At 43.5% G+C, this 214298-nt stretch overlaps 4 protein-coding genes and 2 long non-coding RNA genes across 13 annotated transcripts; 5 read left to right on the top strand and 1 right to left on the bottom strand.

Moving 5' to 3' along the window:
• Positions 1–259: 259 nt before the first annotated feature.
• LOC149870617 (uncharacterized) lies at positions 260–29060 on the top strand. The gene is made up of 3 exons (XR_016440794.1): positions 260–366; positions 2385–2565; positions 27817–29060. It is a non-coding gene; the product is annotated as an uncharacterized LOC149870617 (long non-coding RNA).
• Positions 29061–30127: 1067 nt separating this feature from the next.
• TRPC3 (transient receptor potential cation channel subfamily C member 3) lies at positions 30128–107631 on the top strand. 2 transcript variants are annotated; one of them, XM_090036585.1, is made up of 12 exons: positions 30128–30462; positions 43234–44005; positions 67389–67574; positions 76428–76592; positions 79837–80053; positions 85280–85513; positions 88825–89089; positions 89474–89669; positions 92484–92693; positions 94892–94975; positions 104148–104223; positions 106288–107631. In XM_090036585.1, the coding sequence occupies exons 1-12, from the start codon at positions 30218–30220 to the stop codon at positions 106428–106430; spliced, it is 2793 nt and encodes a 930-aa protein (XP_089892711.1). In that variant the 5' UTR covers positions 30128–30217; the 3' UTR covers positions 106431–107631. The 2 variants fall into 2 exon arrangements, with proteins under 2 accessions (XP_089892711.1, XP_089892712.1); XM_090036586.1 differs by lacking the exon at positions 94892–94975.
• A 1278-nt stretch (positions 107632–108909) lies between these two features.
• BBS7 (Bardet-Biedl syndrome 7) lies at positions 108910–160741 on the top strand. 4 transcript variants are annotated; one of them, XM_090036578.1, is made up of 19 exons: positions 108910–109194; positions 111957–112022; positions 112738–112800; positions 113742–113917; positions 116445–116631; positions 117426–117498; positions 119555–119671; positions 120813–120943; positions 122008–122092; positions 123352–123454; positions 130757–130949; positions 132186–132260; positions 135103–135168; positions 138400–138539; positions 139376–139540; positions 144119–144228; positions 144333–144436; positions 155409–155532; positions 157547–160741. In XM_090036578.1, the coding sequence occupies exons 1-19, from the start codon at positions 109078–109080 to the stop codon at positions 157681–157683; spliced, it is 2232 nt and encodes a 743-aa protein (XP_089892704.1). In that variant the 5' UTR covers positions 108910–109077; the 3' UTR covers positions 157684–160741. The 4 variants fall into 4 exon arrangements, with proteins under 4 accessions (XP_089892704.1, XP_089892705.1, XP_089892706.1 ...); XM_090036579.1 differs by having other exon boundaries at positions 109115–110606; positions 157547–160740; XM_090036580.1 differs by lacking the exon at positions 108910–109194 and adding an exon at positions 109462–109552 and having other exon boundaries at positions 157547–160740.
• Positions 160742–163229: 2488 nt separating this feature from the next.
• On the top strand, positions 163230–171847 carry CCNA2 (cyclin A2). Its single transcript, XM_090036583.1, has 8 exons — positions 163230–163832; positions 163910–164129; positions 166234–166346; positions 166751–166974; positions 167566–167770; positions 168865–168978; positions 169267–169400; positions 170501–171847. Exons 1-8 carry the CDS (start codon positions 163704–163706, stop codon positions 170550–170552), a joined length of 1191 nt encoding a protein of 396 aa, XP_089892709.1. The 5' UTR covers positions 163230–163703; the 3' UTR covers positions 170553–171847.
• A 2464-nt stretch (positions 171848–174311) lies between these two features.
• On the bottom strand, positions 174312–191773 carry EXOSC9 (exosome component 9). Of its 2 annotated transcripts, XM_090036582.1 has the most exons (12): positions 185093–188568; positions 184916–185010; positions 182396–182515; positions 182174–182276; positions 181286–181423; positions 178570–178652; positions 178154–178286; positions 177239–177327; positions 176580–176726; positions 175753–175937; positions 175343–175421; positions 174312–174549 (listed from the first exon to the last, which is right to left on the bottom strand). In XM_090036582.1, the coding sequence occupies exons 1-12, from the start codon at positions 185156–185158 to the stop codon at positions 174468–174470; spliced, it is 1320 nt and encodes a 439-aa protein (XP_089892708.1). In that variant the 5' UTR covers positions 185159–188568; the 3' UTR covers positions 174312–174467. The 2 variants fall into 2 exon arrangements, 1 of the variants encoding a protein (XP_089892708.1); XR_016440790.1 differs by lacking the exon at positions 174312–174549 and having other exon boundaries at positions 176567–176726; positions 185093–191773.
• LOC149870612 (uncharacterized) lies at positions 182522–203119 on the top strand. 3 transcript variants are annotated; one of them, XR_016440792.1, is made up of 4 exons: positions 182522–184781; positions 195898–196355; positions 197219–198424; positions 199040–203119. It is a non-coding gene; the product is annotated as an uncharacterized LOC149870612 (long non-coding RNA). The 3 variants fall into 3 exon arrangements; XR_016440793.1 differs by lacking the exon at positions 182522–184781 and having other exon boundaries at positions 191870–196355; positions 197219–197953; positions 198342–198424; XR_016440791.1 differs by lacking the exon at positions 182522–184781 and having other exon boundaries at positions 191870–196355.
• The last annotated feature ends 11179 nt before the right edge of the window (positions 203120–214298 follow it).

Below are 214298 nucleotides of genomic sequence, written 5' to 3'. Positions count from 1 at the left end.
CTGTCTATTTAGGTAACCTGAGCTGGCTGCATTCCTGAGGGAGGGGGGAAACCTGCTCCCTCTGCCTAGTGACTTGCATCAATTACCTGGGTGAGGGGCATCTACCTGGGGAGCTGGAATCTGCCTGGTAACAGGTGATGTATTTCAAATTGGTTGGCTGACAGCCAACTGGGGCTGACTTCCACTGGACCAGGTGAATGAGGTCACAGGGGCTATATAGGTTGCGGGGGGAGGAGGCTCGCTCTCTTCGGCCATGATGTGAAGAAGCAGCAAAGCAGGGGAGACAGAGAAGCCTTACTATTGGGACCTAGCTCTCTCTCACCCCAAGACTCCAGAAGGGAAACTGGAGAACTCTGGAAGATGCTGGTGAGTAAGCTGGTCAATCGGATTAGATATCTAGCTGGCAGTAACACAGATGCGTGATCAAAAGGCTACCTCAGCCACACTGTTTGCTCTTTAGGATTTCTAGGATATTGCTCAATCCTGTACCCTAGTTTACCCTACCCCTTGTAATCAATAAAGTTCTCCTTTTTGACTGGTGTGGAGACTTATTGAGGGGTGGGTCTAAATTATGCCTAAGAGACCCCTTAAGTCTGTGGACTAAGGGAGACTTTACTTTTTGCCCCCTTGACTTGGGGAAGTGCCCCAAGTGCCTGTACTGGGTCGAGTACCCGTCGGACTATTAGGCCTGTGTTTCCCTGAGGACACAGGGCCGAGTCAGTCCCTTCTCGGGGTGGTGGCGGCGATGTTACCCCCAGACTAGCGAGTGTGCTCTGGGAGAGGGGTCGGCCAAGCATAAGGTGCCCCTAGGGAGGCATTCGGAGCCTGGAAGGTGGTCGAGCGCAGGGAGGTGGGCGGCTCAACGCAGGAGCGCCCCCTACTGGCCCGCCACAAGGAGCTCCCTGCTGGTAAGGGCTGGGGAGTCTGATCTAATCTAATCTCAGATCAAAAGCATGTGTAGACACACCCACAATGAAAATGGTAGCAAATGCCAGAGATGAGAGAGCAACAGCATTATGGCATTCTCCTCCATACATTCCAGGTACACCAAAACCACTCCTGGCCATAGCGGCCCTGAATCTCTGAAGTAGTTAACAATATCCTGGACTGAAGCTTTTAATAGTCTGGAATGAGTGAAAAATGTAGAGGTGGTTATTTTAATCCAGTGGTTCTCAGCCATTTTTGGACTCAAGGCACCCCTCCATAATTTTTGTGAACTATATGGCACCCAATTTCCAAAACTAATTGAAATATTACAGTGCCTATATCCTTGCAGAAGGTGCCCCTAAGTACTTAATATTACTGTGAATCCAGGCAAGAGTGTAACAGGTTATCCTGTTATTAGAGAAGCTGGAGAAGGAGAGAGATTCAGAGCCAGGAAGGGCAGTAGGGGGTAACAGTCCAGGTGGACTGGGACTGAGACTAATAAGGTCAGGCAGCTAATGAAGCATTTTAGCTGCACTTAGCCACTGGCTGCAGAAGACCAGGTCACATGACCAGAAGAAAATTGGGCTTGGGGGATATAAACCTAGTCTCTGACCATGCAGGGACAGCCCTTGCCTGCAGCAGGGAAAGGAGATCTTGGGAGAGAGGGGCTGCTGGAGATGGACACCCATGGGAGCTGGAGAAGGAGACTCCATGGAAGTAGGACCTGTAGGCAGTATTTATCTTGAGGAAGGATACTATTTTGTTATGAAGCAGCTGGCTTGTGTTTTTGTTTTGTTTGTACCGGAAGACCGAGTTGCAGCTATAGGGGCAGAGGAGACTATGAATAGGGGTCCCTGGGTGGCATTCCCCTGCTCCTTGTACCAGGTGCTAGCTTTGAGCTAAAAGGGGTGGTGGTTGGCATTAAGATTGAAAGCCCAGTAAGGGCTAACACCAAAAGAGAGCCAATACCTGAGGGCTGAGTTTTTAAACAGTAGACCAAGGCTGAGAAAAATGCAGTTAGAGAAAAATGGGGCCATAGCTACAACAGCTGAGGCTCCAACAAGTCCAAAGAAGCTTATAGGAGCACTCACTTAAGGGGAGGACAGGCCCCAGGCAAATCAACCAGCAAACTTAGTCCCAGTCCCAGCAACCCTTCCCTCAACAACAAACAGAATAGCATCAAAGGCATGGCAGATGAAAGACTGGAGGTGAGGTGGGGTCAGGGTTAGGGGAAAGCCTGATATCTGGGTAGCAGCAACCCCCCTCCCCACTGGAAGTCCATCAAAGATGTAGATGAAATGAAATTTTTTGTATGTTTTCCAAAGGCAAGAAAATCCATGGTCCTAAAAGCTATACTTATAACAGTGACTGAACTGGAAGCATCAGGGGGAATAGCTGCATTCTCTTATCTTTGCTACTGCCTCTTTTTGTGTACAGTCTTCTTTTTTTGTTTTCAGAAGAAAAAGAAGGTCACTTCAACAACAAAACAGAAAAGCTACAAGCTAAAATTGAATTACTTTTTTTCCCAACAAGGACATTTGATACCATCTGAGAAGCTGTCAGGAAAAGGTTTTCCTTTTAAGAAACTGTACAGAACCATATATACAGAGAAAGAGAGAGAAATTAGACAAAATCAAGGTATACCTGAATAATGAGTTTTAAATATTTTATTATTTTTTCTCTTTATCCTTAATGAAGGTTGAAAAAAATGTTTGGTAGTCTATAACAAATTAAATCAAGCTTCTAGAAACCAAACTCTGAGCCCTAAAGATTGTTTTATGCTTTAGCTCCTGTTTTCCTTCTGTGTCATTCTTTCTTTTAGTTTTTACTATGACATGAGAGGGCCAATGTATAATTATAAAAGCAGTATGTAATAGATGCAAATGCAATCAGAAATGTTATTTTAGTTTGTCATGTCACAGCCATTTTAAATCATATTAATGCATCCACGTGACACCAAATGTTAGCATATTCCTTCTGTTTTGTAGCTATGAATTGTTTTCTCTTTCAGCACTATGTGTGACATTTATTTCAACACTTCTCATGTGTTCCATTTCAATTTTCTGAGTATTTATATATTTTACAAGCATGAGATCTGTAAGTACCCATTAAAGTGTCTCTACTCGATGACTGCATTTAGAGAGAGAGAGAGAGAGCTCTTCAGATTCAGAACTGTGGAAAAAGCTTTACACAAATTACTTTAGTATTTTTTGTAATTTGTCATGGGGAAAAAAATTATTGAAGGCAAATAGGCTGAAGTGTGTGGTGTCTCCAGCTTTTACCTGTACGACACAAGGTATTGAGAACTACTGTGCTGGGACTCGCTAGACCTGGTTTCTGTTCCCAGTTCTGACCTATGGCATGGCCTTTGGCAAGTTACTTTCTTCTCTCTGTGTTTCAGTTTCCCAGCTTGTAAACTACACTGGCCTCAGTTGTAAAGAACTTTATGATCCATGGCTGGAAACACGTGGGTGTCATTATTATTTTCACTTGTGTTGTACTTATCTAGTGTACTGTAAATCTCAAGAATCTGTTCTGGAAAAATCATTGTGATAAAGAACTAGCTGAATTTCTGGTACTTTGCTGTATTTCCTCCCAATTTTCTTTTACTAACAAGATCACTAACTCAGTTTTCCACTTACCTTTTATGCCTTATGGCAGTGGACAGGGAGAGAGTCCCTTGTTTGTATCGGTACACATCCTCTATTACTGAACTTCTTAACAACATCTACTGGTGACATTTAGTGTACATTCCTATGTACCCTTTAAATCATGGGTGACTAGTGCCTCCTGAGTCTGGGGGGGGGGGGCACCAGCAGCTGATCACCAATTGGGGGGGGGGAGGGGCAGCAGCCAACTGGCGGCAAAACCAGAAGTGCCAGTACAAAGCCAGAAGTGCCGCCAGTGCTTCTGTTGGCGCTAGCCAGGGAGTGGGGATACCAATCTCAGGGGAGGACTGGCCAGCACTTCTGTCAGCACCCCTAATCCCTGGCTGGGGAGGGCCAATCTCAGGGGGGCACATACCCACCCCCATGCCCTCCCTATGCATCGCCCATGCCTTAAATGAAAGTAGTTTCTCTGTTCTATTTCTTGCTTCTAGTTGACTTTTATAATCCCCTTTCAAGTGGATTGTATACCTCCTGGCTAGGGACAGACATTACACATAAACCAGTTTTAAGTGATCAGAAACTGGTTTAAACGTGTAACAGAACCATTGTTCAGTTTGAAAATGGCTGAAACCAGTTTGAGATAAACCTGGTTGAATGTAGTATCAAACTTAACTGATTTGGCTCAAACCAGTTTATGCAATGTCTGTCCCATACCCCTTGCTGGTTTAAGTTAAATCAGAGTCCCCCAGCATCCCAGTATGCTCTCTGGGCTGGGAGGGCTCTGTGCTTTACAGCAGAGCTGGCCCCTCCCCTCTGTTCCCTGGCTGGAGCTTGGCATGGACTTGCAAGCACAGCAGGGTCTCCTGGCTTCCCCATGCCTCCCTCTCTCCCCATATCACCACTTGCTGCTTAAGCAGAGATCCCTTCCTCCACTCTGCCATGGCAGAGTGATGTACTAGCTAATGCCGAGAGGTGTCTGTGTGTCCCTCTCCTATTTCACTGGGATAGGCAGACAGAACAGTGACCGTTTAGGGCTTTTGGAGCTAATCAACAGGTCAGCCAGTAAGCTGTTTAAGAAGTTTGAAGTAATGTGGAGAGATGCTATTGTTTTGCTAATGGGGTGATAAAGACTGTAAGACTCTTATCAGCACCCTCCCCTGCCCCCCTGCTGCGTGGCTTGCTCACCTGTCAGTTTGCTTCAGACAGTATGACAAAGCAAGGAGGGAGATTGAAACGCTCTGTATCATCAACAGATGCATGCACTGCACACTTGCCTTGGAGTGCTAGCCCAAGACTGGGGGCTGGCAACACTCCTGCCCCTTGAGCAGCCAGCGGGGAAAAGCCTGGGACTGTGCAGGCAGACCTCCCTAATGAGAGAGTCCTGCTGAAGTCTGGCCACATCCCCCTCAGCTCAGCTCCCTGCAGAAAGGAAGGGAGGGCTACTCTAGTGCCCCTGGCTTCTAGCCAATTCACAAAAGGTATAAAGGTGTGCCATAAGCCCAGTGAGGGGTGCCTTGAGTCCAAAAAGGTTGAGAACCAATGGCTCAGTGTGAGTAATGTTCCTGGTAATCCAAAGCTTCCCAACTGAGAAAACTGAACCCCAGAAACCAAATGCACATTTCCTGCAAGGATGCTATGTTTTGCAAAAAGCTTCCACCTCTTTATCATTTCCCTTCTATGGCCCTCCTACAAACAATATTTGGAAAACGATGAGTTAAAAACTGAGTGATGTGATACTGCTGCGCCTTGAATGTCTAATGAACAATAGAATAATTAACAATTTTGACATTCAAATTAATACTGGCATTTGAGTTAGCACATAGTGAACTGAATAGGGCAGTTCACACCTCTCAGATTTACTGTTTAAACCTTTCTTCAAATCCAGGGAGTTATCTCTGCATGGTTTTTTTGGTTTTGAAGATTTTCTTGTTTTTTAAAAAAAAATTAATAGAAGCTGAACCTCTGAAGAACAGCTGAGAGGTTTCCCCATGTCCTTCCTCACATAGTCCTTTGTTGCCCACAAGAGTTGTGCTCAACATTTTGGGATCTACTGCACTAAGATAAGTAGTCTAACTGGGGGTTTCCTGTAAAGTTTCCTTAGGGGATTGAAGCTCTCCACATTCAGAGTGTTATTCTAAGGAGAGCCACCACACATTTTAAATTCTGCTTCTGAAACCTCCCAAAGGTTCCAGCAGATCCATGTCTCTTCCAGATGGCTGAGGTGGAGAGGGTGATCTTAGGGTAAAATGATACTGCAATATAATACAACACAGCGTGGGCAACTGGTGCTACCTTAGTCACGGGGCCATGTGTCTCCCTAGTGACCAATCAGTGACTGGGGGGCGGGGAGAGGGAGAGGGGACCCACGGCCAATCTCGCCAACTGGTGGGGGCATCCCCCTGCAGCCACTCCCGCTGACCAGGAAGTGGCTACAGCACTCCCACTCCCCGGCTGGTGGTGGCAGTGGAAGCACCAGCACTCCTGCCTGGCCCCCCTGCCCATTGCCTGAGTGGGGAGCACAGCCTTTCAGGAGGTGCACAGTGCTCTCTGGGGGTGGACATGCACCCCCGTGCACCCCCTCTGTCACCACTGTAACATAGTGTTATGAAAGATAAATCACACTAGAGTAGCCTGATTATCTTTCTTCAGTAAGGTTTTTTTTTTTTTTTTAGACAATGGAAATGCAGATCTAACCTATCTTCAGACAAGTATTTGATTAGGTACCACATGGAAAATTATTATTTACGCTAGAGAAGGTGAAAATTAGAACAACAGCTGTTAGGTGAGTAAGGAATTTGCTAAAAGGGAAATAACAGCAAGTTCTACTGAAAGGAGAAATGTGACTTTAGTGGGAAAAGCATTTGGCAGTATAAATTGGCCTGTGCTGAACCTCAGGTTGCCATGGTCAAATTGCTACCGGTAGCTGAGATATACAAAGTAGCATTAAGTTAACTATTTCAATAATACTCTGCAGTCACTTCTATGACAGAGATAATCTAAAAAAATTTAGCAAAACAAAGGCTGAGAGGGGGCATACTTTCTCTCCCAAAATATATTAGGGAGGTACATAACATGGCAAAAGAAGAACTACTTAAAATAAAGTTAATATAGGCAAAAAATCAGTTAAGTATGAATTGGTCATTAACCTCGAAATCTGAAAAAGTGTCGTAACTAGAGCAGGACAATTCTCTCTCAGAGAATGGCAAATTTACTGGAAAATCTATTTTTGGTCATTCACAAACTGTTTAAAAATGTAGGTTTGGTTGAATTGTTTTGGCTTGAAAAAATTTCAGGAATAATTTATAAAACTGGCAGTGGTAACAGATAGGAAATGATTCTATCTCTTTGATCTCTGTCTATGTGAATATTTAAGTACTTCTATAGGGAGGAACAGCTTTAACAAGAGGACTTGGAAGACCCCTACACTAAAGCGTTCTTTTTGGGACACTCCCCCTGGAAGTAAGGAAGATCCTTCTAATTCCTGCTCTGACTCAGAGACTGGATTTGAATTTGACTGTCTCACTTCTCCAGTAACCATCTTAACCAGCTAAAACTTTAACTGAGACAAAGGAGAATGCCCTTCTGGCCTGGTTGTTGGGACACTTGGGGCTTCTATACATGTGCAGGAAGGCTGCTCCAATGTGCTGCAATTACCGCACTCCAGCAGAATCCAGCTTCATGTTTACCAGTGTCCTTGTGCTGAAAAATGGTGGCTGGGCACTGTGAACTAAAGTTCATTTGTTGAGCTTTAGTTCACAGCACCCCACTGCCATTTTTCAGCTCAGGGACACTAATAAACATGATGCTCTGGCCACGTCTAGCTCGAGGACACTAATAAATGTGATGCTCCATGCAGTAATTAAGGCCCACCTTCCAGAAGCACATCTATAAACACCCTTCGGTTCCAATCTCTGCTCCAGCAAACTTCCAATTACATATGCAAAGTGGAAATGCGCCAACAGGTGGGATTGAGAATGTTCCCCTGCCAGCCCAACTTCTCAGTCTACCCTTTATCCTGCTGGTAAGGATACCTTGAAAAACTGAGATACATAGATTTGAATCCGTTCAGGTCCAGGAGGAAATTGGACTCAGTTCTCTGAATCTTTGGTGAAAACTCTAATTATTAAGCTGTTTGAAAAATATTAATGACTTTTATCCACACAGCCTGAAAAGCAGCCCCATGCTAATGTCGCTATACCACTTCCAATTGTGGAGCTGACATGTACAGAATTAGCTTATGGTACTGCCTTGTGCCATGTAGACTCTGGTACACACATTAGTATGTTCACAGATAGTTTGGGATTTTGGCAAAACACGACCTTGCATTGTACAGACATACTCTTCCAGTCCTGTGTTCTACAGTGTGTAGTGCCCTCAGAAAGATGGAATAGCAGAGTAACAGCTAATCCAGCTGAGATCTTAGCTGTGCATAGAATTCAGCCTTGCTTTTTACCTTTAAGTAGGTTTAAAGAGTTTTTCTCATCTATTAGATTAATGGTGAGGACTGCTATGCATGGGATTGTAATATTATATTTGTTGAAAGATAATAAAAGAGGTGACAGCTGAGATTTCCTTTGACCATTCCTCTCCTTTTATCTGGAAGTATTTCTGATCTCAGAGAGAAACCCAAGCAGTTGTCAGCCAAATAGATCTTAACACCATACTTGCTGTTTACATTTAGAAAAACAGACTATTTATATAATCGTAGACCTCACCAAAACAAGCTAGAATCCTGACTTAGATAAAGTAATTAATCAGCATCATCAGTTCTTTCTAGCATTTAAAACAACAGTATTTTCTCCTATTCAATATCATTAATACATTTGAGTTACACTAAGATTACTTCTAAATTACAGAGTGCATCACAAAAAAATCAAGTTACAAGACCACAAAATTAACATATACAAATTGAGGCCTAGCTGCCCTGTAATTTTAGATACAGGAAGGCTCAGAGGGACATATAAATTTACTTTTAATTTTAATATAGTGTTTGGAAAAATGTCCTCCTTCGAAGTTTTAATAGGAACATGGGATCTGTCATGCTGCATCAAACCAGTGATTCATCAAGTCTTGTATTTTCCCTTCTTCACTGACTAATGCAAGATGCAACACGGGAAGGCAAAAAACCCATCATACACTGAGCTGGTTTGGCAATTTGAATAGTCCATTCTACAAAAACTATCCCATTCCTCATGTCACCCCTCTCTAAATTGGTTATGACTTTTCTGTCACTGGACTTTCTGTTCAGTGACAGGAATGACCCGATACACAAGTTTATACATAGAGTTACATTTATGGTCACTAAAGGGTGACTCTTTAGGCAAGCACTCCCATGTTTTTCTTAATCTCATTGTCTTTAATCTGTAATGTTCTCTGCTATCACTCTCATTACTCCTCTAATATATAGTATATTTCTGCTTAAAAACAAGCTAGTCATCAATATTAAAAAAACAACCATGATTTCTAAATCATTATTAAGGACTGCACCCATCAGCTGGCCACTTGATATGAAAAATAACATACAGTACTCATAGATTTATGTGTGTATTCACCAAAGTTCACCAAATTATATGCTTTTGTTTTATGCCTTGAACCTCTGAATTTCTGAGATGGATACAGATCTGAATACCTTGTGCTTCTGAGCCATTTCCAATAGATACAAATGAATGTTGTCTACAGGTATATGTGGTATTTAAAAAGCATGAAGGGATAAAATATTTTATTGCTTACTTTATTGTGATACTACTTATTTTATATATATAGTATTCTCCTTAGGCATTTTATCAGGGCTTCATTTCCTGTTTTATTTCATAGGTTTCATAGACATTAGGGCTGGAAGGGACCTCGGGAGATCATCGAGTCCAGCCCCCTGCCCAAAGGGCAGGAAGTCAGCTGGGGTCATAGGATCCCAGCAAGATAAGCATCCAATTTGCTCTTGAAGGTGTTCCATGTAGGTGCTTGAACCACCTCCGCTGGCAGACTGTTCCAGACCTTGGGGGCTCGGACAGTAAAGAAATTCTTCCTTATGTCCAGCCTGAAACGGTCTTGCAGGAGTTTGTGACCGTTCGACCTCGTCATCCCTTGGGGCGCTCTGGTGAACAAACGTTCCCCCAGATCCTGGTGGTCACCCCTGATAAACTTATAGGTGGCCATCAGATCACCCCTGAGCCTATGCTTTTCCAGGCTAAAGAGTCCCATGGCTCTCAGCCTGTCATCGTAAGATCTGTTTTACTGACCTCTGATCATGTGCGTGGCTCTCCTCTGGACTCTCTCAAGCTTCTCCACATCCTTTTTGAATTGTGAAGCCCAAAACTGGACGCAGTACTCCAGCTGCGGCCTCACCAAGGCCGAGTACAAGGGGAGAATGACGTCCCGGGATTTGCTCGAGAAGCATCTATGGATGCAAGCCAGCGTTTTGGTCGCTTTACTAGCCGCAGCATCGCATTGCAGGCTCATGTTCATCTTGTGGTCAATGATGACCCCCAAGTCTCTTTCTTCTGTAGTGCTATCCAACGTAGCACTGCCGAGCCTATAAGGATGCTGCAGGTTTTTCCTCCCAAGGTGGAGAACCTTGCATTTTTCCGTGTTAAACACCATGAGGTTCTCGTCTGCCCATTTGCTGAGCTTGTCCAGGTCAGCCTGGATCACCCGCCTATCTTCTGGCGTGGATGCTTTGCCCCAAAGTTTGGTGTCATTGGCGAACTTGGCCAGTCCACTCCTGACTCCAGTGTCCACATCATTAATGAAGATGTTGGACAGTATGTGTCCAAGGACAGAGCCTTGAGGGACCCCACTGGTCACAGGGCACCACAATGAGTGACTGCCATCAATTACAACCCTCTGGGTCCGACCACAAAGCCAATTTCCCAGCCAGCAGATCGTGGTGGAGCCAAGGCCACAACTGGCCAGTTTGGCCAAGAGGTGATCATGGGATACCAGATCAAAAGCTTTTTTGAAGTCAAGATATATGACATCAATCTCTTCTCCCTAATCCAGGCGATAGGTCACCTGGTCATAGAAGGAAATGAGATTGGTCAAACAAGACCTACCCGCAACAAACCCGTGCTGGCTGTCCCTTAGAATGTTAGCCTGGGCCAGTCCCTCAAGGATGGCCTCCTTAATAAACTTTTCTAAGATCTTCCCCAGGATAGAAGTCAGGCTAATGGGCCTGTAGTTAGCCGGATCCACTCTCTTCCCTTTCTTGAAGATCAGCACCACATTGGCCTTCTTCCAGTCTTCGGGCACTACACCAGAGCACCAGGAGTTTTCAAAGATCCGTGCCAGGGGCTGGGCTATGACGCTTGCCAGCTCCTTGAGTACCCTGGGGTGCAGATTGTCAGGGCCGGCTGACTTGAAAGTATCCAGCTTCTCAAGGTGTTCCTTCACGAGGTCAGCATTTATGGAGGGTAGGGGATCCCCATCACCCAGATCTCCCTGTCCCATAGCAGGTATGGGCGTCCCATGGGACTGATGAAAGACTGATGCAAAGTACCTACTTAATAGGTTGGCTTTTTCCTGGGCGTCAGTTGTCAGTTGCCCCATCTGGTTTAGCAGGGGTCCAACATTGTCCTTGCTTTTCCTCCGGCTCCCCACATATCTGAAAAAGGACTTTTTGTTGTCCTTGATGCTTGAAGCTAGTTGGAGTTCAGTTGCAACCTGCTTTTGTTTTTGTCTTCTTTTTGCTTCCTTAATTCAGGTCCATTTGGCTACATTTAAGTTCTTTCTTCCTCTCTGCCACTTTGCATACTGATTATCATTTAAGTATGCAGAGTTTGTCAAACTGCATCAGACTATTGGTCCATCAGGTCCAGTATCCTGCCTTAAGTATGTCTTGTATTTGAGATTTAAAAGTCTAGTAAAGGGAACACAGAAGGTAAGGCTACTAGAGAGGGTGAGACCACAGATGCCATTGCTCTAATTGAATGTACTTATCATCTTATTTATTTATTATCTGTATTGTATTATCTGTGTTATTTACTTATTTATTACCTATATTGTTTATTATCTGCCTGACAGTCCTGTTACGGTATGGGGGTCCTATTATGCAGGCACTGAATATATATTATGAGAAGATACAGACACCTTACAATATAAATATCTAACTAGAGACAACAAGTGGGTACAACAAATATGGAACACACATTTAATTTCTAAGTGATGGTAGGTGAAGGTCAGCTGTTTCAATGACTTTCAAGGTTATGAGAAGACATTGTTGTGGAAGGTGATCCTTCTTTCAGCTCTGTCCTGGATTGACTTAATCAGACTGAATTCAATACTGTGTTAGTTTTGCAACTAATTTCCATGTATTTTCTACATGGAAAATGAATGAGAGTCACCAGACTCGTGCTCCTCCCTGTCATGTTATTCCCCTACCTCTTCTCAGATTGTTCTGGCTCCCTTCTGTTGGACAGGCAGTGGAAGGTAGCCAGTAAAAGCTCCCTTTCTATATGGCCTTCTCAAAATATCCTATATCTGCCCATGTACATCACTGTTTCTGGTACGTTTGATTTATCATTGTTTGACTTCTGGTTGTTTCTAGTCAATTTGACTATTTTAGCATATCATTTTCACCATTCCTTTTTTTTAATGCAAATGTGTGCCATTGTGGGTGCCTTTTATCTCATACAAATATCTTCATTACAAGCTGTCTAGAGGAAGGAATAGGGAAGCTAAGATGAACATTCCTATCACCAAATTTATAACTGAGATAACATTATTATCAGATAAAAGGTACCCATAGTCATATTCGTTTGCAATTAATCCTTTCAGTTTCAAAGTGTCAAACAGACTGGATGATATAGCAACTTTACTCTCCCTAAAAGGCTTGATACAAAATTTATTATATTAAGTATTTACTGGCTGCGTCTATACGAGACACTGACTGCTCAGTCAGTCCTGCATAGTCATTTAGTACTTGTATAAACAAGTACTAAATGACTGTGCAGTAACTGGAGTTCCAGCACAGTCGCAGCAAGCCATAATGACTGCTCAGTAGCATTGTATCACGTTTTCTGCAACATGACACTACTGCGCAGGAGTCACAGGCTACTACACAGTCAAAATCTTGTATAGATGCAGTCCCTATGTCTGAAAAAGGGCTGTATGGAAACCAAACTAATGATTCTATAATGATAAAAAATGAAAGCTTTAGTGATTTACAGTTTTAAAATAATAAGCTTAAATTTGGACATCTTATTAAAATATTGTATTTGATATTAGAGCTTAGTTAGTTAAGAAAAATTTACACATACTTGGATCTCTAAAATTTCGTTTTTCATAATAATAATCTTTTTGGAAAAAAATACGATTATCTTTGAAGACTAAGTTAATGACCAGACATTTTTTTTCAATTTTTTAAAAATCATCATCCTGAAAATATTTGTTTTGATCAGTTTCACACAGATTAATTTTTGTCAGCTTTCTGAATTATTCGTCAGGTTGGGTCTGACTGTCATCTTCATACCAACATCCTTAATGCTCAGAATCTTGATATTACAAAAGATGTGGCCTGTCAGTTTTTCCCCATCTGTTAGGAGTTGTACTTTGACAGGGAATTGTTTTTCCTCAACAATTTATTTTAGGAAGCTAGTGCAACCCATTGCAAGATACCATTCTAATAGATTGTGGAGCCACTTGACCTATATGAACACCACTTTCTGTCAGCATTTTGGCCTTATGTTCAAACTCTCAGCCCAAAGCCTAGTTATAGTGATTTTTCAAACTACATTTAAAATTACTTTTAATAGTATATTGACATAAAAAAATCTGAAAAAATTAAGGATCTGTGGCTGTAGGAGAGCTTAAGGAGAAATTAAATATAGTTTCATAGTTTCATAGTAGCTAGAGTCGGAAGGGACCTAGGTAGATCATCTAGTCCGACCCCCTGCCTTGGCAGGAAAGAGCACCGGGGTCAGATGATCCCGGCAAGGTGCTCATCTAACTTCCTTTTAAAAATCCCTCTTCTATATAGCTATACAAATAATGATATAGTCACTCTTGCATTTTGCTATTATAAAAAATACTGGTAAGTAAGGAAGTCTAATCCTGACTCTCAATGTGAAGGTTTTCAAAGTTAATTATACCTGTGCTTAAGAAGACCTAATTTTATTTGAACCTCTCCTACCATCTGAGCCCTTTATTACCATCAAATTCCATTTTTCCATATCTGGCAGTTTGTCCACTGTAACACTGCTCTCCCCAAATAAACATTCCTATATGCTGTATGCCACACATACACTGTGCTCTTGCAGTGAGATCCTCAGTTTGACTAATAAGTATCTGAATTTCTAGACATACAAATGTTTTGCCTACAAGAAGATTCTCTTTGTCTTGGTTCTCAAGTCACTGAAGAATGTTTTACATCATGCTGGTCTCATGTTGGGTAGGTATGCATGGCTTCATTTTCAAAGTTCCAGTAGGAACTATGTTACTCTTCACATCTAAATGGACCAGAAGTCTTAAAAATTAACCCAAATAATAAGGATACCCTGAGATTGTCTCCTTGTCTCAGCTACATGACTGGCATGTTTTGGCAGTGTGCTGAAGCCTAGGGGAAAGGTTTCTTTTCTTTTCTTGTCTTCTGAGAGGGTAGTCTTCTGCTTGTATTAATGGCAGTGGTTCAAATCCTAGCCTCACTGAAGTGAATTGACAAACTTCCCCTGACTTCAATGGGAAAAGAATTAACTGTTTTTTGTTTTTTTTTTAGAGGGATTTTTCTGTTTTTTGTTTTAAGAAGAGAAGGTGTGGCCCTCTATATGAAAGAGCAGTAGCCCTCACTGCAGGTCATGTTTGACAGCAAGAAAGGGTCCCTTAAGACCCTCTGGGTCAGGATTCAAGGGAGATCAGGAGAGGGAGACCTGATGATGGGAGTCTACTGTAGCCCTCCCTCTCAAGAAGAAGAGAGTTGATGAGGCATTCTTCAGAGAACTGACTGAGGCAGCTAGCACCAGAGTCACGATTGTGATGGGTGCCTTTAACTACCCTGACATCTGTCAGAAGGATAATGCGGCCACCTCCAGTAGGTCAGCCAACTTCTTGGCAACAATAGATGACCTATTTCTGACAAAGATTGCAGATGGTCCTACTAGGGGTAAGGTCACTCTGGATTTAGTGCTGGCTAAAGGGGATTACATCATAGGTGAACTAAGGATTGGTGGCACTCAGAGAGACATGACCTGGTTAGGTTCACCATCCACCATAAGACTGGGAAATCATCAGCAGAACAGAAGTCCTGGATTTCAAGAAGGCAGATTTTGGCAAACTCAAGAGGCTAGCTGGAGAGGACCTCTGCAACTAGCACTGGATGACTTGGGAGTTCAGGAACGGTAGTGCTTCCTTAAGAAGGCAATTCTCATGGCCAAAAACCAGGTCATCCCCACACAGGCAAAAAGCAGGAAAGGAGCCAATAGACCTGCTTGGCTCAACAGGGATATTAGAAAGCTATTGAAAAGAAAAGAAAAAAAAGCATATAAGCAATGGAAGAATGGCTTGGCAACCAGAGAGGAATACTTCTGTATCACCAGGGCCTGCAGATACGAGACACAGAAAGCCAAGGCAGGAATGGAGATCAAGCTGGCAACCAGAAAAAAACACAACAAAAAGTCCTTCTACAGATAAGCAGGGAGCAAGAAAAAATCAGACTTCACTGTGGGTTCCCTACTGAATACTCAGAGGCAGCCCAAAGTTGATGCCTGTGAAAAAGCTGAACTCCTAAATATATACTTTCCGTCAGTATTCCTGAAACCAAAAGGGGGCTGTTCCCCTGACCAGAGGCCCAGGAAATATGGGGAAGACAACAGGCTACACAAAATCAGTCCTGAACAGGCGAGGAATCGGCTGCAACACCTGGATGTTTTCAAGTCTGCTGACCCCAACAACCTGCACCCAAGAGTCCTGAAGGAGCTGGCTGAGTCTATAGCAGTGCCGCAGGCCAAGCTGTTTGAAGAGCTGTGGAACTCAGGAGTGGTTCTGGATGACTGGAAGAGGGCCAATGTGATGCCCATCTTAAGAAAGGGAAGAGGGATGACCCTGCAAACTACAGACTGGTCAGTCTGACTTCGGTCTCCTGGGTTGTTTTGATCATTTAAAAAAATTATTAAGGAGTCCATCAATTGCAAGCTGGTAATTCATGGGGTGTTAAGAAGCAACCAGCACGGCTTTGTCAAAGGTAGATCGTGCCTGGTGAACCTTGTGTCCATCTATGACCAGGTGACCTCCATCTAACCGAGGAGGTACACAGCCCCACCAGGGGAGATGCCTTGTTGGACTTGGTGCTGGCCATGGGTGATGACCTGGTGAGGGGGCTGCGGGTGCTCGACCACCGGATGACAGCTGGAATTCACCATCCAGCGCAAGGTGGCAAAGGCCTGCAGCAAGACAGCAGCCCTAGATTTCAGGAGGGCAGACTTCAATGAGCTAAGGAGAATCATCGGGGAAGCACTGAGGTCCCAGAGGGGAGGGAAGCCAGGTGTCCAAGAAGAGTGGTTGCCCCCCAAGGAGACAATCCTCCAAGCACAAAGGGTGGTAATCCCAACAAGGATCAAAGGGAGCAGGAGGGCACAAAAATCTCCATGGCTCACCAAAGCATCCAGGAGTGTCACCTAGCTAAAAGTGAGGCGCACACCCAATGGAAGGGAGGGGCCATCACCAGAGAGGACTATATTGCGGTTGCTTGGGGATGCAGGGAGGTAGTCAGGAAGGCCAGAGCAGAGATGGAACTGGAACTAGCTTCCCGGATCAAGGAAAACAAGAAGTCCTTTTTTAAATACATAGGGGGCAAAAAGAACATGGGGACCCTGCAAGACACACTAGGAAATTTGGTCACACCAGACAACAAAGCTAACCTACTTAATGAATTCTTTGCCTCCATTTTCCTAAGTAGGGACCAGATTAGCACCCCCACTGGGCCCTCCTCAGGTCCCAGGAGAGGCACACATAAGCCAAGGGTCAGTGAGGATCTAATCAGGGAGCTTCTGGAGGGACTGGATGTATTTAAATCAGCTGGTCTGGACGATCTCCACCCCAGAGTGCTGAGGGAATTAGCTGAGGTCATTGCGGGACCCCTGGCATGGCTCTACGAGCACTCGTGGTGCTCTGCTGTGGTGCCAGAGGACTGGAAAAGGGCCAATGTGGTTCCCATCTCCAAACAAGGGAGGAAGGAGGACCCGGGGAACTATAGGTCAGTTAGTCTTACCTCGATCCTGGGTAATCTTTTTGAGAGAATTATTCTGGCACATGTCCATAAGGGGCCAGCAGGGGAGATTATGCTTAGGGGCAACCAACACGGGTTCATTAGTGGCAGGTCCTGTCAGACCATCCTGGTGACCTTCTACAATCAGGTTTCTGTGAATGCTGCACTCTTCTGCTCATGCAAGTGAATCAGCAAACAAGCTATAGTTTCTCAATAAATGGTTATCCACTGAGTCGTTGTAGTCCAGGATGGAAGAGGTTTTTTCTAATTAGCTGAGCTGCCACCCCACCTCTGGTCAGCTTGATTCCTGTATATGCACTCCTTTTACAAATTAAATCCCTTGGGCCTTGTCACACCACTTTTATTTGATTTGTCCTTCTTGTGGACCCAATCCTTTGTTCAGGAACTGCTAAATTGAAAGGTTGGCCCTTCGGGACACACTCTTTTAACCAACTACCAAATGAGAGGAACTGCAGAACATATTGATTCTTTGAACTGTAATAAGTAGGACCCAATGGTATTTGTCTAAGAGTTCTGAAGGAATTTAAAAATGAAGTCTTGAACTACTCACAAAAATACGTAATCTATTATGAAAATTGTGGCAGATGTTGTAGTGGAGGCCTGTGGTCAGAAGGATAGATTTTCATTCTTCTCTAAGGTCTGTTTACTTAGCCATGTTGCCTTTTATTTCTGAGAGCCTGTGTATTTGATTTAATTTGCTAAGGTGCCCAGAGGGCTTTTGGGAATGTGTGGCCATAAATTAAATTATATTCTGATTATAGTTTTGCAAAACAACAGGAAAAATCTGGTTGTGTCTGAAATTAAAAATGATTGTGAATTGGTTTACTTGCCTATATAACAAGTTTGCCTGTATTATTATTTATGTACTAATTTGTCCTGGCCCCTCCAGCAACTCAGATTCTGATCTCCAAAATACAGAGTGAGTAAGCCCTTTACAGAGTCATTCAGATCTAATGACTTGTACTGGACAAAAATAATTTCTAATTTGCTAAAATGTCTTCTGCTTTGGACTCCATTCATCCATTGTGTTTCCAAATCCCATTTGTAATTTACAATATTATTATGCTTATGGAACAGATTAGGTAGCTCAAGGAATTAGTAATAAAATATACAGCCTTTTTGCTGGAGGTTGCTGGCTTATATATGGCTCAGACCAGCAGTGACCAAAAGTTGTTACCATTGAATGGTTTTGGGTGTTATGTATTAAATGGGCAGCACCAAATCCTTATGTCTAGTTCCTGTAAACGGGTGCTCATCCACAATAACAAACATGAATTGATACCATGGTTGGCAATGTAGCATAGGCCAACAACACCCAAATAGTGCTCAAATATGCAAATAGGAGGTAAGCTTCCAATCCCAACAACTCCCAAAGTGGGGTGCTTACTGAGCTTTTTACCTTTGAAAATCTCCCTCAGGATTCATATAGTAGTAGAATAACCTGTTCACAGTTTAGGATGGTTCCTTCTGGGTGAGGCTGAATCTTATTGGCATGTCAAAATGGGAAAGGTGATACTGCTGGTTTCTGCATGGAACCTGTTCTGTGATGGAGATCTTCAGTTTTTGAGTTTTATCAGAAATACACTTGCTAGAAGGAAAGAGATATAACTGTGATTTTTTCCAGAGCAAGCTTTTTCATTCTTACAAAAACTCTAAAGGTAGGATGATAAACAAGAACAAAAACCTAATGTGACAGAATCATCAGCATCTCAACTTCATCCTGCTAGGGCTCAAACATGAAAGGTGTTGAGCATTCTGACCTTGATCCAGTGAAGCCCGTGCTTGCACAGCTGTTTAAATTTAAGCACAGAGGCAACCTCATGGCATTTAATGGAACTAATCACGTTCTTAAAGTTAAACACTTGATTAACATCATTGCCGGACAGAATAATCAGTAAGAATGCAGCTCTAAACCCTTATGCCTGTGGCATTGATGTTTGCCTCCTATTTTGTATTCATCCATTATCAATGGAGGAAGACGGATGTGGCTTGATACACAGCAGAATTGCTAGAATAGAGCATCTCCTTCTGAGCTCACTACAAATGAAAGATACCCAGAAGCAAAAGATTATCTTCTAGAAATATGTTTCCGTTCTAAATGGAAGGCTTGAGTTTGTAGCACTTTACCTTTTTGTAAAGGCTCCATTGACGTCTTATTTCACATAAATTGTAAAACATGATAACATTTTTAAAAAGGAGTTAGAGCCCCAAAAGAGGTCACTCTTCCACAACTGGTTTAGAGGGTCTTGTGGTATTGTATCAGAATATACAAAGCAAAAAAGTAGAATGTATTCAAATAAAGTTATATCTTGAATTCTTCCCCTATTCCCAAAAGAACTAAAATTTTGGTTGTAATGACTTTTTAAAAAATCACAGTCCTGATCTTACCACCCTTAATCATGCAGGCTAGGGACTGACATTACACATAAACCGGTTTAAGGGATCAGAAACTGGTTTAAACCTATAACAGAACAGACATTCAGTGCAAATAAAACAGCTTGGAAATGGCTGAAACCAGTTTGAGATAGTATCAGACTTAACTGATTTGGGTCAAACCAGTTTATGGAATGTCTGTCCCAGAGCCCCTCCAGGTTTAAGTTAAACTAGACTCCCCCAGCATCCTGGCATTCTCTCTGGGCTGGGTGGGGCTCTCTGCTCTAGGAAGCTGAGCTGGCCCCTCTCCTCTTCTCCCTCACTGGAGCTTTGGCAGAGACTTGCAGGCACAGAGCAACTGCTTGGCTCCCTCCTGCTCCCTCCCCCTTCACTGCTGCACAGCTCAAGCAGAGATCTCCCCTTCCTCCCTCCCACAGCATGGATGGTACCCGGTATGTGGTATGCTGGCTCAGGGGTTCACAACCTTTTTATGCTGTGGACCAGCAAACTGTGGACTGAAAGTGACCACGGACCAGAAGTGGCCATGGACCAGCAAACTGTGGACCAGCAGTGACCAGCATACTGTGGGCAAGCAGTCAACCTTTTTTAATATTCAATATAAAAATAGTTGGCTGCCAGACCAGAAGTACCAGGCTGCAACCCAGAAGTTGGGAACCCCTGTGCTAGCTAATGCTGAGAGATGTCTGTGTAAGGCAGACAGGACAGTGTCTTTAGGGCTTTTTGGAGCTAATCAACATGTAGCTCCAAATGAACATGTCCCTCCTTGGAATGTTCCCTTCCTTGCAAAACTTTAAGAAGAGCTTGAACTAATGAGAGGGGCTTTGTTTTCTGATGGGGTGTTATATGCTGAAAACAGAGCTGATAAATGCCCTGTTATCAAGGAGTGGGGGAGGATCCTTCCCTAATCAGAGTATCCTGCTGGGCCTGGCCACGCCCCACTTCAGTTCAGCACTATGGAAGGGAAGGGAGAGCTACTCTAGCACCTCCCTCTCCCAGCTTCTAGCCTGAGCCACTGTAGGCATGTTCCTGAATTTGCTCAGTCCAGAGAGGATGCCTGTGCAGTTACAAATTGGTTCAGCCTACCCAGGTTAGACTAACCTGCAAAGATTGAATCAATTCAGGCTTAAGCTTTTTGGATGTTTGTCCCTAGCCACAGAGTCCCAATGAAAGTCATTCATAAAAGGTTTTCAGGATCAGACATATGAACTGGGTTAAACTCCCCAGTTTTTTTTCAAATTGGTATTTTGTTGACTTTGATTTGTGTGGATTCATCTTCCATGAGGTTTGAGTACTACCTAACCCAAAAATGCAAAGGATTCTCAATAAAACCAGCTATCTATCATACAGCATTGAGGTGATAAAAATATGACCCAGGTTCACTTAGTGCTAATTCCCTTTGCTAAACCTAGGTTCTGTTTTAAGTTTGTAATAAAACTGGAAAGCCAAGCAAGCTTTGTTGATTTAGAGTTATAAATACTTTCCTTGGCTACAATCAGTGGCATTACTAGAAGTGGGTGATTGGGGTAACTGCCCTAGGTGCTGAACTGGCAGGGATGGTGAGGAGAAAAAGCAGCAGCTGCTGCTAGCAGCCCACTTGTTTCTGATTGTGAATCAGAAGTCAGCCACTTTGCCCTGGGCAACCATCTGTGTCCCTACACTGCTGACTCTAATTATAGCTCATAGTCCCAATATTAGAAAAGTTAACCAGCATCTCAGCTGTTCACCTGAAGAGACCTTCTAGAAGTCACTCAGCCCTTTTGGCCTTTGGCCACCCTGTTATGGCACAAGTTGCTGTGCTGTACTGGTTCTTCAAAACAAACAAAATTTTCTAAGCTCTAGTCTTAGACCACTGACTTACAAATATAATTCCAAAGTAGAACAAGCTTATTTTCTACGCATTTAAGTTGAGGAAGATACAGTGGCAGTGAAGGAATTAGAAGTTTTACTCACGTAACTCATGCAGAACTGTCAAGACTATGGAAACTTTAAGATTGTGCTGTTTTGGACCAGTTGTTTGGACAATGCTGCATTATGGACAATGCTGGCTTTTTTGATGGCTATGTATATTATCCTTACTCCTTATGTTACTAAATTCATACAAAATTGGAGAAAAATAAATTACATTTCTGAATGCTCTTATATAATATAGCTGTTGTATCCATTGGCACAGATTCACTACTGTACATTCCATTCATCTCTCCTGATTTGAAGCACTGTCAGTAAGAAACAAATGTCAGGGAAAGTTGTCTGTTGACAAAAAATTTAATCACCAGACAGTTGCTAGTTTCTACATGGCAAAAAGATAGGCAACAGGGTTTCCTTAAATGAAATTTAAGGAAGTATCACAGGGCAAGTTATCATCATCAAATATTTTTTGGAACTTGCTGTTGCTCAATGCTGAGCTTTTATCTCCCGGGAAATAGATTCTATTTTTAACTGGATGGTCTGAATCCATTATCAAATTAATTCTTAAACACAACAAATGGAAAATCCCATATCATATGAATTAAAAACTCTGTTGCTTCACCAGCGTACACCCTCTCATTGACTTCCACAGTCACTTTCGTGATTCATGCTAAAGACCAGTTAGCTTGGAGGTATTTTGTTGTTATTGAAATAGCTTTAGTCTAAAATTTGAAGTGAGTTTGTTGATATTCTTGTACATGTGGTGCTAGACTGTGCTATCTGTTTTGTAATTCAGGTCTTTTCTCCTTTAATTTATCTACCTTACAGAAGCTGAAAAGAGAAACCTATGAATAGATAAGATTGGGATTCTTGTTTTTGACTGCAGTTCAAGGAAGGTTATTATTATAGTTTCTTTAGGTACTTTACTCCATTTTAGATTTGCCATTTGATCATCTCATCCGGAGATATGGTCAGTGGAACTATTTTTATCTAAATTGTGTGCTTCCTTTAATTTTGAGGATAGAAAATTTTCAACAGAGACTAGTGGGTTTGAATCCCCTTTTTCAATCTAATTCCACCAAAATATCTTTGTCTTGATAAAGCCATTCTTTTGATAAAAGTGAGAGATTGCTTTCAGTCCGCTGTTCTAGCTGAGGTTTAAAATAGTTATGGCATGATATCTACTTGGTAAACAGACACAAATGTGAAGATTAGTCTAACAAATAACACCTGAGGTAATAGATCATTGCATTTGCTGTGCTTTATTTACTCTAAGTGTCTTAGTCTTTCCTATTCAGCCTGTGCCCTTATAAAAACATATCTTGTTTCATTCACTTCTTTCTAAATGTTGAAAGCTAAGCAAATGCTGGTGTAAGCAGGCTGGGATGCAAGTAAAGTAGGAAGGGAAGGAAGAGGAAGAGCCTTAGCAGTAGTCCTTATGCTAAATGTGCATTAATATCATGCATGTAACCTGTCTGGCTTTGGGATGTTATGATGAGGCAGAGGAAGGAATGTAGCTGATTTATATGACCCTTTTCAAAAGCACTTGGAAGGAATACTGACCTCAATGGCTCAATTTAGAAAAAAACATGAAAAAGCAGAACATTCACTGTGGTTATCTTCAAGAGAGGTATGGATGAAGGCACAGGGAGGCATAACTCATCAAAGGACCACATTGCCAGGAAAGGCTATAAAATAATGGGGTTGCTCTTCCATTCAGATATTCTGTTCTTATATTCTTATTCTTATATGGGACAACTCTTCCATTCAGAATATTCAGATATTCTTGCACACATGGCTGAAGATCTATGGGGCTTTTTTGTAGATCCCACAACATGTGTGTGATTTGAAGGACATGGCCATGTGTGACAGGAGTCCTACCTTCAAAGCCCCTCTGGACATGTGGCTCAGCCCTCCTGCAATGGGCCAACAGCCTGCTTACTCTCCTGCCACACCTTGATCTTACTTGTGATTAATAGATGATTGGAATCAGCGGGAGGCTGCCCATTTTTATGCACCCCAATGACGGGGGGTGCTGTGTTTTCCTCCCCTACACCACAGACAAGCCTCACAGATGGTGCTGGTATGATCTAACTTGGGCCGTGTAATTATGTCTCGGTCCTTCGTTTGCTCTCGGGGCTCCTCGTTGCCCCCTGTTTCTCTAGGGCTTCTCGCTGCCCCCGTAGCTCCGGGGCTCCCTGCTGCCCCCTCTCACTCCAGGGCTCCCTGCTGCCCCCTCTCACTCCAGGGCTTCTCCCTACTGCCCCCCTCTCGCTCTGGGGCTTCTGGGCTGGAGCCAATGTGTCCCCTAACAATGCTGTGCCCTCTCCGGTGCCAGGAGACCCCACGCTACCATGAAGCTCCCATGAGGCCTCCTCCACCCCTAATAGCCTCGCCCGGTCCTCTGGTAAAACAGAAAACGCATAGCCCCCAGGCTACAACATAAAAGCTAGACCATTCTGGTCAAGATGCGAATCTCTCCCTACCAGAGAGAGAGAGAGAGAGAGAGAGAGAGCACGCATCAACCACCAGCAGGAACCAGGTGATGTTCCGACTGTCAGAGTTCTCCCCTTTGTTCTGGCTGAGTTCCTCCTCCCTCGGCTGCTGGAGGGGAACTGCCCTCCTGGCCTTGTGCCTGGGCTTAAGAAGGGCTAAGCTCCACCCCTTCCTGGCTCTAGGTTTCCTTGGTTGCTAGGGCAACCAGCACCTGTGCAGTCCTGGTGACTGGCAGCTGCTCCTCCCCCTTCCCGCCACTAAGGGTCTCTCCCAAGCTGTTTCTGCTCTGTCACAGGGCACCTGAGAGCTCTGTGACACCATGACTCTGTTAACTCTCAAAGAACAGCTCCCTCTATTTCATACTGTGCTGTGGCACTAAAGTCACTGAGTAGTCTGAATATATTTTCCCTTTCCATAGTGGTCTTTTTTCCATAAGAGGTTTTCTAATGGGTCTGGATGTAAGCCATCAGATAATCTCAGTTGTTAGAACTGTACGATCTGTGAGAAAAGTATCAAGGTTCACAATGTTTTTTAATTAGATATAATATTGGATATTGTAATAATATCCAAGGATAACCACCAAACAAAGCTCTCAAGGTACAAGAAATTGCATATACAAAAATACTAACACAACTGTTATTGTTAGAAAGAAAAATGAATCTTCTTAAAGAAATTAACTAAAACTTTGTTATGCTCCTTCTAGATTTGATTAAATCAATCTCACATTTCATACAATCTCACTAGGTCATACACTGAAGAAACAAGTTCTGATTTTGGCTACTCCTACATCCCCACTTTACATGTCAGCACTTTGGGGCTTCAGAACAATTCATAGCTGTCCAAGTAAGGATGCTTAAAATTAGAACCATTCTAAGGTTGGTGCCAGAGGTGGTTCTGCTGCTGGTAGGGGGCAAAATTTAGGAAACCCACACACTGGAGGGTTCATTCCTTGTAAGCTGTTGAGCCAAACTCTCTGCACACTATCACTCTTGTGAAAATTTGGCTAAGAAAAGACAGCTGATGAATCCATTGCTATGCAGAGGTTCAGGCAGTTCTAACATAGTCTCCTACTAGCAATGGCTGAATGGCAATTCTGCCACTCCACAGCACAAGAAGGGGAGTTCCTCCCTTCCTAGCTCTTTTTGAAGAGTTAATCAAGAAATAACCTGTCTGCTCCAGGTATCTACTGTGGTAAGATTTAAGGATACACACATTTTGGTAAGAGTCCACTGCTCTGGTTTCCTCTTGTCCTTCAATCACAGAGGGTGTGTCCACACATGCAAGCATGTGCACTTGCAGCACCTCAATTAGAAGTGGTGCAAATTTGAGCCGGGGCTTTTTGCCTCAGCGCATGTGCTCAGACATGCACTTTGTTGTGGAGCAAATTGTGCCACTTGGGGCAAAATAACCTTGCCTGGCTCCTCCTGGATCTTCAGCCGGGGGGGAACTAGAGCCCAGGGTCAGCACCTGTGCTGTCCCCAGCAGTATAAAAAGCTGCCTTGACCTGGTCCCAGCAGTATAAAAGCCACCCTGGCAAGTAGCTATGTGCTACTAGCTCTCAGGAACTTCTGGGACCCAGCCAATTGGTACCTGTGGACACTACCCCTTGTGTCAGCTAGACTGGTGAAGCAGCCCTGAGAGTTTCCTGCACCCTCTATCCACTGCAGCAGTCTGGCAGTGAGGGCTTCTGCCTGGATGTGAGGCCAGCTGCCAGTAGACTGTGGTTGCAGGGTTGGCCTCTGTGTAGCACTACTGCCATTTGTGCCCCTGCCCAGCCATGTGGGCAGCTATCACCCGGAAGATGATCCGGGTGTGGTGGCCTGCTTTGAACTGTCAAAGCATGTCTTCCTGGCCCCATTTGGCTAGGAGGTCAGCCACAGCCAGATGGGTCCAGGGTGCCAGCTCTGAGCAGGCAGGGTCCTGTCACTGGCCCCACTAGGAGGAATTCTGGTGTTCCATATTGGAAAACTGAAAAATCCCTGATAAAAAAAAAATCCCAAAATCACTCTCTAAAATACCCCCAAATCCATGTTTCTCCACAAGTAAAGCAAAAGACCACTATAAAGAGAGAGAGAGAGTGAGAGAGAGACAGTGGTCAGTTGGACAATGTTTTATTGATATATCTACAGTGTTAAAGCAAGTCTCTTATCATAATAATAAAGTGAACTCTAAATACAGGTTTCATAAATTCATGAATACATATTTTGCTGCCCTCCCACAGGCCAATGGCCCCCACACAAGGGGTTGGTCTCCCACATAAGGGCTACAGCCCCCCAACAGGGGAGTCAGCCCCAACACCAGCTGCTGCAGTCCCCGCAATGCCTGCCCTGCCCAGCCCCACTCCCCACTCCCCCAGACCCCCCCAATGGCTTTCCCACCCAGCCCCACTGCCCCAACTTGCACCCCCAGACCCCTAAGGCCACCCCCACAATCCCAGGCACCATCACTTAAAAAAACAAAACAAAAAAAGAACAGGAAAAAAATGGGGAAAAAAGCATCTGCTTACCTGAGAAGCAGGGGTGAGGGGGCTCCGGGGCCTCCTGGCAGAGGCCCCCGGGGAGCATAGGACAGCACAGGGGCAGGAAGGCTCAGCCTGGGGCCGCTGGGGCTGTCAGCCTGCCCCGCACTGTGTGGGCAGAGCCCCAGGCAGCTGGATGGCAGTTGGAGCTGCAGGTAGGTGCCAGGTTTGTTTGTTTTTTAAAGTATGGGGTGGGAGGGCAGGGATGGGGCCGGACAGGGCAGGGATTCGGGGGCTGGTGGGGGAGATGCCGGCCATGGCAGGGGTCGCGGGGCTGGCAGGGGCTGGCAGGGGGAGGGGCCAGCCCCGGCAAGGATCGGGGGGCTGGGGGCGGGGGAGGGACCAGTCCTGGCAGGGGTTGGGGCCTGGGGGGGCTGGTGGGAGCTGGCGGAGTGGGCGGGGCCATTGGGAGTCCCCCCCACAGTCCCTTCCCCCCTTCTCCAGCCCCCCGACCCCTTACTCACCAACACTGGAGCCCTGGTGCTGAAACACGCGGCCTAGCCGGCTGCATGTTTCAGCACCAGGGCAAGGGGCAACCACAGAGATGCTCTGGCAGGCAGAGCGTTGCTATGGAGGATCCTGCCTCCAGTTGCCTCAGGCCCTGCCCCACTTTTTTTAGACCCCTGGATATCCAAGGGTCTAATTTTCGCAGCTCAGGGAACATTTTTTTGGTCCCCCATGCACCTGTTGTCCCGCCTCAAGGGGATTTGAGGCGGGGCAAGAGGCACGTGCGGCGGGCTCGTGTGGACATGTCCAGAAGCTTTGAATGAATGGAGACCATGTTGCACTGTCTCTCTGGTGAAGTTTCACATAGAAAAGCAAAGGTTCACACATGAGTTTAAAATATTGCTTCTTAAGGATGTAGGTAAAGGGAGGGATCTAAATATTAATGTCAATCACCTTTTTCCAAGGCTGTTTATTATGAAGGGATACTGCCATTTTAAAACATAATTACTTTATGAAATCAGGACACCATTCATCTTTGCATTGTTTAATTAGAATATATCTCCCCACTAACTTAAATTTTCAGCCAAATATTCTTGTCATGTCACAGATAAATGATGTTTTTACTTGACTCTCAAAACTCCAGTTGTTAGCAGTTTCCCTGAGTTATAGCCAATATATAAAGAACGACAATACACTTTTCAGCTGGCTTGATTAGCTAGGTGAGAGTATATTATGTATCACTTGGGATATATGATTTCAGGTCATCAGAACCTTTTTTCCAAGGTATACAGGTAACATTCAATTTAATCAGTAATCTGTTTCTCAATCACACAAATTAGAAACTGTATCTATTGAAATGTTAATACATTTCCAAATATTATGGCAATATCTGCTTATGGTACATATCTTCATTCTAAGCTCTTAACTCTTCATGTCACACAGCTACATGCAAAAATCATTTGTATTGTTCTTGTGGAAATTGTAGAGGCAATAGTAGAGGTGATTCATAGATTCACAGATGCTAGGGTCAGAAGGGACCTCAACAGATCATCAAGTCTGACCCCACCTGCCTAGGCAGGAAAGAGTGCTGGGGTCAGATAAGATCTGCTATCCCATCCTAGATAGCATCTGATGGAAACTTGGAGGCATATACACTAACAAAGAATCAGGTTTTTTTTAAAGTAAATATAAGCATTTTAAGAATAATGACTATATTATTCCTGTAAAAAAGAATGACATTTGAAACCCTTACTCTATTCACATCTTTGAGAAGCACTTTCTAAACCTTTATATCTTCTTCTTGTTTGCAGGTGCAGTTCTATAGCTGAGGTATAAGGTTTGGACCTGTAGTCCACTGACTAGAATGTGAATCTTTCCTGGATAAGGAATGCAAAAGGAGATGCTGAGCTGGTAAAGTCAGTGGGTATCTTCATGGATGCTGAGTTCTGAGCCAACAGATTGCACTGGTTGACTGGACTCTGATAAAGTATATATCAATTGGCTTTAATGTTTTTATGTTTTCTATGAATAATGCTATGTGGTTCTAAACTACTGCAGTTATCTTATCAATATTCTATGAATGTGTTATGTATATACCCAAGATTGAGCCAAATTCTGCTCTACAATAAATGTAATCTCACTGAAGCCAACAGCAAACATAAACAATTTAAATAGCTAAAAAAAATAATTAAACTGACAAAGAAAAAATGGATTAATTTGACAAAGTGCTAGCAGTACTAGATTAACTTTATTTTAGCTGGTTCTGCCTACACATTCTATAAATCACATTTTATGTATTAAAAAGAAGCAAATCACAATATCTACCCCTACTGAAAACAAAGCATGCAATAGGGGCTGATGAGGAATCTTGCATGCTCTGAAGTTGGAAGTGACTGGTGTAGCCCAATCGTAATAATTTTGTCTAAGGGGGGAATAATGTTTTGAACTAGAAACTGCTGTCACTGAAATAAATAGTAAAATTCTCATTAATTTCAGTGGCAGTGGATCTGAACTTTTGGGCTTTCTCATTTCTCATATTGTTTGCTACAGTAGGCCTTGAAGAACTTAAAAGCAAGAAAAAATATACTGTCTGCAGCATGGAAAAATGGAGATAGGGTAGGGAATGGGTAGATGGTAATGAACATAAATAGATGACTGTACAGGCTGTACAGACTGTACAGGAAAACTTTTAGGAAGTTGCAACAGTGCCAACCTTCATGGGGTTGCTTGATTGTACAGAAATAATCTGGCCTATATGATAACTTCATAAGAGCAAAAGGAAGTGTAACGTTGTATTCTCCTTATAAATGGTCTTCATACAAGAGGCTCTATACAAATAAACATAATTAGCATCCATTACACTTACGAGGCATTTAACATCCTCACGATGTTTCTAGTTCTATCCCTGTCATTTTTAGTGTGTTTAAAATAATGTGGTAAGCCAGACTGTAATTGTATTCTCATCAGTGAAAACATCCATCTCTCTTTATTTTAACATGTATTGAAACAAATTTTCCACAGCAGGAGGAGGGAAAAAAAGAAAATAAAATATAGCTCAGGCATCAGTGCACAAGATTTTTGTTTTGTCACTGGATTGCTTTGAAACTTATTGCCAACATTCTTGTGGGAATTACAGTAGCATCACAGCAGCCTAGAAAATTTGGGTTGAAAGGGACCTCAGGAGGTCATCTAATCCAATCCCCTGCAAAAGCAGGACCATCCCCAACTCCATCATTGCTTGGGGGTCACACAGAACCTCATGGATACAGACATGTAATATTTACCCTGGCCATTTAGGCTGGGCATTGACTGATAGAAGGTTTTAAATTCTCGGTGTCAATGGGCTTAAAAAATTATGTGTGTGTGTGTGTTGGTGGGGGGTGTCAAGTACATGAAGGCTGCTTAGGGTGGAGAGACAAGGTTCTGTGGGTAAATCCGGTACCATTTTATTACACCAACTCAAATAGTTGGAAAAATTCTTCTTAGCAAGCTTTCAGGGACAAACACCCTTCGTCAGGCTGAGAAAACATCTGCAGACCCTCATGCTTAGGATGGGGATCCTGCATTGCTTAGGACGCAGATGCTCAGGATGGGGGGAGGGGGGGCACTGAGAGCCCTACAGCCTAGTGGCTTGTCCTTCCTCCAGCAAGAATTTGTGCTCCTGGATTCCCTGCGGGGATGAAGGCGGCTCTCATCTCCTCCTCTCCGAGCAGCCAGGAACAGAAGCAGAGTCCTGGAGGAGCAGGGCGGGCAGGGACCCCAGAGGGCATCCCCCAGCAGGTGCAGGACCAGCCCTCTCCCAAACCATCCCATACACACCCGCCGTCTCCTGGAGGAGCAGGGCTGGCAGGGACCCCAGAGGGCACTTGGGGGCGGGGGCGTGAGGCAGGACCACGCTGTCCACGGCGCCCCACGCAGCCCCTCATCTCGAGTCTCGGCAAGTTGGGCAGCGGACGGAGAGGGCGGGGCGCGGCGTCCCCTCCTCTGCCCGCTGCTCCCCGCGGGGCCGCCGCCGGCGGGAGGAGAGGAGAGGAGAGGAGAGGAGCGGGGCAGAGCTGCTGCAGCTGCCCGGACTCCCCCCTCCTCCTTCTCCTGCGGCTCTCTCCTTCTGCCGAGCCGGGGAGGAGCAGGAGGGGAGGGGAGGGCTGCCCGCCGCACACAGCCGCCTGGCAGGGGCAGCGCCGGCAGCGCCCGGCTCAGCGCAGCCTCGCCATGTCCGGCAAGGGCAGGCGGGGCAAGGAGCAGGGGCGAGTGACCTTCCCCCAGGAGGGGGACGAGGAGGGCGCCGAGGAAGAGGAGCAGCAGCAGCAGCAGCAGCAGCGCCGCCGCCGGGGCTGGAGAGGCGTCAATGGGGGGCTGGAGCCGGCGCAGCTGCCGCAGCCGCAGCTGCCGCGGGCGGTGAAAACCCAGCGGGAGCCCTACGGCTGCTACCCGCCGTCGCCGCTGCCCTGCACCGGGTAAGCAGCGCCGGGCAAGGGGTGCTGCCCCCGGCGCCCTCTCGCGCCCGGGCCGCCGCCCGCTCCCGCGCCGGCCCTGGAGGGCTGGGGGCCCGCGCAGCTTTGCCCTCTGGTGGTGGTGGTGGTGGTGGTGGTGGTGGGTTGGGGGGGGACTTCCAGAGGCCGTGCAGATCCTCCCCCGCCACCCAAGCCAGGGCCAGGGGACGCTCTGCGAAACTTCGTGCTTGAGGAAAGCTCTGGGAAACTTGATCGCGGCTCTTCCGAGAGGCCGGCTTGCTACTCCCCACCAGGGCTTCATGCCTCGCCTCTGAACCGACCTGAGACGGGCTGGCAGGGACCTCCAGGGGGGCTCTTCAGTCTGCCAGGATCAGGCCTCTCCCAGCTGTCCCCTGCAGACCACACTTCCATTTCATAGTTTCATTAGGGGCTGGAAAGGACCTCTCCAGATCAAAACAGCCCCGCCCCTGCGCTTGGGAGTCACTCGCCCACCCTGCATGGCGATGATTGTGTTGTTTATCAAAAAGGCAGGCAACTCCTGGCCGGCTGAGAGGGTGGGTGGGTGAGTGGGGATAACTCCTTGCTGGAGGGTTGGACAAAGCTGTCCCCCCTGCCCGTTCCTTCCAGCCTTTTTGTGTGGTAAAAATCTCTCTTAGCTATTGGTGGTCCCAAGACCATAGAGGGTACAGTAACAAATCTAGGAGACCCTGGGCAGAGGAACATCCATGTTGTGAGGCACATTTTGTGAGTTTATGGGATGCTGTGTTTGGTCTTTGGGAGGTCCCAGTGGCAGTGTGGTTTTTAAAAGCACATTCACAAATGGAAAGGTTGTCAGGAACTGCTAGGAATAAACCAGGGATGCTCAACCTCTGGCTTGAGGGCCAGATGCAGCCTGCAGAGCCTTGGTATGTGGTCTGCAGGGCTCTCCATGGGTTGGGAAATGTAGCGGCAGGGGAGCAGTGACAATTAATACTGTCACCCCTCCCTGCTGCCGAATTCCCAAGTTCTGTGCAAGCAGGTTGGAACCACACCACACTCCTTCCCTGACAGGCTGTGCCTGCTTCTCCCTGTGGGTCTGTCTGGGTCATGCCCCTTCCCTTGCTCAGCTGGTTTGGGCTGGGCCATACTCCATCCGCCTGTAGATGCCCCTTTCCCCCATGCAGCTGAATTGGGGCTGGGCTGCACCCCTCTCTCCACGGCTGGATGGGGCCAGCCCACAGACAGACCTGGCACTGCCCATCTGGCTCACTGGACAAAAAAGACTGAGCACCATTGAAATAAACAGAAATTTAGTACACAACTGAAGTACATTTATTTTTGTTTTGTGGAGAAGCTAACTTTCTTGGCTCTGATTTACAGAATTACTAGAATGCATGCACATGAGAGCGAATATGTTCTCTTTCAGGGAGGCCAGGGACCAAGGCGAGATTGGCTTACTTATAGTTGTGCACGCTTCCCAAGAATTATTTGGTCATTTGATAATATGTTGCAGTTTAGCCTAACATTTTGATATTTTGTTTTCTGAGGGTCACTCAAGTATTTAATAGTTTCAGGACAGAATTGGATTCTCAGTTACAATTTTTCATTCCTATGAGACAAACACTTTATTCTGAGTTATAACATACTATAACAGAACATGTTCTGCATTTATAGAAGAATGCTTAATTAAGATTGCATTAGAAAAGACTCTAAAATACAACAATAATTAGAGTAGCACTTAGAAGGTGATCATCACAATTATCTGTGGATTCTACTACAGGAGTTTTATTCTGTTTCAGTGGCTGAGGTACCAAGAGACCTAAATGTCTGGACTTTTAGGATAATAATAATATCATCACTAAGCCACTGATATACTCCCTTCCCTAAGGAATGAGTGTTATGTCAACCTGGGCTGATGCTTGAGTGTAGGTTATTCAGCCATAAGCTTTTTTACCTATGGTGAGCCCCATCTGTTGAAGTCACTTATCAGAACACAGCTCTTGCACTCCTGTCCTAGAAATCTCTTGTCATAGCAGCAGTTGCAAGTTACTGTCCGCTGGGCTGATGAAGTGTTCCATTAATCAACTTAACACAGCATCCTGAAGTGACAGAGCAATAGGGGACCACGGGACAAAGAACTGTTAACTCTGTGCCCAACTTGGACATCTGCTTCTAACCTAACATTTCATAGTCAGAGAGTCAACTCCTGGTACATCAGCCAAACATTTCCTCTGGACTATTATTGTATGTTTAATTTTTTAAAAACTAAAACATATAGTGAACATTTTACATATATTCACATGAATAAGAAATGGAAATAAAGTATGAATACTACTATTATTATTACTAATAATAATTTAGATATTGGTATGATAGACAGTGTACCTGTACAGGACAGGCCAAGGGTGGGAGTGGAAGCAGGCCAAAAGGGGTAAGTTACTTGCCAAAGGTTATACATCAAGTCAGCACTTGAATCAATATTAGAACCCAGTTCTCTTGGCCCCGAAATTAATACCCTATCCAAGTTCTGTATTGACAAAGGCTTAGATTGCAACATTTATATATGTATGGTCACAGTTCTATTCATTATAGACTTGTAAACAAGACAGGAAATGAATGAGGCAAGTCTGTGTAAAATGTCAGAAACAAGGAAGAAAACATTAGTAGAATGAACCCTGATCATTAAGTAATTTAAGGGTGACAAACTGATCAGCTGCTGATCAGACATTTTTCCCCTTCAAGGTATCATTGGCACAGTCTGAATGTTTGTTTGGACACACTTGACTAGCCAGACAGAAGTCACACCTTATCTTAGAGATAACCATTTAACTCACCCTGCTTTAGCTTCTGCCTGACTTCAGACTAACACAACTAACTGCCTCTGACTTTTCTAAACTGTTTCCTAGACTTTTTCTAGGTCACTGGAAAAGTAATTTTCCTAAGATATGCACTAAAATCTCATATTTTATTTATGACCTTGATTTCAAAAGATATTAATAATCTCCATATTGAAAGCAAAAATATTATGAGATATGGCTTTTCAGAGAAATCTTAAGGGGTTAGGCACCCTTTCTCATTCATATTAAATGGGAATTGAGAACCCAATTTCTTTAGGCTCCTTTGAATATCGCAGCCCTGATCTTTGGGTGGACTGAAAGCCTGGAGTCTAAATTGCAGGGGTGACTGCAAGGAGGGCTTAAAGTTCTCCTTTCTGCTTCTTCTTTACCCTGGCCCTTTTCTAAGTAGGTTCCTTTCCCTTTGCTGTGTTTGAACAGATCTGGCCTTCAGATCAGATCTAGATTTCTTAATTTCTTGTTCCTGTAAATTATGGCTTGTGTTTCCCTTTGAAGGTCTTTGTTCTGAAATGGACAATGACAACAGGTAAAAGACTTAAAGATGTGTGTGGAGGGGACTGCGATGCTGCTATAAGTTAATATCTTGTCCCCGGAGATGTCACTGTGTCCTGTCCTTGCTGCTATGGTGTGACTGTGGCCTTCAAAACCCTGATCCAGCACTTCTATGAGCAACTTTCCTGGCCACTTTAGATAAAAGCATTACTTCTGAACAAGGTACTACTGTGGGTTGGGGGATACATCTCTCAGCTGTTCTGGATTATGCCCCATGTTTCAGGTGAATGACCAGTGATTAGTTTGTTTCAGGTGAATGACCAGTGATTAGTTTACAGATGAGAGAAAGAAGCTCTCATGCTATGCTTTTTGCCTTTAGGGAAAGTATGCTGAGCTGAAGGGCTGTGAGTTAAAGTTCACCTCTTCTATTGACAGGTATTTATAGGTGTATGGACTTGAAATGCTGTTGGAAGTAAATGAAGTATCACTTACTCCATTTTAAAAGTAGGTTAACTGAGAGGATGCGCAAGGTTACTTTGGTAGAACTAGAACAGAACATTGGTCTCTTGTAAAGCAGACTCAACCTCCTCCATGCTATTTTTTACGACAAGTGGAATAGATTGATTTTACTGCCTGTAGCAACTAGACCACATCCCTTTCTCAGCAGCAGGAATAGAATTATGTTTCCCAGCATTCTGCTGCTGTCTAGCAACTGTATCAACCACTGCATAGGTGCCACTTCTCCCTTTACTGACTAATTGAGAGGGGACACCAATTATTTCTTTAGGTCATACATAGAAATCTGTGCTGGGAATCTAAGGGCCAGATCTAAGGGCCAGAATTTTGCCCTTCCAGCTGACAGGGAGTCCCTATGGCTGAACATAAATTTCTGTTCCTTCGTTTTTCATTTTTCTTAATGGTGTATTATCCTCAGTGGTTGACACAGTAAAAAATCAAACTGAAAAGCAAGTTAAAACACTAAAATCTGCCAGCGATGACCAAACGATCAATAAAACACACGTCCCACAATTTTGTCATTTTTCATGCATTTTGATTTATTTCTGTCACAGCTGGGCAAGTCTGAAGGTGAAAAGGTACAGCTGAAGTGCTGAAGGGGTGGACACCTGTCACTGAAACATTCTATTGTGAAAGTAGAGGAATCAACTGATTAATCTCTTCAGCCCTGTGTTATGCTTGTTACTACTAAATAAAATGAAATTTCTAGCTTAGTGCATAGCAGTAGCACTATACCCATGTAAAGAGAAAATTCAACTTCAGTAGCAGACTTGATCATTCAGGTGTGAGGTAGCAGACTCTTAATGCCATGGTAAATGTTAGGCATGCAGATAGATCACAAGGCAGAAAAGACCTTGAGAGTGTTTGCCTAGAAAAAGGGGATTTATTTAGCGTGTTTTATTTTTACATGTTTCAAAGATGATGAATTTTGTAAAAAAATGGTTATAAAGTAGGATATTTTTATTCGTTTATTTTATGACATTGATTGGTATATAGTGAATCAGGCAGATTACACAAAAATAATCATCATTGCTTCTGAATTTTCTAGTGTATCTCATTAGGATTAGTGTCTTGAAAAAGTATGCTTTTCTCTCTGTTTTCTTACACCATGGCTGTAAGACATGACACAAAGGAAAGGTGGAGATGTCCTGTCCCCAGTTTGCATTATTTCAGGAAAACATCACCATGGATTATGTCATGAAATTGGAGATTCATACTCTCCGTAAATAATATTTCAATCACAACCTGACTCTTAGAAGCTAATAAGTGTTTTGGTGAGGTAGGTGTTATAAAAATTGGAGACTGGGGCTTGCTTGAGTAATATTATTTATGCTTAGGTTAACTCTTAATAATTTAAGGTCTGCTTCTGCATTTCTTATTCTTTTAAGCTGTCATGTTATTAAGGAGTTTGTCTGTCTAAAGAGTACAGGACTGGACCTGTGCTAGCAACCAACTACTTAAAGTAATATGAAAAAATAAATTCTTCTTAGCCAGTTATTTCAAGCAACAGAAATACATTACTTTTATTTTGCACAAAAGCAGTTATTGTCTCTTGCCGTTATCCAAAAACCTGTGTATTAGAAACTCTGAGTCAAATTTTGCACTAAGTTTAACTTATGCAGCCTTATTGAAATTCCTCCTGTCTGTCAATGAAGTTTATACATTGCTTAAGCCATGGACCTAAATGGCTTTGCACTTAGAGACAAGTCTAGATTTCCAACTGTAGTGCATTTCAAATGCAGCAAAATCAATATTTTACTGCTAATCAGGGTGGGTTTGGGAGTCCAGGCACCTCTGTATAGAGCAGAGCCACAGAGGTTTGGAGAGTGAGGAAGAGGGGTGAGGCTCCATATATACAATGATGCCCTTTTCTCGACATGGGGCTGGTGTGTAATGGTACTGTAAAATGCTACTGTTCTTTAACACGAGGAGCTGGAGAAAGGTTCAGCAGCTGTCTTGAATCTCTGGATGGGGGTCAGGTTCTATCCTGTCTACTCTTTCTGCCTCTGAATCTGCATATTGAACAATGTGGTTACTAAAGCACTGTGCTAGGACTAGTCCTTACTAGCAGTACACCCCTGTTCATGACTTCCTTCACGTAATGATAGGATATTTTTTACATAGACCATATTAGGACTGTATTGCCAACCCTTGCAATTTTTATTATTTTTTACAATATTTCATGTTTTTTACAGCTCCTGGACTCACGTGATAGCATAGATTGAGAATCCTATGTAGTTTTAACTTAAATGGTTGTAGAGAAGCTTGAAAATGTGAATTTTAAAGGCTTAAAAAGAAGGTGCATTAAAGAAGAATGAAAATTAAAATCTCATGTTTAACCTAGTCTCATGTTTTTCTGGAGATCTGATTCCAGTATATGAAAAATGTGTGTTGACAATACCTAATGGGATATAAGTATAATGCTATCAAAAATGCAAAACTAAAACATTAACATTTCAAAATTTATATTACAAAATTTTAGTTAAAAAATCCTTGGAATTCCCTTAAAAATGTGGTAGTTTAAATATAAAAGTGGAAGAAAAGAAAATGGAATAGGAGACACACTATGTATGTATATCTGTACCTTATTCTGACAAAATATCCACTGTCTTTAAGAAGTTCTTTGAAACTGATGCAAGATTTGTCTGGATCTGGCCATTTAGCAATGTATTCAGGTAATATTGCACCAAGCAAAAATTCTTGCTCTTGATTTTTCAGAAATCCCGAGAATATTCTAGTCAAAAAAATACAGTTTTCATCTTGATTTTTAAAAGACATCTCAGTCGCATCAAATATATCCATTTATTACAAGATTTATTACTGAGTATCTTTCTTATTGACAAAATGTATTTCCATAGTGTGCCTTTTGGAGGAAGCATCTCCTACATAAACAAAACGAGTCTTCTCATGCAGACAGTGAGTTTTGAAAGAATGATCTATAGAATGGAAACCAAAAGTGCCGCATTTAACAGTGTATTGAAAACTGTACTGAATGTATGCGATGCTGCGGCTAGTAAAGCGACCAAAACGCTGGCTTGCATCCATAGATGCTTCTCGAGCGAATCCCGGGACGTCATTCTCCCCTTGTACTCGGCCTTGGTGAGGCCGCAGCTGGAGTACTGCGTCCAGTTTTGGGCTCCACAATTCAAAAAGGATGTGGAGAAGCTTGAGAGAGTCCAGAGGAGAGCCACGCGCATGATCAGAGGTCAGGAAAACAGATCTTACGATGACAGGCTGAGAGCCATGGGACTCTTTAGCCTGGAAAAGCGTAGGCTCAGGGGTGATCTGATGGCCACCTATAAGTTTATCAGGGGTGACCACCAGGATCTGGGGGAACGTTTGTTCACCAGAGCGCCCCAAGGGATGACGAGGTCAAACGGTCACAAACTCCTGCAAGACCGTTTCAGGCTGGACATAAGGAAGAATTTCTTTACTGTCCGAGCCCCCAAGGTCTGGAACAGTCTGCCAGCGAAGGTGGTTCAAGCAGCTACATTGAACACCTTCAAGAGTAAATTGGATGCTTATCTTGCTGGGATCCTATGACCCCAGCTGACTTCCTGCCCTTTGGGCAGGGGGCTGGACTCGATGATCTCCCGAGGTCCCTTCCAGCCCTAATGTCTATGAATGTGTTTTTATGAGTTTTTGTAAAAAATACATGGGTTGCAGGGTAAATTGTTAGAAACTCTTCGGAACAAAGATTCAAAATAAGCTAATTAATCTCTATGTTATTTGTCATTTAAAGGTACTGACAAAGTATTTTTTTATATACATGTATAGAATATATATCTGTATATATGTGATATACATAATGGAATCATGTTTATCATTATATACACACACATACATACACACACAATGATAGACATATTATAGTCATTTGTATAAAAATATAGCCTGTGTAACATCATGTTCTGGGAGGGAAGAAAGGAAGGGTGGAAACATAATCCCTTAACAATTAAGATCTTGTTTAAGTAGTAAATACGGAACAGCCATTTTCCAATTTTTTGTGATTTCAGTGTAATAGGGTGATAATTTACTGCAACTGTTCACCACATATTCTCCAGAATCAAAACTCTTGTACTTGAAATGCCTTCACATGTGAAGTATGCCTGAGCTATAGGTTATAAATCAGTTCTGATCTTAACATCCATAGTCACAAATCCTCTCTGTAAGGCAGCCTTTTTTAATAGACATAAGCAAAGAGATTCAGGAATGAATAAGAATGGTTCTGTCATGTTTGGCATTGCAATTGTGACACATTTTACAAAAGGTAAATATGAGTTTTAGCAAAGCGTACTGTGCAATGCCACACAAGTTACTGTGGTAGTCCAAAAATACTAATCACGCTTGAAAATTTATATAAGATCAAATTATTTTGTCCCAAGAGCAGCCTGCCCTTGGTAATGAATACTGTAAACTCATCATTTGCATTGCAATGGAACAGCAAATTTGTGTTAACTAAAATGTACATGGGGTAGACTAGCTTTTATTATGCTTATAGCTTTGATGAAGTTATAAAGATTTTATGTTTTGCTAAATATAATGCAGCGAAGGCAGCTGGTACACCAGCCTGAATTTCTACATCATGAATGGAATTATTTTTGTAGAACTAAGTCATTAGATCTGAATGAACTGCTGCTGCTTGAGGGAACTCCCATTAATATCAAAAGGAGTTCTTTGCACATTGGCAGTACAGTTGAACCAATACGTATATATGTATAAACTGTGTTGAAAAGAATGTTATTAAGGTTGTGAAGTCAAGCACAATTAAGGTTGCCATTAGAAACCTATTATGACCCTGTGTACATATTTATTATGATAGTTTTTAAGTATATGATCATATTCAGTTTTTTCCACACTAATCCTTACTAGTCAGAGCACAAAATATGCAGTGCTCACTTCAGTAGGAGCTGCCTAGTCTATATTTTGTTTTCTCCTTAGTGTTCAGTATGCAACTCTGTGCCTTTTTTACTGCACAGTATTTAAACCTTACTTGGAAGACAGAAATATCCATTTCTTCATTACCTTTTTTAGGATGGTGATGACAGTCAGTGGTTTCAAAGTGCTTCATGGGCATTAAGGTTCTTACTGTAGTAACATCAATGTGAAATGAGGAGGTGTTATTTTCTTCTTTTTACAGAGAGTGTAAAGAGGCACAGTGATCAGTGTCCACTAGCTTTGAGTGTCCAGTATGAGATGCCTAAGATCTGATTTTCTCAGAGTACTTTGGATTGCATAGCACTTTGTACATTCAGAGTGTAACTGCCATTGACTTTAGTTACAACTGGTAGTGGTGATTCTTTTTTGCAAATTAGACCGCCTGGTCTCAACCCAGATGCCCAGAAAATAAGGAACTTGTTTGAGGGACCAGCTGTGAGAGCCTGTTTAAATGATTGGTCCAGCATCACACAGGAATTCTGTGGCAGAAGCTGGGCTTGTTCTCCAGGGCCTTAACCAAGGAAAAACCATCCTTTTTCTTTTTGTGACCCCTTCCCTTTATTCACTGTACTTCCCTTATTCTCTCCTTCCAACTGCTGCAACAAGTGAGGCAGCTATCCTACAGACACCAGTCCCTTTCACTACATATCTTTGACTCATCCCAGAGCACGTACATGGTATGCACTGAATAAGACAGGGGTCCTAGGAAAAAATGGTTGTGCTTATGTAATTAAAGAAACTATACACATAAGGGAAACAAATTAATTTGTTACCTTTCTTATCTTTTGAGTATTTGACTTTGTACCTTCATATAATCTTAATGTAAAATGTTGGGGTATAATGTTCTAGCTGTTTTTTTAAAACTGAAAAACCCCCCCAGAAATTCCAACCTGTGGCAACATATGGATACCCACATGAGTCATCATCAGGTCGAGTCTATGCATTACCACACAGACCTCTGGGACTTGAGCTCACAGAGAAACTGGGAGCAATAGCTGGCTGTCATCCTATATGGGCCTAGATCATAGAGGGGTGGGATGTGCTGCCACAGTGTCACTGATGTATTTGCTGGCTGTAAAGGAAGGGTGAGACTTAGGAACTTTGCATTCCGATCTGGGCTCTGGAGCGCGTGTGTTCTACTGGGCACACATTATTATTCTGTCCTCTTCTTCTCCTGAGTAGTGCTTTCTGTCCTATCTCTTTAACTTGCCCCAGTATCGGTCCCAGTTCTGTCTCATTTCTGACTCCTCATCCCAGTCCATTTTCCTCACCTAGGCAATCCTGCTGTCTACTCCTCAGGCTCCTAATCCCAGTCTCAGACCCCTTACTCAGCCAGTCTGCATTCTTCCTTCCTAGCCTGTCATCTCCCTTGTCTTTCTTTTGTACCTGGGCCTCTAGTGATTCACCATGCTCAGGCTTCTTAACCTCACTGGCTCACAGTCCCAATCTCCCTTCCTCATCCAGTCTCTGTATACTTGACACCTCCCTGTCTCACTTTCTTTGTTTAGCAGTCTCTGTTTTCCCATCACACCTCAAATGAATATGAGATCTGTTTCCTCTCTCCTTTCATCTTGATCTTTACCCTACATGCTCTGTCTCAACTTCCTGCACAGAAAATCTCGCATTCTTTCCTGGCTCCCAGTCACAGTTTCCTGGCTCACTCTTTTCCTATCCTACTCTCTATCGCTGCAAGCTTCGAATACCAGTTTACTGCCCTGCACCTGCTTGTCCATATTTGTTTTCCCCACTTCACTTTTTAAGACTGCCCTCTGCTTACTCAAATCAGGCAACTTATTTGTGCTCTCTGGGAGGGATGGGTAGGGAAGGGGTCACTGAGAGCAGAAGAAAGAGCGTTTCCCTTGCTCTCAGTTCAGAGGCCCAGAACCAGATTGAGCACAGTTGGCAGGAGCCCAGAGCTGCAGTGGTGCCCAGGAGACCAGGCTGGTGTATGACTAGTGCCAGTGCAATGTTTTGGGAATGTACCTGCTATAATCTAAGAAGTTTCCACCAGAGGTGTAACTAGTGAGTTTTGTACCCTGAGCAGAGCTGTGTGGCGGGGTGTTGTGTCAAGCAACTGAGAGCAAGGTGGGATGGCATGGTGTTGTGAAAGGGGACAAGCACAGGAGAGTTTTATTTGACAGTGGCTGCTGCTGCTCTCAGGCCTGGCTTCCTGCATACTGCCTCCCTGGAGTCAGGCCTGGGGTTGGTACTGTGCACTCTGCCTCACTGCAGCTAGCAGTGTACCTCCTCCAAACTGGCACCCTCCCTTGCCCTTCCCTGCTTATGCTATTGGTCTCCACTGATTGAATATGAATTGAGGATTTTTTAACACTTGTCAGGGGAAATGAAATACCATGACCACCAAGGTGATTTTCTTGAATATGGCAGGAGGTAATCCTTAGTTAGCCCACTTCCACTTACAGTGGAAAGACCTCAGCTACATGCCAACTTTATGGAAAATTGGAGACTCCTTCCTAGCTTGCTTCTGCGGCCATATGACTAAGGGCAAGTGAAACTCGGGAGCAGTCAATCCCCAAGCCTCCGGGCTTGTGCCTGCACGTAGGATACCCACCAAAGGATCTGGAGCCCAGGCAGGAGTGAAGGATGCTTGCCAGTGGTGTGCCAGTGGCATGCCAATGGGGGAGGTGGGAGTGGGCCATGCCCCTGCGTGCTGGTTGGGCTCGGTCCCTTGCAGCACTTCTGGTTTCGCCACTGGTGTTTCCGGGCTCAGCAGTCAGCTGCTGTGGGACCCCCCTCTCCCCAACTCGGCAATCAGCCATGGATGGAGAGGTATGCCATTTCTGGTTGCAGGGCCACATATAGTTCTTGAATGACTTGCGGATTTGGAATTGATTTGTCTGATTTTAAACACTTGGAACTTGACTAAATCTTGGTGAATTTTCATGAGGAACATCCATGATAAAAAGGCCCCCCAAAGCCAAATTTCAGGTCCCTATTTCAAAACAAAGGGGCACTAGAACATTTCCAAGAAAAGATTGCCAGAATTTAACACATCAAAAGATATTTCCCCTTAGGTTCATTCTCAGAAGTGTTTTTTCTATTTTGGCTGAAATTAAAAAAAAAGGGTGGGGGGAAATCAGACAGCATGTAAAATTTCAGACCAATGGTTAAATGTCAGCAAAATCTTAAGTAACTAGGCACAGGGACTTATACTGGAAAGTGTTAGTCGACCTTAATAATAACAGCCACCATAATGATAAAAACATGGTTTGTTATTAAATATTTTTTCTATTAGTAAATCATATCAACTGTCACTCAGTAAAATGTTATTGCAGGTGTTTCTGTGACCAGTCACCACAATACCACAAAGCAAATCCAGAGTCCTTGCTTGTTTTCTTGACTCAGTCTTTACCTAACCATACTCAGATTGAAGTTAGAAAATATTGAGTAAAATCTTCCAGATTTGGCCACACATGTATAGCATTTCATGCTAAAAGATGTGTAATCAGTCTTTTCCATGTAAAGTGGTCAGGAAGTAGGAAGGTTCTTCTCATCCTCATTTAAACCATTTTGCATTTTGCAAGGTACAAGATGATTTGTTTGAGTTTTGCTTTCTAAACCATCAGGTTTAGGCCACTGTTGTGGGTAGGATAAAGAACTTGATTATCAGAGGTCTGATTTAGTATGGCAAATTCTATTTTCCTTGTATACATACTGGAGTATGCTTTAACAATATTTCTGAAAGGAGGTGGTGTTGCACATAAAACAAAATACCATAGTCATGGATGAGAAATGGGTCTCTAGAAAAGGAGCCAGTGAATACTTTTCATCTGTGTGCTAGTCTGGTAGTTTGTAACCCCTCCTGCACCAGCCAGCCTTCTCTGTGACCACAACAGAGAGAGATATAGGCAGACAGATGGGCAAATGACACAAGACAGAGGAGATAGGTCATGAGTCCTGGTACCTGCAGGGGAAGAACATGCCCACAAAAGGACTGCTATTCTGCAAATAATGTATCTTTTGTTCCCACTAGATATGTTGAAGGAAGTCCATCTCTGAGGCGTATGACAATGATGAGAGAGAAGGGAAGGCGGCAAGCTATTAGAGGCCCAGCTTTCATGTTCAACAACAGGGGCACAAGCCTCACTGCTGAAGAAGAGCGTTTTTTGGATGCAGCAGAGTATGGGAACATTCCTGTAGTGCGCAAAATGTTGGAGGAGTCAAAAACACTGAATGTCAACTGTGTTGACTACATGGGCCAAAATGCCTTGCAGCTTGCTGTGGGGAATGAGCATTTGGAAGTGACAGAACTTCTATTAAAAAAAGAGAACTTGGCACGAATTGGAGATGCCTTGCTGCTTGCAATCAGCAAGGGGTATATCAGGATAGTAGAAGCAATTTTGAATCATCCTGGTTTTGCAGCAAATAAGCGACTGACTCTAAGCCCCTGTGAGCAGGAGCTCCAGGATGATGATTTTTATTCCTATGATGAAGACGGCACCCGCTTTTCTCCTGATATCACCCCAATCATTTTAGCTGCTCACTGCCAGAAATACGAGGTTGTACACATGTTGTTACTGAAAGGAGCAAGGATAGAGAGACCTCATGACTATTTCTGCAAATGCAATGACTGCACTGAAAAGCAAAAGCATGATTCTTTTAGTCACTCCAGGTCAAGGATAAATGCCTATAAAGGGCTGGCTAGTCCTGCCTACCTGTCCCTCTCCAGTGAAGATCCAGTTCTCACCGCTCTAGAACTCAGCAATGAGCTTGCTAAATTGGCCAACATTGAAAAAGAATTCAAGGTAAATATTTTTTTTGCTTCTGTGTTTATTTTATTTTTGACTTATAATTTCTTCAGATACTTGAGTTTTTTCCCTGTATTTTACTTTTCCAGTTACAGATGCTTAAGTTATATTGTTTCTCTTGTTCTTGGTTTTGAATGCTCAGTGAATAAGTCACTAAAAGGCAGATTTACTTGAAATAAAAGTGTGTGTACCTAAAATGTATTGAGAGCAATATAAAAGTACCAATGTGAACACTACTAACCTTGTAATGAATGGGAAACAATTGCGTTCACTTTAGCAGATAATTATTGTTTTTACTGAAGTTCACTTGGGGTAATACAATCTGAGCATCAAGCAGAAAAATTACACTTTTATTTGACTTTCTACAATAATGACTTGATTTTAATTTTTCACTTTGAATGAAGTTGTCTACAAATTATAAAGACTACACTGGGGGTTTTTTTTCATTTACCTTTTAGGATTTTACTTTTCTATTCAGTGGCAGCTGTAAAAATCTGTAAGATGCATTCCCTTTTATTCTTTTTTTGGCTATATCTATTTTAATATCAATATATACTAATTGTTTTTTATAGTCCAACTTCTCCATTAGGTAATTCATGATTAGACCATGGCAAGGATTACCATTGCTTATGTTTCTTGTGTGAAGTTCCGCTTAGTATCTTGGAAGGTACACCAACAAAAGAGCAACTGTACAGCATGCTGTATATAAGAGAAGCCTGAATCAAGGAATAACAGATTTTACACAGCAAGCAGTTCTGCAAATGGCATCGGATCTAGTTGTAGCAAAAATTTTAATGGGGGTCCTGAGGGTCAGTATTGCATACTGCTTGTTTAATTAACATCTTCATAAATGATCTGAAGAAGGCAAAAGACTCATTAATCATGCAGACAGCAGCATGGTACAATGCATTCAAAATAGTGGAGGACTAAGAAGAAATACAACTAGATTTATTAAGGGCAGAAAACAGGATGGAATGACTAAAATGCTTAATATGGTAGGGTGCTGGGTATAAACTTACTTATACTCCTAGACAAGAATGCTTCTAGCGCTACCAGTCAAAGGAAAGTTTTAATATTGAGAGGGATCTGAATGTGATTAAATGAGAACTTGGATTTGTGTTGCACTAGTGGTCTGTACCCTCAAAAGAGTGTCCTGCCAGAGCAGAGATACAGATTGTGGGTCTCATTCTTTGTTTATACAGAATTCACATCAACTCTTTGGCCCTGACTTCCATTCACAACTGTAACTCTCACTAAGATACATCTCTGTCATAAGGCCTGCAGGATGAAGCCCTATAAATCTCTACCCAGCTTATGTATCCTACAGTTCTTTCCACCACTACCCATCTCTCATCTTCATAATTTGCTGAAGAAATCTGACCTTAGAGAAATGATATACCAGGTACTGTATTTTTCACATACAACAGATTCCTTTTCTCCCAAATCCCTCCCACCATCACTACCAAAATTGGATCATATATATCAAGTGAAAAAATTGGTTTTCTGCCTGGGATAGAAGAACCCTACTTTGATTCCTCTTCCACAGTTCAGCACCTATTGCATTACTATTTAGGCAGCTGAGGGAATCAGTTAACTTAATGGCTCATTGTTTTTGATTCAGAGGTACTGACTATTGTCTCTCCTTTTTAACAGTTGTGATGCTCCACTAATCAAGCTAACTATTCTTTGGGCAATTTTGCTGAATGCTAGCTGCTCCTGATCTCTCTTCTGTCTCAGAACCTTGGAAACTCTTTAGCTCTTTTCAAAGTCATAGATCCATCCATGGAGACTATGAGGGGCGAAGGGCCAGACCCCTACCCATTGCTCTCCCTGCCTGCCTTTCCTATCCCTTGCTTCCTGTCCTGTCCCTATGCCTGCTTCCCTGCTCTCTGTCCCCACTGTTACTTTCCCCCTGCTCCCTGCTATATGTCCATCTGCCCCCTGCTTCCCCATTTCTGTGCCTACCCCCTTGCCACCTGTCCCCCTACAGTCTTCAGCAGCAGCTAAGATTTCATCTTTAGTTAATTAGGAAAGGGAGGGTGAGTCAGCTGAAGATTAGGATATTTCCCTCCTCTATGAAGCCATAACTCTGGAAAAATCACAAGGTGGGCAAGTCTACACAAGAGGCTTAATGGCATATTACCATAGTTTACTGTGAAGTAAGCACATGGGTCTACACATGCAGATCCTTACTTCACAGTAAATCTCCCTGATCCTGAGGAAATTTGCTATCCGTGAATGCAAGTAGTAACAATGCAATCTGCAAATGCAAGTAGCAGATTTACTTGGCATTAGTAACAGTGCCGTAGAGCTCGTGTAGATTCCTGGCCAAGAGCCAAACTTGTAGCCATCTACCAGGGTGTGGAAGATAGCTCCCTGCCCCTGGGACCTGCCTGCTGCTGGGATGTACAGGACTCCAGGGTGGACTATGTCCTCCTGCTTCCAGATCGCAATCACACAGTGGGGGCTGGGAGATCTTTATTTCCCAGCCTCCACTCTGCCATTGTGCTTGGGGATCAGGGGGCTAGGAGAGTCTTATCTCCCAGCCTGAGCCCCATGGTTGCAGGGCTTGGGCTGGGGGACCTTTATGTCCCAGAAGCTCCCCAGCCTATTCCTCCCACAGTTCCATGCTCAAGGAGCATTAATTAATTAAAGAGCTCAGCTTTTCAGTGATTCTTAATGTGCATTAGCCTATTGTAATGCTAAATTAATGCTTGTCCCTTTCCCTTCCACCACCTGCCCCTACCATATGCCCCCGCCGACTCCCCCATGCCTGTGCCTACACCCCTGTCATCTTTTCCTCCTGCCACTTGCCTCCCCTTTGTGCCTGACCTCTACCACTTGCCTTCCTTCCTCTTGCCCTACCCTGGGCCTGTGCCTCCTCCCCTGCTGCCTGTCCCCCTATGCTCTTCTCCCCATTACTGCTTATCTTCTGCAGCGGCTCTGCCTCTGGCTCAGGGGCACTCAGGGGTGATAGCCCCAGCCCAGCTGGGCCAGGAAGAAGTAAAGCAGCAGCTCTGGGCCTGGCCATGGTAGGGCCAGAGCCAGAGCTGTAGGTAAGCAGTGGTGGGAACAAGTGGTTGTGGAGGGGGAAGGTAGCAGAGAGACAGGCTTTGCAGTTTCCCTTGTGCTCCCCTAAGCTGCACACCGTGGGTTTCCCCTGCTTGCCCCCCCCCCCAATGTTCTGTTTCCCCCTTGCACCCTCACCAACGCATCATCTTCCCCATGTTCCTGTCACCTTGTGCCCCCTCCACTGCTACACAAGTGCCCCAAGCCCGGGGTCATAGCTGGAGCTGAGTCTCCCCTTGCTCTGGGCCGGTACTTGAATCTAAGACGAAGCTTTTTTCTTTTCCCATGTTCATTGTGGGGAAAAGACCTTGACTTGGATTTGAGTTAATACAGTAACTATTTTTTTGTCTCACCATCCCAACTTCTGCCTGTTCTGTAGCCCAGCAAATCTTTCTGCACCTCCCAACCCCAAATCTGCCTCTACATTAGCTGTGCAGATCTACTTCTACCAACCACATATCCTAATAATCAATTCTGCCTCATAAATACATACAAGCCCATTACCTGTTGCACCTTTAGCAGCTGTAAGGATTACTCATACCTTCCATAGCTTGAAGCAGCTACAGTTTACCCCACTGGGGTGAAGGGGGAAAGGGCAGCTCCAGGCGTTCTCCCTACTCTTCCTTTCCAGGTGGAATGTTGTACAAATGGAGAAGGGATGAGCAGACTGAGCCCTCAGGAGGGAAAGGGAAGGGAGAGATTAGACGCACCTGAGGAGCTGGTGTGCTGGCTACCTCTTTTCCATCACATAAATCCTTTCTTGGGTCCTTAGAGGAAGAGAGAGAGCACTGTCTGCTTCCTACAGCATCTTTATCCATCTTTTCATCTCTGGGAGGTGGTGGAGGGGGGAGGACTGTATCATCACAAGTGGGGGCCAGAATTGCATTATTTGAAATTGTGGTAGTTGGCGACTATATTCCATCAGGTGTGACAGGCCTGCACAACCCACACACCTGGGTGTAACATAAGATGCCATATGGATTGCCCTCCAGGTAAGAGTTGGGACTGAGAGAGACCTGTTAGCAGCTATTTTCTGTATCTCACATAAATCCATTCTGGGCGTTTGCCCATGCTTACATGATGTAAGCTTAAATTCTGACTTTGATTAAATTGAGCTGCCTTTTCTACAAGTGTGTTGTCTCAATTTCCCGTGTCAATAAGCTGAGGCTAACTAACGGTGAATAGCAGACTCACTACATTATCTCCCTGTGGGGATGCCTGCTAGCCTGGTACTCCCACCTTCTGGGATGCAGGATATTCTGTAAGTCTGTAGGGATCCCTCCTATCATTTTGACCTAGGGATAATCTAGGGATTTCAGTCTTTGGTTTCAAACAAAAACAATCCTTAAAACAGCACAAATCATAATTCTTTTCTCCTCGCATCCCTAGAAAACACCAAGGTTCATTTAAAGGGATGTATTTGGTAGCCATGTTGGTCTGAGACAAAAAAAAAATGCAAAACTCTAGAACTCTCAGTTCAGAGATAATACCTTTTTTTAGACCAACTAAGAAATTGCAAAAAAAACCCTTTTTATTGACAATTTCTTAGTTGGTCTAACAAAAGGTATCATCTCTGAACCAAGAGTCCTAGAGTTCTGCATTGCAGGTTCATTTAAAGGGACTTTCAACATATTGAGAATGAGTAATGAATTATCTATGGTAAACTGCAGTTCATATTGTTTCCTGTTCACGATCTCTGTAATTCACTTCCTGGATATGCATAAAAGAGGCATGATAAGGCACTTTGTCTATGGTTTCCCCCAGGGTGGGACTTTAAGTTGAGGCTATTTAAAAAATGTTTGGGGTCTAAACTTCCAAAAAAATATATGCTAAATTGAACATGCATGCTTGAGCTAGTATAATCACAGATTTGCCTGTATAATCACAGATTTGTACAAGAAAATAACTGATGGCCATGTGCCTATCAGCCTTTGCACAAAGACAGTGGAATGAAGGGTGTGCAGTTAGTACACTCACTGTTGAAAACTGACTTTTCATTGGCATTAAAAAATTTTTACTCCCAGTGAACTTCCTTACTTCTCAAATGTATGGTGTAAGAATTCAGAAAAAAAATTGAAAGCTAGAAGAAGCCAAGGAAGTCAAAAATAAAAATGAGTAAAAAAGCAAGAAATACTGAAGGCGTCTGGGGATATCTCACTTTTCTGTTTCTTCCCATCACATGCTTCTGTATTTCCAGGTCCTCCTCCTAGGGTTCCCTCCTTCTAAGGTTCTACTCTTCTACTAATTTTAGTGTGTCCTCTTCATCTCTCTTGGTATGGTTTTCCCTTATCCTTGTCCCTTTTGCGTGATTTCTTTTCCATTCTCTGCTGCCATCTGTGCTCTTCCTTTCTCCTCCTTTCTTCCCTTTCAGATTCCCCTATTCAAGTTTATCTTCCCACAGCTTTTCCCATTCTCTTCCCTTCTATGAGGTCCTTTTCTCCATTCCCTCTATTTCAGGGGTGGGCAAAGGATGGCCCATGGACCAGATCTGGCCCACCAAGGTATTCTGTCTGGCCTGAGGCAGGTCCCTCAGCTGTGGCTGGTCCAGGTGTGGGGATATCCTGGGCCATGGTACTTGTGGCCAGTCCCACCATCCTTGGGTGCACAGTGGCTTCCTGGCAGTCCCTGCAGCGGTGGCTTGCTCTGCCTGCCTGCTGTTGCCAATCCTCCCTGCACTCACCATTAGGGGCACTGGACAGAGTGGGTGGCTGAACAATTGGTGTTCCCAAGGAGATCGGCCTGAGCCACACCCTGCCTACAGGGGTCCCAGGCCAGTCTTCATGGAGACCTTGCTCACCTGCTCTGTCTGGTGCCCCACGCAGTGGGTGCAAGGCAGATGGGCCCAGGGATGGATGGATAGACAAAATTGTGCCCCTCCCCTCCCCACACTGGGCTGGGCCAGCTCCCCACACCTGGCCCCTGACAGCTCACCAACACTCCTTAAGTGGCCCTCCAACCCAATCCCTGGCAGCTCCTTCTCCAATCCTAGTGCAGTATGATTGCTTTCAGATGAAGCTACTAATGGCTGCCTCTGCCTCTCTAAAGTAGCAGGGGAAGCAGCGAAGTAGGGTGACATACCTCAGAGCCTCAGCAGGAACACAAAGCCCTAGGTTGCCTATATACATGCATCGAGACTGTTCTGATGAACTGTAATCACAGCACATCAGAACAGACTCATTTAATCGAGTCTGCTGGAGTGTAGTAATTACCGCGCTCCAGCAGACTCCAGTATCACATGTATCAGTGTTCCCATGCTGAAAAATGGTGGTACCTTGGTGACATTTAAAAAAATGTTTTAAAGCTTGGTGACCTTTAGTTAAAGCACCCTCAGCAACATTTTTCAGCATGGGGACACTGATTTTCTCCTGTCCTAGAAATATAGCAGCAAGGACTTCAGTGGCATATTGGAAGTTAGAGAAGTGACCACAAAAAGTAGCTGTGCTGAGAAAGTTCTGAATATGGCTGAGGAATAATATTCACAGAATATGAATTTTGCTCCAGTACTGGTTTGCAACAAAATTGTCATTATAAAAAAGCTTTTTTAAGAAAGGTACCTAGTCAAAAAAAGATTTTTTTAAAGTACAGCAGAGCAAATAAATCCTCCTGTTGCTGGAAAAAATCAAACATGAAGAAGATTGTTTTTATTACATGAAGAACTATGTTAGTGAGTATTTTTATGTAATGATGTGGCACTGAAGCCTACTGAAAACACAGTACTAGAACTGTCTCTTGACCTATAGTATAACATCATTCATTAACCTGGTCAGAGAATTGTGTTTTCCCACCCTTGTTAACAGCGAAAACATTTGTTAGAATGAAACATGGCTGATCATTGTGTACCTATTTTTCTGTGTCCCACAGGCCCTAGCACTTCTCTTAGGACACATCACCTAATTTATATATCAGACTTTCCCTCAGACCTTTTAAAAATTATATCATGGAAGCCTTTTTAGTAATCAAAACAGGTTATTCAAGTTACCTTTGTACAATGATGGATAAGCAGTTAATATAAGCTGACAAGAGGATAATATTACTAAAAAGGCAAGCGCTATATTGTGGTTTAAATATAATGGCCTTGGGTTAAATGTACTTGTGGCATAAGATGCTCAAATCCCATCAACTTCAGTGGATTTGCACTTGCTTACTTGGAGGGCTGAATTTGATTCACCATATCAAGGATCAGCAAGACCGACGTCTCGCTTTTTACAGGAGAAATTCCTGCACTGGGTTGTAGGGGTTGTAGGGGAAAGCTCTCCCTGAAAGCAGTGGCAGATGTGAACATGCATCTAAGGGGAGAATCTGTCATGGTTCCAAGTAAAATTTACATGGTGTTATCTCAGCTGAACTAACAAAGAGGATTCAAATTTGAGATATATACAGGATCAGCTTTTAGAAGGGTATAGCACAGTTCCATATGCATTAATATATTCCTGATTTGTACACACCATTCTATAAATACACATGAATACACAAGCTGGGTATTTACACGCCTAGACTAAATTGACATTATAATTTTTAAAAAACGCATTTTGCTTGGGCAACTGCATCAATTGTGTATGTGAATTAGTGTAATGCAATTTTTTGTAGCCCTGGGATTTTGGCCCTTTTGCAAATCCAGCTCAGATATTTATGTGCAGAAGATACACTTTTTACATGAATAAATGTTATTCATGAATTAATTTAGAAATTTTTTTAAAATAGTGGAAGAAATCTGTGTTATAGTTTGGAACCAGTGCTTAATTCTTTGCACATGCTTTAGTGGGATTTTTTTTTGTAGTGTAAAGCTGCTGGATTAAAAGCAAGGAGTACTGATCATGTAAACAACCTAAGAGTTGAAAAATTAAGTGTGCAAAAATTGAAAGAACTTGTAACTCCACAACAATCACAACTCAAACTGTTACCTAGGAAAAGCCTAATTCTCAGTTTGATTGAGGTGCCACTTGGTAATGTAAAGAGACCATAAAGCACAGTTAAACCTAACATGGCAACTGTAAAGCCCTTTCACAGGTTCAAAGAGAGACAATATCATTTTATTGTAAATAAGGTCTTATTGTAAATAATATCACCTTACTGCAAATATTTAAATCGGGACTGTAGTGGTTTTACTGCAAAAGTGGTCGAACTGATACTGAAATATGTATATATATATAGCTAGCTAGATCATATCTTAAGTGGAAGAAAACTGAATGCAACTTGCCTGACTTTTCTACTTTTAATTATTCAAAAATAAAGATTCAGTAACTTAGTATGTTGGACAAATATCCATATTCTTTGAAGAAAAAGAAAAGGAAGAAAATTCTCAAATGGTAAGGAAAACTTTGTTTTATTTTTGATCTCCTTTATTTACCATCTGATTTGTCCAGAGATAGCAAAGCCTATATTTCATCACTGAAGTGTCTGCAGATGCCTACAAAGATGCAAGAAAATGATCAAAATTATTTCTGAAGCAAAATTAAATGAAGGCTCCATATCTTCATACATACAAAGACAAAGTTTGGATCACTGTGTATAAAAATGACACTTGAATAATTCAAACCAGCCAAACTAAATTGTACTATAGTTGTTGGGGTTTTTTTAAATCACCTTTAGGCAGGGTATAGACACTGTTAAATGCCAGAGCAAAGATGGAGTTGTTTGAAAAGTTAGAAGTTCTTGAAAATGGGGCTTAGGATAAATGAGACTTTTTTCTACAAAAGGGGTAGGCAACGTTTTTTGGCCGGAGTGCTGAAAAACACCACATATCCTGGGATTATACAGCTATATCATATTAGTGGCTCACAGTCGTCCTGCAATCAATTAATGTACCTAGATACTCCTTCTCCAGAGTTCCAATTGAATGACTCCAGCTTATAACAAAAAATGCTGCCGTTAGTGCCCATATGTATGACCTCCATTTTGTTCTACTAAATTTTGTCCCATTTCTATTATCCCAGTTTACCTGGATGGCATCTTAGTTGTCCACTGTATTGACATTGTGTCAACAGCACATTTAATTAACTCTAGCTTTTTATGTCAAGGCTATTAATAAAAATATTCAAGTAGTGTCAGGAAACAACTGTGTGGTGACAGTATTGTGCAGTAACAACTGCACAGCGTGCCACATGTAAATACGGCCACTTTATCCTTATATTTCTTGACCTCCAAGATATAGCTCTGTGTACTGATCAATCCTTTTCCCCATTCCTTTGAGTCTGTCTTCTCTTTCCTAATATCATTCTTGTGCATTTATCCAGTTAAGCCCGGAGCTCTTTTTCCATTTACTTGGGATAAGAGTCCAAGTAGTTTTTGACACTTTGACCTAAAGAAATTCTAAACCTCTTCTATATTTAGATCCATAAGGGTAAAAACAGACATTGCTTTCTTTGGCCTTTGGGCAACCATATGAGAGCAACTAGGTATACATACCTTTTGTTGTGCCACAATGTGGCTGTGACGAAGGTAGTATTACATTGTGCTGCTTTATTATTGTGGACATCTGTTTGCTTTATGGCAGGAAAGCATGAGCAGCCCAGGGCTTCCCACACTCTCCTGCCACCCTGGGAAGGCGCTCCTTGGGATTGAAGAGCCCAGTCCTGCATGCCCTGGAAATTCCTGCACAGGATTGGGCCCTTCGAGCCTGGAGCAGTGGCAAGATGTAGGGGGTGCACGTGCACCCCCTGATGGCCGTACTTGCTGCTTAGGTGATGGGCAGGGGGGGCAAGCAGGAATGCCAATGGACCCCCTGCAAGTGCTGGCCGATCGCTGCACTCGGTGCAGCTGCTTTCGGGAGTGGCTGTGGCCAGCACTTGCTCCCAGAAGCAGCTGCAGCTACTCCTGGAAGTGGCTGCAGCGAGCGCAGTGATCAGCCACAGTGATCAGCTGTCATGGGATCCCCTGGGGGACCCTCCCCCTGGACTGCAGGATCACCCACAGGGGACCCGCCCTCCCTCTGGTCAGCGGGACTGGTCGGCGGGGGGGCCACATGCCCCCCTGACCGAGGCAGCACCAGTCACCCATGGCCTGGGGAGTGCCTACCCAGCAGTTCCCACTTACAGAGACATTCCCTGGGCAATCTCTGGGGCATGTCTCTTGCAGCAGGGAAATTCAGGGTTCCTTACTTCCAGAGACTTGCTCTGCAGATTTCCAGGGTGTGTCTCTGCAGATAGGAAACCCTGACTTCCCGAGATGTTCCCTGGGCATCCCAGGAGTTTGTCTCTGGAATTGGAGAAAGCCAGGATATTCCAGTGCAGTCCCAGGGCTGGGGCACCAATCATCTGGTTGATTGTCTCAAAATCCACCACAGCCAGGGTGGTCACAGCCCTGGGACTACCCCAGAGTGTTGAACGCCCTCTGCTGCGGTTCTGGGGCTGAGACTGCCAATCAGTTGATTGGGATTCCCTGCTTGCAGAGATATACCCTTAGCAGACTGTGGGAACCCAGGAGATTGTCAGGGGCACATCTCTGGAAACAGGGAATATGTCATCCTTTGTCCTGCAAGGTTAATGGGCAGGAAGATGGGCAACATGTACAATTCTGACTGGGTAATAAAATGAAGAATGACACAGCAGGAATGTTGAAGATGATCCTGATGTGATCATTCCTCTCTGTACATGTGAGTAGATGGAGAACTGTATTTACCTATTATGGAGTTAGATCCTGGGTGTTGGGAAATGTATAAAAAATTTGCAAGAATCATAGTGGGAGGGGATAGAAGCACAAACAAATGTTTAATAACAAATGAAACAAATACAGCGGTTTGTGGCTAATGTTGTGGAAGTGCTAAAAGACAGATATATGAATGCAGCATGTGGTAGAAAGAAGGTTTAACTTCACACTAAAATTATGGATAGAGGTTAGCTTAAAATACTATAGCCATAAATTTACTGTCCAGACAAGTGAAGAGCATGGATTGACAGAAATCATTAAAGGTGCTGACAGATTGGACTAACAGAGTGTTTTGAGTTTAAAAGTAGGAGTGAAATGTGGTAGAAATTAGGTGACTCAGAGGAAGGAAGTAAATGGAAAAGGGTAGAGGAGCGAGAAATGTGCTTTGTCATATGCCACACCACAGAAGAGGTGTTTATGCACAGAAAAGCAGGCACCCTAGCAGCCTAAACAGGCATACAGGAGACATGTAGATATATTGGCATAACTATAGATATGGAGGACAAAGTGGCTCCTAAGGTTTTAGGAGACTCTAAGGCAGGGGTGGGCAAAATACGGCCTGTGGGCTGGATATGGCCCGCCAAGCACTTCCCTGCAGCCCGCGGAGCCCCTTCTAAACCCAGGTAATGGTGGCTGCCTCTCTAAAAGTCTCCAGTGGCAGCTGGTGAACCTGGCCACCAGCTGCAGCACCTCAGGCTGTTTACTTGGGTTCTGGTTGTGAGGCAACCAACCCTGACCTCAGCCTGACCCAGCTGACCTCGCCCTGCCACTGGCTCAGGCTATGTTTGCAGCTTGCAAGGGGCAGGGGGGCTAGGCCAGAACCTGTGGTGCTGGTGAGGGGAAGGAGTGCCTGGGCCAGCTTCTGCTTTGCTGCACGGGACTAGAAAGGGCCCTGCCCTGCAGGTAAGCCCAGGAAAATGGCTACTTGGCAGGCTTTTTCTGTGTCGTGCCATGCCGTGCCGCTTGGGCCGTGTGGGTGTTGCAAAAGATTGCGGTCTGTTTCTTGGAGGCCACCAAAATCATAGACGCACACTCATTAGCAGCACAAAAGGTGTATTTACAAATAGGTCAGAGCAGAGTCAAAGACTCAGATTACTCCGAACCCCTGAGGAATTTTTGCAGGCTGTATTTATCCTTCTTCCTCCTGGGCACGTGTGCAGAAACAGGAACTCTTACAGCTCATTTCCATTTCATACAAATATATGTGTGGTTACATCACTACATCCATCGCATGTACATTATAATTAACTACTTAAGTATGCAGGGCGGAGAAGTAAATATGTATCAGCTAATTGCGCATGCTCAGAAAGTTCTTTAGGTCACCAAGAGTTTAAACCACCCCCCCTTTCAAGGACACAGTCAGTTGAATTCCAGCTTCTGTAATCTGCATGAGAAAAGCTAGGGGGAGGCTGGGGAAGAGTCTGTGATTTAGTATAAGAAGAACTGTGGCAAGGCTGGCCAAGAAAAAAAAGTCCTTGGCAGTGTTTTTTGCTTATCAGGTGCGAGATGCAAACTGTGCATTTCTAACAATACTCCATTTCTAACAATATTCCCCCCTCAAGATGCTTTCTGCTCCCCATTTTCATTTAGGCAGATCAAGATAATTACGAGGAATTTTTCTGAGTACCATGACTTTTGCTGCAGTCTGCGCTTTGAGGGGGACTGCTGCAACTTGCATCCCTTCAACTGTGGTGGTTATCAATCTTTTTGAAGCAGGTCTCTTCATCATACGGGGATGATTGTGGAGCGGATGGGTTACATTTCATCCACGTGGAGTTTGGGAGCTTAACAGCAATAGAATTCCATTGACCTGCATACTTGCTGCTATTAAGGGCATAACAGATAGTGCATGTTCGGACCCATTTCAACGTCCATGTACACTGGCTATGTCCCAAACTCCTCCCTGTACCATTATTGCTAATACAGTACTCTCCTAATGCCACTTGGGAAAGATCCCAGCTGCGGTTCTCATCCCATTCTTGATCAGTACTCTTAACATCCGCCTTATCACTTACCAACCATTTTGGGGCCAAAGGAAAAGCCCTCCAAGGCCACTGTTCTCCGGCCTCTCGGAGTCCCCCACAGGCCCAGCAGTTGGTAAGATTGAAGGTACCTGCAATTCTTTCCATCATGTCAACATACAAATTTGTCCCTGGGGGAGCAATTGGGGGAAGCAGGGATATAGGCTGGCGGCTAGGGCTGCTCAATCCTGCTTCTTTTACTACATAGATAACAACAAGGCATATTAAGATTCCCACCATATTCTCCCTTTCTTGAGATCAAATACAGCCTAAACTTTTTCCTTTTTTACTTTCTTGTCTAATTTTCTGAACTTTGATTAAGCCGTCTCAGGTGCACTTGGAGATCACCAGTAGGTTCACAGCTCCACTTGCTGGCTTCTTGTTCCGAGGACGACTCAGCTTCCGGAGTGAGTTCGTCCTGGGAGTTGATGTCCTCTGGTGCTCGTGGATGTCGTTTCACACGGGTATGGTGTATCCAACGGTCATGGCCAGCAATCTTTACAGTGGTGTGGGTTGTTAGAAGTACCTGGAAAGGGCCACTCCACCTCTCAGTCAAAGGCTCCTTTTTCCACTGCTGCACCAAGACCCAGTCTCCCGGGCAGAAGTCATGTACCGGTACGTCTAAAGGCAGACGCTGAAAGGAGGCTGCATACCTGTGAAGAGAAGACAAGACAGACTGCAAAGCAATAACGTACATATGAAGCTCGCTATTACCTAATTCAAAAGTTACATTTTCTCGCATCCCAGGGGGTAAGACTCGAGGGGGTTTGCCAAACATAATTTCATATGGGGTTAATTTAAGGCCCCGTCGGGGAGTGTTTCGAATGCAAGTAAGAGCTAGCGACAATGCTTGAGGCCACTTAAGGCGTGCTTCAATACAGATTTTGGTGAGTAGAGTCTTTAAGGTCCTATTCATGCGTTCCACTTGTCCTGAACTCTGTGGTCTCCATGGTGTGTGTAGTTTCCAAGTGATCTTAAGAGCTTGTGCGACTTCTTGAACTACCTTTCCCATAAAGTGTTGTCCTTGATCCGACTCGATGGATTCAGGCAGGGAATACCGGGGAATGATCTCCTGCAACAAATACTTCACTACTGTAGCCGCAGTGGCAGTCCTGGTGGGCCATGCCTCGACCCAACCAGAGAGCTGGTCTACCATAACAAGTAAAAACCCCTGATGTCCGGACCGTGGGAGCTCGGCAAAATCAATCTGCCATGCTTGTCCAGGGTACACTGCCCAGGGTCTACCTCCCGTTGGCACAGGGGGTTTCCTTCGAGGGTTTACTTTCTGGCATGTGGTGCACCTGGTAGCAATACGCTGAGCTTCTACATATAGCCCTGGGGCTACTGCTTGGCGGATCACTAGATCACCCATAGCCAAGCCTCCCATATGGGTTCTTGCATGGAGCTGTTGCAGCACCTCCCGAAGCAATGGCCTGGGTATCATGACCTTTCCTCCCGGTACTATCCACCACCCCTGGGAGTTCTTTTCTGCACAAGCTTTCTGTGCAAATTTATCTTCTTCAGGGGAATACTGCGGGACTAAATCCTGGACGTATGGCCATATGGCATGGGACAAGGTCTGCCTGGATACTTCCTCTGCTTCTCCACCAATAAATGCGGCTTCCTTTGCTGCCGCATCAGCCTTTGCATTTCCAAGCTTATGCTCTTCCTCAGCAGCTTTCCCATGGGCCCGCACATGAATGACTGCTGCCTCTTTAGGCTGGTGGAGTGCCTCTAGTAGCTTGATAATCTGGGGGCCGTTAGCAATTTTATTCCCAGAAGCCGTAATGAAACCCCTTTCTTTCCACAATAGTCCGTGCGCATGGACCGTAGAAAAAGCATAGCGAGAATCAGTGTATACATTAACCCGCTGGCCTGTCCCCAGCTGTAATGCTTGGGTGAGCGCAGTGAGTTCCGCGGCCTGTGCCAACCATGAGCTCGGCAATGACTCCCTCCATACTACCTTACCCAAGGTTACCACTGCACGTCCTGTTCATCTTTTTCCATCGATGACAGAGCTGGAGCCATCTACGAAGTATTCAGCATCTGGGTCTTCAATTGGGTCCTCAGCAAGATCAGGCCGCACCTGTGTGGTTTGATTCAGGACCTCAAGACAGTCATGTGTCGGTTTCCCTGGCTCCGGCAGCAAGGTTGCAGGGTTTAAGGCTGTAGTATGTTTGAAAGTAAGTCCTGGATTAGAGAGCAAAAATATTTCATACCGTGATTGTCTGGAGGGGTTGAGAAACTTTTCTCCCTCAGTCCCTAGAATCTGGGGAACTCCATGTGGGGTGTGTATTTCCATATCCGCACCCATGACTATCTTCTGGGCTTCTTCAACAACCACTGCTGTGGCTGCCACAGCCCGAAGACAGGCTGCCCACCCGACTGCAACTGGATCTAGAACCTTTGAGTAATATCCCACGGGTCTCCAGGTTGGGCCTGATGGCTGTGTCAGCACCCCTGATGCGACCCCTCGATTCTCATGAACATACAGTCGATATGGCTTTTTACTGTTTGGGATGGCCAGGGCAGGGGGCTGGATTAATGCTGCCTTAAGCAGATCAAAGGCATGCTGCATTTCTTTATTCCATTTCCATTTAGTGAGACTCTCCTTAGTCAGTGAGTCATATAGTGGTCTAGCCTTCCCACCATAATCTGGTATCCATAGTCGACAGAACCCAGTTAGCCCTAGGAATGCCCGCAGCTCTTTGGGTGCCTAAGGTGAGGTTAGACCTTGGATTGCCTGTATGCGATCTGCACTCAGGGCTCTGACTCCTTTTGAGAGCTTATATCCCAAAAATGTAACTTGAGGCTGACATATTTGGGCTTTCTCTCTAGAGACTTTATATCCTTTTCCCCCCAGTGTGTTTAGTAACCTGGTGGCTTTCTCGCAGAGTTACAAGTTTGGGCTTGCAACTAGCAGGTCATCCACATACTGGAGGAGAGTCACTGCAGGGTGTGATCCCTTCCACTCCTCCAAGTCCTTCTGAAGGACAAGTCCGAAAATATGGGGGGCTGCTATGAATCCTTGTGGAAGAACTGTCCACATGAGTTGGGCTTTATGGAAAGTATCTGGATCCTCCCATTCAAAAGCAAACAATTTTTGACTCTCTCGGTGAAGGGGAATGGAGAAGAAAGCATCTTTCAAATCTAGCACTGAAAATATTTCAGCTTCCCCCAGTACTTGTGTCAAAATCGTGTGTGGGTTCGGGACTACAGGATGGTCTGAAAGGACCTTCTTATTTACTGCTCGCAGGTCTTGGACCAGTCTGTATGAGACCCCATCTGCCTTCGGCACTCCAAGAATGGGGGTATTATATGGTGAGGACCCTTCCACTAGCCATCCTCTTGTATTTCTCTATTAACGGCTTGAGTCCAGCTCTGGCCACTCGGCTGAGTGGATACTGCTTTACCCGAACGGGCCCCTCCCCATCCTTGAGTATGATCCTTACCGGGGAGACCGACTTAGCTCGTGCAGGGGTTCCATCAGCCCATACCGAAGGGTCTACTCCAGTCATGTGATCTTCAGAACTTACTACAGGGCGTCGGTCCTCCAGGAGAGCCATCTGATAGTTTGAGCTCTGCTTGACAGGTAGCTGAACCACCATCTGGTCGTCTCTGAAAAATATCTCAGCTTGCAATTTTGTGAGTAGGTCCCGCCCAAGTAGTGCAACCGGGCAACTTGGAGAATATACAAAGGAGCGCTCAAGCAAATGGTCCCCCACTTTGGTGAGGAGTGGTTTACAAACAGGGAGTCGGGATTGCGTTCCCTCAATCCCTTCCACAAGTACATGCTGTTCACTAGTTCCTGCACAGGGGGGGTTTTCTGGAATCATTGAAAATGTAGCCCCAGTATCCACCAAGGCTTCAAAGTTTTTGCCACCAACCCTAATGGTTACCATGGGATCTTCTCGGGCTCCAACCCGAAAGGTAGTGGTCTTAGATCCCCGTCCCCTTCATTCTGTGTCTTCACCCTTTTCCTCTGCCCGCATGAGGTGACCTTTTGGTTCACCCTCTCTCTTCTCCTTTAACTTTGGGCATTCCCTCTTCCAGTGTCCTTTCTCTTTGCAATAAGTACAAACGTCTGCTCCCACTCTTTCTCCTTTCCCTTTCTGCATCCCAGCCTTTCCAGGGTTACCTCCAGTTATAGCAGCTGCCAGTGCTGCCATCTGTTGCTGAGCCTTTTTATCCTCCTTGCGCTCCTGCATATGCTCACGATTCCCATATACCTTATATGCAATTTCCACCAGCTCTGAAATCGGTTTCCCAGCACCTCCCTCAGTTTTCTGTAACTTCTTACGAATATCAGCAGCGGATTGACCAATAAACATAAGATTTACCATGCGTTGATTATCTGGGGCTTCTGGATCTAGGTCCGAAAACCTGCGGAACGCCTCATACAGCCTCCTGAGGAAAGCTGAGGGATCCTCTTCTCTTCCCTGTCTCACTTCATACAATTTAGACAGATTAGTAACCCGAGGCACTGCCTTCCCCATTGCTTCCACTATAATCCCCAGATACCGTGCACTCAGCTCTCTTCCTTCTGCAGTATGATTATCCCATCTCGGTTCCTCAACAGGGCAGGTATCACGCAAGGTACGACCAGCAGCTCCCTCCGCTTCTACCCTGGCTGCTGCAATGCGCTCTGCCGTCCCCAACACTAATCTCCTCTCCTCCGGGGTCAGGAGGGTTTGGAGCATCATCTGGACATCAGCCCAAATGGGTCGATGGGTTTGCTCAATAGATCGAAACAGGTCCCTCATCTTTTCAGGGTCTTCACTAAAAGAGGGGCTCTGATTCTTCCAGTTAAATAAATCTGAAGTACTAAATGGGGTGTAGACAAAAGTTGCATTGCCCCCCTCTCCGATAACCTCTTGCATCGGGCAATTCAGCACCGGCTGTGATTCTACAGTCTTGCGCAAATAATAGCCCTTATTCCCTGATTCAGATGGGGCACTTGGCTGAGGCTCACTCTCTGAATCATTAGGTATGCTTTGATACGCCGGTGGTGGTTTCCCCGAGGGAGGGAGCGGTAGTGCAGAGGGACTGGATCCCGAGGAGGTGTCCGATTCATCCTCGCTACCTGACAGGGTGACCGGAGACCAGGTCCGATCCTCAGTCAATTCAGAATTCCCCGCCTCATTAGACTCAGGGAGTACAGGTGGTCTTCCTCGAGTCTTTCCTTTAACAACCATCACATGAGACTTTACTAAGCATTTCTTAATCCAAGGTGGCTGATTTTGAACCACCCACAACCAACAATCGATATAAGGAAATTGATTCCAATATCCGTTCTGCATAACTATTTCATGGATAGCTATCACTTCTTTTACTACAAAGGATCCTTTCGGGGTCCAGTGGACCCCAAATGTTGGCCACTCGAGTTGACAAAACTTAAATCACCCTTTTTCATCTTCACTCCATAATCTGCCTGCTTTCCAAATTTACTGAAGTTCCATAATATGCATCCTAAAGGTGTATCTGGGCTCTCTACACGGGAGCGACCCGTACCCATATGCCCACAAGAGTGCGCTCAACACACACCAAATACCAAAAGGTCCTCACAACAGGCGGTTTATAACGAAAACCCGGCCAAAATTTTCCCGGTAATCGTACACGTCTTTGTTCCTGGACCCAGACCAAATTGGGCAAGGGAATTCGTATACTCACTCAGATACCCCAGAGATCTCAATCAGAATGCCGGAGTGTGTGTCTGGCGTCCTCAGAAACCAAAAATTTGCACAGGAGCCTTTAACTTCCCGAATATCCCGACTCACGTCTCAAACCCCTGAGCAAGCCCAAAAAGGTGGCTCGGTGCACACTCCCCATGGTGGCAGAGACGGTCTTGTCACTGAATTTCGGGGTAGTCCAAGGAAATGTCCTGCCGCGGTCGCCAATTCTGTTGCAAAAGATTGCGGTCCATTTCTTGGAGGCCACCAAAATCATAGACGCACACTCATTAGCAGCACAAAAGGTGTATTTGCAAATAGGTCAGAGCAGAGTCAAAGACTCAGATTACTCCGAACCCTGAGGAATTTTTGCAGGCTGTATTTATCCTTCTTCCTCCTGGGCACGTGTGCAGAAACAGGAACTCTTACAGCTCATTTCCGTTTCATACAAACATGTGTGTGGTTACATCACTACATCCATCGCATGTACATTATAATTAACTACTTAAGTATGCAGGGCAGAGAAGTAAATATGTATCAGCTAATTGCGCATTCTCAGAAAGTTCTTTAGGTCACCAAGAGTTTAACCCCCCCCCCCCCCCCTTTCAAGGACACAGTCAGTTGAATTCCAGCTTCTGTAATCTGCATGAGAAAAGCTAGGGAGAGGCTGGGGAAGAGTCTGTGATTTAGTATAAGAAGAACTGTGGCAAGGCTGGCCAAGAAAAAAAAGTCCTTGGCAGTGTTTTTTGCTTATCAGGTGCGAGATGCAAACTGTGCATTTCTAACAATACTCCATTTCTAACATGGGGTTGGGCTGGGCCGGCACTGGGAAAAGGAAGCAGCAGCTGGGCCATAGCTCCAGCCCAGTCAGCACCAGGAAGGAGAGGTGGTGGCAGAGTCATGTCCCGCTCAGGATGGGATGAGCCCAGCCTGAGCGGCAGGGGCTCAGCTGCACTTTCCCCCTACCTGTGCCTGTCAGTCCAGAATGGCACCCAGCTCCACTGTTGCTTTTGCTGGCCGGTGCAGGCTGGGCTCATCCCATCCCCAGCAGCACGTGGGAAGCAGCACATGGGAAGCCAGGGTCATCCCATCCCCAGCAGCACGTGGGAAGCTGGCTTCCCACGTGCTGCTGGGGATGGGACAAGCCTGGCCTGCACTGGCCAGCAGAAGCAATGGTGGAGCTGTGTGCCGCTCGGGACTGACCGGCACAGGTAGGGGGAAAGTGCAGCTGAGCCCCTGCCACTCTGGCTGGGCTCATCCTGTCCCAAGCGGCACACAGCTCTGCCGCCGCTTCTGCTGGCTGGTGCAGACCTGACCAGGCTCCTCTCAAACCCAGCAGCACATGGGAAGCTGACTCCAGCTACATGCTGCTGCAGGTGGGACGGACCCAGCTGGGTCTGTACTGGCCAGCAGAAGTGGCGGCAGAGCTGTGTACCACTTGGGATGGGACAAGCCTGTCCAGAGAGGCAGGGGCTCAGCTGTATTTCCCCTCTACCTGCGCCAGTCAGTCCTGAGCAGCACATGGCTCTGCTGCCACTTCTGCTGGCTGGTGCAGACCCAGCTCGGCTCCTCCCATCCCCAGCAGCAAATGGGAAGCCAACTTCAGCTGCATGGTGCTTTTCCTGGCCAGTGGTGACACAGCTGGGCCCATCCCATCCAGAGCAGCACGCAGCTGAAGCCAGCTTCCCACGTGATGCTGGGGCTGGGTTGGCACTAGCCAGCAGAAGCGGCAGTGGAGCCTCCCGCCTTTTGGGACTAGCTGGTGCAGGTAGGAGGAAAGTGTAGCAGCAAGCGGGGAAGCCACTGTTTGATAGGGGATAGGATGGGCTGGGCTGGGCTGGCCAAGCCGCACCCGGGAGGGAAAGCTGTGGCTGAGCCCCTTGCAGCTTGGGACAGAAGGGGTCCTACAGCACTGGAGGGTGCTGTGCTGGTGAGGGGACCTGGGCCTGGGCTGGTTTTTGCTGTGCCACAGGGGGAGCGGGAGCACGGACAGGGGTGGGCTGGGATGGGTCAGGACCAGATCATGCTGGCACCAGTGATGAGTGGTGGGGTTGGCCAGCTTTTGATGCCTGGGGTCTGATGGGGTGGGCTGAGTCCTTGCTTGTGGGAGGGGTCAGTTTCCAAGGCCACCTCTCCAAAAGGAGTACTTCCAGGGTGAAGGGAAGGGACTTATGGTGGCAAAGGTCAGGGGTTAGGGGGCAGGACTTCTGGTCCCAAGATAGCAACCAAGAGGTGGGGCAACTGAAGGGGCGGGCTACCCATGCAGCCAAAACTCATCAAGTGGCCCTCCACCTGAAATAATTGCCCACCCCTGCTCTAAGGACAAAGAGAAGGAATAGAGACTAAGACACAGCAAAAAGGAGACTTATGGTTAAGGTTCCATATGAGTGATTACCAAAAATTGCTAAGGATATTTGGAAAAAGGAAAGCTACAGCACGAGAGGGCCTCATCTATACTCGAGAATTAGGGGAAGGGAAGCTTAAGTTAAAGTATGGCTTTTAGAAATGCCAGTGCACCCCCTGAGGTGGCACTGATACTTTGGTCTGATTTTGGATTGGTACTGATATAAAGAAAATTTGCTGTATCAAAAATCCTCCTGATGTGGCACAGCTGCAGCACAGTACTCAGGCAACAAGGAGCACAGCCTGGCAGCATGGAGAGCTGCGTGCAGCTGATAAGTCTGTTGTAATAGAAGGAAGGAGGGAGGGAAGGGGTGGGGGGGCAGGTCAGTGCCCCCCATGGTGAGGGAGCAGGCAGGGGAAGGTGCTGCCCCACTGGGGCAGGGCACAGGATGGAGACGTGGCTCATGGGGGGGGGCAGTTCCTGATGCTGCTTGCACCCCGGAAAGACATAGGTCAAGGCATGGGGTGGCTATATGGCCCCCAGATCTGCACGGAATGGGGCGGGCTGCAACTGTGGGCTGGAGACGGGGTTGTGCCGGGCTCTTCTCAGTGGGAGCTGGGCTCAGGAAATGGGCTATGGAGGGGCTGCAGCCACCCCAGATTTCGCCATAGCCCCGCTCCCTACACCAGTGCCCATCAGTCATAGGCACAGCCCCAGCTCAACACCCTGCCTCTACCCATGTGCCAGGAATAGCTGGGGCTGTGCCAGGAGGGCAGTGTTGGCACTGGGAGCAGAGCTATGGCAAAATTTGGAATGGTTGCAACCTTCTCTGTAGCCCCCGCCAAGAAGAGCCCAGTGCAACCCTGAGTTCAGCCTACAGCTGCAGCCCTCCTGCCCTGCCCTATACAGATCTGGGGGCACATACCACCCCCCTCTGCCCTCCAGGGTGCAAGCAGCGGTGGGAGCAGCCCCCCCACAAGCTGCAGCTCTGTTCTGCACCCTGCCCTGCCTCGGCTGGGCAGTGCCTGCCCCGTCCCCTCCCTCACCACGGTGGGCATTGATCTGTCCTCCCCACACCCCTTCCTCCCTCCCCTTCCACCACAACAGATTTACCAGCTGCATGCAGCTGTATCAGAAATTGGATCGTATCGGACAATATACCTCCTTAAAATTGGCTGTTGGCTCCCACAATCTCTATCAGTGCACCCCTAATGGGTGTACAACTTACAAACAGCTGGGAGCTGCACAACCCATGAACTGCATGCCCCATGGATGCCCCACCCCAGTGCATCACATGCCCACGCCCCCTGCCTTCCATCCTCTGCTTCAGTATATACACACAGCCCACCACCTGCTACACTGCAGACCCGTGTGGTGCATGGTGCAATGGTGGGGTGACCAATGAACTCCTCATCCTACTGTACCCCATGTCCCAGCTCACCCTCAGCTCCCTGGACTGCCACATACCCCATCCCCTTGCAAGATGAAGCAGCTGATGGAGGGAGGGGGAGCCCAGAGCCCAGTTGCAGCTGGTGAGGGAGTGGTGCCTGGACTGGACCCCTGGGGCCACAATTTAACCCCTGGTGGGCTACAACAAGTCTATGGACCCCCAGTTGGACAGTCCTGGGTTAAAGGATAGGTTTGAATAGTTTTGACTCCATCTTAACAAATCGCTTAATGTGTGTTAGCAAGAATCAGTTTGAACTTACATTTCAAATTCCTCCAGACGTCAGTATTCTTAATATGTATATGACTTTGAAGGGAGACTCTGAATTAAGGGTTGATTCTTTTCAGAAGAGGAAAATAGTGACAGTTGTAGAGACTTGTGGACAGTAACAAAGAACAATTATTGACAAGAGAGGGTAAGAGTGGTGGAACAAGAACAAAGAAGGAAAAGGGATTGAGACTATAGCTAGTTTTATGAAGGGACTAGTTTGTATCTGAGACATACAGGACTTTCAAGACCTTCCATTATCTTCATAATGTTGAGGAAGAGAGAAGAGAAAACAGGAAGGAGAACAGATCTGTAGAATGCTCATTTGTACATTATTACAAATTAGGTCAACCTTGGAATTTCTCACAAAGGCTTAAGAAATTATAGGAACAGGAGAGGAAATACAGGATGAAATAAAAGATATGAGCATGGGACTAAGAGTGATCAGCACCTTTAGCAATGAGGGCAGAAGAGAAATTAGACTTCTAGTTAGAGGGGAACTCCTGCTGAAAGTACCTGATGAAATCTCTACATCTGGCACCTGGAATACATAGGCACTTTTAAGGTAAGGTTAATAATTTCAGGGTTGTAGATCTCAGGGTAGGTAACTGTATTTTGATCACTTAACATTTCCCAAGAAATTCCATTTGGACACAGGACTCCTGTTGACTTGTTCTGCTAAACTATTGTATGGTATTATGATGTCATATTCAAACTGTTAAACAATTGCCATGTTCAAAGGCAGAGGTATTTGCCTTTTAAATAGAGAGAGAATCAATTCCTATAAACATAATATTTGTAAAGTTCTTGAAATTAAAAGAAATGTGCTTTATAAGTGTGCATTTTTTCTTACTGGTGACTGTGAAGTATATTCATCATATGAGCCAAGGGCCATTATCTTTAATCTTTTTCTTTTTAGAATGATTATCGCAAGCTGTCTATGCAATGCAAAGATTTTGTGGTTGGTGTCCTTGATCTCTGCCGTGACTCTGAGGAGGTAGAGGCCATATTAAATGGGGACTTGAATTCTGAGCCGGTTGAAGTGCAGAGGCATCGAGCTTCACTGAGTCGTGTAAAACTAGCCATTAAGTATGAAGTCAAAAAGGTAACTCTGGTAGCTTAAACGTTCCTACAATGTCATGTGTAAAAACAGTTCTATATCATATTCTGCATGTATTGATAATAAGATGACTGACTGTCAGTTTAAGACATAAATTATGTGGGCCAGATCTCAGATGGCATAACCTGTGGTAAAAGCACTTCAATTAAGCTAGCAGAGAATTTCCCTCCATATATTTAATGACAAAAATTGCTTGTCCCAGAAAGATCATACATTTACATAAAACACAGATAGTAAAATCTTGGCTCATTGAATTAGTATCAGTATAGATTTCAGTGTGGCCAGGATTCCATCTAGCAAACGTAAGTGTATGATATATATGATACTACCATGAGCAACTGGTGTCTCCCGAGTCTGGGGGGGGCACAATTTGAGGGTGGGCCAGAAGTCCCATATCCACTCCTTCCAATTCAGGGCTGGGCAGGGGGGAGGAGGCACAGGACACCACTAACCCCCTGCCCCTTCCTGGGCCACCCCTCCCTAGGCATCTCCCACTCATGGCATGAGCCCCAGGCTCACCTTTCTCCCAGCAGCTGGAATAGCACCTCGGCTGGGGGATCAGAGCATAGTCTTTACAAGTAGTGAAGGGAAGGGAGGAGCTGTGTGGGGGAGGGAGGCAAGGCAGTGCTCTGATTTGTTAGAGTGCTCTCTGATACTCCAGAGCACTGTCAGGGAAGGTGGGGCTGGGTAGAGAAGCACAGCACAGTCCCCAGCCACATAGTCGGGTGGGTGGGTGGGGATCCTCTCTATGCCTGGCTCCATCCTGAGTGGTGCCTTGTTGGGGTGTGTCAGCAGGCTCCCCAGCACTTTTGGGGGACACTCTCAGGGGAGCCATGTGCTCCACCATGCCCCCTTACTTGTGGATACCACCTTGCCAGTTCCCATGGTTGCATTTCAAACAAGAGAAAGCTGTAGCTACAACTAGACTTTTTAATGTTATTAATAAAAGATCTCTTGTTAATTATTTTACTTACCATTGTTGCATAGGTGACATGTAGGGGGGCCCAGTGGGGGGGGGATGCATGCCTCCCCGGGAGCGCTGGTGCCCACCCTGACAGTGAGTGCTCTGACTGGTAAGGGGAGCACAGAGTGCTAGCGCCCCTCTCCCCCCCAAAATTGGCTTTGCACACTTGGCAACTGGCCGCTAGGGGACACCCCGGGTTGTGCCCTGCTGGTGCCCCGCCCCAAGCTTGGGAGGTACCAGTCACCCATGTATTTCTGTGTTCAATTTCACAGTATTGGACCAAACCAAATAAAAAGTATATGGTAACACAGCTTGTATAACTTGCTTAGAAGGTTTTGTATTTAGTCACAACTATAGCTACCTACACAAGTTTTTTTTTCCAAGACAGAATTTATTTCAATATTCTGAAAGAGAGAAAAAAGGTTTCAGTTACTTTTTCTTTATCATAAACTCAAAATTTTATATTAATACCAAACAAGTGGGTCATAGCTAATGAAACAGACTCGTAAGGAATTTTTTCATGACTTACTGAGTTTTTACAGTTTAAACATCTCATCATAAGTTCTGTTTTGGGAACATGTAGAAGGGTTTTACCATCAAGTATTCAGTTATTTAGTTCTTAGTGTATACATATGTGTTTATCAATATCTTTAAACTATAATACATCTTTAGTGGATACCAATAACAAAAAAGCTATTAAATAAAAAAAATATTATGCAATATAAATGTTTTTATAGAAAGATTAGAGATCTGTAAATACAACCCATTTATTGTAAATGTTTCTCCATTTATTATTATTGTAAGACTGTTTTCCATATAGGGCTATATTGTTCTTTCTCCAAGTTCCTGTTGGGCCAGAACTGACCATAGTTAAGCTGATGTCCTACCAGCAGATGTTTGGAGAAAAGTATAACTATGCCTGTTTATTATCTAAAGCTTCCTATAACCGTGGTCACCTTTGTAACCAGTTTTAACAATCATCATAATCTCAGTCCCTGCATCTATTCTTCCATCTTTCGTTATAACTTCCACCATGGTATGTGACTGTCCATCAGTGGACACCTGCTGAACTATCCTGCCATAAAAAATAAATTGTTAAACAACTTTCTAGGGCAACTGAGAAATTATTTCAGATTGTTTCATGCAAAGGGCAATCACTAAAACAATCTTAAAACAGATTCCAAATAGTTGAAAACCAGTGTTTTCAATACAATGTTTGCATTCAGTAAATAGAGTATGAATTTGAATGCGTTTCATATTAAAGTAAAATATTTGATCAATTTAGAGGAGACAGTGAAATCTACCGACTGTAGACCTGTTACTATGCCAAGTATTATAAGTCCTTATGGTATTATTAAATTTCCTTGTACATCAAACTTTGATGAGACCATCTTCACTTTCCTGCTGAGCAAAGCAGGTTTTTCCACAAAAAGGTTATTCTTAGAGGTGATAATTTAACTCTGAGCAGAGCCATCACAAAACCATGCTGCACTTGACTGTGTTTTATTCCATGGTATGGTTAAACTAGAGTTGAGGTAGGTTTCCTACCTACTTAAATTCAGAGGCCTTTCTAGCTGTTGAACAGCTACAAAGTTTGAGAACTACTACTTCACTCCCTACAAAAAGCATTCAAAATTTAGGACAAACCTCCCTCCCATTTTAACTGGGAAAAGAAATCTTACTGTGGCTACAGCCTCTCTTTTAATTAAGTATTCTCAGGTGGTCTGGCAAGAGGGCACATACATAATCATGGGCAATTGGTGCTTCCCAAGGCTGGGGGTCCCCCTGTGGCTGATCGCTGAACCTGGAAGCGCCAGCAGCAAAACTGGAAGTGCCGCTGGGGCTTCTCTTGGGACCCCTGCCTGGCACCAGTCTCAGGGCAGCCACCAGCTGGCACTTCTCTTGGCACCCTCACTCCCTGGCGAATCTCAGAGGGGGGCACATGCCCGCCCACCCCCCCCATGTCTCCCCTATGCGTCACCCATGTACATAATCATGTTCAATAATTGCAAAATCAGGATAATTTAATAAGAAAGGAAGTAGATGTAGCAGTGTATTTGTCCCTGCAGTCAACAAAACATTGTTTCTTCACAATGTTGCACCCTTAAAACGGTCAAGAAAGTTGTGTTCTGAGTGTGCAGTCATTTCTGCAAAATGTTCATGTATTTTGTAATAACTAGCTATTGCATGTTTAATACAAAGCTGAGGAGAGATTAATGGAAAAGTGAGAGCAGAAATGCCATCCCCTCCATTGATACCTTCTGCATGGTTAGAAGATGGAATTCTCTGTCCTTCTGTCCAAGATGGAACAGAAAGCACATGCGGTTTTTGTCTTAGTGTGGGATCAAAATGCTCTTAGGTTATTTGGAACAATCCCAGTGGACAGCTGCATGACTCTGGATGAGAAGTAGAAGTGCCCCTTCATTACCAGCGCCCATAGCCCGCATCAGAAGATGGCATCCCAAGGGTTGCTGTGCTCCCCCCCAGCGCTTCCTTACTGTGCCCAGTTAGTCTACAAAGTACCCTCAATTCTCACCCGCCACATCTTTGATGTAAAGTGCATGTAATAGAGAGGCTGCCTCTTCATCTCCCTGGACAGTTTTCCTCCTGTACACTGGTCTGGCTTCTGTAATGGGTGCTTCTGTGCACACCCAGCTTATGGGCTAGGTGTGGCTCTAACCACCCCTTTACCATGCCCTAAGCCTTGGAGATGTACTGGACATTGTTTGGTCTTATACCCTCTGACACTCAGGCTCTCTGCAGCCCTGTCTCGCTCTACCTTACTGGGAACTTGGGGTAAGTACACTCTCCATCACGGCCCTCCTGGGGCTTCTCTATCATGGGCCCCTCCCCTCCCCAGGGCTGGGGTCCTCACTCTACCCTGAGTCCCCTGTGAGGCCTCCTCCATTCCCTTATAGCCTCACCCAAGCCACCAGCATAACAGCAAACAAAACACAAGCCCCTAGGCTATAACATAAGCTCAAGCCACCTGGCTATAACAACATTTGAGCCACCCCAAGGGCTCTCCATCTCTCACCAATCAAGCTGCTCATGCATTCTAGCCTCTTCTCTGTACTCACTCAGGCAGAGCTCCTTCCCCCTTGACTGCCAGCAGGGAACACCTTTCTGGCCTCCAGCCTGTGATAGGAGCCAGGCCCTGCCCCTTCTGGTCAGCTGACCAGGCAGGTATGGGTCATTAGCGCCCTCTGGTTACCCTAGCAACCTACACCTGGGTGGTTATCCTGGCTCTCCAAGTAGCAGGCACCTTAGTGCCCTGCTACAGCACCCTAGCGATGCATCTCCAAGGAGGAAAACTGTTTCTTCCCATTCCTCTGAATATTTTTAGGACTTTTCATAAACCAGATTTTACCTAGAAGTAGCCTAACAACTTCAGCCTCTCTACTGCCCAACTGAATTTGCTGCTTGATTTGCTCATCATTTGCTGATGAACCATAGAACTACCTGAGCAAAGGACAGGGCTTATTGCTAACAAAAGGAAAGACCCTAGGAAAATGAGTCCAAAAGCCAACAACAAGCTAGATTACAAATAAAATAATGATTTTTAAAAGAGTCAGATTGGCAATTTACTCAGTGTGGTGCTCACTTTTCTCAAAGGTCAAGTCCATTAAAAAAAGTCCTAATTCACAGTAAATTTGTAAGCTTTTTTAATATCTACCTGTCATTCCACTAATGCCAAAACCCACAATAAATCACTAATAAGTGATTTAGTCAGCACTTGTCAAACTCCAAAATATTTAGATATATTTTTAAAGCATGGTAGATTAAAAGGTAAAGATCACTTCTCTTTTTAGAGCCACTGCGACAACATCATTCGCCCTAAGGGTGGTTGTACACGTGATGAATGTTGGCTGTTTTTGCGGTTTAATTGTCACGCTGTACACGTGTGGGGGTTTTTACAATTTAAATGAGTTTGCTACCTTGCAAACTAAACCACATCTGCATGTAGTTTAGTCCGCTATTTATAATGTTGCAGCCTTTGACAGCTTGCCCCCCCCCCCACCACAGGAGAGTCAGGTTGAAGGCAGAAGCACTTCTTTTTTTTTTTTTTTCCACAGAGCTTGCCCACATCTCCCATAGCTGGGGGGTGAGCTACAGATGGGCCAAGCAGCCCCTGAGCTGCAGAGGGCCCCAGTCTTTCCTTCTGCGGCAGTAACACCCCCTGGGGCCACCCAGACAGGGTGCTAATGGGTGCGTGCTGCCCCACCTCTGGCTTAGGTAACAGTTGGATCAGCCTGGGTGCTGCCTCCCACTGCTCTGGTGGGCCTGGTAGGTGCCGCTGCCAGGGAGGGAAGGTTCAGGTTCCCCCTCCCCCAAAGCTCAGGCCCTGCTACCAGTTTGCTCCCCAGTTGTGGTAGAGATGGGCAGGCTCTGCAGGAACAAAAAGGTCCCCCCTGCAGTTCAGGCCCCTCACTGCTTTTTAAACTTTTTTCTTAGCAGAACCTGTCTGCACAAGCTGCCTCTGGGCCATGCAGCCTGTGAGCTGCAGGATTGCAGGGTCAGTCCTTCCCTCCATGGCAGCAGCAGCCCTTGGGACTGCCTGGGTAGGGTGCTAGCTCTGAGGGTGCTGCCCCAGCTCTCAGGCAGCACCTGCTGGATCCAACTCTTCCCTGAGCCTATGCACTGGAAGCCCATCAGGCATTGGTCCCTGCGCAGGCTCGGGGAAGAGTTGGATCCGGCGGGTGCTGCCTGCGAGCTGAGGCAGCACCTGTGCAGCCAGCACCCTCCCCCGGGGGCACTGCCACTGCAGAAGGAAGGACTGGCACCCTGCCCCTGCAACTCAGGGGCTGCACAGCCTGGCAGCAGTTTGTGCAGACAGGCTCCACTGAGGGAAAGAAAAATAAGTGGTGAGGGGCCTGATCCTTTTTTCTTTTCCTGTGGAGCCTGCCTGTCTCTCCCACAGCTTCAGGGGCAAGCTGCAGGGGCCCGGACCTTCCCTTCATGGTAGCAGTACTCCCGGGCAGCTAGCAGCCTACCCACCTGCTAGCAACCCACCCAGGCACCCCCAGGGAGTGCTGCTGCCATGGAGGGAAGGACCAGGACCTCCCACAGCTCAGGGGCTGCTCAAACTGCTGGCAACTCACTCCCCAGCTGTGGGGGAGACAGGCAGGCTCCACAGGGGAAGAAAAAAAGTATGGGGCCCCTCACCATAATGGCCATCGAAGCTCCTAAACTGAAACGGTGGGTTTTTAAGTGTTGCAATTAAAAACTCACCTTTTCAATTTAGGGGATTAAACCCCCATCATGTGTACAAGCGGCCTAAGAGATTAGAATTTTCCTGTCCTCATTGCCAGCCTATCCTACTCTACTTACTACAGGCATTTTAAAATGGGATTTGACATCTAAACAAAACTTTTCTGGAAAGAGTTGGCAGGCAACATTGGATGGTACCATTTGATCTCAATAAAGGCAAAGCATAAAATAGAGATGCGGGGTTTATTTTGTATATATTTATCGTGAGGAACTCTTCAAACTATAACATACATTCTAAAACAATGAGCTGTTTCAGATTCTGGCTAATTGTTTCTGGGTTGGTACAGGAATGCTATATAATGTTACCACAACAATGTAAGCATTGTTTGTGAATACTCCTGTAATTTCTTACTCTAATTTGGTGACAAGTATTGTCAGTTTGACTGCTTTGCAGTATTTAAGCAGTAAACGTATGTTGCACTTTTGCAGTATCTTCTTCTTCAGAATGCAGTGCAAACACTAAATTAAGCTTTACAGCATTCTTCTAAGAATGATAAATTATATTATCTTCATTTTACAAGTAGGGGACACTTAGGCTGAGGGACAGAATTGCCTACTACAAAAGAAGGAATCATTGTTAGAGTCATAATGATATTTCTGGTCTTGCGCTCAACCAACTATTGTACACTTCTCTCTCATGATATGTGTCACTGTACATGGTAATAATAATATATCATAAAGAAAGAAAAAGAAATCTAGAATGAAGGATTCAAACATAAGTCTATTTATCTTTAAATCAAACCAAAAACACAACTGATTTTACTAGAGTAAAGCTTAAAACTTAATAAAACAAATTAAAGTATCCTTCAGTTAAATTACAGTCTCTGTTCTTGTATCACTGTTTGTTTGTAGTAGATATTAAAATAGAATTGGGCTCAGTAGTTCACTGGTGGCCAAACTGTCCTTAATGTTGCAGAATTACCTTTGGAGGAATATTCTCTTTTCTGTGAGTTTTGGTGATTCTTATTAAAGTTAATGAAAGCAACATGCATGTATCTGCTTGCTGCAGCTAACTATAACACAGCTGAAAGATGAAAGATCCCAGCACATTAACAGGAAATAAATCCCACAGGATGTTTCACTTTCTGAGGGCTAGAAAAAGGTTATGGAAGCTAGAAGATATTGAAACCTGCTTGAAGACAGTCTCTGACAAGCATCCTGAGGTTTATGTTAACAACAAGAATAGTTCATTTGTTCTCAGTAGAATTTCACCATTATTTTAATGGGATGAGAGTTAGAACAATTTAGAGCATTTTTGAAAATTACAATAAATGTACATATTTTCAGCACCTCTAATAATCTGGATAACCTTATTTAGATGCCTAACTATAGTTTGAAGTGCCTAACTTTAAGTACTCAGGTTTGAACATGTTAATAATAATGTAAACTATTCAGCAAAGATAAAAGAAACATCTCATATGAGTGATTCATTTAAAATCAAAGTTCTGTTGTAACTAAAAAAACACCAAATGTTTGTATTTTTAGTTAAAATATACACCTCTCAGATTTTATTTGAGCCTCTGTAAAGTGTTGTTATGATGTTAACAGCTCATTAAAACTCAAAAGCAGTCCAAGAATAGCAGAAGACTGCACAGTGACAATCTGTATGATCAAGAACCTTTATAGTTTTAAAATAGTATAAAAGAAAGAATTTTTGGAAGACTATCAAACAGCATCATAGAGTATCTTTCATCTAAGATAGCACTAAAGTCACGAACTTCTGAAAGGATTGAGAAAGAATATAAAGAGTTTGTAATATATATTTTATGATGTTAGAATAATGGGTAATAAAGCATGAAATACAAAAATTGACTTCTAGAAGCATCATAAACCAAGAGAGTGGTTTTTCACCACTCTTGAGCAATTTTTTTTTGTATTATATAATGGCAGTTTTTATTCATTTTCAGTAAAACATCAGAATAGTTTTGTCTGAAATGTCTCCCAAAAAGCCAGGCTGGAAAAGGTAGTATGTCTTCCTGACTCAAATATAATAATACCATTCTTCTTCAATATACCTGATGGTTTCTTCAGTCCAGCAGGAGACCTTCAAATCTTATATTGCAACCTTGTTCCCTTGCATTTCTTATTTAAGATAAGAGAATTGGTGGAAGAGGTGGTTAAAGCTTTCATAAGGAAATTTAGGTGGTTGACTTTCTGGGCAGCATATGGAGTATGAGTAAGAAAGGTGAAATGCAGGGTTGGAGGTGAGCTAGGTTCAGAAAGTTCTGGGATCCATAGACAAATTAGAGGTAGACTGGATCAGTTTTGATATCTCAGGGGCAACAGTTTACACAAGGTCATGAGAGGGGGCTCAGCTCTGATAGGATCTAGCCAGTGAAGTGTAGAACTAAACTTGGTAGTGCCCCACATTTACTGCATCCAGAGGCAGTATTTGGCTCTTTACTTCAACTATTATTTCTAATCTCTGTCTTTTTTATGTCTTGGTTTTTAAATAAATAAAGTTATAAGAAAGGAAAAAAGGCAGCATGTTTCTTGAGGTCTTTATACAAAGTATTTTATGTTTGCTAATCATGAATGCAATGTGTGTATAACTCTTACTGTAAAATATACTGAACCTTGATTTTCTTTCTTTTCACTCATAGTTTGTGGCCCATCCAAACTGTCAGCAACAGCTGTTGACTATCTGGTATGAAAATCTCTCAGGATTACGGGAACAGACCATAGCTATCAAGTGTCTAGTTGTGCTGGTTGTTGCTTTGGGCCTGCCGCTTCTTGCCATTGGTTATTGGATTGCACCATGTAGCAGGGTACAGATTTTTATAAATTCCATATTAAAACACTTTATGCTGTTTCATGTATCCCTTTCCAGTCACTGTCATCCAAAGTATAATATTGCACCCTTGTATTACCTGAATTTTAACTGATTAATCAGATTTTTAGATAGCTCTGGTCCTGCTCCTAATTTTGTTATTAGATGTACTTTACTTTGTAAGGTGGGAAACACACTGATCAAAGACTAGTATGAAGTCTTATTCCTTCCAGCACCTGATCACCACTTGATCAGTAGGCAAGTAAAGCATGTTTAAGAATAAAGATAGACAATGGGGGTGCCTGTAGATGTGCAGGGGCGCTGCTCTGACACATTTTAATTATAGCATGTTGAAGTAGACTCAATTAATTCAGTCTGCTGGAGCGTGCTAATTAACGCACTCCAGCAGCTTCCACATCTCATGTATTCAGTGTCCCCGCACTTCAAACTGGTAGCAGGGGCGCTTTAACTAAAGCTCATTGAATGAGCTTTAATTAAACCATCCCCACTGCCATTTTGAAAGTGGGATGCTGAATATACCAGGCACCGCAGGCACTTAAATTCGAGTGGCTCTTGGAGCTCCCCCTCCCCTCACCCCAGCCCTAGAATATGTGTAAAGACACTCTGGGTCTCTCAAGCTATAGTTTCTGTTTGTTTTGTTTTAATATCTAAAGATCCTATTCTCGTCATGATCCATGCTATGTAGTTGTGTACTGGAACTAAGGACTAAGGAGCATCTCTCCAAGTGTATAGCATCATATTCTCTCAGGTGGCATGTGGGGATTTGATCCTCCTCCCATGCAATTCAGTAATAAAACCTCCACTGGCCTGAGTGATGCAGGATTGAATCCTTACTCTAGCACTTGGTTTTGCTGCATTGTTAGGTCAGATTGCTTACAAAGGTGAATTGCAAAACAAAAATCAAATTAAACACAGCTTTTTAACCAAGGTGTGGAGGTGCAGTCAGAAAAGAATGTCATTTTAACTCAACATATAGTAATTGGTTCCCCGTGTGAGAACTTCCTGTGCTTCTAGGTTTACTGATGATGTCACAGCAAAAATGCAGAAGTATCATTGAAAGCCTGTAGGATGTGAAAGGTTATCAAATGGTGGATTTCTTCAATAAGATATATATAGGAAGATAAAAGGCCTCCACAAAGAGCAAATACTTTTAAAAAGTAATTTTTAAATTGTAATTTCGTTACTGAATCTCTTCCTGTCCCCCTCTCTGCAAACTTATGCAGAGATGATATCTGGCACAGAAATCCACGTTTCACCCAAATTATGTTTTTTTGTTTTTCAGCTCATCTTCAAAAGAGGGTAAAATTTTGCACACCTCATACAAGCTTGTAGAGAATAGGCTGTTTTCTTTCTCTAGTTTTTTTTTGCTTGTTTGTTTTTTAGAACAATCTTTATGAAATGAAATAATTGTTACTCAGATATTCCTCTGTGATCAGCTGTAGTAAAGGTATTCCTCCCGGCTGCCTGGCAGCTTGACATCATGCAAACACATTATTATTTGTTCGTGTCTAATATGGAAAAAAGTGACATTTGTCCTTGAAAATTAATTCCCAACACCAGAAACACCTGATATTTTTCTATGCCAAATAAAAGAATTGTGCATACAAATCAATGGTTTAATATTACAATTTAAAAATCAAAACCTAAAGGTCAGCTTCAGACAGGAGTACATAAAATGACTTTCAACTCCTTATTCAATAGACCTACTGGATTCTTTTTGAAAAATGTGTCTCATAACATGCACATGGGGTTTTACCACTTCCCCCCAATATTCATAATATTATCGTATGTGTTATGTTATTAATACAGCTGATCATTTAGTACAATATAATATTGCTCCATTGCTGTACTCAGGGCTCCAGACCATCTCTGTACTTTTGAGAAAAGGTGCAGCAGTGGGGCAAGGCGCTTTGAACGCTTCTAACTTTCCAGTATTTCATGCAGGAACAAGAAAGTATTACAGTCACACATAGTGGGTCTCACAGACTGCTCAGTTTATGTAATGCTCAACAATGCTAAAATGGGTGGTAAAGAGACTATTCTGAAAGGTACAGTTCTCCTGGACATCTCTCAGGCCAGCAAGTGTAGTTCTACACTGTCTTCAACTTGTTCAACACAAATGACATATTCAAGTCCACAGTTGCCCAGAATCTTAGAAGCAGATTGTGCGAGTGTCCAGCAAGAAGTGAAAGGGAACATGAAATGCCCCTCATCAGAAAATCCTACTGCTTGGTCTCACTGATTGCACAAGTTGGGAAGACATGGCAGACACTGGCAGTAGGTACCCTTCTTGGAAATTGGCAGTAGAATCTTCAATAGACATAAGCTATTGCCACTGCCAGGGCTAGGGACACTCCTTGTTTTTCTTTTGTTATGGGGAATAACAATTGCAGCTTCGTTATATTTTCCCTTAGCATTCTTGAAGGCCTGCAGCTTTTCTCCACCTTCTTCAGAAGAACTGCCTCTGCCATTCCTGCTATGCTCAGCCACTCACTCCAAATGCAGCAGGATCTGGCAACACTATTCTCTAATGGACAGAGCTCTGCATTAATCCATTTGAATTTGTTTAAACATGTTAACATTTCGTAATTTTTTTTCTTACCCTGTTGTAGTGCAATATTCCTAATTAGTTTTAATAAAACATTTACAGATTCTTGGTTTGGGAGATATTTCATGCTCTGTATACATCAGCAATGGAGGAGACGGTTATTTTGCCTAAAGCCTGATATTAATTGGCTTTGATTTGCTGAACAGGATATGCATTAAAATCAAAGGCAAACTAATAGTGCCTTGAAAACTTTGAGTAATTCCTCATTGGTAGAAAAGGTGTCCTTTTGATACCCACTTTTTTCTGGGGCTGATCTGACCCTCCACGGACTTCTGCGGACACCTATTCAGGCCCTTTCTAAACAGCAGTGAATGTTGCCATAGTATGGATATACCTCCCCAAAAATATTCCTGTGCTGATATTGTCTTCCAAGGATAGTGAAGCAACAGAAACTGACCAGTAGGACATCATCCCCAAGAGGGAGCCTGTTGTCAGGAATGGCAGACCATGGCTGTTCAATATACTTGGAAGGGTATTTCTAAGCAAGTAGCAAGTATTTTAATTTCAGCCCATCTTTCACTATAGGTACTTCTTTGTATTTCTAAAGTGTATGATGCAAGGGAAATCTGGTATCTTTCATAACTGAGAGTTTAGTTTTGTATTGCCTTTGCAGCTTGGAAAAGTTCTCCGAAGTCCATTTATGAAATTCGTGGCACATGCTGCATCCTTCATTATTTTCCTGGGCCTGTTGGTGTTCAATGCCTCAGACAGATTTGAAGGCATAACAACGCTACCAAATGTCACTGTTACTGATTACCCTAAACAGATCTTTAGGGTCAAGACTACTCAGTTCACCTGGACAGAGATGCTGATCATGGTATGGGTACTTGGTAGGTATACTACCTTTTCATTTCAATTACATTTTTTTTTTATCTATGGAAATTCTAAAAGATTCTGATTTCTCACTGCATCTCCCATATGTTGCTCTAGTGGTTCCCACAGGAAAACCCTAGCTTAGGGGTGGCAGAAACAGATCTATACCATCTCCTCTTGCAGTTTCTGAGGTAAGGGCTTGCCAGGGTAGAAGAAGCATGTTAGAGGCAGCAGGTCATGTGAGTACCTGGACTGTCCTGCACTCTGACTATTCTAGGCTGAGAGTAGTCTATGGCTATTCATGCCTAGGCTACTATAAATTAGAGCCCAGGAGCAGCTGAGAAGCTTGTTTTAAGCATTCTAGTTTTCCAGTAAGAAAGCTAAAAAGGTTTCATCTGCATGTTATTTTATGGTCACTTGAAAAGGGCCTTTTTTTTTTTTTTTTTAAATATGTACTTGCAAGAACAAAATGGCCAACTGTCTTCATTAGAAGTTAGAGAGCATCTTTCCATATGTAATAAAAAACAAAACAAAAACAAACAAACAAACCAGGGATTCACAGTCATCGTGCTGCAATATTTTGAAACTTTGACATTTGTGATAGAGGCATAGAAAAGTAGGGCTGAAAGGGACCTCAGTAGGTCATCTAGTCCCAGTTTGCTAGAAAGAATGACACAGTGTACTGTCTTAATGCAACATAGTTATTTTAAGTAACATCAAGAAGGCAATATGCCAGAAGGTCAGAAGTCAGTGTTCATGCATATTAGCACATTACTACTTATTTAGCATTACCCTTCTACTAAATGAGCACATCTACACATGTTGCTACGTCACCATAGCAATGCAGTATGGGAACATAGCATCCATGGGCAAAAACTGCAATGCTGCATCTATGCTGCCATAGCAATGTGCTCCATAGCAGCTAAAAATAACCATGTGCCGCATGCATGGTGCAGTACAGGCTTTTACTGCACCATCATTTACTACTTTGAAAAGGAAGTACTGAATGATGATGCAGTCATTTTATGTGGTCAGAACATTCACACTAGCTCTAATGACAGAATCAGACCATGAAGTACCATAACATGGAAAAGTATAAACTGACCATGTACCACTGTAATTATCTCTACTTTGAATGCAGTGGGGATTAAGAGGAAATATTATAGCTAAATAAAGGCATTTTTTCCTGTATCCTTTTGTAGCCCATAATGACTCCTGACTTGAGCATAATTTTGTTTTCATTGGGTTTTTTGGTTTTATGAGAATGATCTGAGGATTCCCATGCCTTTGTCTCTTTTGGCATGTCCCCAAAGTATTCTACCTAGGAAGAATAACTATGATTTGGCTAGCCTGTAAGTATGGGTCACTGGGAATCTTTCATAGGGTTAGATTCCTTACCCCCCAGGTGCATTTACATGTCCATTTACTTCAGACCTGATTTACTGTGCAGTAAACTACTGCAGAGTAAAGGGTTTTAGGTAGGTGTCTACACATGCAGAGATTAGAGAGAAAACTTGCTCCCAGTTCCCTGCAGCGGGCCTGTGCTGCCACCAAGGGAATCTCCATGTTCCTCCTGGGTGCTATCCCGGGGTTGGCAGGGAGCACCGGTTCAGGAGAGCTGTTGCCTGGGCCTGGGGGCTGTCTGCTGCTGGGGCAGGGATAATGTCCTGCTACTGCAGCAGCAGGGAGCTCCTGGCCCTGGCTTCCTGATCAGGGCAGGGCTTGGAAGGACCTGCAATGGAAGGGCAGGTCCCAGCCCCCTACCTCAATCTGCCAGTGGGGCAGCTAGCAGCTAGCTTGCTAGGACTTACGCCACCCCTGAAGCTCTTTCCAAGCCCTGTGCCATGATCACTTGATTGGGGCACAGGGCCAGGACCTGCCCCTAACCAGGACAGTTCCCAGCCATCCCCGGGCTGTACATGTTTTCCCATGCAGCCTGGGGCTTGCTGGGAATTGTCCCAATCAGGGGAACTCCATGTCTCCATGAAGGGAGCTCCTAGTCCTGCTCTGTCATCATGGAACAGGGGCTGGGAACAAGCTCCCAGGCTGTTCTCAGCCCCAGCTCCACAACTGTAGACCAGGGGCTGGGAACAAGCTGTCAGCCCCAGCTCTGTGTTCATGAGTGTGGAGTGGTGACTGGAAGCTCCCTGCTCCTGGGGCAGGGAGACGTTGTCCCCACCTGGGAATGCAGGGCAGGGGTTAGGAAGCTTGTTCCTCCCTGCCAGCTCTGCACAAGCTCCGTAGCCCCCACCAGCCCAGAGCTCCCAGCAATCATGGGGCCACTGCTGAGAGATGCTTATCTCCCAGCCTGAGCCCCGCAACTGCAGGGTTTGGGCTGGTAGACCTTTATCTTTTAGCCTGAGACTTGTGGTCACAGGGCTGGGGCTGGGGCTGGGAGATAAGGGTCTCCCACCCCAAACCCCATGACTGTGAAGTTCAGGCTGGGAGAGAAGGGTCTCCCAGCCCCCTGCTCCTTGATTGCAATCTTGGGGCAGGGGGACTGTGGCAGGACCAACCTAGGGGTGCCGTGACCTCCCCTAGTGCCCTTGCCTACCGTGCCAAGTCTGGGTCCTTAACGCATCCTGTCTTGCCCACCACGTATTCAATCTTTTTGGTTCAATTAGGGAGGCTGCCTTCCTGCCCTTCTTGGCATGGGGCCGGTCTTACTATACCGGGACTTTGGTTCTAGTCCCTGTGCTGGTCCTCTCTCGGGGCCTACTTAATATACACACCCCCTCCTGGGGGTCTCTCTGACTGCACCCTTTCTCACCCAGCCCAGACTTCCCAATGGGCTTATTCTCTTCTTGGGGCTTTGCTTCTCACAGGCAGTGCCCCACTCGGGCCTGCCTCCCTTATGTTCCGCGGCACTCACGTACCGGCCTGCGCCCCGCGGTCTCTATGCCCGCATTCCGGCCTGTGGTTGCGCCTCTTGCACTCCGCCGCCCCGCCCTGGGGCTTTCTATGCCCCCGCTGGGGCCCTTGCTCACGCTCCTTGCACTCACTCGCCCACACTGGGGCCTTCTATGCCCCCGCTGGGGCCTGTGGTCGCGCCCCTTGCGCTCCCCGCCCGCACTGGGGCCTGTCTATGCCTGACTCGAGCCTACGCCCTACTGGGGCTCTTCCCAATTGGGATTTCCAATTGGGGCCTGTCCTGGTAATGTCTACGCTGGGCTGGGGTCGGGACCCCCCCACTGCTTAGACCCACCTTCCTGGGCCCATGCCCTACTGGGCTTCCGCCTCTACTGGACTCTCCCAAAGTTGCCCCAATGGGATGGGGTCAGGACAACCCCACAATGCGGCACCCTCCATGGTGCTAGAAACTCCCCCACTTTACTGGGGAGCTCCTGCTGAGGCCTCCTCCACCCCTACAGCCTCGCCTGGTCCTCCGGTGTGATAATCGGAACTCAACAAAACTATAAGCCGGCCAGCTATAACACATTATAAGACCCCGAGCTTATAATACCAACTCTGCTCTGTGCTGGCTCTCTCTCATACCTCCATCAGAGTTCTCTCTACCCCTGCATCATTGCAGCCAGTCAGAGTGGTCAGACTGCAACCATTAGCTCCTGCTCCTGCGGCTATCTGAAGGGAATTGCCTCTAGCCTCAGCCTTCCCTTCCTTATGAAGGCCAAGCCTCGCCCCCGGCGGTCAGGTGATCCAATTAGTTCCCATGTCAACTGCCACCTGCCACCCTAATAAATGGCAGCTGAATCCATTTCCTATTATCAGTAGCAGGCACCCTAGTGCCCTGCTACACGGACATAGTTTCCACTTGGGCTCCTGTGGCAGAGTCCGCCCCAGCAAGAGGCAGCTCCTGGGGGCAGGGAGCTATCTCCTACCTCCTGGTGGATGGCTGACAGGGAGAAGATTTTGCTCCTGATCAGGCAGCTACACAAGCACTATAGCACCGTTACTAATGCTGAGTAAATTTGCTACTTGAATTTGCAGGTAGCAAATTTACTCAGTATTAAGGTGGTTTACTGCGAAGTAAGCATGTGCACATGTAGATGCACATGCTTACTTCACAGTAAACTATGCTGATGTGAAGTTAAGCATCTCCTGTAGAGGCGCCCCCTGTGAATATGAGGATATGGATACTAGATGGGAGTATATATTACTGCAGCAGAGTACTGTTGCTACTGAACTCAGGATTACTAAATTGCTCCGGATATTTACTGCAGCTTTAATTTCAAATGGCACAGATTCTCCAGTTAGCTTCCTGGGAGCACAAGTGGGCTTCAGGTGATTACAACAGTGCCCTTTGAAGTAGAGCCAGCAGCTTATCTTTAATGCAGCAACCTGCTATGAGCTTACAAGGATCTGAACCATCCGGATATGACTGATCCAGGCAATAGCACACAGAACAAGTAGGGATGGCTGGCTCTGGCTCTTGGCTTTTGAATGGGTGCAGTATAAATGCTTATATGACAGTCATTAAAAAATGCAAGACAATATTAAAGAAGATTATTAAATAAAGAACCTGTGTTTTTAACTGTGCCATTTGCTTTTGGTTGCCCATGAATTTTGTGTTGTAGGTTGGTCTTAGAAGTTTAATCAGGTGACCTGGGAAGCCATGACACACAGGGCAGCAGGAACTACTGGCTACTGCTCTGCCACTGGTGATGACTAGGGTAGCTGTATTTTCCACGCTGCCCCACCCCACTCTGCCTTCCCCTCCCTCCTCTCCTTCCCCACCAAGTCACACTGCAGGCAGCCACTATGGTTGCTTTACCCTTGTGCTACTGGTTGGGCCTTCCCTAGTAATTAATCCCTTTGACTGTGGAGATTTAAGTAAGAATAAATGGGTAAGTGAAATCAGAGAAGGGTGCTGCTTTGGTTCTGGTTCCATGTTTTAAAACTCTTCTTTTGCAGCAAATGCATCCTCAGATCAGGCCATGATGTTCGCTGTGCTAAAATAAGTTATACTTAATTATACTTCATTAGCACATTGCTACTTATTTAGCATTTCCTCCTATTTAGCATTAGGTATATTATAGTATCACAGTGCCAGTGCATGCTAACTGCACTTTGACCCTACAGATATTTGTGAATCAATTCAAGTATTGAAAATTGCAGTCCTATTGGAATTAGGATAGCCCTGTGAAATGGACAGCAACTCTGTAGCATTATTAGTGAGAGCTTCTAGCCTTCTTGGAGGCCCTGATTATGTGGGTGGGGAAAATTCTCAATGGAACAGAACTGGCTATAGTACCTATATGTTTTTTTCCCCCTTCTGTTTGCAGGTATGATGTGGTCAGAATGCAAAGAGCTCTGGCTAGAAGGACCCAGGGAATATATATTACAGTTATGGAATGTTTTGGATTTTGGGATGTTGTCCATTTTCATTGCTGCTTTCACAGCCAGGCTTCTAGCTTTTTTGCAGGCCACAAAAGCACAGCAATATGTGGACAGTTACATTGAGGAGAGTGATCTCTCTGTGGTCACACTTCCACCAGAAATAGAATATTTTACTTATGGTGAGTTCAAATGCCATGAAGCAGTTCTTACAGCTCTTGGATTTCATAACACTTACCTAAAGGTTTCCAATCTTGGGTGTTTGTTTTTATACTTCTTAATTACATTTATTATCATGCTTAATTTAATAAAATCATTTACTGACATACTAATTGTGACAGGACATGACCTAGGGGTGCCATGAACTCCCCTAGCGCCCCCTACCTACTGTGCCAAATCAGGTTCAATGCACCCTTGCTATCTCGCCCACCATGTCTTTGATGGTAATATTGTTAAAGGGAGGCTGCCTTTCTACCCTCTTTGGCACAGGGCCTTGAGATATCCCAGTCCGTGCCCTGCCTTCAGTGACACAGTACACTCTAACCTCTAGAGCTACACGTGGGCTCTACAGTCTCCCGTGCTCTCGCCTGCACTGGGGCCTTGCCTCGCGATACCCTGCCTGCACTGGGGCCTTGCCTTGCGATCCCCTCAATCGAGGCTTAGGTGGCCATAGCCGTACCTGGCTCCCCAGACCCCCTTCTCAGGTCCTGCGCCCCACTGGGGCTTCCCACAATCGAGGCTCAGGTGGCCGTAGCTATGCCTGGCCCGCAGACCCTTTTCTTGGGTCTTACACCCCACTGGGGCTTCCCACCTGCGCCCACTGGCACCAGGAACCCCCACGCTACTGGGGAGCTCCTATGAGGCCTCCTCCAACCCCTACAGCCTCACCCGGTCCTCCGGTCTTACACAACTACAAAAACAGAAAACTCACACTCCTGTGTTCCAGCATAAATTCCAAGCCAACTAGCTAACCTTCATTCATATCCCTATCAGGGTTTCCTCCACCCAGTATCATCAAACAGAAGGCTCAGACCATCAGGCTTCTCTGCTCTGCTTGCCCCCACTTGCTCCAACAGAGCTCCACCTTCCTCAACTGCTAGAGAGGACCTGGCCTCAGCCTGGCTTGTTTATATAGGCCAGGCCCTGCCCCCTTCCGGTCAGCTGACCAAACTGGTTGTCTCGGCAACCCACACCTGTGCTGCCCTGGTGACTGGCAGCTGAGCCCATATTACTGTTTGTCAGTAGCAGGCACCTTAGTGCCCTGCTACACTAATACTAAACAAATCAGAACCAGATACAGCCCAGTTTTAACTGCACACAACGATACATTCAATGTTGTTTCATCTGCTTATACCAGAGCTGGTCTGACCCGTAGTTGTCATGTTCTGGCTATTACAAAAATTTGTCAAGTGCAGTTCATAGTAAGTGTGAAGTTTAGTTTCCCCCGCACCCAACACTCTATTTTGTTAATTTTGCTTAATAGTGTCATTAAATTTACAGAGGACAACCAAAACATTGTGAAAATATACGTTTATTATAATTTTTGTTAAATTAGTTACCTTAAACTAAAACATTTTAGGCTTTTTAGTAGAACTTGGTCAGTCCAAGCTTGTGATATGACTAGACAATGTTTATATAAGTTTAATACACTAGTTTTTTTTTTAAAAACCCCAAAGTATAGGTAATGCAACTCCTAAACAAAATAACTGAAAAAATCAGGGATAGAATCGTATGGCTAGGGTCAGATATTCAGAAAGCCTGAGACAGAATTGATCTAAGTCACACAATTTTCTGTAAGCAGCGTAGCGTAGATCAGCAGTGAACAGAATGCACATTTGCCCTTTGGTGGCAAGGGGGACAAATCTTAGACCAGGTTCCACCATTTTTAAACCAGTCCTTGTGTGCCAGACTTCTGTTCTGTTATGGGTATAGACTGGTTTCCAGTCCCTCGTGCTGGTAAAAGGGGGCTTGTCTACATGTGGCCCTTTTTAGTGGGATTAGCCTAAAATTGCCATTTTTAAGGCACATTAAGGGTGTGTATCCACATGTGCCGGCCTATATGCACTTTAAAAATGGTGATTTTAGGCTAATCCTGCCACATTTGATACCTGCTTAAAACATGTACCAAATTTAAACTGGCATATCTAAATCACATACTGTTGCCATTAACCTAATCACTTCCACCTAGTGGCAAGAAGCTGTAAAAGCTGGGTCAGGTATCCCAGGGAAGAAGCACACTTGTCAGTTCCTGATCCTGGTGTAATTTATACTACTTTACAAGCTGGTGTAAATTACACTGGGATATGTGGTCCTCTGTCCGTTGGTTGTTGGTTATAGTGAAATTCTGGTCCCAGGTTTATTATTTCAGTGTAGAAATTCTAACTTTGATTATAGTGGAATTACTTTTTTAGTGGATTCCACAAGAAGGTAGCCCACATGTGCTACTGACAATGATTTCAATGCACTTCAGAAACTCCTGTATGTTAAAATAGCTAAAGGGCTTGTTAACTGTTATAGAATCAAGCTGAATATGCATGTATACATACACATATGCATACCCGTATGCATAAACTTATTTTTATTAAACTCATTTTAACCTTGTTTAATTCTTACTAAGTGTAAGTATCAATGTATTAGGTAATAAGATGAAATTTTGCAGTGGATGACATTTCATATAACATATTATTTCAGCCCACACTGTATATAGATGTCACAACCTTACTCTCATTGAGATTAGTAGCAATAAATCTCACTGACTTCAATGGGGGCATAATCATTATTTTAATAATTTAATTTCCATTCTAATCCTAATGGAAGTATTTTTCCTTAATGAATATTTTATATGGGTTGTAAGGTACTATCTTGTTTTATAGAACAGATAAAGTGTGCCTATATCTTATTAAACTGGAGCTCCTTGGTTATTATGAAATAAAAACAGGTTGGAATATAGTGTCCAATTACAGTGGGGACTGAGCAATGATAATTAACAGCTGTGAAGGCCCAAGTGATACCTATGCAAGTTAAATGATAAAAAATAGAAATACAAATTAGAGGATATTTAAAAATAAATACTAATGATTTTTGTTTTATTTGGGAAAATTTTAAGAGATACAGAAAAGTTCAAATGGTATTACTGTTTTTCATTATTATATAATAGCAATAATGCTATGTGTAGTAATATTTTAAAAATCATCCTATGGTAGGGTACATCCTCATTAATGTTCATGCCTAACTCTCAGCACACCCTATTGAAAAGATTATTATGTCTATTTTACACCATAAATTCTCCTCCAAGGAAAAGGATATAATTCAAATGATTTATTTATGACTTAAATACTAATAGTAACACAGTAGCAGCTATTAATTTCTGCAAACATTTGTCTTTACTAGATATAGATATGAGCATGGAAAGTCCCAGGTGTTGGGTGTGTTATTTAAAACTTGGTGATAAATGAAAAACTTCATTATTTACCCCTCATTTCATGTCTTCCAGCCAGAGACAAATGGCTCCCATCTGATCCACAGATAATATCTGAAGGCCTTTATGCCATAGCTGTCGTGCTGAGTTTCTCTCGGATTGCATATATCCTGCCTGCAAATGAGAGTTTTGGGCCCTTGCAGATTTCACTTGGAAGGACTGTAAAGGACATTTTCAAGTTTATGGTCCTTTTCATTATGGTATTTCTTGCATTTATGATTGGGATGTTTATACTGTACTCCTACTATCTTGGAGCTAAAGTAAACCCTGCTTTTACAACGTAAGTATGAAGTTATGCTTAACAAAACAATAAGATTATGAAGTGCCAAGCCTAGAATAATAATTAAAGACATTTGAACTTGATGAGAGTTCAGGCATTATAGAACCTCAGAGCATAAGGACCTAAGAGCTCAATCCTCTGTTCCATACATAAATAAAGTTTCCACTGACATCAATAGGAATGTTACCTGTATAAATAGTGAGAGACACTTTAAAGACTGTTGTATTATTGGCAACAGAAATTTTATTTCTTAAATTTTTTGTATCCCCTGTAGGTCTGAATCCCAAACAGAATTTTTTTGAGATTAACACTTACTCTGTTTGTCATAAGAAATGCCTGTTTATTTATATAATTAGTAACATTGCTCTCGGTTTTTTCTTTCAGAGTTGAAGAAAGTTTCAAGACTTTGTTTTGGTCAATATTTGGTTTGTCTGAAGTGACTTCAGTCGTCCTTAAATATGATCATAAATTCATTGAGAATATTGGCTACGTTTTATATGGCATATACAACGTAACAATGGTTGTAGTTCTGCTCAACATGTTGATTGCTATGATCAACAGCTCATACCAAGAAATTGAGGTAGGCCCCTTTTTTCTTCTTTTTAAGTTCTCAGAAGGGCAGAAGGATCCTCTTGCTAGGTACACCTTGACTAAAGTAAGCGTTAACAAAGGGATTGTAGAAGTTATAGAAAGTCAGAGGAAAACATTGGCCTGAACACGATAAACCCTCAATTCATCTTTTTTTTCACCACCTGCTAGTCTGGTTCCCTAATCTGTGTGGCATTTAGTGCTTCTGGTGAGCTATGTTTTATTCTACATCCAGTTCTAACATATGGTACATCACAGTGCCCTATGGAGATTCTCTATGGGAAGATCAACTCACAGGAGGAAACTAGGTTGTGGTTTTTGGCTTTAAGGTGATCCAAAAAAGTTGTTGGATCTCCAGGGTCTAGGCAGATAACCTGCTTCATCTTACTTATGTAGAGCCAAGAGTTTGTAAGGTACCATTGAAACCTTAAAGTCTGGTCTCAAAAGACCTTATCATAGAAACATTCACATGAAGAATGAGATAAAAATAGAAAACAAAATATTAAGTAGAAAAGTTTAGTATATTGCTTGTTCATAATATCAATCAGATATCTATAATACATTTCCTCAACACAGTACATTTTACTGTTTAGACAGGCTATTAGAGTACTGAAGAAATATATCTTAAGGTATTTCAGAAATGAGAGCTGTCTCTAGTCCATTTCCTTAAACCTTTTAACTAGATATAGATGTGTTAACTACTTATGCACATACTCCATTAACATTCATTTTCTTAGTTTTATGCATTGTTCTAATGTAGAAACATAGGCAAAACTTTCTGGCTGCGTCCAGATGAGCGCAGCCATGAATATCCAGGGGTCAAAAAAACATGCGGAGAAAAAACACAGAAGAGCACACGCATGGGCAGAGTGGACCACACAAAAGCGGAGCCAGGCCACCCAGAGCCACACTGCAGCTGCCAGCCAGGCTCAGCATGGCAGAATCGCCACTGCTGCAGCCCCGGAAGGCCCCCAGGACCCCAGATAAGGCCCCTGGGTCAGCCAAGTGCTGGCCCAAGCTTCCCCTAGTGCCCCCAGGGTAACTTACATTCCCGGGGGACAAGTACCAGCAGAACAAGGTGCGCCACTGCTAGTTGTCCCCAGGGAACCAAATGTCAACACCACATGTGGATGCAGCCTGTGTGTGAGAGTGTTGGGACTAAATCACATTTAGCAGTTGTTCTTAGATTAATTATTCAATATGAAGTGTAATCATCTTTTTCTGCTTGAAGTACAATATTTAAAACTTGCTTCTAATCTTAGCTGCTCATTGCCATATGTCCTGAAAACTCACTGGCTGTACATCTCCACACCTGCTAAGTGGCAAATTGTAATGCTTGCAGTTTATCTTATGGCCATATTTCATCTAAAAGAGAGCAATAGGAGAGAAAACTTAATTTTGAAATTTAATGAATTCAGCATAGAGGTTTACCATTCATGTGCTGTGCAATAAAGTATAACAACCCTGACAAAAATTACTGCTTTCAAAGTCAAAACTTCATAACTCTTACAAAAGGAAAAGTATATTTTTGATGCTAGTTAATCTGTGGTCCGCAGAATTTAGGTGGTTTTGAAATGAAAAACAGTGACACTCAGAACACATGTAAAGGTTACAGGGAAGTTATATTATTAGGAAGAGATGTACCACTTGTACCAAGTGTGACTGTAACATCACAAACTTTGAGGGCTATTCTTCTTTCTCTGTTCACATGCAACTGGCCTGTGTCAGCAGGAAGTAAAAGATATTGCCATCTGATGATGGTTGAATGAACTATGTGGAAATGATTTCAGTCAAGCCTAGTCTTTCAGACGCTATCACAGCTATGTATTGATTCTTGTTGGCAACAAGAGTAGCAATGTCAGTAATTATCAAAGGAACTGAATTATATCATAACCTCTAACTCTGAGTTGTAATTCAGCTGCAGTTCAACTTTACAAGATAAAATGAGGAAGATCACTTTGTCCTGTACTGATTCTCATAAGTTTTCTGGGCTATAATTGGCATTTTGGTGAGTGCTAAAATGACAAATATATTTAAAATAAAAGGAAAAAAATGATAATACAAAGATATGCATATACATTTCCCAGCTGTATTGCATCTATCTTGTTAGTGAAAACTATGTTAAATCTGAAGTCAGTTGGAATAAACTAACTTTTCATCTTTGGAGAATTTGTTCATATTTTGCCTTGCACCAGATATGCAAAACTACTCTGAGAATTTATTAATCTTGGCATAAAATCTACTTGCTTGCTCCTTGCTATTGGTAACTGCAGAAGAAACTTGATATTTTAGTCACCTATTAAAGGCAGCCAGATGTCAGAGCTGACACCCCTAGGCAAGGCTTCATGGAAAAGCTTGTGTATTACCTTCTCCAATATACTGCCTAAAAGCAAATACTGTAATTTCCTCACTTGCATAAGTATCAAATTCAAGTGAGCAATTTATAGATGAAAATGATGACTTTTTAAAAATAACTGACTTTTAATAGCTGGGACATAATAGATTAGCTTTCATTCAGTGAAAAAAAATAACACTTTTTGAACTGTTCACATGCTTGAACTAAATATGACAAAAAGAAGCTGATGTAAATAGACACAGCTGGAATTAAGTTAAAATAGACTTGATAAGACAGCTGAATTTCTGTGGAACTACTGGGAATCTTTCGCACTAGCAAGTTCATCACATTTCTATATAAAACAAAAACAGGAGCTATTTAAAATACACTCCTTTTGGAAGTGCCCAGAGTTACATAAAGCCCAGAGGTATATAAGATATAGTAGACATTTCTTTTTTGTCTCTAACACAGGATGACAGTGATGTGGAGTGGAAATTTGCTCGTTCTAAACTCTGGTTATCTTACTTTGATGATGGAAAAACATTACCCCCTCCATTCAGTCTTGTACCTAGCCCAAAGTCTTTCTTCTATTTCATCATGAGAATCATTAACTTTTCTAAATGCAGAAGAAGAAGGTTGCAGAAAGATATCGAAATGGGAATAGGTAACTCCAAGTCTAGGGTAGGTACTGAAAAGTTTTCATTGCACTACACTTCTCGTCTAGCGTTTTGATTTCCTTCAACTTTTAGGGGGATAATATGTACTTGTAAAGGATGGTACTGTAATTAATCAAGTATTTTATTTTTTTATTTCTATATACCAGATGCCTTTAATTAGTGCATAAAAAGAAAGGAAAATTATTAATTTTCATAGGACAAGATCCATTTACCAAATATAACTGAAGGAGAAAACAATTCTAACAATATCCAAAAAATTCAGCAATATCCAATAAATAATTCCCCAAAAAATTACCTAAATATTGAACAAAGAAATTTTCAAGTTTGATCAGAAATATGTCACTAGTAGACTTAAGGTAAAAGGCTGAAGATCTGGAAAGCCATTTGTCCTTTCATCACTAGAAAAGGCGAAGGATCAAGTGTAGCCAGTATGGTATGCAAGTCCTCAGTCCTGTCCATGACTAAAGCTATGTACCCAACAAAGATGAGGAATAATCATCTATTTGTTATATAATAATGCTTAGACTTTATGTAACATCTTCCATCAGATCATTTGGATGTTCTTTACATATATTGAAATGTGTGTGGCAACACCTACTTAAAGTAGATAATCATTGTCCTCATTTGCAGACTGGAAAATGGGGCACAAACAAGTTAAAGATGACCTGCATGGGATTTTTTTAATATAAATTAGATTTGTAGCCATAAATATGAAAGTATTGAACACGTGTTTCTAAAATAATTTTTGGTTGCTTTGTTTTACCTTAAAAAATGTCAGAAATGTCAAGTTTGGTTTTATTTTCCTGATAAATCAGGAACTATTTAGGAGCCTAACACATGTTTGTTGTGACCTGTCTTTAACAACGAAATATTTTTGCCTGTGTGTTACTTAAGCAGTGGAGTTAAACAGGGGTGACACATAGGGGGTACACGCAGGTGCACGTGCCCTGAGCATGGTGGTGCACCCCCTGCAAAAAGGTGCTGCTGCCACCACCACCGCTGGCGGCGTCTGCAGCCAGTCTACATTCACTGCTGGCTGCTGCTAACGTTGCCGGCAGCGCCTGCAGGCAGTCGCCAGTCCCTGGCACATGCTCCCCACTGCCAACAGTGCTGGCGGCGTCTGCAGGAGCTCCCAGCTTACCGCTGCTTGGCTCCCACTGCCACCACCACCACCACCACCACCAGCGCAGCCATGCCCCCTCCAGCCACTGGGGGCACGTGCCATTCATGGAGTTAAATAAGTGTTTAAAGATGTATTTTAAAACTGTTTAGCTATGTAGTTTTGTGTGATGTCCTCATATCACTTATATTCTAGTGAGATGGCTAGTCCTGTTACTCTGAAGTCAGGCATAAGGTAGGGCAGGATGACACCTTGGAGACATCAGATGCATCTGATGAAGTAGGTCATGTCTCTCTGAACCAGTTTGACTTTAAAATGGCACTTTTACTCTAGTCACTATAGAGCCATCCAGCATAGATAAAAACTTGAAATTATGGTGTGAAAACAACCATGATTACGATTACTACTACTACATCAGCACCTCTTTACAGAGAAGCAAATTGAATATAAATTCCATTTTTTAAATCTTTTATAGGTCATCTTTAACTGACTTGTTTTAAATGGTCACACATTAATTTCATGAGAAAGCCAGTAATAGAACTAAGGGGTCAGATTCTTTTCTTACAAACACAGAATTTTCATTGTTGTGACTTCTAATTCTCACTGGTATACGTGAAATAAGAATCAAGCCCCAGATCTTGTAGTACCAACTATTATGGTTTAGTCATATGACCATCTTTCCATTTTTCTTCTTGTCTTATATTGTTACTAAACTGTCTATTTAAGTACTTGGACTCTGATGGCTATACTATGTAAATTGTTGCACTAATAATATGATGGTGACTAGTTTTTCAAATCTATTATTATTCCTCATGATTCAGCAAAGCAGAAGCATAAAAGTTAAGTATGTTCCTTAAGCTCTTTTCTAAATAGTGAGGCCTTGTACACAAGTTTGATATTAAACACATGCTTACATGTTTTGCTGAAAATCAGAGCCTAATTTGTTTTCAGTATCTTCTGAAAACATTATTCTGAAAAAATGCACCATATCATTCCTTTAGGTTACAAGATAAAAAGGTGAAGCTGGGTTGTAGCCATGAATTCCATACAGTGTGTTCTAATTTAGTTTTATTGTTTCCTAGTTAAACCTCTTCACTCAGTCTAACTCAAGGGTTTTCGAATCACACAGTTTTAACAGCATTCTCAATCAGCCAACACGCTATCAGGTAAGGATTTTATTGGATGCTAGTTTAGAGCAATGTGACTGTGTGAGGCCAATGACAAAATTTATATGCTTCTAACACACCACATATTCACAAAAAAGCACAAGAATTCTCTCAAAAAGCAGAGAAGTCAGTGTCTAAGATGGTACTTGTTGCTTGTTTTCAAGCCTTATCATTTAAAACATTAAAAACCAAACTGCACTGTAGTAGGTCTTTCCTTGACCTGATCATTTTGAAAGCCTGTGCAGCATGTGACTGAAGCAGTTTTCTGGGAAAAGCTCAAGAGACCATTGGGTAGGCATTCTCTCCTCTTGCTTTCTGTGAAGAGCTTTCTACTTCAACAACTGTGTGAGCTTTCTACTTCAACAACTTGTAATTTTTAGAGATGAGGGGTAGGTTTGTTCCTGTCTGCTGTAATGAGGCACCTGTGAGAGACTCCTTAGCTCAGCAGGCGAAGAATATTTGCTCTGAGTCCCTGATGAATGTGCAGAACCTACTGTTTATGTTAGGCCAGACATGAGTGAAAATACATTTGCAAAGACTCAGATATGAGCAGGGCAAGAATATGAGTAACCAAAAAAGAGCTTTTGTATTTGGGGTGTAAAAACAGATTGCAAGTACTTGAAGTATTTATGTGGTTCAGACTTTGCAGTCTCAACTTTTTTGTCTTAAAAGAGATAAGTGTCTAGACCTCATAGTTTCAAACAGAACCTTCCAAACAATAAAATAATGATATAAACTGCCTTCTTGAGTCTGGTGACACCTTAAAATAATACCTTAGATGTCTAAATTCCACTTTCATTAACACAGTGACTGTGATCTTTCTCTGAGTTCCCTTCCAACTGCAGTGCTCTGTAGGAGGATCATAGAAACAACATATCAAGCTGTGTCTGAAGTGATCTGTGCTTTTTGTGAGCTGTGTCTCTTGGAGCAGTAGCATTTGAAAGGCTCTTGCTTGCTATCTAGTCTCTTAGTAGCTAGTCTCTCTTCCTGTAAGTTGTATCCAATCTAGAGGTGCACCGATACATTGGTCTGGTATCAGTCCAGTACCAATATAAAGAAAATTGTCTCTATCAGATATTGGCCTGATGGGACTGATAATTTGGCTGATAAATGCCTGTGCTGCAGGCAGCTGTGACGCAGCACGGAGCAGAGCCGGCAGATTGGAGAGCTGCCTCCAGCTGGTAAGTTGGAAGGGGAAGGGAGAGGGATGTGGCGTGGGGGGCAGATCAACTCCCCCCATGGTAAGAGAGGGGGCAGGGGCAGGGGCAGGGGAGGCGCTGCCCAGCCAGGCAGCAGGGGGTCACAGGATGGAGCTGCAGCTCATGTGGTGGGGGCAGCTCCTGCCACAGCTTGCACCCCAAGAGGGCAGGGGTGGAAGGGCATGTGCCCCTAGATCTGCATGGGGCAGGGCAGGCTGCAGCTGTGGGGTGGAGCTGGAGCTGGTGCTGTGTGGCTCTTCTCGGCAAGGACTGGGCTTGGAGCATTTTCTGGTAGTGCTGGGTGGAAGCTGTAGCTAACCCATATTTCACCGCAGCTCTGCTCCCAGCCCCATGCCTCTGCCCAGTGCAGCCCGGCTAAATGCCCCACCTCCACCCGAGCACTGGGAAAAGCCAGAGCTGGGGCAGGTGGCAGTGCGGGACTGGGAGCAGAGCTGCAATGAAGTTTGGGATGGCTGCAGCTTCCTCCCAGCACTGCCAGAGCCTGCTACAAGCCTAGCCCCCACCAAAAAAGCCATGCAGCACTGGCTACAGCTTCACCCTGCAGCTACAGCTCACCCCACACCACACATCTGGGGGCACACGACCCCCACTCACCTGGAGTGCAAGCAGCAGTGGGAGCTTCCCCCACCCCCCGAGCCGAGCCTCTGCCCCATGCCACACCCCCCTCTCACCCTGGCTGGGCAGTGCTTGCCTCTGCCCCCTCCCTCACTGTGGGGGGCGTTGATTTGCCCCCTGCCCCATGCCCCTTCCCTCCCCTTCCACCATACCGGACTTACGACCTGGAGGGAGCTGTATCAGATATCAGATTGGTATTGGCCTCCTTAAATATTGGCTATTGATATCGGTCCCCAAAATCTCTATTGGAGAGGTGGTAGAGGGAGAACTGCAAGTTCCCCCCCGCCCCAAACATAGATGCACCCTCTTTCAGCAATGAGTCTTCAGCAGCTAGTGGCAGCAAGGATGACGTAGCAGTGCCTGCACCTGCACCACCATCACTAACCAGCAGCAGCATGAGATTCTCCACCCCAATTTCAGTTCCCAGCATGAGCCTTCCAGTGCCAGAGGAGAAGCTGGATCTGGAAGCATAGGAGCTGAGGGCCACAGTGAAGGAAATTCTGGGGACGGAGGGAGAATCTGAGTTTGTGCTTCACACCTCTCAGAGTTCTCTTAGAGGCAGGTCTCTTCTGGAAGGCACTTTGGAGGAGGTTGGAGGAGGTTGTGGGGGCAGGTGGCTCAGCTCCTTCTCCTGATGTGCCTCTGCCTGGTGAGGAGGGGGATAAGGCAGAATCCCCACCGGCAACCCAGAAACAGGTGGGTAGTGCAGTGTGGGATCATTCTGAGGTGGCAGTTGATCACAGGTATAGTATCTGCCAGCACTGCTGAAGGCAGATCAGCCAGGGTAAGGATGTGAAACACTTTGCCACTACAGTGATGCTGCTGCATCTCAGGAGGCAGCACCTCCTTGCCCTTGTTCCTCCTCAGCCTGGCACCAGTGGGAGCGTGCTCCCAAAAAAGTCCCCCTCTCACTCCAAAGCCCCCGTTTCCAAGAAGCAGAGACAGGCCACCCTGGACCAGTGGGGGAAAGGCAGAGACAAAGGGGGTTGCGTTCTGATGGCAAGCAAGGTCACCCAGAGAATTGGGGAGATGCTTGCTCTGGATGGCCAGCCCTTCTCCTTTGTTGGCCATCCAGGGTTAAGGCAGCTCATGGCACTTGTGGCCCCATTATACCAAGTGCCTGGATGTACCACCTTTAGCAGGACTGTGGTGCCCTACCTGTATGAGGCATGCAGGGAGTACTTGAGGGAGGAGTTGCAGAAGGCAGGTCTGCAGGTAGCCTTGCATTTCACCTCTGACATCTGGAGCAGCCAGGGTGGAGATCATGCCTACCTCTCCCTCACAGGGCACTGATGTGATCAGTCAGGGCATCAGTGGGCTCTTTTTCAAATGGAGGTGATGGATGAGTCCCACACAGCAAGGGAGATCATGGTGGCCATGAACCACATGGCTAGTTGGGCAGGACAAGCTCACCCGTGAGTTCACCAACAATGGGGACAATATGGTCAAAGCAGTGCATGATGCCAGCTTTGTTGGCATCTGCTGTGTGGTGCAAAGTTACATCTTGTAGTCAGGGATGCCTTAGAGGGGGACAGGGATCCTGGTGACAGTGCCATCACTACTAGTGAGTTTTATTTCAAAATGCAGGAAGGTGGCAGACTACTTCCACTAGAGCATCAGGGGGACAAGATGCTGAGGGACAAACAGGCAGAGCTGAGCATCCCACAGCACAAAATCAAGCAGGATGTGGAGGCTCAGTGGAACTCCACATACCTGATGCTCGAAAGACTGGTTGAGCAACAGAAGGCCATCCATGAGATGGCCTTGGTCAGGGAGATTGGGATCAGCAGCCCCCTTAACAAAACAGAATGGGATACAGTCTCCCAGATCTTAGGGGTCCTCAAGCAGTTCCTTAAGACCACTGAGAGCCTCAGAGCCTCAGTGCAGGTGATGCCCTCCTTAGCCAGGTGATCCCCATAGTGAAGGAGCCTGAGAATGAAATGGAGAAGTTCCAAGGGATCGATGTTCCTGGCTGGGGCAAGCTGCTTTCACCAGAGGTGCAGGCACTGGTGAAGCAGCTGAAGGAGGGCATAGAAAAAGGTTGGATCCCTTGCAGTCCAGCACAGTCCACTTGCTGGCAGACGTACAACCTGAGGGTGAAGGGGAGCATCTGCAGCAGCAGAACTGTCAATCACTGGATGGAGGTGCTGATGTACAGAGTCAGGGAGCCAGAAGGGCAGAGGGGGACATGGAAAAGGGGGATCCACTTTCCTGTGCCAGCACTCCAATCACAAGCCAATCTCCTCCACCACAGCTGCTGCCAATGTGGGCCAAGGGCATGGCTTTAGTGCTGGGGTCCAGATCAGGCAGATAGCATAGGGGCCTTGGTGGCTACCTATCTTGCTGAGGACATGGAGCTGCTACACTGTGACCCCTTGGCCTATTGGGCAACCCGCAGCCTGGTGTGGCATGATCTGGCCACGGTTGCCCAGGATCACCTGTCCTGTCCACTGACCAGTGTTCCAAGTGAGAGGGTGTTCAGCGGTGCTGGGGATGTTGTGACATCCCACCACACCTCCTTGGATCCTGGTTTGGTGGAGCAGCTGGTGTTCCTGAAGGTGATCCTCCCACTGCTGGGGTTCTCCAAGCTCCACGCGCAGACGGAGTGAGTGCCACTGTCATCACTCCACACCTATTTGCTTTTTTTATTTGCTTTCAAAACCTTGAGGTTCACTTTCACAGAAACCCCTGCACCACTCTGCCTGAAACCTGGCAGGCCTCATGCCTGTATGAGGGGCTACATCCCTGCTGTATTCATCCCACTCTGCCTTAACACACACAAGTGATACGAGTTTTGCTTTCAATAGTTTGAGGTGCATGTTCACAGAAACTACTGCACTTATCTCCTTGAAACTTGGCAGGTGTCATGCCCTCAAAAGAGGCTACCATCTCTGCTGTTTTCATCTGAATCTGCAAAAAAATTATAAAGTTGTAGGTATTTTCATGATTCCCCATTATAGTCTATGGCCGAATCTCCAAATCGGCGCTGAATCAGCAAATCCAAATTAGCTGGAGCGAATCGGGACAGAGATTCAAATCACCAAATCGAATCACTGTTACTCCGAATAGGCTGAATCTGAATCCAAATTGAATACTTTCTGCTTCGCACAGGCCTAGTGAATAGCCATCTACCAAATGAGTCCAACCTTTCCCCTACCAAATATTTAGCTGTTTTTATTGATGGATTAGGCCAGCATTGTAGTGACAGCACAAAATACTGTCACATGTGCTTTCCTTTTTCACAACACCCCTATGGCAGATGGAAGAAGGACAAAGCGGGATGACAGGTGGGATAAGAAAATGGGGGTTCTGCCAGGATGTTTGCTGGGCAAACTGGAAAGGATGAAACCAAAGGTTACAATCCAGAGCCATTTCCCAATCCAGAGCCATTTCCCTGCTACCTAGCAAACCCTATAGGTGTGGAACAGTACTTGACCTGACCGGTGCCCTGGGAGTTAAGCAATGATTGACTCAAGAGGAAATCAGTTAAATAGTAGTCATTGTAATTAAACTATTTAAATTTCTGTAGTCTTCTGTCCATTCTTATGACAAATTTAAGACAGACATTACCCCCACTCTTTTTTTTCTGTGGCTATGTCCACACGCCTGGATAGGTATATGAGGACACTACACCTGTAAAGTGTTCCTAAGGCTGATACAGGTAAACTGCACCCTTGCCACCATAATTTATTTCAGGCCCCACTTTCCAAACAAAGTACGCTTTCCTCACAACAGCACAGTTTTGTCACTATATCTGTACATTTCCCAGTTGAGCTAGGTTAGTTAGAGACCAATTCTTTTTCACACCTGATAGGTACACCAAGCTTGCAGAAGTCTGCTGTGTAGACTGGGTGCCTGCAGCTCCATATGACCTGGGGCTGTCATAGAGCTGCTGTGCAGTGGGAGCGTGGAACTGTGGAAAATCATTCTATTCCACTCTTCGCAACTCCACCCTCTTGCCACACTAAACCCCTGTGGCTCTGCAGTCCGGCTTCCAGACTCTCCACAACACAGCTCTCTCCCACCCCTGTGACACAAAGGTGAGAACAAGGGAGATGTAGAGGGATGCTACAGCCCTATCAAGCCTCCTGAGCAGGACACAGCTGGTGGATCTTGGGGGGGAAAAGGGCCAGGCAGTGTGGAAAAATTTTAATTAACCTTGATTAACTAGCTGATTGATTTTTTTTGTGGCTTTTGCCACTGGGGAAGACTGGAGGTCTGAGACAGTGGCAATGCATAGGGAGTACATAGGGCTACACGTGCACCCCCTGAGAACGCTGGTGCACCCCCGACCAGCCGCACTGCAGCTGCTTTGCGATCAGCTGTGAAGGACCCCCCCAGTCAGCAAGATTGTTTGTGGGAGAAACCCCCCCTTCGTCCCCCAGTCAGAGAGATTGACTGCAGGGGCACCCCTGCGTGCCCCCCCAGCTAAGGTGGCACCAGTTACCCATGGCTGGGGGGCTGGAATTGGGTTGGCAGGGGTCTGTGGAGGGCTCCCCAGCTCCATGATACCAGCCTCATGCTCCATGCTCCTGGCTTCATGTTCCCACCACCACAAATCCCTGCCTGGCACTGGCAGGGCTCCACCTGCCCCCAGACAGTGCTATCCTTGCCAGTAGGGCTCAGGAGATAGTTCATTGAGTGGGAGTAGAGGCAGGATTTGAGTATTGCATCCTGGGATGCTGGAAAACCCAAAGTGTTCGCCTTATCTTGGTGGGAGCAGACTGCTGTTACTACAACATCATCTGGGTAGGGTAAGCCAGAGATACTCCTCACTTGAAATGGCATAACTGAGATGTTCACAGGGCATTTAGATGCAAGTTCAACCAGTTTCGCAAATGTTAAGTGCCCCCATGGATTTGCAAAGTTGTCCCTTTCAGGCAAGGATTATCTCCTAAGTGCTACAAACTTTAATAGGTCAGTATATTCCAATGATTTGCAGCTGTGGCAAGTGAATGTGTGACACCACCCTACTTGTAGTTACTACATGTTTGTTTTGAGCTCAAGAAGGGGAGGAAAGTTGGTTGATGGGATTAGAATAAGAAAGGAGATGGCCCAAATGATTATGAATGGGCAGGAAAGAAAAACTTAATCTTCCTTTTTAAATTGTGACCCATGCTATGAAAGCCATGCCAAAGATAACAATAGTGAATTAAACTAAAATATATACTGCAAAGGGACTGAATCTACAAGATGTAAAGGTGTAAATCTAAGGGATGGTGCATTACAATTTTAAGTGAGATACAACCATTTTTAACTATAAATTATCTGACTTATTTGGATATAACCATTTTGTAAACAGTTGTGTCTTGTACATACATTGAGCTAAAGAAACATCCTATAGGAAGATCCCAACACAATATAAATTCAGGCTCACCACCATCAACCACAGGGATCAACTGGTTTGTTTTAAGCAGTGATCCCCATACATTAAATCCAAGAATATAGTTCAAATAATACAGTTCAACAGACTTTTCCCCAAATAAAATATTTTTGTTACTTTTGATTCATCTGACCTTCATGTTGACTTGAGGCTATTTTTTCTCTTGAAAAAAATCGCGTAGGGTAGGTTAGTGGCTATCAGAGTTCAATACTTTACAGGATGCGTGATTCCAGTCCAGTCTCAGGATGCTTACTCCTTGGGCTGAATGTGCTGAAGTGAAGTTCTCATCCTCTGGGCAATGGTACATATTTAGGGGCAAACCCTGCTCCCATCATTAGTTGCAGAAGTCTTCGTACACTGTAAAATATCATATTTCTGTTGTAGTAGGGAGCTGCCTGCCTACAGAAAGTTTGTAAGCACATCACCCATAAGACAGCATCGATACATGTGTATGTGATTATTTCATGTCCATCTGATGGATAAACCAATGCCCACCACATGGCACAAAGTAGCTCTTCACAGCAGTGTCAAGAGGGATGGAATAACGTAACTGGGGGAAGTGAAAGCAATGGCTGCAGAGCAGCAGCAGTGTTCTGTGCTCTGGGATTGGTGGTGTCCATTCCTGCTGACATTGTACAAAGCATGCTACTTATTAGGCTCTGCACACAGGTCCGTAATTAAAATATTAAGCAATAACAATAAGTACTAGGTGTTAATTACCGGCTGGAAGGAGCTTATGATTAATAACCCCACCTAGCCATTAATCCCCGGCAAATGACCTGTGCGTAGGACATTATTGCTAAGTCCTGCAGTTCTTTTCAAGCAACACTTGGCTCTTTTACCAAGTGCAGCTGATTGACTTATAAGGTGAAATAACTATATAAGCTTGTGTGGATATTGGGCAATGTATTTTTCAGATCATTTTACAGGTATTATCTACAACTAGTTAAAAATTATGAATCACCTCTCAACAGTCTATTCAGCATATAATGCATTTTGTCAGTCTGATCAGTAAAGAGCAGCTTTACAGCCCTGTGGAAGGTTGCAAGTCCTCTAAATTGCAGGGTATGTGCAGTGACACAGTTACTGTTGTGGCACAAAGTGGTAGTATGAGACCTTAATAAGTAAAGGATGGGGAAGGCAACTCATAAGGAATGTGTGAATGGAAAGGCCAGTTGTGACTCCCAACATACAGAGTGTGTGCTGTAGATAAGTTGAACAAGAAGTTAGTACCTTGTTTGCAATTTAATGGAAAATATTTTCATTTTGGAAGACTTAGGCATTTTGTGGCAAAAAAAGCAATATTACCCTCTTTGCAAATTTTGCAAAATTTTAATGTTTTCCGTTTAAAAAAATCAACACATTTTCAAATAAACATGGCTTTCCAGCAAAATCACATGAACATTGGACAGTGTTACATGATTTAGGTATGAAAAATTTTTGTTGCAACCTTGAAACTGTTTGAAGCAACAATTTCCTGAAAATATTTTCATAACTTCTGCACATCTCCAGTTAAGATGCTTCTTGGGCTGAGCTATAGATGAGAGGTAAGTGGATGAGGAAGAAATTATGCTGTATTAGTTTGTCTCAGAGGTGCAACTGGCTGCTTGAGCCCCCTGGCCAGCAGCCAAGCATGGGGCAGTGTCAGTGACTGCACTACTGGGGATGTGGCAGTGGCAGCAATAGTGGAAGAGGCTGGACCAGCAGTGTAGCTCCACTCTTTTTGTACCTCTCCCTTCCCCCATCTAGGGTTGGCAGTGCACCTGGGCCTGGTGCCCTTCCCATCCTCCCTGCCACACTTCATTATACTACTGTTTTTCCCACCAAAGAAAGCAAAGATAGTGTTGACCTCTTGGCTATAAAGTGCTTGATTTACAGGCTTGCTGAAGAATTTTAGTGAGTAGGATGAAGTTTGTCTAAATGCTTAACTGATGATATGATTTTTATCCAACAGCAAATCATGAAAAGACTTATAAAACGTTATGTTTTGAAAGCACAAGTGGACAAAGAAAATGATGAAGTAAATGAAGGTGAGAGACATTGTAAACATAACACTTCCTGATACTGTTACGTTACGTATTATTTATTTTACTAGGTGCACTTAGCACAAATATGAAGTGAAAAATAATATTCGCTACACAACATATACAGTGTCAGTGGAAAAGATGGATAAAGATGGGGGAAAAAGGATGTATTATTGTCCCCATTGGGATAATATGGAAACTGAAAAGATTCAGTGATTTGTCCAAAGTCATGCAGGAAGTCTGTGCTGTAGCAAAGAAATGGACTCAGCTCTTTTGGTTTAATACTTCAGCCATAAGACCACCTTTCCTCTCCATTTCATCTCAGCTGAACAGGTGGTATTGTATCATGCTGTGTATGATTTGTTTCCTCTCTTCCATAAAACCATGTTGAAATTACATTCAGCTATAAAGTTCCATGGCTCTGATAGAACACATCAAACTAGCTATGTAGTATGCTGAGAAGAGAGCAGCTGTGGTCACAGTTCATCTGTAGTCCAAAGTTCTCTGTAAAATGATAGATCTTTAAGCACCTTAAATCTTAAACAATTGAAGAGCTGCTCTCCTATTAGGCTTGAAAATAAATTGCTACACTATACCGTATATAATATTTTTTTATGAACAGGAATTTCAGTATGTTTGAGAACCAATAAAATAATGATGAAGGATAAAGATAAAACATTTGAAAACATTAAAGCCCCAAATTCTACCAGTAATTAAACAGACAACTCTTGATGTGTCCTGTCATTGAACTAATTTCTGACTAAGACTAGAATGGAAAAGGGAAGCCACATGTGACAAGTCCCACAGGTGCGGACCGGCTAGAAGTTGCAAAGAGTTGTACGAAAATAACTAATACAGTGTATAGTTCAAGTGGGCATTTTTTAACCAGATGCCTATATGTCCGTAGTTGTATCAAGAAAACTAAAGGTATAATCTCATTTTGGTATTTTTTGGACTTTGGTATGTACATACATCTTCTGCAAAGCAGGAGAGATGTGACAAAAGGATAGTGCTTTGTCACCAAACTTCTTGAGAAAGCACAAATCTTTTGGAACTATTTGCTCTATCATGTATCTGCATATGGATTTTAGATCAAGTATTCAGAACCCTGAACCAAATCAGGAGACCTACTTGTGATCTCAGCTTTTTCACTGATTCTCCTTGAGTGACCCTGGGCAACTCGTCTGAGCTAAAACTTCCAATTCTTCAGATATAGTATAGAGATAATATACACTGTGCCATATTTACCTCACAGAGATATTGTGAAGTTTAAGTCTGGGTTTCGAAGCATGTGAGATGTAAAGCACCAAGTATATTGTGAATAGAAAACCCTCTATAATTGCTAAGTATTATGATTTTTTCAAATATAGAAATATGAAGATTCCACTTAATTTTAAAGTAAATTATGTAAGAGAACAACATAGGTCTTATTTTATACCCTACACAACACACATCAAACAGTTTCCTGTTGGGTAGTGCATAAGAATGATCAGAATTCATGGCTGGGAGAAGAATGAACCCAAGACAGTTTCCATCCTTGAACTGAGTGCTCTTCAATAAATGAATGTTGTTGTTGATGATCAACCTAGACACTTTTTGATCATGAAGGTTTCAATTGAAGTGCTATGTCAGTGCTTTTGGCAAATTGTAGCAACAATTTAAATACACTGAATTTTTCTGTTTCTAAGGATATGTATGTTATTGAAGAGGACAGTCTCAAGAGATGTGAGTTGCAAGCGTGGCCAGTTCTGCCACACTTTTTCTGTGTGACCTTAGCAAGTCATGCCTTGCTGCTGCTTTCTAAAATGGGAATACTAACTTACCAACCTCTCAGCAGTGTTGCTAGGATTATTCATTAATATTTGCAAAACACTTTGAGACGCTAAGATGCTCTTTGTACATACGAAGTAGTGTCACTGTGTTTCACTGAATTATTGAAATTCCAGTGTACTTACAGGTGTTTGGGTAAAAATAGTTCTGAAATATGCATTGCTTTGACTTAACAAAATTTCATGTACTGAGTGTTTGATAAACAATGCTTAAAAATATTCCCTTCATTAATTGACACAGGTGAACTAAAGGAAATCAAACAAGATATTTCCAGTCTTCGCTATGAACTTTTGGAGGACAAGTCCCAAGCAACAGAAGAACTTGCAATCCTAATACATAAACTCAGTGAGAAACTAAACCCCAATATGTTGAGATGTGAATGATTCTAGAAATGATCCTTGGCTTCGACTACAGCACAACTATTTATTGGCAATAATATTTCTGAGTATCTTATACTTGAAAAATATATTGTAGATTTTTAGCACTAAATAACTTTATGTACAGCTTCTTTGAAATTTAACCTTAGGAAATTTTATTAGTTTACCACACAAAAAATACTCCGTTCATTTTTAATGTACTGAAATGTAAGAACTCTCATGACATTGTTTGCATTTATTCAGCAGGAGAGTACAAATGTATCTGAAGAATTATTTCATTGCTGGTATTTCAACAGTTTTATGAACAAACTTTGAAAATTATTTGCACTTTACAATTTGCAAAAATAAAACAAAGAAACATAAATAAAATCTACAGAATGCACTGCATAGTACACTAGTCCCTGAAACAACTGGTATGAGTAAGATATAATATACAAGGAATAACCAGGTGGGCCTTGGTAAAGGATCGCTCAAATGTCTTTTATCAATGCTAAGTTATAGTTGAAGAATAGGCACTTGAAAGTTTCAAAATAGATATCAAAGCCTAAATATAATTTTAATAACACTGTTTAACATACAAATACTGTAGTTTGTTTCGTAATATGGCAAACTGTTTGCTTTCAACGCTGGGGCCTAGAGATCCTTTTTTTAAAAAAAAAACAACTTTTGAACGTAATGTGAACTCAGTCAAAAGCTACACTTTCATGTGGTAGAGATGATTTTTTTAAATTCAGATTCTATGCAGGGCTGGTATTTTGTTACACTGTTCTAAATGATGCCTCTGATGCTTACTTGTTAAATAAAAAATTCATACTTAAATGACTCCTTACCTGGTCCCAATAGTTCAGAACCAGATTTTGGACTGTATGGTAAAACTGTACAGCAGTCAAATATAGGCAGCACTTGTTGTGGTGTCTACAATTAAGGTTGCCTAATGTTTCCTATTATAAGACTATTTTTTTCAATGCTCAGAACTTTGCCAGATTTGAACTGCTCGATATTTCCATGCGAGGCAGACATGTTTTGCAGGAATTTTCAACCAAAGAAAGAAAAATGCAGCCATATCTGGAACAAAACTAGAAAAAATATACATATATGTGTATATACCTGTATAATTGTTTTTATACATACACACATTCACTACTATATATATATATATATATATTTATAAATAACTTAATCTAATACATTACATATCTTATGTAGGAACTTTATCAATATTATATAATACATAATATTGTAATATATGCATATATAATATTTCTATAATATAAAATTAAAATAGATAATAGTATTAATATTTGCCTAGTAGAAACATATATACACACACGTGATGCTGGGCAAATATTTATATATTATTGAAGTATAATATATTATTATTAATAAAATAATACTATATACATATATATACATACATATAAAAAGTTCCTACATGATGTTGGGCAATTTTTTTTTTTTTTACGTGTGTTCCTCATTTTTAGTGGGAGTGGACAACATTAAAGGTCTTGGACCTGATTTTCAGAAATGCTGAACACTCACTATGGAAGCCCTTTTCTGAACACATAAGCCACTGAAAAATACCAAGGACCCTCAAACCCGGCATTCAGACTTCATGGGCCTGTTTCACATTATTCTTGCTAGGCCTATCATCCCCCCCCCCACAAAAAAGATTCAATACTGCCTCACAGAGGCCATGTGAAGCTAAGGGAATGCGTGGGAAAAACCTCAAGACACTATAATGATGACGAGCTCCGTATGACACCCCCCACACGGAACTTATTAAGGCAGCAATTCTGGGCACGGATGAGGCTTACCACAGTAAATAAGATGTGGCACCACGGAAATAAAATTAAATCCTGAATTAACTGCTTACACTGTGCAGTGAATATGGGAGTGGGGAGGGGAGGGGGTGCTAAACTGACGTTCTCAAGCAAACTCATCAGGGAGCGCATTAAAGATGCATTTCCCGACTCGCCCTTGACTTTGCAACCTCCCTTTGCAGCAGACTGTCTCCATGCAGCAGCGCAGCACATGGCTGCGGGCCCTCCGCTGTGGGCACGGGTCTCAACAGTCACAAAGCCCGCCTTTTCTCTCTCCTTTCATTCTCGCTTTTCTTCTTCTTTTCTCTGTCTTCTCCCTCTCACTCTTTCTTTCCTTCCCTCCTTCTCCTTCTAACCCAGCAGTTTTCACCCTTGCCAGTCAGATGTCGACAGTCACAACACCTTTTCCTTCTCTGTCTGTGTCCTTCTGCCTAACCCGGTGGCTCTCGACCTTGCCAGGCTCCGGGATACCTTGCGAGCCTCAGGGCGCCGCTCAGAAGACGCAGCTCCGAGCTGCCCTCGGCTGGTGGAGAAGAGAAACACCCGGTAACAGGAGCCCGGCCCCGGCGCACGCACGCGCCCCGCGTGGCTCCTCAGGGGAAACCAAGTGACAGTCCGCCCAGCCAGGAGAACACACAGCACTCCGCAGAGCGGGCGCGACGCTTTAACCAATCCCACAGCACGTTTCATACCTACCCCCTCGTTCTGCCCAATACGAGGCACGCTTGGAGCGACACTTTATCCAATCCCGCAGCGCGTTGCATGCCCACCTCCTCTCCCTGCCCAATCCGAGGCCGGTTTAAGGCCCCCTCCCAGCCTTTCATTGCGCTTCCATGGTAACTGTAGAGCCGCCACCTCTGGGCCGAACCGAGGGGCCCGGGGAAGCGGTTGCCGCTGCCGCCGCCGCCATGGAGCTGGGCCTAGCGCTGGCCCGCGTGGATTACGTGCAGGTGACCCACGAGGCCAGCCCCCGTCCCGCGCTGCCGCGCCCGGCGCGGGATGGAGGGGCTTTGACTGGGCGGTGCCAGCGCTCTTGCTGAGGCCGAGGCTGGAGGATCCTGGCTACAGGGTCCGACTCCTCTGCTGAGGTCCAACTGCCAGACTGCCAGATTTGTGGCCAGGGAGGAGTTTGACTGCCATGATCGGATTGGTTCGGGCTGTGGGGGGTTTTGCCCCCCTCCGTAGCTGGGGCCCGGGCGGGATCTCCTGAGCATAGTTGACAGTGTTTCGTAGGAGGAGGCGTTTAGCTGGTGTGGCACCTCGGCTCTGGCAGGGTGTTGGGGCTGCGTGGTGGTGGCACAGTTTCCTGTAAGCTTGTGCAGAGTTTAGATCGTGGTTTGTTAGGGGATGGTTTGGAGAGGGATGGTCCTTCCTCCGGCAGCGGGAGGAGGTCCCTTCCAGCCCAACTTCTCCAGGACGCCATGATTTGATTCTTCTTACGCTACCACTTACTTTATAGGGTCAGCAGTCAATTTGGCAGCAGTGACAGCATCATTAACCACCCCTTGCCTGCCCACAGCTTCTCCTTCCCCCATCCAGAATAGCAGGACTTGGAGTTACAATCCTTGGAGGGACCTTGTTCAGTTTTTACTTGATGGGTCTATTGTTTTAGGCCATCTGCATCTTCATAGGACTATCGCAAAGTAGGATCTGGAAGGGGGCTGTGAGTCAGGAGTGAGGGGACCAGCGGGCTTGGGAGTGAGGAGATACAGCATGGACAAGAGCAGGGTATTGGCATATCAACCCTTTGTGCTGCTGCTGGGTGTAGGTTTGAGCCCCATGAGGTGCAGCAGCACCTGGGCTTGCAGCTGACCCATGGGGGAGTAGTGCATTGGGACTCTTCCCCTTTGCTTGGCACTGGGGAGGCTGTGCCTGGAGTCTGGTGTCCAGTTTGGGGCCCCTGCTACAGAAAGGATGTGGTCAAGCTGGGTAATGAAAATGGTTCTGAGCCTGGGACATATGACTTGTAAAGAGAGACTGAGGGAACTGGGATTATTTAGTCTGGAGAAGAGAAGACTGAGGGGGCCTTAATAGCAGCTTTCATCTGCCTGAAGTGGGGTTTGAAAGAGGATGGAGCTAGACTGATCTCAATGGTGGCAGATCTCAGAACAAGGAATAACGGTCTCAAATTGCAGCAAGGGAAGTTTAGTTAGATATTAGGAAGAACTTTCTCACCAGGAGGGTAGTAAAACACTAGAACAGGGCTGGGATGGCTGTGAGTCAAGAGTGAGGGGCACTGGCAGGGCCAGGAGGCTATGAGCTGAGAGTGAGAGGCAACAGCTTAGGCAGGGCACTGGCATATCAGGGCTGCTCAGCACCACAAAGTTGCAGGAGGGACAGCTACAGCTGACCCCGTGTCCTGGTGAGCAAAGGGGACAGGGGGAGCTCTGATTTTCAATGATACAAAAAGCAAAATCAAACACCAAAATAAATGGGTACTCAAAATTTATTTTATTATAATGATTGAGGCACTGGTAGGCTTCTAAATTGCTTTAAAATTGTAAATATATCAATAAAACACTGTGCTCAACTGATACTTATATATATAGGTAAGTGAAATGCCATACATATATATAAATGCCATTTATGTGTGTGTGTGTGTGTGTGTGTGTGTGAAACATCACTTTTATAGATATAGATAGATATAAGTAACGTTTAATTTTATCTCAGAAAAATGTGGATTTTCATTTTTTAGCTAGAGAATTTGTTTTTAGTTTCTGTTTTTTAAATCACAGAATTTGTGATTTTGAAACAGAGAAAACCAGGATCACCACTCATTAATAAACATCTCTTTTAATGATTTGATTCTTTCAAGTATTAATCTGTTTATGCTTGTTTATTTATCAATTTTAAAAAGCTGTCAATGAGACAGGAATTCACATGTCTAAGGCTGCTTGAAGATGTTTAAAAAATAAAAAAGTGGCACTTTACTTTAAACTTGGCACGATTATGCAGCATGTGCCCAGAAGAGACAGTGCATTAGTTGGACCTGGCTCACCCAACCTCTGTATAGGTTATGTGTGCTTTAGTGGGGCTTTTGGGCATTTTTATCTAGTAACTGATTGAATCAGCTTTAGCTAAAAGTGCCAAAAAGCCCTGCTGAAGCACCCAATCTATAACAACATTGCAGAACCAGGTTATAGTAACATGCTTCTGCTTCTGGTAAAGTGTGCTTTTGTTTTGTTTTTTTTTAAGGTCTGCAAGCAGACTAAAACAGTTGCCAAAATTGGTGAATTAGCAGAATTGTTCAGCAAATACAAAGCAATGCAGCATTCAAGGAGCTGACCAGTCTACTATGACAAGTCTTTCTGTATCAAAATTATGGCACATCTTTTCTGTTGTGCAAGCAGTCTTGAATTTGTGGATAAATGTGTGTGCCACATATCCAGAAATAGTCTCCAGAGCTGTTAAAAAGGCTGGTACTTTTACAAACACCAGTACATGAAAAATGTAGAATAAAAGGGATGGAGAAAGTACAGTGGTTAAAGGTGTACAGTGGTTAAAGGTGACATTTAAATATATCTGTGAGTTCTGTGTTGTAGAGCATTAGGGTTCAGCGTTTGGGTAGTCCCAGCTCACCTTTTGTATGACTCTGGTTAGATAGAATATTCTCCACAATGTATATAATGAGAAAATGTTATCACTAAGACCTATTTTCTTGAAGTGTAGAAGTTGAAATGTTTTCCATAATGTGGTGATTTTTTTCAAATAGGTGGGAGTGACATCTCAGAAGACCATGAGGCTCCTCCCAGCATCAGGACGTAGGGCAACACAGAAGGTAGTGATTTTCTAGAAGTGAGAAGTTGTTCTTTCTAAATTGTTCGTTTTGTTTTTCTTACAGATAAATGTTATTAATGCAGTACAGGTTATCTTTTGACCTCTAGCTAGGAAATTGAACACATTTTCTCCCAGCTGATGCTGTTTAAAGATTTGCTGATACCTTTGTTTGTTTGGTGGGCTTTTGGGGCTGTTGGTTGTTTGATGTTATTAGCTAAGAACCATTATGGAAAATGAGAGCTTTTAAACAATATTCTTGTAACTACAGGTTTATGATTTCTTTGTGGAAAGATAACATTGGAACAGGCAAACTCTGGAGAAGTGATGATGTACTTTCTTTAGTAAATTTTTGGTAACAAAGAAATAATACCATCAAACACAGGAAAACCTTTTTTATTTTCCCCCAAAATGCTTTTGAACATTCTGTTGAGTGATAGCTGGACTTTAATCAACAATTGTGAAAAAAATTATTATTAAATTATGGTAGTAAAATAATTGTTAGATATTAGATTCCCAGATTATAGGACTTTATTAGTCCTTATATCTGTAAAGTGCCCTGTCATGCCTTATTAACATCACTTAGTGTGGTGTTTGGTAATGGTTACTTTCTGTGCTACAGATCCACATAACTAATATAAAGAAAATTCTTCCTTTTTAAAATATCTATAGGAGGAATGCAAAAAATAATCAAGCTAATTACGTGTTATATTTTTAAGGTTGTTATTGGAGATCAAGATGGTGTAATTACATGTTTTGGCATCAAAAAAGGAGAAGCTGTGGTAAGTTCAGCTATTTATGTAGTTAATGTGATTGTTTGTGGTATGTAGGGTTTTTTTTTTAATCCATTCCCAATCAGGAGGTACTACTTCACTGTCAGGATGGCTAGGAGCTGGAACCAACTTCCAAGGGAAGTGGTGCTTCTCCCTACCCTGGAGGTCTTCAAAAGGAGGCTAGACAGCCACCTAGCTGGGGTCATTTGACCCCAGCATCCTTTCCTGCCCATGGCAGGGGTTCCGACTAGATGATCTGGTTAGGTCCCTTCTGACCCTACCAACTATGAAACTATGAATACTGTACATAATAGAAATTAAAAGCCAGCTGGGGTTTAGGAGAAGAGAAAGGTAATGAAGATACATTAAGATACAAAGCTGAACATTCTATGTTAGTGGTTTTATCTCAGAATACACGTTGTGACTTAAAGTGACATTTAATATGTAAGTGACTTGTGTAAGCTAATTACATTTCAGAAGCCTTAGATTTGTGTACAGGTATCCAGCTTACTTAAACAACTATAATGACATGTATCCTGGTTGACCTTCTGGCTAATTGATAAGAATTCTACAGCCATGGAAAGAAAGATTTCTCATTACTAGAGGTCATTCCCCTAGAATAAGATCATAGTATTTTAATGGAGTACTATTAGGAAGTTGCACTGCTACTGATTGTACTGCACATACTATATGGATAAATAGTAGTTAACTCTCATATCTTCTTTATGTAATCTTTTCAGAAAATAAAGTTAATTTATGAAAGACTGATATCTTCTTTGATATTATGGAGACATGAGATTAATAATAAGATTTAACCAGGTGCATGTTATGGAAATCACTGGAATGATGCTTAGTGTCCTGAAGTGGATTTGGTGTCTTCTGTATTAAAAGAAGATTGTAAATGCAATATTTAGGTACTTAAATATCACTTTCCTTATTGACTTTCATAGCCAGTGTTCAAGACATTACCAGGGCAAAGGATCACAAGGTTGGAGCTGGGAGGAGCTCTTAATACACCGCAGGAGAAAATTTTTGTGGCTGCAGGAGCAGAGGTTAGAGGTTTCACAAAGAGAGGGAAGCAGTTCCTTTCATTTGAAACTAACCTCACGGAAAACATCAAAGCTATGTATGTGCAGTATTTTTTTGTTTAAAAAAATAAATATATATATATATGTATATATATATATGATAGCAAAAGTAGTTTGTTAGACAGTCCTTTCATAGTTGCCATTACCTATCACAGGGCTGTCCATCTGGTAGCTCACAGGCCACGTGGAGCCTCAGGGGTGAGGGACTAACGTGGCCCATGGGTTCCTGTCTGGCCATTGCTCCCATTATTGCTTTTGATGCAGTGGTGGCTGGGGTCTCTAAGCTCCCTCACTTCTCTCCCCCACCTCCCTGGCTTCCACTTCCTGCTCCCACTCTTGGAGGTGGAGCAGCACAGTGGGATAGGGTTGGAGTGCCTGTGCTGCACATAAGTGGCAGAGGGGGAAGCTGCCCACATGGTACTCAGTGGGGGACCCGGCTGTCTATACTGTGCATGCAACAGGAGAGAGCCGTGCTACTCATGCTGGGCAAGTGGCAAGGGCAAGAGTCAGGTTGTCTGTACTGCATGCGGCAGTAGAGGGGAGAGCTGCCTGCACAGTTCACTCAGCCAGGGGTGAGGTGAGGCTCTGCACAGTGGAGGTGGGGGCACTGCCCATGTGGTGTGTGAACCACTAGTCTGGGGCCTATGTGGCATGTGGCTCCCAGAAGCCAAGAAGTTGGATGACTCTGACCTAACACATTGATTTGCTGGTAGGTAAAACAAAGTGGCCATTTAGATTAAGTATATCCTGTTAAGTCCTGTATACTGTTATGTTCAGGAAATTATTTTTGCGTTTTTTTCACCATATATTGCTATCCATTCTTTTTTTCTCCCAATTAAAGTGTCATTTTATCTTTCCTTCTGAAGTCAAATAGGTAGCATCTCCACAGAACTCTTGGACAGAATTCTAAAAGATTTTGGCCCTTAAAGGTCTCAGTAGTGAGTGAGTACAGGTGTGAATCCTTTTCCAAACAGTTGTTAGGTATTAGTTGAATTCACTTAAGAAATCAGAGTAATTGATGTAAGAGGATGTGCACAACAATGTCCAAAGGCGTAACAGTCCAATTTAAAAAAACCTGAGTTTTTTCATATTTTTTTTTCTTCAAAGTATGGTAAAGGATGGCCATTTCAAGGAAGGAAAAACAGTTTTTAAAAGTAGTTACTATTAAAGTGTTAATTTTTAACATATTCATATTTGTGTAGCATGGGGATCCAGTCCAAATCCCACAAACAGCATTATTGGGCCTTATAATAGGGCTTCACAGTATCTTTGACATCTCTGGTGTAAAATGATCTTTTAGTTAATTTGGCTATTTTCTTTTCTGTAAATTCTCCTCCCATTAACCATGTTTAAATGGCGTTCAAGTATAATTTAACTATAAGTCCAGAAGAGGGCCAACTTTGAAAACTTCTAATCAAGAGAAAGTAGCTATCCAAGATGTGAATAGAAAGGAAAATTGGAGTTTCTCTACTGTATGAAAGTTGATAGAAATGTTTATGTCCAAATGAAAATTAGATGAGTTCCAAGTAAGAGCCACAAGGTGGCAGTAAGTAAAGAAATGAGTAACTTTATTATTCAGACAGTTCTGGTGTACAGATTAAAATACTGGAATTCACGAAGCCTTCAGGCATATAGGCTGCTTACAGCCGTTAAAAAAAAAAACAAAACAAAAAACCTCAGCTTTACCAGAAAAAGCAGTGCATTATTTCAGCCCAGCTCTGCCGCTTCTATATAGATCACTTTGGCACTTTTAGCTAAAGTCAATTCAATCAGCTGTTGAAAAAAAAAACCAAAAAGACCCCACTAAAGCACTCAATCTATACACATGTTGGGTGACCTGGGTCCCACTAAGGAACTGCCTCTTCTGGGTGTGTTCTGGGCTCGATGCAGGGACATGCCAAGTTTAAAGCACCGCTTTTTTTTTAACATCTGCAAGCAGCCATGTTGCTATATTCCTGCAGCTGTTTTTCTTGACATTAGGGCACCAAACCATATTTGTATTGGGCCGTCAGATCAGAGCTGCCACAGGCCTCAGGCTGACCCTACTGTGGCTGGCATAGGGATGTCTGTTAAATTTAGTCAAATATATCCTTAGTAAATCTACTGTCCTTTTAAAAAAAAATAATTAATTTAAAAAAGCCTTTAGTACTTCTGTTAAGTCCAGCATGGAGATAACTTCTGATTTTTTTTCCCTTGATACTGCTCTAAAATGCTCCAGGGAAAGCTTGTCTGAACTAAATTTTAATCAAAAGAATTAAAAAACTAGTTTTGGTTTTGTCTTTAATACAATTTTCTGCAGGGTGTTTATTAGTCTCTTAAAGGAGTTACTAGCAGACATATGCAGAGACAGATGGTAAACCATAAAAACACAGAGAAATCATGGTTTTATAGCTTGTTGAAAATAAGTCTCAGCATTTAAATAGGCTAGTTGCTTATTTTTGCTTACTGAGGTCCTGAAGAGGCAAACTGTATGCACATGTGTAATTTTGCACTTTCTATATAATGGGACCTAAGAGAATATTACAGAAAACATTGACAAAATACATTTTTTTTTCTTTTTCTCAGGCATATATCAGGAGCAGACCTTTTTCTTTGTGCAAGCTATATCTATAACCATTACTGTGACTGCAAGGACCAGCACTACTACCTATCAGGCGATAAAATCAATGATATTCTCTGTCTTCCAGTAGAAAAGCTCAATTGCATAACACCAATATTGGCCTGTCAGGATAGAGTCCTTCGAGTTTTACAGGTTAAAAACACTTTCTTGTTGTTATTATGAGTATTAATACCACAAAAACTTATTCTCCCTATTGATTACAAGAACCCTTGTGAATAGCTGGGTCATTAAAATGACCATCACTATAAATATTCTGCTATGCATCTTTTAATAAAATAGATTCCTTTTATTTCCATTAAATCTGCTGAGCAGAAAAGAGGGAGTACTGTTTTTATGGTAATTATAGTCTTTGTAGACCTTACTGAAGAAAGGAGTAGTGAACTTTCACTTTAAATATACATATGTATATATGATTATATTTGCTCAGACCCTGATTGTACATTTTCCCATATAGTTAACTTCAAGCACTTGAGTAGTCCCATTAGTTTCAAAAGGGCTGTTCACATGAATAAAAATATAACCTGTGTTTTCAGGTTCAGAGCCTGAGCCTGTTTCTTTTAATACATATTCGAATCAAACATCTATAGACATGAGTAGCCAGGTAATAACATTATTTATTGAATGACATTCTTTACATATTATGGTTGCATGAATTTTCTGATTTATGTTACCAGAAACATGAGTAAAAAAGCACTAACAGTATAATTTAAACCTTATATTTACTACTCCCTTTTTAGTAAGTTCTATTCTCCACTTATACAAATCTCATTCTTTGGCAGTTTTGAAAGGTTCCCCACACAAACTTACAGTATTTTTGTACTTGAAGTGTAACCATATATGTAACACAGCATATATTTATCTATGATCAAAAGTGCTTATTAGAAATAAAGTTATATTTTAAAAAAGTAATTTATTTCTGTCTTTAGGGGTCTGATTTGTTATATGAAGTAGAAGTTCCTGGACCACCGAGTGTTCTTGCCTTAAACAAAGGAAATGGTGGTAAATATGTCTTTTAATGTACATGTCATGAAATTGTTCATGAAATCTATCCATTAATAGTCATTATAAATACAATTACATAAAATTATGTAAGTTTTGATAGGAATGTGACTATGTTATGTCAGAGCATTTCTAATTAGTACAGGATGTGGGATTGTACAAAGGAATTGTACAAAAATGTAGAAATTGTTAAACATCTGTCAGGCACCAGCTTTCATATAGTTCTGAGACATGATAAATACTCCATGTGCCAAAAAGTAAAAAGATGTGTATTTTTATCATTATTTGGTCATCTGTTGTTTATTTTGATGTTCAGTTTAATAAACAAAACAAAAGGAAAAATCTGTAAAAAGTAAAGTTCTGGTCAAAGAACTTCAGGTAAAGGGAAATTAGAAATCCTTTGTTAGAGTTCCGTTATGTACAAGCTTTCTTTTTCATACAGACATTTTTCATAATGCTTTTTCAAGCATTAATTATTGCTAGAGGTATTGGGATACAGCATTTTTCCACTTTAGGCAATAGTAAGAAGATTTAAAGTTGGACGTTGTACCCAGAAGTATATAGCAGTCTCATATGCATTCTTTGGTGACACCTATAGAAAATATGGAGCCAGAGGGTTGTTAGTTTCTTCCACATCTTTCTTTCTCTAGTTCTGGTGCTCAGTTATACCATAGCCGCTTTACACTAGTCTGGCAATGTTAAAGCGGATTGTAAAGTGAATGGAAATTTCATTTACACTCCCTCTAAGGCCACTTTATTAATGAAATATGAAGAGATTTTACTATGCAAATGAGAATCAGGGCCTCATGTTTTTGGGTGGTCTTGGAATTCATTTCTTGAAGCATTTTTTGTTTGTTTTCTGCCACACTACATTTGTTTTTTGAAACACTATATTTTAGTAAAGCCTGAAATTGTTCCTCAAAGACATCTGCAAGCAGGACATGAAGGTTTTTGGAATCAACCCAAATCTTTGGGAGGCCTTAGTAGGAGACAGGACAAAGTGGCACTCCCTTCTCAATCATGTAGTCCAACATCATGATGAGAAATGGTCACTTGAATTACAACCAAAATGTGACCAAAGGAAACAGCCTGTCAGTACATGAGCCCCTAGCACTACGTATACCTGTGACCACTGTCGGAGGACCCTCAAGTCTAACAAGAGAAAATACACCACCAGTCAGTAGAATAGCTGCAGTATCAACTATCACTCGCTGATAAACGGATGCCATAATAGTTCAACAAAATGCTGTTTCATTAGCTATCATTTGGTGGATCAGAGGGTTGATAAGGGCTTCTGTTAAGCTGGGAATATGGAGGGAGGATCAAAACTAGTTTAAATTTTGTAAATTTAAAAAATGTCTACTCAGTACTTTTGCTGATGCCTCCAATTGAATTGAGCACTGTAGGTCAAAAATAAATTAAGGCCATACATTCAACCTCATATTCAAGTGTGTGGTACATGTAGGTTTTTTTCTAGTTGGACCATTTGAAAGCAGCATTGTGAATGGGAGGGAAAGCAATAGTTTCCATTTTAAATCCCCCTTCAACAGAAGCAGAATTTTGCATTCTGATCCAGTGAGATGAAGTAGTGATTCTAATGTATTTATTTGTTTTGGTTTGGTTTGGTTTTTTTTTCCTTTGATATAGACATAGCTTATTTTAAGGATGGAGGGGATTTCTTTTGATAGTCCTTTCAGAATCTGAAAGCTCTACTTAAACTTTAATTGTATTATATGTTCCTGTCTCACTCTTTTTATACAAATGACTACTGAAGTTTGGTTGGTGAGGTATGTACAGAAGAACATCAGGCTTGAACAAATCATAGAAACAGCAGTCGTTCTGAACCTGTTTTCTAAGAGTCCTGTTCTGATTATCAGGGGTATTTTTTGTTTTACTTTGAAGTTTGATACCTTTACAAAATATTCAGATTCACAAAATGCAGAGAGTTCTGAGGTAAAACATTAAAGCAAATATTTGAAAGTGCTTATTCTGGGTGGTTTGTTCAATACCTGATAAACATAATGCACTGGTTCAAAGTTTTAATTTGTGTTCTTAGGTGATTCTGGAGAAGAAGTTTTGTTTGGAACATCTGATGGCAAACTTGGTCTTATTCAGTTTTCTCATTCATCTCCAGTTCATAAATGGGAAATCAGGAATGACAAGAAGAGAGGAGGTGTGTCACAATAATCTCTTCACATATTTGGCATTTCACTATAACTAAGGTTTATGAAATAATCAGTAAAACTCATTATACTTACAGACATTTTGAAGAGATGTAAACTTTGCTGGTATAATTAGGGTAACATGAGTGAGTTTCAGTTTCTTGCTCTTGAGCTGCTTCTAAAGAAGCTAGTTATTGTCTTCCTTTTCTTCTCTTGGTTACCTGGTACAGGTTATTTTCAGTTCTTTAATGTATTTCTGTTGTTATTAAATATTGTTCGGTGATTTTCATGAATAAACGTTATATATATAAAATGTTTATTTCTAATAATAGTGGCTCTACTTATTAATGCTAACATAAATCATATTTCTCAGAAGGAGCAGTGATGTGAATTCTTCTCGAAGCAGAGATTATTGCTGTCTCTGTAATATTGATATTTGTTATTGATTTTTACATTGTCTATAATTTCAATCTGAGAACTGAACAAAGCTCTTTTTGAAACTGTATGCTGCTGTTTTTTAAATGGCCAGAAAATCTGCTTTATAGTATGTTTATTTCCTTTTAGGGTTAGAATTCTTACAGAACTCTCCACCAGTTGTACCTTTGGAATAAGGAAAGACAGAAAAACAGAATCTTGATCTCATCTAGTCACCTCATTGCAACCTAATTTTACACTTTGTCTCTTAAAATGTATCTTTATATAACTTTGTACTATGGCTTCGTTTTTTCACATCTTACTAGGGACTGTAGCTGGCAACATCTGAGATGCTTCAAAGAGACCTGAATGTCAGGATTTGTGTTGGTTCTTTTTAGTAATTTTATATTAAGTGCCTTTTTTATTCTTCTCTTGTCTGCACTATCTTTATGTGCTCAGCACATTCCAATTTCTTATAAACAAAGGAGAAAGCATGTCGCCTTTTTTAAAAGCCAGAAATGGCATTAGTAAAACCTTAACTAACCCTGGCTAACCAAGAATTATGTCAATGTAAGCTAAGCCATTAAAGCACCATGTGTGTGGGTTCCCCCCCATGGACCGATATTTTTTTTGCTCCCCACTCCCAAGGTCCCAAATCATTAATTGAAATAAAACTGATAAAAAATGAATAGTTAGCTGTTTGATCTTCAGAGGATGTCCTATTTTCTGTTGTCTTAGGTATCTTGTGTATAGATAGCTTTGACATTGTAGGAGACGGAGTTAAAGAATTACTTATCGGCCGAGATGATGGTATTTTAGAAGTATATAATTTTGACAGTACAAATGATCCTGTCCTTCATTATGATCATGTAAGTTCATTACAGAACATTGTCCTTTTCTTACAATGTAAAATACATCCTTTGCTTTAAATTAGAAAAGAAATAATTTATAGTTTATTTTCTTCTTTTTATTTATGACTATAAATTAGTTGTACACATTTGATGCATATTTGCACCATATACTCCTTTCACGTTATCTTTCAGTCTTTGAAAATGAGTAAATATCCATTCAGTCTACATGGGATAATTACGTTCTTATGTGCTTTGTTAAATCTGTGCTTCATTTTAATTTTAGATGGGCTTAAAGTAGCAGTAACAAATAAGGTGAAGGTTTTACAAAATCTAAAGTTACTGCAAAAGTCTTTCACTTTATATTTTAAAATGTGATGCGTTTCTGTGTGGCTGAAAACAGTAGTAAACTATTATAACAGAACCAGAAAGCATAACTGACCATTCTCTTTCAAAACTGATTGAAATGCTAAAAGTATATTTTTGAAATTTTTTTCCCTTTTTATAGTTTAAGAAGGTGTTGCTAATTCTAGTTAAAAAAAAATAACCCAAATATTGAAAATCCATGAGGTTCCTAGCTAATTAAACTAATGAACCCTTGCATTGAGTGCTACTTGGATATAGCCATATTTGTTCTAATTATTAAAATGGTTGATTTAATTAATAATTACAACTTCTGCCTTCCAACACATTCTGCTAATTACTCTTTGATGAATTAGATTGTTTGGGAAAAAAACAGTTACCTACCTTTTCCAAATTACAGTAAGGAGTCAGCAACCTATGGCACACAGGCCACATCTTGGCCACAGCCATTATATCCAGCCAGTGGAGTTGGGGTGGATGGGGAGCTTCGGTGTCATTTCAGTGGTGGGGTGGGGAAAGGAAGCTTTGCCTGTGTGGTGGCTGGATGGTGGGAAAAGCAATGGTGACAGTGTTGTAGGGGAAACAGTGGGATGGGTCATTATTTTTGTATCTGTGAATTGCTGTGAATCCAAATAGACCTCCAACAGTGCAAATTGAAAACAAGCATGTAAGCTCCTTCTAAAGTACCATATTTATAGAGTGTTTGTGTGATTTATTTGTAGGCATTGTCCGAAAGTATCACATCAATCCAGGGTGGCTGTGTAGGGAAAGATGGGTATGATGAAATATTAGCATCCACATATTCTGGTAAGACATCTACTAAATGCTTACAGAGTTTTAGAACATTATAGTGTTTTAAGTATGCTGTGTTAATAGAGACAATTTTTTTTTAAATTATCTATCCTTGTTACAAAAAGGACTTTCTGGTACAAATATATCTTTTAAAATCCTTAAGCATTGGAATTTTTTTTCAATTCATTTAAAGTTCATTGAAACCGTATGATTTTTTGAGTCTACATTTTTTTGAAGGGTAACAAAGCAGCTGCTTACTGTATGCTATAGGTAGATGTATACCCCAGTGATGATTGTGCCAAGCATGAAAAGTTTTATACTTGGTGAAATTGATTAAAATTCAGTTACATTGATATTATAAATATTGATGATTGTTATATTCCTTTTATTTTGTTTTCTTGTCACTCTAAATAGAGTCTCTCTCTCATAGTGATGAATCTTGCTAGATCTCTGGCACTTACTTTTTTTGTTCTTTTTGGCTTCTTAGTGTTCTAGAGCTCACTAAAACAATTTTTTCTAAGTACACAAGATTTCTCTTAATGAAAACATCTCCTTTTGATGTCAGTTGGCTCCTGGTAGCACTGCTTCGTTTATGAATGAGAAATGATAGCAAAAGTGGTCTGTGTTCTGGTTACTAGGGTTCCAGACATTAAAAGGCTGCTTTCTAGGTTACTGTAGAGGCTAAAAAATAGCCCTGAAACCTTACTTTTAAACCTAATAGTCAAAAACCTGCCATTTAATGTTGACTCAATGGCAGATCTATGCAGGCACATAAAATATAAGTGTGCCTCTTGTGTATTCATTTCAGGCATGATTGAAGGACTGTGGGACCTGTCTTCATCTATCAGAAAAACACTGCTGACTTAAGAGAAATATTGAACCCAAAATGCATTGCGGAGTATAAGGGCAGAGTATATGTATCATATATCACCTTTATTGCATTATGGTCACTAAAGCCAGCCTATCCATGGTGGTATAGGTACTTGTATCAGAAGAAAAACGTTAGCTGCTGATAAATGTGTTTGTATCCCTCTTCAGTTGGGGCTCTCAAAGTGCTGTATAATGAAGGATAGATACCATTGTTCTCTGTTTACACAGGGGGAGATGGTTTGCCATGAAAATAAATACCTGTTGTTATAGTTCAGCAGAAACAAGAGTAAAACCAAGGTCTTTACTGTATCCAGTGACCTGTGTAGTGGACTGTTCTGTAGCACTATGGCTATGTGGTTCACTCATGACTTCTAACATAATATCTTTGTATATTTTTTGCTCAGGATGGGTAACAGGATTGACTACAGAGCCTGTCCATAGGGAAGGTGGATCTGGTGAAGAACTAAAGATAAGTCAAGAAATGCAGAACAAGATTTCATCCTTAAGGTAATTTAATTAAAAAGAAAATAGTAAAAGAGATCCAGGATAAACTAATATACATTAACTAGGGGAAATCATCCTCTGGAAATCAACTTTCAAATTATATTTAGTGCAACATCTGAAATTATCAAAAGTACAAAAAGTATGAAATTATAAATATGTTGGCCATGTCCCCACAAGCAGGAGTGAGCAGTTGCCGCAGGAAAAGAAGTGGCATAAATACGCAGCATATTTAAAAGTGGCATAAATGCTACTGCTTTTTACCCTGGCAAATACACCTGCACGTGGGGCTAGCACAGAGAAAAATGCTTTGGATGAGGTAGGGGAGACTGGAGCCAGCACCTGGGCTAACCCTAGTAGCCTTACCTGACATCGTGGAGGCTTCCAGTTTCCTTACCTGGCATCCAGTTTTGGGCAGCACACACTGCTGCCACGTGCTGCCCCGCTTTTTTCTGGTATGGACTTTTTTGACACCGGGATTTTCTGGTGTAAAAAAACCCTGTCATGCTACAAATTAGCAGCATGGTGAAAGCATGCATGTGTGAAGCATGCAGTTTGTGGTACCACAGATAGGTCCACAGTGCCACACATGCATCCTCATCTGGATGCACCTGTTGTGTGCAAGTATGTTAGTTTCTCTTATACCTCTGTCAGTCTTCTTTTGTAGTGAGTCTCTCTCTCTTTTCTTTGATTTGCTATTTTAGGGACTGTGGCTTAACCACATATCTCCAAAGTATTGAGAGCAGTGTTGGATTATGTTCTACCTCACTTGAGTTCATCAGTCTATGAGTGGGAAGAATTGTAAGCCTCTCCTAAAATTATTGAAGCTTGGAAGTTCAGTTGGATTTTTTTTTCAAAACATTTTTATTTTTTGGCCCCCCTGGGGGCTTTTTCAAGATATCAGATCCATTTTAAAACCTTGATTTTTTTTTTTTTAAACGTATTCCTCTTTTCCCTAATGCATTCTTTGCTTCAAATGTGCACAAATGCTTTCATCCCTGGTGGAGGTACACTCAGCTAAAGACTTTGATACCTATAAATCTTTCTCCAAAAAGGAACCAGAAGGACAGGCTTTCCTTTAGACCTGTTCTGCAAGAAGCCATTCTGGCTGGCGTCAGTTATCTTATTCTTTTCCGCTCTGATCAATGTGATCATTTCTTTGCTTCTTGCAAAGTTCTACCCTAGAAGGGGTTGTTCTTATGAAAGATACTTCATAAACAATTATTACAGTGGCATTTTAAGGCAGGGAAGGCATCTACTTGTTTCAGCAGCTTCAAGAGTCTGTGTAGTGTAGAAAGGATTCTCAAGGAACTTGCCATTGGACCCAACCAGACCACAGTACAGTTGTCTTCTTTGGATCCTATAGGTCCCTTGTGTTTGGGTTGGCTAAACTGGACATCTGCATTGAGTCATGCATGAGATCATCTGACAAAGTCCCAATAAAGCCCCCTTCACCTCAGTCAATGGAGAAGAGAGTGGAAGGCTGAACTGTTCACAGTGCTGAGCTCTGCGATTTCACCTGTAGCATCCATTTGATTGGCATTTGAAATTTCTGTGAGGTATTACTCCACTAATACCCAGAGGGTGCATCTACATGTGCAAATAATGCAAAGCAATTAAATGCAAGTATTATTCTGCTGTGGAGTTAATTAGTTTACTCCAACCAAATGGGTGCATACGTAGACATGCAACATTTATGTGGAGCTAATTAGTCAACTCTGCAGTAAACTTCTGGTGTAGACATGCTGAGAGATTCTTGATTCCAAAGAAGGGTATTTCTACTGTTGGATCATAAAGTTCATGGGTCTTGTGGCAAATCTAAGCTTGGGGCTGGGTTTTGTTTCCCATTATTTGTCAAACTGGCAGCTTTCTAACCAGGGAAGTGGTATGTTTGACACTTGCATATTGGTAGCAGTTCTGTTTCCCCTGTCAAGTGAATATGCACATGTAGCATTGTCGCAGGGCTCTCAGGTGTCCTGTGACTGAGAGAAGAAAAGGCTCAGGAGAGGCCCCTACTGGCGGAAAAGGGGAAGCACAACTGCCAGTCTCTAAGACCGTGCAGGTGCCGGTTGCTAGGGTGACCGGGGAAGCCTGGAGCCAGGAAGGGGCAGAGCTTAGCCCTTCTTAAGCCCAGGCAGAAGGCCAGGAGTTCAGTTCCCCTCTGGCCACTGCAGGAGCAGGAGCTCTGTGGCGGAGAGCTGAGCAGCAGAGCTTACAGTGGCAGTTGGGCCGCTGCAATGATGCGAGGGGAGGGAGAGAACCCCTGAGAAAGGTATTGATGAGAGCCAGCGTTGTGTGTAGTTTATGTTATAAGCCAGTGGGCTTTTTGCTTGTTTTGCAGCTGCTTGGCTCATGTTTTGTTATCGTTACACCGGAGGACCAGGTGAGGCTGTAGGGGTGCGAGGAGGCATCACGGGAGCTCCTCAGTAATCTGGGGGTTCCTGGTGCTTAGAGGGCACAGCGAATGGTGCCAAAGAGGGCACAGCTTTGTTCGGGGGGGGGGGCACGTTGGCTCAGCCCTGAGTTAGGGAGGCAGCGGAGAGCCCCAACTAGGGGGCGCGAGGAAACCCGGAGTTAGGGGGCCGCGAAGAGCCCGATGAGGGGGTGTGAGGAACCCCTGAATTAAGAGGCAGCGAAGAGCCCCAGTGGTGAGGGGCGGTGAGGAGCAGAACGAGGGGGCAGTGAGGGGCCTGAGAGTGAGAAGGGGCATCGAGAAACCCCGAAGGCAAGCAAAGGGCCGGGACTTGATACTATGGCCCTAGCAAGGACATACCAGCACCATCTGCGAGGCTTGGGCTGCGGTGTAGGGGCAGGAAAGGAGCTGCAGACGGCACCCCCTGTCATCGGGGCACATAAGATTGGGCAGCTTCCCGCTACTTCAAATCTTTCATCAATTATGAGCAAGATCAAGACGTGGCAGGAGAGATTAGGCGGGCAGTCGGCCCACTACAGGAGACCAGAGCCTCACGCCCAGCGGGGCTTCGAAAGCGGCACTCCTGTTACAAGCATGTACCTGCTAAGTTGGCTGCGCAATAGTAGGGGAGCTGTACAGCTACTTACATGTGCCCATTCAGAATGTATAAGTGCACCCAAGTCACAGTAACATAGTTGGCCAAAAACTCATGACTAACCAATATTAAATGCCAGAGTGGGAGTATCCTCTTACTTTATTTTTAGCCCTAAAAACAGAGTGGCTAGACGATTGTTTAGGATGCATAGTACTTGGGCACTAGGCCCTCCTTGCCAAGCACAGTGCTTTAACTGCCACAGGTCGGGCATTATTCAGTCCCTTCTCCAGCACTCCTTTTGAAGCTGGCCACTGGGCAGCAGAGGGAAATGTGAGGCCCAGAAGAAGAAAACAAGCTACAGCAGGGGTTGGAAACCCCTGGCACGCAAGGCCATTTTGCTTGGCACGCAAGGCCAGCCCTGGCTGTGGGAAACTGCTGCCAGTGACGGAGCCCAGGCTGCTCCGAGCAGAGCTTGCAGCATGCCAGCGGGTTGCTGGGAGCAGCCCAGGATCCTAGTTGGTAGCAGCTCCCCAGAGCCAGGGCCGGCTGTAGCCGGGAGGCTCCAAACAGCTGTTCCAGGCTCCGGCACCAGCTCCATACCAGCATGTGCACCCGCACCTCAGCGGGCGGTAGATGTGGGGCCTGAGGCAGTGCAGCCCTGGTCTCTTGCACGCTCCCGGCATGGAGGTGATGAGCCTGGAACAGCTGTTTATAGCTAGCCCAGGCTCTGGGCAGTGGCAGCAAGGCTGTGCTGCCTCAGACCCTGCCCCATACCAAGGCGTGCCTGCTCACGCCGGTGCAGAGCTAGTGCTGGAGCCCAGCACAGCTGTTTGGAGCCTCCCAGCTGCAGCTAGCCCCAGCTCTGGGGAGCTGTTGCCAGCCAGGGTCGTGAGCTGCTCCCAGCAGGCAGCTGGGATGCTGCAAGCCCTGCTCAGAGCAGCCCAGGCTCCATCAGCTACCCAAAGCCAGGGCAAGGGGTAGTAGGGCTGAGGGGCAGAGGCTGTGGGTGCAGGGCAAAGGGCAGCAGGGCTGGGGGCCAGGGGCTTTGGGTGGGGGGCGGGGGGTAGTACGGCTGGGGGCAGGGGCTTTGGGTGGGGGGCAGGGGGCAGCAGGGCTGGGGGGCAGAGGCTTTAGGTGGGGGGCAAGGGGCAGCAGGGCTGAGGGCCAAGGGCTTTGGGTGGGGAGCAAGGGGCAGCAGGGCTGGCAGGCAGAGGCTTTGGGTGGGGGGCAAGGGGCACAAGCAGGGCATCGTGCCATGTACCCCTTGCCCTCATTTTGTTTTTCTGCGATGCCGGCACTCCAGCACCTTCCGAGGTAGGCATTATGGTGTTTTTTGGCACTCCAGACAAAAAATGTTTCCTACCCCTGAGCTAGAGGATGGGTGGCTCAATGACGTATCTGCCACAGTGGTAAGGAGCAGGCCTTGGGTTCTAGCATGGCTCTTTGCTCCCAGTAAGGAAGAACCTTCTTTATTTCACTATTCTCAATCTGTTTTATCCAATTCCCTAGTGAACACAAGGGGCAGTGGCCCAGATTCAAAAGGAGCCCTGGAAAGAGGTGAGGATAATGCTTAATCTGTTGGGTGGTGATTAGAGCATTGTGCTGGGAAGTTAGAAACACACAGGTTCAAACTCCCTTTGTGCAAGGGCGTCCCTAGAATCCAGGTCTCCTACTTTCTGGGCAAGTGCCCTTAATCTGTCTGTGACTAAGGCATGGAAGATCCTCATCCTTTTTTCCAGACTTGCATTCAGTTACACTGACCAGTATGTATAAATGTAACTGGCTGAACATAGTCTGTGCGTCTTTTCCATAGGGCAGAGACAAGACCAAAAATGGTGAGGTATGTGGCTAGAAAACTGCCATTTAGGCACACAAAGGGGCATGGAATTTGTCCCTTATTGGTGTAGTGTTCCCTGGTAACCAATGTGGGTTTCATTGCATTCGCTAAACTTACACTTTTAACATGAATCTATTGGGGCTCAGGAATGTTTGTTTGTTTTTTAATGTCATTTTAAACAGTTCAAATGTTGATGTGCTCCAGGATACATTACATGAGGGCACTGTGCATGAAATAAGTACTGTGGTACTATCTACTGACCTAAAGTAAGATTGGGGCCCCACCATACTTGGAGTATGGAAACACCTAGCAACAGCGTGCCCTCCTTGATGAGCGTTTTACAATAAAAATAGATAAAAGCAAATCAAGTTAATGTGCCTGTCCCTTTTCCATGGTTATATGGGAAGTTTGTGTTCTAACCAGGAATTAGAAGTTACGTGTTCTGATTCATAGTCTAGCGGTCTAACCTCTGGACCATATTGCCTTTCAAACCATCTTGGATTTTCTTTGATCCTCCACCTTCTGCATCATTGTCCTTTCTGAGGAGTAATTAAAGTAGTTTTATTTTCTTCTTTTCATAAATCTCTTCCTAAAAGTAAAGGCCCACATGAAAAATACCTCAGCATCTTCCTTCAGATTTCTTGTATCAGTAATTTGATCCACTTTAAAGAGGTGGAAAAAACAGTGAGAAACTCCTTAGAGATGTCCCCTTCTATTTTTATTTTCAGAGGATGTTCTTTTGTTGTCTTTTTCTTTTTCCCAGTAATGCAGGCTTTATTTTACGTATTTTGTTTTGTACTTATAGAAAGAACAGAAGATCATCTGGTCAATCAATAAGTGTCGTACTGGGTCAGACCAGTGGTCCATCTGCCTTGATATTCTGTCTCCGACAGCAGCAAAATAGATGCTTTAGAGAGAGAGCAAGTGAACAGGGTATATCTAGAGCAGTAGCGCTCAACCCTGTCCAAGAGACCCAGGTCATCTGGCCTTTGGGCCAGAAATTTGGTGGATTGAGACTGGGGGCACTGTTAATTGCTGCTCCCCCTGCTGCTAAATTTTGGAATCTATAGGCAGCCCTGAAGACTGGCTAACATGGCCCTGTGTGCTAGATCTGCTGGTACTGTTTTGTACCAGCTTGTGGAGTTGCTCTAGAGCCAGCTCAGGGATGTGGTCTGATGTGTATGCATCCTGATCCACCCTGGTCTGTAGGACCATTAATCTTCATAAATCCATGATCCTCCATGAATTTATCTAGTCCTCTTTTGATCCTGGCTATACAGGCATACCTTGTTTTATTGCGCTTCACTTTATTGCGCTTCGCAGATATTGCATTTTATATAAATTGAAGGTTTGTGGCAACCCTGCGTCGAGCAAGTCTATCGGCGCCATTTTTCCAACAGCATTTGCTCACTTCGCATTTTTTAGCAATAAAGTATTTTTTAATTAAGGTATGTACATTGTTTTTTTAGACATAATGCTATTGCACACTTAATAGACTACAGTATAGTGTAAACATAACTTTACAGTATAGTGTAAACAAAAAATTCGTGTGACTCGCTTTATTGCGATATTCGGTTTATTGTAGTGGTCTGGAACCGAACCCGCAATATCTCCGAGGTATGCCTGTACTGTCTGCCTCTGCAATCTCCTGTGGTAATGAGCTTTACATTCTATCATATCCCTCTTCAGCCTTCTGCTTTCCAAAATGAAGAGTCCTAGCCTTTTTAGTCTCCTGGTATGGCAGCTGCTCCATACCCTGATCATTTTTGTTGCCCTTCTCTCTACCTTTCTAATTCTACTACCTCCTTGCAAAGGTGTGGAGAAGTTACAGTCTATGTTTTCACTGATAATTCATGTCAGGAACGCATTATATGTTTGGTGGAAAATGTCTTCCTGCTTCCTCCAGAAATCACTGTACTTTGGCAAGACAGATTTCTAACATATATTTTCATATTTCATTACTAGGTTAGGTTATGAAAAAAATATTGCATCATATAACTTACAGAAAGGATATTGATCAATGGTAGTTTGTGCCCATAGGAGACAGGACAAGACATAATGGGCTTAAATTGAAATGGGGAAGATTTTGGTTAGATATTCAAAAGATCTTTGTAACAATGAAATGAGTTAAGCACTGTAACTGATCACCTGTGAAATCTATGTTTTTTAAGCTTTTTTTAACTGCAGAATAGACAAACATTTGTTTTAGAGGGATAATTCTGACCTGTAAAGGGAGTTGAACTAGATGATCTACTGAGATCCCTTCCAGCCCTATTTTTCTATTATACTGAAGTCTAATGGAGAAGAGTTGGGGACTACCTAAAAAAGATAAAACTTTGTTTTAAGTAGAAAAGATAATAAAGATGAAGGTTGCAGGAAAATAGAACCAGTTTCTAGAGGAATTTTGTATTTAAAGTTGTCTCAAAACATTTATGGTTACATCTGACAGTTTTTCTTTCCCAGGAGTGAGTTGGAACATTTACAGATAAAGGTACTGCAAGAACGTGAAAAATACCAGCAGTCTTCCCGGTCCAGTACTGCTGTTTCAGCAGTACCTGCATTTAGTGTGAACGACAAGTTTACCTTAAATAAGGATGATGCCAGCTACAGCCTTATCTTAGAAGTGCAGACAGCTATTGATAATGTTTTGATACAGGTGAGAGTCTATTTATCAAATGTTTTTAGATCTTAATACAACTTTTAAACCTCAGCAAGAATGCTAGTGTTTTTTGATGCTAGAAGATTTTTATCAGGTTTTACTTTTTATATGCCCCAAGTTCAGTTTTTAAGGACTTTTTATGTTAAAGGCTTTAGTGCTGATAATACAGGTTTATAGATATCTTGTTGTTATAAAGCAAAATTTCAGTTTGTACTTATTGGAAAAAATATTGAAAAAAAATATTGGCATTTAACTTTCCACATGCTTCTAATAGAACAGCTAAAATTCAAAATTATTTTTTTAAGCAAGTGGAAAGCTATTATTTTGAATTCAAGTAAGATTCAGGTATTAAACAGTTACCAGCAGGCTGGTATGGGACATATGGATTTGTTCCAGAGTTTTTTTATTTCAAGAGTTGCAAACGCAAAAAATAGTTAACAAAACAAACAAAACACAACACAACAAAACATGGTCTTCACATAGAGTTGTGAAGTGATGACAGTCTGTAGCACCCATGTAGCTGTAGAATGTTGCAGTACAATAAATCTTCAGTATATGTAATTTTTGAAGAATGATGACACTTGATTTGATTTAGTAGTTAATAAATGATGACACTTGATTTAGTGGTTACAGATAAGCATTTAAAATTAATTATTCCTTTTATCATGTCAGCTGAAATGAATGTTGTCTTTGGTAGCCGGAAGAGAAGTTGATGCTGAGATAACTAGCTTTGGGGCACATCCAGGGAAAAAGTCTTATAAAAAGGTAGCCAGGAAGAACTGAAATTTAGGTGAGCTGTCCAGGTAACAAAAAAACCCCCCCACGTTCCTATTGGTTCTTGGTGGACACATCTATTTTTTTAACAATCGATTGATACACAGGATCTTTCAGTACTTCCTCAGGTAGAGCCTGCATTGGTGAAACCAATGTAATGTCTATCTTGTTGCAGACTGACGAATTGGACATTACATTGGAGTTTTGTTCTAGTGTAAACCAGTTGAAAGGTTAGTTTGGGATGTTTACGACAGACTTAGAGCTAAAGATATCCAAATTATCGTAGTCTTAAAATGTAACAAATATGCTAAAAATGTATTTGATCTTTTACTTTGCTTGAATTAAGTTTATCAAACAATATTATTGCCCTTTCTTCACTAACATAATTATGTACAATTAAGCAAGATAAATATGTTAAACTATGCTTTTTATTTGCCCTTCCCTTAATGTTCTGCACAGAGTGATGTCCCAATAGACCTACTGGATGTGGATAAAAATTCCGCTGTTGTTAGTTTTAGTGGCTGTGATTCTGAGGTAAGTGGAAGAATAACTTCTACAGAGACTGCTTGATGAAAGCTACTATCAACCGGGCACATCTACACCTTAGTCTAACGTTAGTCCCAAGTCGGTCTACACACATGGCGTTACTGCGCCATATGGCGTCAACGTGTGTGTTACTGCACAGTAACTAATCAGGTATAAATTTCATACCTGCATGATGCAGATATCAAATTTATGATCAAGTTGGTGTAAGTCTAAAGTTAGTCCCAAGTCAGTCTACACACAGCATTAATGCACTTTAACACCTGCACGTGTAGACACTGGCCTATTCCCGCTTACTGTGCAGTAAATTTAAGCCAGTGTAAATGCATGTGTAGATATGCCCACTATGTATTAAAAATACATAGTTTAAAATGCTTGGAGTTAAAATACTTATTTGTTGGCTGAAAGAACTGGAATAAAATTGGGAGGGAGCAAGTTAAGATAATTCACTGTTGCTAGAGGCATAAAAATAGTAAGCATTCCATATACAATAATTTATTTATGAAAACTTATTACCCAAAGAGCAATATAGTTTCACATAAAGTAGGTTTTAAAATATTGTACTGATATGAAAGTCTTTTGTGTTTTAGAGATTACATGTTGGACTCTATACATTATTTTTACAGATATATTTAATTTAACATCATTCCAGAAACTAAGTTAGCATTGTAAAGATCTTTTAAAGAAGTGGGGGGGGTTGCCCATAGCTGTCTATTAAGTATTTAAGGTTTGTTAGTAACAAATTTGGCACATCAAAGGTTTGTCTTTAAGCTTACATAAATTAATGCTTGTTTTGAGCTTCTTAATCATTCTGTGTGATCATTACTTTAGCTAATGTCTCTTTTAGCCTACAGCATATTTTGACTTTTTTTTTCCTTGCGCAGTTAGCATAATTTTAGCTTATCATTCGATACTTCCATGTGGTCCCAGGACTGGGACCAACAATCATCTATTTGTCAGTTCCAATCTGGAATGGCTTGGGTGCTGGGCTGCAGGCCACTTTCAGTATGCTGGTTCATGGGAAACCCAGGAGTCTGGACTTCCCTTGCACTAGCAGGTAGCAATGACACCATTGGGATTTGATGGCTTATCCCAAAATAATGGGATCCCAAAATATTTTGATCCCAAAATAATGTGTTCTGCCATGCTACACATGCATGGCAGGACACATGATTGTTAGAATTAGGGATCAAATCCCATCTTACCATTAAATAAATGTGTGCCAATGGCCTTAGTTTCCTCCTCGAATATTCATTCCTTCTCCTAGGAACATACTGAAGCTTATTCCAGGCTCCCACATGGTCACAGGACTGGGGCAGACAATTGTTGGTCCCAAACCTAGGATTTCATTTGGGCCAGTTCAAGACTTGAGTGCAATTCTAGATCTGGGATTGACAGTCAGCCAGCCCTGGGACGATATCAGATGTTCCAGATGGGGCTGGGACTGACAGTTATATCAGCTAATTGCCAGTCCCAGCACTGGAGCCAATGCCAGACTTTGGTGTCGTCCCAGGGCTGGGACCAACAATCAGCTGATTGTCAGTCTCAGTCCTAGGACTGCACTGGGGCCAGCTCAAGACTGGTGTGGTCTCAAGGCTAGGACTACAGCAGAGTCTTGAACCAGCTGTGATTTTCCTGCCACACAGACAGTTTAAGGTGCAAACCAGCCACAAAAATGTTACACGTCTTTTGTGAAATACTTGTGTGGCTGGTTGGTTTACTGTTTTGCTCACTATTAACTCCTTGAATGTGTGGAAGGGTTACTATTTATGGCATGATTAACAGGGTAATAACAATTTAATTGTAACATCTGCCAGGGGGTCTAACAGGCAACTCTTTTTTTTCTTTTCTTTTTTCTAATTCTGCAGAATATAGTTTTCAGCCTTAATGCGGAGATTGAGCTTTATTGAGAGCTAGTTTTTAATACATAGTGGAGTTTTGGACCTTTGAAGTTAATAGGAATTTTCAGCATCTCCAGTGGAGTCAAAATTCCATCCATTATGTTTTACCTTTTATGGGATAGTTTTGGTTAGATAGCAAAAACTGTTACTACTGTATTTACTCAAATCTACAGTGAGGTGTCTGTCCCTGCCCCCAGTCAGCATGGGAGGAAAAAACCCTCATCTTATATTCATGTACAAAGCAGGGAAGGGGGCACATGACTGCTGCAGCTCTGACTCCCGCCTTGAGCCTGGTTCAGGACCAGGGTGAGACCCCTAGCAGAGTCCTGCTCCCCTCTCCACTTGCCTTTTTCAGTTTCTGCCCCACTGTACTCCTTTCTTGCCCTTTACTGTCAGGTGCAGCTCAGCTCTGGCTTGGGCTGGATTCCCTCCCAGGCACATAGTACATGAAAACTCTATCGCCTGCCCAGCCAGTCAGCAGCATTGCTGCTGCTTTGTGGCATAGCAAGGGCTGCACTTCCACTTGCTGTGGTCCATAAGCTAGGAGGGAACAGAGTCCAAGCAGCATCTGACAGTAAGGAGGAGGGGGAGAAAGAGGCAGAGACTGTAAGGAGTGAGGGGAAAGGGTAAGAGATTGTGGTGAGAGAAGAGATTGTATGGAGCTGGAGGGTGGAGGGGTACAGGTGGCAGAGGGGCAGGAAGGCTGCAGTGGTGGGGCAGAGGGCAAGGGGGCTGCCTGACTACTACAGACACTGCTTCTTCTGCTGTAGCAATGGAGGGGACAAATTTAAAACAACCTTCCAATAATAGATTCCATACCTGGAAAATTGTAGATTCATCTTAGATTCAAGTAAATGCAGTATGTTTGCTTATATTTTGAAACGTTTTCACAAATCTGATTCTAAATTATTTATTTTGTGAATTGTTCACAGCCAAACAGCAACTTTCTCCTTGCAACTTACCGATGTCAAGCAAATACCACTAGACTGGAGCTTAAGGTAAGCTTTTCAAAAATATTTTCTTTTACTTTTGTAGGGTTACCATATTTCCAGTTCCAAAAAAGAGGACACTTGTCGCGGGGACACCTCACTCCCAACCTGCAGCCTGCTGTCCCTGTTGCTGCCCCTCACTCCTGATCCACAGACCCCTGGCCCTGCTGGTGCCCCTCACTCCCTGCTCACAGTCTCCCACGAACCCAGGCCAAGCTGGTGCCTCTCACTGCTAGCCCACGACCGCCTTGTTCCCCCCAGCCTTGTTGGAGGGGGCCTCCAGCTGCCCCCGTCTCAATCATGCTGGAATGCTATGGCAGCTCTGGCTCCTGTGGGTGGCAGCACAACGAGTCTGGCCCCGGCACAGGCTAGAGAGAGGAGGAGGGGATGTCTCTAGCACCCCATGCCCCAGGCTGGGGCTCCTGCACCATGCCAGGTAGCCTGGCTATGCCTCCCCCCACCTCTTCCTCCCTGGCAGCATCTCCCAGGTACCCCTTCCAGTGCTGAAGCCCTCATGCCTAGACATCATTCCCCAGTGCCAGCAGACAACCATCCCCCTCACACACCCATCCCCTTCACATTTCCCCCCACCCAGACATTCCCCAAGCCCTGGCACTCTAACCCTTCCCCCATACACTTACTTGGATGCAGCTGCCAGGATTGCTTTCACCCACCTATCAGGTGTGTGCTGGCCATGTGCTTGGGTGTGTGTGTTTGCACAGAAGCACGTGGTGCCCCCACCTCCAGTTGCCCTCCCCCATTCCCACCAGCAGAGTGGAGCAAAATCCTGGACATTGGTTCAGATTTCAAAAAACTGCCCAGACGGAGATCAGAGGATCCAAAAAGAGGCCGTGTCCAGGAAAACCCAGATGTATGGTAACCCTGTTTTAAAAATATGTTTTACCAAGAAAATATCAGTTGGTATATTGTGCTCTGTTTAAGTGAGCTTAAGTGCATGATGAACCCAGTGTGGCTACTGCTTGTTTACTCAGGAATCTTTAATCACTTGCATACCACCTCCTTTATGTGTGTGTACATGTGTGTACTTGGAAAATGGGTAGAGGAGGAGTGCGAAAAGGAGAAAGCTTTATATCTTTCCTGCAGCAGCCTGTCCCATTGAAAAGAGAGGAAGAGATGAAATAATCTCTGGTGAGTCCAGAATTGGAATTTTACTTAATGTGGAACTTCAGACAAGGATAGGGAAGTGCTAAGGAGCAGAATTGTGAGTAGTGTGACTAAGTTGGCAGGTGAACTGGAGAAATAGACTACTGGTGTTTCAGAAGGGAAGGAAACTTCATCTTAAACTATATATGCTTGCACAGTCTTTAGATCAAAGGAATGACTAATTTTTTAAAATATTAAACTGTATGTATACAAATGTGCAAAGCTCTGTAATTGCCATGGGGGAAATATGTGGGTGTCTTGGGGACTCTCTCTCTAGGGGGTTTTTTCCAATCAGTTTCTCAACACAGCAGACTTCTAAGTTGATAAGTACTTTTTTTCTGCTTGTGTTTTTTCAGCAAGAAGACAGTTTCTTTCATTTCTTTTAAAATTTAAGCATATAGAGCACAGATTTTAACTTTTTTTTAAGGAGGGTTCAACAAACGGCCTTGTGGACAGTGTAATAGGGCCTTAAGAGACCTGATTTCTCTTACTAGTTCTGTTGTTGTCCTGTTTGATGACTTTGGGCAACTCATTTAACTTCCTTGTGTTTCAGTGTCCTTATCTTTAATTGGGGGTAATATTTCTGACCACCTTTGTAAAATGCTGTGAGAGATGCTGATTATCACTTCAAGTGCCATCTACTTTCAACAGATATCCCAGCATAAATATTTGACAGTCCTTCTCTTTTCTCAAGATTGTGTTTTAGTTAGTTCTTTGAGATTTTTTTTTTTAAATAAATGCCATGTGTCAGAACTCATTCTTATTAGAACAGTTTTATGCCATTCCATTGATACAAAAGTACCCTAAAGATGAGCACTAGAGGATCTTCTCTGTAAAGGAACTTTTCTTTTTGTGATTCTCACTAAGACCTAAGCACCTAACAAGCAATGAATTAAGGGCTCAAGACCTGATGCAAAATCCACTGAAGTTACTGGGAGTCTGTCCTTTCAATATACTTATTTTACAGATGGAATACTGAGATGAGGAATAAAATAAATCAGGGGCATTTTTACACATGCTCCAGGAGGTGTAGAAGGGGCACTTTAATTAGCGAGCTGTGCTAATTAAAAGTGCCCGAATATCACATGTATCAGCATCCCCTGTGCTGAAAAGTGGCGGCAGGGCGCTGAATAGAGCTCATAGAATGAGCTCATTCTATGAGATTCGGTTCAAAGCACCCCATTGCCATTTTTCAGTGCAGGGTCTCTGATGCACGTGACATGGGAGGCTGCTAGAGTACCATCATTTCCATGCTCCAGCAGACTCAATTAATTAAGTCTGCTCTAATGTGCTGAATTTCTAGCAAGATGGAACTGGCTCCCTGCAGATCTATAGGAGCCCTTGAATTCAGGTTTTCCTGCGTCTCAATCTAGTGTTCTATCCATGCAAAACAATGTTTATTTGCTTATCTGGCTTCCTCACCCATGTATAGGGCTGTGGATAGGACAATCTTTTTTCTTGGTGAGTCCCTTTGGGGTTGCTGGCAGCTGCTAGGCATTAGACCATCCTGAGCAACAAATTGTAGCATGAGGTTGGATTGGTGCAGAGAGATTTCAGGTGTTGGGATAGTACAAAAGTTGCTTTGCCCACCCACTTGTCAGCTGTTAAGTATTTCTTAACTGCAGCTGAGGATCTGATGTTGGTTCTTTTCTAAAATTCATGTTGGAAGGAATAATATTCTTATTATCCTTATTGTGAAGAGGTGCTATAAAGGTGAAAATGTAGAAGGGTCTTCTGTCATCAATGTACATAGAATAAAGTTTGTAAAAGAACAGAAAACACTACATAGTACACCAAAGAACTACAAAAGGTTCGACAAAGACTTGCATCCTGGGCACAGGTATCAAAGCCCATTAATTTTATTTTCTTCTATAAAAAATCTGTGCCAGTTAAGCAGTTCCTCGATGGACATTATTAAATCTACATTTGGAAAAGTTTTAGAATTGCTCTTTTTAAGACGGGTACTATCTTAGTGAACTAAAACAGTGTTTTAGATTTTTTTAAGATAAAATACAGAGGATTTACATTCTGATCAATTACTAAGTAGTCTCCTCCTTATTTTGTTTATTGATGTAGATTCGCTCAATTGAAGGCCAGTATGGAATACTACAAGCATATGTAACTCCAAGAATTCAGCCAAAAACTTGCCAAGTTCGCCAATATCAGATTAAACCACTTTCACTTCATCAACGAACTCACTCTATTGATCATGACAGGTATTTACAAACAAAGAGCAGTCATTTTTTGAGAAACTAATACAATCTAATTGAAGTATTGTATAAGAATTGACTTTGTAAATTGCAACAATCTTTCTAACATCTGATTATAAAATTTGTATAGCAAATCTCTTCTCTCTTAATTTCCTGTTTTTGAATAGTCTTCTGCCACACCTCAGTCAACCCAAAAACATCCAGATTTCTGCTTTCTTATTGTTCCATTCAGGAATTACAAGTGTATCCAATTGTACTTAATCTCTTCACCCACAATTTAGTACCTTAAATCACTGCTAGTTCATTGCTTACTTTAAAAGCTAGAGGAACCATGAATTAAATTACATGTTCTAGCTTCAGATGCTAATGGACACTTCTCCCTGTACCATCCATTATGCCTGACTTCTCATGTATTACTTCTGTAAGAATGGCTTTGATTTTTAAAGAACTAGACTATCTGACCATCAGATTTCTTCACTGTCAATTTATTTCCTCGCTTACAAGCCTAACAAATGTTTTGTTTCAAGTTTTTAAAAATAAAAACTACCTGTTTTCCCAGTTGTAACTCATCTGGAGTAAAAAGGTTCAAATAATTACATATGCAGATGGTTCGCATAGAACTTTGTGCTGAACTACTGTAGGCTGACTGTAATGGTTTAGTTTACTGGAAGCTAGAATGAGACCAGACATTCAGAATAATGCTCATGTTTAAAACAAAAGGTAAAGAAAAATGCCATATGAAAATTAAAACTGTATCTTCAGTTGGACAGCTTTTCCAACAACAGTATTGTTAACTAACATACTAAACTAACGACTTTATTTCTGCTTCCATAATATCATAGACCTATGAACACACTGACACTAAAAGGCCAGTTCAGTTTTGCTGAAATTCACTCCTGGGTTGTGTTTTGCCTGCCTGAAGTCCCTGAAAAAACTCCAGCAGGAGAGTGTACCACCTTTTATTTTCAGAACACCTTTTTGGATACACAGCTTGAAAGTACTTACAGGTAAAATATAATTAATAGGTCACATTGTGACTTCACTGTGTGTAGTTAAATATATATGGAAATGGAAAGCCATATTGTCCCCTAAGTAGTATTTTTTGTCTTAGGGAATTGCTCACAGATATTTCACTTTGTTATTTTTTTCAGAAGCAGAGGAAAAGAGGTTACTGTCCACCATCCAGTGAAACAAGAAAAGGGTTTAGGCCCTCAAATTTGCAGATGAGGGAATTGCCCAGGGTCAGTTGTACAGGAACTACATATCATTATGGTGCTTCCTTGAAACCTAGCCTTCATACAGGCAAGGTTCTTTGAGTAGATGTGATATCTTGTATTAGACCAACTGAATAAAAGATAAAAGATATGACATCTGCTCAAAGAACCTTGCCTGCCTATGTCCTTAGACCAACACTGCTACAACCAAAAACCCAGCCTTCATATAGGATTTTTTCTGTCAGAGCTTGTCCTAGTTTCATAGTTTCATAGTAGCTAGAGTCGGAAGGGACCTAGGTAGATCATCTAGTCCGACCCCCTGCCTTAGCAGGAAAGAGCACCGGGGTCAGATGACCCCGGCAAGGTGCTCATCTAACTTCCTTTTAAAAATCCCCAGGCTAGGAGCCTGCACCACTTCCCCTGGAAGCTGGTTCCAGGCCCTAGCCGCCCTGACTGTGAAGTAGCGCCTCCTAATATCTAATCTAAACTTACCCTCCGCCAGTTTGTGACCGTTATTCCTGGTCACTCCTGGCAGCGCACGGGGGAACAGGGACTCCCCCAATACCTGCTGATCCCCCCTGACCAGTTTGTAGCAGGCCACAAGGTCCCCCCTTAACCTTCTCTTGTGGAGGCTAAACAGGTTCAGGTCCCGTAGCCTCTCCTCATAAGGCCTGCCCTGCTGACCCCTGATCATACGAGTGGCCCTCCTCTGAACTCTTTCCATATTGTCCACGTCCCTCTTGAAGTGTGGCGCCCAGAACTGGACGCAGTACTCCAGCTGCGGCCTGACCAGTGCCGCATAGAGGGGGAGGATCACCTCCCTGGACCTGCTCGAGATGCATCTGTGGATGCATGACAGGGTACGATTGGCCTTCTTGACTGCCTCCCCACACTGCCGGCCCATGTTCATCGTGGAGTCAATGACGACTCCAAGATCCTTTTCCGTCTCCGTGCTGGCAAGAGGGGAGTTCCCCAACCTGTAAGTGTGGTGCCGGTTCTTCCTCCCCATGTGCAACACCTTGCACTTATCAGTGTTAAACCCCATCCTATTCTCATCCGCCCACCGTTGCAACCTGTCAAGGTCAGTTTGTAGCCTATTGCACCCTTCTAGTGCACCCACATCCCCCCACATCTTAGTGTCATCAGCAAACTTGAACAGGGTGCTTTCTACCCCCTCATCCAAGTCACTGATGAAGATGTTGAACAGTGCAGGCCCGAGGACCGAGCCCTGCGGAACCCCACTGCCCACGTCCTTCCAGGTCGAGAAGAACCCATCCACTACCACCCTCTGGGTGCGGCCCTCCAACCAGTTGGCGACCCATTTGACCGTGTGGGCATCAACACCACAGTCTCCCAGCTTTTTGATGAGGACAGGGTGAGAGACAGTGTCGAAAGCCTTCCGGAAGTCCAAAAAGACTACATCCACAGCAACCCCTGCGTCTAATGATTTGGTGACCTGATCGTAAAAGGCCACCAGGTTGGTCTGACAAGACCTGCTACTGATGAACCCATGTTGGTTGCCCCTGAGCATGCATTCCCCCGCAAGGCCCTCCTGGATGTGTGCCAGGATAATTTTTTCAAAGAGCTTACCCGGGATTGAGGTCAGACTAACTGGCCTGTAATTTCCCGGGTCCTCTTTTTTTCCCTTTTTGAAGATAGGGACCACATTGGCCCTCTTCCAGTCCTCCGGCACCTCGCCAGAGCACCACGAGTGCTCATAGAGCCGCGCCAGGGGTCCCGCAATGACCTCAGCCAGTTCCTGTAGAACCCTAGGGTGAAGATCGTCCGGACCAGCGGACTTGAACACGTCCAGCCTCTCCAGAAGTACCCTAACTAACTCCTCGCTAACCCTTGGCCCAGGCGTGTCTCTCTCGGGGCCCGAGGGGGGCCCAGCAGGGAGGTGGCTGAACTGGTCCCTACTTAGGAAGACAGAGGCAAAGAAATCGTTAAATATTAAACATCGTCCTGGATGTCACTTCCACCCTCCTTATTTTGGGGTTCAGAGTAGGTAGAGGCACATGATACAGACAGCGTTATTTTGCATTTTTCGTGCAAGGTTAAGATGCATTGTAGTACAAAGTAGTCTTGGCCCTCCCGCCCAATATTTGTGGGGCATCGGCAGAGAGGAATGAAGCAAAATTCAGGATCACCAAAGAATCTGAGCCGTTCTGAAATGCATCCTGCCCTTTTCAATGTGTTCACTACAGATCTTTCCATTTTGAGTACCATCCTATCTCAGTTCCTTTAGTCATATTCAGGACATTCTTTCTTTAAAGTCGATGAAAATTTTGTTTGCACAAGGACTGCCTGATATGGCTCTTAGTCAGTGCCATGCTGTAATTCAAAAACCTTTCAAAATGTAATAGGTTTTCTTTAAAGCAGGGGTGTTGAAGATATGGCCTATGAGCCAGATCTGGTCTGTAGAGCCACATCATCGAGCCACAAGTGCTGCCTGTGGGTTCCAGAGGCAGGGCCATCCCTGAGGGGGTGCAAATCAGGGTTACCGCCCTGGGTCCTGTGGAACTGGGCAGAGCAGCCGTGGCAACTCTGTGCTGCCTCTGGCTTTGTATCCAGCCACTTGCTCCCCACCCCACCACTGCCGATGGTGGCAGCTTCTTTGGATCCGGGGTGCATGGGATCAGAGCAGGGCCCAACATGGGCTGATTTGCCCCAGGCCCTGCACCCTGCTTGGGTCAGCTGTGCCCACAGCGGCAGGTCCAGGACAGCCAGAGAATCTGTGCTGCACATAGCAGTGGCAGCAGCTCCAGAGCTGTGCAGCAGGGCCCTACTAGTTCTAGGGATGCCACTCCACTACTCAAGGATGTGAGCACAAACATTTCAGATCTGGAATGTGCAGGCCAGTGCAGCCTGTGGACTGGCCCCTCATCTGGCCTGTTGGGCTGGCTGCGTTTGACGCCCTTCCTCTAACAATATGATAATTTAAAATAATCTGATATGACGAATTATGGTTGCACTGAAGTACTTTACATGAAACCTTGTTACAGTATACACTATCCTGAGAGATGCCGAAGTTCTGTGTTTTCCAAAGTAACTGGCCAATTGTAGCAAAATTATCCTCTAAATCACTCTTAAAATCACTCTTCCACTCTGGTAACAAGTAATATATGCTGTTTTCCTTATGATTTTAATGGTCATCTTCTTAAAACTTTTCTTCATGAGAAGATTTGTAAATAAAACCTCCTCTCCCTTTTTGTAACTGCCGTAGGATGGATCAGCTTTCAGCACTGAGAGTAGTGTTCTCTTCTCAGTGAATTAATTAGCACACTTTACCTGACTAGTATAAATTATCCTACAGTATAGAAGCTGGGAATATTTTGTTATTTTTCTGGTTAGGTAGATTACAACTTGGATATACAATGTATAATAAACAGTGTTTTTATATAAAAGATGCAAAAAGTGTTTTGATTTCCTCACTTTTTTTTCATCTAAAATAAGACTCATATTGGAACTTGTAGTTATAGTTAAGCCCAAATTATCAATTAAAGAACATAGGTACATTAAAAGAAAAAGGTGTCCAAGTCTGTATATTACTTTGTGTTCAAGATTATACAGGTAAGAAAAACTGCTTCCTCTGTTGCATGGGAAGTTTAAACTTGGGGATGGCAACATAGTTTGTTATTGCCAGTGACAAAACTGAGCTCTGAATGGATGGGGTGATAAGAGAGGCAACCATTTTTAGTGGTGTCTTTAATTGGACCAGCTGTATAGTTGGGTGAGTACTTGGCCTGAAGTTGATTAGACCTGAGGAAGGGCACTTGATGCCCAAACACTTGTTCAACAGCTTTTCCATATACAGTTGGTCCAATAAAAGATATCCCTAAAAATCCTTGCCTCTCATACATTTTCTAGACAATCATGGCACAAACAACACTCCAACCCTAAGGTGATAAGATCATTTTTATGCAGTCTCCTGCCATTTAGTGTGTGGAGCAACTTTAGTCGCTTGATGATCTCTTTATCAAGTTACACTTTACTAGCTATGGCAGCTCTTTTCAGACTAGGGATTGTGATCCAAGGAGCCTGAAATTTCTAAATGGAGCCTCATGGGACTAAATGCTCTGAGTCCTGTTCCAGTCTTGGTGAAGTTGCTGTATTTTAGTCTTTCCCTTCCAAGGGGTAATTATGTGCTCACAGTTTCCCCAGACCAGCTGAGGTGTGTTAGTCTCCTCTCTAAATTACAGACACTTGAACGGTTACCACTGTATGAGAGTACATAAAAAGACGTAAGTGTGTAAATGGGCTCATAACTGGAAGAAGGTTTGGGAATGCTGAGATAGAGGATAAGACCTGTTTAGCACTATAACTTGGAGAAAGGTCAGGTTTACTGCTCTCTGAATCTATTTTTTGCAGAAAAGGGGAAGGTTTTTTCAAATCAGACAACATATCCACCATATCCATTCTAAAAGATGTACTCTCCAAAGAAGCTACCAAAAGGAAAATTAATCTCAGTATATCATATGGTAAGACTTTTTTTTTCTCTTCTACTTCATTTAGTTATTTTGGAGATTTAAGCATTTCATCTTATTTTTCTTACATGTTCTTTTCTTTTTTTTACTTCTATCAGATATAAATGAAATTTCTGTGAACCACACACTAAAGTTAATCCACCCAAAACTAGAATACCAACTGCTGTTGGCGAAGAAAGTTCAGTTGATAGATGCTTTAAAAGTAAGTTTCTGAGAACTCCTATTCAAGAAGCCTTTTTACAGATGTGGGGGCAGGGAGCTTTAGGTTATCAGCTGCCAAGCTCTATCTGATCTGTCAGACAGATTAAAAGATGGGGTCTGCTATATTTACATAGCTAGGACTGCTTTTCACTTGTATTAGTCATCCAAGGCATTTACTAATAAAAGTGTGCCCACCTCCCAATATCATAGTTTGACTAATGAGTACCTGTTTTGATTATTGGTCCCTTATTGGTGACAGTTTGTTTATGTGGCCTGGTTGCCTCTTTCTTTCCTTTCTTCCACCACTCTGTTTTAACACTAGTATTCCAGCTTACTGCTTTTTTTAATCATTTATCCCAGAGCAAACAGACCTCAGTAAACATAAAGGTGATCATTTGCAACACAGGGGGCACTTTTACATGCGCTCATGGAGCAACAGAGATGCTGCTTCAATTAGAGCAGCTCCAAGAGCCACTCTAATTAAAGCACCACTGCATATGGTGTATCAGCATCCCCATATTTAAAAATGGCAGTAGGGATGCTTGAACTAAAGCTCATTCAATGAGCTTCAGATAAAGCATCCTTGCTGCCATTTTTAAGCATGGGGACACTGATACACAAGACACAGAAGGCTGTAGGAGCATGGCAGTTGCCATGCTCTAGCAGACTCCATTAACTGAGTCAGCTCAGACAGGCTGGAATTCCAGTGCATCAGAGCAGCCTCCATGCTCATGTATAGGTGCCCAAGATGAACTAACGCTCTTTTGTTTGGGATTCTGCCCCAGCTATCTAAGGTAAACATCTTGGTAATTTTTAGAGATGAGAGCATCTAAATTGGGTTAATGACTGAAGACATTTTCAAGCCATCATCTAAATGTTGTAAACTCCCTTCCATTCTAATCTAAAAGTAGGGATTGTATCTTGAGCTTCGAAGTAATAGAAACTAGCTTTTTTCACATAGAGTGTTAGGTTGAATAGGGATCCATTATGCTGCAATATCTAAAGGAAACAGTGCTATACTCTAGTATTGTCATGTCAGATATATGTTTATCCTGCCTTTTTGACAGATACAGATTCCATAAAATCTAAGTTCTAATTTTAAAATTTAAAAAGTTCTTAATTCAGAATATGACAAACATTTCATTTAAAAATGTGAATATAAGCCAGATAGCCTTAAAAAGTAGCAAGATGTGTTAACTTGCCCACATCTACCTCAGTGCAGTGTTAATTCAGATCCTTTGAGAACATTTTGAGAACACAAGGAGTAAGGAATTCCTAGGCCTCAACAACTTCAGGCATTTAAGGGAAAAGATACAGGGAAGAGAGTCTGCATAAATGCTGTTCCCCTTAGTATCTCCTCTATGTCACTGTAATGGAAAATACTAGGCTAGACGGGATTGATATTCTTGGGTTCTTGTTTTATGAGCCAGATTATCGAAGTTAAATTTTTACTTTCTGTTTATAATTGTCACAAGTGTGTGCCTAAGTCAGGAAAATGCATGAGCAAATAGTGAAATCAACAATGGGCAGTATGAGATTCCTAACACTCCCTGCATCAGTTTCTCTGCTCTTAGTTATTGAACACAAGACTATGAACTTATGGGCCTTCTTCAGTCTTCCGTCTTTGTATAAGGTATTCTCTGCATTACAAAATCTACTCTGAATCCAGGGTACCCTTAGTTAGAACACTAACCAACGCCTGCAGATCACAATTAAAGCTGTAATTCAGCTCTCCTCCAGTGGAAAGTATGTGAAACCCAGAGACTGAAAGTCAAACATAGAGGACACGCACAAGATAGCCATATACCCACACAAAAATAGGAGCAAGTGATGCAAAGTAATCCTGAAGTGGGGTGTGGAAGCCCTCAAAACAAATGTTGAAAGGGAAGAACTAGGATCATGTAAGTGGAAGAAGGGGTGCTTGGGTACTATCTCTTGGAAGGTAGGACAAAGTGAAGAAAGGAGAGGGGGGTATCGTGGTATTTAAATTCCCTCTACCATCTCAGAGCAGCTGGCAGCACCTGTTAAAACCAGTCATCAGTAAAAGTTAAAATTACCACTCTTTCAGCTTCTTGGTGGCTGTGATGGGGAAGTAAGTACCTGTTAAGTATTCTGCCTCCGGCTTCCTTTTCTCCCTGACATAAAATTCTGCTTTTATGTGCTACTGTTCATAAATTTCTCAAACAGCAGCAGACCACAAGGGACAGGATTGCTACTTGTTTCACTGCAGTATGGAGGGCTGTGATTTTGATCAGCGTTTCATAGCTCCAAGAGTCTTGTTCATTTCACTCTGTTTCTAAAAGCAGATTTAGAAAAGGCAAAGCATGGAGCTACTTCTGCAGATTTTGGAAAGACACCATTGCATTGGTTTTACATTTCAAACATATCTTTCACATGCATGCTAGAGGCTATATTTCAATGGAAAATTTTAAGTTCTATAAAAAATGATGGTTTGTCTCCTTCGGGCTAGTCAGTTTGAATCATATTTGAGAACTGTCACTGCTATGAGCTCAGTCTGGCATCTGAATCTGAGTTTTCTTTGATTGCTTTCTCAGCAATAAGGGTTTTTTATTAGAACATTGCTAACAATTTGATTTATCAGTCAGAAAGTAACCTGGCTTCCTTTCCTATCAGTGTGTTTTGGTTCTAAAGAATGAACAGAAGTTGTGAAGCAAAAATTTGTGGCAGAAGCTATGACTTTGATAATATATGTGGATTTTTTTTGACAGTAACATTCCTTTAACATCCAACTGAGATAAAAGGGAATAGTTAACCTCTCTGAGTGCTATTGTTTCTACCTGGAGGTGCAACCAGTACTCCACCAAGTCATATCCAGGGTGTTTCTTCAATCATAAATCAGGATTGTTTCTTATTTAAAGAAATTTTAAAATTAGAGGAAAAAGATGAAATCGCTAGAGAAGGGTTGGTGTGGAAAAAGGCCAGTGAAAACTAGTTCACAATGTTCTCAGATACTGAGAAGAGTGTAAGCAACTCCCCTTTTCTTGTTTTTGAATCATGCACACACATAGCTTAGTCAGCTTTTAAACAGGAGTTTCAGGTACTACATTTGTGTATGCACCCCCTCCCTGCCATGTCTGGGTCTTTTGCAATGCCGTTCTATCTTGCTACTTCTAAATATTTACCTTTTTTCTGTGTGAACACTTAAACAATTATGGGTAACTGGCTTTTTAGTGGGACAAAAGGATGGTGATTGTGCACTGAGCCTAACTCAGATCCCATGGTAATCAATGAAAGTTTGTTTTTTTTTTCCATTGACGTTAGTGAGAACTGAATCTGACCTAAAACTCTCCCTACAATTGGAAAAAAATGTCCTTAATTTATAACCATGGTAATATCATGTTTTAAACAAAAATGGTTTTTGTGCTTGCTTGGCTTATGTTCATAAATTGGATCTCCCTTTAATTCTTCAGAGTCAGATGATCTCTCTTGACCACTGGCCCATTTATTTATTTATAGTAGGTATGGTATTAATTTTTTCCTAGTTTGAAAGGATGTGGAACTTTATAACCAGCAACAAATTATCATCCCTTTGGACACTAAGTGCCTTTCTTTTGACTAAAAACAATAAAAACTGGAATTTTTAGCCAGGGTGCTGGGGTACCTTGAGATCCTTTTGTGTGCGCCATGGGATATCACAAATATTAGCACTGTTAGGTATGCAAACACCTACATGAATTACAGTATAAACCCAGAGATTACAACTAGGAATTCAGTGTCAAAAACATTTTGATCTGTTGTGGCCTTTTTGAGTTCTCTGCAACAGAATAATTGCACTATTATTTTTTATATTCAAGAAATGAGAGAAAGGTAACAGCTGGCATTTTCTGAGGTCTGCCTTAAGTCTAATGAGGGCTGCCCTGAGTCCAAAAAAGGTTGAGAACCGCTGGACTAACTATCTTTGTACAGAGGTGATATGTAATATATTTATATATATTAATTTCCTCATAGTACTTAAACATTTTTGCTCTTGAGTCCAAAAAACAAAATAGTACAGTTTTTGGACTTTGATTTTTTTTCTCACTTTAAAATATGGCTCTACACTTTTAAGCATTTTAGTAACTCTGAAAGTGACCATGTAAGAATGATGCTTTCCAAATCAGTGAACTCACTCCCTGAATGTCTCATGTACTGGTAACCTAAATAAGTATTGAGTTTTGTAGCCCTTAGCCCCTAAGCTTCCTCAAACTCTGTAAAGTTTAGGGAAATGGAGCTGACATCTGTTTTGTAGGGTTTTTTTCCTTGTTAATCAGCTGAGTTGTTTATGAAGTTCCCATAGACTAGGGCCTCCAATGGGACACTTACGTCGTGCCTGTACACCAAAGCCAGGAACCTGGGGAACAAACAGAAGGAACTGGTCCTCCTGCTAAACAAAAATGACTACGATCTCATAGGGATAACGGAGACCTGGTGGGACTACACCTATGACTGAGCCACAGGTATAGACGGCTATACCTTGTACAGGAGACATCATGCAGACAAAAGGGTCGGGGTGTAGCTCTCTATGTCAAGGAAAGCTACACGTCCCTGCAAGCTGACACTGGCATCCAGGGTGGATGACTGGAGACCCTCTGGGTTAAAATCTGTGGTGAACACAGCGCAGAGGACACAATGGTAGGAGTCTACTACAGACCTCCTAACCAGGATCAAGAGCTCAACCAGGAATTCACCAAAGAACTGGCTGGGGCTGCATGCTCCCAGTGCATGGGAGACTTCAACTACCCAGACATCTTGTGGGAAGAGCACCCAGCCAAATCTGAACAGTCATAAAGCTTCCTCATGTGCATGGACAAGCTCTAGCTGACTCAAGAAGTCTATGGACCAACGAGAGGCAAAGCACTGCTCAACCTGGTACTGGCAACAGGGGTTGATCTAATCAGTGACCTAATGATCGAAGGGAGCCTGGGAGACGGTGACCATGAGCTGATCACCTTCACTATTCACCATAAAGCTGGCAAGTCAGTTAGCAATGTAGAAGTCTTCGACTTCAGGAAAGCTGACTTTGACTAGCTCAGGATGCTTGTTAGCGAGGCCCTAAGGGACCACAACCTGAAGGGGAGGGGAGTTCAGGATGAGTGGTTGCTCCTCAAGGGAGCAATCCTGAAAGCACAAAGCAATGTCTATCTTGTCTCAAGAGGAAAGGCAGCAAAAGGGCACAGAAGCCCCCTTGGCTCTGCAGGGAACTTGTGGACCTCCTGCATCTAAAAAGAAAGGCCTACAAAGGATGGAAGACTGGATCCACCCCGAAGGAGGAGTATTCTGCATCAGTCCAGACCTGTAGAGAGCGAACTGGGAAAGCCAAGGCTGTGACTGAACTCCAGCTGGCTACACATATCAAAGACAATAAAAAGTCATTTTTTAGATATGTGGGGAGCTGGAGGAAAAGCAAGGGTAACACTGGACCCCTGCTAAACCATATGGGACAACTGGCAATGGACGCCCAGGAGAAAGCCAGCCTCCTTAATGAGTATTTTGTGTCGGTTTTTCACCAACCCCAAGGGACAACCCTGCTCAATACAGTACGGGACAGCCAGGATGAGGGAGAACTGTTACCCTTCATCAATGTAGACCATATGAAGGAACACCTTGAGAGTGTGGACACCTTCAAGTCAGCTGGCCCAGTCAGTTTGCACCCAAGGTTAGTTAAGGAGCTGGCAAGCATCATAGCTCAGCCACTGGCACAGATCTTTGAGAACTCATGGCACTCAAGGGAAGTACCTGAAGACTGGAAGAAGGCCAATGTGCCTATCTTCAAGAAAGGAAGGAAAGTAAGTCTGGGGAACTACAGGCCTATCAGGCTGACCTCTATCCTGGGGAAGATCTTGGAAAAAAATGATCAAAGAGACCATTCCTGGCAAACTGGCTGATGGCAATATCCAGAGGGATAGCCAGCACGGGTTTGTTGCAGGTAGGTCTTGCCTGACCAATCTCATCTTCTTCTATGATCAGGTGACCTATCACCTGGACAAGGGAGAATAGATTGACGTCATATATCTTCATTTAGAAAAGCCTTCAATCTGGTGTCCCGTGATTATCTCATGGAAGAATTGGCCAACTGTGGTCTCAGCTACATCACAGTCTGATGGCTAGGGAACTGGCTCTGAGGTCAGACCCAGAGAGTGGTAATAGACGGAAGTAAATAATCATGGTGCACCATGACCAGTGATGTTCCCCAAGGCTCTGTCCTTGGACCTATATTCTTTAACATCTTCATTAATGATGTGGACATTGGTATCAGAAGCGGCCTGGCCAGGTTCGCCAATGACACCAAACTTTGGGGTAAAGCGTCCGCACCTGAGGACAGGATAGTGATCCAGACCAACCTAGACAGGCTCAGAAAATGGGTGGACAAAAACCTGATGGTGTTTGTCACAGGGAGAAACAGAGGGGAAGATCCCAAACAGCCAGGAGGGAACCCCGGGGTCAGGAACCCTCAGAAGAAAACAAAAGTAAAAGAAAAGAAACTAAAACCTTCTTACCTGCAGCAGGATCCACGGTGAAGCCAGAAATGGAGGCGAGACTCGAGCAGCTTGTTAGCCATATCTTTATACAGCTGCGTCAGCTGATAATGTCAGCTGTAGGAGCCAGCTGGTGGAGATAAAAGGAGCCACTGGCAAGGAAGAAGGAGAGAGACTCGCAGGGACGCCAGCAGGGAAGTCTCTCCTGGAGCCTCTATGAGGGGAAAAAGGGTGGGAAGCTGCCTCTCCCAGCTGCCTCTCAGGGAGGGCACAGCGAAGCCCACCACGGGAATGACACTGCTGGTGGCAGCGCAGGGAGCGAGGGATCTGAAGCACCTTGTTCAGACCGGGGACCCGGTTTGAAGACAGGGAAGAGCAGAAGGAGCTTGACGCCAGGGCTTACTGCAGAGGAGCCAGAGGGAGCAGCAGATACCAAGACACCAGACCAGGTGGGACCTTTGAGGGCTCCAGAGGTGTCCCGGGAAGCAAAACAGTAAACGGGACTCACTTGCAGCTCCAGACGAGATGCACATGAGGTGGAAGGAGGAGCCCGTGTGGCTCGTTAGCTGCCTTTTTATCTAATTACACCCAGTCGGTGACATCACGGAGGGACGCCGGCCAGCAGGGATAAAAACGGCAGCTGCAGCTGCGGAGGGGGCAGATAGCCCCAGCGAGGAGCAATGATTGGCCCCATCGGTGAGAGGAGCAGCGGCAACGGCAAGCAGCGTGGAGCCAGGGGAGCTAGCGGAGACACAGACGGAGCAGAAACGTCTCCCTCAGCTGGAGACTGCCCTGGATGACGAGGGAGCTGAAGGTATGGCTCCGGAGGACGCGGCAAGATGGAAGCCGGAGAGCAGTGCGACCCACAGGTAGGGTGCCGGAACAACGGCACACAGAGACAACCGCACCAGGGAGGAGAGACCCCAGGACAGCTCCAAGGGAGTACAGTCAGGGCGGGCATCGCGCCAAGCCGCTGGGGTACTAAGCAGGAGGAGGGACCGGGGGAAATAAGTGGCCAGGGACGGGCCAGAAGGGAGTCAAGGAGGGCTTGGAGTAGACAGCTCAGCAAGTAGCGAGACACTGAGTAGTCAGGATTTCTTTGAGGTTGTTTTGTTTGGTTAACTCTGGCTGGGGGAGAAAGACCTAGGGGCAGTGTGCCTGCAGAGTGAGGCTGAAGGGGACCTCATTGAGGCCAGAGTTTTCTTTGGAGTCCCCGTTCCTTGAAGGGAGGGGAGTAGGCGAGGTGGGCCGTGGGTCGAACTTACTGGGGTCGCCATGACAGGGGATCGTGGCCACTTAGGGGCAGGCCTAGTGGTGTCATTCCATGGCTGGGGAACAAGACCAGTGGAGGAAGAACGCACCAAAGGTGGTATGAGGCCGGGGTGCAGGGGTGGTTGAGCCCCGTGAAGTGACTGCTGAGGGATCCTGGGCCACAGAGTGTCCCGCGAACTGACCCCTTACACTGAGGAACATCAAGTCGTGGCAGGAGAGAACAGGGTTGGGGACAAGGAGAAAAGAGAGCTACTCCGATACCGACAAGATCCCAACAGGTGCTTGACATCTACCCGCAAGGTTAAAACTGCCCGAGAGCAGGTAATCGAAGCCTGGCGGTCACAGGAGGGCTTGAGAAGGTGCCTCAGGTGGGGGACAAAGGGCATAAGCAGCACAATGGGCTGCAGAAGACGAGCCCCAGGGGCATAGAGCTGCCCCAACGGGGGACGTGGGGGAGGTGTACAGAGAAGGACCACTGCGGGTCCAGCGAACCCACAGGCTGGGCGAAGAGTGAAGAGGAGGACATGGTAGCATGCAGTCTAGCCTGACCCCAGTTTATGGCCAACTAGGGGCCTTGGGTATCTGAGGCCTGGCGTTGGTGGGTAGGCCAAGGGAGCAGGTGTCAAGGGGGCAGAGGGCCTCTCTTAATATCTTTATATTTCTTTGTTGTTTGTATTTTATGCTTCCCACTGTTGGAGGGGTTGCGGTACAAGGCGTTTGGAGCCTGAGTGTTGCTTAAACCTGAAGGGGGTTTACAGTCTCTGGGTAGGCTAGGCAGTGGTTAGGCACTGTGGGTAGATGTAGGGTTAGGCCCAGCAGGCCAATAAGACCATCTCTGCAAGTGTACGCAGAGCCTCAACAGTTGGGGGAACCGGCCGAAGGATTTTTGGAACCCATCAAGGCAGGGTGTAAGAGCAAGGTAGAGGGGAGGTGGAGCCTCGCAGAAGATCGCCAGACAGACATCCCATAGTCGAGTGACACCCGGTAGTTGGACACCCACCACTGGAACAAGATCCAAAGTCGTGACAGGCAAGATTGGGGAGCAACTACTCTGGAGAGAGACATCCACTCAGGAGAACATCAGGAATGGACAGACGAACACCACTGAACATCTGTGCCCGAGCAGCATGTGACCGGATGTTCGAGGCCAGACGGGCACAGTGTTCAACACCGAAAAATGCAAGGTTCTCCACCTTAGGGAAAAAAACCCCACAGCACACTTATAAGCTTGCCAGTGCTATGCTTGCTAGCACCACAGCTGAAAGGGACTTGGGGGTCATGATTGACCACAAGATGAATATGAGCCACCAACACGATGTCGCAGCTGGTAAAGCAAGCAAAACTCTGGCTTGCATCCATAGATGCTTCTCAAGCAAATCCCAAGATGTCATCATCCTGCTGTACTAGGCCTTGGTGAGGCCGCAGCTGGAGTACATCTGACTCTGGGCTCCACAATTTAAAAAGGATGTGGAGAAGTTTGAGAGAGTCCAGAGGAGAGCCACGCGCATGATCAGAGGGCAGGAGAACAGGCCTTATGATGAGAGGCTGAGAGCCATGGAACTCTTCAGCCTGGAAAAGCTCAGGCTTAGGGGGACCTGGTGGCTGTCTATAAATATATAAGGATCTGGGGGAACGCCTGCTCACCAGAGCACCCCAAGGGATGACAAGTTCAAACGGTCACTAACTCCTCCAAGACTGTTTAAGGTTGGACATAAGGAAGAACTTCTTTACTGTCCAAACCCCCAAGACCTGGAACAGACTGCCGCCAGAAGTGGTGCAAGCACCTACTCTGGACTCCTTGAAGAGACATTTGGATGTTTATCTTGCTGGGATCCTTTGACCCCAGCTGACTTCCTGCCCCTGGGGCAGGGGGCTGGACTTGATCTTCTGAGATCCCTTCCAGCCCTAATGTCTATGAAATCTGTAATTTATACCTCCAAATACCTAATGTTCATTTTGAAATATAAATTTGGACCTAACTGGCAACTCAAGTGATAATGCTCAAGAAAGACAGTCTAGCTTTGTTCTCAGATCCCCAGTGCACATTTGATATAGAAATCACAGAAAATTAAATGCACAGCTTGGCAGTGCCACTTTCAGTGATCCCCCTTCCACAGTAGGCATCACTCTTGCATAGTAATGGTAGCATGGGATTAATGTGAAACACGTTTTTTGCAAAAAAAAAAACCTTGTAGAAAATAAATTTTACTGAATAAAATTGAGGTTTAAAGCATGGTGAGTTGGAGCTGTCTAAAATTTCAGATATTCTCATTGATTGGTGAGGACAAAATAAACTGACACTTTGATAATTGGCAAGATCAGTTCCCAGCTTACTATGTTTTCTAAATTGTGAGATTCAGTTTTGCACCTCAGTGGGTGTGTCTGCATGAGACTTTGACTGCACAGTAGCCCAATAGTACTGCGCAGTAGCATCGCAAGGCAAAAATCGCGATGCTACTGCACAGTAGTATTAGGCCACTGCACAGTAGTGTCACAAAAAAGGCGTTCACCAGTGCTACTGCTCAGTAACTCGGGTTCCTGCGAATTTATTTACTACTTGTATAAACAAGTAGTAAATAAATGGACAGTAACAACTGCACAGTAGCACCTTGTGTAGATGTGGCCAATAAGTGCCAAACACAAGCTGATTTATTTTTTTTTTTAAGCCAACCCAAATAACCTGTTGGTTGTGATGTCAAATGTTTGTTCAGTTGATTATTTTTTCATCTGTTATATTGTAAATGAGGTAACCAAATGGTGGGTTTTGGTGGGGTGGGGTGGTGGATGTTGGGTTTTTTTAATTAAAGGCCCTCAGTCAAACATAGCCACAGAACCTGAGCAGGATTTGTTTTCAGATAACAATGTCTATTCCATATTCTTGAGTTCCCAGGAAGACATGAAAAATCAGATTGAGTTTGTATAAAAAGAACATTGCACAACACCGAGCCTTCAGCTAGTAAAGAAATGATCCTGATGAACTGTATTCAACTAGTGTTCAGAAATAGAAACTGGGATATCACATTTTTATAAAACCAGTGTTAAAAGTAGGAGGTGTCATTTGGAAATCAATGGGGTGAGGAAGATGATATACGTCTACGCTTAGCAAGAACAGTTTTGGAGAATTATTTCACCTCTACATATTACCTCCTCTCATCTAAACTCCATGTTTATTACTTTTTGAGTTGATGCCTTCTAATTTTTTCAACATTTCAAAATCTGTTTAAGGAGTTGCAGGTTCATGAGGGAAACATGGACTTCCTGATACCAGAATATTGTTGCATTTTAGAGGAAGCGGACCACCTGCTGGAGGAATACAAGAAACAACCTGCACATCTTGAGAGACTTTATGGTTTGTTCATAAATGCTGCTTTCCTGTCTTTAGCCAGAATCTTATTTTTATTGACACTGCAAATAGGAACGGCCAGAGGGAGAGTATGATGTTACTGAGTTTTAGTAACAATACATTGGTAGAGGAGTACAATTAAGTAAGTGTAGGTTTCAGTAGGGGCTAGTGTAAATGCTTGTATGCCTGTAAAGCTATTCATTATCTTTTACTTTCAGCTTAATTTGATAATAGCTGTAAAGTAAAGCAATCAAAGTATGCACTTAGATACATATTAATACTGCAGGTTGATATTATTACTCTTTAAAAATGTAAGAAGTGTTCAGCAGAGAACCATGGTAACTGTTTGTTTCAATATCAGTGACATGCTACTAAAAATTCAGAATTTGCATTATTTCAAGGGGTTTATACACTTTTTTATTTAATGTCACAGGGAGATGGCCCAGCTCTTTTATGTCCCCAATGCAGGGATAAGCAGGATAGATCGGCAGGCATCTGTCTTGTGAGACAACAAATTTGTGCTGAGTGAGGCATCAGCTCATTGAACATCTGCTGTAGAGCCTAGTTCTTTGAGGGACAGTCCCTTTATGCATGTGAAGTTTATATCTAACAGTCCTGAATGTGTTGTGGGGCTCTTTCTGAGGTTTCTTCTTTCCTTTACATCGGGGTGGGCAGTTCTTTTGGGCAGAGGGCTGCTTACTGAGTTTTGGCCAGCCAGTGAGGGCCACATGACAGGCAGCCCAGGGCAGATAAATATTAATTTTCTAAGTCTTTTAAGGGCCCCGCAGGCTGGATAGAATGGCCTGGCGGGCCATATTTTGCCCACCCCGCTCTACATGTTGAGCTCTTCTTTTCTCAAAAGAATTTTGCAGTACTTAAATGTATTTTAGTTTTAGGAAAGTTTTATTTCCTTTGAAATGGTAGGATTCAAAGCACAGAAATTGAGGCTGGAAGAGGCCTGAAGCTTTCTATTCCAGCCCTTTCTTTTGAATCAGGGTTAAGTACCTCTGGGTCATCCCAGACATGTTTTGTTTGACTGTCCTTAAGAACCTCTAACAGAGAGAGTCTCTGAAGTAGCCTACCGCAGTGGATAACTATTCTTAGAAAAAGACTTCTAATAATAATATCTAATCTAGATCTGCTTTGCTGCAAATTAAACTGGTCATTCCTAGTTCACTGAGATATAACAGACTTCTTTACATATTGGAAGAGTATCATGGCTGTGCCCTTATTTTTCATATTTTACAATAAATAAATCAAATTAATTCCATCTTTTTCATACGCTGTGTTTCTTAAAATACTTGCCCCCCTCTGGACTCACTCCAGTTTGCATAAAAACATATAGATAAGACTTGGCTTGAATAGAAACGCTTTTGAGCACCTGTCTCAAACTGGGACCTGAGTCATGGACTTGCACTAGAAGTCGAAAGTGAAAGGCATAATGGAAATACAAATGAGATAACTAATTACAGTCTGATTATGCTAATAAAGAATAGCATAGCAATAAATGTGCTGATAGATAAACTGTTAGTGACAATATATTAGAGAAAAAAATGTAAATAATCTTTACCATACATGTAGGTGCCTTAGCTGCCTTAAAACCATGAAGTGTTCATTTTAAGTGGAATTTTTATATCTCTGACTTTAAGTCTATAAAATAAGAAGCTCCTTTCAGGGCAGACAGTCTGCAAGTATGACACATATAGGCTTAAACAGACCTATATGCATAGACTGAGAGTTATATAACATGTTTAAAAATATTCTCCTATTAAAACATTTATCTTTATGCCTGGAGAGCATTTTTCACAAGTTAGGCACGTTGCCACATAGAATAAAGTCACTGTAAGGATTTGGGTTATTTAATTGTAAACTAGTTCTTAAAGTGTACTGTTTTAAAAGAAAAGAATTTTGTTCTAAACAAAAATCAATTATAATGTAACAAATATGAGGTTTTGGGGTTTTTTGAGCGTTAGTAGTAAAGCAAAGAATTAACCTTGAAATTTTAACATTGCTTTTGCAGGTATGATTACAGATCTCTTCATAGATAAATTTAAATTTAAAGGCACCAATGTGAAAAGCAAAGTTCCTCTTCTTCTGGAAATTCTGGACAGCTATGACCAAAATGCATTGATTGCTTTCTTTGATGCTGCTACCTAAATTGGGAGAAATGGTAAAAAGAGGTATGAGCCTGTTAAGGAAAACAGTAGTGATGTGAAACAGGAACACCTGATATTTAAGATCTTGAATTTAAAAATGTTTCAACTACATCCTGATTTGTCTTTTATATACTTTATCTTTTTTGTGCGTTACTATTTCTTTAGTTGATTCCCATTTCTAGTATTTATTTAAACTCTTGCAATCCAGCTGAAGACAATAGATGTAACATACGTTGCTTATGTTAAATGCATATACAGAATATTATATTTACTTTAGTGCTGATCATAAATAGCTAAAAAAAACCCAAAATTTTATAGTTGCAAATATTCAAAATCCTTTTTATAAAATTTTTTAACCTAGTCAAACAGGACATGGAAAAAGATTCCACAGTTGTAAGTAAGAGTTCAACAGAAAGTAGTCTTTCTTGGGATCTATTTTATTTTAAATGTATTGGGAGCTTAATTGAATGTATAGCCATAGCACATTTTGCTTACTGTATACCAAAAATGGTACAATATTGTAAATTTTGTGTGTAGTATAGACAATTGCGTATATAGGAAATGAAAAAGTGACTCCTGTCCTTAAAGGGTAATTACATGTATAGTTTCATTCTCTTCCATGTATAATCTGTTTGGGTGAGTTTACAATTTTTGAGGCTACACAAACACTTGGGCATATATGCTCTTTACATTGGATTTAATTAAATTTCCTCCTAGTACTCATATACCTGAAATTTTTGCTGTCACAATTCATCATGCACTCACCCTCTTCCCAGTCCCTCCTCAAAACTCTCTACTACAAAGTCCAAAAACATTAATATATTTTAGTAAAAATAGTATCTCTTGTGCTTTCTAAAAATGTTGTGAAAAGGCATTTCTGTTTATCTTGTTTGGGGTTAAGCCCGCTCAAGCAGGGAATAGTATCTTTTGTCCTGTACAGCATCAGACAGAGAGAAACATTTCATCAGTGAGTAATACTGCATTTTAATGTACACATTTTCAAATAACCAATAGTTATGGACTATATTGATGATACAGAGATGATAAACTAAGCCTGCCTCCTAGCATTACCTGGTCATGCCAGAAACAGAGTTTTTGTTTTTGTTTTAAATTAAAGTTTAGATTCCATCCTCATGTTTGCAAAGAAAACTTGAAAATATGACCCTAATGTTACTGGTTTTGTGCTGTGTGCTAGACCCAAAGGAAGCAACTTTTCTGCAAACCCACTCTTCAGGCAAGTCAAAGTACTCTGCTACACTGGCTTTTGATATGGTGCGGCTTAAACATCACTGGTCATGGAAGGCAGAAAAGTAAAATGCCAGTATTCTCTTAGGTGCTGTCCAGTTTGAGCAACAGATGAGATCTCTTCCCTTGCTGGTGAGTGTTGTAACCACTCAACTGCACAGTCAGGCCGCCCCTCAGATAGAAGAGGAAAAGAAATAGAGCCTCAGCACCTTCCCGATTGTCCATGTCACAATAGTTTGTTTGTCAGATTTTTCTTTTCAGTCTTCCCTGCTGTTTTTATGAAACACCCACTGATACAAAAGCAAGGCCCTAGCTGTTCCCAGCTTGTGTTAATAAATCCTATTAGTACAAGCACAAAGCTTGGTAGGAGTGGAGTTCAATTGATTGAGTGTAACAAAGCAGTAAACAATTATATAGTGTCCTGGCAGTTTGTACCAAATGATGAGAAAACAAAAACATGCTTCACAGTTCTTTAATTTTGAATTGATCTTGGGATTTAAAAAACAAATAAACTATTTCCAGTTGTTTAGTTGGTGACGTTTTCTGATAACTGGAATAAATTTGAAGGGGAAATATCCCTGCCAAGGCAGTTGGGGTGTTGTATAGCATTTAAAATGTCTTTACTCTTCTGTAATATACATAGTAAAACCCAATCAGTTCTAAAAAAGGTGAATTCAACCTTAGTATTTTTCAAATGCCAGAATGCTAGGATCTTTTACTTTTGTTTTGTTCACTGTTTATTATTATCCTTGTGCCCTACATTCTGGGAAAAGGAATAGTTCAAGAGCCAAATAGAAAATGATTAACTGATTATCTTGCAAGACTTCTATAAACAAAATAGTTGTGCCTGCATTGAAACTCACTCCCAAGATGGAAGAGTCCAGTTATGTTCTCACAAAACAAGAGATCTCAAGGGTAGTTGATATCGAATCTTTTATGACTCGTAATCTGGGCTGCTCATCTGGAAGGTATCAGATGCTATCCATCAGTGCTTTGGGCTCAGTACTGTCAAGAGTGCTGATCCTGTAATGAGCATTAGACAGGGATGGGGCATTGAAGTTATTGTAGAGTTTGAGTCCACGAAGGAATTATATTGCCTACAGCAGGGCTGTCCAGCAGCTGGACCATGGGCCACATGTGACCTGCAAGAGATTAAGTTGTGGTCCATCGGCTCCTGCCTCACTGGTGCTCCCCACATCGTTCCGGCTTCAATAGCTACCAGTCTCCAGGCTTCCCCTCCGTCCTCCACCTTTTGTTGCCTGCTTTTGCCCCAGGGAGCAGGGCAGTGTAGGAGTCTGTGGCCACAAGTTTGCATAGTGCAGCAGTGAGGGAGGGGGCATGCACCCAGTGCAGCAGTGAAGGAGGATGCATGGGGGCGAGGTATTGGAGCACAGTGCAGTAGCAGCACTGCTGATGTGGCCTCTAGTGCAGCCCACAGAGTGTTCAGCCCCCAGCTGCGGAAAGGATGGTCAGACCTGATCTATAGTTTCCAACACCACAGCTCACTGCATTTGGATTTTCCCGTAAGATCTACCATCCAGTATGATTCATCTTAACACTTAGGTTTGACAGTATAATTTGCAGGGCTCTGAACTATGCTCTTATTTCATTACCGTCATAGAAAAAATGCATTGTGTTTGATCTTTATGTAATCTAAATTGTGTTGGACAAGGAAGCTCAGCTTACATGTGTCTGTAGAGTAGTTGGCTTTTGATCTAGCAGAAAATAGATCCTTTTTTCTTGCAATTAATTATGGTTATGTTTAAATAAAGAGGCACAGAAATACGAACTGAAATTATTGTGCACTTCCCTCCCAGCAAAAGAAGACAGCCAGTTTGTGGAGCTGGTAGTAATGGAATTGGCAATAGCCTGTTGTCTGTAATGGTATATCCCTTCAGTCTTCACACAAAGCAGAAGAACATGATCCTTCAAAGTGTGAAACACCCAAACTCTGATCTTGAAAAATAGTTACGTTTTGCTGAATTGCAGCTTTAATGCATGTACTAAAGTTCACCGCCATTGAGCAAAGCACTCAAGTATGTGTTTGCATTTGAAGGCAGTGAAATATATGTACCTGTCTAAATGCTTTGTTCGCTAGGGATGAATAGTCTTTTGTTGGGTGGGCCAAAGTCATCAGCAGCTTCCAAGATCAAATCTGTAATGCTTTAACTCTGGTTGCTGTCACTGGGAATGAATGGTAAAACATCAAAGGAGGGAAAGGACTTGACCCTTTGAAGTTTGTATAAGTTTTGAGCTAGATCCACAGAAGAACATTAGGTGCCCACATCCAAAGTTTAGATGGTCACAACTTGCTCAACTACCACCTAGCCCTGGAGGCAACTAAAACATTTCCTAGGTACTCAGATGTTTAAGGGTGTTAGCACTGTTAGGTCTGCAAACACAATTCACAGCCTAAACCCAGAGATTTCAAACAGGAGTCAATAGTGCTAGAAGAATTCTGACCTGTTGTAGTCTTTCTGATTGCTCTGCAACAGAAGGATTGTCCAATTGTTTTTCCAAAGTAAAAATAAGTGAGTAAATACTAAGAGCTGGCCTTTTCTGAGAGGTACCTTGAGTCTAAAAAGGTTGAGAATCAACTGTACTAGCCACTAGAAGGAGAGGCAGTGCAAATGTGACAGAATCCAAGTCATTTTGTGACTGTAAACCCTTGTTTATAGTTTGGGCTCTAAATCTTTCCAGATCCAGCCCTAATCAGCAGCAAACAAAGGTCGTTAGCATCTAAAAGTTGGTTGCTGTATGAAAGAGCTGTAAGATTGCTTAGAGCTCCAGACTTGGGCCTGCACGTAGGATGCCTGCCAACGGATTTGGAAGTATCTGAAGCCCCAGGCTGAGGTGGAGGATTCTTACCGGTAACAGGGCCACATATGGCTCTTGCACAATTCAAATGAATTTGGACCTGATCTGGCTAATTTGACTTGGGATGTGAAAAATTTCCTTAAAAAAGACTTCTGTTTGCAAATGATTAGTTCATTACCTTTCACACAAGCACTAGGTTAACATTTAATGTTTTTAATGGTTCTCTAACCTACCATCTAATGTTCCTCTAGCATAGTCTCTCTAGCATACTCCAATATCCCTGTAGATTTCAAAACAGTAATCTCCAAAGTGTCCTGATCTTTACAAACATGTTTGGGTTTTTTTAAAGATCCTATTCCTCATGATTTATGATCTAAAATACACCATTCATCATATCAGTCAAGGCCTGAGATTTCTTAGTATGGAGAAGCCTGGGGAAGGATGTTGGCGTAGCCCTCCCTGGGGTGAAGGGTTACAAAGCTCTGTGCTGTTGTAACAAAGCCATGTGTCACTGGAGGGGGGAGGGAAGCAACAGATGCCTCTCAGGTTAGTTCTGGGTCCCCAGTGTAAGTGCTAGTGGATGAGCAGCCACAGGTATCAGTGACATATGGCTGGTAGGCTTACAGCCCTGGGCCATAGTCTGCTGAGGTGGTGTTGCAGCAGCACTGCCAGGTCTTAAATATGAAATGATCACATTAGAAGCTCAAAATTATTGCATTTGCTGAAAAACTATCATTCACTGAAAAAAATGTGCAAACGAGTATGCAAATGAGTCTTACTTTATATTGATCATAGTAAGTAACCAGTGAGAACTGTGTCAAAGTTTAAGCATCTCTTTATTTTGAGATGTCTTAGGAAGTACTGACAGCAAACCTAGAGGCCTCTTAAAGGCTTAGACCAAGTGCAGGGGCTTCTTAACCTGTCAGGGAAAATACCATGCATCTGTGTCCGTGAAGACAGTTTTCTTGAACCGTACCCCAGGAGAACTGATCTTCTGGCATGGTTCAGTATCCACTGAGTTGCAGTGGATTTAAGACCAGTTTATGGAAATGGGAGTCTCCTTCCTTGCTTGCTCCAAGGGCCTTACAGCTGAAGACAAGTGAAACTTGGGGGCATCCGAACCCCAAGCCTCTGGGCTTGGGCCTGCAAGTAGGATGCCTGCCAAAGGTTTTGGGAACATCTGAAGCCCCAGGTGCAGGTGGAGGATGTTTGCCTGTAGTGGGGCTGCTTCTGGTTCTGGACTGACTCACGGATTTGAAATTGATTTGGCTTGGAACATGAAACTCCCCCCCCCCAAAAAAAAAAAAAGATGCTGACATACGATTTTGGAATGATTTATAGGCTTCAGAACTAAGCTGGCTAATTAGACCTGGGACATTAACCCGTCCCCCAAAATAAAACCAAAACAAAACACCGAACCGCTAAAAGCCAGTTAAAAGTCCCTGGTTTTACGTATGCATCATTAATTAGCCGCCTCAAACATTATCCCACACTCCTGCGTGGTAGTGATAGAAGTTATGGCACAAATGCAGTAATGCTCGTAGACCGGCAACACCGCGTCTCCGACCCTGAGAGGGGGTCTGGCAGGGCCAGGGCGATGAGCAAGCCGGGATGCTGCACGCTCGAGCCGAGACTCCAGGGCTGCGGTCCCGGGCCTCGAGCTGCAGATGACCAGTGACGCAGGCACCTGGGGGCGGGGCCCCAGCACTACGAACCCGCCGTGGGTGGAGCTACGGCGCCGCTCTTGCAGGCTCCGCTCACTTTTCGGGCTCGCTTGACTCTCGGCGGCTCCCGTCGGGTCGCGTCATAGCCGGCGCCTGGTTAGCCCCACCCCCTCTCCCTCATTGGCGGATTCAAGAGTCGCGGGCTCCTTGAACGCGGCGGCGGAGCGGGCGGCGGCGGCCGGGCGCGCTCCGGACGAGGCCGCGCGGCGCCCCAGCGCCTCCCACCTGCAGCAGGATGCTGGACGAGCTGGACCCGGAGCTGGAGCAGGAGAACGTGCCGCCCGTGGGCAAGGCGCCGCCGCCCGCCGTGCCCCGCGGCCGCCCGGTGCTGGGGGTGCTGCGCGACAACCGCCCGCGCCCGCAGGCAAGTGGGGCGCCACGGGGCGGGGGGGCTGTGGGGGTGGTGGTGACGGCCGGCGCTAACGTGCGTTGCTCCCGCAGGCGGTCGCGGCGGCGGCGGGCCCGGCGCGCGCGGGCGATGGCGGGGCCCGGGCGGCCCGCGCCCCGCAGCCCTTCGCCGTGCACGTGGACGAGCCGGACGGCGGGCGGCGATGCCGGGTGGGGGCCGCCAAGCGCGCCGGGCCCGCACTGCCCGCCGCGGGGCTCCCCGCCAACAGGAAGCCGCTGGCGCCGCTCGACAGCGCCATGGACCTCAGCTGCGGTGAGTGCGAGGCGGGGCGGCACCTCCTCCTCCTCCCCAAGCAGGTGCTGGGGGCGGGGGAAGCTGCTGCCCCCGAGGAAAGGGCACTTGGCTTGTGGAAGTCTGGCTCTGGCTGGCGCCCCCTCTCGGACCCTGCCTATCCTCTCCCCAGGTGCAGGTCAGAGTAGGGGGTGCCCACCCAGGACGGGAGGGGGCAGGAACCGCATTCCCTCCAGCCCAGGCGTGTAGCCCCCTGCTCCAGGCAGGACCGTCCCTCTCTCCATGGTTCTAGGATGGCATCTGGGGAAGCAGACTTGGGTTCACAAAAGTTCCTGCCCTGGCTCACTTGCACTCCTGTTCTCGTTCTTGGGCTGTGCAGGTGCAGATCTGTCCTGACTTCAGGCTACCGTGATTAAACCCTCTCAGACCATCCTAGATGCAGAAGAGCCCTAGGACCTTAATCTTCATGTGCTGGGGGAGCTGCACTTTATGTGGCTCTGTGGTGCTTTAGTTAGAGCGGCTCTCAAAACTTCCATGTATCAGTGTTCCTGCACTTAATGGCAGCAGGGGCACTTGAATTCAAAGCACCTGTATCAGTGTCCCTGCACATGCATGAGATGCAGGAGGCTGCTGGAGCACTCGGTGGATACTGAGGGGTACAGCAGTTGCTGTACTCCAGCAGACTCAACTGCATGTTGGAGCAGCCTCTACACTTGTGTGTAGGTACCTACAGGGAACTAGGGCTTGAAGGGGCTTCACCATGTCCTTTGCTCCAGCCAAAACCATCCCTCTAAAGCACCCTATGACAGCATCTGATGACATGAACTTGGGTTCACAAAAGCTTGCTTTCACTTTCTCTTTTCCCTGCTTCCTTTGCCCTGCCCCCTAAATATCTTATTTGGCCTATAAGACGAGGTACAGACATTGCACGTAAACTGGTACAAGTGATCAGACAACAACTTAAAGCTGTAACAGGCAGAAGTTTAGCAAGTGTAAACCGGTTTCAAAATGGTGGAACCTGGTCTAAGACCTGGATAGATGTTGTATTAGACTTAATTGGTTTAGGATAGAGCAAGATCTCGAACTTCTGCCCCAGATCCTGCAGCAAATTGGCTGTCCTCCATGGGTGAGCACTGGGCCAAGCCAAGTATCAGTCCAACCAGCTCTTGGAAACTCCAAGGATAAATATTCCACAGCTTCTGTAGGTAGCCTATTGGACAGCCCTTAACGTTTCTTCTGTTCTACAACCTACATCTCCTCTTTTGAACTGATATTCCAAATGTCCCTAAAGTCATTGTTCTCCATTGGTGTCTTATGAAAAGCCAACTTATGAAAATGCTGCTTGTGCATCTGCATAGGACTCTTAGACCAGCTCTGGGGATTCCCTGAGTCCAGCAGTTCCTTTAGCCTGTAACTTACAAGCTTTGAATCCCTGAAACAGCCAGATGTCCATTCCCTGTGCCTTACCCATCTGCTTTCCCATGAATTTCCTCACTCTTTTTGCTTCTGTTACTTATGAGCCACTGGAACTCTTGAACTCTCAACCTTGTAACTCCAGGGTCTGGCTGTAACAGCTCAGCTTCGAACTCTGAAAGGCTTTAAAGACCTAGTGCAAGTTGCAGAAACTAGAATACACACTGGAAACTTCCATTTGTGCAAATACTAAATGGTTCTGGCAAGTCGACTAGTAAATTAGGGTAGCTCAGGTAGACACTAAAATATCATAAGGCAAGAGAAATCCAACAGTCTGCTCAATTAAAAAATTCTGGCAGAAGATGTCTCAGTTGCTTAATTTTTGTGGCTTCAGCTTAAATACATGCTAACATCAGGCTGTCCCCTGACTTGCAGGTTCCACTTAAGAGTAAAGGTCTATACTCCTATGAATATAGCTTACCATGCTAGTATGAAGTGTCTTCCAATTTTTCTTTCTTTTTCCCACCCCCTAGATGAAAAAGCCCTTCACAATATCTCTCTGTTCTTGGTGCAGCCTAGGTGCCTCAAAAAAGGCAAAATGCTTTTAAAAAAAAAAAAAAAAAAGTAGGTCCTGTGTCACAAACATAATTGTTCTGCTCAATGCTGTCTGAGAACTTCTGTAGGTTTAATATGACTACTGTCTTGCACTTAGATTCTCCAAGTATTATGGATATATCTATAATCCAAGATGTGGAAGAAAGAGTAAATGTTAATCATGTGCCAGACTACATTGATGATATCCATAAATACATTAGGGAAATGGAGGTAAGATGCCATGATTTTATTTACATTTTCGAGGCAGCTCAGCTCAGGATGGTGAGGCTTGTGGGCCTGGTTCCTGGAGGGGTGGCAGCTCAAGTAGGAGCTTATAAGTGGAGAACAGACTGTGGGGGAAGGGTAAGAAAAGCAAGCTTCCTGTTGAGCCCTTCTAGAATAACAAACCTGGCTGGAAATGCATTGAACATAAAAGAAAGGGCTTGAAAATGGACTCTGAAGGAACTTGGGCACCAGTATTTGGATTATACTTTAGGTATAGTACAAGTATTTAATTTGTATGTTAGTGGAGGGTGGTTCTTAAGTTCTCCCATCCTTGTTGCATTTTTGGTCAAGTAACTTCTCTGCCAGAGTCAGTGCTAATATTTCACATATACTAACAATTCTCTTAACAGGTGAAATGCAAGCCTAAATCTAACTATATGAAGAAACAGCCTGACATAACAAACAATATGAGAGCTATTCTTGTGGACTGGCTAGTGGAAGTAGGAGAAGAATATAAACTACAGAATGAAACCCTGCATTTAGCTGTAAATTACATTGATAGATTTCTTTCTTCAATGTCTGTTCTGAGAGGAAAGCTTCAGCTTGTGGGTACTGCAGCTATGCTGCTAGCGTCGTAAGTTAATTTGACATCATTGCTCTTAAAGTGAGGCTGTGTGTGTGTGTGTGTGTGAGAGAGAGAGAGACATATGGGGGAAGGGAAATATTATCTTAAAGCTGTGTGCTTTCAAAACTCTGCTTGACCAGAAGCCTTAAGATATCTATAGTCAGGTTTTTAAATCACTTTAGTAAATATGAAGTCATTTTCCAATAAATAAAATCTGAGTATCTAATGTACCTGGCTTCTGACTTGGTCTGCAGAGCTTGTGTAGAACTGTTGCAGAATAATACCTGGAACGTCTTTGGCCCTGCAGTCTACAAAAATGTGGAAGGAAACAGAAATCATGTTCATACTAGAACTTTTATGGGTTTGCTAAGATTCTTAGACCTACAGGAACTTAATCTGTGGACTTAATGTTAACTACTTGTATAACCTATTCCTAATACTAAGTTAGTCATGTACAAGTGGATCTGAACTCTGAGGAAACTTTCTCCCTATCTTGCTAACTTATGATGGACTAGGGTGGGAGGGAAAGAACTACTGATTGGTAGACCTGTTTCTCTTTCTAAGTATATGTAATAAGTTGCTTATACTTCCTAATGATAGAAAGTTTGAAGAAATTTACCCTCCAGAAGTTGCGGAATTCGTATATATCACAGATGACACCTATACTAAGAAGCAAGTATTAAGGATGGAGCACTTAATATTGAAAGTCTTGTCATTTGACTTGGCAGCTCCAACAATAAATCAGTTCCTTACTCAGTACTTTCTGCATCAGCCGGCAAATGCTAAAGTTGAAAGTTTATCAATGGTAAGTGTGAATCTGCATATTGGGCATAATGCCAATCAGAAAGCGCCATCTTAGTATGTCAGAGTAGGGTGGGGTGTTTCTTTTCCCATGGAAAAGGAGGAAATGCCACTTGGTAACAAATACTTACCCATTCTTAAGAGTTTTAATGACTAGAAAATATGGAGGTCTAAAATCTCAAGTTTGCATCCCTGTTAGATTTCTAGAGGGAGCAGTTGGCATTTTGTATCTCTGAGGCATTTGCCAGTAGAAAACCTTGGTAACTAACTATTAGTAGGGTGACAGTTAACTCTGACAGCTTTATGCCATTGTCCCAAACCATACTAAAACAGGTAACTACTTCAAAGAGCTATCATTAGCAGACGTGTGGACGCTAGGCAAAATTGGGTCGATGCCATTGGGGGAGCCTCATGGGAGCTTCATTCTAGGCACATGTGCCAACCTAGAGTTGGTGATTTTTTTTTGTACATGTTCAATGATCCAACAATCCAAGGGCCTATACTTGAACTATTACAGTAATGGTCTAAAATCAACTGCCTATTGCTGGTACGGACTTGTATTGAAATACTGGTTTAGCCTTAAGAGTGAAGTACGTGCTAGTTCATCCACTGCTGTTGTGTTTAAGCTTACCATTTGTTCCCAGGGAGGGAGTTGGTACAACCACAAAACATCGTACATCAACCTTTGACCAAAGTGAAGTTGTATCAAAACCCTGTGGTGGGCACCAGGGACCTAGGGCTTTTAAAGAGAAATAGCCCCCATGCTGTCCTATCATAAAGGTACTCTGCATGGATCCCTAGGAAAGGATGCTGCAGTAACAAAGCATATAGCTGTGAAGCAGTCTGTAAATGAAGAAATGGCATGACCGCAATGGTAGAATTCATCCTCACAACTAGTAAGCTAACAATTGCTGTAACTTTTTTTTTTTTTTTAAATCTCATCCACAAGAGTAGATGCTGAATAACTCCATACCTTCATTATAGTGAAGGTTCTAAAACTGGTGGCTAGAAGAAGCTTTAAACTATAAGGAACATGCCAAATGCTGTAGTCTTGCATGGATGTGGTGTAACAGTATTACTTGTTTTCAAATGTTACAGTATCTGGGGGAGTTGAGCCTAATTGATGCTGACCCATACCTACAATACTTGCCGTCAGTTATCGCTGCTGCTTCATTTCATCTAGCAAGCTACACACTCGCTGGACAAACCTGGGTATGTAGAACTTACGCCAACTGAGACTTATAGTCTACATAGAAGCAAATGCAACAAATAGCACCTGCCCTTAAACAAGGTCCTGGCTAGCAAAATATAACTCCTGCAAAACCTGCTTATGTTGAGAGTAGAGCTTCAGCCTGCAAAAGCTTTGTACTATATCTCCTGGTAGAATAGATAACCCATTTGAGTAACAGTCTCTGCAGTTCAAATGGCATGGAAAAAAGTTTTCTCTAGGGTAACTGATAACGCTGTACATTTCAAACCAATTGTCTTTTCTTCCCTTAGCCTGAATCATTGTCTAGAACGACAGGATATACACTTGAAAGCCTCAAGCCTTGTCTTATAGACCTTCACAAGACCTACCTCAAAGCAGCACAACACACGCAACAGTCCATAAGAGAGAAATACAAGAGTGCAAAGTAAGTATCTACAAAAAATGAGTTATTTACATATTCCAGTAATTGCAACAGGTGTTGAGGGCAGGGGCAGGCAATTATTTTGGGCAGAGGGCCACTTACTGAGTTTTGGCAAGCAATCAAGGGGTGCATGATGGGCAGGCCAGGGCAGATTAATATTAAACTTTCTAAAATTTTTAGGAGACCCACCCCTGTGTTTTTAAGCCATGTTAGCTTGGTTTGGGTATTAAGCCACCTTAGCGGAAGGCAGGGCAAGATAGCACCTCAGTCTGTTTGGAGGGTACGGAGGAAGAACAATGGCATCTGGGTTTTAGTGTCTGCCCACCTTGACATGAACTGGGTCAATTCAGTTTACAGCCTTAAGCTGCTGACAGTTGCTATGTAAGCACCTGGTTAGTAGACTGTTATCTAAGGAAATTCATGCCTGTCTAAACCAGTTAATCATTAAGGTCCCACACTGCCTAACCAGTATAGTGAACCTAACTCTGAGTAAGCAGAGCCAATACTTATGCCTGTCAGAGCACACAGAGGAATGACCAATGTCCATACAGTGAGTGGTCTGGGAGATTTTTGGGAGGCTTTTTTGTTGTTTTTGTTTTATATGAACTAACCCCATTCAGAACAGATCTAGTGTCTGTGTCTACCTTAATGTCACCACCCAGAAGTTGAGACCAGTACAGCAGTGTTTCCCAACCTTTTCCAGCCCAAGACACACTTGAATTAAGAAGGAAAAACAACAATTCCATAGTAGACCTGCTAAGGGATTCCCCACCCTCATACCTATTGTAGCTCATGGCCATGGCAAAATTCCATGGTGCACCTGTTCATTTCTGATGGCACTTTTTTTGTGCCATGGCACACTGGTTGGGAAACACTGCAGTAGAGAATGGCTGGGTGAAATGCTGACCTGTTACACAGGAGGGGACAAGTGTTACAGTTCCTCTTTCGATTCTATATTAAACGACCTTCTAACCCCACAACACTGAATACCTTTCTGGTTCTACTGTCACCAAAGTTGTAACTCAGTGCAGAATTAATGAACCATTCGGCTTATTCCCCTTTGGAGCTCTTATGAAATTACCTTTTGCTCTTTTCTCCTTCAGGTATCATGGAGTATCGTTCATTGACCCACCAGAGACACTAAACCTATTGTAACAATCAAGGGACTGATGTTTATCTTTCTTTTTTTAATATATTTTTTTTAATACGTGTATTTACTCTTCCAAGGAAATGATGTACAGTTTTAAACCTCGTTCAAAATTTTAGGCTTCCAATCATCATTTCAGATTCAATCTGAAGTTCATTTCAGATTATGAAGTTTGTTTTTATAGGGTTTTAATGTAAATCCTTTGTGCAAAAAATCTTGTTCAAAATACTTAGCTGGAGCTCTTTTCTAGAAAGCTGTTCTATTCAAGTTTTAAACTTAACCATGCAGACCGACTGTTTAATCTGAGACTTTAGACATTTTATCCTAAAATGATTAAAGAAAGAGTCGGAGTAAACGGCACATGGAATAAAATGAGTAAGAGCAGTGAAGTGTGGGAATTCCCACTTCTGCAGTGGTCATGTTTGTCTCAAGTTCTAGTGAACCATTTGAACAACAGTATCTGTAGCATCTCTTGCTAACACTACATTCTAGTATTGCTTCGGACTTGGATTAAATCTAAATGGGCTTTAATAGCAGTCATGCTGGACAAAAATATCTAAACTACTTGGAAGATAAAACTTGGCTGAAATACTGAAGCATTCCAACCTTGCCTTTTTTATGGGAGAACACTGAAGTCCATTGTTAAGGGTTATGTTCTAACATCGCTAACGTTCTAGTATTGTCAGTTTGTGTTTTACATACTTGGAAGTTGCCATTAGCCCGCTAAAACTGTGAGCTCTACGTCATAAGTTTCTCACCTTATGGTGTAGGAAATGGTTCAACTTGTCTGTATGATTTTTTTTTTTTTTTTATATGAAATCCATACAGGTCTACTGCTAAAAATGTTAGCTTCCATAAAAAGTTTATTTACAGCTAATGTATGACAGTGCTCTTGTACAGCTTGAGCAGAACCCAGCTGGGAAAAGTAAACTATAAGGGGGTGAGAGACCAGCCACTAAATGCACCACCTTCCCCTTTAAAAGAAGACGGTACAGGTGGCCAGCACGGCTTGACTTATGATGTGTTGTGGGTGTAGGGATACGAGTTCATTGGTCCTTCACTCTTCCTGTAAGTAGGTCTGTCTTGGCACCTAATCAAAATAGGTTCTTGTTTTCTTTACTTCGGTAGAGCACTTTTTAATACCATAAAATGACTAAATCAGTGTTAGGGCAAATATAAAATGACCTTAATCTGTGAATCTGTAACACTGCTTTATTAACTAGTTGCTTGGTATGTAAAGCAGTGACTGCATGGAAATGGATTTGAGTATACCAGGTTGCCAAATAAACATCCTGTTACTGGACCTAATGTCAGTGGTGGTCTCTTGCCTATATTCTCACTTGATAATGGCAGCTGACTCTATCTTAAATCTGTATCACTAGGCTTCAATTCAAAGCTAGTGCTACTTAGTGTCCTTTAGTACACTGTAGATATATAACAGAAGTGGATAAGCATGTTTGCTTTGCCATGAGAACTAGTATGTAAAAACAATTCCTGACTACTTGTTTTTGTTTCAGTGTAACTCATCTGATAAGTCTTTGCTCTGATGCATGTGGGCATTTTCATACTTTGTCTAAACATGATGATGCTGGCTTTGATGCATCTAAAAATGAGAACCAAGGCATATCAACTTGCCAGTTTCCCCCATTTGAAATGCTTCATGGGGGATGTTGTCCAGAAGTTAGGCTTCGCAGCCTAGACAGAAAGAGGTCACGCAGCTGTGCCCATCTCAGCAAGATCTAGGAAGTGGGGAGAACTAAGCCACCAGCCTGGGGAAAAGCTTCACCTCCTACCATATCACTCTGAGGACCTAAGTATGTTAACTTTAGCTGCTGTCACTTAATTGTCTAACAGTTATTAGGCTTAACTAAAAGCCATGCCACCTGGTTATATATGACCTTCATAAACCTATTATTTCTGCTTAATTTTATCACTTCTGCCAAAAGACTATAGATGCATCAAAAGTTTAAGTTTCATACTCACCAAGGTTTTTTGTTTCTTTCCTCTAGCAAAGCCCTTTAAGTGCCTGTAGTGGCATAAATAACTAACCAGTGTTTTTGCTGAGGAAGCAAAAGGTATGCTTTCCTTCTGTGATCAATACAAGAAATGAGCACTAGTAGCCTCTTTCAATTCTGGTAAAGAAATCAAACATGGTGCAGTCAATTCTTAGAGGGAGTATCCTTTGATATTATTGCATTAATCAGTGCATGAAGCTTTTAAATTTGAATGGCTGTACAGTTGATCCTACAAAACTGAAAATATCTGCTGCTTGTTCTGGTGTTTTGACAGTAGCAGAACAAGAGCTGTTCTTGGCATCCCAATGCTACAGGGCACAAACCCTTCTTCCACTGATAACTGTCAACATCAGTGGATTGCCTCGTACATTGAAGGCTGCTGGAATAGGCTTTTTTCCCCCAGTAGTCTTTTGTAGTTCACAATGTTGCCCTACTTCTAACACCACACGGATAAGCCCATCTCTTACTGCAGTGGGTACTGCTCTATGATTTTTCTTACCTTCACAATTTAAGTTATTCTCAGCAGTTCTCAGTATCTGCTGTTGCCTCCCTCAGACTTAAGGCAGAGCTTTACCAACACCTACAATAGACATAACATAATTTGTGCTGTATAGAACTGCTGTTTCTAGAGCCAGTAACTTCCAGGCTTTTATCCAAAAAGGTGTGTGCATATGCATACATAATGTAGTCTCAGGGCTGCAAAAGCAATGGGATCTCTAAAGGAGAGAGCATGAAGGTGGCTATTACAAAATGAACTTTATGCAAGAGGAAAGGGCAATGTGATGCACTGCAAACACATAAAAGGGCAACATCTGGAATTTCCTTAAAACCAGAATATACATCCTTTAAATGAACTAAGAGCTCTGGCAAGAAGCACTTTTCTATGTTATATTTGAAAGTTAGTGGCAAGATTAGTTAAGGAACTATTTCCCTTACAAAGTACTAGTGTCACAGAACAGCTGAAATGGAGAAGAGTAAGACCTTGTGTAAATTATTTCTACTCTGCTGTTGTGTATATTTTCATGTTTGTATTTCATCACATTCTGAGTTCTCAGATGAAGCATCTGAGGTCAACTTGTCCATGAAAGTTTGTTCATATTATTTCTTTCAAGTGGTCCAGTGTTTAGAAACTTTTTTGTACTTGAAGGAACTTTACATGTCTCATGTAATATGTTTACTGAAATTTAAAAAAAAAATAAAATAAACATTAACAAAAACTATGGGGAAGTCTCATATAGTTGCTTACAAGTTTCAAACGGAGTGGGTTTTTGTTTTCCCCCCCCGCCCCACATGTTGGCATCATTCCTGCTAGGGAAGCAGCAGAGACTTCTCCAGAAAGGCCTCATCTGTTTTAAGTGGCATAAGGCCTCATCTATAATCACTCATGTTTTTAATGAGATCACTAAATGGCCAAGCTGGATTCCAACAGCAAACTCTCCAATGCCTAGAAGCTGGCAAAGAAGAACTTTTCTTATTATGTAGTCCATCTAATAAAAGATACTATGTTTACCCAAAGAACCTTGTCTACCTCTGTCCTTAGACCAACACAGCTACATCCAACAGCCCTATCAAACCAACTTGCAAGTGGAGAGTGCAAGTGCAGATCTGTGATAACCTGGAGTTAAGGGTCAGTCCATTTTTTGGTATATGGTGGTATTTACATCTTTTACTGAACAACTGCTATCACAGTAGTGTTCAAGCTGTAAAACTATGACAGCCTATTTTGTACTACCATAGTATTTCACTTAAATACCGAGTTTTCCTTTTATTTGAAGGCAATGTACAACATTATATACAAAAAAAACAAAGATAATTTGGAAGTGGGGGAGAAATTGACCTACAAAAATATGCTCAGTATCTTAGTATACAAATTAAGGATTTATACAAGGCTTAAAATGGAACGTGATTTTAATGAGAAACTCTCTTCTTTCTTCTCTTTTTAGTGCTGGCTTTTTTACTTGAATTTTCCTGTTTGGAGTTGGTAGGTGTTCTGTGAACAAAACATTCAAATCCAAAATTAGACTATTTCATATGATGGAGGTAAACCAACACTTATGTCATACCAATCAAATCAGATTTCAGCTCTGATGTAACATTAGCCAAAACCACCATGCATATGGTGCTTTACATAGAATAAGATACGAAAGGGTTACAGGCAATTACCATCCAGACTATCTGGTTCTCAGCAAAATCAGTCCATACTGATTAATAAGTAAATCATAGCAGACTTTTCTAAATAGGAATAAAACTAGGTTTTACTGCCTTTAACACTTTATCAATAATATCTAGTGGACTGGTGACTAAACAACCATTTACTACTTGGGCAGATTCTGTGCAATGCAATATACAGTAATCAACTAAAAATATAGTTGACTGAGCTGTAGAAGCAGCTGTTTCTAATCAACCTTTTTGTTCCCTCCTAGATAACGGAAATATCCAAATATCTGTTCTAAATTGCACCTGCTGGAGCAGTTCCTTTAGCAGTTGGTGATCAACAAGGATGCACTGACTTCATGACTATAAAAAAAGGCACAGACCAGGTAGAGACAAAAAAGGGAAGATTTCCTTGCATCAAAAGCTCCTGCCTATCTATTTCAGCCATGCAAAAATACTTCAATAGGGAGATGTGGCAGTTCTCAGCAAGTATGTTAGGAAAGGGTCATTTTCTTGATAAATGCAGAAGGCAAACTAGACTACTTGAATCTATGCCTTGTCTAAACCATACACCGCAAGCAGTCATTAAATATTCCCAATCTCATGCTTTAATTATATGCTATAGTTACCTGGTTTTCTTTAGTACTTTTTCTGGTTTTAGAATGACAACTTCTTCCTCTTCGCTGTCAGATAGCACAATAGTGTCATCTTTAAAGAAAGAAAAAACACTTGTTGCTTTATACATAGTATTTCTGTGGATAAGCAGTTAGTACATTCCTAGAGAATTATTTAAAGCTGGGAGATGCTTACTCTAGAGCTACAGTGACTCTGGTAAACAGTAAATACTTTCAGCTATAAGAACTGCGTACTATTTCAACAGGGGGACCAGTACAAAGCACTGAGACCACAAGGTAATTTGAATACATTTGTTTCCCTGGGATGATTTCTTTCTTACTGCTGAAGTGAACAGCCTCAAATATACTATAGTTAAAACAGGAGTGAGGTTTTCATTCATGTCACAACTTAAGCAGATACTAACCTTTCTTAGTCTTGCTCACAATGCTTACATCTTCCATTTCCATTTTTGGATCCTCCAAAGTGTCAGGATCATTGTCACCATCTTCCTCTTCCCCTCTCTCAGATTCTTCAAGCTCCCCCCAGGAGTTCTCTACCCCTTCTCCAATTTGGGCTGTTCCAGGGGTCCACAATATTGGTTCGGCAAAACTGAACTAGTTAAGACCAACTCCAGGAATTAAGACTTTCTATAAGACTCATTTATAAAAGCAGGCCAGACAGTCCTTAAGCTTACCAGAAGACCAACATACAAATATATAAAGAATGTGTGCTGAACACCAAAAGACAGTGCGAATATGATGGAGCAAAGTGGCAGATCAGCATGCTAGAAGTAAATTTATGCACTTCGGGGTAAACAAATGATTCCCTTTGCAGCTAATATCTATCCATCCATCAGAAATAGCTGGGAATGGAGCTGCTGCTTTTACCCTTTGTACTGCAAAACCAACGTGCTCCTCTAAGGATTTCAGGTTACCCTTGAGTGACACCCTCTTGCTGAAGCTTGGAAGAGAAGTCAACAACTATAAAGTGCTGCAAAGTCTCCTTAGTTGAAGAATAAGAAAGTACTAGGGACAGTAATGAAAAAGGGAAGCAGAAACAGTTCCGGAGACAAATTCTCATATCCTCGATAAGCAGATTACAAGACAAATTCCTTTACCTAAAAGCTTCTGCAGTTGCCATAATACAATCTTCTAAGAAACAAAGAAGTCAGAATGTTGTGTGCGTTTCAAGAAGCTGCAAGTGAAAAGGCCAGAACTGCTCACTATTACAAATGATACCATAAAAAGATACACATCCAAAGGAGGATCAGCCTTCGTGATGATTTCTTCAGCTTGCTCTTCCACATCATTAGCATCCACAGGAGCTCGTTCCATTTTGAATGCAGTAATCTTTTGATTTGGTATAGATTCTGCAAAGCCAAACTTTCCACCTTCCTTCCTACAACCATAACAATTTCAGTAAGTTTCACATTTAAAATTGTTATAAAAACTTCACTATGTACAGAGCTGTGATCTAAAACAGCAAGGTACAAAACCATTGCATAAAATGGTCACGTTTTAGGTGATTAAATTTAACTACTATGTTCCCAGTTTAGGGGCTCAGGCACTCAGCCCTGAATTGGGAAGGTGGATGTCAAGTCCTCCTTAGTGGTGTCACATTCAAAACAGCAGTGACTTTACACATATGGCTATTTACTCTTAAATAGCTGAGATTCTCCTCTTCCACAACCTCTGGTGGTACTACCAACTTGAGTCCCTACACATGGCTTGTATACATGATAGGACCTATAGCTGAAACGGCTGTTTCAGTAAGGCTTTCTTGGCAGACCAAGCCACAGAAAATCAAAGTACTAATGACATGACTCATTTTGGTTACATAGTTTCTCCTTGAGAGAGAACGGGGAACCACAAAGTAATAACTTCTAATACACTGTATTATTTAAGCCTCACCTAACTTTCCGGTCATTCTCCAAGGCCTTCTGAATGAGTTCCGTGATCTCCACAACCTTAACACCAGTTATTTTACTACATCTCAGAACCTGTGTGTAGTTTTTAATAATTTAATTAGTAATGACAGCTTAGCCTCATGAAATCAAGCTAGAAATAACTTTCTTTGCTTAAAGTAAATGAAAAACCTATTTGTTTCCAAATATGTAAAATTTACTCTACTTTTGCACCCTGCTAGAAGCCAACACCTCAGCACTTGTGTCAGGATGTTCAAAAAGTATGCTCCTCAGCAACCTTTACATTGGAAAGCAGCCATTTTCTTGATTAGGCATAAAGCATATTTCCTCTAGTACTGGGTTTATATAGAGTAGGTAGAGCTATATGGCAATTATTAAACTGGAAGTAGAACAAGTTGCCATTTTAAGAATGCGAAGGACTTTTATTACATTTGTCCTACTTAAACATCTCTCATAAGTCACACTTTGGAGTCTGCCATCAGTAAGCGATTTCTTATAGTCAAGAAGTAAAGTTTACTCTTCTGAAGACTTATAAAAGAACAATTAAAATATTCATAAACAGATCTCCCAACTATGCAAAACTCCATTCAAGCAACCAAGTTTGGAGACAATTGCAAACTTTTTTTTTTTTTTTTTTAAACTAGAAATAGGGGGCAGGGGGCAGTGACTGGCATGCAGCAAAAAAGTGGTGTTGTAACTGCAGCTGACTGCAGGCTTCCACCACACTGATCGCAAATGAGTGAATTTACCTCGCATATAACACATTTTTGGTATAAAAAGGGTCATTGGATAAGAGTGAATTCGCACGTACAGAATCCACATAAAGCAAGGGAAACCTGAAGTATGTCATACATGCACTAAGCTTCAGACAGACAATCTAATCACAGGAGATGCCATTTACCTGATCTTTTAACAGCATTATCCCTCCACTGGACTGGATAGTACAAATCTCACGATGCTTATTCATAGCTATTACTAGGAGACCATCCATTACACGTTCTTCACGTTCACTGGGGTCCACCAATAAATAGGTCCTATAGCCATTATTAAACAGAATACACCAGTTAAAACTTCAGGCAAACTGGTCACTCTTAAGAGCAGAAGATTAATTACATCAAAACAAATCCCATGTTTTTCAACTAGTTATGTTATAGTGTGCAGTACAAACAAGAGCTCCTTTTTATGTCACCTCTTTTCAGATAAAAGGTTGTTTTAAAAACATTTTCTTGAAGCAACTATTTAAAAAAACATTTCTCTATTTATTCCAGTTCTTCAGGTTCCAGCATATTATTTGTCACTGTCCTAACTGCAACTTACCCTTGTTTGAAGAAGGCAAAGCTGACACAGATAGGCATGTGATGGATACTCAAGGGGACAGGATCACGTTCCTCAGGGGTATACTTTAAAGAAAAAAATGGTAATGAAGAATAAGAGCATGTAATTAGGTAAAGAACAGATTAATTCAAAGGAATTATGTATTTTAGAGAACTAAGAAGTAAGAAAACTTTGGAGTTACTTAAACATTCAATAAATCTGTGTTCTTTTTCTGCATATTATTTTATTATGCCCTGTCAAAGTAGCTATCACCTTTACACCATCTGACCTACTAATTTGGCTGAGAAGTAAACTAATGCTAAAAAGTTACCACCCTTATCCAATAATTATTTATCTTCCTAAAAATTGAAAATAGTAAAACTCTGTACTAAATCTATTGATAACACAAGTGTCCTCTCCTATAGTTTCTAGGGTTGGAAGGGACCCGAGTAGATCATCTAGTCTGAGCCCCTGCCATGGCAGGAAAGAATACTGGGGTCAAACGACCCTAGCAAGGTGTACATCTAACCTCCTCTTAAAAACCCCCAGGGTAGGAGCCTGCACCACCTCTCTTGGAAGTTGGTTCCAGATCCTAGCCGCCCTGACCGTGAAGTAGCGCCTCCTGATATCAAGCCTAAATCTACCCTCTGCCAGCTTGTGACCGTTATTCCGGGTCACTCCTGGCAGTGCTTGGGGGAACAGGGACTCCTCCAATGCCTGCTGATCCCCCCTGACTAGTTTATAACATGCCACTAGATCCCCCCTCAGCCTTCTCTTTTGGAGGCTGAACAGGTTCAGGTCCCGTAGCCTCTCCTCATAGGGCCTGCCCTGCTGTCCCCTGATCATGCGAGTGCCCCTCTGGACCCTCTCCATGTTGTCCACATCCCTCTTGAAGTGCAGCGCCCAGAACTGGATGCAGTACTCCAGCTGCGGCCTGACCAGTGCCGCATAGAGGGGGAGGATCACCTCTTTGGACCTGCTCGAGATGCATCTGTGGATGCATGACAAGGTGCGGTTGGCCTTACTGACTGCCTCTCCACACTGCCGGCCCATGTTCATCTTGGAGTCAATTATGACTCCAAGATCCTTTTCCGCCTCTGTGCTGACAAGAGGGGAGTTCCCCAAGGTATGTAGGTATGGTGCCGGTTATTCCTCCCCAGGTGCATCACGTTGCACTTGTCTGTGTTGAATCCCATCCTATTCTCATCTGCCCACCCTTGTAGCCTGTCCAGGTCCGATTGTAGCCTGTTACTTCCTTCTAGTGTGGAAGTAACAGGCTACAATCCCCCTACATCTTAGTGTCATCAGCAAATTTGAACAGGGTGCTTTTTACCCCCTCGTCCAAGTCACTGATGAAGATGTTGAACAGTGCGGGCCCGAGGACCGAGCCCTGCGGAACCCCACTGCCCACGTCCTTCCAGGTTGAGTAGGACCCATCCACTACCACCCTCTGGGTGCAGCCCTCCAGCCAGTTGGCGACCCATTTGACTGTGTGGGTGTCTACACCACAGCCCCCCAGTTTCTTAATGAGAACGGGGTGAGAGACAGTGTTGAAAGCCTTTCGGAAGTCCAGGAAGTCTATGTCCACTGCTACCCCTGCATCTAATGATTTGGTGATCTGAATGTAAAAGGCCACCAGGTTGGTCTGACAGGACCTGCCACTGATGAACCCGTGTTGGTTGCCCCTAAGCATGCAGTCCCCTGAAGGCCCCTTGTGGATGTGTGCCAGAATAATTTTCTCAAACAGCTTGCCTAGGATCGAGGTAAGACTAACTGGCCTATAGTTTCCCGGGTCCTCCTTCTTCCCCTTTTTGAAGATGGGAACCACATTAGCCCTTTTCCAGTCCTCCAGCACCACACCAGAGCACCACGAGCGCTCGTAAAGCCATGCCAGGGGTCCTGCAATGACCTCGGCCAATTCCTTTAGAACTCTAGGGTGGAGATCATCTGGCCCAGCTGATCTGAATACGTCCAGTCCCCCCAGAAGTTCCCTGACTAGTTCCTCACTAACCCTTGGCCCAGGTGTACCTCCCCTGAGGCCCAAGAGGGGCTCAGCAGGGAGGTGACTTTTCTGGTCCCTACTTAGGAAGACGGAGGCAAAGAAATCGTTAAAACATGTTAGCTTTGTTGTCTGGTGCGATGATCAAATTCCCCAACGCGTTCTGCAGGGGCTCCACATTACCTGGAACCTTCTTTTTGCCCCCTATGTATTTGAAGAAGGACTTCTTATTACCCTTAATCCAGGAAGTTAGCCCCAATTCCATCTCTGCCTTGGCCTTCCTGACTGTCCCCCTACATCCCCGGGTGACTGCAGTATAGTCATCCCTGACGATGTCCCCTTCTTTCCATTGGGTGTACGCCTCCCTTTTAGCAAGGAGACATTCCCGGATGCTTTTGGTGAGTCATGGAGGCTTGTGTGCCCCTGGCTCCCTTTAATCCTTGTTGGGATTACCTTCCTTTGGGCTTGGAGGATCATCTCCTTAAGGAGCGACCACTCTCCTTGGACACCTGGCTCCCCTCCCCTCTGGGACCTCAGCGCTTCCCCAGCTATCCTCCTTAGCTCGAAGGATCCTTAGCTATTATTGGATGCTTGAAATAGCTCTGAGCTTCTGTAGCTGAAATAATTTAAAATCTCAGCTATAGTTGCTTCTGACAAGGAAGACCTATTTTTTAAATCTTAACAATCCTAGCACATTACCTCTATCCTATTGTAACTTACCACAGTAATTTCCTCTCCTTGCACAGATACATCTGGCCTACGGAAGTGACACAAGGCCACTATTGCTGCTATACTTGCAGTATCAATAATGTTTCCATCATGATTCAACAAATGCAGGTCCACACGAATCTGCCAGACCTGAGAGAAAGAACATCCATAACTACAACTCACTAAATCAGGGGTGTCACACTCATCTGGCACTGCAGGGTGGATGAGTGGCATGGGACAGGCTGGACTGGGCCCACGGACCCTGTGGGTAGAAGCCTGGCATCTTGGGTGCTTGATGGCTCCTGCAGGAACAAGTCCCAGTCCCAGGCTTCTTCCTGTAATACTGCTGGGGCTCCAGCACTGTGGTTCTAACTCAGACACTTGGCTACCACAGGTGGAAAAATCCACAGTGCTACCGGAGATCCAGCACTCCGGGTCTTGCCCAGGCATCGCCCCCTGCTCCCCCAATCAAGGCTGAGTCAGATAACCCAGGCCTGCAGGCTATAGATTTGACGCTGCTATAACTGTAGCCCAAACGACCACTTGTACATATTTTCCAAACCCTTTTCAAAAAGACATTCAAGTGAAGTATGACACAAATACTGATCAAACCTATAAGTGGCTCAACATATCAAATGAGAAATGGCATGTTAGTTTTCCATATTGGGCAACATGCTATTAGTAAGTAAAAAGTTAAGTATTCTGTTCCTACAAACATTTACTAGTACATGGGCTCACTGACTACATACTTAGAGCTACATTTGCACAAATCACTTGGGCTAGAGCTTTAAAACAAACACAGGAACTACTGCTCTTCAAGAGACAACAGAAACCAAATCCTATATGCAACCTATTAAACCCCTAATGTTAAAAAGCTCTGGATTTCAGAGTATTTCATACCTTTTCACCAGCAACAACACAAAGAGATTCAGTATCTATGCACTTTGAGTTTCGTAGGCATCTTTCTAATAGCCTATTCAGCTTCACCAGCAATTCAGACTGCCTGTAGAAGACATAATTTACAAGTGTTTAAGTTGTGAGTTACTAATAAGGGAGAACAATGACACCATGGTCATCCTTATATCAATCCTACCTGCTGTCACTGCAGCAAAAGCCACGTACCTGCCAGGCTCAAAAGCTGGTGAAGCCATTGGAGAGAGCTCAAGATTAAAGAAAAGTATACCTTCTGTAGCTCGGTTTGGCTTTGGGGCAACAAGTTCACATGACACTTGTCCAAGGACTCTGCAAAAGAAAATCACCCCCAAAAGCACAGGCTTCAGAAAGAAGACAGAAAGAAGTTAAACACTGCACAACATACGAGTTGTATTTTGCACCTCCCAATTTTTGCAGCTAATTTTTTGGCAAGACATAGCTAAATGTATTCAAGGTAACCATTACTAGGGCACCAACAGAAACTAGGCAGTAGAGTCCTATGTGGAGTTTAAAATGTAGCTTTTATTCTCACTGTTGCCTAGAAGAATTTACCAAGTTTTGTATCTTGCATCACCCCCTCCCGTGTGAAAGATTAAGATACCATCTATAGGGGACTGGAAAGCTCCATTTGAGATTACTGTACAAAGTCACAAGTAGGATATTCGATATTCATGGTTATATATTAACACTTATTTACACACTGCCTGCTTTACGACTAAATACACTGTGAAACCCCATATACCCATAAAGGGTCTGTAACTGCTACCTTCAATCCTGTAAACTCTCATGTACTGGTTTACCTCGGTATTGGCACTACCACTGAGGTTTGCACAATTACACACTGGACTTTTTTGGGGGAGACATGATGTTTATATCCAATAACACTACAACCTGTTTAGTAAGGATTAAGTGGCCAACATAGGGTACCAGTACCCATTGCCAGCTGAAACAAAGAAATGTAAATCAAACCAATCAGAAATCATTTATTAGATTATTACAATCAGCCACTGTAAATCTTGGTCACAGGCTGGAAGGAAATTTGGAGAACTCAGCAAATTCAAAAAGCCCTGTTGCCAACCTGTGTGCCACCCTCTTCCTGCCTCTTACATCTCCCCAGCTGGTACAGGTGAGACTCTACACTGTGCTGCCATGGATAGCCAGGCAGACTTTGGTATAAACATTTGCTTTTGCATTTTCAAGTGCAGTCAAATACAAGTCTCCAGGCTGACCTTTTTTCTGCTCCTTTTAGCAGCAGTCTATCACAAGGCTACTTGTAACCTGGGTAACATACCCTCGCTCCCTCTTACGTTGCTAAGTGCTGTCTCCAAGGGCTCCTATACATGTTTGCAGAGCCTGCTCCAATGCACTAGAAATCCAGCACATCAGAGCAGGCTTGATCAATCGAGTCTGCTGCAGCATGGAAACTGACACACTCCGGCAGCCTTCTGAGTCATGTGCATCAGCATCACCACGTGTCTCCCCACTAAAAAATGGTGGCGGGGTGCTTTGAAATAAAACATGTTCAATAAGCTCAATTTCAAAGCGCCCATCTGCCATTCTTTCAGCACAGGGACACCGATACACATGACATGCAGGTGCTTTTAATTGGAGCAGCTCACTAATTAAAGTGCCTGGCACTGCATCCCACAGCACATGTAAAAATGCCCCAAGTCACTGACAACTCAGATGTGACAGGGCTTTGTTTCCCCACCATGCGCTCCTCAGAAGAACCAGGAGTTGGCTGCAAACATGGCTGAGGTCTGAGACTGGAGTGCGCCAGCACTCCTGCTGGGACTTAAAGCCAGCAGTTCCTAGCTAGAGGGGCTCACCCTCTGCTCAAGGTCAGACTGACTGATGTATTTGGGGTCAGGAAGGAATTTCCCCACAGGGTCAAGCTAGTATGGATGGTGGGGCCTTCTGCCTTCATCTGTAGCAGGGCTTCTCCAGGGGATCTCCCAGCACATGTTAACCACCTCAGCTGCACCAGGATGTTGCCAGCTGCAGCCCCCATGCCGTGCCAATGGCTTGAGTCCTGCTGTGCTAAGAGGCTGGACAATGGATGGTTTGGTCACAGCCAGCGTCTTAAATATGAAATTATCATATTGGAAGCTCAAAATTATCATATTTGCTGAACAAATATTGTACACCGAAAAAACATGTGAATAAGCATGCAAATAATTCTTATTTACTTTACATTGCTCACCATAACTCAGCACTAAGTGAGAACTGGGTCAAAGTTGCAGCATTTCTTTATTTCAAGGCAGACAGACATAAGGAAGTGCTGACAGCAATCCCAAAAGTCAGTCAAGACTCCCTGAGAATGACCTGGGTTTCACCTATCCTGCATCAATGAGCTGCCTCAAAAATCATTGTACACTTTTACTACTCTCGACGGTACATGGTAGAAGGGCTGAAAGGATGGCACGAACCGGACAACACTGAGCAGAGCCCGCCCCGCTACAGACAGGTATTGCGGCTGAAGCTGCCCTCAGGAACCCCCGCGCAGCCCCGCGCGCATGTGCAGTACCAGGCAGGAGCGCCCGAGGCACCGCGCATGCGCCCGCCGTGCTCCCAGGTAAGAGCAACTGCGCAAGACCCTGTAAGCGCGACTTCAGTCACTGAGGGAGATGGCACACGGCCCCAATGTCCCTAGCCTCGTGCGCCCGGCTGCGCATGCGCCTTCTTCCGCCTCCCGCAGCTCGGTGTTACCTGGTCTTCCCCAGCTCCACGACGCAGCAGCCATAGTCGGCGCCGAAAGAGACGCGCACGTTGCGGTAGTCGTAGCTCTGCCGCCCGTCCAGGCGCTGCAAGGCCGAGAGCGGAGTCAGCGGGGAGGGGAAGGGAAAGCGGGGGGAGGATGGGAAAGTGGGGGGGCTGGTCTCGCACCTTCTTCTCCTCGATGGCGCGCAGCAAGAAGCGCTTCTCGCAGTTAGACAGCGGCGTCTCCTTCATGGTGGCGCGAGCTACCCGTCTCACAGTCGCACCCTGCTTACGTCATCATCCGCGCGGTAGACGCCACTGCGCACGCGCCAGCAGGATCCGCGCATTCCTTGTGGCTGTGCGGGGGGTGGTAGCAGTGGCGTCGCGTTTAAAAACACGGGAGATGTTTGACCCTGCCACTGGGTCGTAGAGGGGGTGATTCTAAGGGTTGTGTGCTGCCCACCCCCCGCCGTGGTGGAACCTGCTCTCTGCGGAGCGGGGCCTGTGGGCGAAGGGCTTGCTCAGAAGGAGTAGCGAAACGTTGGCGCAGGTGGTGGACTCAGCGTCCTTGGAGGTTTTGAAGACCTGGCTAGACAAAGCCCTGGCTCAAGATGATCTAGTTAGGGATGCAGCCCCTGCTTCGAGAAGGGGTTTGGGCTCGGTGCCTTCCTGAGGTCCTTTCTAACCAGCATTTTCTGTGATGACCAAGAAAATGTGATACTTGCTGTCCTGATGCGTGCATGCCTCCCCCTGTGGCAGTTGTACTAGTGAGGAGAGCTCGGTTATCCCTGTCCGTGGCAGCTCTCTGCCTGTTCACATTCCCTGTTTGCATACCAGGTTTAACTTATGAGTGTTAATTCAGGAGTCAGCTTTCCAGGTTGTAGCTGTATTGGTCTAGAGGAAAAGGCAATCAGGACTCTACTAAAGGTGATATCTTTTGTTAGACCAACAAGAAGTTTGCAACAACAAAAAATCTTTAATTGCAAGCTTTTGGGCACAAACAGCCACATCAGGCATTGGAGAAGACTGTAAAAGTTCTCCTGGGTAGAGATGAAAGTTCATATTTCATAGAATTTCACAGAGGAGTCAATAGATGGAAAACTCTGGGCAGTCAGTTCATTGCAGGCTTTAGCCCTTGAAAAATACATGTGTGGCGGGGGGAAAGGACTGTTACTGTTTTGGGTTTATAATTAATTAGTTATAAACCCAAAACAGTTGGGTTTATTAATACTCCATTAATACCCTTATCCTTGTACTGCTAAAATAATCTGTTTAAAACAATAGGAACTGCTCCACCTGCATAATTGCGCAGACCCCTGGTGTTTCTCACTAGTGCAGATGTACCGATAAAGATATTTTTGGCGAATGCCAATTATTAACTAGCCGTATTAGCTGATACTGATCTGATAACCAATATAGCCTGGCAGCTTGGCCAGATGGTGTTCTCCAGTAAGTCTAGTGGGGGGAATGGTTGTGTGGACACAGATCAAGGCCCCTACAGTGAGGGAGGAAGTGGGGTAGGGCCCGAGGCAGGTGCTGCTTGGCCAGGGTGGGGCACAAGAAGGAGCCACAGGCTTATCCAAGCAGGAGAGCAGCTCCCACCACTGTTCACACCCTCAGAGGAAGCATGGGGGGCATGTCCACCCCAAAATTCCCTGTAGCCCCCCTCCCAGTGTCACCATTACCTGCCTTGCCCCTGACTACAGCTCTAGCCTAGCCCCCTCCACTGGAAATTGGCTGGCATGGCCCCCAGCCTCAGTCCTGCAGCGGGCATCCTGCCCTCAACCCACACAAATCCGGGAGGCACATGCCCCCTATACCTCCCACAGGGGTGCATGCAGCAGTGGGACCTGCACCCCCATGGCTCTGTCCTTTGTCCCACCCAAGCTGGGAAGTATCTGCTTCTGCTGTATTCCCTCTCTTGCCATGGGGACCTCAATCTGCGTATGCCCTTCCCCTACAGACTTACCAGCTGGATGCTATTCTCCAAGCTGCCAGGCTGCATTCTTGATCATTTGCATGCATGCAGCTGCACAAATGCACAGGGCATTTATCGGTGACATCAGCCAAAAAAAGCTGATTGCCAATAACGTCAATTTTCCTTTTATCAGTGCTGATACGGTATAAACTGATATATCAGTGCACCCCTACTCACTAACATAAATGTAAGTAGGTAACACCAGGCTACTGTATTTTTTCTCATACAGTTCACCTTCATATATAGTATTCACCTATGAAAGGGAACCTGAAGAAGAAAAATGTGTTGGTAAGAGTGGCAGCAGCTCTAGAGCTGGGACTGCTGCCAGCCCTGCATGCTGGTTGGCTCTGTGGATCTTGGGCGGCAAGTCCGATTCCACACGTTTGCTAGAGCTAGTACGCAGTCCCAGGCAGTGCATGGGGTCAGACCTAATGTGTGGCCCGGCTTCAGACCCGGTATGGGGACTTGGCATACTGGGTCCATTCTGGTACGTGGTTCTGGAGCCAGTACACAGGGTCAGATCTGGCATGCTGCCTCTGGGCCTATGTGCTGGGTTGGACCTGGTGTACCAAGTCTGGCTGCATACCAACCCCAAGTGCCTGCCTGATCTGATGTGTGGTTGGAGAGGGAAGTTCCTTGTGGGTCTGGAAATTTTATAGTGTGGGGAGGTAGTGGTGGGAGGTTCCCAACATTCTACCTCCCCTTCTCCAAATTTCCAAGCCCGTGGGCATCCCTTTTCTTTACATATAAGGTGCACCCCAATTGTCCTCAGCTGTTTTTTTGGGGGGGGAGGGGTAGGTTATATGCAAGAAAATATGGTATTTTCCTACAGAAGCAAGTATCTGTATATTAGTAGGTGGAGTTGCACCTTATACATGCGTATTTCTAAATTAGTTGTCTATGTGGTGCAACTCTGCCCTGACTTCTGTCTGACTTCAGACTAACACAGCTAACAACCTCTCTTTAATTGCTAGTTAGTTCAGATCTTTTACTGTGGAGCTGTGGTATTTTTCTGTTATGGGCATTTATAATGGTTTTTGGTTCCTCTCTTTAGATTGATGCTGCTACCCTAAGTTTGTATTCTTGTTTAAAGGCCAGCAGTATACATGCACCTGTTTGCCTTTGGAAATTTACGACTTGCTGTCCTTTCTCATTAGCAAATAAAGCAAGTGTTACTGGCATTTTTTTCCTCCCTTGCTGCTCCTTTTTCGTGTATGTAAATAACATTTACTTGACAACAGCTGCTTTGGAGAAACGTTTGAAAGTGCTAGATGAGGTATTTAATTACTACAAAAACCTGCTCTAAAATGTAATACAAAGGGAGCCTAGTTATTAGCATAGTTTTTCCTAGAAGCACCTGATCAAAAGACAAACATTCCTTCTCAACAAGAGGTAGACCATATTGACAGGTGATCTTTACATACTAGTGTTTCTACCCTTTATTCCTTTCTTGGGCTTGTAGACTATGACAAAAAAAAATTTAAAGAATTTTGCTGCTATTGTAGCTCCTTTCTACCACATTTTGTGTATTTTTTTTTAATGTCCTAGCTTTGGCACTGGAACACTCTTCATCTTTAGCTCCTGTTTAGCTCCATGCATCACCCTGAACAGCCTTCTGCTTTCAGTGTTGTTTTAACTGGACCATTCTCTACACTGATTCTGCAATACATCGATACAAAGAAAATCCATGTGCCTAAAACACTAGCTCCTATAAGCTAAAGTGTGCTGCCTCAGCTTTCAGATTCAAGTTTGCATGAACTGCTTATTTAATTAGATTTTTTTACACTTTTTTCACACTTAAATCTCCTCTCCAGAAAAGGATGGCTCTCTAATGCTAATGTTAGCCTTGCATGGTGGTCTCTAGTATAGTAGGACAAAGACATTAAAGTGGAAATGTACATCTTCACCTCTTTCATCTGTGCACTGTATGATGGTATCTTCATGAGTGTCCATTACCAGGATCCCAGTCTAACTTAAACCTCTCTCATCTTTACTTCAACCTTTTGAACCATCTCCTATTTTCTTTTGGTGGTTCTTGTAGATGGGTCCATCTATTGCATAGATGGCATACCCAATAATGGATTTGGATTTTACGTGATTTCAGTCCATGAAAAACCTACTGGTGAACATCTGGACTCCCATAAAACAATGCAGAGATTGGGAACAATAGGAAGGTGGCCTCCAAACCATATCATTTGTAAAATTGCTTTGTTTGTGTGAAGAGCAATCCCACTAAATACAGTAAAAGCTCTGTTATCTGGCATCCCCCAGAAATGGGGGATGCTGGTTAATCAAATATGCCTATTAATCAATCAAATGTGCACCATCAGGTGCACTCCCCAGCGTCAGTGTGCTGGAGGACACGGCGGGGGGGGGAAGGCCCCGCGCTGGCTGCTTTGCCCCAGGCCGTGGGCTAAAGAAGTGACAACAAAAAACTCAGCTCACAGCGGCAAAACCGGAAGTCCCCCAGAAGTGGTACTTCCAGTTTCGCTTTTGCCACTTCCTTAGAATGCTGATTAGTAGAGATTTCTGGCTAATGAAGTGCCAGTTAACACAGCTGTTGCTGTACCAAAGTGGTAAATGTCCAAATGAACAGAGGCTTTTCCAATACAAGGAACAGTCGGCATGGGTTCTGACCAACCTGATTGCCTCCTATGATGACATGACTGGCTCTGTGGATTAGGGGTGTGAGACCACTGGATGTGGTCTAACTTGATTTTAGCAAGGGTTTTTTTGATATGGTCTCCCACAACTTTCTTGCAGGCAAGCTAAGGAAGTATGGGCTGGATGAATGGACTGTAGGGTAGATAGAAAACTGGCTGCAGGATTGGGCTCAGAGGGTAATAATCAGTGGCTTGATGTCTAGTTGGCAGCCGATATCAAGTGGAGGGGTTGGTCCTGGGGCCAGTTTTGTTCAATGTCTTCATCAGTGGCCTGGAAGATGGCATAGAGTACACCCTCAGCAAGTCTGCAGATGACACCAAGCCAGGGAGAGCAGTAGATATGCTGGAATGTAGGGCTAGGATTCAGAGTGACCTGGACAAACTGGAGGATTGGACCAAAAGGAATCTCATGAGGTTCAGCAAGGGCTAGTACAAAGTCCTGCACGTAGGACAGAGCAATCCCATGCACTGGTACAAGTTGAGAGCTGACTGGCTGAGCAGCAGCTCTGCAGAAAAGGACCTGGGGATTACAGTGGACAACAGGCTGAATACGAGCCAACAGTGTGCCCTTGTTGCCAAGAAGGCTAACAGCATACTGGGCTGCATTATTAGGAGTGGTGCCAGCAGGTCAAGGGAACTGTTTATTCCCCTCTGTTCAGGACTGGTGAGGCCACAGCTGGAGTACTGTGCTCAGTTTATAGCCCCCAACTACAGAAAGGATGTGGACAAATTGGAGAATCCAGTGGAGGATTACAAAACTGGTGAGGGGGCTGGGGGACATGACTTATGAAGAGAAGCTGGGGGAATTGGGCTTATTTAGTTTGGAGAAGAGAAGACGGGATTTAACAGCAGCCTTCAACTACGTGAAGGGGAGTTTGAAAGAGTATGTTCTCAGTGCTGGCAGATGACAAAACAAGGAGCAAAGGTATCAAGTTCCACCAAGGGAAGTTTTAGGTTAGATATTAGGAAGAATTTTCTCACTAGAAGGTTAGTAAAGCACTGGAACATGTCGTCCAGAGAGGTGGTGGAATCTCCATCCTTGGAGGTTTTCCAGACCTGGCTAGACCAATCCCTGGCTGGAGATGGTCCTGCTTTGAGCAGGGGGTTGGACTAGACCTCCAGAGGTCCCTTCCAACCGTAGTTTTCTATGATTCTAAGCTCAAACAGCTGCAGTCACTGCGTGCATGCTAGTGGACCAGATATTCTGCCCTTGGAATTTACTAGCAGATATGAATCTGATCAAGGAGCTCATTTGGCAGGAAAAGTTGCCTGTGGACAATGGGAATGAGATGCCATGTATTCTGTATTATCCTTGGTCTTCTGGATAGGTGAAGAAATCAAACACAATTACCAAACTGAAGCTAGAAAGTTTGAAAAGTGAATAGGGAAATTTGGGACAGCCCATATTTGTTTCTAGCTCCCTTATTTCTTTTAGATATTTGGGCTACTCCTTCCACTGCAACAAAACAGTCTTTTTTGGAATAGTGATCAGCAGAGAAATAAGACTGCAAAAGCATTTTAATGTGAAACCAGCCGTATGAATGTGGAATGGAATAAAATTAATATTTTTATGCAAAAATTGCAAGATGATTTTAAGCAGGTATTCTTGTATGCAGCTAAGATTTGCGCAGAGCATCCCAAGGCAGAAGTTTGCTTTGATAAAGGATTCCTGGTATCTGATGCTGATTTTCAGTCAATTGCTAACCGTAGATTATATAAGAAATTACTGAGTTCAGATGCACCTGACAGCATACAGTGTCAACTTGTGTGCCATGGGGCGCCATGCAGTATTGGCACTGTCAGTTGTGCAGACATCTAGGCACAATTCGCAAGATAAACTCAGAGATCTCAAACAAGAATGCATAGTTTCCAAACAGGCTGACCTGTTCTTTATGCTGCAAGTTTGTGATAGTTTCATCTTAAGATGCAGATATTTTCACATACATACAAAAGAAGGTTTCTGTGTACATTTATCTTCATGCTCTTAATATAAAACATACTGTTCTGAGTTTAAGCATTATATTTATTGCTACCTTAACCCATGCTATCTGTATCCTGTGCAGTTGTAAAGCAATCAAAAAGTCAGCCATGAAAATACCCACCAACTTTTGGAAGGGAAAGGACAATGTTTTAAGGTTGTGTACGGACAATGCTTATATATTGCACTTCCAAAACTTTCCAAAGAAGAAAAGAACAAACATATTTCTGTACCTCTTATGTTTTTCAGTCCATCTTATATTACTGCTCCTAGCTCTCGGGGCGGGGGGGGGGTTGAACCTGAAGTGGGGGAAAGGTTGGGTTTCAGAGCAAGCAAACCATTTAGCCAGCTGTGCTTCAAAGGGAAGGGCCAATTCAACCCATGGGGTTAAAAGGATCTGCAGAGTGCCCTGGTTGTATACTCTTAAAGAGTGTTCCTTGGTTTTGCCTTTTTTAGGGAGAGAAACTGGGGAAAGTGGCGTTTTATTGTATTGCTTGTGTCGCAGGGCACTTCAGTGCCCTGCTTCTGTAAAGAGTTACAGGTGCCGGTTGCTGGAGCAACTGCAGTTTGGTCAGCTGACCAGAAGGGGGCAGGGCCTGGCCTATATAAACAAGCCAGCCTGAGGCCAGAGAGGCAGTTCCCTGCTAACATCCAAGGGAGAAGGAGCTCTGCTAGAGTAGGTAGCCTAGAAAAGCTTGATGGCCTGAGTAGCTTCGGCTCAAGGATACGGGGAGGAGAAAGCCCTAGTAGGGATTTGATTGATGATTAGCCAGGTGACATAGAGGTTGACATTTAGCCATGAGGCTTAGTTTGATTTGTAGCCGATTGGCTTATGTTATTATATGTTGTTGTTTGTGGTTATACCGGAGGTCCGGTTGAAGCTAATAGGGGTTGGAGGAGGCCTCACAGGGACTCCACAGTGGTGTGGGGACCCCGATGCCAGAGAGGGCACAGCATTTAGGGGTGCACTGACCCCAGCCCTGAGAAAGGGCACAGTGCATTGGGGGCCAGGTAGGGTCGAGGCTGCCTGAGCCCCACAGGAGTTGTAGACCCAAGGAGGGGATTTAGGGGCCAGGCACAGCTACGGCCACCTGAGCCCCAAGCGCAGAGAAAGGCCCTAGTGGGGGCGGAGCCCGGGGAAGGGATTTGGGGGCCAGGCACGGCTACGGCCACCTGAGCCCCGATTGTTAGGCAGGACCCCAGTGCGGGCAGGATGATGAGAGAGAGCCCCCGTGTGGGCACGGCCGTGAGAGAGGGCAGAGAGCGTCCACAGGGAATGCGGGCATCTGTGAGACGGGAGAAGCCAGGGAGCACTCATGAGGGCACAGGCAAGATGGCCGCGAGAGAGGCCAGGGAGCGTCCACGGGGAGTGCGGACAATTGTAAGGAAGGAACGGCCGGGGAGCGTCTGTGAGGACGCAGGCCAGTGAGAAAGAGGCCAGAGAGCCTGTGAGGGCCTGGGCCTGGGCCGGGGAAAGATGAGCCCAGGGAACCCATGAGGAGCCAGGGGTGCCCATGAGGGCACAGGTAGGATTTTAACTAGACAACATCCGGTACATCTGCGAGGCTTGGGGCGTGGTATCAGGGGTGGTAGGAGCCACGCGTAACCCCTAAGGCTTTAGTGCACGGAGTCACCTTAGGCAGTGCACAGACTTGAATACGTCAGGGGTACCGTGTCAGGGAGGACAAGAGGCAGCCTCCCTTAATATTCTTAACATCAAAGACATGGCGGGCGAAAACGAGGGTGCATTTACACCAACTTGGCATGGTAGGGGGCGCTAGGAGAGATCACGGCCGCTCCTAGGACTCCGCCCCGTGACAGCTTGCTTTATAGTTTTGTTGTTTTCATAGATTTCATAGACATTAGGGCTGGAAGGGATCTCAGAAGATCATCAAGTCCAGCCCCCCACCCAAAGGGCAGGAAGTCAGATGGGCAAGATAAGCATCCAGTTTACTCTTGAAGGTGTTCAGTGTAGGTGCTTGAACCACCTCAGATGGCAGGCTGCTCCCGACCTTGGGGGCTCGGACAGTAAAGAAATTCTTCCTTATGTTCAGCCTGAAATGGTCTTGTAGTAGTTTATAACCGTTTGACCTTGTCATCCCTTGGGGCACTCTGGTAAACAAATGTTCCCCCGGATACTGGTGGGTCACCCCTGATAAACTTATAGGTGGCCATCAGATCACCCCTGAGCCTGCGCTTTTCCAGGCTAAAGAGCCCCATGGCTCTCAGCTTGTTGTCTTTTCCTGACCTCTGATCACGCGCGTGGCTCTTCTCTGGACTCTCTCAAGCAAGTCCACATCCTTTTTGAATTGTGGAGCCCAAAACTGGACACAGTACTCCAACTGTGGCCTCACCAAGGCCAAGTACAAGGGGAGAATGATGTCCCGGGATTTGCTTGAGAAGCATCTATGGTTGCAAGCCAGCTTTTTGGTCACTTTACTAGCTGCAGCATCGTATTGCAGGCTCATGCTTATCTTGTGGTCAGTGATGACTGCCAAGTCTCTTTCTTTTGTAGTGCTAGTCAGCGTAGCACTGCCGAGCCTATAGGGATGCTGCAGGTTTTTCTTCCCAAGGTGGAGAACCTTGCATTTTTCGGTGTTAAACACCATCAGGTTCTTGCCCACCCATTTGCTGAGCCTGTCCAGTCTTCTGGTGTGGATGCTTTGCCCCAAAGTTTGGTGTCATCGGCGAACTTGGCCAGTCCACTCCTGACTCCAATGTCCACATCATTAATGAAGATGTTGAACAATATGGGTCCAAGGATGGAGCCTTGGGGGACCCCACTGGTCACAGGACACCATGATAATTGACTTCCATCAATTACTACCCTCTGGGTCTGACCACGGAGCCAATTTCCCAGCCAGCAGATCATGGTGGACCCAAGGCCACAATTGGCCAGTTTTGCCAAGAGGTGATCATGCGATACCAGATCGAAGGGCTTTGTTGCTTTAAAAGAATTACAGGTAGGAGAATGTAGAAAAAAGAAGAATGCAGATGAAATGTGCCATGACACCCAGTCAAAGAAATTAAGAACTCCAGAGTACAAGAATGCAGGCGCTACTGTCTGTGCTCTGATCCTGATGGTGATAACAGGACTGCATGAAGATGCTGAGGCCCAAACTCCATCTACTACCATGCCTAGTGCATGGTAAACATGAGTAGCATTTTTTTCCTGCCTACTTTGTAATGACAAAAGGCCAGACCAGGGGTTTTCAGCCTTTTTAAACAAGTGTACCCCTTCTGCCTCTGAAGTTTCAGCTCACGTACCCCTTTATATTTTTTTTGTTGGCTTTAAGAGGTGGGGATGGGGGGGGCAGTTCGTGTCACTCGTCGCACCACAGTGGAGGTCCAGGGGACACATGCCCCCCAGATGTGTGTGTGAGATAGAGGCAGCTGCTGCTGCAGGCTGGACTCTGTACCCCACTGCCCCAAGAGCCATGCAACATCATGTACCTGGTGCAGCCGGGCAGGCAGGGGACAAACACGTACACATACATACACAGACACATAGAGATGCAGACACATGCATGTGCCCCTCCCCACCCAGCAGGTAAGTGTGTGTGAGGGGAAGGGTTGGGACAGGGTGGGGAAGAGGGAAGGGACTGCGGGGGGCAGATAGAGAAGGGGGTAAATTTTTGTTTCTGTGCCCAGTCCCAGGAACGGGGCAGAGAGGGAGGTGAGGACAGCGGTGCTCCTTTGTGGGCCACACATGAGCTGCCCGGCTGCCCAGCTTGAGGTGGGCTCACTGCCACTCCCCACACCACCACTGCCACACTGCTTTCCCATGGTCGGTCGCACACGCATCTCCATGGGCTGCTGAAGGGCAGGGTGCAAGGTGTGAGGTGCGTCAGCAGCCCATGGAGCTGCACGTGCGACTAGCTGCAGGAAAGCAGTGCAGGGCATGGCAGCAGTGCCAGGGTGTAGTGGTGGCTGCGGCCGCTGTGTGTGAGCCCCACCCCTTCCTGGGTGGGTGGCACATGTGCAGCCCACAGAGGAGCACTGCTGCCCTCAACCCCAGCCCTGCTCTGGGGGAAAAAACAGCAAGCTGAGGTGAGGAGTGGGAAGGCACCACAGTGTGCAGCATGGGGCCAGCAGCGCCTAGCACACCCCTCCCTGGGTAAGAAGCAAAGTATCGGAAAGTGCCGCACCCCAGGATGTGCCACATCCCTGCCCACTTGCTTGCCCATGCGTACCCTCTACATACTTTCTAAGTACCTGGTTGACAACCCCCGAGCCAGACCCTACTCCTCCACTTTGGTCAAGTCTCTGAAAAAATCACTTCATAGTATGCTTTCTTGTTAACCTAGTAATGAAAAAAAGCAAGGAGCACCTACTTAATTTTTGTGCTTGTGTTTTTGTTTTGTTTTTTCAGGTATTCAAACAGCCTAGAATAGATTACACATAATTAATCTATTCCAGGAATATGATCTCGTCCTGTGAGACCAGCTACTTTCAACACCAAAGACTAATGGAAACTAACAGCTTTCAGTCCAGCTAAGACAGATGAAAGGAATTGTAAAAGGCAGCATTTTCCTTCCTGTTACGATGGCATGCATAAATTTGTACCTGAGATTTTCGATTTGGTTGCATGTAGATTAAAATGGCAAAAAGGCAGACAACTTATTTCTGGAATAATACTACCAAAATTAAATTAAGTTATTACATTACTATTAAATTATTAAAAATGCATTAGTTCTCATCGTGGTCCTAAGAAAGAAGAATGCATTCAATACAACATTCATGTGTACTGGTAAAGAAAGAAAGGAAATACAGTGTTAGCTAGAACTGAGAAATCTGTGGACAAAGCATCAGGAAATCTAACGTAAGAAGGTAACCAGCCACACTTAATCCTACAGAGACTTTTCCCTTTTCTGACTTCACATATACCAGTTGTTTTGAATATATCACACTGAAGTATGACATGACATGTATGATATCATGTATATTTTCAAACTTTTTATCTTTCCTTATTTATAAATAAAATCCTTAGCAAGGATAAATGCAAAATCCAATAGCAATTTAGGCAAAAGTAAAATCTGTATTTTTAAAACCAGAAGGGTTTCTTGATAATATCCCAAATCTGTTGAGTCTTGGATCTCAGTTTGGAACATGGGTAATGTATGAGTTATTAGAAGGCGTGAGAGTTATTTTGAACATCAACAAATTAATCATATTTTAAAACCTGTGCTGCAAGGAATTAGTAGTTTGGTTACTAAACAAAAAAATATACTGTCTGGAATGTATATGATATTGCCAAGCTGGTTTAAGAAAACATATGCCAAGATTAATGATTTAATTAAAGTAAAGTAGATGACAAAAAAACTTGAAAAGAGAAAACAATGATTTCTGATGTCTGTGGGAGCTATGGTTTAATACCAATAACATGTTAAAGGATGTGGAATCTGGAAGGATCTGAGAACTCATTAAGGATGAACCATTAGCTAAATGGTAGTGTGTACAATGCATAACAAAAGACTTCAGACCTTAGTAAATTAGCTTTGTGTTAAATCATGTAAACAGATTCCTTCTAGTACAGTTAGGAATTTGGGCAGGTCAGTAAAATCTCATCCTACTAGGCACTTGGATTATCCAAAAAAAATCTTGTTCAATATCAAACAGTGTTATATCAAACACTGATGTTTCTTTACTGTTTCTCTACCACTAATGGCTACTGATGCTGTGGTTTTTAACAGATTGACTGCTGCTCATTCCATAGATCATCTGGAAAAGATGTCCACAAAGAACACCAGGATTTTCCCTGACTACTGGTATTCCATGCTGCTCAACACAGAGGATCACATATGGCTTGTTGCTCTATAAAAGAGTTTAACAGTAAAACCCAGATTTTTTTAATATCAGGATGGTTCAAAACCCCTAGGTTTGCAGCAGGTTGCCAAACTAAGAATAAATTGACTGGCTGTTTGGTGAGATTTTTACTCCAAAGAGTAAAGATCACCTCCGCACATCTGATTGGGTAAGCAGCACAGCACCCTTTGAAATAAAAGCTGGAGCATCTCAGTGGTCCTGCACTGCTGTTTGCTGTGTCTCTGTATAGCCTGGCCAGTTCACAAGCCCTCAATTTTGCCAGGGGTAAGGAATAGAGCTCTGTAAAGGATCCAGGTGCTATTCCATTTCTTTATGCAACATGTATGACCCTACTGTGCAGCTGAATGTGGCCCTTGCTGATGAACCAGTCAGTTGGATTCCAATGTATCATGTCCCATAGATTACTAATGATGAGAATAGCCTGCAATGTGCAGGGGTAGTTCTGCATAGTAACTGATAGAGGTTTTGCATATGTATTGATGTTTTGTAACTGCTTAATAAAGTCAAAGTCCTTTGATCTCACTTTTCTAGAAGTCCATTTCATAATTGAGGCCTGAAAATAGTGTGCTTGGGAACATTCAAACACATTCATATGAAACATGGTAAGAAAATATAGGCTAGACCTCATCCAACTGAGCCCCAATTATAATAGTGAGCCAGATGCATGTCAGATGCAAAGTGGTCTCCCTTTTTAAGGAGTAAATCTTCCTCAGACTGTTCAGTCTTGTCTAGATGACACTTTCTGGGGACCACTAAGGAACTGGTTTGGACTGGTTCTTAGAAATGCAGGAAACAGAAAAGTTTCCTGAATTTTCTTAGCCTTGTTGCTAACAACCCTCCTGTAAAAGTTACATCTTCAGACACAGACTTTTGGAGAGAATATAGATTTTTAATATATCACAATTCTGCTGTAAAACTCCAGAAGTGAATGGGAAAGATGTTTGGTAAAAACTTATGCTGAATACTTATATTCTTTTCTTTCTCCTAAAGTGCTAAATTATCAGTCTCACGCTAATAAAGTTCATTTGGGTTGACTATGGACAATGTGATACTTTTAGAAGACATGATAAAGGGTAAGTTCAGAAGTGTGTCAGTTATTTACCTGGCCAGTAATCATAGTCATCATGCAATGGTGCTGTTTTAGTCTTGCCTAAATAAGTTGTCTGAGGTTACATAGGACCTCTGATATAGCAAAGGTTTGGAGCCAGATCTCTAAATTCTTGGTTTATGTCGTAATTGTTGCATGCAACCCCTTGCTTCTGCCTATCCACAGTTCCTCAAGTTTTATAAACTGAGGTGGATATTTGAGTGTTCTATAAACCAATGTGCTGCTCATCCTTGAATTTTGTGCCAGCAAAAAATTATGAATTTACTACTACATTGTGCTCTGATCTAACTGCCAGGCTGGGATCCTAAGAAGCCTCACTACCCTCACTCTGAGTAATCTCTTTCCTCCCTGCCTACCCCATATAGTGCCTTTATTACCTAGTGCCTTATCTCATCTATTTCTTTTTGTGTCCTGCTGATCACTAGCTGCTTTTGTTTCTGTTGTCTTCCTGCTGCTGTTACGTTTGTGAACCATTTTGATATGGAGGCACAGCAGTTCTGACAGCCTGCTAGTCTTTGGTTCATTGTGCACTGCAAATTTACTGCTGCTCTAAAGTTTTCCCTCTACTTGGGTCCCACAGTGCCTGAAAGGACATGCATATACCTGAATGGATACTCTAAAGGAAGGAGCCTTGGATGTTTTTGTGCTGTAATAGAGCACTCTACAGCACAAGTGACAAATCATGCCCTGGTGCTCTTGAAATGTATGAGTAGTGGAGAAGATGAGATGTGTGGGTCAAGGAAGAACAGGAAGGTTGATATAAACTGATTAGCGCTGAAAGGTGCTAGCTGGGATATAGTGGTAACATTCTAGACTTGAACTTAACTGGCTTACGCATTTCTAGTACCAATACAACTCAGAAAGCTTTGAGTTATCATATTTGTGCCCTGCTTCAAAGCAACAGTTGTTGAAAATAGATTAAGAGTACTACAGAGACTGTTGATGCTGCAGGCCAGTGGGCAGCACAAATTGGCAGTTAATTGAAAAGTGGTATTTATTTTTGTGTGAAATTTTTGCCTATGATAAAAACTCATGTCATGCTGCCTGCCCCCAGCAAATGACTTTATGTGTAGTATATGATTTAGTATGTTATTATCTATCGCAGTGCCTTTTGCACCAAGGCAACCAGGAATATGTTTCCCTTTTATTAAATTAGTCTTTCCTTGTGCTGAATTGTTTGAAATCACTTTGTAATATTGCCTTTTCAACTTTGTTAACATATTTAAATAAAGGCTTTGAGATGTTTAATTTATATAAATTAAGGGTTCAAAAGTTCCCCATTCTAATGCAAACTAACTGTGACATCACATTAAAAAAATCTAATGCCTAGACAAATGAGGATAGTTGTTAATTATTTCATTAACAGTCAGTAAATAAAACAAATTGTTAGCTTGAAGAGGGAGAAACAGGTCAGTTTCTGTAGGAAACTGAAAGTGAAGCACAGGAATGGTTTTTTTTTTTAAGGCAATCCCTTGCAGTCAAGGAAGAGTGTTTTATCTGTGGGTCCAAAGATGGCTGATGAGGCTGATCTGGGATCAACAGACTCTGCTGCAAGGTCATGTTTCTGTGAGCGGTGGATGGCTCCAGATCAGGGGCGGGCAATTCTTTTGGGCAGAGGGCTGCTTACTGAGTTTTGGCAAGCCATCGAAGGCAACATGACAGGCAGCCCAGGGCAGATGCATATTAATTTTCTAAATTTTTTTTTAGGGGCTCTACAGGCTAGATAGAATGGCCTGGTGGACTGCACCCAGCCTCTGGGCCGCATTTTGCCCACCCCTGCTCCAGATTCTTAATTTGGTCCGCAACATGCTGCTTTTGCTTTTCCATCTCCTGTTATTGCAAAATTTCAAAGTACTGACATCCTTGCAGCAAGCTCTTCCTCCATTTGGGGCAGTCCTGGATGATAGTCTCTCACAAGTTGATGTTGATGTTGCATTTTTTCCTTATTGGCCTTGAGCATGTTCTTGAAGCACTTTCTCTGTCCTCCTCTTGAATGTCCACCTTGACTGAGCTGGGAGAATAAAACTTGCTTTGGGAAGCTAAAGTCAAACATCTGGATGATGTGGCTGGCCCAGTGAAGTTGATGTCAGATGATCATTGCCTTGATGCTCCTGGTGTTTGCTAGTAAGAGGATGCTAATGTTAATGCATCTCTCTTCCCTCTGGATTCCAAGAATCTTCCACAAGCAGCATTGATGATATATGTCTCCAATGACTTGAGGTGTCTTCAGTGTGTTGTCCATGTCTCAGCTCTGTACAGTAAGATGGGGATCATAAGTGCTTGATAAACCACAAGCTTGGTTTCAGATCTGATGTCACAATCTTTGAACACCCATTTCCTCAGGCATCAGAAAGCTGTTCTTACATGTTTGAGGCAATGTTGGATTTCTTTGTCAGCCTTCTGCAAGAGATGGGCTCTGAGGTACAGGAAATAACGTTATCCAGAGTCTCACTATGAATCTGAATTACTGGAGTTGTGGACTGCTCCTTAAGACCTTGTTGATGGAGGACCTTAGTCTTCTGATTGTTAAGCATCAGTCCCATTTTCTTGTATGGCTCAGTAAAGACATTGAAGACTGCCTGAAGGTCTGCTTCCAAGTGAGCACAGATTACAACATCACTAGTGTACTGGTCAATGACAGGTCAGGGTGGTCTTGAATTTGGCTGAAATTAAACAGTTAACCGTCTATTCAGTAGTTTAACTCCACTCCAATTGGAAGCTTGTTTGTGGTCAGATGACGCATCACAGTAAGGAATACTGAGAAGAGTGTTGAAGCAGTGATGCAGCCTTGCTTGCCTCCTGTCTTTACCTCAAAGGGATCTGTGATAGATCCGTTACTGAGAACTACCACGTGCATACCATCATGGGGTAGGCAAAGAATAGTGACAAATTTTGGTGGGTATCTGTACCTCAAAAGGATCCTTGTTACTGAGTCATTGCCACCTTCCCAATGTAGCTAAGTCCATCTCGGTGACATGACTAGCCACAGGGCCATCCTTGAGGAAGGGGAGGGGGACAGTGCTGTACAGGTCCTGTTGTGTCAGCCGTGCACTGCTGGCTCTGCCACGCCCTGGCTTGCCACCGCCCTGCCAACTCTGTGGTCTGGCTATTCTCCATCCCTCAAGCCTGCTTAAGCCGCTTGCCCCCCCCACACACACACACACACCACCCCCCCCAGGAACGGCTCTGGCTAGTCATGATGTAAACAGGGATGGCTCTATTGCATCCCTGCCTCAAGATTAGGGTGCTCCTGTCCTTACTTAATCTCACCTGCCACAACTTTGATGGAAAACTATTAAGAGTTAAGTCAGCCTAGGAGCTGTCCTAGTCCATGAATAGAAGAGCAACAAACACTGCCAGTCCCTTCTCTGATGAAGCACTTTAGATCAGTTATGGGGCCTTAGGGACCCAAAATTAGCCTGTACACTCCTGCCTCAAGCCTCTATTTGGTATACACCCTTTCCAATCTCAGACCCTTAGAAAGGATCTGTAGTCCTTTAACGTTGATGCACAAAATCCTATCCACACCCAGCCTCTTAGCTGAAGGCACCAGGCTTTGCCCCAGAGATGCCTTTCAGTCCATTTGGGATGAGTACAAAACAATTTGAGCAGCAAAGCTGCTCTTCACCTGCCCAACAGTCCACTTTTTCCCCATTGTGTCTCAATCTCAGGAGCTCCTTTTGGTTTCCTTCTGGTTCTCTCTTCCAGTTGGGATCTGTCTCCGCTGCACAGTTGGGGCTTGTTGTCCCTGCCGAGGCAATAACTGGTCCTTGAATAGCCATCCAGCTGCTCGACATCAGGGCCAGTGTGGTTTTCTGGCCCTGCCCCTGAGCAGGGACCCTGACTGCCCCAGTGAGTGTCTCTGCCACTGGCACCTGGCATCTCCGGCACAGCTGAAAGTGGGGTGAATCCCAGATGTGCTGCCAGTAAAGGGGTGGATACAAGGGCTCTTTTTTTCTCACTGGCTATGGAAGGAGACAGTTTAGGCGGGTCCTCGCAATGATCTTTCCTGTGGTGGACAGCAAAGGCAATCCCTCTGTAATTTCCACAAATTGGACTTGTCTCCTTTCTTGAAGATTGTCCTTTCTTGAAGGATGCCCCCATAGCATCCCTGAGGTCATCTGGGATTTCCTTCTCATTCCAGATCCTCAAGAGGAGGGCATGTGATGTGAGCTCCTGTCCCCACGGCTTGAAGATTTCAGTGGGGTTTCCATCTGGTTCAGTTATCACAGTGACATAGTGAAATACAGTCATTTAATAATTGCAACTTCTTTGTCATTTCCTACAGCCATAAACATTTAGAACTCTCCCAAGTCATAACTGAATATTTATTAAATTATGCTTCTGTAGGTAATTTCCCCCCCTGGAGATTTTATTTTGCACTCTTCATTCACCCCTGGCTTCCCCCTTCCCTCCCACCCCCAATAGTTGTTTTCCCAAGTTAGAACTTAGCAAAACTCCCAATGGAGCCAGGATTTTTCCCTGCCAGAGAAAGGTTAGGCCCTGAGACAGAAATGAACTAACACCAAGACCTAGTATTGTGGCATGATGTTGCTGTAGAGTCATTTTTTAGATTAAATGTATAATTCAGGTAGCAAACACTTGCTGTTATTAATAAACTTATGATACGTTTTGTAAAAATAAATCTGGCAACACTAAAGCTGGCTTGCATAGTTACTAGTATGTTGAACTGGTTAATTTGTAAGTATAAATTGTTGTTATAGTGTTTCTGATAATTTATATATACAAATTATACATACATTGAGTTTAGTGTCTGCCTATGTTTTTTGTAAATATAGAATAGAAAATGTTATTTAATATTTTATAAGCATTTAAACCAAACTGTAATCTCAGATTTGGACACCTGAACTTTTGAACAGTTTTAGGTATGGATGTAAGTTTTGCAGCATGGCTGGTTTTCAAATTCAAACACTTCATTTTTGGTAATGCACATCTGAGAATCACAGTTCCCCTACTGTACTGATACAACTGGATTGCTCCGTTGAAGTCTATAGATCACATTCATGTGCAGAAACTCAATGCACGCCTAAGCCTTAAACACTTCACTATCATTGAAAGGACATTATGTTAGCATATTCAAATAAGCCAAAACTAAACCCATAAAATCACTTGTTTGAATGCTTTTTGCTGGTGTCTTTAATATGATAATCTCGGGCTGTCATTTTGCATTTATCAGTACACTTACTCTTTACAAGGGTCCCAATCCTCTTTTCATAGAAGGCAAGGACTTTTGTGGGAGCCAGACAACACACTAGTTCTGTAATTTAAAATGTCAAAAGCATTTCTACATATTTCTGTATATTTTTACATCCCAGTGATTATAGCCCAGTGAATTGTTTATCAGTGTAAATAATAAATGACACAGACAAAGCTGAGTATCTGTCTGAACTTCTGGTCTTGTGTGCATGTGTACATGCATCCTAGCATCAGTGTGATATGAAATTCATGTGACCCTAAATTTGATTTCCTTCTTTGGATCACTCCAGCTGACAGGAGATGGAGGAATTAATTTTCCAGTAATATTTATTTTTCATGTCTCTTTTCATTTGTTCAAGCCCTTTTAAAGAAAAGGGTCACCTACAATCAGACATTTATGGTGGCAAAAATGGTGATAGATTACAGGGTCAGAGGCTGGGCTGAAAGACTCTTTTAAGCCTTGTAAGAAAGGACTTTATAAAGGAACAGGGCAAAAGAATTATGTATGCAGGGTCATATAAGCATAGTACAGAACCATGTATGTGATTAAAGATAAAAAATAATTTGAGTTCTGTGGTACCTTTTGATACTCTCCCAGAACTGGATTAAGGCAATCCACGACCCTAGATGTAGACTAAGGCAGAGGGTCTCCCTTGAGCCAGGAGCAACTGTGGGGGAGGCTCCCATTTCTCATTCAAGAGAAGGAACATCTCCTCCACCCCAGTATCTATTCCTTCTATCCAAAAGCAACACATTTTCTCCTTTTCTCACTTTTCTTCACCCCTTCCCATAAAGGCGCAGGGAGCATAAGATACCTCTCTTGTTTGAATGGATGGGCTGGGCTCACTGCAATTTTTTTCCCTTGCCACACAGTTCTTTATATTGTCATAACCCTCAACATCTTCACCCTCCCCATGCAAAGTAGCAGGACTTAAAGTTAATATCTGTTTAGGGGCATAGTTCAGTTCGTACCTCCTGAATCTGTTGTTTTAGGCTTGTTCATATTTATAGGATCATGGGAAAGAAGGGCTGGATGGGACATCAGGCATAGGCAGCTGAAGGCCAGGGCTAATGGGCCTTGAAATGTGAGACAGTGGTGGCAGCACAGAGGGCTGCAGGGCAGCCCGGCTGCCAGCTCTGGGCAGCTGCAGCAGTGGGGAGAGTTCATAGTTTCATAGATGTTAGGGTTGGAAGAGATCTATTAGATCATCAAGTCCGAACCCCTGCCCTGGGCAGGAATGAGTGCTGGGGTCAGATGACCCCAGCTAGGTGTCTATCCAATCTCCTTTTAAATACCTCCAGGGAAGGGGACAGCACCACCTCCCTTGGAAGTGTATTTCATGTTTTGGCAACTCTCACTAAAGAATTTTTTCCTGATGTCCAATCTGAATTTGTTGTCTTCCAGTTTGTGGTCATTATTTCTAGTTACCCCAACAGGCGCCCTGGTAAACATTGTATCCTCTATTTCTTGCTGCCCTTCAGCCCCGATGAGTTTGTAGGCGGCCACGAGATCACAAGAGGAGGCTGAGAGGTGGAGGCTGAAGAGGTTCAGGTCTCCCAATTAGTCCACATAGGGGTTTTTCTGTAGGGCTTTAACCAGATGAGTGGCCCTCCTCTGAACCCTCTCCAGGCCACATCCCTCCTGAAGTGCGGTGCCCAAAACTGAACACAGTACTCCAGCTGCGGCCTGACCAATGCTGCCTAGAGGGGAAGTATCACCTCCCTAGACCTGTTTGTGATACACCTACTTATGCAAGAAAGGGTGCAGTTAGCCTTACTTATTACCTCATGACATAGGTGACTCATGTTCATTTTGGAGTTGACTATGACTCTGAGATCCCTGTCTGCAGTTGTGCTACTTAGAGTGCACAGGCTGTAGGAGTGTTGATGATTCTTCCTCCCCAGGTGCAACACATGACACTTATCCTTGTTAAACTGCATCCTATTTTGTTTGGCCCATTTCCCTAGCCTGTCTAAATCAGCCTGGATTCACTCCCTGTTGTCTAGTTTGTGTACCTCCCCACATAGTTTGGTGTTGTCAGCAAACTTGGACAGGGTGTGTTCTACTCCCTCATCCAAGTCACTAAAGATTTGAATAGTATCGGTCCCATGACAGAGCCTTGGGGGACTCTGCTGCCTACATTTCTCCAGGTAGAATCTGACCCATCTACCAGCACTCTCTGGGTGCGTCCCATAAGCCAGTTTTTTACCCACTGGACTGTGTAATAATCTACATTGCAACTGTTTAGTTTATAAGAATTGGATGTGACACTGTGTCAAAGACCTTTTAAAAATCTAAGTAAATAACATCTACCTCTATTCCTTCATCCAAGCATTTTGTGACCTGGTTGTAAAATGAAGCCAGGTTAGACAGGCAGGATCTGCCTGCTATGAATCCATGCTGATTGCCCCTCAGCATTATTTTACCCACTGGTCCCCCACGAAGGTGAGCCTTAACACTTTTCTCAAAGCTCTTGCCAAGGATAGAGGTGAGGCTAACTGGCCTATAGTTATCTGGTTCTTCCTTCCTCCCCTTCTTGAAAAAAGGGACCACATTGGCCCTTTTCCAATCATTCGGGACCTGTCCTGAATGCCATGAGCGCACAGACACACAGCCACAACAGCTCAGCAGCATGTAGAACACTGCCCACCACAGCAGGTAAGTCTGTCATGGGGAAGGGGTGCAAGAGAGCAGATTGAGGCCCCTGCAGTGAAGGAAGGAGTGGGGCAGAAGCAGAGACAGGGGCTGGGGCGGGTTGTGGGACTGTCAGAGCCTGGGTGGCTCATCCAGGGGTGCAGGGAGGGTCCCACCGCTGAGTGCTCCCCAGAGGAGGTCTGGAGGGGCACATGCCCCCAGATTTGTATGTGGAGTGGAGGTGGGCTGCTGCTGTGGGTTGGGATCTGTGCCTCGCTGCTGCTGCTGCCCTGGAAGTGGCACAACGCCATGTGCCTGCTGCGTGCTGACTAGCAGGAACTTCCCAGGGCAAAGGCAGTCAGGCACAGAGCCCAGCCTGCAGTGGCAGCCTGCCTCCACCCCATGTACAAATCCAGAGGGCATGTGCCCTCTGGGCCTCCACCAGGGTGTGCACAGCAGCAGAAGCCTCCTCACACTCCTGGAGGAGCTGCCTGGGCTCCAACGGTCCCATGAACAGCCCCAGCCCCTGCCCCTGCCCCAGCCCCTGCCCCTACCCCTTCCCCATGACAGATTTATCTGCTGGGGGGGAGGGTGCATGGGCAAGTGCCCCCAAATAATAGCCCCCCCAATAATATTTTCTTCCTCCACCTATGATGTCAGGAGGTCATCTAGAAATCTAGATCAGCCTGATCATGGCAGGATCATGTATGACTAAACCATTCCAATCAACTGTTTGTCCAAACTGCTCTTGAAAATTTCCCAGGATGGAAATTCATCAACTTCTCTAGGTAGCCTGTTCCCATGCTTGACCACTGTCATAGTTAAAGAGTTCCTCTTAATCTCCAGCCTAAATTTCTTCTGCTGAAGTTTGAGGCCATTGCTCCTAGTTCTATCCCCTGCAGCCCCAAAGAAAAGTTTATCTCCATTCTCTTTATAATTGCTCTTCTAGTGTTTGAAGACTGTAGGTGGCAGCTGATTTAGATTCTGACAAAACAGGTGGTCATCTGCCAAAAAGTATGCTTCCCATTGAGCATTGAGCCCATTAGCCTCTAAGGTGCCACACTCTCCTGCTTTCTCCCAAAGCAAGGGCAGAGAAAACCAAACTGAAAAGGGGTTGGGAGTGAGTCCTCTTCCTTTATTCACAGGATCTATCTATGAGCAGGGAAACTTCACTCCCAAAGCAGAAAAGTAATTATCTGTGGTAGCCTAATGTCAGGCAGACGGCATGGCAGTATGGCATCTTAGGGACTGACTAATTCAAAGAAGCATAAGTTTTTGTAGGTGGCAGCTGACTTAGCCTCTGACAAAGCAGGTGGTCATCTACCGAAACGTATGCTTCGTTGAGCCCATTAGTCTCTAAGGTGCCACACTGTCCTGCTTTCTCCCAAAGCAAGGGCAGAGAAAACCAAACAACTGAAAAGGTGGAGTGGGGTACAGAATAGGTAAGGTTAAGATAACTGGATAATGTGATGCTAAAGTTTAGATAAGCTAATTATTACAAGGTAATGGTAAAAGCTCTATTGGAACTAAAGTTTATCAAGTATTTGAAACCAGAGAGAAAGGGAATGGACATATTAAAATAAGCGGTAAGTGAATAAATCACTAGCACTTAGGTTAAGGCAGGAATTACCCGAAGAAGCAGCTGATGCTCTACAGTGCTCACATAGAAGTGTTCCTCCATGTTGAGATTAATGTTTTATAGGCGGAAAACTCTGAATTGGATTATCTCTTTGGACTGAGCAGTAGAGAAAATTTCATTTGATGACTAAAGAAAAAATAAATCTCATCAGAATCTCAATATCCTGAATCTAAACCCCCCACAATCTCAGTTTATGGCATAATAAAAAACCTGATCGCCAGTTTCCCTGATGCCCTTGTTAATGACAGCATACTTCATGCTGGTTACTTGTCAGCCCCACCCTTGAGGCATCTGTACAATACATACTCTCAGCTTAATATATTGACAACATCTAGGGTGTGAAGTTGTTTGGGAGGAAAGGCTCTATATAAATGTAAAATATTATCATTAATAGAATAGCTTTACAACGTTCTCTCAGGCCTTGTAACACAAATAATATTCTGTTTGAATGGGAGGCTGGGTAATCATTTATGAGTAATACAGACTAGGGAAATTAAACTTAAATGGTACAGCCAGCCTCTTGATCAGATGGCTTAACTCTGCAAAGCGCTGAATACTTTGGAACAGATCCAGCCAAGCACTTAAACCTGTGCTTAACTTTAAGCACAGGAATAACTGGGACTCATGCTTTGCTGGATGATGGTGAGGATGGGTGCACTGTACAGTATCTAGAGGTAAGACAGGAAGATGCTTTTAAGTATTAGAATCATCTTGTGTTCAGAACTCCTGAAACCTCAAGTAACCCATACATCAATGTAAAATATAGTAGCAATGATCAATCAACTCACAGATCTAATCTATTTCTCATGTTGTCTTTTCTTCATGTTGTATTTCTATATGCATCCATGCAGGCTCTACCATCCACAGTTCTTTTGCTCTTTCTGTCCATGCTGTGGTTAGCTTATTTTTTTGGTATTATGAAAGGAGGTTCCAACAAAAAGGTTGGATTGTATGGATGCTACTGTGTAAAGTGCTTGCTTATTGCAGGCAGTTCCATTTAGGGCTACTTACAATAGTAACTGTGAGGATTGTATGCCTCTACACAGCTAGTCAGGGTTGAACAGAGCGGGAGGGTCTGATGGCTCTGGGTGTGAGAGAGATTAGTGGGAATAAAGAACCCTCTTTGTAAAAGTGGCTCCTGCCTCAGTGAACTGAACTGACAACATGACAGTAAGTGTTAGTGGGATTGGGCCATAAATAGATAATGAAGTTGTGAAAGGTTATACATTCTTTTCTTACTTTGCTGCTGATGACCATATTGTTACAGAATCTCTGAAATAAGAGTCAAAATGGCCAAAAATATATTTTGATGCAGTCACATAATTGCATTCAGTTAATATACAGCCTCGCATTGCAGTAGGACAGTTTAATATAGAAGGGCCTGCTTCTGCTATATTGTATAATTTTTCCCTGTCTTCTAGGTATTCTTTTTCCCTTAGCCAGAGGGATATTTGTGCTTCTTTAGTATTCTTGTTTTATATTGATTAAAGTGTACAGCTCAAAACAGTTGCTGAAAGACTGGTTTTAACACCATTGTCTTAGCACAGTGTCTATCTCAAAGGTTTTGAACATATGCAGGTAGTGTTTGAAATAGGAATGTAGGGCCAGACTTAGATCTGGTATATAGCTATCAACTTCACTTAAATCAAGCCTGATTTTAACTCGATATTATAAATATATTTCATAAAAAACAGAAACTGTAGTTTGCTTCCTGTTTAAAACATCACCTAATTACCATGCAAAGGAATATCCTTATTTAAATAATTTAAATATTAACAAACCCACTTTAATACACTCTCTGAGGTCTTGCAGGTCACATGGTAGATAGAAAACTGGCTAGTTGGTAATTACAACAGTGATATGGAGCAAGTAGCTAGACAAAGGAGCTTTGAAGTTTGAAACTGATAAATAATATTGATTTAGGAAATACATTTATCTACAAAATGTGTGAAAAAGACAATGTACGTTAGCTGATCTTACAAAATGTTCAGTCTCCAAGCAACCAAATACTCTCTCATCAAAACATAACTCCCAATTATTCCTGTGTTTATGGATGAGCTGGACTGTGTTAGGTGTACACGGGCTTGTAACTAGGAAGGGGCGACAGGGATAACAAGCCCCAGGCACCAGTGGGGACAGGGTGAAAAAAATGGCATTTGCTGTAGCTGAGTGATTGTGATTGGTGGCAGTGTCAACCAGAAGTTACTGATGCCCCTGTGTGTGGCAGCTGCTGTGGGCTCCTGGCCACCTTCTCACATTGCTGGCTGTGAACCTTGCAAAGGTGTGCTCTCACAGTTACAAGAAACATGGGTACATGTGTAGTAGAGGTAGGAGTTAAGTGATCAAGTTAAACAAAATGATGAGGATTAGCTTTGGTGCTTCCTTCTCTTTGTTCTTCAGGGCCTGTTGATGTTTGTTACCACCTTCAAATTAGCCTTGCCCATCTTGCAAACTTGAGTATTTAAATGTCCAAACCTAGCAAAGCCATTTTACAGTAACTGTATTGGCTGAACTCTTTTCTAGATTACCAAAACCCAGCATTAAATGTTTTAGATAAAATTAGTAATACAGGAGTTAATAGATTAAAGATTTCACAGGCATATTTTCAGAGAGTAACAATAACATTTTATAACGGTTATTTACTGGTCTTTTTTGAGTAATTCTGCCCTTGCCTCCAAGGCAGCATAGGGCCCTACTTTTGTATTGTACAAAGAGTAGCAGGTTGGGAAATGTTTCTAGGATTTCCATATATATTGAGCTGTGTGCTTGGATTTAGCTATTTAAGTATATTAGCATAACACAAAAGCCACACACTGCTCTTTTTTGTGTAGCTTTTTAAATGGAGGTCTTTATTTTGATAATTTAAAAAATGGATTCTTTATGTATTCTTGCCAATACAATCTACATTTCATTATTTTAACTTTTTTTTTAAAATGGCTGTATTTTTTAAGTGTAGGCTGTAAAAGAATGAAGTATGATTATGTATGAAAACCATTTAAGAAGTATTACTATCAATGCCCATCATTTAAGAACAGACAAAGAATATTTCATAGATCCTGTAAATTAATATTCTGTGTGTGTCAAAGCCAAGTGTTAATATTGTCATATTTCTTTTTCAGGCATAGTCATTCTGAAAACCTCATTAGAAGACCTGGATCACAAAATAGCATACCAAGCAGTGCAGTCTTGATGTAATACTACAACTGAGGTGGAAAAGTGTTAATTATAATGCTTACAAAAATACAAAACAGGGATGTATCAGCTGCTACAGAGTTCTAGGGACAAGACCTTCACAGATTAAAAATGAATCAATAAGATCACATAGTATCTGGTACAATATTGATGAAGATGTCAGAACGAAGCTTCAGTTTTTCAAGGGAGAAAAGTCAATGATCACTTTTTTTCAAATTGTTCCTATTTATTTGTTTAATGTTGTAAAATGTATTGAGATCCAATTTACCTGGCAGATGCAGTGCAAAATGTGACTCAGTAATCATTCCCAGCATGCCCCAAGCTACCATTAACAGGACATGTATTTAGGAATTTGGGAACATCTTAGTGTAAGTAAAGAGGAACTTTTATATTATTATTGAACAGGCCCTCTCAGAGGTCAAGAAAGGCCCGGGACACTTCCATTTTTTGAGGCTCCTGGTCTATTAAAAAAATATTAATTCATAGTGCACCACAGGCGGTGTGGCCCGGTAATGGGACACAAGTTTAAAGTTGTATGATGAACGTCGTCTTCTTTCAATCCTGTCAGTGTATCTCTATGTCTGTATGTATAACCTCATTTGGAGATAACGTCAAAAGTCTAAATCTGAGGCCCTCTGTGAATGAGAGGCCCGGGCCAAATGGCCCTCCTGGCCTCCCCTGTGATAGGCCCTGTAATTGAATTGCTATCAATGTATATATTTGTATGTATTATGTAGATGTGTATGTACATGGGGTATGTATACAGGTGTGTGTGTGGGGGGGGAAAAACACTTCATATGATCCTAAAAAAAACCCTTTAAATATGCAGTATTTCACATTCTTACTCTTGTAAAAATGACAATTCTGATAGTGCATGAGTGCTTTGGGAATATTAATTCCATACAGTTAAACAGTTTACTGATTTTTTGATGCACTTTTTACCTTGTTTAGTTATTTAGCAGTTTGTATTGTCAAAACGACATTCAATTTAATTAAAATGAGAAAATAGGAGATAAAACCAATCACCAAAGTTCAACATTTGTTTTTTAATTCACACCCAGAGCTACTGAAAAGTACTTTACTGTGTAGCTTACCTTTTATTACAATTTTGTAATGTTTCATGACGACATCAGGCCAAATTTGACTATTAGTAATGCTTGGGAACGTGTGTTGATGTCATTGGAGTTGTATAGGTACAAGGAAAGCATGAAAAAAAATATAGGGTTTTTTTGTGAAAGTATTCTCCCAGAATAGAGGAATCCTTAGGTGGCCTAAATCTGTCAAGGTCACCTCTGTGCTATCTGCTCTGCCCCACACCATAAAGGGTGAATCAAGGGCACAGGGAAGAAAACCAGAAGCACAGCAAAGGAGGCACCACAAAAAATGGTGGTTTGGTTGTTCAAAGAACAAGATGGTGGGTCAACCATCTGATTGCTGGACGGTGCAGTGGCTCTTATGGGAAGCACTGCAGCTGAGGTAACTATTTTTCTAAGTAATGCCAGGGACCGTCCAAAAACAAACCCAAAGATCATCAACTGACAATCTAGATAGCTTTATCATCCCAAGTGGCAATATTTTGCAATATTTTGCAGATTCTTCCCTCCTTCTGTTGGTTCTTGGGAAGTGGGTGATGGTAGCACTGAAGTGAAAGATCCTCGTTCCTCCCTCCACACACAGGTCAGGAGGCAAATTCTAGCTGGTTGTTTTGATGCACTGGGGTAGGAGAAAGCAATTCCTTTGTAAACCTGGGGAAGACTGAGCAGACATTACTTTGAAAACCACTGTCTAAAGCCAGGTGCTTGTATCCTACTCCTGCAGTTAAGTCAGTTACAACAACTTTCATTAGCTTTAAGAAAAACAGGGCTAGTCCTGTGGTAAATTGGATGAAAAAGCTGTAACATTAAAGAAGACAAAAATGAAAAGAGAGAACATCTGGCTGTACAGACCTCTTAGTTGTTTGGTTTTGACCTTCCAGCATAGGGCACCATATTGAACACAAATATGATATTAATGATTATTGATAGTACATCCAACATGCCTGGTTTTATTGCTGAAGTTCTTTACCATTCTAATGCAGACTGGTCACTTGGAGTGATTCATCATGAATCATTTTCAATATATCCCAACTTAATCAGGAGAATGAAGTCACCAGACTCCTTTTTTGGACTTTCATCTAAAAAATTGTATATTTAGACTAGGAAAAACTACATATCTGTATCTGCTGCATATACATATCCCCCATATCTATTTGGAATCTAGGAACTGGTGCTTTGGATCAGATGAGAGGTCCATCCAGCCCAGGGTCTTCTCTCTCAGAGCAGCAAGAGCTACCTCTGAAGAAAGAACAAAACCACACAATAGCTGACAATTATGAATATATATATTCAGCCCAGCATAACCACACATGCAGGAGCCTAATGAAGCAGTCAGGTGCCCAGGGCAGTGGGACACATGAAGACACCAGTGGGCGTGTGTAGACAAAACAGGGGCCCTAAACTGAAGCGGTGGGTTTTTAAAAACACACTTCAATTTAGGGCCCTTTAAACCCCGTCTTGTGCACACACCCAAACTTACTTGCCTCTCCGGCGGTGGGCAGAGGAGGGCAAGCTGCTGGCAGGCAGAGCGATCATTGGGCTGTGGGGTGAGGCTGGTGCTTCCCTCTGCAGCAGTGGCGGTCCCCCCCCCCCCCCCAGGTGTCACCTGCTCTTAGGCACCCGACTCAGGCGGTCCCAGGGGGCACCACAGCCACAGAGGGAAGAACCGGGCTTCTGTGCAGCTCAGGCAGGAAGGCAGGCTCCAGGGAAAAAAAAAAGGATCAGGCTCACTGCTTTTTTTTCCCTTGGGCGTGGCCCATGAATGCCACGTGTCCCTGGCAGCTAGGGGGGATGGCAAGCTCCGGCAGGTGGCGGCAGCAGGAATGTGGCGAAGGTAAGTGTGGAGCTCCTGCAGGCAGGAGCCACTATCGGTGGCAGGTAGGCAGGGTGGCAAATGCTGACCAGTGGTTGGTGACCACCTGCAGACGCCACCAGCAGCGTTGGCAGTGGCCAGTGGAGATCGCGGACCTCCCAGATGCCACCAGTGATGTCGGCAGCGAGGGGGGGAGGCGAACGGCAATCACCCACAGGTGCCACTGACATTGTCACTGTCAGCGTTGCT

Source organism: Crocodylus siamensis, chromosome 2 (assembly GCF_052110815.1).
Source record: "Crocodylus siamensis isolate JL-2025a chromosome 2, ASM5211081v1, whole genome shotgun sequence".
Taxonomy (NCBI): Eukaryota; Metazoa; Chordata; order Crocodylia; family Crocodylidae; genus Crocodylus; species Crocodylus siamensis.
This window is presented reverse-complemented; position numbering and strand designations above follow the sequence as displayed.

Coding starts and splice junctions, on each gene's coding strand:
- TRPC3 (XM_090036585.1), top strand. CDS start 30,218: ATGTCCGGCAAGGGCAGGCGGGGCAAGGAGCAGGGGCGAGTGACCTTC. Junction 85,514..88,824: donor AATAGAATATTTTACTTATG/GTGAGTTCAAAT, acceptor CATGTCTTCCAG/CCAGAGACAAATGGCTCCCA. Junction 89,670..92,483: donor GCTCATACCAAGAAATTGAG/GTAGGCCCCTTT, acceptor TCTCTAACACAG/GATGACAGTGATGTGGAGTG.
- BBS7 (XM_090036578.1), top strand. CDS start 109,078: ATGGTAACTGTAGAGCCGCCACCTCTGGGCCGAACCGAGGGGCCCGGG. Junction 109,195..111,956: donor CCCGCGTGGATTACGTGCAG/GTGACCCACGAG, acceptor TTTTTCAAATAG/GTGGGAGTGACATCTCAGAA. Junction 139,541..144,118: donor CAGCTTGAAAGTACTTACAG/GTAAAATATAAT, acceptor TATTTTTTGCAG/AAAAGGGGAAGGTTTTTTCA.
- CCNA2 (XM_090036583.1), top strand. CDS start 163,704: ATGCTGGACGAGCTGGACCCGGAGCTGGAGCAGGAGAACGTGCCGCCC. Junction 167,771..168,864: donor AAGTTGAAAGTTTATCAATG/GTAAGTGTGAAT, acceptor CAAATGTTACAG/TATCTGGGGGAGTTGAGCCT. Junction 169,401..170,500: donor GAGAAATACAAGAGTGCAAA/GTAAGTATCTAC, acceptor TTTCTCCTTCAG/GTATCATGGAGTATCGTTCA.
- EXOSC9 (XM_090036582.1), bottom strand. CDS start 185,158: ATGAAGGAGACGCCGCTGTCTAACTGCGAGAAGCGCTTCTTGCTGCGC. Junction 177,328..178,153: donor TAATGCTGTTAAAAGATCAG/GTAAATGGCATC, acceptor AACTACACACAG/GTTCTGAGATGTAGTAAAAT. Junction 175,422..175,752: donor TGTGAGCAAGACTAAGAAAG/GTTAGTATCTGC, acceptor CTTTCTTTAAAG/ATGACACTATTGTGCTATCT.